The following is a 288,358-nucleotide window of genomic DNA, read 5'->3' as shown; positions in this document are numbered from 1 at the left end:
TGGCACTCCGGTTTTGCGAGGGGATCCCGGGGGGTGGCAATCTTGCTCCGCAGGTCTTTTCCCTTCATCTTGGCCCAGGTGCACTTGGACCCCCAGGGCATGGTGGTGGCGGTTTGTTGTACTCTCGAGGGGCGACCCCTCACCTTGCTGTCCCTTTATGCAGCACCAACCCTCTTACCGTCGGCCCTCTCTTACGCCACGGGCCTCCTCCCGATGCTCCCGGCGGGCTCACTCGTCCTAGGAGGAGACTTCAATGCCGTTTACGCGCCCCACCTGGACTCTACGGGACCGATCTCCATCACCCGCGCCGCTTGCGCGAAGCAGCTGTTGAACTGGGCGGAATCTCAAGGCCTGTGTGATGTCTGGAGGATTTGGCACCCACAGACCCGTCAATACACCCATACATCGGCGGCGCACCACTCCCATGCCCGGATCGATCTAATTTTCGTTCCGTCCACCGAATGCGCGGGGGTGCAGGATGCGCGCATCCTCCCGAGAGCCCTCTCGGACCATTCGCCGGTGCAGCTTGCTCTTGACCCTCCTCCCCTTTCTGCCCGCCCGATGTGGCTTCTGAACGCTTGGTTCCTTCATGACAAAGCCTTTCGGAAAGTGGTTGGTGGTGAGATTGCTGAGTATTATTCTCAGAATGCGGGCTCCGTCTCCTCCTCTGCCATCCTTTGGGCGGCAGGCAAGGCGACTATTAGGGGGGCTGCTAAGGGGCATGTGCAATTGCAGCGACGTACACAAACCCAACGACTCGCGGCTTGCGAAGCCCAAGCTTTGGAGCTCGAGTGAAATTAGGGGGTGTTGGAGGACGCCACACGGGCGCGCCGCCTGGCTTCTCTACGGGAAGAGATCCGCCTACACTCTCTGGAGCCGGCAAAGACTCTGTGGCGATCCTCAGTGGCCCGGGTCTATGGATGGGGAGATAAGAATGGTACACTCCTCCACCGGCTGGCCACCTACCCCCGGGCGGGCAGGATCATTCCTGCCATTACAGATCCTGCGGGCGGGACCCACACGGTCTCGGTGGCAATGGCCCAAACTTTTGCTGACTACTACTCCCAGTTATACCGACCCCGGGTGTCCGAGATCTCCCTTGCGGAGTTGCTGGGGGCGGACGGGACGACGCTCGGGCGGCTGGGACAGGAGAGTTGTGAGTCCCTCAAATTGCCCATTACGCTGCAGGAAATTGAGGAGGCGATTAGCCGCCTGGCGCCCGGGAAGACCCCGGGACCGGATGGATTCCCACAGGAATACTATGCTCACTATCGTGAGGCCCTGGCCCCGAGACTTCGGGACCTGTTTGCAGAAGTGGTGGAGAAGGGCTCATTCCTGCCTGAAACTGACACAGCTACCATAGTTGTCCTTCCCAAGACGCAGCCCCCGTCCCAGTCCTGCTCCGACTACCGGCGATATCCCTCATTAATACCGAACTCAAGATCTATGCCACGATTCTTGCGCAGCAGTTACGCCCGTCTCTTACCTCCCTGGTCCACCCGGACCAATGTGGATTTATGCCCGACCGGGGGACTAGACACTGCCTGCGGCGCTTGCACCTTGCCCTGGCACACCGAGGGCACCTTTCCCCCTATCTGGACCTTCTGCTGGTCGACTTTGAAAAAGCCTTTGATTCGGTGGGGTGGGCCTACTTGGGTGATATCTTGGAGCGAATGGGCTTCGGTCCACGGTTCCGCGCGATGGTCGGTGTTCTGTATGCGAGTCCACGTGCCCGTGTGTTGGTCAATGGGGCTCTATCCCGCCCGTTTCTCATTGGTCGGGGGACGCGACAGGGCTGCCCGCTCTCACCCATCCTCTTCTCTCTGGCCATGGAGCCACTGGCTGTGCTGATCCGGTCGGATCCCATTATCCGTGGGTGGGAGTGGCCCGGTGTGATCCCTGACAAAATTGCCCTCTACGCAGATGATGTCCTTCTCTATCTTTCTGATCCGGCGATCTCGGGTCCCCGGGTCCGCCGGGTTCTCCGTCGGTTTGGTCACGCGTCGGGTCTTCATCTGAACCCCAAGAAATCCGTGCTGGTCCCGCTGCACCCGTCGAGGGAGTGTTTCGACTGGCAATCTGACATTCACCTCCGGCGGCTATCATTTAAATGCCTGGGGATCTGGGTCACCCTCCTTCCAGAACTCTGCTGGGCCCTCAATGTGGCCTCTGTGGTCAACAAGACCAGATCAGATCTGATTCGATGGCAGTCACTCCCGTTGAACCCGTTGGGTAGGGTCGCCCTCTATAAGATGATGGTCCTCCCCAAGTTCTTATACATGTTACAAAACACTCCGTGCCCCTTTCCACGCCCGTGGTTCTGGGAACTGGATAAGATGGCTACTAAATTCCTTTGGGTCGGCGGCAGGCCCCGGTTGGCCTTAGATCGCTGCCGGGTCCCCTCGTACGACGGTGGCCTGAGCATGACCAATCTTTACCTGTATTATTTGGCCACCCAGCTGCTGGTGATTCACAACTGGTTTTCGGCCGGGTGGGAGGATCCGGCCTACAGGCTCGAGGTGCAGCTTACCGGGTTCTCCTCTATCCAAAACATGCTCTATGGGGTGACGGTTTCCCGGTCGCTTCCGGATGTTGTGCGGGCCCCCTTTCTGGCGTGGCGCGCCACCTTGCGGCATACCTGCTGGTCGGGAAGGACTACGTTGCTCACACCACTTTGGCACGGGACTTGGTTGCGGGAGGTGGCGGGGCTCGAAGGATTTAGACGGTGGGACCTACTCGGGATCTCCAACTTGGGGGATGTCTGGCGGGGGAGCCATATGTGTTCCTTCCAGGAGCTTCAGACCCGCTTCTCTTTGCACTCTTCACAATTTTATAAGTACCTTCAGCTGCGTCATGCGATCCAGGCCCATGTCCCTCTGGACTCCAGGTTGCCAGCCCATAGCCCGCCTGAGGCTCAGGTGATGTTGGGGTGTCTGGGGAAGGGGGTATATCCCGCATCTAAAAATCTCTGATCAACAATACCCCGGTGGATTGGAGCGGTCTGAAACAACGATGGGAGACCTGGGTGGGTCCCCTGGATGATGCTGACTGGAGGGACGCCCTTATGGCACCCAGATCACTTACCACTTCCGATAGGCTGCGGCTCATCCAGCTTTACTACCTCCACGCTGCTTACCTGACCCCGGACCGCTTATATCGTGCCGGCCTCTGCCTGGACGCCTCATGTGCTCGCTGTGGGGTAGATCCGGCAGACTTCTTCCACATGGTATGGTCTTGTTCCCGCTTGGAGAGCTATTGGGCCGCGATTGAAGCTGAGTTAACTGAGGTCCTGGGATGGGAGGTCCCCCATGACCCAAGAATGGCTCTGCTGGGCATAACGGATGGGCTAGACGGGTCCCATAACGACAAGTACTTTCTAACCACTGCCCTAATGGTGGCCAAAAGGGATATCGCGGCTGTGTGGAAACAGCCGGGCCCGCCCAGGGGTGCTACCTGGAGAAGAGGTGTGGACTGGTGTGCCGCTCAGGAGCGGTCTTTGTATGCTGCTCGGGGCTGCCCCAAAAAATTCCGTAAAGTATGGGGGAAATGGCTTGGGGGTCTGTTTCTTTAAGGGGTGGGGAATGTGGGGGGCGGGGGACGGGGGTGGAGGGGTGGGTCTTGCAATGGCTTGTCAATGCTTTTATGACTGGTTTTCTTGATGCCAAGTTCAACAAATTGTTGTATGTCATCCTTGACTTTGCTTTCTAGAAATAAATAAAAATTTGCTTATCTCAAAAAAGTAATTGCCAGAACCAGTTGTTGCATCAGTACCTGGTGGACTCTGGTCTGACCTCTCCCCAAGAATTGGGAAAGAAGGCAGACAAATGGGTCAGAACCAGGGTGAGGCAGAAAAAACAGAACCAAGGTGGTGACACTAAGAAGCAAGATCCTAAAGGCTCAGAGAAAGGTGGGGATAAATCTAAAGATCAGAAGTCTTCACAAGGGCCCCAAAAATCTGCAACTGGTGGGGAGTCACAATCTACAAAGGGAAAAGGCCAAAAGAAGCCCTGGTGCAAATTCTGTAAACAGAAAGGGCACTGGACTTCTGACTGTACAAAGTCCAAAGACCAAACCACCACCACTCCAGCCCCTAAGGCAACTGTTCCCCCTAGTGCAGTCATTGGTGGAGGTAATACTCAGAATAAGGGTGTAGCAGGGTTGACCCTGGGTTCTGATGTGGACTCTGGCCTAGTCAGAGTACTAACACAGGCATTGCTAGTATGTGAGGGAGACCTTGATATGTCCTTCCTAGTGAGCCCCAGTAATCTGGGCAAATACAAACAGCAGCCTATCATAAATGGCAAACAGTCTTTGGCATTTAGGGACACAGGTGCTAGTGTCACCATGGTGGCAGAGGACCTAGTGGACCCTACACAGATCATCGTGGGTGAAATGTACCAGGTAACCAATGCAAGCAACACCAGGACCAACCATAGCCTGGCAGTTGTGAATTTCTCCTGGGGAGGGGTAACTGGCCTCAAAAAGGTAGTAGTCAGTGCAGACCTCCCTGTCGAATGTTTGTTGGGCAATGATCTGGAGACTTCAGCCTGGTCTGAAGTAGAATTATGGACTCATGCTGAGTGTTGGGCATACCTGTAGAGGTATTTGCTGTGACCAGGTCACAAGCCAAAATGCATAAAGCTGAACCAGCTCTGGATCCTGAAACTATGGACCAGATGCTACCCAAGAGGAGGAGCAGTAGGGTTAAGGCAGGGCCTTCCCCTCTGTCTCAGATTTCCCTCCGGAGGGAGGAGAAGCAGAGCCTGAAGAAGGAACTGCCCCAGAGGAACTTGAGCCTGGTCAGGTTGAGCTCTTGGGGGCAGGGGGACCTTCCAGGGAAGATCTGAGCAAAGAGCAACAGTGCTGCCCCACTCTTGAACCCCTCAGACAGCAGGCTGCTGCTGAGGCTGCTGGGAGTGCTAGTGGGTCCCATAAGGTATATTGGGATGAGGGGCTCCTATATTCTGAGGCTAGAGATCCTACCCCTGGAGCCACCAGGAGGTTGGTAATTCCTCAGAAGTTTAGGGGGTTCCTCTTGACCCTAGCACAAGATATCCCATTGGCAGGACACTTGGGCCAAAACAAGACCTGGGACAGGCTTGTACCACATTTTCATTGGCCACACATGTCTGAAGACACCAAGGAGTTTTGCCGCTCCTGTGTCACTTGCCAAGCCAGTTGCAAGACAGGTGGCACCACAAAGGCCCCCCTGATACCACTACCTGTGGTGGGGGTTCCCTTTGAAAGGGTAGGGATTGACATTGTTGGTCCCCTTGACCCACCAACTGCATCTGGGCACAGATTTATACTGGTGGTAGTGGATCATGCCACCAGGTAACCAGAAGCTATACCCCTAAGGACTACCACAGCTCCTGTGGTAGCAAGAGCCCTCATTGGAGGCTTCTCCTGAGTGGGTTTCCCTAAGGAGGTCATCTCTGACAGAGGTTCTAACTTTATGTAAGAATATCTAACTGCAATGTGGAAGGAGTGTGGTGTAAACTACAAATTCACTATCACCCACAATGCAATGGGTTAGTTGAGAGATTCAACAAAACCCTAAAGGGAATGATTAAAGGACTCCCAGAGAAGCTTAGGCGAAAATGGGACCTTTTACTTCCCTGCCTTCTGTTTGCATACAGGAAGGTTCCTCAGAAGGGGGTTGGCTACAGCCCTTTTGAACTTCTGTTTGGGCACCCTGTTAGAGGACCATTATGTCTGGTGAAGGAGGGATGGGAGTTACCTCTCAAACCTCCCAAACAAGATGTAGTGGACTATGTACTTGGTCTCCGCTCCAGGATGGCAGAGTATATGAAGAAGGCCACTAAAAACCTTGAGGCAAGCCAAGAACTCCAAAAAGCTTGGCATGACCAAAAGGCTGTCCTGACTGTTTACCAGCCAGGCCAGAAAGTGTGGGTGTTGGAGCCTGTGGCCCCAGCAGCTCTCCAGGACAAATGGAGTGGCCCCCATACAATTGTTGAAAAGAAGGGGGAGGTCACCACATATGCCTTAAGTCAACAGACTTAAGGCATATGTGGACAGGGCTGACATGAGCTTGCTCATGGCAACTGATGAGGACCAGGAGGAGGAGAGTGACCCTCTCCCTGACCTGCTCTCACAGAACCCTGATGATGGGCCAGTTGATGGTGCTGCTTTGGCAAGCAGCCTCACTGAACATCAACAAACTGAATGTAGACAAGTGCTACAGCAGTTTAGACATATGTTTAGCCTGACCCCAAGTCAGACTTCCTGGTGCACCCATGAGGTGGACACTGGAGACAGTCTGCCTGCAAAGAGTAAAATCTACAGGCAACCTGACCATGTCAGGGACTGTATCAGGACTGAAGTCCAGAAAATGTTGGAGCTAGGTGTTATTGAGCCCTCAGATAGCCCTTGGGCTAGCCCAGTAGTCCTTGTCGCAAAACCTCACATCCAGGGTGGTAAGAAAGAGATGAGGTTTTATGTTGACTACAGGGGCCTCAATGCAGTCACCAGGACTGATGCCTCCCCAATACCAAGGGCAGATGGACTAATAGACTCTTTGGCCTCAGCCAAGTATCTCAGTACATTTGACCTTACAGCAGGCTATTGGCAAATCAAGTTAGCTGAGGATGCCAAGGCTAAAACAGCATTTTCGACCCCTGGTGGGCACTATCACTTTGTGGTAATACCCTTTGGTTTGAAGAATGCACCTGCCACATTTCAGAGGTTGGTGAATAAAGTTCTGACTGGTATGGAAACCTATTGCTCAGCTTATCTTGATGATATTGCTGTCTTTAGTTCCACCTGGCAGGATCACCTGGTCCACCTCAGGAATGTACTGGAGGCCCTGCAGAAAGCAGGCATCACTATCAAGGCCACTAAGTGCCAGATAGGGCAGAGTCAGGTTGTGTACCTGGGCCACCTTGTAGGTGGAGGCCAGGTTCAACCATTGCAGAGCAAGATCCAGACCATAGTGGACTGGGTAGCTCCAACCACCCAGTTACAGGTGAGAGCCTTCTTGGGCCTGACTGAGTATTACAGGAGGTTTGTTAAGGGATATGGATCTATAGTGACCCCCTTAAATGATCTGACCTCCAAGAAAATGCCAAAAAAGGTTCAGTGGACAGCTAGCTGTCAAAAGGCATTTGATGACCTCAAGCAGGCAATGTGCACTGCCCCCATCTTACAGAGTCCAGATTACAAAAAGAAGTTCATTGTCCAAACATATGCTTTAGAGCTGGGTGTGGGAGCTGTACTGTCTCAACTTAATGATGAAGGTCAAGACCAGCCAGTAGCTTTCATAAGCAGAAGGCTGACCCCTAGAGAGAAACGTTGATCAGCTATTGAGAGGGAGGCCTTTGCTGTGGTGTGGGCCCTGAAGAAGCTGAGGCCATACTTGTTTGGCACTCACTTCATAGTTCAGACTGACCATAAGCCCCTCCTATGGCTCAAACAGATGAAAGGTGAAAATCCTAAACTGCTCAGGTGGTCCATTTCCCTACAGGGGATGGACTATAAAGTGTAACATAGACCTGGGACCCAACATGCCAATGCAGATGGACTCTCAAGATATTTCCACTTAGAACATGAAGACTCAACTGGTCAAGGTTAGTTTAATGTCCCTGCGTTTGGGGGGGGGGGGTTGTGTAGGAGAGTAGGATCTGCACTTATGTTGCCCCCACTTTTTTCTGATGTATACACTGGTTTCTGACTATAGTCTGGCTGGGTCCCTGCTAATCAGGGACCCAGTCTCACTGATCTCTCTAAAACAACTTGGCGTGCATATTAGATGCACTAGTGATTGGATACTGTGGTACCTTATGAGCCCCTAGTATATGGTACCTTAGGTACCTAGGCCATTGGTACTTCACAGGCCTACAAGGGGCTGCAGCATGTATTATGCCACCCCTGGGAAGCATTCACAATCTGACACCACAGGCCTGCTACTGCAGCCTGTGTGAGGTAGTGTTAGCACTCCTAACTGAGGTATAGGTTCCTATATCTCACCATACACACACATATAAACCTATCAGTCACCCCTCTAGCAGGCCCTAACAATCCTGAGGGCAGGGTGCTTGGTTTACCATGTGAGGGGGTGCTTCTGCCTGAGCAGGACTCCTCTGCAGCTAGCAGAGTCTATTCTCTACTGCTGTTTGTGGATGCGGTTAAACCATATACTCTTAAGTGCATTATAACCTTGCGGTAAATGCTAACTTTGGAATGACTGCATCAAAACATGTTGTGTTTGGTGTCAAACAACTTGGAATCATACACCCACACCAGTAACTGGTGTGGGAGTATGATCCCACCCTTCTAGAGGGGACGACATGTACCCACTGTACCAAATGGTAGAAATCTTCTAGAGCCCTGGTGTCAGGAACTCTGTGAACGCCATTACTCTAATTAATCATTCTCAGAAGAGAAATCGAGTCATAGTGAAGCCTTCTCTTTTCAATTGTTGGTCTACCGTTCCTGTTAGGTCGACCATTACAAGATGGCCGCCTAGTTTACCCCAGTACTGTGGGAGTTTTAAGTCTCGCGGGAAGTGAGACTTCGCGCGCAGTGGAAGAGCGTTCCACCGCGCACTTCAATTCGCCAAAGTCTGAGAGAGTTCGTGTATTCTGGATACTCCTAGTAATTCTGGTCAGAGCGCCAGTTTTGTACCCTCACGTGTATTCACGCGGTAGGGACTCAAGGTTCCCTGCCTTACACTCCGAGTTGCGTTAAGTTGAGAATTGACGCGTCGTAGTGTAAGAAAGTTCCCAGTCAGAGAACTCAGTCAGTCCCTCTCGCTGGCTGAGAAGACCTATTGCTGCTATCAGTTGGAAGTGGCATTCGCAGAAGTTGATAAGCTGAGTCCTGAAATACAGACTTTCGTCTGAACACGAAACTACAGCGGACAAGGTAACTGAGTGTCTCCTTTACTCCGGTAGGCTTACCGTCGAGAGAAGGAGACTGAAGTATATCTACAGACCAGGTTATGACAAGAAGCAAGTAAGCACGAGACTGTTTGTGGCAGCGAATTCCTTGCTCTTTGCTTCAATCTAGGATTGCGTGACTGAGAAGCGTTCAAGCCTGCTTTCACTGCACTCCTTGCCTCCCTTGCGCTTTTCCTATTCTTTCCTTACCGTTTTCCTTTCCCTGTCTCTTTTTGCGCATTATCCAACAGTGAAGCAGTGCAATTGCGGAACAGTTGGTCATAGACCAACAGAGAAACCTTATGAACTGAGCACTCATCTTTTGGACTACATCAAAGTACTAACAGAAAAGAGGTAAACGATAGAAAGACCAGAGAATAGGTAAGAGAGAGAGAAGAGATAGAATAGCACAGTTAGAAGAGAGTGTGAGAACTAGAATAGGATCACGTTACCTGTACATTTATCCCTCTGTGCATTAGGTCATCACTCGGTTTAATCTGAAGTGGACCTCTGGTCTAAAGAAGAGAGGCAGAAACTCCTGCAGAAACCTGGTAGGCAGAAAAAGGGAGAATAAGAACCATTAGGGATTCTGGGGTAAGTTGAGGTATAGATTGATATATTGTTCCCTTCTGTGCATTAGGTACCCTTCGGAAATCTACACCTGACTGAGGAGGGAGTCCAGGCCAGCACGAGTGTCTCTTCTCTGTCCCATTCCCCTTTCCCCCATCTGGAGCAGCTGCTCACATGCAGTGTGTTCCGGAGAAGGGGCAAGGGAGTTGAGCGTCATTCTGCCTCCGTGAAGAGAATTGGTGCCGCAGTCCTGACAGATTGAAGTGCCCAAAAGAAGTGTTCTTCACCTGGGTAGAATGGCAGAGGGGTTTAGTTTAAAAGCCTTGGGAGAAATGTTGGAGGGGATTCAGAGAGATCTAGGGGTCTTGAAGGAAGAAAATAAAACCTTAAGACAAGACGTAATAATGTCTAGGCAGGAAACCATTCAATTATCTCAGAGAGTTAGTGAAATTTCTGCTGGAGCGTCTTCTGCTCAAAAACTTTCAAGTAGTTCACTCCCCCATCAAGACCCTCACACAGTAGCTCAGGTGGTTCATTCAGTTTCTCCCATTATCCCATTAGCTCCCCCAGAAAGATACAGTGGAGATCCCCAAAAGGCCCAGCTCTTTCTCACTCAATGTTCCTTACACTTCATGTGTCGTGCAAATCTCTTCCCTGATGCTCAGTCACGGGTAGCATTTATCTTATCCTACCTGGGGGGGATGCAGCAAATTGGGCCATGCCCTTAGTTGCCTGAGACAACCCCTTCTTGTACAGTTTGGACAATTTTAAGGCAGAATTCCTTAGAATTTTTGATAGACGTAGAGTGTCCCAGGCTACGGATAATGAGTTATTAGAATTGCGCCAAGGGAACAGGGATTTAATCACATATCTAACACAGTTCAATAAATTACTGGTAGAAACTAATTGGCCAGAGGAGAAAAGAGCAGCCTTATTCTATCGGGGGTTGAGAGATGATATTAAAGACACCTTGGCACAGATTCCAAATCGACCCACCAACTATTCAGAATTAGTGGACTTAGTTTTAGAGATCGACTTTAGAAGTTCTGAGAGAAGAGGAGAAAAGAAGACAAAGGATTTCCGTTGGAATGTCCCACGATTTGAGCGAACAAGATCCGAAGTTAGCAAGTCTTCGGGCGGTGGTGCCGAAAGTGAACCAATGCAGATTGGGTCAATTCGTGGACCCCTCAGCAAAGAGGAGAAAGAACAGAGGAGATTAAAGAAACTGTGTATGTACTGTGGAGGAGCGGGGCATTTTGTGAGAGAGTGCCCAAAAAAGCCTAAGTTGTCCAACTCGGGAAACTTGTAAAACCATCTGTAGGCGGAGTCGCTCAGGTGGTGAAAGTTGAAGACCCGACTCCAAAGATTCATCATATCATGAACACTTTGCAGACTCAGACCCCGCATTTGATTTTATCAATGGTTCTAAAATTTCGTGAACAGGAGATTTCTGGTGTGGCAATTATGATTCTGGAGCCACTGGCAACTTTTGTGATATCAAGTACCCCAAAGTGATGGGAATTCAAGCAATACGCAAGGAATGTAAAGAATCAGTTCGAGCAGTCGATGGAACTAATCTCTCTTCTGGCCCAATTACCCATCACACAGAAGAATTGGAATTAATTCAATCAAATGGTCATCAAGAGACCATTCAATTCAATTTGATTGATGCTCCGCAATTTCAGATCATTTTGGGGCTTCCTTGGCTTTCCTTGCATAATCCTACAATCAATTGGGAGGATCGCACAGTTGAGATGGACTCATCATTCTGTACAGAGCACTGTTTCGCTGGTCCTACTCCAGCCTTGGAGCCTTCTTTATCCACATTGTTATCGTTTGGTGGAGGAGCTATCGGAGTGGTCAACACCTCAAAAATTCCAATAGAGTACCAAGGATTCCAAGAAATTTTCAGTGAGCAAGAGGCAGAGAGGCTCCCACCACACCGTCCCTATGACTGTACTATTGATCTTGAACCAGGGGCCACGCTACCTTGTAGTCGGATTTATGCCTTGACAGAAGCAGAGAACGGCTATCTCAAAGAATATCTTGATCGTTATCTGGCTAATGGATTTATCAGACCATCCCAGTCCCCAGTGTCGTCTCCACTCTTTTTCATCCCTAAGAAGGAGGGATCTCTTAGGACCTGTATTGACTATCGAGCAATCAATCGAGTCACTGTTAAGAACCGTTATCCTCTACCCTTAATTTCGGACCTTCTAGATCAGTTGAAGGATGCCAAGATCTTCACCAAATTGGACCTTCGTGGGGCCTACCATCTTATTCGTATGAAGGAAGGTCACGAATGGAAGACTGCTTTTAGGACCAAGTTTGGGCTTTTTGAGTACCAAGTGATGCCATTTGGCTTATGTAATGCTCCGGCGGCCTTTCAGCATTTTATTAATGACATCATGAACGATTTGGTGGATCGAATCGCTGCAGTATATTTGGATGACATCTTAATTTATTCCAAGGATCCTCGGGAACATCCTCACCATGTCAAAACAGTCCTTGAAAGACTACATAAGCACAAATTATATGTAAAACTGGAAAAGTGTGCTTTCAGTGTACAGACTGTGGAGTTCTTGGGATTCGTGCTGTCTCCCGGAGGCATTACGATGGAGAAGAAAAAGGTGCAAGCAGTTGCTGATTGGCCCTCGCCCAAGGATATAAAGGAAATTCAACGATTTTTGGGATTCGCGATTTCTATCGACGATTCATCCAGGGGTTTTCTCAGAAAATCATTCCAATTACCAGAGTACTGAAGAAAGGAGTTAAGTTCCAGTGGTCAGAGGTGGCTGAAGAAGCCTTTAGTTTCCTCAAAAACAGTTTTACTACGGCACCCATTTTACTCCATGCAGATCCCGCTGAACCCTTCTTTGTGGAAGCCGACGCTTCAGACCAAGCTGTAGGGGGAGTCTTGTCCCAACGTCACAAATTAACTGGGCAACTACATCCAGTGGCCTATCACTCTCGAAAATTAAATCCTGCTGAGATAAACTACACAATTGCTGAAAAAGAACTGTTGGCAGTAAAGGATGCATTTGGGGAGTGGAGGCATCATTTACTTGGAGCTAGACACACAATCACCGTGTATACAGATCATAAAAATCTCCAATTCCTCAAGTCTGCGAGAACTTTAACTCCGCGTCAGCTGCGTTGGTCCCTGTACTTCACAGACTTTGACTTTGTGATTACTTATCGGCCGGGAAACAAGAATGGCAAGGCGGATGCCTTGTCCAGGATTCAAACAGAAAGCACTGAACATTCTGTTACCCCGCAGCCTATTATTCCAGCATCTAAGTTTGTGTGCACCTTATCTCTGGCAGCGTACCAAGAAGAAGTCGGTAAACAGATGTCTGCAGCAGAAATGGCTAAGTGGGTTAGTCAAGAAGAAGGCAGAATCATCAAAGATTCTTTACCGTATCGGAATGGAGCACTGTATTTACCAACTACTAAAATTCAAGAACTAGTGTTGAAAGACTGCCATGATCATCCTCTAGCTGGCCATAAGGGAACTTTGAAAGCCATTGACCTTATTCAGAGATATTTTTGGTGGCCCAATATGAATTCTCAGATTAAAGAGTATGTGGCAGCCTGCGAACTCTGTGCCAGGGGGAAATCAAGTAGGCAGGCTCCTCAAGGTTATTTGCAACCTTTGTCTACACCCAATCAACCTTGGCATACTGTCACGATGGATTTGATTACAGACCTTCCATTGAGTAAGGGGTATAACACAATATTGGTAGTAGTCGACACCTTTACCAAGATGAGTCATTTTATACCGGTTAAAGGGGTTCCTTCAGCTGCCGAGTTAGCCAGACTCATTTGGGAAAACATAGTGAGGATTCATGGTGTCCCAAAGATAGTGATTTCCGACAGAGGCCCCCAATTTGTGTATCACTTTTGGAAGGCATTTTTAAGAGGATTGGGAGTGGAGGACAGACATTCTACCAGTTATCACCCTGAGACAGATGGCCAGACGGAGAGGGTGAATCAAGAGTTGGAACAGTATTTACGTCTGTTCCTTCTGGATCGGGGTGGTCAGTGGTCAGAAATGTTATGGAAGGCAGAGTTTGCGCATAACAACGCAAAAAATGTTTCCACAGGATATTCTCCTTTTTTCCTTAACTATGGGCGGCATCCAAATCCTTTCTGTAGTCAAGGAGATTTTGGGGTCCCAGCAGTCAGCAATCTATTGACAGAGTTAAATTCAGCTCGTAAGTCGGCAGTGTCCAATTTTTTGAAGGCAAAGGAGGGCTACAAGAGACAGGCAGATAAGCACAGACGAAAGGCACCCCAGTATCAAGTGGGAGATTCAGTATGGTTGTCTTCACGGCATCTTAGACTGAAAGGAAATAGAACATTTCAGCCTCGTTTCATAGGCCCATTTCCAATTGAACAAATACTTGGTCCAGTCACTGTCAAACTAAAATTACCTACTAAGTTGGGGATTCACCCCGTGTTCCATGTGTCCCTTTTGAAGAAAACAGCTTCTAATCTCCGATTAGAGAAACCTCCACCCCCTCTGATGTTGGGCGAGCACCTAGAGTATGAAGTAAAAGGGGTTCTAGATTCAAAGAGGAGTAGGGGGAATTTATGGTACTTGATAGACTGGAAAGGTTACAGACCAGAAGAAAGGTCTTGGGAACTGGCTGAGAATGTTCATGCTCCCAAATTGATAAGACGATTTCATACACAGCATCCTCTGAAACCGAGACCGATGGATCGGTCCTTGAGAGGGGGTACTGTCAGGAACTATGTGAACGCCATTACTCTAATTAATCATTCTCCGAAGACACATCGAGTCATAGTGAAGCCTTCTCTTTTCAATTGTTGGTCTACCGTTCCTGTTAGGTCGACCATTACAAGATGGCCGCCTAGTTTACCCCAGTACTGTGGGAGTTTTAAGTCTCGCGGGAAGTGAGACTTCACGCGCAGTGGAAGAGCGTTCCACCGCGCACTTCAATTCGCCAAAGTCTGAGAGAGGTTGTGTATTCTGGATACTCCTAGTAATTCTGGTCAGAGCGCCAGTTTTGTACCCTGCGTGTATTCACACGGTAGGGACTCAAGGTTCCCTGCCTTACACTCCGAGTTGCGTTAAGTTGAGAATTGACGCGTCGTAGTGTAAGAAAGTTCCCAGTCAGAGAACTCAGTCAGTCCCTCTCGCTGGCTGAGAAGACCTATTGCTGCTATCAGTTGGAAGTGGCATTCACAGAAGTTGATAAGCTGAGTCCTGAAATACAGACTTTCGTCTGAACACGAAACTACAGCGGACAAGGTAACTGAGTGTCTCCTTTACTCCGGTAGGCTTACCGTCGAGAGAAGGAGACTGAAGTATATCTACAGACCAGGTTATGACAAGAAGCAAGTAAGCACAAGACTGTTTGTGGCAGCAAATTCCTTGCTCTTTACTTCAATCTAGGATTGCGTGACTGAGAAGCGTTCAAGCCTGCTTTCACTGCACTCCTTGCCTCCCTTGCGCTTTTCCTATTCTTTCCTTACCGTTTCCCTTTCCATGTCCCTTTTTGCGCGTTATCAAACAGTGAAGCAGTGCAATTGCGGAACAGTTGGTCATAGACCAACAGAGAAACCTTATGAACTGAGCACTCATCTTTTGGACTACATCAAAGTACTAACAGAACAGAGGTGAACGATAGAAAGACCAGAGAATAGGTAAGAGAGAGAGAAGAGATAGAATAGCACAGTTAGAAGAGAGTGTGAGAACTAGAATAGGATCACGTTACCTGTACATTTATCCCTCTGTGCATTAGGTCATCACTCGGTTTAATCTGAAGTGGACCTCTGGTCTAAAGAAGAGAGGCAGAAACTCCTGCAGAAACCTGGTAGGCAGAAAAAGGGAGAATAAGAACCATTAGGGATTCTGGGGTAAGTTGAGGTATAGATTGATATATTGTTCCCTTCTGTGCATTAGGTAGCCTTCGGAAATCTACACCTGACTGAGGAGGGAGTCCAGGCCAGCACGAGTGTCTCTTCTCTGTCCCATTCCCCTTTCCCCCATCTGGAGCAGCTGCTCACATGCAGTGTGTTCCGGAGAAGGGGCAAGGGAGTTGAGCGTCATTCTGCCTCCGTGAAGAGAATTGGTGCCGCAGTCCTGACACCTGGCATCACAAAATGGATGCCACCAGCACAGACACCGGGCTGCCCTCCTGCTGCTGACCGAAACTCGCAGTGGAGGAAGCCCAACAAAGGGTATCCTGTCACAGGGAGGTGTTACCACCTCCCAGACAGGATTTAGTGTATTGGAGCTGGGTGGGTGCACTCTTAGAGTGCCTTTGAAGTCCTGCACTGGGGGAGCAGTAGGCTCCTCTGTGCATATGCCAGCTCAAACCGGTTCAGGGGCTACCTGCCCCTGCTCTGGCACGAAACTGGACAAAGGGAAGTGGGTGTAACCACCCACTACCCTGACCCTCCTAGAGGAGTGGTCATAGAGCAAGTCCCTCCCCTATCTTCACTATAAGATACCAAGCATTGCCAATGCAATTCAGATTACACCTGGACGACGCTCTACAAAGAAGAATCCTGGCCCTTCGACGTTCCACTATCTCTGGAAGACTGAAGAATCTCCCTTGGAGTCAAGGAGTGACTCCCCTGCTTGGCAGGCACCAGTAACTTGATCAACGTTTGCAAACTGCACCGCTCCCGCCGGAGTCCGAAGTCCCTGCATCCCCTGAAGCAAATTTCCTGACCTCTCGACAGCCATTTTGAGTCCCCAGCGAAGCTGTGGCATCTGGACCCCACGAGTGACGAGGAACAGCAATACCAGGGAACCATGCACTGATTTATTTCGAGTGCAAACCCTAAACAACATTCTACAAACTTGTGCTTTGGACCATCTGTAGTCCAAGTACCTAGCAGGTCTGGTACCAAACATCAGCGGCCTACCCCGTCCCGAGTGACCGTGGGCTCCTGTGGAACTTTTCCTGCAAAGGCGTCTTTGCGGTTGCTTGCCTGTTGGCTAGTGACTCACCCGAAGACTTTCTTATCAACTTCAAGGGCTCTCCTGGTTGCTCAGGGCCTGCCCTCACTGACCCTTGCTGGGTAAGTCCATCAGACCTTGCTGGTCTGCACCATCTTCAATCTTCACTCCACACAAGACTTGCAGTTGCCAAGGTTTGTTGGCTCCAATCCGGTTGCCGACACCGTCATCAGCTGCAGACGTTGTGGGACCCACCAAATCCAGCTGCTGGTCATCGTCGATCTCTCCTGGACCTCGTGAGCGAAGAGACAAATCACCATCGACGACCTGAAGTGACGCAATATCATTGGCCATCCATCCTGCTGGCCACCGGTCACTGGCAAGTGACTTTGAACCCCCTCAATTTTCAGGTCCTCTTCAACTTCAATCCATCTTCGGATTCCAGCGGACACCTCTCCAGTCGTCACAAGCAGCAAGTCTTCAGTGATCTCCATTGAAAACAGCATCGCGACCCGACACCAAAAGACACCTAGGCACCCGGCTTCCGTGGGTGAGGTAACTCGTGCACTCCGGTGCCCAAGTGTGTGTTGGCCCTCGAAATACTTACCCTGTAAGTGGCTTGCTTGTTGACTTCTCCGAAGTGCCCTAAAACTTTAAATTACAAACCGCGACTTGTGCCATTGAAACCAATAGCAAATCCGCGGCTGTGTTTAGACACTGCACGCGTCTCCCGTGGGCTGATTACTTACCTGCTAACACTGCAGAAGTGAAGCCCCAGCGATTCCCAAGGCCCTAGGTCTTTTCATTTTGCAAGTTGAGTTTGTTAAACCATTTTCTTAGTATATGGTCTGGTACGCCCCTAGGGCTACAGCCATATTTGTGCTTAATTTATTGAGAAGTGTTGACATTTGAATGTGTATCTGGGTTCTAATCTCATAAAGAGATTAGTAGAGTGTATCTAAGAACAAATACATATATATTTGATATATATACCTGTGTGGTGTCCTTTTCATTTGGTAATTCAAGAGATTATAAGGTAAAACAAGCTGCTTTACATTCCTCAGAGACTTAGCCTGAAGGCTGCTCTCCACAGCTACCACTAGGATAGCTTTCTTTAAAAGGTTGTCTTAAACGTATCTACCAAGAGTCGAATTGGACTGGTGCAAGGTGGCCACTATAACTAGTGACCAGCATATGCCAGGCCAACTTCTCACAGGATATCGCCGTTTTCCATGGTGGAAAACGGCGATATCCTAGATGATAGGGCCTGTGGTCTTAGCCACACAATCCACCCCCATGTTAGGTATGCCTTAGTCAGGAATTTAACAGGCGTTAAATTCCTGCTTTAAGGCATACTTAACGTGATTTTAAACATCGCTAACCCTCCTTGTCAATATGACGAAGCTGGGTTAGCGATATTTTCCCAAGAGAGTCTTGTCAGGCAAGCCTCCTTTGCATCTCATTAGCGATGCGATGGGAGGCATGCTGACAAGGGGCGATATTGCCAGTAAACTGTCGCTAACAGCTGTTAGCAACAGCTTGCTAATAGGGCGATAAAAATATAGCCGCTTTAGCGGCAAAAAGTGCAGCTAAAGTGGCGATATTGCCCTTGATGATATGCCCCTCTGTTTATATAAAGCAGCCTCGTGATCCTTTAGTTTAATGTACATAACCATTGCTAGGGCTCACGCATGGGGGATGGCGTGGGGTAGTAAGGAAACGACTTACGGTCGGTACACCACGAAAGGGTATCGAACTTAAGAGACAAAGGCCAAAATGCTTTTCCATTCGTTGACAACGAGCGGCCCAAATGCAAATTGCTATTTGTTGGGCATGCGGCGTGCGCGTTTAAAATGTCTGCATCGTCCCTGAATACTGTGGCATTCAACAAGCAGTAGCTAAAGAATTTAGGGGGCATATCATCAAGAGCCGGCGATAATTATCGTTCAGCGCGCTTAGTGCGAGGATAATTATCGCCGGCTAGCGCTGAATTTTATTGCTGAGATAGCGTGCTATCAGCAACGCTTATCTCAAAAGCGATAAAATTCCAGGCGCAAGCTGCCAAATGTGCAATTATGGCTGGAAATCCAGCGATAATCGCACAACATTTGGCGATACCTTACTGATAGGGCAGGGCAGACTTAACCATGATATCCACCTTCCATTGGATATCATGGCTAAGTCAACCTAAAAGCAGGCGTAAGGAAAGTAGCAATAACCGTGGTTAGCACTACTTTTCTTATCACTATGCTTGTTAGCGTGCCCATTGATAATTGGAGAAATGTCGGTTAGCGACATTTCTCCAGTTATTTTGGGACGGAACGCTCACTTTGCATCTCATTAGTGATGCAAAGGTGGGCGTTATGGTAAAGAGCGCTAAGGCAAGGATTCACGCGATAACAGAGCTTGCTGATAAAGCGCTAAAATTATCTCCGCTTTTCGTCCGAAAACAGACGCTAAAGCGGCGATAATTCAATTGCCTCGCCTTGATGATATTCCCCTTATTTTGGACATTTCAATAGTAGACGTGGGGCAAATATATCATTAGTTAAAGAAAACCTGCAAGAGACAATATGTTATTGAATCTATTTAGAAAATACACAATTTATGTTTCTTCCAAAAATACCTTTTGGGCATAAGAATTTTGTAGACGGAGCATGCTGCCAAAAAATTAAGCTTATGAGGCCAGGATGAATGTACGCCTTAATTTAAATTTCTAGAGAGTCCGTTAAAATTAATGTTGCGAAAATACTAATTGGCACGTTATACATTTCAGAGTTGGGTCTCGTATTGGGCAGTGAAGGTTTAAAGCACATCGCGCCAAAAATATGCAGCAGGACTGGGGTCTCACGTTCGTCTCAAGCTAATACAATGAGAGAACTGATTAACTCTGATCACAATTCTATCTTCTGTGCCATTGCATACACCGATTAGTCCAGATATCAGAATACAAGGAGTCAGAGTGAATTGAAGGACAGTTTGTCCACTGAACCACCAGGTGGCAGTAGAGATTCATAAAAGAAATGTAATTCAGTTTACCCGACTTCGTAAATTCCCACCATACGTTTTAAAAAAATGCATTAAGAATTAAAAGTTTACTAAAGTATAATGTTACATTAATTTTACATGAAACATTACATTTTAAATTAAAAAAAAGGTTTTTAACCTCTATTAGGTGTATTATTTGCAGTATTTAAATGATCGAATTTAATGTAGCATTTTATAGGAGGGAGTAGTGATGCCCGTGGTTGGCCATGTGTAGTGCTGGACTTACTTCAGCTCTGAGCTGGAGTAATAGACAACTGATTTTTCAAGGGGGGCGCTAGGTGGCGCTGCACCAAGATGGCCGCACTACCGTGAGGCTCCTGCCCGACCGGGCACTTCAATATCCTTTCAACCCATCCTGCCCTCACTACACTGCTAACAGACCTCACCGGAATATCCAGAGGAACCTGCTGATCACGGCGGTGTGCATCTCGCTGTGCTCCCGTGCTGGAGGAGGGCACTGTCGGCTGCGTCTCGCCCGGCGGGGGCTGCTTCCTGCGTGCTGCCCGGAGCCTAGCGGCGACGTGGACTGCTGGATCCCGCGGCTTTGGGGCCTGCCCTGGTCTGGTGACGCGGCGACTGCCTGACGACTCCGGAGCTCTGGGGGTGAGCTGCGCTGCCGTGCGGACTGCCGGAGGACTGCGGAGGGGGCCTGCCCTGGAGCCCCCGACCTGGCCGTGCCCTGCTGCTTGGTGCGGTCTTGATCTGCGACCGTTGGGCGAGGTGAGGAGCGCCGCCATTGCTGCCTCTCGGCCCCTGCCTGCCACGTGGCATCCTTCTACACTGGGCCGCCGCTGGGCCGTGGGAGGCCCGTCTGTCTGCCTGGTCGGCCGGGGCTTGGCTGCTCTACCCGGCCACGATACGGAGCCCTGAGCTGGGGGGTGCCTGGGGCCCCGGCGGGCCACTGCGTGTGAGTCGCCCTATTGGGCCCTGCTGACCGCTTATTCTTCCCTGCGCCACCATCCATACCACGGGGAGGAGGACGCCTGCCTCGGCTCTGGGGTACGCACGATTGAGCTCCCGGTGGCGGGACGCGGAGTGGCCTGTGCTCATCCCTACTGGGGGGGACCCAGGAGTTGCTCTGGGACGGAGGGCCCCCTTGCACCTGACGACAGCTAATCCCGCTGGCCTGGACCCTCCCGCCGACTGCGGGCTTCGGCCATCTCCCCCCACTGCTCTTGCTGATTGCCTTACTGGTGGCGGGCCCGCTTGCTCTCACGCCCCCATCGGAGTCCTGGGTGCCCGTACTCCTGCCGTTGGGATCTCTCCAGTGCTGGTCGCTGCTGCCGGGGGCTGAGGCCCGCCTGCTCCCGGGGGGTCCATGCTAGTGGGGCCCCCCTTTGGGCTTTGGGCTGCGGATTGTTGCCCGGCCCCGGTTGGACTCTGCGTGGTGTTTTGAGACGGCACTCCCCCCAAACCTTAGCCGGTCTCCCCTCGGGTACGGTTGCGAGGAGTGGGGTGAGCCCCCACCCTCATCGGGGCGCGCCATGGGGCGCAATGATACCCGCCAGTCCCGACTGCCGTTTGAGACCAAGAAAACCCCCCCTCCGCCGATGCCCGGGGCGGACGGTGGGCCCTCATCCGTCGTGGCCCCTGAGGAGGACTGGAAGTCTCTACTGCTTGGCATGAAGCAGAGCCTCTCAACTATTGACTCCAAGATTGACACCATTACTACCCGTCTAGACGGGGTCGTGGCTAAACTTGATCAACATGATGCCCGACTTCAGGAGACCAAGGAGCGGATCTCTTCTTTGGAAGACGGCGCCACCTCTGCAGGCAAACAGATATCGCAAATGGACCGTATTCTTAAACTAATTGCGGACAAGAACGAGGACTTAGAGGCCAGGTCCCGTCGAAACAACGTCCGCCTTTTGGGCCTTGCGGAGACCACCAACACGGGGAAAATGGAGGCCTTCATCGAGAACCTGGTGATTGAGTTATTTGGTAGAGACTCCTTCTCCCCACACTTGATCGTTGAAAGGGCACACAGGTCTCTGGCGGCTCGACCTCCCCCTGGGGCCCCTCCGCGACCTATTATCGCACGATTCCTGAACTACAGGGATAGAGATGCGGTGCTCCGCCGAGCAAGGGAGATAGGTACAGTGCGATACGGCAATGCGACATTATCATTCTTCCCTGACTTCACTGCGTCAGTACAAGAGTCTCGACGCAAGTTTACGGCCGTCAAAAAGAAACTACAAGCCCGTGAGATCCCCTATGCTATGCTCTACCCTGCGGAACTGAAAATTACCCATTTAGGCAAACCACTCTTTTTTCAGCAACCACAACAGGTTGAGGACTTCCTTAAGCGGCATGGTGGAGCAGAGACACAAGGGGGTGAGGCGCCGCGCGCTCCAGGTCGCCCTCACCAATGGGACAGCAGGACTGACCGCACTCGCGGTGGTATCAGGGTAACGTACATGTGCAGCTCCAGGAATCTCCTGCTCCTACTACCAAATGTACCGGGTGAGGTAACCCTTTATTAATATACATGTCTGTATGGGTGATTGCTTACTTCAGTGCTCGGTCACCCACCTCCGTCCCACGCTAAGGGCCCGGACTAGCCATCCGGACTCTTGTGGGTGAAAGAGAGGAGATGGGTGGCAGGTGGGTCGCCCCTAGATATTACCCCCCCTACGGGCGAGCCCCCATATGCCCTCCCCCCTAGCGGGGTACGGGTGGATGCTTTACTGTTTTCTTTCCCTAGGTTGGGGTTTTTAGGGATGGGGAGGGATGGGTGGGACCAAGATTCCCGGCCAGTTGGGGCTGCCGGTGTGGGAGGGATTCAAGTTCTATGTTATGGTTCTCAAGCCACTGAAACACGAGGGATGTCTGTGCGGGACGGGGAAAAAGGGAAGGTGCTCAGAAGGGTCATTTATGAATGTCATGCTTATTTCATTGTGTTGTACCATGCTGTGAACAACTATGGCACGTTACGGGTCAGAGAGCGATGGAAGATGTGGGGGACACGGGGCCTAAGCAACAGCTTAAACTGATCTCCTGGAATGTCCGAGGGCTCAATGACCCCAGAAAGAGGCGCCAGGTCCTGGGATACCTAGATAGGCAGGGAGTGTCCATTGCCATGCTTTAGGAGACACACTTACGGCCAGGAGGGGATCCCTCATTTGCGTCACGCTGGGCTGCATGCAGGGTGTTCTCGTCCTACTCAACCTATGCTAGAGGCGTGACTGTGCTGGTGCGACGCGGGCTGGGTTTCATTCCGGCGGGTACTGAGGTGGGACCCTGTGGCAGATATTGCATGATTTGGGGAAGGTTCCACTCTCACACAATACTGTTCGCTTGCTATTACGGCCCCAATGTTGACGACCCGACGACACTACTGACCATGTGGGGAAGGATACAGACACTAGGCATCTCCCATGTAGTCCTGGGTGGAGATTTCAATGCCGCACTTCGACCTGCCATGGACCGCTCACACCCCCAACCGTCCCACTACTCGCATACCCAGCGCGCCCTGGCTACTTTAACCGATGAACATCGGCTGACTGATGCCTGGCGTCACCTCCAACCCTCCCTTCGGCAGGGCACGCACTACTCTGCCGTACATTCCACTTGGGCCCGCATCGACTATATATTTCTATCTCCCGGCCTTACCCCGTGGTTGCTCGATGTGAATCACCTAGCGCGCACATTCTCCGATCACTCCCCTGTGTTGGTCTCCCTGCGCGTTCCCCTTGATGTGTCCCCATACCTCAGCTGGCGCCTTAACCCCGCGCACCTCACGGACTCAGTGTTCCATGCTGAAATGGAAAATGACATCACAGACTTCTTCACCCGCAACACTGGATCAGTCACCGAGTTCACTACGGTATGGGAGGCTTTTAAGGTTACTGTGAGGGGGTGGTGCATTGCGAGGGGTGGGGGGATCCTCAGGTGCCTGCGCGGAGATGTGCGTAGATTAGAGGCCGAGCTGCTGCTACTAGAGCGTGAACAGGTGCTGAACACACAAGACCAGGGGATCGCAGCACGCCTCAGAGAAAAACTGAATGAGTATACAGACGCTGCCGCTAAGGAATGCAAATTCCTGTGGAAGCCTTATGTTTCGAGGGTGTACGGGGAGGGCGACCGACCTGGAAGAGCTCTGTCTTCGGCGGTGCGGCAACCCCGCTATCATAATTACGTGTCCTCTCTGCTGGATAGCCATGGGGTCCCGCAGAGAGACACACCTGCTCAGCTCCGAGTCCTCACGGACCATTACACTAGACTGTACGCCTCCGGTAGGCGGACCCCGATTGCACTCACGGAGTACCTCGACGATACCGCGATAGCCTGGTTGGGCCCATCCCAGCAGAAATTTTTGCACCACGAATTGGAGCTAGACGAGATTAAGGACGCGATAATATCCATGAAGTCAGGCAAGGCGCCGGGCTCGGACGGCTTGCCGATAGATTTTTACAAAGCCTTTATCCATGTCCTTGCCCCTATTCTGAAGCAACTGTTTTATTCTGCCCTTGAGGCAGGTATCCTACCGGGGACGATGCGTGAGGCCCTCATCACCTCCCTGCTGAAACCGGGCAAGCCCCCGGAGTACTGCGACTCTTATAGACCCCTCTCTTTATTGAACACGGACAGTAAGATACTCGCTAAGGTCCTCGCAACACGGCTCAACTTACTGATGGAGCGCCTTGTCCTTCCCGACCAAGCCGGGTTTGTCCCGAATAGATCAACCTCCCACAATCTTCGTACCCTGCAGGCAGTGATGCAAGACATAGACCCCCACTGCGAGGCGGCTGCGGTGTTCCTGGACGCCACCAAGGCGTTCGACTCCCTCGAATGGGACTACTTACTGGCCTTGTTAGAGCGGATGGGGATTCCCTTCAGCTTCCTGGACTGGATCCGGCTGCTGTATTGCCGCCCCAAAGCGGCTGTTCTGCTCAATGGCTCCCGGTCTGCCCCATTCCTTATTCACAGAGGAACTCGTCAGGGTTGCCCCCTCTCGCCGGTCCTCTTCGCCCTCGCTATCGAGCCGCTGGCGGCTAAACTTCGCCAGCACCATAAACACCGCTCTCTTATATACCCGGAGCGACAATTGCTCATTGCATTATATGCGGACGACATGACGCTATACGTACATAAGCCGCGTGACAATCTTAACCTGTTGCTGCGGGAGGTGACTAAATTCGGGGCTATATCGGGCATACAGATCAATTGGGCGAAGTCTGCATTATTCCCCCTGACTGACAGTACCACGAGATTCCCGCTAGATTACCCCTTGCTGTGGGAGTCGGACGAAATAACTTACTTGGGGGTTAAGGTGACCAGGAACCGGGACGCCCTTCTTAGAGCAAACTATGGCACGGCCATGGACAAACTCTCCGACAAAATCTCGCAATGGATCCATCTTCCGCTGTCCATGGCGGGGCGCATCTCCCTGATCAAGATGGTAATACTTCCCAAATTGTTGTACCTTTTCACCAATATTCCATATAGCCCTGGGGCACACTTCTTTCGGACCCTCAATTCCCAGCTGTCCCGCCTGGTTTGGGGCGGGAAACAAGCCCGGATCGGGCTGCGCACACTAATGTTGCCCTACCATCAGGGTGGGCTCGACGTTCCGAACTTCCAACGTTACTATGACTGTGCCCAGGGCCACTTTGCGGTGTACTGGTTTCACCCCCCCCCCTTCATGGCACACCTGGCGGTGGAAGACGGGTATATGAGACCCGAGAAACCTGCCGGATATTTATACACGGAGTCCAGAATGGGGACTCGTGACCCCACCACGGTAGATTGCACCGTACAGGCCTGGAAGCGCATGGCAGACTGTATGGAGGTTACGTTTCTGTACTCTCCACGAATGACTCTGGCCCATGACCCCAGACTCAGTATTACCCGCGAGGAGCTTGGACGTCGGTTGCTCACACGGCTGGCGATACATACATGGGGCGACCTATACCACCTGGGGACCTTTCGGGCTGCGCCCCACTTCTTCGGAGACAACACCCCGTCGGTGATGGACACATTCCTATACACTCGCCTCCGGCAAAATATTCGGGCGATCACTCCTAATTTCCCGGATGAGCCGGACGTCGTTGCACCTTTGCACGCCCTGCTCCAGGCGACCGCCCCGACACACGTGGTCTCTATGCTATACAAACACGTTCAGGTGGCACCTTCTCCCCCCCCACTTAGGGCTCGGGCAGACTGGGACAGTGATCTAGGTGCACCGATGACAGACGACCAGTGGGAGGAAAGCTGCAGTCACACCAATGCTGTGACGGGCAATGCCCGCCTCCGTTTACTACATTTCAAGTACTTACACCGTCTTTACTTTACTCCGGCCAAACTGCATCGCTTCGGCCTCCGGGATGACGATCGCTGCCTTCGGTGCCGTCAGCCGGGAGCGGACTTCATGCACCTGGCATGGACATGTCGGCCCGTGGCCGAGTACTGGATCGCAATATTCGCTGCCCTGTCTATAATGGTTGGGGTGGACGTGTCCTCGTGCCCAATGACTGCCCTTCTGGGCCGCTCCTGCCCCTCATTGAAAGCACACCGGAAATTTTTTGCGCTGGGATTATTACTGGCTAAACGTCATGTGGCGTGCAGATGGGGACGGTGGCGAGCGCCCAAATTCAAGACCTGGCTGGCCACGATGACGACCTGGCAGGAACATCTACACAATTATGCTGACCTGCTGCCACACCGATCCCGTCCCAAAGACCTATGGGGACCACTCACGACATACCTTCTCCGCTCTCAGGCGTCGGCTGACGGTGGGGGTAGCTTGGGGAGGACCTGGAGGGAGAGGCGCTGCCTACCCCGCGCGGGCCTGGGTCTCCCCCTGCGGACGGTCCGGGCTGATGCATCGCCTTGCCCCCGCTCACACTCTCCCCTTGCACCAAACCTCGCGCTCAATCCCCCCCACCCTAACCTGCCTTGTTGCGCGCTTTCGGCTGTGTCTGCGTGCACCGAATCGGAAGCTCGGTATGGATGACCGGAGGCCTTCTTGCTTCCCCTGCCCCCCCCAACCAATGAGATCCTGTTTCTTCAAGGACCCGTGCGCTATGGCGTTCTAGATGGCGACACTTTGCTCTAGCTCCCTGACTCGCTCACATTACTCCCCCCTCCCCAGCGCGACTGACCTGGCTATACGGAGCTGCGGTGTGCCACTTTGTGCGCCTATTCCATTCTCCAGTGCGCCTTGCTGGACAGCGGCCCTGCACCGCTCAGTCCCTTCCGCCACATGTTGGGGGCGTTGGACACACCCTGGGAGGGAATTGAAGTTTGATGTTTCTGTGGCTTCTAAGTTGCTTATTATAGATAAATGAAACCTCAACTACTCACTACATGTCCTTGCATTTCTGTGCAGTAACTGCTTTTACTCGCTGCCGGCCCTTCAGGGTTGTAGGCGTACAAGCTGTGTTAAATTATTGTTCATCGTCATGCACTGTCTTCTACTCATTCTACTGCACTACCGCTCCCGGCCTGTTCCATCAGGTTGTAGGTGACGAGCTGTGTCAGATTTAATCGCGCCCAATAAAGGTTTTAAAAAAAAAAAAAAAACTGATTTTTCAAGTGGCGGCTCGCATAGGGCGTGCTGCGGGGCGGTGAGGCGGGGCAGGGAGGGGCAGGGTGGGGATTAGTAAACTCGGACATACGACGGAACGGAGGAACGCAATAATTACTTTCCTAAGTTCCGTTGTATGTCTGAGTTTACTACCCCGCACCCTGCCCCTCCCCCTGCCTCACCACCTCGTAGCACGCCCTATGCGAGCCTCCACTGGATTTTTCCATGTATGGACTTACTCTTTTGTGGGTGGTTGTGTGTCCTTCCCACAGCACCTCTCTAACCTTCCCCACCCCAGCCTTACTCCTCCCTAAGCCCTTTCCGTTTAGTAGTAAGCATGTTCCTTTTTCCAGCCACTCCCTCAGTCCCACCCACATTTACTATCAAGTAGTAAACTTACATGTTTGAGGATCTCCCCATAGAAAAGATTGGAGAGGTGGAGATTTACACATGCAGGTTTGTGAATAGTATTTTGTGGTACTTTAGTAGTATTATTGTATTGCTACTAAACGTACTACAAATTGCAATTTGTGAAAAGAACCCCATATATTCAGGGATGTTGAATTTGGTCTGTAAGGCTTTACCATAAGTTTTGGTTAATATTCGATAAGCATCTGATGCAATACAATGCTTTGGGAAGATACACAGGATGTTCATCTTGGTTTGTGCTGTCTCACCTGAGAGAGATCCTGGGTAGCTCAAAAATGGTAGGTTCTCTTCTGACACCTGAGCTCCCTCTCATCTGACACACTCTTCCTCAAGAACAACTGTCACCTCAAATACCTACTCGCACCAGCCTCCTTCTCTACACGTCTGCATCAGCACTCTATTGGTGACATCACAGGAGTCACTTCAGAATCATACTTACAACACTACTCACCCAGCTCTCAGTCATACAGACAAAACAACTTTGGTAAATCCCTGATTTATGTAACTCCTGTCTGCCATTCAATCCAGCACTACATAAAGGCTGTACTTACTTAACAACACCAATACACTCTGTGAATCAGCCGTATCCCTGCTGTGCCAGCTACTCTCTTGTGAGTACTAAAACCAATACCCTTACATGAGTTATGCTGGAGTACCATGAACTCTCCTGGGGTGCACTTCATATTTCACTCTTTGTTTACCTGGCCTCCTTGCAGCCTGTTATCGGCACCCAGAGGTCCATCATGACAATAGCACTTATGAAGCCTGTTAGAAATGGGATTTCTGGTTGGCCAGGGCATGCGCCTAAGCCAGGCAGAAACAACCACTCTAGACAGGGCAAGGGAGTTACACGCTGAAGATAACCCCCGCTAACCTCCTTGGTAGCTTGGCAGAGTAGTCAGGCTTATCCCAGACGCAATGTGTAAAGCGTTTGCGTAACATACTCACACAGCAGCAACACACTAAGCACAACACAAAAGAAACTCCACACTAGATTATATAAAAATTGCCTTTGTATTATCATAAAATCACATTAGAACATCTCACATATATATACTGTGCCACCAGGCACTTGTCATGTATTTACAGGCATTTGCATAAATCCTTAGGCCAACCGGGCGACTGTCATACCATTACACTTGGGAATAACCAATAACTATTGGCAGCATTGTACTTTAGCATTACACATTATGCATAAACCAAATAACGGCACTGAGCATAGTACATTGCACATACACAGAATTAGCAACAGTGCACCGCAGTAAACACTTGCCACAATGCACATGTCGTGTTCCCCAACATTACAGTTGTCTCCACCCGGTAACTACTGGTAGGAGTACACTTCATATACATTTGCATCAGAGCTAATGCTGTAAGGTAAGACACATGAGGCACCAGCAAGTAATTTGGGCCCACCTTGTCCTGTGAGGCAGTAAATCTCCACTTCCAGGAGTCTGTTCCCTCTCTTTAAAAAGTGCAGAAACGTCGTGGCCCATCCAGGGCCCCTACTGGGCTCGTCCAGTGATGTCACTAAACGCAATCATCCCCAAACATAAAGCAAATGTGTGACTGCCCACTCCCCCGACCACGACCGTATCCTTGGCCGGGGTCAGCTCCAGGCTCCTTCTGAGTCTTGTCCCCAGGGACTCCTCTTCACGTTGGGGCACTCAGGGTCCGGAGCTTTCAATGGCTCCAGTCGTCACCCCAGAGGCTGTAGGCAGACTTTCGACCCGGCTGCAACCGCCTCAGTAAACACGCGGGGCTCTCCTCCTCCTTACTGGAACCCCGCCCACAGTCAGGCGTCCTCTGCCTGACTTCCTGGTGACTCTTCACGGCCTGAGAATATGGAGCGAAGTCTCCAACGGGCTTGGAATCTTCCTCCTTCGTGGGAGCCCTGCCTGGAACCAGGCTTTCGACTCTGCCTGACTTCCGACCACACACGGGGTTCCCCCTTCACGGCGCTACAGGCGCCTGACATGACTAAGGTGGGAGCCCACTCCTCAGGCTCTGCTTAAGGCAATTAAAGGTGCCCATACATCCTCCTGGTGGGCAGACACAGCGCGGAAGGGTGCAGTGCAGCGAACAGGGTCCGAAGCACACAGGGCACAGGAATCCTGCAGCACCGCAAGCCCAGGGCTACAGGACAATGAGAAAAAAATGCAGTGCTCAGCCTGTCTCCCTCTTCAAGGCACAACCAGTAAGCAGTGCTGCGCTCTTCCCCAGGAATCCACTAGGGCAGAGCTGGGCACAGGCAGGCCAGCACATAGGGCCTCCCAGCAGAAGGCAGCCCCTCCAACCCCCCTCAGGCAGCAGCTCGGTCCCATGGCGGTTCCTCCTGGCAGACCGCCGTCCACGCTTCAAGTTCCAGAGTTCCACCAGACATGGGGTCACAGCCCCAATATTTATGTTACCAAGTGTCTTTGGTCTCCCCTGGCCCAGGGCTCTGAGCCAGTCCAAACCAGTTCTGGGGGGCACTTTAAAATACCTTTTCAAGTGCACAACCACCTCCATTGTTAGTGCAGGTCCTGGCCCCAGACACACCACAGGGGAGCAGAGCCATCATTGTGGAAGGCAGACAGATCCCTATTCAGGTGCAGTTGCTACTCCTCCCACCACTCCAAATGCAGACCAGGCCTATTCAGCCTACCGCCGACTCATCCAGACTCTCTGGAGCCACTGAACCTCTCAGCCCCTGTCACTCCAAGGCCAGAGAGTCAATACACAACAGGCAGGCAAAAAGACACATAGCCCACAGAAATGCATTTCTAAATTAGTGATAATAAATAGTGATAATAAATCTGCGAACACCAATACGCAGCATTTATCACCACTATTCCAAACATACCAAACTTGATCACGCTACCCCTCTCAGATCAGGAATTACCACTATCACATATCAGGGAATTCATTCCTATGAGAGGGCAGCCTCACACAGTGAGAAACCAAATAGTCTGTTTGTCACTACCAGGACACGCCACACAGTTAAGGCACATGTCCTACCTTTTACCCACACCCCACCCTGCCCATAGGGCTAGCTAGGGCTTACCTTAGGGGTGACTGATATGTAGTAAAAGGGGAGTCACAGATATGGCAACTACTTTATGTGCCATCTCACAGCGCAGTAAACTGCGCGTGCAGGCCTGAGACAGGTTTGAAATGCTACTTTGGTGGGTGGCGCAAGCAGCGCTGCAAGCCCACCAGTAGCATTTAATTTACTGGCCCTGGTTATATGAGATACCACTGTACAAGGGACTGAAGGTAAATTAAATAGGCCAAACAGGTGTAGACCAATCTTACCACGTTTACCATAGAGAGCACATGCACTTAAGCACTGAACAGCAGTGATAAAGTGCCCAGAGTCATAAAACCACCAACAATAGGTCAGAAAAAAATACCGGAGGAAGGCAAAAAGTTCTGGGATGACCCTGCAAAATGGGCCAAGTCCAACAGAGCCTATGAAATTGAAGTTTCTGTCTTGCCAACAGTCATTTGTCACCTAGAAGGGGTGGCTTGTCTCAGTCAACATTATTCCAGGGGTTTGGATGCCCTCACAGACTAAACGTCAGAGGGGCCCTGCTAGTGCTATAAGCTAGTGTAGCACTGCCCAGGCAGTGCTATAGGTAAGGCGAGTGTTAGCTTATATTATAGCATCACCATTACCTCTGCGCAAGGCCCTCATTGAGGGGGATCCTGGTGGCACCAACTGTCCTGCTCTCCCTCTCTTTCTCCCTCTCTTTCTCTCTCTCTCTCGCTCTCTCTCAAGCACTCTAACGGCACACAACAAAGGCTGTCCTGTGAGCCTGGGTCACATGATCCGTTCCTATAGAGGCGCTCTCTGAAGCACACAGCAGGGAAAAACAAAACAAACCCCAAACCTACAGAGAACTATCTAAATAAAGTACAAAATACCCAATATAGCGGTCGACATGTTTTATGTTGAATGCATGAGAGGTGTCCTTTCTAACATTTCCTGTTGGATGCACAATCTTGGAGTGGGGCAGGCAAGTAGTCAGTGAATAACTTTCTATTATTTAACTGGGTATTATAAACAATGTAATTTGGTAGGCTGATGGAGGTGATAGGGGTTATTATCTATTTCTATATGAAGACTGCCAGTTCCAAATGTAAAGTCATACTGAAGTTAAGTGTGCACTAAAACTCCACTGAATGGCAATTAGTGCATGGCATTAATCGAGCATGGGGTAGATAATTGCTCCTACTCCTGTAGTGCCCTTTGGTGGTGGGCAGTACAGGAAAGATGTGCTTATTTTACTTAGGTTTGGAAACAGCTTCCAAGCACAGCACGAATCTGAGCATTCAATGCAAGGTCAGCATCAAAAACAAATCCAAGAGTTTTGAATTGTGTAGATTCTGGAAGTTGTGACCAAAAGGTTCTGGATAGGCAGGGGAGACAAAGCTGATTTCCCTTCTCTGCCAATGATAACACACTCCATTTCCCAATATCTAGCAATTACTTAGAAAAAGTACTTCTTTTAAGGTGGACACAATTAGCATATCTTTGGAAACTCAATATAGGGTTGTATGTCAGATTATAGATATCAACAATATCATCTAACATAGGTATTGTGGCTTAAAATTCTGTTTGCTAAATATTTCTCCATTGGGTATTGATTTTCCACTATTTACTCCAATGGGGCTATGTTTTTGAAAGACAATATTTAAGCCACAATATAATGGGACCATATCTAAAACAGACCTATACATCATTGACAAAGGACCGCACCATGACAGGTTGATCATGCAATGTATGAGGGTAGATTTTGATAAAATGTAAGAGGTAATGAGGAGCAGAGTAGAACTCTACCTTTGGGAGAGTTAGCCTTTGATGTAAAGGGTCTTGCTTTATGATCACTGTATTAGAAATTATTGTAACTACTTGCTTTAGTGTCAGTGTTTTCAGCCGATTGTGTACAATCCCACAAGAAGGAAGAAGGACACAGTGTTCCTTGTTATCGAATACGGCTGAGAGGCCCAGCATTACCAGCCTGATGCCATCTGCTTCATCCAATGAGCAAAGGGCCTCATCCCAGAAGAAAGTAGAGGCTGTTTCTGTCCTTTCTCTGTCTGGGTCTGTAACCTGATTGAATGGGATAACGATATTTGTACTTATTACAAAGGCCCTGGCCCTGTGCTGTAGCCATCTTTTCCAAATTGTGTAAAAATACCAGTAATGTCCAAATAAGTAATACATTGGAAATGTGGGACTGGGCAAATAGAGTTTTGAAGCGTGGTATCAACGCTCATCTTTGTAGAATTATCAGCTTCAGATAAAAGAAGCAAAAACACAAGGACTCATATTTATTAGCCATGCTGGCGTTGGGTTTGAAGGGGATTGACTTTTGGTTTGAGGGGGAGTGGATCACATTCTGTTAGGTATGGGGTGATCAGCCTTAATGTGAAAGTGCCCACCGGAAGGTTGTTTAATCTATCTTCAGGTCTGAAAGTGACATTTGAAAAGAGAAGGGGTGTTTAGCTTTTGCAGCCTGTTTAATCCTTTGAGTTTTACCAATTGAGAAAGTATTTAGCCCATAGGTATTTAGTAGATGCCAGGCAATCTGTGTGGCTTAAAACAACATTTTAGGCTAAGTGGGTTGTTGGTTCTTCACCCTTTCAATAATAGTGTGCCAATATAATAATTTTTTACATTGGCAGGCTTTGTTTTAAAGCAATTTTACCTGTGCTTTTTAGTGTTGCCACATTTTGGATTTGATCCTTTGGTTAGCTTCTTTCATTTTCATTAGGGGTCAATTAAATCGGCGCAGAGTGAGACTATACTCTGAACTTTTGAAAAGTAGCAACTTCCAGAAGGAAAGATGTGGAGAGTCTTTGAATGATGAAAAGCACAGAAAACTGATACGTGGGATTGAAGATAGTCAACAGAGATATGGAGTTGTGTTTTCTGAAACCTGAGACACAAACTGTTAGCCCTATGCATACATACAAGTTCAGTGGAGGAACTGAGTTGAAAGTGGGTGAGGTAATGGTCAAATCAGGAGAGATACCCTTTTGTAGTTCTTAAAGTTATATGCCATGGACTAGGCATAGAAAGGTGACAATGGGCCAGATGTATATAGCTTCAGGTTTGGGATGACCTAATAGCTAATTTTTGTGTTTCACACATTTCGCGATTTCCAGTGGGTTGCAAATAGGCTACCTCATTAATATTCATGAGGTAGGTTGCAATTTGCGACCATTGGGAATCGCTAGAATCAAGGGGATGGTGGGCTGCTGGGGTCAGCAGGCCACCATGTCTGTGATTGCATTAGAATAAAACTGTGTTTTAAAAAAAAAAATGCATCCCGTTTTCCTTTAAGGGAAACAGGATGCGTTTCACAAAGAAAATTAAAAGTTTTCTTTGAATTTTTTAAGAGTAGAGAGTGGTCTGTGGCACCACTACGTGCTCTAAAAACAAGATTTTCCAACCATTCTCAAAGGGGAAGGGGTCCCTTGTGAACCCTTCTTTTTTGTGAATGGGTTATCAACTGCTTGAAGTAGCCGGTAAAATGTAAATGTTTTGCAATTCGCTAATAGGTCACCGAATCACAAAATATGGTTTAGTACATTCAAAAAGGTTTTTTTGCGGTCATAAGCGGCCTGATTCTGTGAATTGGGCCATTTGCGACTTAAAAAACCATCTGCCCTATGTGTTTTGAATGGAAAAACAGCTACATTACATAAGCATTTTAGTTTACATTGCATAACAATTACTGGGGATGTGTTTTAAGTTTCAGGTTACATTCATGCAAGATAGTCAGATAGTGTACTTGTTTTATTGCCGAATGTAGTCAAATCTGTAGGATATGGGCATCCAGACATAAGGAGATTGATTCACAAAGCTAAATATATACATTTATTTTTACTCACATGTATATTTATTCCTACATCTAGGTGTAACTCTCCACAGTTTTGCCATTCCCCATACCCAGGGAGAGATTAACACGTAGGTACAGACTTATATGATTTACCACCCCAGCTGAGGGGGTGAACCTCCTACACTCTATTAACAAATGCTAAGTTCCTAATAGAAACTTGTCACCTTTTGCTGGATATCTGTCCAACCAAGTTGAGACATCCCTATAGGAATACATACGCGTTTTCCCCATGTTAATTTCCGTAGGAATTTTGAAACAGGTTACAGCCCGAACTGCTGAACGGAATTACACCAAATTTGGCAAAAAGGTAGGTCATGGTCTAGAAAGCGTGCTTTTTAAAAAATGGTGTAAATTGGTTCAGTAGTTTCTAAGAAACTCAAAATAAAATAATATCGATATCTGGGCAGAGCCTAACCACACATCTCTTCGTGAGATCAGATTGGCTGTCAGCATCCCAAACCAGGAGGTGATGGCAGCCATCTTGTGACTCGGTAACTGAGTCACAAGAAAACAGTGGAAAAAGATAAAATACAAGAAAAGGGGGCAGGGTAAAAACACCCTGACCCCCTAGGCCTGCTCAGGGGGTCCCTGCCCAAAAGCATTTAAAAAAAAAAGAAATCTGCTGAATTCAGGCTGGGTGCACAAATCATGCAGAGAAAATGTTAAAAAAACATGAAGTGCGGACTCCCATGCTTCGTTATCTGTAAGCTCCGGGTGGGCAAGATCTCGGGGGCTATGCCTAGTAAATTAGCAGGGGCCCGGGGGCCCCACAGCCCCGGGGACTGCCACCTCCTGGGGCTTTCTTTAATTATATGCGGGGGCCTCACTGCCCTAGGGACCACTACCTCTCCGGCAACTAATTATTTGAATGCGGGGTCCGTTGCGGACCCCCGGACCCTGGGGACCACCACCTCCCCGGGGCTTTGAATACGCTGGAAGAGGGCCGTGCGGCCCCCCTCCTAGAGCCCTTGATGGCCCTGGGGACCGCCACCTCCCAGGGCCGGCTCCTGCAATGTCCCAGGGTGCCCACCCCCGGGACATTGCTGTTTGCTATGACAGGGCGGGCTCCTGCCCTGTCATAGCAAACTCCTGCTTTGCTTTGTTGAAGCGAAAGCAGGAAACCGGCTCTCGCTTCAACGAAGCAAAGCAGGATTGCTTTTGAGCAAGGGGAGCTGTATGTTAGCAGCTCCCCTTGCTCAAAAGCAATGCCTGCTCCCGCAGGAAGCGGGGAGCCGGCTGGGAACATGGGGGCATTGGGGCTCCCCCACGGTCTCCAATGCAAAGAGCTGGCCCCAGGGGATGGGGTCCCTGGGGCCAGGGGTGGCCCGGTAGGGGGGGCTCGTGGCCCCCCTCCCTTTAGTTAAAAAAAGAATGGGAATAACACTTTACCTTCCCCTTTTTCTCAGCCCTGCTTGTGGATTGCCTGAAAACTTTCCATGTGCAACAAGAATCACCAGCACAGTGTTTTGGGAAAGTTTTGTGATACTTTGTCAAACGGCACCAAATATTTAGGCAAGTCAAAAAACCTTTTTCCAATAGAAACATGGTCCTAACTATAACTACCTACTGCTGATACCCTGCCCCCTTAGGCCATGTTGGGGTGACACAGAGGGATTCACCTTAGGCCCAAATAAAAAAACAGATCAGCAACAATGGCGACCTGCCATTTTATGATAAATATATCAGGAGTGGAGCGTCAGTAGGGCCCCCCCAACCAAGCCCATTTAGGTCCACCCATGAATTGTATGGTATAGGGTCAAAATTGCACATAACAGAAGCTTGCTTCATCTATGGGGGTTATATGCATGATAGCATTAATGATGTTTTGTATTATTCTGAGCTATTTTGCACTTACTGTCATAGCTCTAATGCCATACCCGTTTAAAGAGCAATGTGTACAAAAGAAGCTTGGATGATGTCATCAGTGGTCATCAATTATGCCATTTAAGATGTCATCAGTGATGTCATAAATGATGTTATAGAACATGCCGTGAGTGACAAAATATGTAAGGTTTAAGCAGTGCATGACGGGGGCGCAAGTTATAGTTAGCTCTGCTAACTATAACTGGGGAATTTCTGTGTTTTTTTGGTTCAAACGTTAATGTTGCCAGTGACATATTCATCTACTATAATGACACTTTAACCATTGGTATGTATGTATGAATATATACATAAATATAAACAACCTCCACGAGTCTCACCATGCTCCCCTTCCCAGCAGCAGGAGTTATTGGCATGGGAACTGATCTATGCAAATATTCACAGTTGCGTCCTGCAAGGAAAAGATGAGCACTCCTAAGTTTCTTGTCAAAGGTTTATTGCTCCATAATCACCATGAAATGTGCACTGGAAGTGCAGGCAACCCCGATGCGTTTCAGCGATCTCATCGCCTTCGTCACAGGTGGGTAATTGCCATCCGCTTTTGCAATATTGAAGACAAGTGAGATTTCACAATGCATCACAAAATTAAAAGTAAAAATCGACTTACATACGAGTATCTCAGTACAGTAAAAGTTTTGATCATATTACGACATGGTTACAATTTTGAGATCTGTAGCAGTATAAATTTACCTATCACAGCATGTAGTGCTAAATCAAATTGCACAAACTTTGTAAACATAATAAACAATCTGTTGTCAAGCACAAAAACCCCTTAAAAGCCTGTTCATTCTCAAATCACATCTTGGCAAGCTCCAATTTTAGCTTTCTATCCTCCCTCCTATCCTCCAACTCCTCTGGGGTCAGGCTCTTGGATGAGGCAATGCTACTTGCATTGGTGGGGCCACCACTCTTAGCAAATTGTTTTCCTACTGATTTAGTCCCTCACTTCCATGTAGGCCCTCGGCGCCTTTTGGAACTCGCCCTTTCTGATGAACCCCTTCATAGAAACCTGAAACTCCTGCCTGAAAATCTTAAACTGTGCTACTTTGTAACTCTCCAGTTTGGCCAGCTCAAACTCCAGCTGTGCAGGTGCAGATGCAGGGGCAGGTGCAGGTGTAGGTGCATGCGTAGCTTTTGACTCACCAGTGAGAGGCATGATTTTAGGTAAAAGCAAAATGCCAATTGTCAGGACAGAGCAAAAATTCTAATCAAGGAGAATGGGTTTGAATTGGTCTTAAGTAGAGAGTTGAAGTGAACACTGAAGTACTATATGGTATTACACAAACACAAGTCTCAAGTTTGACACCATTAACTAGATTACAACATCCTGAAAGTTGCAGAACACACTAGCCAAAATACATGTTTAAAACTGTAGCGTATTACAGTGGCACACAGTGTTTCTATTGCCTATTATGTTTAGGTTTCATTTTATTCACCAGTTTCTACCACATGATGTGCTGGGTGCACCCACACTGCAACAGACCTATGCCTTGTAAATGTGAAACAAATGTGAAACAAGTGGTAGGATTACTTTTTGTATTACTTAAGATGGCCACACCCGTAACACTCTTTCCTTTGTGATGCCTCCCCCGGTCAAGTTTGATTTGATTTTTAGTTTTGTAGAGCGCTCGATTGCCCTGAGGCATCTTGGCACTGCTTCTATCAATAGAAAGGAAATGCAGCATCTAATTGTTGAAGAGCCAGGTTTTTAGACATTTTCTGAAGGACAGAAAGTTAGGACTGTGTCACCCCCTAGATCAAAGGAACTTTTGGGTATAAATACTTGGGCTCTGACCCTACTAGAGCAGTACACTACTGGGCCTGGGAAGAACTCAGCTGAAGTAAAGACTGCTGTGCTGTAGAGATAGCAACTTTACTGTGGCTGACTATTCTGAGGAACTGCTTCCCTGCTTTGCTGAGCTGCCCTGATACCTGCAGATCTCTGCCCTGTTGAGGACAAGGACTGGACCCATCTCACGTGTCCCCAGAGTGACTCCAAGGGCTTGCTGGCTTGCCTCCTGTTTTCTGAAGTCATAGAGACACAAAACACTTCCTACAATCCTGCTGGTGCTGTTGGACTCTGCTACCTGTGAGTCTTACCCTTGCCTGAGATACCCATTCAGTCCGGGGTCTCAGAAGTATGTTTTGCAGCTGATTTCTAAAAAAAAACCTACACATTGCCCTGACTGTGTAGAAATTTCTGCTGCATCGCCCTTTGTTGCCGAAACAAAGGCGGCACAATGCCAAAGAATCTATAGCCTGTGCAGCTTGATGATGACACTCTGCGTGGCTCGACGACGATGCATTGCATTCACTTCAATGGAGCTCGACAATGACACGGGACCTACTTTTCAGGGCTCGATGACCACGCAGTAGACTTCCCGATGTCGACAACAGCTGCATCCAAGGTATTTCTTCAGCGGGACTTATCTGGGTCCTGTAGCCAACCTGCCCTCCATTGTGGTCAGCCTGAACTTTGAATTTGCACCGGTCCCTCGCGACCTGAAGTAACCCTTTGACTGCTAGTGACTTCTAAGCGCTGTTTTCACATTTAATCTTTAGAAGTGCATATCTCAACTTCTACTTATTGGAATATTGTTGTTTTGGTCTTGTTGTACTCACATACATATTCTCTATTTTTCTAAACATGTGTGGAGTATTTTGGTGGTGTGTTCATTGAGTTACTGTAACTTAAGTGCAGCACAAATACTTTACACATTGCCTCTTAAGTTAAGCCTGACTGCTCTGTGCCAAGCTACTAGGAGGTGAGCACAGGTTAATTTACGGTGTGTATCTCACCTATCCTGACTAGGGTGGTCCCTATTTGGACAGAGTGGAAGCATCTGCCAACTAGAGACCCCACTTCTAACACACATATACACACACACCTATTATTATGAGGACGGGCCATTGACCGTAATGAAGTGTGTAATTACTATTCTAACTTCACGCGCGCACACACAAACACACACACACACACACCCACAGACACACACACCCTGATGAGCCCTGTGGTTTCTGCTTATTTCAGCATTTGTATTTTGATTACCTGGCTTGATTTTACACTTCTGTGTCACCTTGTATGGTGATATTTACATATTGGGTTGAAAATATTTCTAGATCCATTATTGTTGGTGGTTTGGGGTTTTAGAGTCTTGTATCATGAAGGACATTTTTCTTCTTTTAGTGTATAGTTTTAGTTTGTTTTTTAGGTACTGATAACAGGACAGTAGTGTCTTCTGAATAGCTGGATTTTAACTTACATCGATGAAGACTCCAAAAAGCCAGGGAACCTCGAATCTCTGCCTGTGTAGAAGTAATTTCCAGTACATCGACTCTGGATTTGGCTGTATTCACACTGTGACCCATAGAGGAGTTATGTGTGAGTCATAGTGTGGTCTTAAGAGCCAACTTTGTGCTGCAAAGAGGAAAATAGGTAACTACATTTGGTGTAAAAGATCCGACGTTTCTGACAGAATATATATTCATTGAACACAAAACAACACATTCATAAAAAAAGATATGTGTTCCTTAAACTTGACGTATTTGGCAGTGCTTGCTCAAGGACTGGAAATGTTAGATTATGTTAACATTTCAAAATGAAAATCCTGCTGGAGGATGCCGCGTCGCATTCCTCATGTCCATCAGTGAGGTAGAACTGCCTGTTTCAAATGAATTAATGAATGCAAACACAGATAAACAAGCGATGAGGAAACCACTAATCACAAAGGTGAGCTGGTGATTCACTACAACGAAAACAGTCCTAGCACAGAGCTCGACATGTTATGAAGGGGAACACGATGTCTTAATTCGTGTGACGACAAGCAGGCCATCCCCTGCTTCCACTTGTTTTAAACAAAGTTGCACAAATTAATTCAGAGATGACGAACCCAGAAAACTTAGCACAGTTCACATTCAAACCTGTGAACATTTTTCAAGTGATTCCTTTTAAACACAAATTCGAGGTTGAGCAGAATTCTCTGGGGCAGATTTACAAGCCCCTTGCATCATTTTTGCGCCGCCGTTGCGTCACTTTTTGTGACGCAGCGGCGATGTAAAAATGCGGCCCATTTACAACATGACGCATCTAGGGAGATGCGTCACATTGTAAAGCCCTGGTCACATTATACCTGCGTCAGGTGTAATGTATGCAGGGTGTGCGTTCCCACGCAAAAAAGCCTCGTAGAAGTGAAGCAGTGAAATCTACAAGATTTTACTGCGCAACTTCTAGGACGCCACTACGTCAAAACCTTGCGCCTGCTTGGAACAGGCATAAGGAGTGACACAGCACAATGAGGATAGGCCTCCCCATGCATTGCTGGAGTTGCATCGTGCTTGCGATAAGACTCCAGCAATGCGTGATTTTTGTGCCAACAGATGTGTCTGAATTTCTGATGCATCTCTCAATCCTTGTGCCATGGGGCACCATATTGTAAATACGGCTCATCCATGGTGGCGCAAGGGTTTCTCAGGGTAACCCCGGGCGTAGCACTACGCTTCGCCCACGTAGTGTACGTAGCGCTGCCTGCTTCGCACTTTCCGAAGTAGGCGAAGCAGGGCAGCGCTACGCACACGCCGAGGGCGAAGCGTAGCTGCTTGCCACCCGCCACCCACCTCCCGCCTGCCCTCCTTTTAATAATATAAGCATTGAAAAATAAATTAAAGTAAGTCGACTTACCCGTAAGCGCGGCGTCTCCGGGGCTCCCTCTTTCTGTTTCTGATTTCTTCTGGCAAATGCGCATGCGCGGACACCCGCGCATGCGCATTTCTCGCGAGCACTTTTGTGCGAGCACTTTTGTGCACTTTTGTTTCCCCTCCCTGGCATTTAAATTCAAGTGTGAGGTTCCAGGACCCCTTCAGTCAGGATATTCAAATAAAAGGAGGCCCCTTAACTTTGGCCCAACTGGAGCTAAAAAAAAAACTCCCTTCCTGCCTGCATGATTCTGCTGGGAATCGAAAGCAGACAATGTGCAGGCGCTGCTGAATGAGTCCCGGTGTCTGAAAATTAAACCAGGACAAGTTCAGCATATATCTGTTTTGACTGACTGAGCCTTGTAGCGCTTTAGAGTGCTGTGAGTAACTCAGGGAGCACAGTGGTCCATTCTGTCACCTGAGCAGCTCACTTGACATGTATATCTTCTTTTTCTTTCAACCTGAGCATCTGCCAACTAAGGGGCATATGCTCAAGAACGTGTGATAACCTTCGCAAAAGTTACTAAACGCAACCTTCAACATAGCAGTCTATCGAGGGAAAACTCACGCTGTGTTAACCAAGTATTCACAACACGGCGGTACCATGCGATAGTCACCAGATAACGTGCCAAATGGCCGCGTTAAAACCAATGCCACGCCGCAAAAATGCAAAACATGAACACCAAAAAAGCTGCAATGAGGCCAATCGCGATACAAAAAGCTGCGAAAATCTGCAGCAGGCCGGCAAATCCCACGTGTCTGGCTGGGAAAAGCACTATAAAAGCTTCAAAAACAAAACACCAGAAACAAACCAAAGTGCGTAGCAACATGGATGCACCCTGACCAAGCGCTGAGGCCAGCGTGAACCCCAGAAGCCCCACAGACCACCAGCAAGGAACAACGGGGTCGGGGAAGGCCAAGGAGAAGTGGGAGAGGAAGACGGGGTGCAGTCCGCAGGAAAACAAGATCAGCGTAACGGAGCTGACAGAACACTACCAGCAACTGACCCACAATCAAACTACCTTGAATACAGCCGGAGTGTCGAGTAGGCCAATGGAGGTGGCCAAGAGGCGCTGGCATGATGTGAAAACCTAAACCAGGCCCAAAGCCGCTGCCAACAGGAAGGCAGCAACTGCGACAGGAGGTGGGAGTCCTGTGCCACAGGAGGAGCTGGAGGAAATGGAGGCCAGGCATCAGTGTGGAGACGGTGCAAGGAGGTGGGAGTACGGACACAGCTCAAAAGGACCTGACACAGCAACAACAGGGTGAGTAATGACCAGGGACTGGGGGGACGGGGGAGATGGGCACAATGGCACACATGCACAACAATGTGTAGCACACTGCACACCCACAATTACCCAGGGTCATGTCTCCCATTCCCGTGGCACACTGCAGCACACACACATAGCAATCACAGCACATCCCATGACAATGTGGCACAAAGTGCAACACCGACACTGCAGAACAGGGGACAAAACTGGGTCCACCCATGCACAAACAGGACAATCACATTTGACAGAGCAGGGAACTGTGAGATGCATATGTACGGGTACAACCTCACATCCGTCATGTAGTCCAAATGTCCACTGTCCCCCCTCAAATTGCCAGCACCACCCAAACAGTCACAATGTACATTGTCACACAGTCTGCAAGTCAACAATAATAATACGCCAACATAAATGTCAACACAATGTCAACATGCATCTCCCCTTCACATTGCAGAGGGACAAAAAACACCTCCAGCAGGTCAGACCAGACAACCCATCAGTGATGCCAGGGACGACCACCACACCTTAGACACCGACGCCCTATAACAGCTCATGGACATCTCAGGCAACCCATCCCCGGGAGCAGGGCAGCCAAGCTACATAGAGGAGACCCCAGCCCCTGCACAGACCACACAGCAGGAATCACCCACCACCACGGCTGGCTCCCAACACTTCACTGAGGCATACATCGCATTACAATGTTTTGTGTCAAAATGCCCAAAGGAGGTGGCCGAACAGGTGCGGGTGGGGTCAGAGCTCATGGAAGCCGAACTACATCACATACGGGGTGTCGAAGTCCCATCAGGGACCACCTACACCCCACAAAGGAGACCCACACTGTGACAGAGACACATGCATTTGCACATTTCCTGTACTGAACTGCGCCCAGAGGCCCGTAAATACCATCCACACACCCACGCTGGTCCTCCATATGACGGCCAAGTACACCCCTCTTACGTATCGAGTGGTTGACGACAAAGCTACATCGCTAAGCTACAACCTGCTGTCTGCGATGACATGGTTTGCATCTGCTGTACACAGGATAATGTAATGTTGTAGGGCCTGGGGCCCTCGTGCACACATCAGGACCACACAGACACACGTAGATAGTTTTTGCAACTGGCTACGGGCACGTGCACCCGGCCCCTTTATTGGCAGGGTCACATGTACAGTGACGCCTGTGCTGAATGTGTGTGGGGTGAGTGCAAGCCAGCCCTCAGGGAGTTGTTGGTACTGGCAACAAATACAACAGTGAACACTATGAATACGGAAAAAGACAACACCAGCATTACAGGGACAACTGAGGAGCATCATGGAGGTAGCCGGAGCAAGTCCAGAGGTCACACAATGAGCAAACAGAAGTGTCCGTGAGTTGCAGTGCGCTGAGGTTGGGGCACTAGAGCTGAGCACGCTCATGTAAAGAAAATGTCTAGGATTGTGTTGGAGGGGAGTCACACCTGCCTCATCTTCCTCATCGTCGTCCCAGGTCTCCGACACTGCCTGAGGTGACATTACTGCGTGAGCTCTCCACAGCACATAACCAAAACAGTAATGGATGATGATTCGTGGTGCACTGAGTTAGTGGCACCTGGAGTGCTGAGCAGGGGATCAGGCATCCACGATAGGTGCGAGCAACTCTGTCAGTCTGCCAGTACGACCATTTCGACACTGGCAGTTGGCAGTTGGAGTTGGTCTGGGTGGTGGTGGCGTGTGCCTTGTGTGGTGATGCGCCGGTCAGGACTTAATTTGATGTGTGAGCCCTGGTGGGCCGCAGTTGAGGCCGGAAGCAGCAGACAGCGCAGGGCCACAGACACATGGTGTTGATGACAACAAGGCCATCGCCTCAGAGGCCATTCAATATTTCAGAAGAAGGGGCCCCGGACCTGACCAGCAGATTTAGTGGCCGGCACAGGCACCCCGCCATGGGACGGTGACTTGCGGTACAATGAGGTAGGGACACGCGGACTGAGCGGGTCCTCATCGATGTCCGAGGTGAATGTGGCAGAGGGCTGCAGGGGACAGTGGAGGGTGTCCTCCAGGGCATGATGCAGAGGGCAGTAGCCATCCGGAAGCAACAAATGGAAGGGTGGAATGCTGCAGCCTTGTTTTCACCACCTTTTAGGTATCAGCTACATGACGATGATGACAGCCACCAGTCCATAGACTCAGCCGCCACCAAAGTTCAACCAGAAGTGTCCATGGCTGTCGGGGAACAGACTTAGTGGCACTGGGGCTGGGAGGGGATGCAGTCTGCGATGATGCCGGTACAATGATATGCACTCCGGGGCCGATTTACAGAACTAATCTGAGAAAAAATCCTATATTTACTACTTTTGGTATTCACAGAAGGCATTTAGTAGTAGTAAAGTTAGGATTTTGTCCTAAGTTTGACTTAAAAAAAACAGGACATGGAGGACGGAGCGAGTGAAAAGATGAGAACTCTTATGGAGTGCTCCAAGACAAAGACAAAAGTAGCTTCCAAAACAGGAGCAGTGGATGGTCACAAGTACTTGGTCCATGGTCTGGGGGAGGGAAGAGGCATGACGCATACATGCATGGACAAACGGGGACAAAGGATTTGAAAGTGATGATGGAGCAAGTGAATGGGAAGCCTATGGTTGGGCTGAAGCCCACAGATTGAACACAATACATCTCTTTGAGACAGCGCATGCACTGTCAAGCCGAGACCTAACAACTACAGCAGGTGCAAGATCAATGAAATATAGACAATCCTCAGTAATGTATTGAATTGTATGAATTGTAGTGTTTATATAGCACCTTATACCCCCTTATGAGGTGCCAAAGAGCAATATTGAATGGGTGGAACGCGACAGCACGGGGAAGTGCATGATTGGCAAAGTGTAGATCTGTGATGCTATGTGGGAAGTGTTACAGCATCATGCGTAAGTGACCACAGAGGTGCTTTTATCTTGTCTTGGGATGCAGCGCTTAGCAGTGTGATGGAAGAGGTTTGAGAGGTAAAACACGTAGACAACTACACAGCATCAACCTAGCCAGAGGGACTGCAGTATGGTGTGTGTGTATAAAAAAGGGCTGAATTAGAAGAGTCCTAGTAATCCTTAGTGCAACATGTGCAAGGCAGAGGTGAGCAAAATAATGACAAATGGGCAAGCATGGATGTTGGTAACATGAGTGGTAGCCATGCACCATCTTTAAGGCAGGTATACGGCCTGTACAAATGTACATCATGAGGGAGGAAAGAAATTAATCTGGTTAGGAATTACAGAGCCTTTGAACGCTCAGATTTCTCCTCCTCCTGTTAGGTAGACGAATGACAACATTTCTCGCAATGGTTCATGCCCCAGGCACCTCTCGTGCTCCCTAAGCTCTCAAAAGTGGACAATCCCCAGTGGGACAAGCTTCAGTTGGTAATGCCTCTTACTCTAGCCAGTCTGCTACCCTGCACATCTGAGGGTGAGAGGCGAAGCGCTTAGTAGGTTGCTGCCTGTCCCACGTTATCCTTATGAGTTCAACCCTCCATGCGAGCCATTTGCTTCTCCTAGACATGGAGACACTGGCTTTTACTAGTTTATGTGAGGATGTTTCACCCTGTCCTTTTAAAATTTCCTCCCAGAAAACTTCCACTTACATGCTTAGGAAGGAATAGCATTTCAGGGTGAAAAGAGACAATGCAGTCAAAGGAGACCGGCCCTGCTTCCATATTTCAGCTAGGTAAGCAGCAAGAAGCAGATTTGGTAGTTCTTTTGTGCAATCTTAACAGCTATTTTCTGATCTGTGAGCCTTGGGAAATACATTTTTTATATATGTCTCCACAAGTTAACTCTCATTCCCATCTCTTCTCTGCCTGGCCCCTTCCAAGTCTCCTGGCCATACATTATGCTCTCACCTCTAGCAAGAGTCCTAAGGGTACAAAACACAATAGGAGCAAAATAGATGTCATTTCCTCTACTAGAGAACTAGACACTTCTGAATTCAGCCTCTCTGAATGCCAGCCCGGCCAGCAAAATGTGTTGGTTATGTCTGCTGGGTCATGCTGCTTACATCAGCCCTTGGAGAGACAAGCTTTTCTGCACTTGTAGTACTGTATTGTTGGATTTATATAGGGATTCATACTCTGTTGTGGGACACTGAAATGGGTAGCATACTTCGCCATGGACAGTGCATGGTTGGCAGAGTTTTGTATTTGCTATGACCCTAATTTGGGTGTAAAGTAAGCCGGTACGAAATTTCCTTTACACCAGCGTAATGTCAGGTAATTTCTTGCATCTCACATTACCGATGTTAGGCATCGTGCCTGAGATTACTCATCGCTGCTTAAACGAGTTTCCTCAGGGGAGTAGAAGAAAAACATGAAGGAATTGAACACAATCAGTTGTTAACACTGAATACTTACAAAACAAATCAAAAATGTATTTGGAGTTGAATGTTTATCAAAGTGGACAGTTCATGTATCTTTCTTAGTACAAAATGCATTTTTTATTTTTTTATTTTACAGGGGAAGTGCCATAAAGAGTTATGCTACTTTACACACAGATGTCTCAACTTCATCTGCATATCATTAAGACTCCTCTTCTTTGTTGAGCCCTTGGTCATTCTGTATTTGGATTCTGGAGGGGACATATCACATATGCTATGCTTGGAATTTCTGCTACATTGTCTACCCTTTGAAATGTTGTATTTTATTGGAAAATCAAGGAAGTTCAGTACAGTATTTTTCACAATGAATTTGGTTTAAGTGAAGGCAGACACCATTATTGCTTTACCTGTTTTTTGGATTTGTGTTTCATGTTTGACTGTTTGGTGCTGGATGGTCTAAAGTTTGGACTAGGGGCTGCAGGGCAAGAACAGGCTCCTGTGGGGATTAAGAGAGAAGAGTGCAAAGGCAATGGACATTTTGTGATAGTGGAGTCCTGCGGTTATATATATGACTTCCTTTTCCTGTTTTTTTGTCCAGACTTGTGATTATACTGCAGTGTTTTACTGTTTGGGACCTAAACTACTGTAGGCCATTCATCTCATCTTGTTTTTTCATGTATTTTTCATATTCTCGCTGCTTCTGTTTTTGCATGTGCCTGCTGGTGTCCGGGGTGTAGGTGACTGCAGGAGTCTCAGACACTTTCCTCCCCATGTGCTTGCCCACTATATATGTGTGTGTGTGTGTGTGGATGTTCATTTGCCTGTTTTGGTTAGATAATGGGAAGTGGTGCTGACAGCCATGTTGCCCACATACCATTGAGCTTTAACAGTTTGCTTCCATGATGCCCCCTCGCTTTTCAGTTGATCAGGTGGGAATTTAACCGTGCTGAACACCATATGTACTTTTCTGCCTCCTAAGAAATTGCCTTGTTGGTATATCTACACATGTTGATTGTATATTGCCACTCATCGGCTACATGCCAATGATCATTAAGCTAATAAAGCATCAACAAATATTGGATGAATGCAGAGCAATGGACAATTCAAGGATTCTTTGGGTCATACCAAGGAGTTTTTTTATTAAATAAACATGTCCGCTAAATACCTGTATCTATTTCTAAAAATTATAATTGAATGATAAATAATATCTGAAGAAATAGAAGGATGGGGACTTCTTCAGAACAGTCCAATAGAGGGGAAGGACATAGTAAGGCATTACGTCTGTGGAAGTCCAACCTTTTGTTGGAGATTTGCAAGGTTTATTCAACCAGATGTCAGGCCCACCTTGCACCTTTCTTGATCACTTCCCACCTCCCTTTTAGATTTTACTTTTTGCTCAAAAAGAAGGAGGCCAGTTTTTTTTTTCATAGAAAAGGAGGGGAGCAGCAAATAATAGAAGAGGACATGTCAGGCGGAGAGGCTGGAAGGTCCGATCAAGAATACAAGAATAGAACCATGGTAAAAAAAAAAGGGTGAGAGGATTATGAGATTATTGATAGTGCTAGTGATAGTGCAATGCACATTTATCATATTCCTAAATTAAATTAGAAAGACAATAATCGGCATAGAGCAGAATCAGACATGTCCATGCAGGCGTGCAGAATCGGTTCAGGTTGGATGACCTTCTCCCCTTCAGTGGTAGCCCCTCAGGGACATTTTGTTTTCGATTTCATGTGATAATACAAACTTCTTGACTTCCTATTCTTGGATTTGGGGTCTTTTTTATTGTTTTGAAGTTAGATCTTTACTCTAGAACCAACTCATCCTTGTCAGTAAACCAACACAGACTCTGGTGCAAAGGTTTTTACAACTTTCAAAACTTGCAGCTCCAGAAATAATTGACATTAGTGTAATGAATGGTCATTAATTCGGTTTCTAATCTTCATTTCTTTGATAGGGGTAATTGAGCGTTTATATTTCGCAATGTTTCGATGTCATTAATTTTGAATATTAGTACAGGATGTAGGGCTGGGGGTTCCATACTAAGGCACCACATGTCTTGCTGTTGCAGAGTCACTCTTTGAATTTGTGTTTTTTGGATCACATTCAAAAGTGAATCTTGTAAATGTTGATGTCACACTACTAGTGGGATAATTGGCAACAGATTTAATGAGGACCCCAGATCAGTGTCTATTTTGGTCTGAGCAGCTGGTAATTTCTTGTCTAATGATGTCTGAGTCAAAAGAATCTGTTTAGTCCAGCTCACTAACAATAGAACATGAGTATTTGGACTTAAACAGCTCTTCATGAGGGTCTTTTAGCTTTGTATTTGCAACGTTTGAGCCTCCACCAGCAATTGTAAGTCCTCGTAAGTTGCAGCATGAGCGATGCTTTAATGACAGACAAGGCTGCATCCTAAAACATCAGCGGTAAGCTGTGTGTTGTAAGAGAAGATAGGCACGTGTAAGCAAGTATCCAGGTAGTAGGAAAAAGATTTATTAAGTAAGATAAGTCTTAGTTATAGGTTACGAGTAAGATGGTATAAAATAGTCCCACCCGGAGCAGAATTCTTGCAGCTCAGCCCACTCTCTCCAACTGACAATCATCCACACCAGGCCCTCCTCAGTATTCCAAACATCACACTCTCACTGGCTGAGCACCAGGGAACCGGTAACCAAGGAGAGGATGTATAGCAACAATTCAAGTCACAACACATCTCCTCTCCTTAGAGAAACAACAGAAAATATCAAACCAAGCACCATGGAAATAACATCATCCTTTAATTTAAGGACCCCAGATGGAAGTACAAATTCAAACTAACAAATCAGCAATTAAAAAGGACTCAAGACGGAAATAAATGATCAAACAGTCCCATAACTTCAGATTCATTAATAATCACATCATGTACTCCTCTGTGCATTGCTTTCCCCTGAGCCTGGAAGGCTGACATATATTCCTGTGTTGCTCCATTACTCGAAGCTTGTGTTAAAGTACACAAACATACCCACTCCATATTCTCCGAACATACCCCTATGTGGCCTCCCATCACCACATGGCGCCTTTAACTGCTCAGAGGTTGGCACCATGGGTGGAGGGGGGAATCGTGACTGTGGGTTCCTTATTCATTGATAGACAGCTAATGCCCCACGCTGAATTGGTACGCACTTATGGAGTCCCAAATACACTATTTCTAACTCACGCTAGCATTTTAAATTTGGTTTGCAAATATTGGCTAGTTGAGCAGTGCCAGCCCCCAAAATTCCGCTTACAGCAAGCGTTACGCATAATGGGACATGGGAGACATTTGGCCACATGGCTCTACAGGGGACTGAGAGAACACTTGGAAGTTTCACTTTCACCCCTTTGTCTAACATGGGAGGTGGATATTAAGCGTGAGTATCCAAAACGGGTGTCCCGAAATGTACTGTTCCAGTGCATACAGCTGGCCCTGTTGCATAGAGCATATCTGACGCCGGATAAGGTTCACGCAATGTACCCACAAGCCTCCTCTAACTGCACACGCTGCCGCCTGCCTGAAGCCGATTTGACTCATATGTTATGGTCCTGTTCTTCATTACAGGAGTACTGGCGAGAGATCACTGATAGTTTATCACAATTGTCTGAAAGACCCACGTGGTCAACGGTAGACACGTTTGCTAGGACTATCCCCCCCTACTACAGAAAGCAAAAGTGTTATGCCAGTTCACAGACCTCTCTCTAATACTGGCCAAAAGACTGCTCCCGCAGTGATGGAAGTCTCTCACGGCGCAGAGAAAAGGTTATTGGGGGGAGGAGGTGGTACGAAGCTCTCAAAAGGGAGGAATATAGAGGGCTCCACAAGAAACCATTATCAATAGACTGGTTTCAACTGTTGGAACAATTCAAAAGTAATGTATTTGCTAATTAAGGCAGAGGTGGTCTGTGTCGCCTTATGTGATTGGCTAATACACTTGAATGTAAAGTGCCACGAATAGGGATGATGCCACTGTAGTTGTCTTTTGTTTCCTTGTCTACATTCCTTTACCCCACCTCCCTACCCCTCTGTCACTCCCTCCCCTCCATTCATCCCCTCGACCCTCCCTTACCTCTCCCCCTCTTGCTCATATAGTGCCCATTGCGGCCCATCCACACAAGCAGCAGCACAAACCGCACAGACAGGCATCTTCAAGCAAGTTTAATGGGAATGTTTTTCTTATGGGTGGGAGGGGGGTCAAGTTGAGCGTACTGCTCCGAACTGTTCTTTGTTTTAGTAAAAACAATATCAATCACAGATTCCCACATTCCCAGATATGGGCTTTGTATCATCGAATGTTTATAGTACGATTTATGCGATAAGTAGAAATGTTATGCCTTCAATAATATACGCTGTATGACTACTAAATACGCAAGGCATTATACTCCTCTACACTATGTAATGCAATGAAAAACCAATAAAATTAGGTGTTAAAAAAATGTAATCCTCTGTGCAGGACTTAGGGAACTAGTAATGCCCCTAAAGACATTCACATCACTAGGGAGCAACAACCACACTCATGCCCTTCTGCAACACACTATAACATTGAGGTGCGACATTCGCATCACCGGGGTGCAACATTTGCATCACTGGGGTGCAACACTCAAATGCTACACTTCTCCCCAACCCCTTAGGGTAGACACATCACAACACTAAGGTACTCGACCCTACCCAAAGTACACAACTCTACCGCGTAACACCAGGGTACACGACCCCACACTAGAGTATGCGACTCTAAAACGTAACATCAGGGTACACAACATATTGTGGTGGACCCCATTGGTAAAACTTCCTTCTGGTTTGTCGTTCTCTGGATTATTGATATTGGCGGTTGTTGCGTGTCCGTCCATGGTTTTGGCCGCGGCCCTGTTCTAAAAAACTGGGTGGTAGTAGTGGTGCTGGTCTGTTGGTGTTCCTTGAGGTGCTTGGTCCTTCACCGATATCTGAATCTTCTATGGATGTGTTGGAGGAATCAGAGAAGGTGATCTGTTGATTATTGCAAAATCTTCCCCAGTTGTAGGCTGCAGCCAAAACCAGGGACGGACACGCAACAACCGCCGATATCAATACTCCGGAGAACGACAAACCAGAAGGAAGTTTTACCAATGGGGTCCACCACAATAGCTTGCCACCCAAACCCCAACACCACCTCAACCACAGACACCACACCTTCCAGCAACAATCAGGATCAACAACTAATACCTATATTCAACCTTTCCTGTCACACCCTATCCAGTGAAGAAACCAAACTCCTGAGTAGGGGCCTCAGCTTTGTACCAACGGAAAGGAGTAACTTCTTTGAACTCCAAACCCAACTGCTGCAGTTCTTTCAACACATCAGATTACAACAATTCTTTGCAGACAAGCCTGAGTCTAGCTACACTCCCAGACCCCGTATTCACGCCCCCACCTTCAATGCGCCGTCAGCTGCCATGCCCCCAGAAATACTCTCCTTCGAACGTCTTGTTCTACGTGAAGTAATGGATCTCCAAAAACAGTGTGAATATGTTCCCTACAACCTCCCTTGGGTAGAAAAACAAGCGCTCCTCAGCTTCAAAGAGAGAACAGATCTAATCATCAAACCTGCTGACAAGGGTGGGGAGATTGTGGTCATGGACATTAACAAATATGACCTAGAAATAAAGAGACAACTTTCTAATACTCACAATTATCGCCAACTCAATAAAGACCCTTTACCTGAGTTAAAAACCAAAATCCAGCAAGTTACCAGCCAAGCCAGATCCAAAGACATCATTTCACAAAAGGAGTTTGCATTTTTGAACAACCTACACCCCCCGAACAGCAGTGATTTATGTATTACCGAAGGTCCACAAAGACAGCAGCAATCCACCTGGACGGGCCGATTGTATCAGGCTGTGGCTCCATTCTTGAGCCATTGGGCAAATATATCGACACCATCATCAAGGAATTTATTCCATTGACGGAAACATTCATACGTGACAGCATGGATCTCATACACACAATCGAAGACAGACCCTTTGATACCAGCACCAAACCCATGGTGGAACTTGGCATAGGGTCACTCTACACCAACATCACACATGAGGAGGGCCTCTCTGTCATTGAAGAACTACTTGAGACCAGACCCAGACCCACCCTGATCCCCACCGATTTTATCATGGATCTCTTACACATCGCCTTGGAGAACAACTACTTTCTTTACCAGGACACTTTTTACCTACAAATCAAGGGTGTATCCATGGGCGCTTGTTTTGCCCCCAACTTTGCTATTTTCTTTGCACATAATCTCAAAATGACACATATACTCACCCCCAACAACTCGTTCCACACACAGATTTCCCTCTGGCGGCGCTACATAGATGACATTCTTCTTCTATGGAGGGGTCCCACGGACTCTTTGAACTCCTTTGTCCAATGGCTCAACCAATCACACCCCCACTTAAGGTTTACATCAGATCACAGATCCAACGACCTACCGTTCCTGGACATCACCATACATGCGGAAGATGGAAGCATTCTGTATCGCAAACAAACGGAATGTAACACACTAATACACTACTCCAGCTACCATCTGCGTGGCCTTAGATATGGCCCAACGGCCAATTTTTAAACATCCGTAGAAATTGCAAGTGGCGAGGAGACTACTTCTGGGAATCAGACATCCTTCGCAACAAACTAATCGCCAGAGGTTACCCACCATGTTTGGTCTCACGCGCCCGCAAAAGAGCATGATATTGCCATCGTGACCAGCTCCTGACACCACAGGCCAAAAGAGTGAACACCAGAAGTCCCTTTGTGACAAAGTTTAGCCCCTGCAGCAATCAAGTCAACAAAATCATCAAGCCTAATTGGCCCATACTAAGAACTCATAAAGCATTTGAAGAACCTCCACTCTTCTCATACCAACGAGGAGATAACCTGGCCAATCACCTTGTCCAACAGAGCTCCATCACTGTGGCTTGGGGCCTACCACCATTGATTGGAAACTATAGAAGCCAGACTTGCATTGTATGTGACCTCACATCCAGCACCAAAGAATTCAAGGTCAACAACAAAACCTACACACTCAAAACTTTCACTAATTGCCGGTCCCAAAATGTTATCTACACAATTCGTTGCCCGTATGACTTCATATACATCGGCCAAACAACCCAAATGGTGAAACAGAGAATAATACATTACAAAAGCAGAATTCACTGTAAGGTTTTGACTGCCACCTTGGTAACACTCTACCTTGAGAAAAATCACAGCGAACTAGACATCACCTCTACTACCTATCAGAGGTGGTAATCTCCAAACACAATTGAATAGGAGCAAATGTAAATGGATTACACAACGTAATTCAGTGGACCAGGATCTGAACACCATCGACGAGTGGAACAGTACTGTACAAATGTGATTTACCGCTCAAAACATCACACATTTTCCAACACTACACCTGAGGAGGTCCTCCCCTAACCTGCTCATGCTCTTCTTCCATGACCCCTACCCCGCATAAACCCGCTACCTCCCCATTTCCTACCTTGCTTAGAAAACGTTACTGCACATCCTTACGTTAAACTGCTCCATCTACTAATAGATCATTCTTACAGTTGCATTCCAATATTACACAAGTACTATGTTTAAATTGTATGTCTGTAATACACTAGTACAATGTCCCAAAGAATTGTTCGTAAATGTTTCTTTAATCTGCACTCTTGTCTGTGGATTGTGTTTTAATGTCACGACCACCTATCTATTTAGATCGGAATCAATACTAAGGATTTAACTTTGATTGTGAAACCCTTAAAAATGTTAGCACGGCCATACCTCATTGATTATGTCTTTTTATCTTCACGTACATTGTATTAACTGTTCTGGTCATGCCAACAGTAAATTCTCATTATTCCCGCCTTTATTGCCTTAGTCTTGCATCCACAACCCTCAAGGGCTTTACATAGAATATGGCAGTATTTTCTCCCTTTCTACTTTCCTTCCCTGCGCGTCCCAGTTCTTGCGCTGTCTCTATCAGTCTGGCATCCCTGACAACGCCCCTCCCTTTCTGGCCACGCCGCATCTGAGTCCCAGTCACATGACGCAATAATGCTCCAATTCCCGGAAGCGCTGAGTCTATTTCACCCGGCCAGCTTTCTCCTTTTTCTAGACACCGTCTTGTACTGCACACGAACGTGGTGGCCCAGTGCTAAGTATAGCGCGTATCCTGTATCTGGATTCACTCCACTGCACGAATCAACTGATTCCATTATGGTAAGCTCACATCGTCGTCCCTGTTCAATTCCTGGAATCTGCCTTGTTCTGTTTTTTCCCCATGGCCTCACCACATGGTTTTCCTTCTTCACCATTAGGAATTCCATATTGGACCACCACCTACTTACAGCGGATCGGGGCTCCGACCCTGTATTTTTGCCCAATCTAGTACCAAACTAGTTGGCCATACGGTGAGTTTGCTTTCTCACCACGCCTCCTTACGTGCCAAATGTCCCCTTCCTCTTAGTTATACACTTGCTTCTTTCATCAGGAACCTCTAGGTCTTCAAGCAGACACTCCTCTCCGATGCGCCTCATCCGGGGTTCACCTCACCCCTACTGGAACATTGTCCTGTCAACGGGCAAGCTTGACTGCCCCTTGATACATGCTCCCGTCCTCCTGCAGGTAGGCCCATTTTCGCCTCCGTTACGCGCTTCTCAGTCACGCAACGCGCCCCTCCTCCCCCCCATTCCCCCTCCCCCTCCTGACTTCTTCTCCTTTCCTCCCCTATACAGCACCCCAAACTGGCAACCCGGTCCTGAAGATGATCCAGAATAAATAGGATCGAAACGCCGCTGACCAATTTATCAGTACAACTTACGGCACACACTCAACTATGGTTCGCATAAATGTCTATACTATGACCAATCACTGTAAATAATAATTCTTGTTGAACCATATATTCTTGTACATATCTTTTATCACCTTGTCACATTGCGCCTTTCGCTGCTCTCTCACTTGTCACTTGCGCCGTCACTTTGTTTATATGTCACGAGCACAATAGTGCACCAAGTCCTTTTTGGGTTGCCCTTGCAATTTATGCCCATAGTGCCGATGTAACTGTTTTGTATAAATTGAAATTTCAAATATATGATGCCATGAGCACTTTTGAAAAACTTACTATGAGTCTCCCTCGTTCCTTCTTGTAATGTCTTGTACATACATGTATATTTGCCTTTCTCATTGATAGCGGTTGAGACATTGTTGTTAGTTTTTGCTTACTTACCCAGATCTCAACCTGGTCCATGGGTTTATACTCCTGTCGCCAGTTACTACTCATGCTATGAGAGCAGCACCAGAACCAGTCTGAGCGGCATTGTTTGCCACTCAGACAGTGCATTGGAGCCTGTGGCATTTCTCCAACCCGGCCGTGCAACACAGCGGGGTTGGAGAAACAAGTGTGCATGTCTGGTTGGCCAGCCTAAGATGGCGGCCAAACCGACATGCGCACTTATTGTGATATTATCATTTTATTTATCATCTGGGCGGTGGAGCAATGCTTCTTCGCCATTACAGAGGAGTTGCCCATGAATACAGTGTGGAATAATCTATGGTTAGTTCTCAGTTTGCATGCTTATTCCCCATATCGAGGGGTTTAATTGAATAACTGCACAGTACTGGCAGTGTGTTACCACGTGGAAACAGTATTTACGTGTAAGTAGTTTACACCCGGCAAGAACCATGGAACCTATAATTGGGGGCATAGTATAGTTTGTTTTGTTTCAGCAAGCATAAAAAATATACCTTTTTTTAATAGCAAAAAAGATACAGATAGAAAGCAATACGTGAAATACTTTTGCATAATATAGTGTATCTATTAGTCGGTTGTAAAAACAGAAGAAATACATTATTAATTGTATGGATTTTAAGGAGTGAGGTGACACTTGGCCATTTCAATTTTAAGTCAGTGATTCATTGCTAATTGCACAATATATTTGTGTCTGGTCTATTTTACTTGAGTAGGACGCTGATTAAACAAAGATAGTTGGGAGAAGGAGATGTTAAATTTCCTTGCTATTTTTTATTATTCAATTGCATTGCCAGGCTTTTCAAACACAAATGGCCTAGTAACTAGAATATTAAACTGAGGAAGCTTTTTCTAAGCTGTTTGTCAAAAATGGGTATTTGGCTACTATTTTTCCATTCTTCAGAATTATGCGAAATTATTCAGGATTATAATATTATTCCTGTGAAATATGAGTTTTGAAATCACTGCTGTTGAATTATCACATATAATATTTTCCTTGACATATCAAGAACTGCTGCATCACAACTAACCGTATTAAGCATTCCTGACATTTGTTTTTACCAGGCAGTTAAGGTAGGCAAATGCCTCATTATCTAATTAGTGATGCACATGAATGGATGAACGAGATTCCACTGTCCCTTTCTACTATCTAGCGAAACCACACCCAAGGGAACGGGTCTGGCAGAATCAGCGGGAGAAGAAGGCCCTGTTGAACTTGATTCTAGTCGGGCACTGTGAAGAGACATGAGAGGTGTAGGATAAGTTGAGGCCCTCAGGTCGCTGGTGAAATACCACTACTCATCATTTTTTCACTTACCAGGTAAGGTGGGGGGACGAGCTCTGTGGGGCTCTCGCTTCTGGCTCCAAGCACCTGGCTCCTGCCGGGTATGACCCGCTCCAGGGACAATGGAGGGTGGAGAGTTTGACTGCGGCGGTAGGCCTGTCAAACAATAACGCAGGTGTCTTAAGGCGAGCTCAGGGAGGAGAGAACCCTCCCGCGGAGCAGAAGGGCAAGAGCTCTCTTATCTCGATTTTCAGTTTGAATACAGACCATGAAGGAGAGGCCTTGCGAGCATTCTAACTTTTTGGGTTTCAAGCAGGGGGTGTCAGAAAAGTTACCACAGCAATAACTGGATTGTCGCGGCCAAGCTGTCGCGTCGCCATGCCTGACCGAGTCCTGGACTTCCGGGTCAGGCATGGCAGGAAGACGACGGGAGGGGGTGGCGCGAGTGTGTGCACACTCGGAGCAAGTAGTTAAGGAGTAAAGACGGGTTTAAACAGCTCCGTGAGTGTCGCGTATTATTTAGCACGCACAACGCTAAACTGGCGACGAGGGAATTATGCTAAGAAACCCCCCTCCAACTACACATGACAAGAAGGGCGCCCAGACATCAAGAGGAGGCATGCTCCAAAGAAACAGGCAAACACTGCCGATCAGCTCAGCCCTGCAGCCATGTCAAGGAGCTCCTGGGAGACGAGTTCCTGAGGCCCCAAATGAACAAATGGTGCGCAGCACTGGGGTAAGGACTGTAATCCTGCATGAAGACCCAGCCCCCCGGGGCACCGAGATGGAGCACGAGCCTGGGAGAGCTCCGAGAAGCCCTCAGCAAATGACCCCTGGGCCCGGTCTGAAATGGCTGTGACTGTCAATGTCCCGCGCTGCCCAGAAGGGGTGTTCAGCAGACCTGGCGCAGTGCTTACCCTTCTCCTAAGGGCAAGCAGAGCCTGGCAAAGGGGAAACGGCAGGCCTGGGAAGCCCTCTACACCTCTTCTCCGGCAGGGAGGGAGGCCGTGGTTGGGGCCCTTTAGCCAGACCTCTGGCAGGGCCCTGGCTCTGTTTCACCAATCGGGCAGGGGAAGTGGGCTCCGCGGCCACAGGCAAGGTGGCCTGTGCCCAGGGATGGTCCAGACCCGGACTCTGGTTGATCAGGCAAGGTTGGACCTATGTGGTGACTTTGGGTAGCTTGGTTGGAAGCAACCGACCATGCCCCGGTGAGAGTTTCCGAGCCTTAGAGCAGATAGGTGAGCAGGGGGTGGGCAGAGACATGGATCCAGCAGGCCCGGGCTTGCCTGCCCACCAGGGCCCCAGTCTCCCTTCTGGGGAGGGGATGCAGCCCCTGCGAGGCCGGTTTCAGAGAATTTGAAGGGTGCCCTAGGGGCCCCCGCTGGGCCTTAGGGTGAACGCCCTTGTCTGGGGCACCCTCCTCTAGCTGCTTGACACTTTGCAAGGGCCCCGGCAGACTTACCTGGCTTGGCTGGGTTCAGAAGCACAGGCCGTGCCCCAGGCCTGGACTCCAGCAGGCCCTGGGTTGCGGGAGCACTCGTCCTTTGGCCCGCTGAGGGTCCGGGGGCCCGGGACAGGGGTCCATTGGGCCCAGGGAGGCTACCCCCCAGCCTGGATGGATTCAGAAGCAGAGATTGGCCCCAGGCCTGGGTTACAGCAGGTGCTGGGGTGCGTCTATCTGGCCCATGCAGGCTCACCCTGCTCGTCTGGGATCAGAAGCAGGAACTGGACCCCGGGCATGGGCTCCGACGGGCCCGGGGTGTGGGAGGCCCTGTCCTGCAGCCCCCTACAGGTTTTGGGGCCCATCAGGGCTGGGGAGGCTCCCCTGGCCAAGCTGGGTTCAGAAGTAGGGACTGGACCCCGGGCCTGGGCTCCGGCAGGTCCTGGGGTGCCGGAGCCCCCATCCTGAGGCCTGCTGTGAGTCCGGGCACACAGGAGGGGTGCCATGGGGCCTGGGGAGGCTCCCCTTGCTTGGCTGGGTTCAGAATCCCAGGCGGTGTCCCTAGCCTGGGCTCTGGCAAGCGTTGGGGTGCGGGAGCCCCCATCCTGAGGCCCACCTGAGGTGCGGGTGCCTGGGACAGGGGTCCATCTGGCCTGAGGAGGATCCCCCCACCCCTAGCCTGGCTGGGTTCAGAAGCAGGGATCCGTCCCGGGGCCGGGGCTACGGTGGGAACTGGGGTGTGGGAGCCTCCATCCTGAAGCCAGCTGAGGGTCCTGGTGGCCGGGACGGGGGTGCATCAGGCCCTGGTAGGCTCCCCCGGCTTGAATGAGTTCAGATGCAGGGACCGGGACCCTGCCTGGGTTCTGGCGGACCCTGGGGTGTGGGAGCCCCTGCCCTGCGGCCCATCGAGGGTCCAGGCAGCCGGGACGAGGGTCCATCTGGCCCGGGGAGGCTCCCCTTCTGGCTTGGCTGGGTTTGGGAGCTCTGACTGGAGCCCCCTCCATCCTGGGCTCCGTTCTTGGGCCTGCTGCATGGCAAAGCACCCGGGACAGGGTGCCGCTGGCCCGGGGAAACCTCCCCTGCTTTTCCGGGAGCTCTGGACAGTTCTAGAGACCTTAGAGTGGGTGCCAACTCCCTGGGCTCCATCCCCCCAGCCTACTGCTCCACCATGGGCCCGGGACAGGGGTCCATCGGTCCCGGGCAAGCTTCGCCCGTGTGTCAATGTGCCTGCCGGTTCTGGGTCAGTGTTCCATCGGGGACCCCACATGCAGCCCAATGCCCGAGGCTCAGCTGGGGCTCCGAGCCCCCGGGACGCAGAGCCCCCAATCCCTCCAAGGGAAGGTGGGAGCCCTTTCGTTAAGGTGCAGGGTGGGCAGATTGCCCTACTTCGTGCCCAGCCATCTGTTCACGCCCAACCCCTCGGCCATTCGATCATGCCCAATACTTTCCACTGGCACTAACAGATGGCCAGGCTGCCCTGGAAGTCTTGATGAGCGCTTGGCTGCTTCCACAGGCCCAACCAGGGCTTCAGGAGGGCTGGGCGCATGGGCGCCTTGGGCGCCTTGGGTCCCCTCTGTCACTTGGTTCACACGGATTACCAGAAGTGGGGGTAGACTTTTTCCAGATTACTAGTGACAGGGTACACTGGATCCCCTCGTGACCTGGCGGTTCTCAGCCAGCGACTAGATATGCCAGGACCGGGCAACCACCCCTCTCTATGGCCCACCGCATAGCAAAGTGCCTGGGACTGGGTCCATCGGGTCAGGGCAGGCCTCCCCTGTGCGTCCAGGCCCAAGAGCTCTGGCCAGGCACAGGGACCCCAGGGTGGGCGCTCCTGCCCTGGGCTCTGTTCCATGGCTTGGCTAGGATCAGGAGCCCTGGCCGGGCTCCTGATGCCGCTGGGGAGGGCCCCCTCCACATCCCGGGCTCCGTCCTCGGGCTTGCCACATGTCAGAGCACCTGGGACGGGGGCCCGTGGGCCCTGGGTGGCCTCCCTTTGCCATCTGTGCCAGGAAGCTTTGGCCAGGTCCAGGGCGGATGCTCCGCGCCCTGAGCTGTGGCCGGGGCCCATTATGGGCTTCTTCCTCAAGCCTGCCACGGGCCCACGGTGGCCTCCCTTGCCCTGTCCAGTCCCAGGAGCTCCGGCCGCGTCCAGGGACCAGGTGTGGGTGCTCTGCTCTCTGGGTTCCGTGCCCCCCGGCATGTCGCTCTGACACGGGCCCAGGACGGGGGTCCATCAGGCCCGGGCAGGCCTGGAATCACGTTGCCAACAACAATGGACAGTGCAGAACAGGTCTCAGGGCCTAACACTGCTGTTTTGATGGTAGAATGTGATCCAGTTGAGAGCATTCTCCGCTATGCTGGTTTTGTAGAGTCTTTGCATTAGAGTGTCATGGTCAACTGTATCAAAGGCAGCTGAGAAGAAGTAGTACAGCAAACCCGTTCCAGTCAATTGTGTTTTAAAGTCATCCCATATGGCAATGAGGGCAGATTCTGTACCTCTTCCTGGACGGAATCCTGTTTGGAAGTCTAAAAGTATTGAATTGTCTTCAATAAATTGTGACATCTGGGCGAATGCTCCTCTTTCTATCAGTTTGCCCAGTAAAGGCCCATTTGTAATCGTTCTGTAGTTGTGGGAGTTAAGGGGGTCCAGGGTTTTTTTGGAAAAGGGTTGGCGCTATTATTTTTTCTTTGCTTTAAATAGGAGTTCAACATGTCTGCTTTGGTCGTGTAATGATTTGCCAGTTTGTCTGTGAAATTTTGAGTAATGGGATGAGCTCCTTCTAGGCAATTTGGTTTACGAAATTTGGTGAGAATTTTTTAGAATTCTTTATTTGCACATTTAGCATTTGAATTCTGTCTGAATTGTATTTTTTTTGCTATTTTGATTGCTGACTTGTATAATCTGTTAAATTTCTGGAGGTGAAGTTTGTCTTGATCGATGTTTGTTTTGAGCCAGGTGTGTTGCAGCTTTCTAATTTGCTTTTTTATCTCTTTTAGCTCTGTCTTTCTCCAAGATGCGTGTTTTCTTTTATTCTGTTGTGTTGTTCTTAGTGATATTAGGATATCAAAAGCTTCTTGTAGCCACTCATATAGTTTTTTAACTGAATTTATTGTGCCTAGATCTGTACTGAATGTTAGCTGTGTTTCAAAGGCGCACATGCATGAAAGTTTCATTTTGGGATTACCAAATAGCGATTTTTTAGAAATTGCTATTTGGGAATCGCAAAATGCAATGCAACAAAACAGAGAGCAAATAGTGATTTTCTAATTGCAATTCCTTAAGAATCTCAAACACAATTATGGAATCGCTATTTGCAATTGCGATTCCATTCTTTCCTATGGGCCACAAGGCCCATAGGTGAGAATGATCTTGCATTACCTAAATTGGGATTACCTAATTGGTAATCACAAATTAGGTAATGCAAAGGCAAGGGTGCCCAGGGGTCTTCGGCCCCCCCTCAGGCGCCCTAAAAACAAAGGTGCACATGTAAGGCACACACATGCCCTGCAGTCATGTGTGCGCCACATGGAACTTTAAAAAATGCCGTTTTGTGCCTTTTTCAAAGTATGCACATGGTTAACATCAACTTGAAGTTGATATTAATTAGCATTTCCTAAATGCACAGTTCACATTTAGGAATGGCTTCTTACATGTGCATTAGGGAATCACAAATTGCGAATCCCTATTTGCATTTGTAATTTAGGGACTCTCAAAAAATTGCAATTACCTAAATTGCAAATAAAATAAACCTTTCATGCATCAGGACAGGCCATTTTGCGATCGCAAATGGCCTATTTTTGCGAATCGCTCTGTTTGCGATCACAAAATAGCTTGATGCATGTGCCCCTTAGTGTTCAAAATTGAGTTTGTTCCAGGATCGATAGGTGGATGCATGTAAGGCGGTTTTAGGTGTGTTGTTTCGTGTTGGAAAGCAAGCAAATGGTGGTCTGACCATGTGACTGTAGTAATTCTTTAAAAGGTAACTAGTTCTGAATGATGACATCTAGGATGTATCCAGCGACGTGTGTGGATTTTTGGACAATCTGATGTAGGTTCAGTGTATCTGGGACGGATGATTGTTTTCGGATAGGGCATATTGAGTTTGTCGAACCAAATATTTAAGTCACTAAGAATATATAGGTTGGAGAGTAGTGTTATAAGGTTTGAAACTGTGTCTAGAAGTGTGTCTGGGAATGTTGCATTGCTAGGTGGAGGTCTGTAAATGAGTAGGAAGTTACAGTTGGAAGATGGTGTAGGGTTGCATCTGTTGAAGAGGGCCTCATGAATACGACATTTTCAGTGGGTAATTGTACCGAATAATCATCCCACTCCAACTAAATCAATCTGCAACCCCCAAGAGTCATTACTAAACAAGAGCTTCACAGTTCTTAGAAAGCAGTGATTGGTAAGCGGCCTCAGTTCTTAGTTATGAATAGGTGGCTGGTTGTATGAGTACTTTCTCAGGTCTTGTGCATTAATGTGAATAGAATTTGTCAATTTTGTTTGTATTTTTAACCTAATAATTTTTGTACAATTTGTTACAGTTCATCATGTTATATGTTATTTATGTTGAGCACTAATCGATTCAGCAAAGTTCCCTGTTATATGGTCAAGTATATATAGAAAATACAAAGTGGCCCCTCCATAACATGTTGTATGTTGTTCTACATGCTAAATTGATTTTGAAAAAATTATGAATAAATACACCGTCCTAGCCAATTAATTTACTAGACCCTAGTTTGAAAGTAATTTTTGTATTAAGTAACACAGCTAGATCTATTTCTTGCATGCTCTTATAGAAACTTGGCATTATTTTGTCCAAACCATGTGGTGTCTGACGCTTGCAATCTGGATCGCTTGACTAGATGTAACTCACAGTTAGTCACTGTGTATTGCTCCTAGACAGTAAAACAAGGTAGAATAATAGCTGGCAAGATGGGCCATCTCTGACTTGATAAGGGGAGGAGCTGTCACATACCACACATGAAATCGCAAAGGATTATTGACACTAGTCTTTTGTGAACCCACACAAGCTGGGGCCAGGATAGGGAGGCAGGAAATTCAAATACCTCTGGGGGTGGAATCCTTCAGAACTTTCTCCTATTTCAAAGTGGGCACCGGGTGTAAACAATGGACCGTCAGACCCAACTCTTCAGTACACCTCTGGACCTGTGGATACTACAGTAGGACTGCTGTGCTGTTTTACTGCCAGAAGGACGACTATATTGCTGTCCTGCTAGTCTGTTGCCCCGTTGCCCTACCTGTTGAGAAGGAAGACTAAACCTGCACCCTTCGTTCCAGGCTGAAGTGAATCCAAGGCTCAGCTGACTGACGTGAGCTACAGGTTCATAACAAGCTCCAGATGCTCCCTGCAACTGGCCAGACCTGCTGCCTGGACCTGCCATAGCCCTGCTGGTCTCTGCTGTATTGAGTTCCTGACCCCCAAGCAGTGGTCTAACACAAGCCCCCGCCGCCCCCGTGGTGTGGGAGGCCCCAAGCTTCAGGGGGCCCCCTCGGCACAGAACTTTGGCCGGTGAGCGCCCGATTCAGTCCGGAGGGGGCCCCTCCACATACCCTGCAGGGGGGGTCTTAAGTCTTGTTATGCCAGTGCCCCCAAGAGGGCATCAGTTGAGCTTTGCTCCAAAGAAAAAGAGAAATCCTGAAGTTTTGGGCTCTTTACAACCATGAACGGGTCTGTTCATGCCCAGGTCTTGTTGCCCATGCCACCAGTCAGTGCAAAGATCCGGCAAACCTGACTCCTCACGCCACAGCGACAGCCAGCAATGCATGGTAACGTGAGATCTGCACTTCGTACTACAGCATTGACAGCCAGCAGTGACCACCAATGAGAAGCTCCAGCAACGACACTGGGCCTGCTCTTCGTGCTACATCGACGATCATCAGTGACGCTCCCCCTCATGGCCCCTCTCCACCATGAGTGGAACTCTTTGCACTGGGCTTTGAAGGTAACTCTTTTAGCTAGACTGACTAACCTGGTGCATGCATCTGGACCTTGGTCCATCGTGGTTGGCCTGAACTTGTGACTTTCACCCAATCTCGCACGCCCAGATACCAGCGAGTGACGCTTTGTGCTTTTAGGCGGTTTATTTACCTTAAATCTTTAAAATTGTATATGTCCAGTTATACTGGTTGGGGTTTTGTCGTTTTAAGGGCAAATGTTTATTAAATGTTGCTCTATTTTTCTAAATTGATGTGGGATTTTTTTATATGTTATGTTTTAACTTTATTATTGTTTGAAGTGTTGCAAAAGTAATTCACACATTACCTCAAAATTAAGCCTGACTGCTTTTGTGCCAAGCTAAACACAGGTTAATTTGGGGTTGCTTGTGACCTCACCCTAACAGAAATTGTGGCTGCTGCTTAAGTAGGCTTTCATCCCCCTCAACCAGTAACCCAATTTCCAACAAAAGACATGCCTATCTTTTACATAATGAGCTCGTACATTGTGTAACATGTTGTTTACAGGTTCCAATCGGCATTTTTCTGCATGTCAGGTATGTCAGAAGTTACGAATTCTAATAAGAGAGCTACCACCAAACAATGTATCAGCAGTGTGAAAAAATCTAGGTTCTACAATTCATAAAAATGTTTAACTGTCAGTTAAGTGAATTGGTGGACCGAATATTTGTTATGTGTTAGAAGGTGGTTCTGACCATCTGAGTCGCCCAGATTTTTCGCTTTTTGGACACCTATTTGTTCAGCTTTTACTGTGGGAGAGCCTCATAAGTTGGGACTCACCCACAGTGAACTCATGATGAAAGGGACTGCATGTGTATTTTACTGTTGTCCCCCTGGCACGAGTAGGCCGCTGCGCTGCAGCCAGAGTAAGAGGCACTGGGCTAGTTACATGCAGACACTTGTGTACATGCGTGTGCACAAGTGTAAGGCCTGCGCAGGGGAGATTCATGGAGTGCGCAGCCCAGGAGCAACTACAAATTGAATGGTGTGGCAGGACTTCTGCAGAACTCGGTGGTGACATGGAATAGGCTTTCTACAATGGGAAGAAACATTTGAGGGAAAGTCAGTGGGCTTTACTGAGTTTCACTCCATTACTCTCCTATGAGGATGGGGAGCACATGGGCTAGTTTCGCTTTCCTAGGGCCTACACATTCCAGACACGCACTAAAGTCCACTGTAACTTATGTGAGAAGAAGTATTCTGCAGAGTCCAAAGTCATATTTGTACTGCTTTTGAGTCATCCAGAAATGTCATATTTCTCTGAGTCAGCTTATAACCAGGGCCTGGCTAATAAAAATGTATTCAAGTCTTTTAACATCACAAGACTCATTGACTAATTGACTACCACTTATCTAACGAGCGGTGCACCACTCCATAAACCTGACTTCCTGGCTGGGGCTGACCCTGCCAGGCCGAATTAATGACCTTCCTCCCCAAGCTGTAGCATCAGAGACCCAGCCCTGCTCGACAAGCATTCCAAGGACGAAGGCCTCCACTCCAAGAAGAGAAGATGGGTGGAGCTGTAGGTTCATCCATCAGCAGCTGACACCTGGTGCCAGGCACCAAGCTGCTCTGGAAAGAAGGCAGAGAGGGGGGAAGGGGCTCTCAGAGACCATGTGGCATGAGATCCCTGGACGACGCCATTTTGAACAAACCCAGAGGCCTGGGCAGGAAGGAGGGAGCAGGGGCAGAGTGGTGATGTATCGCTGTGTGATAGGGCAAACAGAGACTTTCTGCCAGCCCCTCCCCATTCTTTAAAAAGAGTCTACACAGGAAGAGGAGCTCTCTCTGGGGTGTGGTATGCTGAGGACGACTGGTGCTGAAGCCTGGCACCATGGGCAGCTGGAAGGAAGAACCTCCAGACTGGCCCAGGACACTAGCTTGTTCCACAAGGGGAGACCAGGACCAGTGAGCAGAGGCCTGGGCCTCTGCGCAAGGAGAAGAGAGGCCCAGGAGGAGAGTCAGGCAAAAGACTGGTGCAGAGAGCCAGTGAAGAACGCTCCCTGCTGAGTTCACCCTCCTGGAGACCAAGAGGGCGAAATAATGTGCTCCCAGTGGCTTGGGAGCGCCACCAGGAGCAAGAAGAGGCCAGAATGGAGCTGATCAGTCGCCGGGAGGGTGAGATGTGCCCCCCAGAAGGTAGGCGACCTTTGACCTTTGCAGGGACCGACGACGAAGCGCGTGAGGCTCCACTGCCGGACCAATATGTGCCCCTGGGGTGGGTCAGGTCTCGGGGCTATGTGCTAAGGTGCAGGGGGAGCTGCAGGAGCAACGCAGTCTCCCCCAGCATGAAGAGGAAAAAGACCCTCCCTGAGTCTCTGGGGACTCCCAAGGAATAACCCCTCCAGGGCTCAGCCAGCAGTCAAAGCATCCTCAGGCTGGAACGTTTGTTCTACAGCTGGGGGGTGCCTTAGGGTCTGCACTACAAAATAAAGGTCTAAATTGGGGAAGTCTGAAGAAGGGCATCCCATGGAGGTGAAGAGGTATAATTGCACCAGAAATGCATTTGCCCATGTTATTTCTTTTTAGAGGGACTGAAAGCCACATGTGTAATGTGAAATACCTGTGGAAGGTGAAACCATAAGCCAAGTGGGGTTATGTTGCCAGGCATTCCAGCTAGGGTGTCTGGCTATATATGCTTAATCCTGTGATTCAACTGTGATGCCTTTTAGGAGCTTTATTTGCAATGCATTACAACTGTTATCAGCTATGATGAGTACCTTATTTAAAGTGATGCCCAAACATGTATGCTTGCTACTGCGTTATGGGAAGAACAACCCGGGCTGTTAGCCACTAAGATGTAGAGGTGTATACTGTATGGTCAGTATAAGACACTCAGTCAGGGTTATGTGTCCCCAGGGCAGGTGTACCTATTTTTAATGCTTGTTGAGATGATGGGGTGGGTCGCCACTGGGATGGTGCCAGTGGGCCAGGCCCTCACTCCAGGTTGTGTCAACCCACTGCATTAGGGGGCAAGATGATGTGCATACATGGGGGTGGTGGTACTAGACCCCACTCCCCCAGGGGTGGAGATGTTATGCAATGTCACAAAGTAATTCCAACAGCTTATGTATATTTGTAAATTGGTGCATAGTATTAAGTAGTGTATGTGTTTAATAAATGTACTCTTACTTTTATAAAGCTAATTACAGACTGGACAATCATTTATTGAGTGTTATTTCTGCGCACCTGTAATGGTGATTACTAGCCCACACCACCGCCCTTGAGTAAGCCTTAGACTGCTCTGCAACGCTACCCGCTGAGAGTCAAGCGCTACAATAGGGTGTTTGGTTCCCAGTGAAGGACAAATGTGATGTTATTTGTGCAGGCCTCACAGATACAGGCTCGTTTTCCAACAACAGGTGAGAAGCCATCGAAATAGTTACAGGGTATTTTACACACTTTAGTCACCTCCTGACTCTTCCCCCGCCCGCACCACTGTACCTGCCACCTACACCGAGTCTCCATTGCACTTAAAATCACAGCTGCATATGTTTTTACACCGTGGCCAGTGCTTGATCACCTGAGAAGGCCCTGTAAACACCGGTAAACCGGCTGCAGCATTGCTCGAGCAGCGGTCAGTCAGGTCTGCTAATAATCTCTGCTCGTGCTGGCCCTAGTCCACCAGGTCCTGTTACCAAACATAGCTAACCGACATGCACCACTCGGGAGAAAGTCCAGGCCGTCTCATGACCCGGTATTTATAGCACGCTGCTGAAGGAAAAACATGTTTCAGGAACAGGGGTCTTCGTCAAATTTGGGAAACGGATGCTTTTCACGCCAAGGAGAAATTGATCTGCTTCAAGGCCTAGCCTAGGTGAAACATTGGAGGGACATAAAGGTGAGAAAAAAAACTTTTATTGCACCTGCGTTTAGGTTCAGGTATGTGAAGACGTTTAGTGTTAAAAAGTCTGGAACTAAGAGGTCTCTATGCCCCACACGCACTACAGAACTAATAATAGTTCCCGCGACTAACATGGTATGCCTTTTTCCATGTTTGATAAAGGATGACACTGGATGCCTGTAAAGTATTGCTATGTTATTCTAGAACATTCTTTCAGAACACCTGGAACCTCCAGTAAACAGGAATAGCACAGATCCGGGTGTTGTAATGTGCAGTACGAATAGTAACTTCATAAAATATCTATTGTCTGTGTTCTTCTGGTGTTCATATTTTATTTATTTACAATGCTGAGCTGTCGAGCTGTCAATCATTTTTGAGGAATGTTATAGTGACTTTGTTTTGTGTTTGATGGGGAGGATCACGGGCGCTATCTAGAATGGAATGTTCTGACCATGAAGAAAGTCTACATTTGTATCGAAAAATAGAACACAATGCTAAAGCTCCGCAAGTTAAAAATAACTTTGCAGGACTCTGTAAACAAATAAAATGAAGCATAATTGTTTTATGTGCATACATTCACTTTGGGTCATTTAAACATAGCCATTGACAAACCTTATAGTGCTGAATTTTGTTTTCCAAAAGGAAATCATGAAATGTGAGCATCTGACAGTGGGCAGGGCAGGACGACGCACGTTTGCCGATGTAACTTTTTTAAAAAAAAACATCAACGTGCATTTTAATGTATATTTGAATCAGGGAATTCAAAGGTATTATGGATGAAACGTTAGTCATACATTTTGTGAGCTTTGTTTTGTATTTTATGTTTTATACTGGAAGCTCCTGCTACAGTGCAGTGGTGTGCAAAAGGATAGTGGGGGCCTCACACGCTGTTCAGAGCAATCCTTAATAACTGTAAACTTCGATCATTTTCAGGGCTTAAGTGGTACAGGTTCTGTGGGATAGAAGACCTGGCAATATTTGAAACCTGACTTTGAAACAGGTCGCGACCAGGCCCTAAATTAATATTAATGGGAAAAATATCGATTTCTTAGCAATGACCTTTAAAAACCAATAATGCAACATATATTTGCAATGTCAGTCACCAGTTTTCATTTCCCATTACTTCATCATGCGTACCCTAAGAAAATTAGTTTTTTTCCAAAGGTTGTGCACTCGTTTTTGTTCGTGCAACAATATGACTCTTTTGTAGTTCACACGGTGGTGAACTGAGTAGCACCTAGGTCTCTGGGCAGTGGCTGAACATTAGCCGCCGCAGCACCCACGGAGCGGAGAGGGGCAGGGGCGAGCTCCAGTGGGTCCCCTGTCCGCACTGTGCAAGAGAGGGAGCCCCTGGTGGTCTGAGAGCTCCTGACTGAATCCGGGGGAAGGGGGTGCCAGTGCCCACTCCATGTACTTTGCAGGATGGGGGCGCACCGGCAGTTTTTTAAAGGGGGCCTCGAAACGGGTCTCTATCGAGCTCTGTTTTCTGCCCTGGCACAGGCGGTCCGTTTTTTCCGGACTGCAGTGACAGGCTAGCAGGCACATTGATGTGCGCATGCTCACACTGCTCACTTCTCACTAGTGGAGAAGTTATTACGGCATGACGTCATGCCAGGTGAGCGTTGTAGGGGGAAGGAAAATCCTTTAAAGAGAGTCATTTTCTCTCTGGGTTTTGCTTCTCTTTTTGAAACGCAGGAGCAGCAACATCCTCGTGGTGTAACCAGAGCTTTAAGTGGAAGCTTTTTCAGTATTATTTACAAGCCATAGTTGCTGCTTATTCATCTTATGGAACTAACAACCATTGACAAAGCCAATAGTCCTGAGTTCTTGACGGTCGATGTTACTTGTTGTATCATATATCTGGATGCAATGACACAAACAGCAAAATACCAGTGAGACAGCACACTATGCTAAGCACAGATTTGTAGCTTACATGTTTTTAAGTCACGCCCTTAATTACATTGGACACATCCCTTTGAGAGACCCCGCAGTTTTTTCATCCCACTTATAGCCCTGGGTAGGTGATTATGAGGGTGCACTATTGACAGATCTGGAGCTGAGTTTGAAGACAGTGCGAGTTTCTTACAGTGTCTGTCACTGGGTCATAAAGGTGTTCAGCATCCAATCCTTGGCCTCCCTGCATAGTGCACAGAGCGATGATCACTTTTGTGTGAAATGCGATGCTATGTGAAAATGTGTGGAAGAGTCACACAGCTGTCAAAATACTGACTGCACAGGAGGAAAAGAAAAGGTGCGCTAATGTGAAATGAAATTAAATGAAAAATAAAATGAAATGAAAAAAATATTTAATAAAGCGCACTGCGGCCAAGCGGCTTCCTGGCGCTGAGGACCTGATCAGAGCTCACAGAGAACACCCCGGGAGACTAGGAAGAGAATGCCTGAGAGAAAAGAAAGGTTTTGAGGGCCTTACGGAAGTGAGTGTAAATGGGAATAGAGCGAATGGAAAGTGGAAGACTGTTCCAGAGCTGAGGGGCCAGGACTGAAAACCGGGTACCCCCCGTTCTGGATTTACGGAAGCGGGGGATGTGCAAAAGAGACAGGGAAGAAGAGCGAAGAGTGCGGCTGGGGGCGTGAGAAGAGATAAGAGAAGTGATGAAAAGGGGAGCAGAGCGGGAATGAGCCCAAAAGGCTAAACAAGCCAGTTTAAAAAAAGATCTAACACGAACAGGAAGCCAGTGAAGGGACTTGAGTGCGGGTGTGATATGAGAGGATTTAGGGAGGGAGAGGATGAGGCGGGCCGCTTGGTTTTGAATGGCCTGAAGTCGGCGGGATTCGAAGGCGGGTATGCCCACATACAGGCCATTCCCATAGTCGAGGCGAGAGGTGACAAGGGCCATGACTATGGTTTTAAGTGCGTCGGTGGAAAAAAACCGCAAAATCTTCCGGATAAGACGGAGGGACAAGAAGCAGGAAGACACAACGGAGCTAATCTGACTGTGCATAGATAAGTCATGGCTGACTTTGATGCCAAGGGTGTGTACAGAGGGGACGGGCAGAGGGGGGGGACCAAAAGAAAGGGGCCAATGTGCAGGAGACCAAGGGTTGGAGGGGCCACCAGTGAGGACAAGTTCCGTCTTGTCCGGGTTAAGCTTCAAGTGGTTGGCACTCATCCACTCAGAAATAAAAACTAAAGTGGAACAAAACTTAGGGAGAGAATCAGGGGAAGAAGACAGGTCAAAGACGAGCTGGAGGTCATCTGCGTAGTTGTACACAGAGACCCCCAGCTCAAGAAGGGAAGTGATAAGGGGATGGATATAAAGATTGAAAAGAAGGGGGGAAAGGGAAGAACCTTGGGGGACACCACAAGTGACCGGGCGGGAAGGGGCAGAAAAGCCAGAAAGATGAACCGCCTGGGACCTCTCCCGAAGAAAGGACGCGAGCCAGGAAAAGGCCGCGCCCCGAATGCCAGCTGAGCTGACACGGTCGAGAAGGATGGAGTGGTCGACCGTGTCAAACGCAGCAGAACAAATCGAGAAGGACCAGGGCTTGGGGGAGGTTAGAGTCGGCTTTCCCCTTGAGTTCATCCAAGACCGCGAGGACCACCGCCTCCGTGGAGTGGCCCGGGCGGAAGCCCGCCTGATGGGATGCCAAAAGGCCATTCTCCTCGACATAAGTGGAGAGGCAGAAGGTGACATGGGCTTCGAGGATCTTACCAAGATAGGGAAGAAGCGAAATGGGTCGAAAGTTAGAAAGGACAGAGGGATCCAGACCGTTTTTTTTTAAGATAGGAAGGACTATAGCAGATTTAAAAGAGGAGGGGACAGAACCAAGAGCCAGAGAGGAATTGAGAAGGGCAAGAGGAGGGGCAGGACAGTTGGTGAAAAGAGTTTTGAGAATACGAGCCGGCACACAGTCCGCGGGAGAGCCAGACTTGACTTTGACCAGGAGTTTAAAAAATAATTCAAGGGCAATGGGAGGGAAAAGGGCGAACGAAGGAAGGGGAGGAGGAAGGAAGCAAGTGGAACTAGGTTGAAGCACAATAGGGATATTGGCTTTAATCTTCAAAATCTTGTCGATAAAGAAATCATTAAGTGAGGAACAGAGGGACTGTGAAGGGACAAGACTGGGGGTAGAGCGATCAGAGGTGGCAAGATTGTGAACCAAGGAAAAAATTTCACGAGATTTATTAGCGGCGAGAGCCACTCTCTCGGTGAAATATGAGGTTTTAGCCACTAGGATCGCTTTTTTATATTCGGTGAGGAGTAGTTTGTATTTGACGCGCAAGGAGGAACAGTAGTTCCGTCTCCAGTGGCGTTCCGACCGCCTAAGATCGAGTTTAAGCGCTTTTAGCTCTGGAGAGAACCATTTGTGCGCGTCGTAGGGGTGAACCGCTTTGATCTTTCTTAGCGGGGAAACTAGGTCACATGAGGAAGAAAGCCAAGTACTGACGGCGTCGGCCTGGGATTCGAGAGGAAGATCATTAAGGTCCGGGGCAGAGGAGGCCAAGGTGAGCGAGAGGGAATCGAGGTCGGTCTGATTCCAATTACGGGCTAGAAGGTTTTTCGGAAGGGGGGGCTTGTCGACCGCGCCCAAGTAAATAGAAAAAGAAATAATAAAGTGATCCGACCAGACACAAGGGGATATAGAAGGAGGTGAGATGACAGGACGTGTAGACCAGATTTGGTCTAGGATGTGACCCTGTGCGTGGGTAGGGACTGTAACATGAGATGTAAGGTTCAAGCACTGAAGGGTGGCAGAAAAGTCTTTAGTGGGAAAATCTTCCCTAGGATCGCCCGGCCAAAAGTTAAAGTCGCCGAGCAAAAGGACGGAAGAGTTATTAACCACCAAAGTGGCCAAAAGGTCCTGGAGGGAAGCTACAAAAGAAGGCATAGATTGAGGGGGACGGTACACAAGGACAACAGTGAGGGGGGCGGGCAGAAAGATTAAATGAGCGGGCCACCAAGTAGTCCACGTTAGGTATGGGGGGGTGAGTAAGAATTTGGAATTTGAGAGTCGACCGGATGATCATCGCCACACCACCCCCAGCCTTGCCGACCGGACGGTCAGCTAGGAGGGCATAGTAGGTATCGGGGAGAATGGCCAGAAGATCAGGAAGGGAATCGGTGGAAAACCAGGTTTCAGTCAGGAACAGAAAGTCAGGAGAGTCCGTGGTCAAAAGATTGAAGAGTGCCGTCTGGTGTTTGACTGCAGAACGGGTGTTAAGTAAGTGAGCAGAGGCTAGAGTAGGAACAGGAGAGGGACGGGGGACAGGAGGGGGATCAGAAGAAAAGGGATTGGGGCAGTGAGTGACAGGTACCGGGTAAGAAGAAGGAGAGGCAAGAATGCCGAATGAATCAAGGTGATGCAATAGAGAGAGAGGAGGAAGGAAAGTAGCAGAAAAGGCAGTGAGTTGGGCTGACGTGTAAACCAAAAAAGGAGCAGGGTGTGTGGCCCCTGGTCCCGGCTCGTCACGGACGGGCGCAGACGGGCTTAACTTAGGCGCAACTTCGGCGCACCTTCGTCGCGCCCGCTGCGCTCGTCCGCTGCGCTGCCGGGAATGAGTAACCATGATGTAGGGACACATGGGGGAGGAGGATCAGTGGGGCGTGGCAGGGGGTGGAGGAGCCAAAGAACTGCAGCGCGGCGCCCAGACCCGCCCAAGTTGGTGGACCCGCCCGTCCCACTCCGAGAGCCAGGCGAGGAGGGGGCGGTCAGCGGAGGCGGTCTGGGTCGCGTGCAGGAGAGGGGGCAGCCAGGGAGGATCCGAGAGCGCTATGTCCCGAGCGCTGAAAGTGCAATGCAGGTATGGCAATTTTAAAAGTCATCGAGCAAAGAAAGTCTCTAAAATGAACGTTGCTCCCGGAGACGCCTCGGGAGATCTGAAGGTGGATACAGGGATAGGCACGCGATCAGCCGACCGCCTAAAATACTTTGCCAGGGGGGGAGGAGCCAAAGAACTGCAGCGCGGCGCCCAGACCCGCCCAATGTGAATGGGTGCATTGTGCATGTGTGGGGGAGTTGAAGTAGAGGAGATGAAAAGAAGTACGTGCCAACAGACAGAGTGAAAAGTAAAAAAAAAAGGAAGGAGGCAATGTGTGAATTATGCAGCTAGATGGATTCAGAAACATTTGGGGAGAATAAGGCACAATTCGCTAACAGAGCGATAGTCTGCAGAGGTAAGTGGTGTGAAGAGAAGAACTGCAGTGATTGCATATTGACACAGGACGCTGCATCGGCCTGCATGGGCCGCCATCTGGGACTCTAGCCCACATCATCTATTGCACCAGGAGGGGCCAACAAGCTTCCTGCTGGCCCGCTGATGTGCTCTCAAGCGCCTTCTGACTCCCACAGCATGGGACATCGGATGCTGCACAGGCCTGCACAGGCCTGCACCGGCCATCATCGGGGACTCCAGCCCCCATCATCTATTGCATAGGGAGGCAGAGACAAGCTTCCTGCTGGCCTGATGATGCACTCTTGAGCGTCTTCTGTCTTCCGCAGCACAGGACACAGGACGCTGAACCCGTGTACACCTGCTGTCATTGGGGACTTCAGACCCCATCATTTATTGCAACAGGAGGAGCCAACAAGCTTCATGCTGGTCTGCTGATGTGCTCTTAGGTGCTTTCTGACTCTCTCAGCCCGGGACATGGAACGCTGCACCGGCCTTATTTATGTATTTATATAAAGTTTTATATGGCGCGAACAAGATCCCGAGGGATATCAGAGCGCTTAACAATCACAATAATACTGGAAGGCAAATACATAACAATCCGAAATAACATACACAAGAGGATCATAAAGTGCACGCAAAATCACATGGATGATATGATAAGCACAGTACAGTGTAACGCCAAGGAAGAAAGAATACTGTTCAGAGGGCCCCGGGGTTAGACCAATTACTGAGGGAGCGTATTCAACAGGAATCTTTTGACTCCAGCCCCCATCAACCATTGCGCCAGGAGTTGCCGACAAGCTTCCTCTTGGCCCTCTTCACTCCTAAGCGCCTTCTGACTCCAGCAACGCTGGCCACAGGACGCTGCACCGGCCTGCACTGGCCGCCATTGTGGATTCCAGGCCCCATCATCCATTGTGCCAAGTGGCACCAACAAGATTCCTGCTGGCCCGCTGACACACTCTTAAGTGCCTTGTGACTCCTGTAGCACATGCTGTGGGAGTCATATCTAAGGAAATAGACTTGGCAGAGCTGCACTTATCCTCGGGCATGGCTGGGCCAAATGGGTCAGATGAACATGTGGTGCCTATTGAGGACACTGAACCTAGATTGGACAAGGAACTGGAGTTAGTGGAGAGACATAGTACTAGTATCACTGAGGTTTTGGACGTTTCTATCAATCAGTTTGATTTTAGAAAGGAGTTGGGGACCATTGAACAATGCCCTTGTTGAGTGGGAAATACATTCAAGCCAAAACAGGTGCTCTATATCCTTGTTTTGCAGATTTAAGTGTATCACCTTTGATTTGGTTGACCACACCATTCTCTGCTCATCGTTGATTTTTCTTGGTGCACCCAGGCCAATCATAGGTTTCATTTCTAACCTTTATGAGAACTTATCTAGCAAAGTTCATTTTGGGTCCCAGGGTGAATGCTTGCCTACCTTTAAAGTAGGGCAAGGTATTCGACAAGTCTATGTGTTAGCCCCTTATTATTTTCACTGTTTATTAATGGTGTGTATAACTTCTTGCAGTCCTTGCAAGCTGATGCTCCCTGTATCGCCGGGCGTTACATACCAGTATTGTTATATGCTGACAATGCCATTTTGTTATCCAGGACCCCGGTTGGCTTGCAGAAACTGATGAGTGCTTTTGGGGTGTTTATGTCCTCCCAAAAAAATGGTGATTAACAAATCTAAAACTTTTGCTATGGTTTGCGGACATAAGCATAAACAATGTAGAACCTTTTTTATTGATAATATCTCTATTGCTAAAGTAAACTAATTTTGCTATTTGGGAGTTCTATTCACGCGCAATGGTTCATGGGCACAACAAATTTTAATTACTAAAGCCAAAATGAGCAGAGTTTCACAAGGGATTTTTAGATTTTCATCTAAATTAGGTAGTCGACCCTGGTTGATATTTCCAAGGCTATAGGGGTGACCACTGCCAGATATGGGGCTGGTCCTTGGGGTTATACCTCTAGCACCGCCCTGCAAATTGAGGAAAACAGTTTTTTAAAATGGTTATTAGTTTCCCTGCTTCTGCTTCATCTGCGATTGTTCTTCAGGAGGTCGGTCTGCAGTATCTAGAGGATATACTTTTGGTAAGACCCTTAATATTATGGTTTTTCTAATGGGCAAAAGAGGAAACTAGCTTTACCAGATCAATTTTAACAACAATATGTTTAACCCTGGAAAACGTTTCACATATCCCCTTGTTAGCTTATATTAATTCCTTTCTCAGTATGCTGTTCAAATTGTCCATATGGTCAGATCCTGCACAGGTGTTATCACTAACTAAAATGACTATTAAAGAAACCTTTTACAGTATAGTTCTGACTGGCTAATGGTTGTTGACAGGATGAAATCGTCAGTTGCCCTCTATGCATCATTTGACTTAGGCGAGGGCGGTAAAAGTTATTTATCCTGTGTGACAAATATACAGCATTGCTTTGTCTTGCTAATATTGAGCTGAGGTATTGTGCATCATTTAGTGGCCTTTCCAAATATGAAGTCTTGTCCCTCAGATACGACCTCTTGCCCATGTGACATTCGAAGCGTGCAAAGCATATTGCACTTTCTGCTGATTTGTAATTTTTATCAGAATTTTAGGTGTTTTCATCTTAAACCTATTTTTGCTGCACAGAATATTAGATCTTATAAAGTTATATTAGATTTCACTAAATGAACCCTTGGTGCGTTATAATGTTGCCTTTTTTAATTCTGAAAGCCATTAATGTGCGAAAAGGTGTTATGTATAAGTGGGTCTTCGATTATAAATCGTGTGATGGGTTATGGAGATAATGGATTTTTATGTGGTTACCATAATAGTTTATATTGTATTTATCATATGTACTTTTATGGCTGTTCTAAATTAGCCGAATAAAGTTTTATAATTGAGCTGACATATTTTGATGACACCTTCTCCGCCCACAGACCTTGACAATGTTTAATTCACAGACTAATTTATGCATGATTGAAATGTTTTTAATTGTAATTATGCACAATAACACCATTGTTGTTACTCATATATTTGATACTGCTAACAAGCAATGTGTCTGGCTTGTTTTATGCATGTGTCAGTTGTATGATATGTCTGGATGCAATAACAGAAAACTGAGCGAGGCTCCCAAAGGATGGTTAGTTCTCCCTCTGTGTCAAGCATGGGAGTCTAGTTGACATGTTTTAAACCACACCATACCTCAAAGAGGCCAAAACTCTTTGAAAGGATTCCCAATTAGGCTTCTTTGGATACATTCCATTTACATATACCTACTTTTTTATTCCACTAAAATCACTGATAATTTTAACAGTCCTGACAACAAGTACATAATAGCCTTTCTCCAGGTTACATTCCACAAGACATTTCAGTTTCATCTATAGAGCACTGTGTCGTAAAATGCCCCTCTCTGAAGGCTCACCCCAAACATTTTGCCTTTTTCCTCCTCTTTTTGCTGTATTCTTTTTGTTTGATTTAGGACACTGAGCACTTTATCACTGCTGACTAGTGCTAAAGTTCTTGTGTTCTCTCCTCTAAAGATGTTATGATTGCTTTATAACTATTTGGCATAGTTAATTCACTTATAAGTCCCTTGTAAAGTGGCATACCATATACCCAGGGCCTGTAAATTAAATTCTTCTAGTGGGCTTGCAGCACTTATTGTGCCACCCACACAAGTAGCCCAGTAAACATGCTTCAGGCCTGCCACTGCAGAGCCTATGTGTGCAGTTTTACTGCCTCCTCATCATTTTAAACCCTTAACAATGCCTTAAACTCCCCTTTTACTACACACAAGTCACCCCCAAGGTAGGCACTAGGTACCCCTTAGGGCAGGGTGCTGTGTATGTAAAATGTAGGATGCACATTTAAGTTTTGCATATCCTGGGAGTGAAAGAGGCCTACTCCTCTCATAGGTTAACATTGGGAATTCCTTAACACACGTTTAAGCTATAATTCCTGATTCAAAAGGAGTGGCTGTGTCATGTTTTATATCTTTGGAATGGTAATGATAAATCCTTTTTACTAGTAAAGTTGGATTGTACAATGCCATTTTAGAAATGCCACTTTTAGAAAGAGGCCATTTCTTTGCTCTTTCAGCTATGTGTGCATGGAGCCTGTCTCCAATACATATCTGGGGTGGGTGACAGCTATACTTCTGCATTTCCTCTAGACAGCCAAAACAACAGGAAGGTTAGGTGTGGCTGAGTTCTCATCTGCATTCAGATGGCTCTTCCTGGGCAGCAAGGGAGTGAGGGGCTCCTGCAAACCACAGCTTCTTCCAACAAGACTTAGAGAACTTGGTGATGTCAGTTGTAAATGTACTTCAGCTGAGACTTAAAGTAAGTTCAGAACCACAAGTGACAAACAACTGTTACTGCAACACCCTATAATAGAAAATAATGGACGCAAGGACTTAAAATAATACCCCATAAGAAATAGTAAATTAATTAATTTTGACATTTTAAATATATATATAGAAATTTAATTTAAAAAAAGGAAATAAACCATATATTTTATTATAAACAATTTTAATAACCTTTTTAAATTTAAAAATAACTGTAACATTATTTTTTAAATAACTTAAATTAATTCTATGCTTAACTTTTAGTAATTTTAACTAGATAATAAATAAACATAAACATTTAACTGTAAATGTTTTTTAAAATAAAAACTGTAAAAATAATTTTAATGTAAAATAAATATAATTGATTTAAACATTTAATTCAAAATTAAGTTAACAGTGCTGCAGCATTTTTTTTATATTGTTCTACATTTAAAATAAATATTTCCACCGTAACAATGAATGTTTCACTCAGTGGAGAGTCGAGTACAATGGAACTAAATAAAGGTCTAACATTTTCAGTATTCCATCTAACACAAACTTCCTTATTTATTTCAGGTCTCTTTTACATATCTTATTAAACAATACTATTCATGCTTGGCAATGCAATTAAACAACACACAAGCAAATATATAATACATATATAGTAAATAAGTCCATTCTAACTTAAAGAAAATCATATCAAGAAATGAATCACTTATTTACAAAATAAATTTGTAACTACAACTCCATAACTTTGTTCACAATCCTGTCAAAGTAGTTCCAACTGTGTCCATGAATACAACCAAGGTGATACATCCAAGGAAATTAAACAATTTTTAGAAAAGATTATTGTAAGTGCCAAAAAACAGTCAAATCATGCCTTTTGCTGTGTCTTTGATCACCACTTCTTCAGGGCTAAATTGTACTGTGTTGGGAGGTTTCATATAAAGAACATAGGCCACTTCCTTTACTGTACGTTAAACCCTCAAGAGTAGGTTACCGTGTCGCTCGTGCAATGAGAGCCTCTATTAACGTAGCTCTATCAGTGTTAAAAAAGATCAACCCCTTTACTATCAAATTACTCATTGTTCTAGAATCCACATGCTTCAAATCAATAGCATATGACCTGCTGTCCTGCTGTGTATTAGCAGTTTCAATAAATGGATGGCTCCAAAATTCTCAGCTCTATTTGCCGCACTCGCCTTGAAAGGTTTGGGGCAATCCATTTAATGACCCTGCTAATACACAGCAGATCGTGATATTGATTGGGAAAATGCAGGTTCCAGGACAATGAGCCATTTGAGAGTATATAGATTAATATTCATTGTTAGACTGTCCTCCCTCAAGGAGAAATTAAATGTAAACAGCAGTACAGGAAATTGCGAGTGTTTAGTTCCCTGGGTCAGAAGCAAAGCAACCAGCCAAACCAAACTAATAGTAGACCAATCCTGCAGTACCTTAAGGGCCAGAGAACCCAACAAGGTGGGCAGAATCAATTCTCATATTTGTCATCCTCTACACTCAACACCATAACCCCACTCCGAACCTTACCTTTACTTTACAGGAGTTCTGCCTTCTAGTATAGGGAGGGCTGACAGCTTACGTTCAAAAGTGGGGAAAAATACCTGCCAGTAGGAAATACCGAATATAAAATTGGCTATACTTTTTTATTTCTGAAGAAACGATCACTGCCCAAATTGAACCCTCTCCTCCCACAAACATTTCCTGGGGAAGTGCGCTATCCAAAGGATTCTGCAGGCCCAAGGTGGCCTGAGATGTTACTAAAACTTCATTTCGTTGTTTTTAACCTCCAGTTCTTTAGGCGAAGTTCCTTAGATGGGACAATTTTTGAAATTACTAGCCTCTGCCATGTCTTGCATGTCCTTCACCTGGATGACCACATTGTCTCACTGATGCTTCCAAGAACCATATGGCCATGTTCTTGTTACAAACAAGCACAGGCAATATGTGGCATTTGTGGTAGGCGACAAGTATTACAATTTGTGTTTTTTCTTTTGGCTTTCTCTACCACACCTATGGTATTCACTAGTGGCATGGCACTACTGTGGTGAGCCAAAATGCATTGTGACCCCCCCACTGTTTGATATCCTTTGACACATAAACCTAAAAGTATAGCTAACAGCCCATTTAGGCCCTGATTAGGAGTCAGTCAGAGCCATATTATTAAATGAAATTACACTCCTTTTGATTATACGCAGGTCAGGGTTCCGGCAAATGGTTTCCAAGGTATTCGAACACTGAAATCAATTTTACCAGATAATAATTCCACCTACAAAATCGCATTAGGCTTTGGCTGCAGCCAAGCCTCTTTACACTTGTTTTCTGGCAGATGACAGAATTTAGCTTCTCCTTCCCTACCCTACTCTCCAAATCCCCTCCTTTCCCCCAACCCACACAGAGGCTGCAGGTTACATGTACCACTTGCTCAGAGTAGGGGGTAAATATATGCACGAAAACCCTGGAAACTGGCAATTCAGTGTGATTTTACAATTGGTAAATCTGGTCCCACGCAGTTATTTCTTATTCCAAACCGTTTAAGCCATAATTGCATGGAACTGGCAAGAGGTTACCCCACGCTAACGCACATTTTGTGTGCAGAGTTTGTACCCTGTCGGTATTGTGCAATTCGTAATCAGGGCAAAAGCTGGGAAAACAGACTGGGATCTTACTGAACCTCCAAGGCTGAAATCAATGGTAACAGTTAAGATTCAAAACTGCTTCAAAGACAGCCAGAAGCTCGTGATGGGTAATTTATATACCTAGAGAGCACCACTTTGTTTCAGGGCCATATTTATGTAGACATCACGCAGCGAAGCAAGTCAACTTGCTGCGCTGCATGACAGGGAAAGGGCAAGAATGCGCCATATTTTACACAATACGGCACCTTCCTGCCTTTTCGTAGCACTGATGCAAAGTGTGCTGCCTAGCGCCAACACCGTCACTCTTGCACCATGGTACAAGGTTGTCTGTGTTGTAAGCAGGATTGTTTTTGTGCAGGAAGGGACGCCTTCCTGCACAAAAACAATCCTCTGTAGCGTATACCAACGCTGCAACACACATAGAAAGAGAAAAAGACTAGGAGAAATAAAGATATTCTTCCTCCCCTGGGAAGGCACAGCATTTTGGCATATTCCCAGGTCTACCACTAATAGTAAATCTGGGAATGCGTCAAAATCCATGGTTTTTGCATGGGAACACCCACAGTCCACCCATGGAGCGCCTTTCCAGGACAGAGTAATGGAACATAGCAATCTGCGCTGTGTATTGCAGTGCTCTGGATTTATCAAGACACTCCACATGGCTTGATAAATCACATTTTATGGTTGCATCGTGTATACACCCCATTGCATGGTGCAAAAGTCATGCAACCTGTACATAAATATGGCCCTAAGTTACCACACTATTACAGTTTTCAATATATTTAATGCTAGAGTATAAAGTATGACATGCAACTATGGTAATATTGAGTAAAATGTCAGCTCAGGCCATTATCAGGAATGTGAGCATGAATTGAATGCCTAACATTTTAATAAAGCTGAATGGGAGCATATATTATATATTCTTCCGATCACTAGCAATGCACCTTTGCCCCACACTCAACACCTCTCTTTTTGCTTGCTGAAATGAGGGCATCCGTCATGGAGGTAAATGCCTGGGCATGGCACTCTCCAATCCAGGATAATACTGAGTGTGGAGTTTACAATTACTACAATAGCTATAACTGATAAAATAGCTTCCAGACTTACATCGTTGCATCTGAGCATATTGCATGTTTTCTGTGTCTGCTGTTATGATATCAGACATTCCTTGATACTGTAGAGGCAGCAGTGCTCACAATTGGTGAGATGGCTTTCATTTCCAGGACAATGTATCCAGGGAATACGACTGTTACTTTGCTGTTAATTTTCCTCTGAGTGTTTAGATGCCTCTCTCCATGTTTACAGGTATGTCAAGTGCTAGTGAACGTGAGGAGTGTGTTAGTTTCTGATTTGCCTGAATGTATGTAATCACCGTACACACCACAACACATTTGTAAATCACAAATATTGGTTTAGGCACAATTAGTGTAGGGCATTATCCTTACACTTAGGATAACAGAGATCTGTTAACTGTAAGTCCTGAGGAAAGCCTCGAGACCCGTCTCGGGCTTAGGTGGTTGAAACATGTAGACCACTCTTGATTGAAATGCAAGGGACTATTCATTTATTCCCATTGGTATCTTTCTAATTTTTAACCTTGCCCAAGTACCCATAGTTTGAATTAATTGCACCCAGATATTTGAGGTAATGTTAGATATAACACAGATCCCACTAGCATTTCCCCAATTAAGAGCTGCCTCCTTTGCAAGGTTGAGCCCACCCAGACACCCTAGGTGCTCTGGGTGAGGACTCGATGATGAGGCATGACACTAGAGAATTCTAGTGGGTGAAAGTCCTTTTAAAATCCTAAGGGTTTCCCATGTAGGAAAGGAGAATAGAGCCTTCACTCCCCATTAATTATCCCATTACTTTGTGTGCCCAGACATGGGTTCTGTGAAATTGATGTGACGCAGATGTGGGTCCTTGGACACTGTGCCACAGGATTCATGCAATATCCAACTGATGAGGAATAACAAAGGCAAAACCGATCTTGGGTTGCTTGTGTTCTGGTTCAGGCAGGACCTGTGTTGGCAGTTTGGGCTGGACTGTTCCGATTAGAGCAGGGTCAAGATTGATTTGCATTTGGCTGTGTCCAAACTAAGGTGGCATTTGGTGCAAATTGCCAATGAACTGGGGTGTGACCCCAAGTAAAGACCAGTGCCTGAGATTAATTCAAGCATTCCATCCATCACTTGCTGGTATACTGGTTTAGAATACAGCATGTATGTAAAATCCATGAAAAAAATGACAGATTTACCACCCATACTCTTGGTGGGATATATGTCCTATACCTGTGCAAACCCTATTTCCTGCCAATGGAAACTACCCCATCACAACCATCTGACCACCACTGTGTGGCGGTATCTCTACTGCAAATAGTGGCAGTTCACCTACAGTAGTAATTTACCACTGTGTCTGCCTGAGCTACCACTGTCATTAAAAGTTAGTACAGTGCTTTTAATATGCTAAGAAACCTCCCAGCATGTTAGCCGGGCTAGCTTTGTGAGTCCTAGAACTGTACCCCAACTCTGAGGGTTCATTTCCAATGCCACAGAATTTCATCCAGCAGTGACAATAGTGGGTGCCGTTCGTAGTCAGAGGAGTCTGGTGCTTTACAGGATTGTGCCTACATCCATTTGTCCCACACGCTGCTGTCAAGAGAGCGGAACTTTGGCCCTGAATAAAGTTTGTGGAAGAATTACTCGGACGGGACTGCGAGGACCAGCAGCCCCGTAACCCTGCCCAGCTGTGACCTCTTCCCGCCCCTGCCGCTGCCAGAGCACTCTTAACGACTCACGGCCCCCGCTTCGCGGGAGCCGTTCGTAGTCAGAGGAGTCTGGTGCTTTACAGGATTGTGCCTACATCCATTTGTCCCACACGCTGCTGTCAAGAGAGCGGAACTTTGGCCCTGAATAAAGTTTGTGGAAGAATTACTCGGACGGGACTGCGAGGACCAGGAGCCCCGTAACCCTGCCCAGCTGTGACCTCTCCCGCCCCTGCCGCTGCCAGAGCACTCTTAACGACTCACGGCCCCCGCTTCGCAGGAGCCGTTCGTAGTCAGAGGAGTCTGGTGCTTTACAGGATTGTGCCTACATCCATTTGTCCCACACGCTGCTGTCAAGAGAGCGGAACTTTGGCCCTGAATAAAGTTTGTGGAAGAATTACTCGGACGGGACTGCGAGGACCAGCAGCCCCGTAACCCTGCCCAGCTGTGACCTCTTCCCGCCCCTGCCGCTGCCAGAGCACTCTTAACGACTCACGGCCCCCGCTTCGCGGGAGCCGTTCGTAGTCAGAGGAGTCTGGTGCTTTACAGGATTTTGCCTACATCCATTTGTCCCACACGCTGCTGTCAAGAGAGCGGAACTTTGGCCCTGAATAAAGTTTGTGGAAGAATTACTCGGACGGGACTGCGAGGACCAGCAGCCACGTAACCCTGCCCAGCTGTGACCTCTTCCCGCCCCTGCCGCTGCCAGAGCACTCTTAACGACTCACGGCCCCCGCTTCGCGGGAGCCGTTCGTAGTCAGAGGAGTCTGGTGCTTTACATGATTGTGCCTACATCCATTTGTCCCACACGCTGCTGTCAAGAGAGCGGAACTTTGGCCCTGAAAAAAGTTTGTGGAAGAATTACTCGGACAGGACTGCGAGGACCAGCAGCCCCGTAACCCTGCCCAGCTGTGACCTCTTCCCGCCCCTGCCGTTCTTTGTATAAAACTAAACAAGTGTCCCGCTAAGCGGTCACACGCGGTCGTGCGCCGGGAGAAGCCCGGGACAAGGGCAGGACCGTTTGTGGCCGTTAGTGGCCGGGAGAGGACGGGACGGACCACCCCCATTGATTGATTACCTTCCCTTTTGTGCTTTTCGTTTGTTTGAGACTTTGTGCCCCTATTACCTGAACTCACTATGGGCAAGACGGGCAAAGTAATTCCTGTAAGATCTCCTCATGCTGTAAAACATAGAGTCATGCCAAACCAATCATTACCTAGTTTGACTGCAATTGACCGTATGCTTCAGAAAACCATAGGAGTGGTGGCGACTGCCATAGAAAACACTGAACGCCGCCTCTCTCTTCCTGTTGGCATGTTGCCCCCTCTACCTCCGGTCAATACTTCATCTGTCACTATTAATTCACAAGACTCGATTCTGGTACCATCTTTTGTTGCACTCCCAGGTTCTCATCCTATTCCTTCAACGGGTACAGTCCCCATTTTGGATAACGTATCCCCCCAACCTCTATTAGTCCCTTCTAGGTTGTCGTTAACTCCTACCACCTTTATGACAGTACCTACCCCTGACTCCTTAGCTCAGTTAGGGGATTTCTCTGATCATTTCTCTCGTCAGACATCTACATCTCCAATTTTGGTCTCTCCTTTGTTGCTAAACTCGGTTACGCACACCCTGAGGGTAACAACAAGAGGGCAGAAGGCTAGGAGCAGCTTAAAACAAACTAATAAAGACGGAGAAAATGCTAAAAATGTAAAAAAATCAAAACGGCCCCAAGGTGGCCGTATTTATAAGAAATCTACCCCTAAACCTCCTCTTCCAATAAGGGAAAACGCGGATAATAATCCACACAAGCCAGTTTCTACCCTAACTTGTGAAAACGGTTCCCTTGTTTTACCTCTAGAGCAACCAACTAGCGTCTTGCCCGCTGTTTTATCCACTGACGGGCTTTTTCAGAAAATTGAACATCTAATGAAGTCCCTACTGGCCCCACTACAAGAAAGGGTTAGATCCATAGGAGAAAAAGTTGACAAAATAGAAACAGCTATTAAGGATTCTTTTGCAACTCAAGGGGATGTGTTAAATAGAGTACATTCAAAATGCCTTCTCATATCCCCAAATATTAGGCACAAAACCATCCGTCCTGATAACATCACAAAGCTACCAACTCCCCCTAGCCCTGTATTATCTATTACATCTGAGATTATTGATCCTAGCGCTAAGCCTTCTTTGAAGGCACCAGAGGTCCCTAAACCCTTGGACATAGCGGGGGGGTGATTTACACGGGCTTCCTGAACCTATACATCAAATGGTAGATACTCCAACCCCCCTTAAGGATCCCTTTTTGCCAGCTGCGTCTAAGACGCCATTTCCATCTATCGATTTACCCCCACAATCATTACCATATACAATAGTGCTTGTTGGGGTCCCAGAGTTACCAACAGGGAAAATCGAGACCTTTCCCGAGTTAAGAAATAAAGTTGCATTTTGGCTAAATAGCAACAGGCAACTCCCGTTAAACATTTCTGGTGAGATATTGTTTTCTAGAAGGATAAGTTGGCTGGGTAGTACAAGAAAGGTTATCTTGGGGGATTGTATTGTAGTAAATTTCAGGGACAGGCGAGCTGTTCGCCATATATGTAATCGCTCCCCCTACAGCACCAATACTGACATCCAAGTCAGGGACTTGACTTTTTTTTATCCCCAATTTTTCACTTGCCAGCCATCTACCATCCCTAGGGGTCTACCAATTGGAAACTGGGAAAAAAGGATGGATTTACGATATAACATCCCGACTTTTAATCACTTTGAGCACCTCTCTGAACTGGAGAGAGTGGACTGACTCCAGCCGGAGGGTCTGAAAGAAAACATTGGCAGTATTCTACCAATCCTTGGTGCGCTTTCAGACGATCTCCCCCGGGGTGGCGCAGTGATCCAAGTTACATCTCCACAACCCATACAAATTTCTAGCTGTGAGGATTCTTTGGATATAGTTCTGAAACCTTCGTTAAATAAGGATGACTTTTTAATTAAAATTCTCTTCTGGAATGTGGCCGGTCTTCGATCAAAGGTCACTAACGACATCTGGCTTGCCTTTATACGCAACTTCGATATCCTGTGTTTCCGAAACATGGGCTCCATCTGAATTTCATCTCGAAGGCTTCAAGACTTACTTTTCTCCAGCACTACCTTCCTCTTTTGGCAGGGCAAAGGGAGGTATGTCTATTTTCATCTCAAACACTGTGCGATTTTCATCAATAGTACCATTAAAACTGGCCACAAACTTTCAAATTCTTATTCTGCACCTGAATCGAAATAGGGCGATAGCACTTGTGAATTTCTATAATAACCTTTCTGTGGACGAACTTACGAAGGTAACGAATGAAATATACAATTGCCTTCAAGAATTATCCACAAAGATCCACAAGGAATTAACCTTAATAAGGGGTGGAGATTTTAATCAAAACTTATGTACTCAGAGTGGGAAATCAGTTTGCGGAATTGAGGATGAAAACGGGGATCCAATAACCCACTTTTCCCATACCCCATCGGGTCATAGTCTAAATGAGATTTTGTTTGGTCTAGATCTCGCACTTGTAAATGATATGGTCAACCCTCCCATTCCTCTAGCCCCAACTTTTCTTGGCAGAGGCAGGTCAACTACAATTGATTTTATTTTTTCTTCCACTCTATGGGTTAAAAATCTACTCACTTGTAAGACCCACGATATCGCCATCAGCGACCATTATCCAATTAGTCTTACATTAAAATTGTTTAAGAAACACGAGAGGCCTGATATTGAGCGAGCTTTAACTCAAAACAAATTAACAATAGATAGACTAAACGGATATTCTTTAAGGTGGGAAAAAGAGGACCCGAAGGGCATAACTGTATCCATTGTTACAAGAATGACCACAGCGATTAATAACTGCCTTGATCCCACTACTTCCCACAAGGGAATTATGGAAAACTTCGCTCTGTTGCTGGTAGCGATAAAGGAAACACTGTTCGTAGAGCTTAAGAATAGTAAGGCCAATCCTAAGGGCTGGTTTGACTCTTCCTGCACAAAAGCTTATCGGAGTTTGAAAGTAGCCCTCCACAACAAGCCAAGAGATAGAAAGGAGATTGCAGCCCTTAGAAATGATTACAAGCAGGCTCTAAAGTGTCGGAAGGACAATTTGAAAAATGATCTCTGGGCCCAACTACACAAATCATGTGCTTTCAGAGATAGTGCTGCTTTCTGGAAGGTCGTGAAGTCCCCCTTTCTTACGGAATCATCTGTAAATCCTACTGTTGAGGTGGCGATTGACGAACAAACATGGCTTGACTATTTTGAGCGAATATTCAGCCTTCCTTCAACCACCACACTCTCAACTTCTACTAGGCCAAACATAGCTGCTTTTCCTTTGCCAATAAGTATTTCCCATGAGCAGGTGGAGCACGCCCTAACGAATAGTAAAAATGGTAAAGCCCCGGGCCCCGACGGGGTCCCAGTTGATTTTTTCAAATTCACTATGGACCTGTGGTCTCCAATACTAACCAGGGTCCTTCAAGCATCCTGTGCACTGGGGCCTATAGATTCTTGGTCCCAATCAACTCTTGTCCCTATTTTTAAAAAGGGGGACCGTCATTTGCCATCTTGCTATCGACCGATCTCCCTATTAGACTCCTTAGGGAAAGTCGCGGGGCGCATAATCCTGGAGTGCCTCCAGCTCTGGGCTCTTGATAACAAAGCCCTCTCTGATCTCCAGTTTGGGTTTCGCGAGGGAATGGGTACCACCGAGCAAGCCCTCAACTTATCATTAATAATTGGCAAATATGTTAGCGCAAAAGGGGGTGCACTCTACCTAGCATACGTAGACCTTTCTGCAGCATTTGACTGCGTTAATCACTCTAAGCTGTGGGATATCTTAGAAAGTATGGGTATAGAAGCGCCTCTTATAAGCTTTTTGCGTGAACTATACTCAGACGCCACAGCCCGTGTGAGATACGGACTGGGGGGCGAGGTGACAAAGCCTTTTAGAGTCGAGCGCGGAGTAAGGCAGGGATGTGTCCTGGCCCCTTTCTTATTCAACTTATATACCAATGGCCTGGAAAAAGCCATGTTAAAGGGGGCTCAGGACATTCCCTGTATAAACAATCGTCCTATACCGGCATTACTCTACGCTGACGATGCCGTTATCCTAGCACGCACTCCCAACGAATTACAGCTCTCATGAAATACCATACTTTCATGGCTAACCTTGACCTAAGGATTAATACTAAAAAAACCTTTGTAATGTCCATAGGATCAAGGAAAAAGAATAATAAGACCTTCATTATCGATAACCAAAAAGTAGAGAGCACTCTTCAATATCCATATCTGGGCATAGTATTCGATCACAAATGCTCATGGAAACGTGCCATTGAGTCTAGGAAACTCACCTTCATAAGATTCACAGCTGCACTGATTAACTTTGCGAATAAACTCGGCAGAAGGCCAACGGTTGAACTCCTGGAGATTTACAGGGCAAAATGTATATCTAGTGTTATCTATGGGGCTGGCATTTGGGGTTATGCAAAAGTCGAGGAAGTTCAAAGGGTGGAGAATAGCTTCTTGAGATTTCTCCTGGCTGCCCCGAGGGCTACATCGACTTACGTCTGCCATTTAGAGCTGGGTCTGCCCTATCTCACAGATCTGATTAGGACTCAACCCCTACTCCTATGGCATCGTATTTGGACATCGAACGCCACTTCTTTTTCCCAGGGGTTCATCAAGGACTGTATAGCCCTAGACCATGCACATAAGATTGGTTGGATCTCTTATATAAAGAGATTCCTCGATGATCTGGGCATGGCACGCTTTTTCCACTCTCCCCTGTCATTGGCCGAATTACCGAGGAAACAACTTAAAAAGTTGTGTATGGCTCACCTAGAATCCCTGAGAATGACTAATGAGTTCGTCAAACCAACTGTACAACACTTGTTGTTGGTCCAAACAACCCTGTCCATTCAGCCCTATCTAACCTACAACTGCACGGATTTTGAGAGACTTCTCCTAACAAAATTTAGACTTAACATCTTCCATCACTTGGTCACTTTCCCAAAGTCTAATATCTGGGAAAATTCACTTCAACCTTGCCCTTGTGATGAGATTTCCTCTCAATCCACGATTCATTCAGCATTATTCTGTAAATTTTATCATGACTTGCGGAAACGTTGGCTTGGCCCACTTTTAAAGATCTGGGGCCTCCGCAGATGTCGTCCCGCCTTTTTGGCTCTCCAATTTTTGGACACTGAGCTATCTGCCAAATTGGTAGTCACTTTTTTGAAATTAGTCTTGAGGCATAGACAGAATTTGTAGATTCCATTTATCCTTTTTATTTTTCTCATCAACTGGAACTCCTGTTGATGATTAATAATTCTAACAAATTCTTTGGATAAAGGAAATGCCTACTAGATTTGCTTTTGAATTGTGGCTAGCTTTCCCTTTGTTCATTTTATGGCTGTATTCAATATGCTCTGTTATATTGTTTTATTTTTTTCATTTTTTTATAGATTGAACTGCTTTGTACTTTTATGGTTGTTTGTTTTCAACCGAATAAAGTTTGTTTTGATGGTTGATGACAATAGTGGGTTTTCCACTAGTGTTTCTTCAGAACAGAAGCTACTTCTATGATGAATGCTGCCACTTTTGTGAAATACACATCCACCATCTTGGTGAAAAACTCATATATTTGGTACACTTTCTACTACACCTGTGGTACATGAATGAATTACAGCACATTGATAGATGAAAATTACATCACTCTAACTCTTATTTTCCCCAAAAATGCTGTTCCATGGATTAACTGGACCATATTGACCATCTATGTACCATTTGCTCCTTCTTTGATATTTTCAGGAGTGCTTGTGAAATCGGGGCATTTCGACGAGCAAATCCCCTAAATGTTCACCAATGGTGAAGACAACTATTGCAGTTCTGCACGTAAAACGTGTGCTTGCAACGCTACATTTTTGCAGTATATTGCAATAAAATATTTTAACAAAAAAAGGTGCATTTTACATGCAAATTAACACTAAGATAATTCTGAATAAATGTTCACTTTCACAGCAAGTAATATGAAGTATTATGCGGTAAGCTTGAAATTTGTATTATTCACAGATATCATTTGTCTGATCTGTTTATGAAGAATGCCTTACTTTGATATAAATTGCAATTAAATTGCTTTTGTTTTTTGCTTTTTGTCCTTTTAAGACATAGAAATTTATAATGGAAACTTCTACTAGTGACGACCTTGATGACGATATTGCTACTCAGTATGTGATTCAACAAAGTCTGCTGGATATTCACAAGAGAGACTCTCTCACTAATACACTGGAAGCGAACAGGTAATGCATCATTGTGAGAGGTATTGAATTTAGGTTACAGGGTTGTAAAACAATATGGTTTTCATTCTATAGGGTACACAGTAGACTCATGAGGTTGGCAATGTTCTAGTACTTAGGATGTGATTGGTGAATCCCATGGGTGTGACCATATAGAACAAGTCGGTGAATAAAATTGAATTTGTAAATCCTAACATTGTGCCTTAAGTCACATTTCTAATACAATGCTATGGGTCAGTTTGGTGTGTGACGATGTGTTTCGTTCATGTGAACCAGCCAGTGAGATTTCTCAACGCTGTGTGATGAAACACTTCAAAATCTTAGCATTGCATAGATACTAGATGCATTCGAAATCAATCAGTCAAAGCTATCCACATGGCGTTTCAGTTGTTGTCTACAGACAACATATGAAAAAGCATGAGGATATTTTCAATTAGTCTTTCTCTCTGAAACAGAAGATTTAAATGGATATATAACTTATGGCCGTGTGGGCTTCCTAAATCACATTATAAAACAATGTGGGTCTGCTTCAGCAAAAAGTAAAGATTGAAAAACTATTCATAGACGGACTTTGAGGATATTTCAGTTCCCCTAGTTGACACTTATGGTAAACAAGGTGTCATTTGTTCCCACAAATCCCCAATTGTGATTCACACTATGTGGATCTCAAGGCCATTCAGTGTGAGACGAGGTGGGAAAAAAAGAGTTTTCATATTTTCATGAGACATGGCATTGGTACTAGGGTGAGCACTCTCACAGGTTTGACTCTGTGGCATTTACAAACAGTGTCAGAGTCCCCCACACTTGTTGACTCCTTTAAGATCCCCTACAGTAAGTGGCTATAAATTGTGGCACAAATGTTGGGGTATGCCCGACGCCCCTCACATTCTTTTCAGGGATGCACAGGAAGAACTCTCTTCACACTGAAAAATGTTTCTCTGTGAAGAAAAAAGGGACAATTGTACCAAAGCGCATTCACCCCAATCCTGTGCATGGAGATTAGCCATGAGAAGCATTGCATGGTGAATGTTGCTTGAGGATGTTTGAGGGCTCTGTTAATCAGGGAAATTCAGACATCATAGTAAAGCATAGACCATGTTTACAACTGTCTAGATGGCTGCATGTTTTTAGACAAAGCTTCTTATAGAAGGAAAATTCAAATACAAATCTTGATGAAATAATTTTAATGAAATAAGGATGCTAGGTAAGTGAAAGCTAGGGTTTGTGAGTGAAGGTAAATGAGACATTACAAGACAACAGAAGTTAAATCAACAATGATCATTATCGGCCACGATGAGTTGATTGTAAAGACTGTGCAAGATACATCAAACTTTGGTAATGTTTAGGCACTGAAATGCTTCCAGTGGTAGCAGTTTGTATTTAAGGATTTTTTTCGCGATTCCCAGGGCGGTGGGAGAAACCAAATTATTCAGAATAGGGCAACGTTTTTACCATGCGATCAAAGACTCAGGCAAATTCTAAATATTGGTTTACGCTTAGTTCTCAGATTGAACTTTTTTTCCTACGTCTATGTCTTAACATAGGTTTACCAATCGGGCTTGCAATATTTTATAATAAGTGCTATATGGTAATGAAAATGGATGTGCTGTTATCTCGAGAGTGACCTTTAAAAATGTTTTATTATCAATTTAAAAATCGATGGGCAGAGAATCGGCATGCAAGTTCACGAACAGTGGTGAGTAATCTTAACATTCATGAGCAAAACAAGAAGTTGCCCTGGGGGGGGGGGGCTTATTGCTGGATACGAAAACTAGGGGACATATCATCAAGGGCAATATTGCCTCTTTAGCGGCACTTTTTGCTGCTAAAGCGGCGATATTTTTATCGCCCTATCAGCAAGCTGTCGCTAACACTTGTTAGCGACAGTTTACTGGCAATAGCGCCCCTTGTCAGCACGCCTCCCATTGCATCGCTAATGAGATGCAAAGGAGGCGTGCCTGACAAGACTCCCTTGGAAAAATATCGCTAACCCAGCTTCGTCATATTGACAAGGAGAGTTAGTGATTTTTAAAATCACGTTAAGTATGCCTTAACGCAGGTATTTAACCTCTGTTAAATTCCTGACTGCGGGGAGTGGATTGTGTGGCTAAGACCACAAGCCCTATCATCTAGGATATCGCCGTTGTCCACCATGGAAAATGGCGATACCCCCACTATCTCTGGAATTTTAATCGCCTCGGCGATACACGTTGTTGATAACGCGCTAACCAGGCGATAAATTCCAGAGATAGCCGGCGATAAATATGTAAGCGCTAAGCGCTCTGCGATATTTATCGCCGGACCTTTATAATATGCCCCCAGGTTTGTAATCAATATAGGCTACCAGAAATGCAGAACAAGATCTAGTACTATAAGGCCAAGGATCAGTTTGAATAGTTAAATACGATGTGAGGCAGGTGAATGTTGGAAGATTGAACCACGTTTGGGTAACAAATCACGGTCTTGTTCAATAACTTCAAAGCATAATGGCAGATGATGTTGCAGTAGCCTTTCTTGCTCAGTAGTAAAACATTGATGAGGGTTTGGCAAAGTGAAAGGTGAGGTGTACTTTATAGATTTTGAGCATGTCGTAGCCAGCAAAATTGCTGGCTAAGGTAATGAGGTTAGAAAGTCTTTTGTCTCTGTTGAAATGGATCATCAAGGCTTTGGGCTGAGGGGGAGTGGTGGTTTAAAATGAGGAAAATAAAACAAAAGATGCCACATGTTTAGGTGACAGCTCATGGTTCACATCACCCTCACCACCAAATCCATCACCAGTGGGCATGCTGCAGGGTTCACTCCTTGGCCCTCTACGTTTCTCTTTCTATATTACACAGCTTGGTGGCATTTGTTCCTCCTCTAGTTACTCATGCCTACACAGAAAATACCAAAATCTTCTTTCCTTTTCCAGTGTTTATTCATGTCCTTGATTATTGTATCTCAGACTGTGTCACAATCATCTGGCTCTTGATGTCTCTCCGTGACCTCACTCCATAAGCTAGAAACGTTGATATAAGTTTCACCCTACTATGCATCTGGAAAACGTTTGAACAATTGCAGCGTCTGCTGCTAGACACCAACTACTGAATATCTGCAAATTCGTCACTGACATCCATGCCTAATGGACACATTTATTGATCTCTGCACTATTCCTCAGCAGGCTCCATTACAGTTCATTAGTAGGCCTCTTCTAGTATGCATTTTCCTCACTAGATAAGGTAAATCATTTCAATACCGGGTCTCTCTACGGGCTCATTATGACCTCCCCAGGCACACAATTGTGTCCAGGGCAAGAAAATGACCATTTGATCTCCCTAAAAAGTTGGAACATTAACCTCTGAAACACAGCCACCACAGAGGCTAACACAAAAGGCAGCCTTACAAAACTGTAACATCCAAATGGAATGATAAAGGCAGCGAGATCCCTACTCTCAGGGTGATGAAGTATCTGGTGGTAGACTGATGTTAGATCAATAGTTGAAAGCTATTTGATACCCCACGTTTCTGCCAGTAGCTTGTTAATCTTGGATAATCAAAACTTGGCCACCACAATGTTCTTGTTGAGGTCCCTCAAATCAATGCATAATCTCATTTTACCACTAGACGTGTGAGCCACTGCGGAGGGAGTCAACCATTCAGTACTTTCCACTGGTTCAATTATGTCCTTACACAATACTTTTTCCAACTCTGAATGTACTTCCTCCCTTACTCTGAAAGTCACATTCCTAACATTATAACACTCTAGCACCACACCATCTTTTAATATTATCCTGTGATTGAAACCTTTAAGTCTACCAATGTTCCCATAAAACAGCCTGGGAAAATCTCTTTGCATCTGATTCACCATCATTGTCTCGTCTTCATCTACAAGTAAGACCAGGTCCTTACTATTGGGATTCAACATTATACTCCAAGCTTCTGATCCACCCAGCCCAGGACTGAGGGCCCTTTCTCAGCCATATACAGCTTACATGTAGCTTCTCTGTTCTTAAATACAAACTTCAAAAGTCTTTAACCTAGCATCGGAATTTCCTCTCCCGTATAACGTGTAGGATGTATATCTGAAATAATTAAAAAAAATTCCCAACACACGACTAAACTGGCTTTCCCAAACTGACTATCAACAGTGATGTAAAGTGAACCTGAATCTGCAACAATCTGCATCTTCACCCCATCAATGGTCATCTTACAAACTATTTTGTTATTACAAGATGCATTAGTGTTCAAAACACAATAACTCATGCTCAGAACACTCTCAGAATTAGGTAACTCATCCACCTCCTAAGTTGCAGACTCATACTTGTCAAGAATACATTATATAGAGTTTATTTCCTTTCTGTAAACGTTTGTGAAATGTCCATCAATCCCAACGTATGAACACTCTTGCTTAACTGCAGGGTAACATCTGTCTCTAGCAAAATGATCCTTACTACCACATCTGTTCCACCTAAGATCCTTCTTTTTGCCAGAATTATTATTATTAGTCATCATGTTCTGATCATTATTCAAAACTGACTTAGGAGTCACTTTACAAACAATTTGAGCTCCTTCTGATTGTGTTGAGGTAATCAAGGCATTCTTAAATACTATTTGCTGTATGATCAGTGGTAGGTTATAGGTTAATGGCACTACAAGGAAGACCGCATAAAATCTAAATCTGACTGAAATCTGGTGCGGTGCAATAGGGTAGGGAAAACCACCTTACTCTCTAATGTGTGGCCAGAAGACCATGTACAAAATAGAGCACAGACCCCATGCACATGCTGAAAGTATATGTACAGTATACAATGTCAAATACAACAGTCGTCTTTTTTTTTTCGTTGGTACTTTAGTTTCTTAACTTCCTTGGATGGTGTCGTTACACACCGCAATCAGTGTACTTCATTCTTAGCCCACACGTGTTTCGTCGCTTACAGGGATGAACCCGCGAATTCTTCAGGGCTATTTTGTTAACTTGCGAGTCCCTTGATTCTAGTGATAATTCCAACCCAGAACCCGAAGCCTAATTTTCATCTCTATTAGGCTTGATCATAGTATTGCATCAGCTGTATGTGTGCTTTCTAGTGACAAGACACTCCAAAGCCACAAGCACCTGCCTAATTGTACCCGATCCAGCACGATTCTTGTTCAAGATATTGCTCTTCCACCTCACGAGTACGGAGGAATTGGAATTATCTCCGGAATCAAGGGACTTGCAAGTCAACGAAATAGCCCTGAAGAATTCGCTGGTTCATCCCTGTAAGCGATCAAACACGTGTTGGCTAAGAACGAAATACACTGATTAGGGTGTTTAATGACACCATCCGAGGAGAAAGTACCAACGAAAACAAAAGAAGACGACTGTTGTATTTGACATTGTATACTGTACATATACTTTCAGAGTGTGCATGGGATCAGTATTGCATTCTTAAATACAGCTTTTGCACATCTTTTAGATAGTTCTGTCTTTTTTTTTTAATAGCAATCACTTTTTTTAAGGTAGTATCTCCATTTACCCATAATCTTTCTTGTACATTGGAATCATCAGTATGAATTATGATTTGATCGCTGATAAGTTTCTCATTTAAGTTCTCATATTTACATAAGTTGGCTAACTTGTTCTTTTAGCCTAGATATGTCTAAACAGTGATCAAGATTCAAGGATAAAAAGTATTAATCCAGTTCTGTAAAATGGGTACTGTACCGATGCTAGAGTGCCGGTAAGTTAAAGTGCACAAAAGTTACTTCAATTTTTCCTAATTACTGGAGTCAGTAAGGAAGAAGCGAGCCAAGAGTACACCACTGAGACTAAAGGGCTAGAGCTACAAGGTGTGTTGGTGCAATTTCAGGACAACTTGAATAGTAGACTTTATGAGAATATTCCTACTTCCAGAAAACTGCTAAAACCAGGCATTCATAAATTAAACCATTTTCACTTAAAACAATAGTCAGTATCAATGCCAGGCCAAAAACAATTGTCAATGATTTAATTCTATAAAACTATCTTGAAGATTCATGATTTGTGATTTAAATGCAGTGAAGAACTCATGAATCCAAATCCACAAGATCAATATTATGCCAGTGTTAAAGTCCTGGTAGTTTAAAGTGCATGAGAGCTGCTTCAATTTTTCCCAGGTACTGCAGTCGATGGGATGGAAAACAAGCAAGGAGTCCAATGTTAGGGCTGGAGTGCTAAACATACAGACTGCATTAGTACGGTTTCAGCATAATTTAGATGACAGGCTTTATGAGAATAATCCTACTTCCAAAGAGGCCATAAAGACTGTGCATACTTGGATTAGAACATTTTAGCCCATGGACACAGGGTTTAGATACAACAAGATCCCTAAAGTGCATATGCAGAATGTTGTGAGGAAGATATTTTGTTGAGTACAACAGAACTTCTTCATCAGAGCCTTCAAGCTTCATTCGAAACCTTTCTTAATCTAATTCTCCATGCCCAGAGAAGAAACCTAGAAATGGCAAATACAATTTTTTCCTTTGTGTCACATCTGAGGAGCCTGTATGCCTCCCAGTAACATGCTATGCCCATAACTTTACACACTGTCTTTAAACCCCTCTCAGAAGAACACCTCCTTTACACAGCACTAGGAAGCCCTTGGGCAGCTGTGCGCTTTATAAATCCCATAAACATAAACTGGCACAATCCACCTTCTTCCAGACAGAGCATATTCTGGACAGAAACAAGCGAAGTGCTCTACTGACTCTGGTGACATTGGGCAAAAAAGGCAGTTGATGGTTGAAGTAAGAGCCTTGTCCTACTTGCCTGTAAATGACCTCAGGGGTTGGCTACCAATTCTAATTTGAATGTACTAGCTTTAAGCTTGCCAAGGCCTAATCAAGTCCAGGTAGATTTCGAACGAGGGGATACATTTGATTTGTAGGAAGTTTTCAGAGATGCACCCCGCTGTTTGGTCATTCCATATTCTAGATAGTAGGAATCCCCCAAAAGCGTACTTCAGCTTGATAGCTGTGTTTTTACACATTTCTGTTGAGGAGTACCATACTTCCTCCATCTTGATAACTTAAAATAAGTATTTTATCTTTTTAAGTCACAGAATTTGTACACTTTTGTTTAGGATGATTAGTTCCGCTAGAGCATCTCTATAAACCACCAATTCTGATGTAGTCCAGAGGTGTACACAGTAAGTCAAAGGTTTCAAAAGCACCACAGAGTCTTTCTTATCAATTGCCAAGTCGATGCATAAAGGTATCAAGGGTGTGCTCAAGTGCAAGCAATTTATTTTCAGCTTCAAGTAGAGGATACAGATTAGCACAACCCCAGAGCTCTGCTCTATATGTAGCCCCTGCAACGGCAGTGGCCCTACAGACGTCGAGGGCCAGGGAGACCGCTCTACTAGATGTGGTCTTGTGTTTCCTTGCCAAGACAGCTGCTCTTTGATGTAACATAGCTTTACTTTTTTCTATCTGAGAGACCCAAGACAAGGTATCAGCCAATCTAACACTCAGATAGTCAAGGTTTTTCACTTTTTCTAGATGAACCCCCTGCACCGCCACCTTGCCTCTAAAGGAACAGTGGGAATTCGGTGCCATAAATTTAGATTTTGTAAAATGAATGTCTAAGGCCCTAGTTCTACAGAAGGAGGAAAAACTATCCAAAAAGGATTGGAGATCAATCAGAGTTTTAGAAAGGAGAAGCGTGTTGTCCCGTCCTTTCTTTTTGGAAGATGGAAACAATGGTGGCACCTCGTCAGTAATGGCGGGATTTCCTCCACTTTCATAATGGCATTACCCAAGATGTTTAGATAGGGTAGCAAAACCAAAGGGGATGATGGACGGAGTGTTGAACATTGCAAGCACTCAACCCCAGTCAACTGATCTGGGTTTAATCCATCATCATTCTTTAGCTCACTCCGCCACCCCAGTTCAGACATGGCCATATGCAAATCAGGCTGACCCTGTGCCTCATGGGAACAGTCCAACCCGAACTGCCAAGCCATGTCTTCCCATGACCGGAAACAAGCATCCTGAGACCGGTTTCTGGCTAATCAGCTGTCATCAGCCAGGCTAGATTAAATCCAGTGGCAAAGTGAGCAAGGGACCCACGTCTGGGCATACCCTGCCAACTTAGGGCGAACAAAGCAAAACCAAAGGGGCTGATGGACAGAGTGTTGAACATTGCAAGCACTCACCGCCAGGCAACTGATCTGGGTTTAATCCATCATCATTCTTTAGCTCTCTCCGCCACCCCAGTTCAGACATGGCCATATGCAAATCAGTCTGACCCTGTGCCCCATGGGAACAGTCCAGCCTGAACTGCCAAGCCATGTCTACCCTGGACCGGAAACAAGCCACCTGGGACCGGTTTCTGGCTAGGATGCTTGTTTCCAGTCCAGGGAGGACCTGGCTTGGCAGTTCGGGCTGGACTGTTCCCATGAGGCACAGGGTCAAGACTGATTTGCATATGGCTGGGTTCAAACTGGAATGGCATGGTGAGCAAAAAAACAATGGATTTAGGACCAGATCTCTGTACTGGGGTGAATGTCTGACATTGTTCTGCATTCTGTCCATCAACTGTTGTTTTTGCATTTGTCACCCCGAGTGGGACGGGTATGCTCAGACGTGAGTCCCGTGCTCTCCATGCCACTGGAATCAAGCTATCCTGGCTGAAGAGGGGTGAAACCCCGAAACTGGACCTAGGATGCTTGTTTCCAGTCCAGGGAGAACCTGGCTTGGCAGTTCGGGCTGTTCTGTTCCCATGAGGCACAGGGTCAAGACTGATTTGCATATGGCTGGGTTCAAACTGTAATGGTATGGTGAGCAAAAAAACGATGGATTTAGGCCCAGATCTCTGCACTGGGGTGAATGTATGACATTGTTCTGCATTTTGTTTATCAACTGTTGTTTTTGCATTTAGATAGGGTACCCAGATGTCTGGTTGCGATATAAAAAGGTAACCTAGGATGCCGTCAGGGCCTGGTGCTTCCACACATAGGTGGTACATTTGGGACAATGTAGTAGTATTCTCAACAACTGTGGTTCGTTTGACATTTCTTCTGATGTAAGTGGTAGCAACAGTGTATGATGGAGTGTTGCCTGGCAGACATAAGTTCGTAAAAGGTTTGGCTTGCAATTGGTCACTAAGCGCATCGTGGTCGCGATTCATTCTATGTCAATAATGTAAGATAAGAGTTGAATATCCCCAAAAATATAATCGATATTACTTCTATACAGGCCTCATTTAAAGGTTGGCCGTGGAGGAGAATCAACAGGGGTACAACCATTCAGTGGCCTCCGCCCATGTGAGCCCATCAGGTCAGTGATTTATTCCGCAAACTTGGGTTGCCTGTGGGCTATGTCCAGAGCAGCAGAAGTCACATCCCAAAGTACATATGCTTCTTCAGTCGTGGCTGAAGATTAAACCACTGCCTGCACTTGTTTATTGCAGTCACCTGCAATTATTTTAGGCCAATTATGCAACTGATTGATCAGAGAGTTGGTCAACAGTTGCCGATTGTAGATGTGCAGGGAGAGTCTGTACATAAAGATTAAGAATGGCTATGTGCTTGGCCTCTGCGGGGGCGCATGTAGAGATAGCTATACCCAACATGTCTCTACTATTAGTCAAGATTCTTATAACTTTTATGGGCAGATCCATCTATATCCAGGTCAGCAAGCCACTGATGTTGACAGTCTAGCATTAGATAAGAAGAAAATGTACCCTGACCTAAATACCGCCACTTTTGCCCACATCTCCTGGAGTAGCACGGTGTGGAACCCCATTTGGGGTCATTTAACTTAGCTCCCACCCCTGCTACATTCCAGGATAACAATTTTACTATGTTATCTGGCCAAGAATTTGGCCCATTAACGTAACTAGTTGGATCACTTATCATAGTCACTTCTGCCTCAGACAGTTGTTGGCCAACCAGGAGTAGATCCACCTTGCCCCTTTTATTATAGACTTTGTCCCTTGGGGCAGTTAGAGGTTACAGTGTTTGATTGCTGTATCGGTGGTTTGGTGCCCTCGCCCTGATAGTCAATCGACTTCCCAGAGGTTTGCTGAAGGAGCAGGTGGATCCAGTACTGGCTGTGGGCAGATGTGTATCTTAGGGTTATTACTGGTAATCTTGTCAGGTGTAGGCTGTTTAAATTAATCTTCAGCATTATTTGCAAACATGTTTCTGGCCTAAATCTGTGCTCCAATGATATGAGACCTTCAACAAGCTCATGACTTACAAGCTGGAGCCCTATGTGATCAAGAGTAAAGTGTTTATCAGTGAAGCGCAAAGCCCCCTGTATATCCTCCCTCATGATTGACTTCCAACCTCTAACTTTTTTAAGCCAGTGAGTGGTTTTGCTGCTGAATGATTCCTGTGAATCCCTTCTGCCCAATGCTACAGTTTTGGCACGTTGCCCATAAAGATGTTATGATGTTGAGTGTTATCCCCTATGTGCCTGATCCTTGATTTTAAGCAGTACAAAAGGGGGTGGTGATGGACGGAGCATCAGAACCAATCAAACACTCACACCCAGTCAACAGATCTGGGTTTGATCCATCACCGTTCTTTAGCCCACTCTGCCACCCCAGTTCAGACATGGTCATATGCAAATCAGTCTGACCCTGTGCCTCATGGGAACAGTCCAGCCCGAACTGCCAAGCCATGCCTTTCCTGGACCGGAAACAAGCTTCCTAGGACCGGTTTCTGGCATTTCAGCCGTCTTCAGCCAGGCTTGCTTGAATCCAGTGGCAAAGTGAGCAAGGGACTCACGTCTGAGCATACCCTGCCAACTTATGGCGAACAAAGCGGTACAAAAGGGGGTGGTGATGGACGGAGCATCAGAACCAATCAAACACTCACACCCAGTCAACAGATCTGGGTTTGATCCATCACCGTTCTTTAGCCCACTCTGCCACCCCAGTTCAGACATGGCCATATGCAAATCAGTCTGACCCTGTGCCTCATGGGAACAGTCCAGCCCGAACTGCCAAGCCATGCCTTCCCTGGACCGGAAACAAGCTTCCTAGGACCGGTTTCTGGCATTTCAGCCGTCTTCAGCCAGGCTTGCTTGAATCCAGTGGCAAAGTGAGCATGGGACTCACGTCTGAGCATACCCTGCCAACTTATGGCGAACAAAGCGGTACAAAAGGGGGTGGTGATGGACGGAGCATCAGAACCAATCAAACACTCACACCCAGTCAACAGATCTGGGTTTGATCCATCACCGTTCTTTAGCCCACTCTGCCACCCCAGTTCAGACATGGCCATATGCAAATCAGTCTGACCCTGTGCCTCATGGGAACAGTCCAGCCCGAACTGCCAAGCCATGCCTTCCCTGGACCGGAAACAAGCTTCCTAGGACCGGTTTCTGGCATTTCAGCCGTCTTCAGCCAGGCTTGCTTGAATCCAGTGGCAAAGTGAGCATGGGACTCACGTCTGAGCATACCCTGCCAACTTATGGCGAACAAAGCGGTACAAAAGGGGGTGGTGATGGACGGAGCATCAGAACCAATCAAACACTCACACCCAGTCAACAGATCTGGGTTTGATCCATCACCGTTCTTTAGCCCACTCTGCCACCCCAGTTCAGACATGGCCATATGCAAATCAGTCTGACCCTGTGCCTCATAGGAACAGTCCAGCCCGAACTGCCAAGCCATGCCTTCCCTGGACCTGAAACAAGCTTCCTTGTTTTTGCATTTGTCACCCCGAGTGGGAAGGGTATGCCCAGACGTGGGTCCCTTGCTCTCCATGCCACTGGAATCAAGCTATCCTGGCTGAAGAGGGGTGAAACTCCGAAACCGGTCCTAGGATGCTTGTTTCCAGTCCAGGGAGGACCCGGCTTGGCAGTTCGGGCTGGACTGTTCCCATGAGGCACAGGGTCAAGACTGATTTGCATATGGCTGGGTTCAAACTGGAACGGCATGGTGAGCAAAAAAACGAAAAAAAAACGATGGATTTAGGCCCAGATCTCTGTACTGGGGTGAATGTATGACATTGTTCTGCATTCTGTCCATCAATTGTTGTTTTTGCATTTGTCACCCCGAGTGGGAAGGGTATGCCCAGACGTCGGTCTCTTGCTCTCCATGCCACTGGAATCAAGCTATCCTGGCTGAAGAGGGGTGAAACCCCGAAACCGGTCCTAGGATGCTTGTTTCCAGTCCAGGGAGGACCCGGCTTGGCAGTTCGGGCTGGACTGTTCCCATGAGGCACAGGGTCAAGACTGATTTGCATATGGCTGGGTTCAAACTTGAACGGCATGGTGAGCAAAAAAACGATGGATTTAGGCCCAGATCTCTGTACTGGGGTGAATGTATGACATTGTTCTGCAATCTGTCCATCAATTGTTGTTTTTGCATTTGATCCTTGATTTTAGGCTTGCATTTAATGTGAGTGTGTTCATGGGGATAGGTCCCAGTGGTCTTTTAGCCATGGGCGGTTGGGTGGAGTTCCCTCCAGCCCTTGCAGTTGTTCTCGAGATGCAACCTAAGCTTGGGGGGAGGGGAGGATGCACATGAATGTCTCCGCCTGTTTGACAATAGGCAGGCACGTTTAAATTGTGGTTCCGTGGTGCTAGTTGCGGATATGTCCTGTTAGAGGATGTGGCTCCCAGAATTTTTCCTAAGCTAGGGCATGCAGGGTCATCGTTCCTCTTCCTTTGATCTGAGTTATAATTCAAGCTAGATAGCAGCATTGTCAGGTTATCCATTTTATTCTTTGATGCTTTGGACAACCTACTAATGCAATCTCTTAAACTGGCTATCTCATTTTTTGGGTGAGGTTAACTGTGAATGTGTGTTCTCACTATTTGGTTCAGAGACATTATTGGGTGAAGCACATGGCTGCAAATGCTCTGATGTAGGTGCATCCATAGTCCCCAGGACATCAAAGCGGTTATTGCATTCAACAGGCACAACAGAAGCTAGAGTGCCCTCCTCCCTTGACTGCTCAAGTGGACAGCTATGCCCAGTAGGCACAGGGGATGAATTTATGTCAGTGTGTACCTCAGTTCTAGTAGGTACAGTGCCACTGGACGTGGCTGGTTTACTGAAAAATGATTTAATATCCTTGCTATCTTTCAGTGGCTTTTTTCCTTTTGTCTTTGTTGCCTGGCGGTCCTCGACCACTTCGATCAATTCATTTATGTTGTCCAAGGTACAGTCCTAGGCGAGTGTTTTGGCTGCTCCTTTGCTTTTCCCAGCTACGGTAGCTTATTGTTAGCCTTGCGTTTCACCATTTTGAAAGAGTATATTTAATATAATTGCCCTGCAAGTTCTTTCATATAGTGAGAAGCTCATACTCCTAGAGAGCGTCAGTTACAGTATTAACAACACAATCAACCAGACATGTAACAATAAGCAACAATAATCCTCACCCTAATGCAATTAGCTGTATAACAATAGTTGAAAACTGTGTAGCAGGGTTCAAGCCTTGCACTTCTATCTAAACTAATACAAAGAAGGGCAAACAGACAGGAGTCGTGAGTAAACGAACCCCCCAAATTGGTATAGTATTAATAATACACACTGAAGAGCGACAATAGCCAAGGACGCGCTTAACTGTCTGGGAGGACGCGCTCAACTGTCTGGTGGGGGCTGTGTGACCGTACTAACCTACCTGCTGTGAAGGGAACGCTGTTCTTGGCGGGGAATCCTGCTTTTGCCATTGTCTTCGTTGCCGTGAGGGGAACGGCTGCTATCTACTACGTTTCCCAGCACCACCCGGGACCGGCGTAGCGCCAAACATCATCAGTGCGAGCCGGAGCCCTTTAAAAGACCACAGGTGCCTCCGCAGCGCAGGACGCGCTTAACTGTCTGGTGGGGGCTGTGTGACCCTACTAACCTACCTGCTGTGAAGGGAACGCTGTTCTTGGCGGGGAATCCTGCTTTTGCCATTGTCTTCGTTGCCGTGAGGGGAACGGCTGCTATCTACTACGTTTCCCAGCACCACCCGGGACCGGCGTAGCGCCAAACATCATCAGTGCGAGCCGGAGCCCTTTAAAAGACCACAGGTGCCTCCGCAGCGCGGGACGCGCTTAACTGTCTGGTGGGGGCTGTGTGACCCTACTAACCTACCTGCTGTGAAGGGAACGCTGTTCTTGGCGGGGAATCCTGCTTTTGCCATTGTCTTCGTTGCCGTGAGGGGAACGGCTGCTATCTACTACGTTTCCCAGCACCACCCGGGACCGGCGTAGCGCCAAACATCATCAGTGCGAGCCGGAGCCCTTTAAAAGACCACAGGTGCCTCCGCAGCGCGGGACGCGCTTAACTGTCTGGTGGGGGCTGTGTGACCCTACTAACCTACCTGCTGTGAAGGGAACGCTGTTCTTGGCGGGGAATCCTGCTTTTGCCATTGTCTTCGTTGCCGTGAGGGGAACGGCTGCTATCTACTACGTTTCCCAGCACCACCCGGGACCGGCGTAGCGCCAAACATCATCAGTGCGAGCCGGAGCCCTTTAAAAGACCACAGGTGCCTCCGCAGCGCGGGACGCGCGCGGGACGGGCGCGGGCGGCGCCCGGGCGAAGCCCTGGCCAAGGGCGGGCCCGTCCTTGCCCGTCATCGCCAGGAAGAGACTGGACTGGGCAACCCCCCTAAAGACGTATATGTGGTAGATGCCTCCAGGTACTACTTATTGCCTTTATAAATTTTTGTATGTCATAGAGTGCAGAGATTGTGATACACGGTGAAAATTAAACAAAATATCGAGGTCATATCTACCGTGCAAGTCCGTTGACTAGTGAAGTTACATTTTATTTGGTGCTTGTATCTGTGCTATTACTATGCCAGCTAAAGATACGAAAGGGAAAACTTCTAAAGTCCCATATTCTGGAGCAATGGACCAATTTATTACCAAAGTTAATTGCGTTATTGACCAGGAAATCACGCTCCTGGAACGCCGTGTATCACAGGACCTCGCGGCGGCCAGGAGGTCTTCGCTGGGTCATATAGCCAATGTTGGTACCCCGGCTCCACTTATTATTACTAGTCCTGTAATGCCATGTTCCGATACTGATGTTTCGACTATTGACTTATTGCCTAGTGGAACAGTTGCAGTGTCAGTGGGTGAACAGTCTTTGGTCTCTGAATCACTGCTGAGTTCACCCCGTCCGTTACCATCTACACATAGTGCAACTACAGAACCATGCATTAGACAATTGCGAGATAGGAATCCTGGGGCTGTCCCTAAAACTAAACATGGTTATACTCCCATAAATGGTGGTAAGGCTAAGAAAGGAAGTAAAAAGCCAAAGCCTGTGAACCACTCGAGAAGTCCCAGATCGTCTAATGCCCATCTAGAGCAGCATATATTGGCTGCACCGATCAACAAAAATGCACCTTTAGTTCCTCCTTCATCTGTTGTGCAAACTGCTAGTGGGGGGGCAAATGTTATAACTAGAGAGGAGGGAATGTGCCATGATTTGTCCAATATCTATGACGCAATTAGATCTCTTCTTCACCCTATAGAGGATAGAATAAATAAGATCGAAGATCATCTATCCAAGATTGAATTAGGGCTTAGTGGTTTCTTCAATCCCAGAAGCAATACTGGCCATCCTGGCGCTTGTAAACCATTGGATAACACACTTTGTGGTTATGCCCGACCATGAGCAATCTTCTCAATGTAAAGTGCCCCAACATAAGCACGATGTTAAGTCTTCTACTCCTGTGACACCAAGGGGAAAAAATATTCCAAATTTACCACCTGAAGCTGCCCCATTTGTTGTTATCTTAGCAGGGGTTCCCTTACTGGGCAAACAAGAGGTTGAGTCCCCTACAACTTTGAGAAACAGGGTTGTGCACTGGCTCAACAAAAATAGACCACTTCCACTGCACAAAGCCTGTAAGATAACTATGGTTAGGAGGGCGCCATGGGTTGGCCATTTGACAAAAAACATAGAGGGGGACTGTATTTTAGTAAATTTCGATGACCCCACTATAGTCGATTATATTTTCTACTGGAATGATTCTAAAATAGGTGTGTCAATTAAGGCCTTTCCTTTGACTTATTTTTACCCCCCCGGTCATTTTACCACTAAATTTGATGGTTGGGAAATTGTGCGCAGAAATGGGAGGGGCCCGTCACAAGGGCATTGGCCTAGACATCCCTTCTCCATAGACCCTATTCCCTTGCAAAATCGGTTCAGCAGCCTGGAGTCCGTTGATTGACTGAGGGGCGATGAAACTTTATTGGGTTGCTGTTTATCTGACGATACAAACACCCATTTGAAGGTAACAGATGTCCAAAATAATCATATTACCAGTAGTGAAGAGATAACGGGGGTTAGATCAAGTGCTGTACTTGGTATACCACACGAGGAGGAGTTTACTGTAATATCCCCGATTACCCCATCAGAAGTAAGAAGTATCTCTGAGGAGGGTGTTGTTAAACCTACAACTAGCCAAATAACATCTAAAAATGCTATATTACCAGAGGTAGGTCTTAACATCATGACCTGGAATATAGCTGGCTTAAGTTCAAAGTTAAATACCCCATTCTGGAATGATTTTATTACACAAGGGTTCGACATTATATGCCTTCAAGAGACTTGGTATAAAGAGGCAATTCATGTGGAAGGCTATACCTCATATTGGGCATCGGCTGTGAATTCGACAGCAGGAAGGGCTAAAGCTGGACTCTTAATTTTGGTATCAACTAAATTAACCCAGTTCAAACCTAATACTTATCATGAGGTGTCCTCTTATGCCCAGTTATTACGTCTGGAGCATGTTGTAGGCAAGGATCTAATCATTATTAACTATTATAATAACACCTTTGACGCACGTAGGGGTCCCATTGTTTATGAAATAGGTTGTGAAATAGATAAGTTGCTGGCCGGTTCTAGGAACCAATTGATTTTACTGTGGGCAGGAGATTTTAATATACAGGCCTGTCCATATGTAGACCAAAGGATTTGCGGCTTCCTGGGGGAAATAGGTGATAATGTTGGCTCCCCACATATCCATTTCCCTCATGACTATTATGGAAACTCCCTTAATAATTTGATAGCTAAACTGGATTTAGAGTTACTTGACTGTTCCCTGAAAAAGGGCAATATTATATGCCCAACCTTTACAGGCAGGGGTGCCCACTCTAACATTGACCACATACTTCTCTCCTGCAATACTGCTTATACTGATTTATGGATAACAGAGCAAGCAGTAAGCGACCATAACAGTATCTCTGTAACTTTACTGACGTGGGGAAATGTACATTCAGATACCACCACTTCTACTGGAGATATTGTTGCAGTGAGACCAAATGGGCCAAGAATTAAGTGGGCCAATATTAATTCTGTTAAACTTTTGGGAGAAGTCATCATTAAATGTACAACAGAAATTGACTACTGCCTAAGTAATGAGACAGTACCCGCCATACTGCTCTCCAAATTTTATCAAATTAATACTGTATTGCTGGCTTACTGACAGGGAGGAGTAGGCCACCAAAAAACAGGTCTGTTGGCTGGTTCGACAAAAACTGTATACAGGCTTTGTCGAGATTAAAAACTGCCCTGGATATTAAACCTAGGGATAATACCCTTATTAAAGCTGAACGCCTTAATTATAAGACCTCTCTGAAAGTCCGTAAAAAAGAAATACAGGAAGAGCTATGGCATAAACTAAATTTAGCTGCTAACACAAATAATAATGTTCTATTCTGGGAGACAATCAATTGCCCTTTCCTTAAGAATGATACCATTCCCGAAATAACATCTCATGTAAATTTCAATGATTGGATTGATCATTTTACTAATATTTTTAATCCCGATAGGTTGGTTTTAGATTTGTTAGATAATCACAACTCTGTATGGCCATCGTCACCTTTATCCATTAGTCTGGACGAGGTTTATCTGGGGCTGACAAAAAGTAAAGGGGGCAAAGCCCCGGGTCCGGATGGTGTCCCCGTGGATCTATATAAACAGGAGATGGATCTTTGGGCACCCATTTTAACTCGCATTTTTAATGCCGCTATTGAAGGTAAACTTCCTTTGACCTGGGGACAATCTATCATTGTCCCCCTATTTAAGAAGGGTTCTAGGTCCGAGGCACGTAATTATCGCCCTATCTCCCTCCTGGACTCATCAATTAAAATTTTGAGCAGAATACTCCTTAATAGACTGGAGATATGGGCAGAAGAAAATACCATTTTATCACCAGTCCAATATGGTTTCAGGAGGGGAATGGGTACAATGGAGCAGTGCCTGAACCTCGACCTCATAATAAATAAATATGTCACGGTCAAAAAAGGGAATTTGTTTTTATGTTTTGCCGATCTCAGCAGTGCCTTCGATCTGGTCGAACACTCTATTTTATGGCCAATACTATTGGAAATGGGCGCCCCAACAGATATTGTGCACTTTCTGGCCAGATTATACGAAAGGCTCTCTTGCAAAGTTCGTTTTGGGCCTGACGGAGAATCTACCCCCTTTTTTAGAGTGACTCGAGGCATCAGGCAGGGCTGTGTTTTGGCCCCTTTGCTTTTTTCTTTATTTGTTAATCAAATTGATTCAATTCTTAGGCAAGTCCCTGCCGATGCCCCCCGAGTAGATGGCGACCCCATTCCAATACTGTTATATGCGGACGACGCCGTCCTCCTGTCACGTACTCAAATAGGCCTTCAACGTTTAATTAGCTGTTTCTGTAGGTTTATTGATGATAGGAAACTGCTAATTAACAAAGAAAAAACTTATGTAATGACTTGCGGGAGCAAGAAAGGTGCTAAAAAGACCTTCTTCCTGGACGAGAATAAAATCCAATCCGTGACCAGTTTTTGTTACCTCGGTGTCACATTCTCTGGTGATGGGAAATGGGATAACGAATGTGATAATGTGCGCCTTAAAATGGTAAAGAACATCAATGGAGTGTTTAGATTTGCCTCCAAGCTTGGGAATAGTAGAATTAATGATATGATTTCGATTTATAAAGCCAGATGTATTTCTTCCGCTTTATATGGTGCTGGTGTATGGGGGCACCATACCCTTTGTGGTAATCATATCCAACTCGATGAGAACTCATTTTTGAGACGTCTACTGTGTACCCCCGCATCAGCTTCCACGGAGTTAATTCACAGAGAGGTGGGGCTAGATTATATTGAAGATCTTGCAGCCCTTCGCCCCCTGACTTTATGGCGTTCCATCTGGTCTAAAACCGAAACCATATTTACCCAAAGAGTAATCAGAGATTGTCTAAGGCTGGACTACTGTCTGTATATACCTTGGCTCAGACATATCTATTACTGGTTCAAGCTCCTTTTCAATCAAGATCCTTTTTTAATTCCCGAGGAAGCTGCCAGTATATCTAAATTAGATCTCAAGGTGTCTTTTTTACGTTATACAAGACAATCTAGAGATCCTGTCCGTCTTAAACAGTGTACTTATGTCTTCTATGGTGAAAATAATCTAAATGAAGGTTTTCAGCCATATCTGACCGAAGTCACAAGAAGATCTCATCGCTTTGTTCTTACCCGCCTAAGGCTCGGAATAGTACACCATCTTGTGTCCTTTCCTATCACCAGGCAGCATAGTAATATTTTATGCCCATGTGATGATTCATCCAAACAGAGTTGTTGCCATTTTATGCTTTTTTGTAAATTTTATGTATTTTTAAGACGTCACTTTTTAAAACCTATCTTTTTTAAGTACAATGTCCGGACTACAAAGAGCGCAATGCAGTTACTGTTTAATCTGGAGAGTGCAGATATATGTTTTCATACAGCTACTTATATTTTGAAATGTATGTGTGCCAGGAAATCTATTATTATGTAATTCTCTTGGCCTTCCATAAGTTGCACTGTCACTTCAGCGAGTGAGCAATACAAGCGACTCTTTGTACATGTCCAGAATCGTGAATTGCACTTTACTTTGCATTTCTTTTGCACTCTAACCGGCATGTTTGCTCTTTGGTCATATAAATTTTAAGCCTACTGGAATTATTTTATCTGTTTTATATTGTTCATCCTATCATGCACTGGCACTTTATACGGGGATGGTAACCTAAACAATTTCCTGGGGTCAGCATATCAATTGTTTCTATTTTGTACCTTTCTATGTAACTGGTCTATATCCTGTTATTCTAAAGTTTTTATTGTATGATGTCGTATGTTATTTCATGTTTGCTATGTGGCTGTTTAAACATGCCGAATAAAGCATTTTTTAACTGAACTGAACTGAAGGATGTATTGGAAGCATTAAATCAGATGAAATGGTCTTAAATCGTGCTGGGCCAAATCTACTATTAACCAATCGATCAATGTGCCACTGAAGGGGACACCTCCACCAATCAGAGTTAACAGCCGTGGTCCTGAATCCTCACGCCAGACAGCGAATGCAGTTAGTAAATACAGTACCTGGGCTTTGACCCGATATGACCCGCGCAGCAGGTCAGATGGATGTCCTATATAGCGCAGACGAGCCACAGGTGTTAGCGATTCCACGGGTCTCCTCAGTTGCTTTAAGAGTTGCCTTTGAGCACATTAAAACAGCCACAGGAGCTTCCACTTACCTACCACTCTTGAAAATAATCCGGGCAAGATTAATTCCTACCATCACTTACCGAAGTGAAATTCTGAGGGGGAGAGAAGGTGCCCACCTGGACACTGCCACTACCACGCTTTTTACTTGAGAAAACTCTGAATAGGAGGTGTTTACCAAACCCAGCAAACACTTCAAGCTTGGTGTCGGTATTTAAATAGTTCAGTGAGTAAGTACATCAAGCCCCTTTGAGGCACTCATAATTGTGGATTTAGAAGTGCAAAACTCATTGATGAAGGTAATTATCGGTCCTAATGAATTCTGAATCACGTGATAACGAATTTCACTGAGTGAGCTCATGAGCGTGAATTATGCTGCCAAAAAGCAACTTCCATGTGCTGCTGTGTCCCAAAAAACACCCCGCCCTCCTCCCACCTGGCAAACATTGACAAGCTCTAGTGCCAAAGCAAAGCAGTTGTATTGGCCTAGGAAGGGCCCCAGCTTCACCAAACATTTTTCACAACTAAGTGGGAAAACAGTAGTATTTATAATATAGGTAACCGCACATGATTCTGAATTTTCTTTTTAAATAGTTCACAGGTGTGTTTGCTGACGTTTCATGTCAGGGACGCCTGTAAAATGTGGTGAACACCTGTTTGTAGGTACTCATAATTCGTTTGCAGGTAGTTTCCTGCGCCGAAAACAGTAAGACATTTATTCCTATCCGTGGCAATTGTTCATTTGTTATGAGGGTGAATGGGAGCTAAGGAAAGGGATTTCTCCAAGGGGAATAGTGTGATTTTTACTTGTAGAGAAGCAATACAATTATAAGAAATGCAAATACGCTCTTACTTTTCATTTATGCATTCAGAAATTTAGATTTATTACTATTTTGTATGCTGATTTATTCATGCTGGTGGTCGCGGAATCTAAGACAGTAACAGGTTCCCAGAAATACTACTGTGCCATGAGTGTGCACAATCTTACATTGTTAAGCCTAGAATGTATTATAGGCCTGGATGCTTGCTAATCTAGCCAATGTGTGTGTATTGGATGGGAATGAGTGGCATTTTCACCTATCAGAAGGGCTATGGCTGGACGCTAATTCGAGTTTTTCTGCTTCGTTCTGTGGAAGCTAACGAAGTATTTGTGAGTGTATGAAACATCATTTTCTGCTCCCTTTGATGCAACTAGAAAGGGGTTTTTCGAGTTTTTCTGAATGTTCAGGCGGCTCGAAGAGGCTTCTGCAGATCTGTACTTGTGGAATTCAATAGTAACAAGAGCTTTTGCTTCTGTGCTCCCTAATATTGCTAATAGAGGCACTGATTTCAGTGCTGTGCTGCAAATGCAGGTCCCAATAGAATGAGCCCCCCCTGCTCTATAGAACTCTTAAGGGACCAAACAAATAAAAGTCCTTGGCAACTAGGGACAAAGTCTTGTTGCTGGAAGAGATGCTGTCAAATGGGAAAGAACCGATTTGAGGCCTTCTGGCTTTCAAGCACTCTGGAGGTTTTGTTTCTGAAAACAGTATAGATACAAAAAATATGCCAATAGGCAATTAGAGGTTTAACACTAATAGGTTAGGGATACGTGATGATGGATTGGCATTTGATAGACCTGTCAGCCTTAGTGTGGTCTTCCCCCAAACTGTTTTCCCTCGCACAACTTGTGTTTTGCTGAATTTGCTTTTGTTCGCCCTAGGACTCTGCACAATCTATCACTGCCACCCAGTGCTAAAGTGATTGTGCTCTCTCTTTTAAGCATGGTAAAATGTGGCTTACCCCTAATCGGCTCATTTAATTTTTCTAGTAAATCACTAGCAAAGTTGTACTACTGGTACCCGGAGCCTGTAAATTAAATGCTACTGGTGAGCCTGCAGCACTTCTTGCGCTTCCCTCTTAAGAAGTCTTTTAAAACAAGACTCAGGACTTCCATTGCAGCATGTGAGTGCAGTTTTTTTAATTTCAAAATATTTTATTTATTTTGAGGGAGAAAACTGGCATACACTCGGATATCATTGCGATACAAACAAAGGTTGAGCAAATGTATTGGTAAAACCAAGCATGTGATATACAGATTACATGTGAAGTGCTATTAAAATGCATACACTAGTTGATACAGTATGAATGACAATTGGATATACAATAACTTTTACTTGATGATATGAGACATTAGTCACAGATAAGAGATAAAATACTGTGGGTCTAGAGGGCTCAGGCTACAAAAATACCTTTGCAGTAAATCCAGAAGGCTATGTGAGCAGATGGTCATAGAGATCTTGTTTTTTTGTGTGTCTAGTATCTAACAAGTGTATCTTTTCCTAGGTGTATACCATAATGGTGTATCGCCTTCATTGTCAAGATAAGCCAGATGTGAAAAAGATCTGGGGGAGAAACATGGGGGGATATCTGCTATGTAGACTTTGGTGAATAGTTTTAGGTTGAAGAAACTGTTATAGGTTACGCTACAAGGCCTTATGATCTTAGGTTAATGTATTTGTCAAGGGATTGCAAAACTGCACTGGAGATTGGGGTGGGGGCTGACTGATTTTTGGACTGTAGGTTATTTTCCCCTCGGAGGTATGAGACCCATGCCCACCAAGTGTGATGTGATAGATGGTTGAAAGATTTCAAATCAGAAAGAATGACTTTCACTGCAATGGTCAGAAGAAGGTCTAGGAGTGCCATATCAATGGCTCCTAAGGTCAACACAGTCACTGAGGCCCAGGGGCCCAAAGCTACAATGGGAAATGTTAAAGTTATTGGTATGTTAAGTATAGCTGACAACTGGCTTTGTATCGGTAGCCAATATGAGTCACATAATTGGCATTCAAAAGCATGTGTTGATGAGAGCCTGATTCTAGGTTGCAATTCCAGCATTTGTCATCTTATTGTAGATTGTTTTATGCAATCTAGTTGAGGTCCAATGCAGGAGATTCATTGTAAAGAATCTGGACTGAATAAGAGAGTAGGCAATGTTATTGCACATAGAAAGTTTGCCAATCTTTTGTCAGTTATCGACCGTGATGTCTTCAAAAACACTGATGTCAAACTGTTTGGCCCATTTGGTGTATATAATTGAATTCTATGATAGCTTTGGGTAGGATGGTAACTTATACATTTTGGAGGTGATGTTTCCAGAGCGCTGCCATGGAGCGAGGTGAGTCACTAGAGTCGAGTGTTCAGAAAGATTGATTCTGGAGAGTTTAATTTTAATCTTTAGGAAACTAGAAGTCCATGATGGAGAGGTTATACGTTTTGGCCAGAGCTGAAAAGGAGAGCGTATCGTTGTTATTATCATAAAGGTCCCTGATTAGCCTGATGCCTTTGAAGGACCACAAGTGTGCAATAGTACAAGCGACCTCAGCATTAACTTTAGTCATAATGACGCCGATCAGGAATTATGAATAGATTGCGGCAAACGTTTGTCTACCATCTTTATGCGCTTGCAGTATATGGTGTGATTGAGGTGGGATATTCAACACTGTGATGAAAGAAGATGTACCAAACGGGTACTAAACTTCAATTTTGAACTGGAAAAAAACACCTGTTTCCAGGCCTTAACCTTCCTTTTTAATACAAATATGCCAACCCTAGTGTGGTCCCTAAATCACCCATAGAGCAGGGTGCATTGTATTTTAAAAGTTGGACATATACTTTTACCTTTCACATGTCCTTGTAATGAAAAACTCCTAAATTCATTTATCACTGCTGCAAGACCTACCTTTATCATTGCATTACATTGGACTACCTAATTATATTAAATAAGTGACTACATTTGTGTAGGAGCAGGTAGCAATACCATGTTTGGTGTCTGAGGAATTGTAATTGAAAACCCTCTTTAATGGTAAAGTCAGATTAAGTTACAATTCTGAAAATGCCACTTTCGAAAGATGGCATTTTCTTGTCCTTACCGTTTGCTGCCTGCAGTCTGTTCCTGGGTCACATGACAAGGTGTAATTACATGTTGGCCTTTGTGTATTCACCTAAAACAGTATCACAATGGAGACTCTGGATGTTGGTAGGATGGGCCATCTTGGCTTGAAGTAAGGCTGAGCTGTCACCTACCACACTTACACTTCAAAGGCACTGGCCCAGCTAACACACCAACAGCTACACACTAGCCTATTGTACCCCCACACAGACTGGGACCAGGGATAGGAGGCAGGAAATTCCAGACACTTCTGCAAGAGGAAATCTCCAGAAGCTTCCCCCACTTTGAAAATGGCACCAGGTATAAACATTTGACCCTCAGACCCACTCCTCAGTGCACTCCTGCACCTGTGGATACTGCTCTGCTACCAGACGACTATCCTGCTTCTGAGGCCTGCCATGATATCTGAGAAAGAAGAGCGGACCTGCACCGTTAATCTCAGTCTGAAGTGGCTCCAATTGTTAGCTGACTGTCCTCCTGATTTGAGCTACAGGGACATAACATGCTCCAGAGGACTCTCTGCAACTGCCCAGCTGACCGTCGGCAACTGGACCTGCCTAGACCTACAACTGGACCTGCCTGAGCCCTGCTGCCTTTGATTGAGTGCGTTCCTGATCCCCAAAAGGTTCCTCCTAGGTCTTGAACTATTGCTGTGGCATCAGCTGAGCTCCTCCATGAAGAAAAGGAGAAATTCAGAAGTTTTGGGCTCTTCGCGACTGCAAATGGGCCAGTTGGTGCCAAGATGTTTCTGCCTGCCTAAACAAACCTCCAGTGAGACCTGATTCTTCACACTACACCAACAGCCAGTGACAAGCGGCAATGCAAGATCTGCACTTCACTACAACCCGCGATGACCTCCATTGCAGAATTTGCAACAACAACTGTCCGGGACACCTGACAGGATCTTTGAGCTACAGTGATGACCATTCGCAGCACCTGGCCTGCGCTTTCTGATACAATGCCGACCATCCTCAATGCTCTCCCAGCTTCTCACGGCCTCCTCCACAGTGAATGGAACTCTTTGGGCTGGACTTTGGAAGGTAACGTTTTCAACGGGACTAACCTTTTCCCTGTATCTGGCCTGCGTTCCATCGTGGTCGGACTGAACTTGTAACCTTCATCCATTCTCGCACAACCAGATAACCATGAGTGGGGTTTGGTGCTTTTATGCGCTATTTATGCGCGATTTATCTCATTTTGGTTTCAAATAAAACTAAAATATAAAATTTGACTCTATTTTCCAGATTGTCGTGGGACTTTTCTTATGTTGTATTTTCACTTTATCACTGGCTGAGTGCTGCTTAAACACTTTACACGCTGCCTTCAATTTAAATCTAACTGCTTTTGTGCCAAGCTACCAAAAGGTTAAACGTAGGTTGATTTAGTGACTTTTGTGGTTCACCCTGACCAGGATTGTGGCTTTTGCAGAGGACCTCACACCTCCTTCAACAAACAATCAAATTTCTCACAGTGCTTATCTTACCAACATTGGTGTGTGCACTGATTTTAATATATATATATATATATATACATATATACATTACCTACTGGCGGTCGCCAGTAGGTAGTTATAGTTAGGACCTAGTTACCATAGGAAAATCGCAACATTCTTTTCCCAATAACTTTGGCGCCGGATGACGAATCTTCGCGCAATTTTCAAAACTGGTGTGGCGCTCCGGTCAGCTCCTATCCTGAAAATTTGGGGGTGATTCGTCAAGCCAATGGCCGAGAAAAAAGGGGGTCCCAAAACGCGTTTGCTCCATGTTATTTCCCGTAGGACATTTTGGAACAGGCTACAGCCCGAACTGCTGAACGGAATTACACCAGATTTTGCAAAAAGGTAGCCCTTGGTTCAGAAAGAGACCTTTTTTTTAAATGGTGTAAATCCGTTCAGTAGTTCCTGAGAAATTAAAAAAATAGAGGTAAAAAAATCTATTTCCCATAGGAAATTTTAGACACAGTTATAGCAAAAACTGCTAAACGGAATTACACTAAATTTGGCAAAAAGGTACTGTTTGGCTCAGAAAGCAAACTTTAAAAAAATTGGGTAAATCCGCTGAGTAGTTTTTGAGAAATTAAGAAATAAAGGTAGTGATATCTATGGCAGCGGTGGATCCGCGCAGCCTCCCGATCACAAGCTTCATGCTAATTGGCTTTCAACACTCCAAACCAGGAAGTGTTGGCTGCCATCTTGTGCCTCGGTACAACCGAGGCACAAGAAAACAGAAACAGAAACGTGAAAAACAGGAAAATGGGGCAGGGTAGAAACACCCTGACCCCCTAGGCCTGCTCATTGTGTCCCACAAGGACCCCCAGGGCCAAAGAAAGCATTTAAAAAAAGAAATCGGCGAGATTCGCACATCCAGCGCAAATTACGGCCGAAAATAAAAAAAAATAAAGCGCGGGCTCCCGTGCTTCGTTTAATTAAGCCCCCGGGTGGGCCAGGTCCCGGGGCAGACAACAAATGAGTGGGGGGGCCCCAATTACCCCACACTGCCCCGGGGACCGCCACCCCACAACGCAGCTCTGTGGCACTTACTGGAGGTACCTGGTGGGCTAGTTGGACCTCAGGCACCCTCAGGATTCGAGGGGACTTAATCCCCCAACTTAAAACATGCCATGGAATGTGTTTACAAAGTAGTGAATGGAGGGGGTTTTGCACACGGCCCCCCGCAGCCCCGGGGACCACCACCCCCCAGGGCTTTGATTTTTTACGTGGGGGGCGTCCAAGCCCCCCCAAGCCCCAGCGACCGCCACCCCCCCGGAGCTTTGATTAATAAATTTGTGGGGGGCACACGGGCCCCCTGCTGCCCCGGGGACCGCCACCCCCGGGGCTCTTGTGTTTTTAAATTATTCCTGTGTGGGGGGGCTCGAACCCCCCACACGCCCCAGGGACAGCCACCTCCACGGGGCTCTAATTATTAAAATTGGGGGGTCCGTGACAGACCCCCAAGCCCCAGGGACCACCACCCCCTGGGGCATTGCAAATGGTGGGAGGCGGCCCCCTCCTGGAGCCCTTGATGGCCCTGGGGACCGCCACCCCCCAGGGCCGGCTCCTGCAGTGCCCCGGGGTGCCCACCCCTGGAGCACTACTGTTTGCAATGACAGGGCGGGAGCCTCGCGGCTCCCGCCCTGTCATTGCAAACTCTGCTTTGCTTCATTGAAGCAAGAGCAGGGAAACCTGCTCTCGCTCCAATGAAGCAAAGCAGAATTGCTTTTCCATAAGGGGAGCTGCATGTCAGCAGCTCCCCTTGTGGAAAAGCAATGCCGGCTCCCACAGGACGCGGGGAGCCGGCCGGATCATAGGGGGGAATGGGGACTCCCCCACGGTCCCCAACGGATAGGGCCATCCCCGGGGGATGGGGCAGATTTAATCCCCCAACTTAAAACGTGCCATGGGGCGTATTTACACAGTGGTGAAGGGAGCGGGCGGGGCCTGAGGTGACGTGTGCAAACACGCCCTGTGGCGCATTTTCAGTTGGGGAATTAATTCCCCTTCAATCCTGAGTGCCCCTGTGGGCCAACTACCCCACCAGGTACCTCCAGTAAGCGTCACAGACCTGCGTTGCAGAGAGGTGGTCCAGGCAAAGCCCCTTTTTACACCTCTCTGCAACGCAGCTCTGTGGCACTTAGTGGAGGTACCTGGTGGGCTAGTTGGACCCCAGGGACCCTTAAGATTCGAGGGGACTTAATCCCCCAACTTAAAACGTGCCATGGGGTGTGTTTACACAGTGGTGAAGGGAGGGGGCGGGGCCTGAGGTGACATGTGCAAACATGCTCTGTGGCACGTTTAAAGTTGGGGAATTAATTCCCCTTCAATTCTGAGGGCCTCTGGGGGCCAACTAGCTCACCAGGTGCTTCCAGTAAGCGCCACTGTGCTGCGCTGCAGAGAGGTGCTCCGCGCTTCGTTTAATTAAGCCCCCGGATGGGCCAGGTCCCGGGGGCAGAAAAAAAAATGTGTGGGGGGCCCCAATCCCCCCACACTGCCCCGGAGACCGTCACCCCACAACGCAGCTCTGTGGCGCTTACTGGAGGTACCTGGTGGGCTAGTTGGACCACAGGGACCCTCAGGATTCGAGGGGACTTAATCCCCCAACTTAAAACGTGCCATGGGGTGTGTTTACACAGTGGTGAAGGGAAGGGGCTTTGCACACGGCCCCCCGCAGCCTCGGGGACCGCCACCCCCGGGGCTTTGATTTTTTACGTGGGGGGGAATCCAAGTCCCTCCAAGCCCCGGGGACCGCCACCCCCGGGGCTCTTATTTTTTAAATTATTCCTGTGTGGGGGGGCTCAAGAACCCCACACGCCCTGGGGACCGCCACCTCCGTGGGGCTCTAATTATTAAAATTGGGGGGTCCGTGACAGATCCCCAAGCCCCAGGGACCACCACCCCCGGGCATTGCGAATGGTGGGAGGCGGCCCCCTCCTGGAGCCCTTGATGGCCCTGGGGACCGCCACCCCCCAGGGCCGGCTCCTGCAGTGTCCCGGGGTGCCCACCCCCGGAACACTGCTGTTTGCAGTGACAGGGCGGGAGCCTCGTGGCTCCCGCCCTGTCATTGAAAACTCTGCTTTGCTTCATTGAAGCGAGAGGAGGGAAACCTGCTCTCGCTCCAATGAAGCAAAGCAGAATTGCTTTTCCATAAGGGGAGCTGCGTGTCAGCAGCTCCCCTTGTGGAAAAGCGATGCGCTCCCACAGGACGCGGGGAGCTGGCAGGATCATGGGGGGGATTGGGGACCCCTCCACGGTCCCCAACGGATAGGGCCGGCCCCGGGGGATGGGGCAGATTTAATCCCCCATCTTAAAACATGCCATGGGGCGCATTTACACAGTGGTGAAGGGAGGGGGCGGGGCCTGAGGTGGTGTGTGCAAACACGCCCTGTGGCGCGTTTTCAGTTGGGGAATTAATTCCCCTTCAATCCTGAGTGCCTCTGTGGGCCAACTACCCCACCAGGTACCTCCAGTAAGCGCCACAGACCTGTGTTGCAGAGAGGTGGTCCAGGCAAAGCCCCTTTTTACACCTCTCTGCAACGCAGCTCTGTGGCGCTTACTGGAGGTACCTGGTGGGCTAGTTGGACCCCAGGGACCCTCAGGATTCGAGGGGACTTAATCCCCTAACTTAAAACGTGCCATGGGGTGTGTTTACACAGTGGTGAAGGGAGGGGGCGGGGCCTGAGGTGACATGTGCAAACATGCCCTGTGGCACGTTTAAAGTTGGGGAATTTATTCCCCTTCAATTCTGAGGGCCTCTGGGGACCAACTAGCTCACCAGGTGCTTCCAGTAGGCGCCACTGTGCTGCGCTGCAGAGAGGTGCTCCGGGCCATACCCCCTTTTACACCTCTCTGCAACGCAGCATTGTGGTGCGTACTGGAGGTACCTGGTTGGCTAGTTGGACCCCAGGGACCGTCAAGATTCAAGGAGACTTAATCTCCCAACTTAAAACGGCCACAGGGCGTGTTTGCACACATGTCACCTCAGGCCCCTCCCCCTTCAACCACTGTGCAAACGTGCCCCTTAGCGCATTTTAAGAGGTAGTTTTTATCCCCCTGCCCTATTATGTACTAGGGCATTACAGAGAGTCAGTTACCAACAGTACCCGTCTGAAAAAGTTGTGGGCACAGGATAATTTTGGAACAAGGCCTCTTTCTGCTCCTCTGTTGGTTCTTTCTACACATGTCTTGCTTCTTCCTGCACTTTTCTTCGTCTTTCTGGACTTCTTTTGCTTCTTTCTGCATTTCTTTTGCTTCTTTCTGTGCGTTTTTTCTTCTTTCTTCACATGTCCTACCTCTGTAGGCATAGTTAGAAACAAGCATTTGAAAAACCTTTGAAATTCACTGAAAAAATCATAGGTTTCAGGTTTGTTATAGTTAGAAATTAGCATTTAAAAAACCTTTGATATTCACTGAAAAAAACATTGGTTTCAGGCACGTTATATTTAGAAATTAGCATTTAAAAAACCTTAGAAATTCACTGAAAAAACCATAGGTTTCATGGGTGTTATAGTTAGTTGGACATTTCACTTGTAAAAAAACATTGAAATTCCTCTGTTATTGTTAGTTCTGCTAACTATAACTCGCGCCCCCGCAATGTACTGCTGATGATGTCACATATTACATTACTCATGACATGGTCAGTGACATCACTCATGACATCACTGATGACATCTCAAATGACATCACTGATGACATCACTGATGACATCATCCATGAGATAAATTGATGCATCTTCTCACACCCTAATATAACCTTTGATACACCCACTCTAAATTACAGACTGCCATTCTCAAAACCATAGACACTCCAACAGCAATAACTACATACACACTCACTGATTCTTAGGTTTACACACACATCCACTCACTCACCCGTACAGTCACTCATACTTATGGTCACTCAGTACAGGACTATCATATGCACTCATACACCTATATAAACACTCACACACCACCACTCATCCATAGAGGTACTCACACACATAGTCAGTCATGCAAATAATTAATCACACTGCCATTTACTCACCTATACAGTTATACACACACCATCTCAATCACTCATACAAATACTAACACATTATTACGCTCTTATACAATCACTGATACAAGCACACAGTCATCCATACATCCACTCTCAGAATCACACACTCTCACTTATAGCCATTTATATACTCCAACACACATATATACTGCCTTTCATATATGTAGTTACTCACACATGTACCACTGAGATATACATTCACTCACTAACACACCCATGCACACACTCACCCAACCATACAGTCCATCACAGATGCACTCTTGAAACCATGCACCCAGTGAATCACCCACTCACACCTCTATGTACAGAATCACACACACCCCACCCACATAAACACTCAGGCACCCATACAGATACTCAGACAACCAATCAATAACACAGATAGACACTCATGTACCTATTCACAAACTCATGTAGCTGGTTACACACCAACAGACAGACGGATACAGACATTCACACAGTTTAGTCACTTACCCATGCATTCAGTAAGATACGTTTAATCACTCACTTATAGAGTCAGTCACGCACCTACTAAATCATCCATTCAGACACTTATACACCCACTCATTCTTTAATAAGCCTTTCCCTATATATATTAAACATATTTAAACTTTACAGAAACACACTGTCACTGGATGATGATGTCATCAGTGATGTCATCAGTGATGTCATTTGAGATGTCATCAGTGATGTCACTGACCATGTCATGAGTGATGTAATATGTGACACATCAGCAGTGCATTGCGGGGGTACAAGTTATAGTTAGCAGAACTAACTATAACGGAGGAATTTCTATGGTTTTGTACGAGTCAAATGTCCAACTAACTATAACAACCATGAAACCTAAGGTTTTTTCAGTGAATTTCCAAGGTTTTTTAAATGCTAATTTCTAACTATAAGGTGCTTGAAACCTATGTTTTTTTCAGTGAATATATATATATATATATATTTCACACGAACACATGCAGTACTTCCACAGCGTGAAACCAGGCCACTCCAATCGTGCTTTGAAGTTTCTTTATTTCAAGCAGAAAGGCAGGTAGGCATTACGCGTTTCAACTCATTGAAGTCTTAATCATATGCCTCTGTATGTTTGGTGGGTTCGTTGGCATTTAAATAACGTGACTCCTAAACATTGAAAAAGGACTCGTGTCCACTTAATCACATATATATATATATTTTCACTGAAAAAACCATAGGTTTCAGGGACGTTATAGTTAGTTGGACATTTCACTCTTACTAAACCAGAGAAATTTGGCCGTAATAGTTAGATGAGCTAACTATAACTCGCGGCCCGCAATTCACTGCTGATGATGTCACATATTACATCACTCATGACATCATCAGTGACCTCACTGATGGCATCACTGATGACATCTCAAATGACATCACTGATTACATCATCCAGTGACTGAGTGTTTCTAAAGAGTTTAAATATGTTTTATACGCATATATGGCAAGGTATATTGACGAATGAGTGGGTATATGAATGAATGATTTAATAGGTGCATGACTGACTGTATAAGTGAGTGATTAAACGTGTCTTACTAAAACATGGGTGACTGACTAATCTGTATGAATGTCTGTATCAGCCTGTCAGTTCGTGTGTAAGTGGCTGCTTGGGTTGGTGATTAGCTATATGAGTATCTATATATAGCTTTTTGATTTGTTGTATGAGTATGTAAATGGGTGTCTCAGAGTCTGTGTGGGTGGGTGGTGTGTGTGTGTGACTCCCTGTATGGATGTGTGAGTGGGTGATTTACTGGGTGTATGGGTTCAAGAGTGTATCTGTGAGGGGCTATATGGGTGGGTGGGTGAGTGTATGTATAGCTGTGTTGGTGAGTGAATGGATGTCTCAGTGCTACATGTGTGAGTAACTACATATGTGAAAGGTAGTATATGTGAGTGTTAGAGTATATAAATGATTATATATGCGAGTGAGTGATTGTGAGAGTAGCTGTATGGATGAGTGTGTGCTTGTATCAGTGATTGCAGAAGAGAGTATCAATCAATCAATCAAAAGACCTTTATTCGAATTACTTGAATTCATAAAAGTACAGACATAAAAACAATTCATTATTACAATATGCAAAATGCAATAACTTAGGAATTAAAAAGGGAACTAAAACAGCAATCTTTCAGGGGTTTTCCATCGTTTTACGTACACGTATTATTAATCTTAAGAAGGTGCTAGTACGAAAGGTCAATTCCTCCGTATCCAGTATCCAGGGAGAGTAACATTAGACGGGACTCCTCCAGGGAGAGGGGTCTTCGTTTTCTAAAATAAGGTGTTAAAAACCAGTTAATGTATTTTAAATAAAATTTGCAGAAGAATAAAAAATGCAGATCATTCTGTTTGCTGGTACCATCACAGGGGCAGGGGTTACATTCTGTAGGATGATTATAACCCAGGGGAAAACCCAGCAGAAAGTTTATGGAACCTGCCCTTAATCGAAATAACAGAGACCTCTCCCAACTGGACATAGGAAAGGTAAGATAAAGTGGGAGGGGTTGCCTGCACAGGTCATTCTCCATGTATGTAACAACGGTGGATTTGGATATTTCCCTTTCCATCCTTTCTGTTTCAAAAAGTGCATATAGTGCTTGTTTAACCTCTACCTTATCTTGACATCCGATTCTGGAAGGATCTGAGAAGAGATCACCTTTGTTCACGGCGCTTAGTAATTTTGAAACTCCAGCAAGCCATGGGATTGATAGACTGTGATCACATTTAAGGCAATCTTTAATTATATCTTGTGTTAAGGAGGCTGCATTGTTCCTCCAGATTCTCAACCAGAATAAGGCTGGTCTACTTCTAATAAAATCACAGATGTAGGGGAGATTTAGCTCTTTGTGACAGATAAATTCAGAGGACGAGATTGGGGCACCCAATACTTTCCTACAGAAAGGTGTCTCTTCACGTTGGATACCGGGGTTTTTAGCAAGGGCCCAAACTTCAGCCCCATAAGTGGCAACAGGAATGCACTGCAATCTAAAAAAATTTAAAATAGCACTGGTGGCACCTAATTTCTTAGGGCGTGGAAGACTCAATATTGAGTTGATGGCCTTCGAGAACTTGCTCATGGCGTGGGCAGAATGCCCACTCCATGAGCTGTTCGCAGCGAAAGCCACCCCAAGATATATAAAAGAATTTACGGAATCTAATTTATCGGACCCGATATGGATGGTATTGAGTTTCCGTTTACCAGGACCGCATGACATAACAAAAGATTTTTTAAAATCACACGCAGATCTAGGCCCTCCATATGATGTACAAAATTTTCCACAAGCAAACGGAGGGCGTTAGGGGTGCGGCCCATAAGGACCGCATCATCTGCGTATAGTAGAACAGGCAAAGGATGCCCCTGGACAATTGGCACATCTCTGGTTACTTGTTTTAAAGCCTTTGCTATTCCATTGATGTAAATGATAAACAACAGGGGTGCTAAAACACACCCCTGTCTAACCCCCCTGCCAATTTTTATTGCTCCGGAAACTTCACCTCCCAACCCAATCCTAACTTGCGCCCTGAGATCAGTGTGAAGATACGCCAGGAAATGCACTAGAGGCTCATCCAGTCCATAATTAAGAAGCATGGTCCACAGTTTTGATCTGTTTACCAGGTCAAACGCAGATGAAAGATCCATAAAAGCAAGATATATGGGGGACGATCGAGCGACGGTGTACTTATCAATTATTAGTTTTAGGTTCAAACATTGCTCGACTGTGCCCACCCCGCTCCTGAATCCCATCTGACATGGATCCAGTAGGTCAGAATCTTCCGCCCACTCTACCACCCTGTTGTAAATAACTCGCCCGAGTATTTTTAAAGTGTTGTCCAGGAGCGAGATTGGGCGGTAGTTAGCTGGATCTGACCTATCGCCCTTTTTCTAAATTGGGACTATGATGCTAAAAGACCACGTCTTAGGGATGGGTACTCTTGACAAACTGTTAAAAACATTGTGTAAAATTGGCGCCCATAGATCTGAACTATACTTTATAATATCTATGGGAAGACCATCTGGGCCGGGGGCCTTGTTACCAAGGCTCTCTCTGACGGCTGTTACCCCCTCAGAAAGATCAATCCGCAAGTCTTGCAGCTGTCCCAGATCTGGGGTAATTATTTCCTCGAGGGGAGCAGCATATATATTGGAAAAGTGGGCTTCCCAAGTGCTACTGGTTATATTGCAGCTGGTTGGGGATAAATGTTTACCAATGTCGCGCATTTTTCTGACAGCGGACCAAAATGGCCCACTACTCTTCAGATTAGCGCTAACAACCAAGGACTCCCACTGTTCCATCAAAAGTGCTGCCTTTCTTTCAGCTATTTTTTGTTTGTAAAATTTCCTAGCTGTTTGTACCTCCGCTATATTCCTTGGCTTAGTGGTTAATGCCCTGCGTAGTTCCCTGTTTGCCATAGAACAGGCAGAGTCAAACCATCTTGGGTCTTTCGCCTTAGTGGGTAATGGGACTGACAAATAATTTTTGATTGCCACGCATAGTTTACCAAAATCGGTAACTATTCTGTGGCAATCCCCGTCGGGTGATAAACAAGAATTTATTAATACTAGATGATCTTTTTTTACACGGTCAAGTAGGGCTCCGCAATCAATTCCCCTCCATTTTAGACGGAGACCATCACCTGATGGTGTAATGTCTCTTGCGCCATTAAAATTGGCATATACTGGGCTAGGGCCCAAATACAAAGTAACTGTAAGGGGGTTATGGTCTCCATATAATGTCTCTACCACATTTGAGTCTGTGACACGGTCTATTAGGTAGGGGGATGTGAAAATAAAATCAATCGTTGAACATGAATCTCTCCCTCTATACGTGGGGGCACAGGTCATCCTTGAAGATTGGCTTGCTTCCATTACATTACTAAGGATGTGTTCGTTTAATATCTTAACGAGTTCAGTACCTCTTCGGTCTGCTGAATCTGAATAGCTTTTGTCCTCTAATCGATGCTTTCCTGGAATTTTCGCGTTAAAATCCCCCCCGATAAGAATCCCTGACTTCTCGTCTAGACCTATATTCATTTCAAGGTGTACCAATATATTAGAAAGTGCTATGTAGTTCCGGTTTGGTATAGAATTAAAATCATTATTATAAAAGTTAATTAAATAAATCTTGGTCTTTCGCTTGTATTCAAGAACCTGGATGTTTGGGTTCCCGAATGATAAATCCTTAAAAGTACCACCCGCCAGTATCCTGATTCCAATAAAAAGTCCTCCCATTGCACGACCAAAGGCAGGCTTAGAGGCTAACACACTAAAACAATGGTAACCCTCTAGGTGCACGTTCCCTACGGCCCAGGTCTCTTGGAACATGATAATGTCTTTGCCATCCAATAGCTGGACCCATTGAGGGTCAGACAATCTTGATTCTATACCTGTAACGTTCCAGCTAAGGATTGACAAATCAAAGCCACTTGGGCTACCTAGATGCTTATCCCTGGTAATCTGCCTGAGGTTAATTGGCAAGGTTGTTGTTACATCCTCACGTGCAACTGGGGATTCGACCGTGGCAGACTGTGCGGCCATGGGTTGAGATATAATAATTTTTGTGGGATCTAAAAGTTCCTCAGTTACATCGGCTGCCTCTACGCGTTCAATATTCCTTGCACTGTCCCCCAGTCAGTCCAGTTCCTCTAAGTTTGAAAAGGCATGTTCGAATCGATTATAGGTTGGGACATTATACAGGTACCTCCTCTCATGCTCATCCGTGTAAAAATTTTGATTGGTCACTGCATAAGGCCTCTCCCTAGGAATGCGCTGGGGAACGGCTAAGAAAGGGGGATATAACATTTGGTGTGCTGGTAGTGCAGTCACATTACCCAATGAAAGGCCATTCCTAGTGTCAGGATGTTGGTCCTGGTGGTAACGTCGATTGTTGATTCTAAAATTAGTGTTAATGTCCTGTTGGTGTCCCAAGAAATGAGTCCCAAAACTAGGATTGGGATCTATTAAGTGCCTGTAAAATACCCAAGAGGGAGAAGGGTGGTGTTATATTCCCAATGAGAGGGCTGTGGGGCTTTTGCTAGCGTACATTGAGCCCATTGAGGGGACTTAAAATTTATGATTATACAGTCCCCTTCAAACTTTTTTCTTAAGGGGCCCACCCACCCCACTCTTTGGGTATAAATAATCTCTCCAGCGCCATCCATCAGGAATTGACAATGTCTGGATAGCCAGTGGAGAGTTCTATTTTTTAGGTTAACAAAATTTTCCTCTTGGTCTTTCCTTAGCTTGGGGACATTAGCTAAAACCAGGACGTAGGGTCCGCACTCTGGGGGTAGGCTGATGCGGGCCGGAATTTGCTTAGCAATGGTTAATATAGACTGGTCCGGCTTAGGTGAGGGAGGGGATAAGACAAGTCGGGCATCAGTATTGGTTTGTCCAAGATATGCCATATTACTTTTGGAGACAGTTTGATCCGTCTCTATAGAGGTGGCAACCTTGGGGGATTTTGGTTTGGGTGCCCGTTTGGCAAGATGTTCCACAGGTGGTAGGCTTTTACTTGTGCTTGGTATTGGGGGCAACAAGGGGACGCTAATATTAGTTTTATTAAACATTTTGGGCTGACTCGTTTGGGCGACATCAGTGGTGGTAGTTGCCCCTAAAGAGGGCGAAATTTCTTGATGGCGCTCTGGACTCAGTTTAGATACATGATCAGTCAATACTCTCATCCTCTTTTCTATATTTGATACATGTAAATTCAATGGACCCAAAAGAGTAGATATCAGTGTCTCCAGTCTCCCCCAGAATCCCTGGGCCCCTGACACTGTGTTAATTTCTATTATAGAGGAATCCATCCCGCTGGGTAGGCCGTCCCCCTTAGCCTTATCTCGTACTACGGGGGCAGCAGACCTCCGTGGTTGACTGTTCCCACCCTTCTGTTTATTTTGTACAGGCTCAATGTTTTTCCGTTTGCTCTTAGCTTTTTGCCTCTTTGCTTTCTGGCCCCTTGTTTGCATTAGTGCACTAGTGCTTTTATCCCCACCTGAGTCCAAAGCATCAGAGTCGGGACATAAGTCAATCCCTTCTGTGTGAATCAAATTGTCAGCTGGGGATGGCAAGAAATCCAAGTCCCTGTTTGAGCTTGGCTCTAACATAGTGGGGGTTGACGATAGCCTAGTGTCCGTGGGCAGGTGGCCATAAGATGCTATATTTCCATTTATGTGGTTCTCATTAGTATCTGTGCCCGGGAGCCCCGCATAAGATGTAGCAAGCAAAGAATCAAGAGATTTTTCAAAAGAGTTTTCATGATGCATGAATAAGGGCAAACTTGGTGGGAGCGATAAGCGTCTTTCAGTGTTCTGAATAGCCGTGGCGACGACCCCTATTGTTTTTTGCTACATTTTATCTATGGCCGTCAAGCTTGGCAATGGAGTAGTAGGTAATACTACAGGTTGTTTGGCCTTACCCGGTCTTCTGGGTGCTGCTGAAGTCTTTTTCCCCATAATGTGTATCAGTTCGGGTGGCCAGCAGCAATTTAACAGCCAGATGCCCCCGGACCAGCGATGTTAGGGGGGGAGCCCAGCCCTGCCTCCTCCTGGCGATGACGGGCAAGGACGGGCCCGCCCTTGGCCCGGGCTTCGCCCGGGCGCTGCCCGCGCGCGTCCCGCGCTGCGGGAGGCGAGCAGCGTAGATGTAGGCAGGTGACGCCTGCCACTGACGTCACCTGCAAGCGCCACACGGGAGCCTGGGAGATGGAGTTTTTCGATGGAGCCGTTGCCCTCACGGCGGACCTGGAGGTCTATTGGCTGAAGAATGCTCCCCGCCTGGAGCCCTTTCACTGACCAGGTACGTCTGCCGTTGCCCTCACGGCGCTGAAAACCTGTCCGGTGTCCACTCTCGTGTGCCCCTTCAAGCGCGTCCTGCACTGCGGGAGGCGAGCAGCGTAGATGTAGGCAGGTGACGCCTGCCACTGACGTCACCTGCAAGCGCCACACGGGAGCCTGGGAGATGGAGTTTATCGATGGAGCCGTTGCCCTCACGGCGGACCTGGAGGTCTATTGGCTGAAGAATGCTCCCTGCCTGGAGCCCTTTCACTGACCAGGTACGTCTGCCGTTACCCTCACGGCGCTGAAAACCTGTCCGGGGTCCACTCTCGTGTGCCCCTTCAAGCGCGTCCCGCGCTGCGGGAGGCGAGCAGCGTAGATGTAGGCAGGTGACGCCTGCCACTGACGTCACCTGCAAGCGCCACACGGGAGCCTGGGAGATGGAGTTTTTCGATGGAGCCGTTGCCCTCACGGCGGACCTGGAGGTCTATTGGCTGAAGAATGCTCCCTGCTTGGAGCCCTTTCACTGACCAGGTACGTCTGCCATTGCCCTCACGGCGCTGAAAACCTGTCCGGTGTCCACTCTCGTGTGCCCCTTCAAGCGCGTCCCGCGCTGCGGGAGGCGAGCAGCGTAGATGTAGGCAGGTGACGCCTGCCACTGACGTCACCTGCAAGCGCCACACGGGAGCCTGGGAGATGGAGTTTTTCGATGGAGCCGTTGCCCTCACGGCGGACCTGGAGGTCTATTGGCTGAAGAATGCTCCCTGCCTGGAGCCCTTTCACTGACCAGGTACGTCTGCCGTTGCCCTCACGGCGCTGAAAACCTGTCCGGTGTCCACTCTCGTGTGCCCCTTCAAGCGCGTCCCGCGCTGCGGGAGGCGAGCAGCGTAGATGTAGGCAGGTGACGCCTGCCACTGACGTCACCTTCAAGCGCCACACGGGAGCCTGGGAGATGGAGTTTTGCGATGGAGCCGTTGCCCTCACGGCGGACCTGGAGGTCTATTGGCTGAAGAATGCTCCCTGCCTGGAGCCCTTTCACTGACCAGGTACGTCTGCCGTTGCCCTCACAGCGCTGAAAACCTGTCCGGTGTCCACTCTCGTGTGCCCCTTCAAGCGCGTCCGAAGAGAGTAAGTATGTGTCAGTATCTGTATGAATAAGTGAGGTGGTGTGTGTATAACTGTGTAAGGGAGTAAATGGGAGTGTGATTCTTTGCATTACCGACTAGTTGTGTGAATAACTCTATGGGTGAGTGGTGGTGAGTGAGTGTATGGGTGTATGTGTACAAATGATAGTAGCTGTATTGATGTGTGACTGCATTTATGAGTGACTGTATGGATGAGGGTGTAGATGTGTGTGAAGAGCTATGAATCAGTGAGTGGGTATGTAGTAACTAGTATTGGTGTGTCTATGCTTTCGAGAATGGCAGTCTGTATTTTAGAGTAGATGTACTAAACGTTATATTTCGGCTGTGAGGAGGTGCATCAGATTTTCACGTGGATGATGTCAAAACCTATGGTTTTTTCAGTGAATTTCTAAGGTTTTTTAAATGCTAATTTCTAACTATAACGTCCCTGAAACCTTTGGTTTTTTCAGTGAATTTCAAAGGTTTTTTTAAATGCTAATTTCTAACAATAACGTCCTTAAAACCTATGTTTTTCAGTGAATTTCAAAGGTTTTTTAAATGATAATTTCTAACTATGCCTACATAGGTAGGGCATGTGCAGAAAGAGGAAGAAAGGTGTAGAAAGAAGCAAGAGATATGCAGAAAGAACCATCAGAGGTGCAGAAAGAGGCCTTGTTACAATGTCATCCTGTGCCCTGGGCACCCTCCAGCTTTTTGCTGACTGGTACTGGACAAGTGTGTGGGTAATGCCTGGTTCATTGCATGAGTGCATGGGTAGTGCCTGAGTGATTGCATGAGTGCATGGGTAATACCTGGGTAATTTTATAACTGCATGAGTAGTGCCTGGGTGATTGCATGAGTACAAAGGTAGTCCGTGGTGATTTTTTAAGTGCTTGGATATTGGCGGAATGTTTGCATGAGTGCATGGGTGATTAGAGGAATGCATGGGTAATGCCTGGGTGGTTGCATGAGTGCATGGGTAGTGCCTGGATGATTGAAGGAGTACAAGCATAGTGCATGGTGATTTTTTAAGTGCATGCTAGTGACTGAGTGATTGCAGAAGTGCATGGGTAGTACATGGTTGATTGGAGCAGTGAATGGATGCCTGGGTTATTCCATGAGTTGATGAGTACTGCCTGGATGATTGGAAGATTGCATGGGTAGTGCCTGGGTGATTTCGAACATGCTTAGTTACTGCTTGGGTGATTGCATGAGTGCAGAGGTAATGTTTGTGTGATTGGAAGACTGCATGGGTAAAGCTTGATTGATTGTATCAGTTTATGAGTAATGCCTAGATGATTGCATGAGTGGATGGGTAGCGCCTGGATGATTGTAAGAGTGCAAGGGTAGTGTATGGTGATTTTATAAGTGCTTCAGTATTGGTGGAGTAACTGTAGGGCTAGTAGCTGGGTGATAAAGTGTGCATGGGTAGTGCACAGGTGAATAGAGCACAGTATGGGTTGTCCCTGAGGTATTATATCAGTGCATGAATAGTGCCTGGCTGATTGGAAGAGTGCTTTTGTAATGCCTGGGTGTTTTTGTAAGTTCATGGGTATTGCTTGAGTGATTTTGTAAGTGCATGGGTAATGCCTGGGTGATTGCATGAGTTTATGGGTAATACCTGGATGATTGCATGAGTGTGTGGGTAGTGCCTGGGGGATTGCATGAGTGCATGGGTAGTGCCTGAGTGATTGCATGAGTGCATAGGTAATGCCTGGGTGATTGCAAAAGTGCATGACTGGTGCCGGGGTGATTGGAGGAGTGAATGAGTAGTGTCTATGTGATTAGAAGAATACATGGTGCCGGGGTGATTGGAGCAGTGCATGAGTAGTGCCTGAGTTATTGCATGTGTGGATGAGTAGTGCCTAAGTGATGGGAGGAGTGCATGGGTAGTGCTTGGGTGATTTTGTAACTGCTTGGTTAATGGCTCGGTGACTGCATGAGTATGGAGGTAATATATAGAAGATTGGAAGAGCACATGAGTTATGCTTGACTGATTGCCTTAGTTTATGGGTAATGTCTGGATGATTGCATGAGTGCATGAGTAGTGTCAAGGTGATTGCAAGAGTGGAAGAGTAGTGTGTGGTGATGTTATAAGTGCTTGGGTATTGGTAGAATGCTTCGATAAGTCTATGGTTACTAGTTGGTTGATTACAGGAATGCATAGGTAGTGCATGGGTTATTGCAGCAGTGCATAGGTAGTGCCTGCGTGATTGTATCAGTGGATGAGTAGTGCCTGGGTGATTGGAAGAGTGCTTTCATAATGCCTCGTTAATTTTGCAAGTGCATGTGTAATGCTTGGGTAATTACATGTGTTTATAGGTAATACCTGGATGATTGCATGAGTGTATAAGTAGTGCCTGGGTGATTGCATGAATGCATGGGTAGTGCCTGGGTGATTGGAGGAGTGCATGGGTACTGCCTGGGTGATTTTATAAGTGCTTGGGTAGTGGCAGAGTGATTGTATGAGTGCTTGGATAGTAACTGGGTGATTGGAGGATTCAATGGGTACTGCATGGGTAATTGCATGAGTGCATGGGTAATGTCTGGGTGATTCAAAGACTACATTGCTAATGCTTGACTGATTGCATTGGTTCATGGGTAATGCCTGGATTATTGTGTGAGTGCATGGTTTGTATCTGGGTGATTGCAGGAGTGCATGGGTACAGCCTGGGTCATTGGAGGAGTGCAAGGATAGTGCATGGTGATTTTAAAACTGCATGAGTATTCACAGAGTGATTGGATAAGTGCATAGCTATTGATTGTTAGCTGACACTGAGCTGTCCGTCCATGTGGGCTTCTGCCTTAGCATCATTACACTCGCCGGTTTGTGTGTTGTGTGTTATAAAACAGAAACAGCATATTCCCTAACGAGTCTGTTACACAGCACGCCCAAAGAGCAAGTGCTAATGATTAAGTGCTCATATGCGCACTGGAAGACCCCGTCGCAAATTAAGCAGTAGTTTAAAGTCTACAATTTGCAAACTGATGTAGCAGCATGATTGCCTGTTCCCAAAAGATGAAAGGTTGAGCGTTAGAACACGTGGTCTCTGCAGCAGGCTCTCTTCACACTGAGCTGTCCGTCCATATGGGCTTGTGCCTTAGCATCATTACACTCGCCGGTTTGTGTGTTATAAAACAGAAACAGCATATTCCCTAACGAGTCGGTTACACAACACACCCAAAGAACAAGTGCTAATGATTAAGTGCCCATGTTTGCACTGATAGAGCCTGGCACAAATTAAGCAGTAGTTTAAAGTCCAAATTTGCCAAACTGATTTAGCAGCATGGTTGCCTGCTCCTAAAAGATGAAAGGCTGAGCGCTAGAACACGTGGTCTCTGCAGCAGGCTCTCTTCACACTGAGCTATTCGTCCATGTGGGCTTGTGCCTAAGCATAATTACACTCACCGGTTTGTGTGTTGTGGGTTATCAAACAGAAACAGCATATTCCGTAACGAGTCTGTTACACAGCACGCCCAAGAGTGAGTGCTAATGATTAAGTTCCCATGTGCGCACTGGTAGACTCTGGCGCAAATTAAGCAGTAGTTTAAAGTCTAAAAGTGCCAAACTGATGTAGCAGCATGGTTGCCTACTCCTAAAAGATAAGAGGCTGAGCGCTAGAACACGTGGTCTCTGCAGCAGTCTCTCTTCACGCTGAGCTGTCCGTCCATGTGGGCTTGTGCCTTAGCATCATTACATTTGCCGGTTTGTGTGTTGTGTTTCATAAAAGAGAAACAGCATATTCCCTAATGAGTCTGTTACACAGCATGCCCAAAGAGCAAGTGCTAATGATTAAGTGCCCATGTGCGCACTGGTAGACCCCGGCGCAAATTAAGCAGTAGTTTAAAATCTAAAATTGCCAAACTGATGTAGCAGCATGGTTGCCTGCTCCTAAAAGATGAAAGGCTGAGCGCTAGAACATGTGGTCTCTGCAGCAGGCTCTGTTCACACTGAGCTGTCCGTCCATGTGGGCTTGTGCCTTAGCATCATTACACTCGCCGGTTTGTGTGTTGTGTGTTATAAAAGAGAAACAGCATATTCCCTTACGAGTCTGTTACACAGCACTCCCAAAGAGCAAGTGCTAATGATTAAGTGCCCATGTGCACACTGGTAGACCCCTGCGCAAATTAAGCAGTAGTTTAAAGTCTAAAATTGCTAAACTGATGTAGCAGCATGGTTGCCTGCTCCTAAAAGATGAAAGGCCGAGCTGGTCTTTTTTATTTAATTACGGTAGGGGGGCTGCATGGCCCCTTTTCCCTAAGCCACTTCTGGCCCCGGGGACCCCATCCCTTGGGGCCTGGCCACCCTTTATTTTGGCCTCACTGTTAAGAACCGTGGGGGGAGCCCAATGCCCCCACAGTCCCAGCCGGCTCCTCGCCTCCTGCGGGAGCCGGCATTGCTTTTGCACAAGGGGAGCTGCTAACATGCAGCTTCCCTTGTGCAAAAGCAATTCTGCTTCGGTTTTTGGAAGCGACAGCAGGTTTCCTGCTCTCGCTTCCAAAAACCGAAGCAGAGTTTGCTATGACAGGGTGGGAGCCGTGCTCCCACCCTGTCATAGCAAACGGCAATGTCCCGGGGGTGGGCACCCTGGGACATTGCAGGTGCCAGCCCTTGAGGGTGGCGGTCACCAGGGCCATCAAGGGCTCCTGGAGGGGGCCCCCCCTCCCAATGTTTCTAAAACCACGGGTAGGTGGTGGTCCCTTGGGCCGGGGGTCCATAACAGAATATAGAGTGCCCCGGGGAGGTGGTGGTCCCCGGGGCTACCGGGGGGCCGTGTTCCCCCAAGCATAAATTAGAAAGCCCCGGGGAGGTGGGGGTCCCCAGGGCTGCGCGGGCCCCCGCTACATAAATCAAATTGCCCCCAGGACCTGGCCCACCCGAGGGCTTTTAAAAACAAAGCACGGAAGCCTCGCACTTTGTTTAAATTTCGTACGGATTTGCGCACCGGCGCGACCCCGCCTGAAAAGTTTTTTAAAAATGCTCCCTGTGGGACCCTCTGAGCAGGCTTGGGGGGGTCAGGGTGTTTTTACCCTGCCCCCTTTTCTTGCTTATTGCAAGCCTGGTGAGTATGTCTCACCTTTTTGATTTTCACTCGATGCAAGGCACAAGATGGCTGCCAACATTTCCTGGTTTGGAGTGTTGAGACGTGGGAGCTTGCTGAGAAGATGGGGTCCAGTGTGTGGCCGGCAGAGTGTGTGGGTGTTGTGACGAGTTGTCTGAGTCCAAGGTTAGCGAGGTTGTCGATCAGGGTGGAAGAGTTGGGGTTGTTGTTGTTCTCGAGGTGAAAGTACAAGCCCCCGAGGAGGATGTAGTCCGTGGAGGCGAGGGCGTGTGTGCTGTCGAAGTCGGCAATGAAGTCGCTGAACTGTGTTCGGGGTCCGGGCGGGTCTGTAGATGAGGGTTCCTCTGAGGGTGGTTTTGGGGTCGGTGTGGATCTGGAAGTGCATGTGTTCGGCGGTGCTGAGGTTGTCGTCGGTGTTGGTCGAGATTCTGAGAGTGTTCCTGTGGACGATGGCAATTCCTCCTCCTACTCCGTTGGTGCGGTCCTTACGGGTGATCTTTTAGCCTTCCGGGATGGCTATGGCGATGTCGGGTGTCGAGGAGGGGTTCAGCCAGGTCTCCGTCAGGAAGGCGACGTCTGGGGAGGTTGAGTCGAGTAGGTCCCAGAGTTCAACAGCGTGTTTGCGGGCGGAGCGGGTGTTGAGAAGGATGCATCTGAGGTGGTTGGGTTCTTTGGTAGGAGGGTTGGCGGGCCAGGTGCTGGTGAAGCTGCACTTCCGGCAGGAGAAGGGACCTTGGGTACGCTTCGGGGTGGCCAGGCAGCAGGTGCGTGATAGTCTGGCATTGAGTGCATGGAGGGTGCTGGAGTCGTAGCGGAGACGGGCGTCGTGGTGTTCGTGTGGGCCAGGGGTTCTGGTGCTGGGTGCGGTCCAGGTGTGGACAGGCACAGACAGGCTTGCCTTAGGCGTGCCTTTGGCGCACCAGCCGCGTGCCCTCTGCATGCGGCCGCTGCGTGGCCTCCATATGAGGGGAAGTGGAAGGGAGGCGGGAGCGGGGTGGCGAATAGGAGAGCAGGGGGGCAGGGCCACAGGGACGCAGCGAAGGAAAAGAGCGGGCGAACGTCAGAGGGAACAAAAAACAGGGCACAGCAAGAGAGGCAGGTGGGATAACAACGAAATAAGGCAGGAGGGAGAAAAAGGATTAATGGGCAGTGAGAGAACACAACAGATTACTGTAAAGGAAATACAGCGAAATACAGCGAGGGGAAAACGAGCAGAGGCAGAAGCAATCCCGTAACAGCAAAGGAAATACAGTGGAATACAGCGAGGGAAAAACAATCCAGTAACAGGTGCAAGAGACAGTGCTAACCTAGCAGTGCAGCAGCGTGGAGAGCGACCTGCCTGCGAGCAGGGTCAAAGGTCGCTCCCCACTACGCTATGTTGTATCCTGCGCGGCTGAAAGTTCTATTTGATGGAAAGCCCCAAATTTTCTCAGATCCGCAATCATTACAAAAAGCTCTCAAATCCTGGGAGAAGGCTGGTAAGCGATGGAAAGCACCATGAGGATAATGCTAGTGGCGAGGCCTCACCGAACACTCTTGAGAATGACTGAGTGGGGGTTAATGGACGATGGGCATATTGATTCTGTTTTTATGCTTTGCTCGCCGCTGAGCAATATAGTCTACCCTGTTACCCTAGTTCTATAGCTGAGACTTTAGGATTAATTAAAGCTATTTTATGATTGTAGTGCCCTTGTTTAAGTGTGAAAGCCCCGGAAAAGTGTGAGTAGCAGGAGGGTAACTTTATTTGGATCTCCTCAGAGTTGTTTACTTTCTAAGTGAAGGTTTTCAATATGTCTTATGGTGGAGTGGCGGAGGCGAGAGCAGTTTGAGATCATTGGGTAACATCCTCCCCAAAGCGTTACCCGCTGTTGTTACTGCGGTATTGGGCTTTGATGTATGTGGATTTTTGTGGTATGAGGTTCATATGTATTCTTTTCAATGGGGTGGGTCATTATTCGCTCATGCACAGTTGGGGTATGCATGGCGTGGGAGTGGGGTGGTACTGTGGGGACTAATTTTTATGTTATATGACAATTTTATTTCGCAGGTCACATGTCGTTGTTTTCACCACTAGAGGGAGGTAGGTGTTGGGCCATTGGGGGGTGGGTGCGATGCAGGCACTGGCTCCATCTATACGCTGCTTCCAAAACAGTATGAATCATAGGAAGCGATTGAGTCTACTGACATGGAATGTCAGAGGTCCTAACGACCACAGAAAGGTGCGCAAAATACTGGCCTATTTGAAAAGGAAAGAGGTTGACATAGCCGTCTGCTGGGTGCTTTCCATGCTGCTGGCTTTACCTATCATGCTAGGGGCGTCTTGACTTGGGTTAACCCTAAGGCAAAACTCCATATAGACTGCTGCGAGACGGACTCTTCTGGTCGATACGTCATAACACGCTGCTATAATAACACTACGGATCTACTTGTAGTAAACTCCTATGGCCCGAAATATGATGATCCGCAGTTTTTCCAATCCCTCTTTCAGACTATCAAGATCCATGCTCCTCTGCCGATGGTATGGGGTGGGGACTTCAATTGTGTTTTAGACCCGATGATGGACCGTTCTAAGGGACCGACGAGAGCCCCATCCTCGGCTGCTGGTTGAACTGTTGTTGATATTTCTGTACAACTGCAGGTGGCTGATGTGTGGAGGGCTTGCTCCAGGGCGAAGGGGGGGTTTCGGCACAGCACGACATACACACACGCATAGACTACTGGTTCATTTCGCAAGCGTTGATGCCCAGGGTACAGGAATGCACTGTGCTAGCTCGGACATTTTCTGATCAGTCCCCTATACTATTGTCTCTTTCGATCCCCCTGCAAGGACCCCCTCCCTTCTTATGGTGATTCCCACCTTATTCGCTGCTAGACTCGGTATTTAGATCGGAACTGAATGATGCGATATCGGAGTACTTTGCAATTAATGTTGGCACAGTAGAATCTTTCGCCACGATTTGGGAATCATTCAAGGCCTACATTAGGGGCATAGCTATCAGTAAACACGCGGGAGTCCTTCGCTCCATCAGAGGTAGGCTAGCATTATTAGAAGACCGGATAGCTACCTTGGAGGAGGAACTGGCACCGGGGTCCACCCCCCAAATGCTAGAGTTCCTACAGTCAATGATTGATGAATTTAACGCAGAAGCAGACTGCGAGGTTAAGCATATGGGCAAATATGCCATGGCTAGATTTTATGGTGAGGCAGACCGGCCAGGCTCTGTACTTGCGGCGATGGCTATGCGTAGGTTCGAGTCTATTGGCGTGACCAGTTTATCGGATGAACAGGGCACGATCTGGACAGATCCGACAGATGTCGCACATCAGTTCCGAAATTACTATCAAGAGTTATATAGCTCTAAAGTCTCTCCTAGCGATGCAGATATATTGCAATATCTGGAATATATTGAACTACCCTGGTTGCAAAATTGGCACAGGGAGTTTCTGATGGGCCCTATAGAACTCGCAGAAATACGTTTAGCGCTGAACTCGATGAGGGAGGGCAGTGCTCCTGGACAAGACGGGCTCACAGTGGCATTTTACGAAGCCTTTAGTGATGTATTGATTCCTCACTTGGCCACCTTGTTTCAGGAGATGGGGGCGGACGGAGTCATGCCGCCAACCATGCGGGAGGCCTTGATTGTCACTTTATTGAAACCAGACAAGGATCCCCAAAAATGCTCCTCTTATGGCCCGCTATCCCTGCTAAACGTAGACACAAAAATCTTTGCCAAAATTCTAGCTAACCGGCTATCCCCACTTCTGCCTAAAAGGCCCTGAACAGGCTGGATTTATTCCAGGTCGCACGCTATCGCATAATCTCCGAACAGTATTTGGGGCACTCCAACATATACGACCGGAGGTCCAGGCTGCAGCGGTCTTCTTAGACGCTGAGAAGGCCTTTGATTTCATTGAATGGTCTTTTCTCTACACTGTGCTGCGGCACATAGGAGTCGGTGATGTTTTCCTGCAGTTGGTGATGGTACTCTACAATTCTCTGGTTGCTCGGGTCCATGCTGGCGATGGGGTGTCCGATCCCATCTTTATTTTGCGGGGCACTCGACAGGGGTGCCCTCTGTCCCCGTTATTATATGCTTTAGTGGCTGAACCCTTGTTGAGAGCACTGTGGGAATACCATGGCCATAGGGGTCTTTCCTGACTATAATTTAATAGTATCGGCCTATGCGGACGATATGCTATTGTATATTAGAAACCCGGAACTTCATCTATACCGTTGTGCGTGAAGTGCTGAGCTTTGGTGGTTTATCTGGATTGAAAATTAATTGGGAAAAATCCTAGCACGAATCCCATAGAGCTGGATTTCCCTCTACAGTAGACTTCCGACCCGGTTCGGTATCTGGGCATTCAAGTCCATTCGGACGCGGATCAGGTGGTCCGTGATAATTACGGTAGAGCAATAGCCAAGCTGAGTGATGATGTTGATCGCTGGATTCGTCTACCACTCTCACTTGTGGGGAGGGTCTCATTGATGAAGATGATAGTGCTGTCCCGCTTTCTCTTTCTATTTGTAAATATTCCTATCATAGTACCTCGCCGTATGTTCAAGGAGCTACGCACGCTTATGTCAAAGCTTGCCTGGGCGGGTAAAATGCCTAGGGTAGCGCTGGATACTCTGATGTTACCATGCATCACGGGAGGCTTAGACGCACCAGATCTAGAACTTTATTACCGGGTTGCGCAGGCTTCGCGTGCTCATAGTTGGGTTCATGGCCCACAGACACTTCCTCACCTCCACATTGAAAACGTAGCTGCCGCACCCAAACCATTACCTAGGTTCTTGACTAAAGCGCCGATTAGACGATGCGGGGTTATTGATTCGGTGAACTCTGTGGTGCATGCATGGAACGTTTTTCTTGGGATGTTTGCTGGAGCGCAATTGTTCTCATCTCGCATGCGGATTGAGTGGTGTCATTGGTAAGCTCTTAGCTCAGAGCGGGGCATGCTTCGAGTGTTGCAGAGTTTGGGTTTGTTTGAGCTGGGTGATCTCTTTAAAGACAGCAGATTGGTATCCTGGAATGAAGTAGTGGCCGATAGGGCAATACCCTCTGCATTAACACAATTTCAATTCTTTAGAACGAAACATGCTCTCCGACCGGTACTGGGAGACAAACCAGCCAAGCCTATGAAGATCCCTCCACTGTCCATCTTACTCCGTTCACCATCTCCTCTTAAATTAGTCTCTAAACTAAATGCCTTGGCCATACAGACAAAGTGCTCCCCATACTCGAAGGCACGTTTAACCTGGCAGGCTGATTTGGGGAGGCAACTTTCAGACAATATCTGCTTTTTTGGTTGTGAGGTTACTCGTAAGATTTCTCTGAATGGTAGACACAGGCTGGCACATTTTAAGTTCTTGAACAGGGTGTATTATACACCGGTACACCTCCAAAGGTATGGTTTGCACGACTCTGACAGCTGCGAGCGTTGCGACATGCCGAGTGCCGACTTTTACCCTCTGGAATGACAATGCCCTCCAGTCGCTGATTTCTGGAATCACATTTTCACAGTGGGCCTAACTCTTGAACCTGACCCGTTGCTAGCACTGTTGGGATATACGAAACCTTTGCCCAAAAAAATACACAAATTGATAGCCATGGGCCTGCTTCTGGCTAAGCGTATTCTGGCTATGAGGTGGATGCGGGGGCCTGTACCTACAGTCGCTGAGTGGGAAAGAGACATGGTGTATTGCAACACACAATCCAACATTTACAATGAATTGCTTCCACCGTCTACTTGACCATTGAGTTTTTGGGGTCTGTTTGAACAATACCAGGTCTCACGACAGGCAGAAACTGCAGATCAGGACTAATAAGAGTTGCATGTTTGCTATTGTTCACCATGTATGTACATTCCACTTATGGCAGAAGGGCAGGCACATTTTTTACATGAATAGATACATGATTGTTCGGACTGCTGCTATGACCCAGTCTGAAGGGAGATGTTTTAATGTCTGTATTGGATTATACCCCACTGTGTGCATTACTTCCTCCTGAACTTATAATCTGATGCTACGATGTTCATAAAAAAGGTGATCTGTACTTCTATTTTGTTTTTTCTTGTTTGTGACATTTGTTTTCCTTTGCATTATTTTGTAGTGTCTGCAAACTTCATAAATAAATAAATAAAAGAAAAGAAGAAAAAAGAAAACGCGCTGTGGGACCTCTCTTTTTTCTCGACCCCCACTTCATGAATCACCCCGAAACTTTAAACAGAGAAACTGAGAGGGCCGACCCATTAGTTTTGAAAATTTCATAAAGATTCGTCAAACGGCGCCAAAGATATTGGCAAATCAAAAAGTGCTTTTCCTATGGAAGCTAGGTACCAACTATAACTACCTACTGGCGACCGCCAGTAGGTAAAATATATATATATGCATACACACACACACATATATACATGCACATATATATGTATGTATGTATATGTATGAATATATTCCATCAGAAAACACACTACATATTCCGCAGTGTGAAAGCGAGCCCACCAGTCAGTCATTAAAAAAACATCTTTTAATTGCAGAGATCAGTGCTTAGTTTGTAAAAAAAACATAAGTGCCAGGGCTCTCCTCAGGAGGCCACTGCAACTTGCACCGCACATTTCTCTTGCCTTGCAATGACAGTAACAATACAACTACTAGCCATCACACTCCAACAAGTGTGACAATTTGGACTATTTCAGGCCCCCAAAGCTATAAGAATGTCTTGAGCGGCAGGTAATAGTCAAGTTTAAATAGTAATTGCATTAACAGTTAGCTGTTTTTTGTGGTTGTCCCTAAATTAGCCAGACAGTGTCACCTTGTGGCAGACCGTCACAAGCATTGCTGCTGACAATTAAGTGCCGGTGCTGAGCACTGAAAACCACTGACTCAAATTAAGCACTGGCAGAGATGCATTAAGCATTTCGACCTACCATTGGTCTTAATCATATGCAAATGTGAAGTAGTCAAATGTTCGCCCTTTTAAATTTGAGACGCATAAACACTATAGATAGACTTCAGTCACAATGGCATCATATCAGTTCATGTTATTTTGTTATATAAATCAATGGAATAGTGATCCGTGCAGGTTTCTTTTAAATTCAACAATGATCTTATCACAATACATGCACGGATGTTTTCATGCTTTCATTTTTAACCATTTTTAACCAGTTGTTGTCGCTACATATTGTATATCACACAGATAAGTCACTCACCCACACATTCACTAAGACACGTTTAATCACCAACTTATACAGTCAGTTTTACACCCACTAAATCATCCATACAGACACTCATACACCCAAACATTCTTCGAATACACCTTTGTGTGTATATATGTATAACATTCTTAAACGTTTTAGAAACACTCAGTTACTGGATGATGTCATCAGTGATATCATCAGTGATGCCATTTGAGATGCCATCAGTGGTTTCATTAGCGATGTCACTGACCATGTCATGAGTGATGTAATATGTGAGGTCATAAGCAGTGCATTACGGGGGTGCGAGTTATAGTTAGCTCAGCTAACTATAACGGCTGAATTCCTCTGGTTTTGTACGAGTAAGATGTCAGCCTAACTATAAGGTTCCTGTAACCTGTGTTCTTTTCAGTATACAATTACCACTCAAAGGTGCATCCAGGCACCGGAAAGAGAGACGGACAACTGCTTCTTTGCTGATACTGCCAGCCGCAGTAGCGTTTTTATTATTCCATTGAAATAGTGCAAAACTCGAACATGACGCGTTTCGGCCAACAAGGTGGCCTTGATCACATAAGTGCGTCGCAAGGTAGTGACGTTTAAATAATGCATTTGATTGACCATGTGACTTGGCGCCTACTGCCTGCATAGACATAGAGGAAATACTGTATATCGTAAACATTGCCTAAACAAGTTCATTGCTCCTAGAGAAATGAATCGTACTGATTTACAGTTTGAAAATATAAACAACATGATTGCAATTAAATATTTACCTAACAGAATGTACTTGTAATTGAAATGAAATTCCGTTCTGTTACAAGAACATATAATGGAGATACTATTGATATCCTTAAACCATTAATGTATATCTGGTCCTTATTGACACTGTTGAAATATTCAATGTAATTATAACATATTTCTCATGGATCACATTGTAATCGCCTAAACTATACATTTATAAATGCACAAATGCACCAAGATCCTATGAGACAATTGACCCAATGGACCAAATAAGGTTTATGCTTAGGAATCATGATATAAAGGTATTTCAATCATTGGATATGGAATTTGCTTCATTATACACATATTGTGACAAAAATCCGTGCAAATACTGGATCAGTAAATCTAGATAAATCGATGGTTCTGAACAAATCTGTAGAGCATAAAAAAGTTATACGTATCCTCTTTAGGTGCTGCCTGCAGAATTAAATAGACCGGACACATGTGCAAAAAAAATCGCTATGAAAGTGCAAAAAGTGCAGTGAATAAAGTTACAAAAAACCTGTGAGAGAAGGCTGTATGCTAATTCATTATAGAGTCTAAATATATACAACTGACTATATACATATAGGAGAATAGAAGAAAGAAAGAAAGAAACTGCTCTACTAAACACATCACTGTATAAGAGCTAACATTTCCAATCCGTAGATAGTACTGACATGCACTCATCTCAACTAAATCCAAACTGAATCCAAACCAACAAACAGGAAGAAGAGAGACTATATAGAAGTGGCTGTGTACATTTTATAGATAATGATGTAAATCTTCACAAATGTTGAAACCCCTAGGGGCCTTATTATCCAGCTCAACCATATATTTGGTCTCTAACTGCCTCAGTTGTTTCTCACGCTTGCCCCCTCGTTTGTACACAGGTACACTGTCTATTACATAATATTGGAGCACATTTAGGTTATTGCCGTGTTCCAACTTAATATGTCTAGCGACAGGATATGAGGGCTCAGAATTAACTGTGGCACATAGATGCTGCAGGATTCGCACATAAACCTGCAGTTTCGTGCTACCTACGTAGCGAAGTCCACATATGCACTGAAGAATGTATACAGCGTAATCTGTGTGGCAAGTGTAATGTCCCTTAAGGTTTACAGGAACATCTGAAAAAGTGGTGGAATAGGTTTTCATATTCACCCCAAATTTGCATGCACGACATGTGCTGCACTTGTAGAAACCCTTCTTGAGGGAAAGCCACCCACTTTTAGTGTCCAATTCAGGGCTAGTTTTTACCAAATCGCTACGCATTGAATGCGCTTTGCGGTGCGTAAGTTAGGCTTGTTTGGTGGTATCTGTAGGAGTGTCGCGTCAGTGAGAACTATAGGCCACTGTGAATTGATGATACTTTTTATGGCATTGGCTTGCCTACTGTATGTGGATATAAATCTACAGGTGACATTCCCCGTATTACCCTGCCTCTCTCTGTCTTCGGTTTTGTCTAGAGGCAAGATGGTATTGACAGAAGTTCCTGATCTCGTTTGTAACAGTGACTGTCTGTCCTTATTGTTTGCCTTCTTGAAGGCTATATCAAGTTTCTTGGCATTATATACTCTCTCCAGAAACCTAGTTCTGGCTGCATCCTGAGCTGCTGCCAATGCCTCACTAGTGCTACATGCTGTGTGGATTCGCAAAAACTCCCCATAGGGGAGACAGGAGATGGGATGTTGGGGATGAAAGCTGGTGGCATGTAATAAGGTATTGCCAGCCATCGGTTTTCTGTATAAACATGTCTCAATGGCTTCATTCTGTATATATACTGTGATGTCCAGAAAATTAACTGTTACAGGATTTATGCGTGCAGTAAATTTTAGGTTTAAATTGTTGCAATTAATTGGATCTATAAACCCTTCAGCCTGAGAAGATGTTCCTTTCCAAATAATGAATACGTCGTCAATGTATCTCCACATTTGTACCACATGCTCTTCGTACAATGCTTTGTGGTCCATCCTGAGGACATGCTCCTCCCACTAGCCTACGTGCAGGCATGCATAGCTAGGGGAGAAGCATGCCCCCATGGCCACTCCCTGTTTCTGCCTATAGATTTTGCCATCGAACATAAACATATTATTGTACAGACACCAGTGTATCATTTTCCATAGCATAATATTATGTTTATACATAGAAATACATAGTTTTTTCAGGAAATGATTAACTGCATTTAAACCATCACTGTGTCTTATGCTCGTGTATAGGGCAGTAATGTCAAGAGTCAAAAGCATGTACTCACTAGACCACTGCAAAGCATTCAATTTCAACAAAAAATCTTTGGTATCCCTTAAATACGTGGGCAAATTACCAACGTGTTCTTGTAAAAAATGGTCCACATATCTTGAGATGTTCTCGAAGATACTGTCTTTGGCTGATATGATAGGACATCCTGGGACTGGATCCATTTGTTTGTGGACTTTGGGAATTAGATAAAAAGTGGGCAAAGTTGGAAATTCTTTATGCAAAAAACTGAGTTAATCTTTAATAATAAGCCCTTCCCGTTTCCAGATGTTAAGATCATCTTTATATTCACTGCTTATCTTTCTGACGTCTTATATATATATATCCAACACACGAAAGGCGAAGGACCTGTGCCGCTTGCAAGGCGGGCCGTGGCAGGGTCCCCAACCCTAATAAATCCACACACAAAGAGTCGTCTCTCTTGGCGTGCAAAGACAACAAGCCTCGGCCCATAAATTGCTTCAAGCGTGAAAGTTTATTTCATGGAAAATCACCCAACGTGTATCGAAGCGTCCGCTTCTTGTTCACGAGTAGTGGGCAATGAAAAACAATAAAGTTTTATACAAAACATGTGACATTCAAAGTAATAGAAAGTGAAAACAGATAATTCACGTCATTATCTCATAGTTCATATGAGGCGCGTAGCATTAATCCGCTGTTGTTTTAAATAAACACATATTAGCGTGCTAACATTGAATGTATTGCCATTAAATATAATACACTTTGCAAGTGTGTTTAGAGTATGTCAATAAGACGTAGTCACTACCAAATGCGGAGGACTACAAGGACCGTCATGCAATGCGCTAAATCCTTTGCGCATCGTACGGGACTAAACAAATTGAAACCTGAAATTATGTCCCAGCCACAAGAACGATCGCAGATCGCATTTAACAGAACTACAGCCCCAGTGGGCAGTCAGTTAACATATGGCCACCGCACAATAAATTAGAGGTTTGAAAAAACAACCAGTTGCACTAAATCAAATCAAGTCCCTGTGGGCAATAATGGCAGTGCATACGGGGTAATTTATATCCCCCGCCAGGCAATAGTAGTCGTTACGCCCAAGTGGACAATCACCACAACAACACGAAACCATAATAGTCACTGGTTGTCCAACGCCAATCATAACCATAATGGTCCAAATTAACTCAAACACACTACAAATATTCTGAGGCAAACAATGACTGCAACAGATATTTTTGCTCGTTTCGCCTTCCACTTGAATCAGAGACAATTTGTGCAATCCGAAAATAAAAAATAAAAATGAATGTTATAATACACAGACAATGTTACATATTTTACATATACACACATCATTGACATTGATTCAGAGATAGTGGGAATAAAAAACCTCAGTTAAAAATAATTCCAGTTAGGCATTTTAAAAGAGAAACAAAGGTTACAGTATCACTCAGCCCAAATGAACTGCTAATGTTTCATCACTATTGTGTCCACTAAGTTGCAAGGTGTGATACTTAATGATAATCCTGGACTCTAGACGTCTAAGTTCTTTAGTTCTATCTCCTCCCCTCTGTCTTCTGGGGACACAGTCCAGGACAACAAATGATAACAAACTCGTATTTTGATTATGAGTAGAATAGGATTGTGGGATCAGCTATGGAAATATTAAAAAAATTTGCAGAATAAGTGGTGGGAGGCCACGACTCTACAAAAGTATGTAGATGCTGGCCGGGTCCCACGCGGTCTTCGTATCTTCATAACACCAACTTTTAACGACCCCGATTTAGTGGAAGAGTTGGCAGCAATTAATCATAGCTGCTCAATGGTAATGCTGAAATTATTGGTAAAATATGCCATGAGGGATTGTGAAAAATAACTCAACTGATTGAAGATATTACGGTACAGTTGAAATCAATTTGCGATGAGGATGAATTTAATCGTGATATGGCTAAAATGGAGTTAAGACTAGAGAAAATTGAAAAGGAGATATGAGAGAAAAAACAGCGCAAATATTTACGCGGCCTTGTAGACTACGAGAAAGGACAGATCCTGACCTTTGCCAAACGGTATGATCACTTACGAAGCATCCTGTTTGCAAAGGACAACATAGCCACAGTCACTCCACCAATTCAAATTGATGAAGAATGTGCGTCTATTAATGAGACAACCAGGACCCCTGAACAAACAACCTTCAGTAGTGGTGCTGAAAATATAACTGACATGACAGTAAAATATCGAATTTTAAAAGAGTTCTCACTTATGGCACAAGGCAGATTGGCCATCCAGAACAAACAAGGGACAGGCGGTCAAAGAGGTCGAGGTCGCGGAGGGAAAGGCGACGGAAGGCAAACGGCAATACAAAGAGAGACAATGGACAGCCCAGTGGGATCAAGAACAAGAGGGCAAAGGAAACTACCAAAATGATGGATAAACATGAACTTGACAAACAGACTGTGATCAACCTATCCAATCGATCTTTGAATCAAGCTGAAATTGATAAATTGGCTTTGGGACTAACCTTCTGTCTATCAACGGACTTTAATTACACTCAAGCCTGTATCAATTTATTTCAATTTACTCGCAAACTGCAGTTGAAAAAGTGGTTCGCGACGAGAGTTACACCTCGAAATAACAGTGTAAGTGAGATTCCAAGTAATATTTGCATTGGGGATATTGAATTGTTACATGCACTTAATGAACTGGATGAACAATTTTTTTTTATCCCTGATCCCTATATCAATCTGATTAATGAGAATATCAGATTAGATTTAAGCCACAACAGTGAGTTTAGACCCAGATCTATTTTCTTGCCACAAATAACAAATGAGGCTCTTGATATTTTTGAGAAAGGGGTGGTTAAGTGTCTGAACCAACTATCGTACTGCAAATCTAATGTAAGATTGAATCTCACTAAACCTCAGAGAATGGCTATTACAAGCTTAAAAGAAGACTGCAGCATTGTCATTAAGAAGTCCGATAAGGGTGGTAATGTTGTTGTTTTATCCAGGGACAAATATTTTGAAGAAGGTATGAGACAGTTGAATGATCTAACCAGATATGAGAAAAGTTCTAGGAATTTGTATGACACAGCCAACAAAGAATATTTGGAACAGCTATGGGAGTGGAAAGAGAAAGCCCTGTTAGAACATGAGGAATTCCATTTTTTGTATTGTAAATTTCCTAAAATTCCGGTCCTCTATCTACTGCCCAAATTACAGAAGGTTAATCTGAACCCTCCCGGTAGGCCCATTGTGTCCTCTACGGTGAGTAGTTTAGACAACACGTCAAGATATGTCAATCATTATTTAAAACCTTTAGTTAAAAATGTGCCCTCATTTGTAAAAGACACCGGGGACTTTTTGAGACTTATAGAAAAAACGAAATGGAATGACAATACGCTAGACGTCAACAGTTTATATACGAGTATACCGCATGATCTGGGTATTAGAGCTTGAAGGCACTTCCTCAGAGAGAGATCAATATCATTTCTTTTTCATACTGAAATGCTTATCGACATGATGCAAACATGCCTAATTAAAAACTTTTTAGAATTCAATGACCAAGTTCACCGACAGACTCTCGGGACCGCGATGGGCACCTGCTTCACCCCCAGCTTTGCGTGTCTCTACCTTGGCTGGTGGGAGGAGCAGGTGGTCAGGGTCCAGGATGCATATCTAAAACATGTAAAAGTCTGGGCCAGATATATTGATGACATTTTCTGTATCTGGGAAGGGAGTCAGAGAGAAGCTGAGACCTTTGTGGCCGCATTGAACGTTAACACACTTAATCTGACTTTTACCAGTCATTTTGGTGAAGAACCATTGAGTTCTTGGACGTGCAAGAACAAGTCAAAAATGAGAGACTAGAAACAACGCTGTACAGAAAGAAAACAGCGGGTAACAGTTTATTACACGCCCAAAGCTGTCACCCAGCTAATCTCATTAAAAGTATTCCATTTGGAGAATTATTGAGATGTAAAAGAAACTGTAGCACGATCGACAACTATAACAAAGAGAGGGACATCATGATTAAATGTTTTATTGTGAGAGGATATAGCCATGAATGTATTGCTACAGCATGCAAAAAAGTAGAGGCTAAAAGTCGGGATGAATTGTTGAAAATCAAATAAACTAGTGTTGACCCAGATGATTCAGTAAAATAATATTCATTACAACGTATAACAATAAGTCGAAAGAGGTACAAAAATGTCTCGGCAAATTCTGGAATGTCCTGAAAATGGATCCGGATTTGGAGAATTGCATAGGAGATTATCCCCAAGTAACATATAGAAAAGCACAGTCTTTCAACAATATGATGTGCCCTGCTCTACTGCCTAAACTGACCACTGGAGAAAAGTGCTGAACATGGGTTCTATGTATGTGGCAGGTGCAAGGCCTGTCGATACAGTACCAATTGCAAGGAGGTCAGTCTTTCTGCAGACTCTAAAACATTTAAGATCGTGAAACACATGTCTTGTAATACTGAATAAGCTGTTTATGCTCTCAAATGCCCGTGCAATAAATTTTATATTGGAAGTACCATCCATAAAGCCAAAAAACGGGTCTTGGAGCATTTGAGGGCAATAACCCATCATGATAAACAGTATCCTATTGCACGCCATTTTTATTCTACTCATCATCAAAATACGAGTTTGTTATCATTTGTCGTCCTGGACTGTGTCCCCAGAAGAGAGAGGGGAGGAGATAGAACTAAAGAACTTAGACGTCTAGAGTCCAGGATTATCATTAAGTATCACACCTTGCAACCTAGCGGACACAATAGTGATGAAGCATTAGCAGTTCATTTGGGCTGAGTGATACTGTAACCTTTGTTTCTCTTTTAAAATGCCTAACTGAAATTTTTAACTGATGTTTTTTATTCCCACTATCTCTGAATCAATGTCAATGATGTGTGTATATGTAAAATATGTAACACTGTATGTATATTATAACATTAATTTTTTATTCTTATTTTCAGATTGCACAAATTATGTCTGATGCCAGTGGAAGGCGAAACGAGCAAAAATATCTGCATGAAAGAAAGTTGCAGTCATTGTTTGCCTCAGAATATTTATAGTGTGTTTGAGTTAATTTGGACCGTTATGGCTATGATTGGCGTTGGGCAACCAGTGACTATTATGGTTTCGTGTTGTCTGTGGTGATTGCCCACTTGGGCGTAACGACTACTGATGCCTGGAGGGGGATATAAATTGCCCCGTATGCGCTGCCATTATTGCCCACAGGGGCTTGATTTGATTTAGTGCAACTGGTTGTTTTTTCAAACCTCTAATTTATTGTGCGGTAGCCATATGTTAACTGACTGCCCACTGGGGCTGTAGTTCTGTTAAATGCGATCTGCGATCGTTCTTGTGGCTGGGACACAATTTCAAGTTTCAATTTGTTTAGTCCCGTACGATGCGCAAAGGATTCAGCGCATTGCATGACGGTCCTTGTAGTCCTCCGCACTTGGTAGTGACTACGTCTTATTGGCATACTCTAAACACACTTGCAAAGTGTATTATATTTAATGGCAATACATTTAGGTGTCGATTCCGATCCTGTAAAACCCGGGTACGAATGGTCGGACGGAGCGTTTTTGCCGTCCGAATGGTACCCGGGAAAAACACCTTACAAACTCGCAAGTACGATTTGCACAGAAATACCATTACCGCCCGAGTCGGAAAATACAGCGACCGGCAAAATTTGTACATACGAATCACTGTCGGGATGGCGCACATGCGACGTACGGACGAAGTCAGGCAGCGTTTCACGGACCAGCAAGTACGATTCGTGCCGACGTCACTCCGCACGCTGCAGTTTTTACGGGAGCCAAAAACTGCCGGGAAAGTGAGGACGCCGCGAACAAGGAGCCCCGGCACGCCAGGGACAGCGATGGGCCCCAACCTACGCGTCGTCCCGGCCCTCATAGCCTACCACCTCGTATACAGAAACCGACGCAGACGCCGCAGAAGGTCAGAACAACCCCCAGGGGCAAAGGGGTGTGTGTGTGTGTGCAAGGGCCAGGAATCATAACCCACACCCCACAAATAACTACAACAGCATGCACAGCAATTGCCACCATGGACTGGTCACTTCGGGGGGCGTGTCCACCAATCCCACGTCCCGCCACAACGGAAGTGGACGTGGACGCGTACCCGTCACCACCACAATGGTGGCACGGCACATACTACGCCCACCCCTACGTCACACGAACTACGCCGGTACGGCCGCACCCACGTCCCAAAGGCATGTGAACGGGCCGCACCCCCAAAGTTGGGGTGCCCTAGGGGCACGGGCCCCACCCAGGCCATCAGCGCGTGGTTACGGCACATACCACGCCCACCCCTACATCACACGAATTACGCCGGTACGGCTGCACCCACGTCCCAAAGGCATGTGAACAGGCCGCACCCCCAAAGTTGGGGCGCCCTAGGGGCATGGGCCCCACCCAGGCCATCAGCGCGTGGTTACGGCACATACCACGCCCACCCCTACGTCACACGAACTACGCCGGTACGGCCGCACCCACGTCCCAAAGGCATGTGTACGGGCTGCACCCCCAAAGTTGGGGCACCCCAGGGGCACGGGCCCCACCCAGGCCATCAGCGCGTGGTTACAGCACATACCACGCCCACCCCTACGTCACACGAACTACGCCGGTACGGCCGCACCCACGTCCCAAAGGCATGTGTACGGGCTGCACCCCCAAAGTTGGGGCACCCCAGGGGCACGGGCCCCACCCAGGCCATCAGCGCGTGGTTACAGCACATACCACGCCCACCCCTACGTCACACGAACTACGCCGGTATGGCCGCACCCACGTCCCAAAGGCATGTGTACGGGCCGCACCCCCAAAGTTGGGGCGCCCTAGGGGCACGGGCCCCACCCAGGCCATCAGCGCGTGGTTACGGCACATACCACGCCCACCCCTACGTCACACGAACTACGCCGGTACGGCCGTACCCACGTCCCAAAGGCATGTGTACGGGCCGCACCCCCAAAGTTGGGGCGCCCTAGGGGCACGGGCCCCACCCAGGCCACCAGCGCGTGGTTACGGCACATACCACGACAGTGGACAGATACATAGGGGTGTGTGCCTATCACTCCCAGCAGTGCCCAGACATATGAGGGGTGGGTGCCGAGGACCCCCAGCAGTGGACAGAGACATGGGGGGGCCAACATCATTATCAGATGACCACAGCTCCATGGGTGAATGTACGTATCCCTAACTCAGGACAATGACGATAGTGCCATAACAACACATCACTGACAGCAGTGTCCCACTCCCAGGAGGATGGTCGGCCTACCCCCACTGCATGACACACCACGTGTGGGTGTGAGGACAAATTACACATGCATACCCACCCCTGGCGGAGGCAGCACAATACACACACTGAGATTTTGCCACAAGACTGCACCCTCATGTCAAACACCACTAAACAATGCGAGCCAAAGGGAACACACACTGTCACGCACAGTCCACGAATGAGAGGAATGCACAGGTGCCGGGGCAGCCAACAAGCAGTTGCCCCCCATGGAAGTGAAAGGGTGGAGTACACACAGATACAATGCCCACAATTGTCAGGCAGGTGCCCAAATACTCTGCAGAACACGCAACACATGTGTGTGAGGCAGGGAGTACACACATGCAAAGTGCGGAAAACGGAAAATGTCCACATGAAGTCATGTCAATATACGCCATACACAAGTACAGTGACCAGCAACGATGCCACAAACGATGCAGGTGGAGACATTGCAGAGCATGCATGGCCAAAATCGAAGGGATGTGTCACACACCGTGGCAATGTTGACACAGCTCAGCACAACAATTGGGAAACACCATGCAGGGAAGATGACAGGTGCCACAGAGGAAGGAACACACCTTGAGACAATGTCACCATGCAGTAAGAGCCAACATGACCCACAAATATATGCAGACACCATGTGACGGCATGCAGATACCAGGGTCCACCCCATGAGCAGGACACAACAACATTTACCAGACACCCAACACATCATCACCACCCCAACCCAGGGAGCAGCAGCACCAGCAGCACCAGCAGAATAGAAATAGTGTGCAAACGAGAAAATAACAACCACATTCAGCATTTCGAAGGAAAGTAGCCACAGTACACCATTCCACAAGCCCATAGGCCACACCAGATGCGAAGCACCGGGGGGGACACGTAGGGACGCGTCTCCCCAGGCTCGCCTGCACAGTACACTGTACCATATTATCCACAGAAGTGGGGGCATCATGTGGGGGGAAGAACCAGGCACCGCAGGGACAGGAGGGGCACGGGTAGGTGTCGTGGCTGCAGGGACGGACAACCCCACCACAGGGGGTGCGGTGCCTGGCACGAAGGAGACATGTTTGGCGTACCACAAACTCCCCTCAGAACCCAGAACCACACATCCGACTAGCTAAGTGTCCCATTCGATATCCGAGGTTGGGCCCGGCAGTCCCAATGTATAGATAAGCCAGAACAAGCGACTTACAACATCCTCATGAATGGTGTGAATCAGACATAGCTGTGCGTCATGATTCACAGATCAGTCCACAACAGAATAGACACAGACAAGGTAAAGTTTAATGAGTACATTCAATGAACCTCGCGTCCTAAGATGCAGGACTGTGGCCAACATAAGCAGACAAATGATCAAGGCCAGAAACATCAGCATTGTTGCAATATCATAGACATTGAAAGGAGCAATCTTAAGAAACTGACAGTGGAAACAGCAATCTTCCTGTTGGCAGTAAACTAATAGTAGTATCATTCGACTAATAGCAGGTCCCTAAGCTAGAAGGGGGGACACCCCACCGCACAGATCAGCTCAGTGGTATCACATCACAGGATCATCTAGTCCCATCTCCTGCAAAAGTCCTCCATCCATTAGGGGCGCTAATTCGAGAACGCAGAGTTCAAGTTTGATAGAACGGAACCAAGGGCATGAACTGGAAGTCTATAGAAGGGAAGCGAAAAAGTCAGAAAAGAAATGTCAAACTTGAACGATGTTGCAGGGAAATCAACCATGTAAAAGGGGAGGAAAATATCACATCGACGGATGCACCATGAAATGAGCAGGGCTAAAGTTCATCCATCAAGGCATAGGCACTATAAGTTGCAACAGCTTCCAAGTTTGATAGAACGGAACCAAGGGCATGAACTGGAAGTCTATAGAAGGGAAGCGAAAAAGTCAGAAAAGAAATGTCAAACTTGAACGATGTTGCAGGGAAATCAACCATGTGAAAGGGGAGGAAAATATCACATCGACGGATGCACCATGAAATGAGCAGGGCTAAAGTTCATCCATCAAGGCATAGGCACTATAAGTTGCAACAGCTTCCAAGAGGAAATCATCTGCACGTTCCGAAAAATTGTCTGCCATCCAGTTAAGCAGGGGGAAAGAACACACGTGTTCCTCAACAATCGGGCCATCCAGCACAACTTGTGGACAACAGGTGGGGACATCAAGATAACTCCTGGTTAAGAACTCATTTGCTGCTGTTCGGATGTCCCAATTCCCCAGGACTCCATGTGCAGCAGCACAGGCCATGACACTGACGCCAGAACAGTCCAACTCATGAGCCACTAAGGGGCACATCAGTCCATCCAAATCCGGGTCAGGAGGCACTGAGTTACACAGGCACACATCCAGAGCCCATTCGAATGGACAGTCTAGGCAATGAAAGACAGGTTGCACGCAGGGAAAGAAGGGAAACCGGAAGGACAATCCATAGGCACTGCTTAAGGTCGCTAGCGGCCGAGTGCCGTATAATTCAAGCATCATGTTCCGAAGATGGAGCAGCCGGTGCATGCTGTCTTGTAACGCAAGAGGTGAAACCACAGCGTAGTACGCTGATCTATTATGGCAGCCCAGCTACGAGGGCGAGAAGCAAAGGGACACCTCCGAAGACGGTAGACAAAAGCGAATGATGAAATGCGGGGAGCACACCAAACAGAGTTTGAAAGGAGGTCACGAGGCCGGAGACCACAATGTAAAAAAAAACAGCCAGGCCACCTGTTGACGAGGCATGAAAGATAGTCTGAATCCGAGTTCCAAATATGTAGTGGGAGATCAGTGTTAAAAAGCCTCTTGCACCTCTGTGGGTGTGTGATCTTCGTGAAGGCCAAATGTTTCTCGGGAAGAAGTCAACAGGACTTGTGTTTGAGACAATGGAGCCCTTATACTGCTCATCTTGTTGAACTCCGCTTTCAAGGTTGCAATGGGAGGCCAGATGGATACATCCAGCCGGACATGCGGGGGTGGGAAAAGCCGAAATGACAGAAAACCACTCGTAGTGATACAGTCACGATCTCAGGAATTGCCGGAAGCATCCCACAGCAAGCTTCTGCATTGAATAGCACATAATTGCCGTTAGCAAGCAGCGCACAAGATGGGGTCATGACTGGCACACTAATCCACTTCAGTATACAAGCCACGTCATGAGCGTGCATGTAACAAGCACCATGCACTTGAATGTGCCTACACACCACAGAATGATCCGGAGTGGAAGTGCACCCTTCACCCCTTGAATACACCTCCTTGCCGTCTCTCACGCACCTGTTGTCGCCTAGCACAGACACAAGGGACCCGAGCAACTGGGGGGGCAGTGATGAGAATGGAGGGTGCGCCGAGGGATGGAGTGCTGCCTTCAGCACTGGGGGCAGCCTCTGCCCCCTCTGGGGGCTCAGCCTCGGACCGGTCAGCGTCATAGTCGGTGTTGGGACTGGACGGGTCTTCCGCCTGACTCCCCTCGGCCTCCGTGCCACATGCTGCGCCAGACTCCCCAGCACTGGTGGCCCCGGTGCTGGCTACCTCCCCCACGTCCATGCCAGTGTCTCCCTCTGTTTCCCCCGACGATGCTGTGGCCAAGGTGAAGAGACAGGAAATGACCAGACACCTGTATACACATGACACATGAGTCCAATCTACATAGGACACAGCGCATAGCATTAACGCCAACATGGGTGACATCTACAAAACTACAAACATAAGTAGGCCCTGCACCACACAGTTGGTTTACCCACCATGCCACTGGGAAACAATGGGGAGCATGACACAACAGAAATTTACTTGTCCTAAATCGATACAGAGGAGCTACTCACTGGGGACAGTCGAGCACTGCATCACTGGCATGGCACGGTCACCTACACCCGCAACTGTCCACCGATGCCAGGGACACGGTTAATGACACCTCAAATGTTACTTCCCGCGTTGCACGTTGTGACTATGTCATGTGAGTGTCATGTGATCCCATGAGCTAGCTGTATGAGTTCCGTGACATGCATCTGCATTTGCTGCATCCAACATGTGTGTGCGTGTCGATGGGCATGGCACACTATTACGCACACCAGGCCACATGTGGAATCAGACGTAACGGGTGTATGTGTGCATCGCACATGCACTTGCGAGACAAGGACTATTCTGCGTAGTCTCAATGTATGTGTCATCATACCTGACATGTCCCGCTTCCTGCCAAGGTGTGTGGACTGTCCTGTTTCAAGGACATGCGACCTGTGCCTCTAGTGTCCCGCAACCAGTCTGTGTGATAATACATCCTTCTAATGCACATATGTGGATGTCTGTCACTCCTGTTATGTGTCAGCCTCTTCACTTACACTGGCCCACAGCTAATTCCATGTCATGTCATGTTGACCTTGCGCACCCACGTGTGTAGCTGACTGTTGTTAGGGGTGTTACCTGGCTGGCATTCGTGTCCTGGAAGCATTGCACAGTACAGACTCTGTATGTAGCATATGTGTATTAGCTGTTGAACATGTGCTCAGTTCATTGACAGTGGTGTATTGCTGTACTCAATCTTCGTTATTCCTTCCAAATTTCTGCAGGGCACCGCCTCTCCCCCGACCAATGTCAGACTTGGCTGCCATGAGGGAACGTGACTGTATACGCCGCTACCGCTTCACCCAAACGTTGATTGACGACTTGACCACAAGGCTCGAGCCACACCTCCAACCGCTACACAGGTATCCTTCTGCACTGACACCCAAGATGAAGGTGATGGCAGGCCTACATTTCTTTGCCACCGGTACGTTTCAATTGACTATAGCTGATGTAGGTGGCATGTCCCAGACCATGTTCAGCCGTGTCCTGCATGATGTGTTAGAGGCCATGTTGGTACACCTTGATGAATTCATTGCCTTTCCAACTCGTGAGCAGTTGACAGGTGTCAAGGGTGAGTTCTATGCCCTGAGAGGGATGCCCCATGTCATTGGGGCCATTGATGGGACACATGTGGCTTTGGTGCCACCACACGCACAGGAGGTAGCCTTCCGTAACCGCAAGCATTACCACTCCATCAATGCCCTTGTGGTATGTCTTGCCAACATGATGATATCCCATGTCTGTTCACGTTTTCCAGGATCAGCACACGATGCCTACATCATGAGGCGTAGCAGGGTGCCCGAAATGATGCTGCAGCTGCGCAACGAACGTGCATGTCTTGTTGGTGGGTATGATCTGTTAGTCCTGTATTTAGCCGTTTCTTCATGTCTTACTGCTTCTCCTGACCCACTTCTGTCCATGATGTTTCCATGTAGGGGACGCTGGCTATCCCAACATGCCATGGCTGATGACGCCTCTACGCCTTGATGATGATCTCCCAAATAGGTCTGTCACAGTTTAGCAAGCCCCCCCTCAGCAGCCAGAGGCCATCACAGGTGAGTGTTGTGCTCCATGCCTACATTGACTGATACTTGTGACCCATGTGTGTCCTGTACCAGACTCTGTTCCCAGGGGATGGATGGCTGGAGTTGGTTCAACACTCACGCATAGTTAGACATTTCCACACACATATGTCGTAGAATAATGCAAAATGACAGCAACATCTCATGTGCAGAACAATGTGACTTTATTTTTGGTGGGGTGCGTCTTTTGGTAGATGTGCTAAGGTGCACTACCGGGGGAATAGAATCCAAAGTTCACTGGGGGAGATGGCATCCTTGGCATTGGAAGTCATCAGAGTCCAGACCACAGTGTTGGTCATCATTGGTCAGACTGGGACCAGCAAGTCCATGTGGCAGAGAATGTCATTGGGTGAGGTGCTGCTGTTGCGCCCGATGGCCAGGTGCCAGGTGCCAGGCCAGGTGACCTGGGAGATGGGGATGGTCCGCTGACTCTCACGGTCTCTTACGTGGACGACCCACTTTCCTCCGGGGACCCTCAGATGCAGGCCTTGACGATGCTAGGGACGCTCCGTCAGATGAATCCTCCTCCTCCTCCCTCCCTGTGTCTGGTGCTGGTCTACGCCTGGTGGCACAGGGAGGGTTTGCCAGACTTTGGGTGATCTGACGGAGTGATTGGCTCATGTCCCTGTGCACCGCCAGGAGCTCAGCCAGTCTTGCCTCCATCCGTCCTTGTTGTTGTTGGTGACTGGCATGATGCTCGACCTGCAGGTTCTTGATCTCATCGAGGGTCCCCTGCATCCCGGAAAGTATGACCACGACCTGGTCGATGCCTCTGGTGTCACGCCGGTATGAGTCCAGGATGTTGCGTAGGTGGGCCATACCGGGGTCCTGAGCTGGCTGGTCAGGTTCACGCCTCCGCCTGCCTCCACTCCCACCACCCCTGCCCACACGTGCCTGGCCTGCCGTTGTGGGCACATCGGGTCTACGGGACCCCTGAGGGATGGTATCGGCAGGGTTGTCTGCCTCCTCCTGGGTGCCCGCAGAACGTTGTCCCTCCCGGTCAGACTGGCTGTGTTGTTCAGTGCGAGCAGGGATCCTGGGTGTGTCCTGGGATGTGGCGGGAATGGGGGTGGTGGTTGGCACAGATGTACCTGACGCAGGTGCTGCAGGAGCTTGTACACCAGAGGGTCCAGGTTGGTCGGGGTCATCCACGGAGTGGTGAGAGTCGTCGCTGCCGGTGGGATCGTCATCACGCGGTGCCTGGGACTGTGAATCTTCCTCCCCAGTGTTGGGGGGAGATCGTCGACGTCGCCCTGTGTGTGAGAGAGGGACAATGTTAATGCTGTTTCATGCCACATCCATGTTTCATACATATTCAAGTTGACACAGTTCCCCCAGGTATTTGGATGTCCCTGGCATTCCTCTCAGTGTCCACTTGGGGATGGGGATGGGTATGTTGCGGGGGACAGATTGGGATGTTCTCCTGAGTGTGTGGCCTGTAGATAGTTGGCTCTGATCAGGCGCGCAACACCCATTGGGCTAACCGGGCTTGTGCCCCCCCCCCCGTCATGTGTGTCAGCCCGGCTGAGACAGCCTCGCGGGCTGGCGTCCGTCTAATTGCATCCGGACCCGAGAACTTCACAGGTGTATGGTAGACCATTTACTCGCACATTCGGCTTTTGTTGTGTTTTCACCCATTCTTACAGCCACTCTGCCTAGGGCTGGTTGATTTGCCCCCCCCAATCTTTTACTGCCCCCTCCGGAAGTTGGCTGTAGTTGCCCGCCTGGCTCTGATGCTTACTTGGCTCCGGATTGGTCTGGTTGTGTCACATGTCCATTGTGGGAGTGGGTTTATCTGTTGCCTGCCCCGGGGGGGTGTGCTTGTGGGGGGGGGGTGATCTGGCGTGCTGTGGTGTGTTGTGTGAGTCGTCATTGGGTCTCCCAGGTGATGTGTGTGTCCCCTCATGGTGTGTGCTGGCATGACAGTGTGTGTGGGTTCCTGTGCTGGATGCCTGTGCTTGTGGATTTGGTGTTTGAGTGTACAGTGGTCCCAGGAGGGCCTTGTGCTGCATACAGCAGGGCCCAGTGTCAGCGACCTTGTTAGTAGTTTGCCAGTCCCTGTGCATTGTGCATGGGTATGTCCCTATGCCATATGGGCTGGGACATTGGTGTCTGCGTCTCATTTTCACGATGTGTTGTGTGGGGCCCACCCTCCCAGCCTCCCGGACATCCTGTCTTGTGTTTGTGGTTGTTGTGGCCTTGGACATGGCCTTGCCTTGATTTGTGAAGGGTGAATGGTGACGCTCATGGCATGGCCATGGTTATTGAGTGTGGTTGTGTGCGGTGAGTGCTTGGGGGTGGGTGCGTGCATTTGTTGTGGTTGGCAGGCGCGCAACACCCATTGGACTCACAGGGCTTCAGCCCCACCACCGTCGTGTGTGGCAGCTCAGGATGAGACAGCTTCCCGGTACACTCACAGCCGCACCCGAACACTTCACAGGTCTTTCAGAGGTAATTTGCGTGTTAATGAGGCCTCGCAGTTGTTTCACCCCTTTGACAGCCCCTGCAGCTCCACTCTGCCTATGGCTTACAAGATTCATCCCCCCACAGCAATTTTTCTTAGCCTCCCTCGAAATTTTGCTGTAGTTGCGCCTCTGGTGGTTGGGGTGTGTATGCCATTCCCCCAAGTTACATGAGTTGTTTGTGTACTCACCAGGCTCTGCGACTCTGTCCACTCCGTGTACTCCCACCGGCGGTAGCATGCCATCACCTTCTCCTCCCAGGGATGGTACTGTACGCGTCTGCGGGGCGGCCCACCTCCAGTGATGTTGGCCTGGGCATGTTCTTCATTCATCTTCCTCTTGACCGCCCTGCGCAGATCGTACCACCTGGCTTGGCATTCATGCCTGGTCCTTCGAACGGGCGCAACAGCATTCACCTTGTCGACGATCCTCTGCCACATTTTTCAGATATGCTGGTCTGTCTGACCATTGTTCTAAACAGCTGTGGCTCGACTCTGATGACTTCTTCGACGAGGAGCTCCAGCTCTGCCGTAGTGAACTTTGGATTCTTGTCTGTGGGCATGGTGTGGGGTGTGGGCGGTTGTGGGTGTGTGGGTGTGAATGTGTGTGTGTGTGACTGTGAAGAGGGGGATGTTTGTGGGGGAGGTTGTGTGAAGGTGTGTGAGTGGCGGGGTAGCAAAGGTATGAGTTCTGTGAGGTGGTTTGTGTGTGAGCTCTGTCCGCAGTAGGTCTGTTGCAAGGGCTCATGGTTTGTGTGTGTGGGCCTTTTTATTGGTCCATTGTTGGGTGTGGCTGTGTTTGAATTTTGGTGGGTGTGTTATAAGAGGTGGTTGTGTTTGGGGCCTCTGTTGGCCAGTTTGGATGTGGCAGGTCAGTCATTGAGTTGTGTTTCTTAGTGTGAACGTGTTTTGTGTGTTTGTGCGAGTCGCTTTGGACCTCCTTGTGCTGTTTTCCACTGTCCTGGTTCTGTATGTGTGATTTTCGCGTAGGTAGGCGCCGTACATTCGCGATGGTGTGTGAGGGTGCTGGGGTTCGGTGTTGGTGTACGGCAAGTTAATGCGGTGGGGGGCTGGGGGTACAGTGCGGACAGGGTGGTGTACGGTGCAGACGTATGGGGGGGCTGTGCGGCTCGTACATGGGCATGAATTTACCCGTGTACTTGTGTGCTTCAGCGTTGGCTCCGTACGGGCCTTTTTCCGTGCGATTGGGTTTTCGGACGGGCGGTCGGGATCGTACTTGCGCGCTCGGACTTGTGATTTGTAAGTGGAACTGTCCATATCACTTTCGTACACTTTTCCAGACGATATTCGGACGTGGTCACTTTCCGACGCACGCTCGTAGACTTTTCCCAACACTATTCGTAGTTATTTTTCACGTCCCATTCGTACTTGCCTGTTTGTACGGTACTTGTGCAACTCGTATGTAAAAAAATACGGATGCGAGTAGTACGGTATTTTTTTTTACCGGATCGGAATCGACACCTTAGTGTTAGCACGCTAATATGTGTTTATTTACAGGGGATTAATGCTACGCGCCTTATATGAACTATGAGATAATGACGTGAATTATCTGGTTTCACTTTCTATTACTTTGAATGTCACATGTTTTGTATAAAACTTTATTGTTTTTCATTGCCCACTACTCGTGAACAAGAAGCGGACGCTTCGAAACGCGTTGGGTGACTTTCCATGAAATAAACTTTCACGCTTGAAGCAATTTATGGGCCAAGGCTTGTTGTCTTTGTACGTCAAGAGAGATGACTCTTTGTGTGTGGATATATATATATATATATATATCTATATTCACTGAAAAAACCATGGGTTTCACACACGTTATAGTTAGGAATTAGCATTTAAAAAACCTTGCAAATTCAGTGAAAAAACCATAGGTTTCACAGACGTTATAGTTAGCTGGACATTTCACTCGTAAAAAACCAATGAAATTCCCCCGTTATAGTTAGTTAAGCTAACTATAACTCGCGCACCCGCAATCCACTGCTGATGACGTCACATATAACATCACTCATGACATGGTCACTGACATCACTCATGACATCACTGATGACATCTCAAATGACATCACTGATGACATCACTGATGACATCATCCAGTGAATGTGTGTTTTTCTGAAAATTAAATAGGTTTTATATATGTATATCTCAAGGTCGATGGAAGAATAAATGGGTATATAAGTGTCTAAATGGATGATTTTTTTTGGAAAAATTTATTGTGTAACTGATTGATAAAGTGTATCATAGTGAATACATGGCTTAGTGAGTAATGTTTAAATATGTAAATATCTGTATCAGTCTCTCACTTTGTGTATAAGTGGCTGCATGGGTTGGTGAGTAGGTACATGGGTGTCTATATAGGTTATTAGTTGTTTTTTTGAGTATCAGTCTGAGTGTCTGCATGGTTCGGTGGGGGGTATTACGTAGTGCATAGGTGCATGAATGATTGACTCACTGTATGTGTTGAAGACAGCATTTGTGCAGGACTGTATGGGTGGATGAGTGTGTGTATGGGTGTGTTAGTGAGTGAATGACTTTCTCAATAGTGTCTTTATGAGTAACTACATATGTTTTAAACTAGTATATGTGACTATTGGTGTATATAAGTGAGTATATGTGAGAGTGAGAGATTGAAATTGTTCCTGTATGAATAAGTATGTGTTTCTATAAGTGATTGTTTAAAAGACTAAGTATGTGTAAGTTTCCGTAGAAGTAAGTGTGGTGGTGTGTGTATAACTGTATATGCAAGTAAATGTATGTTTGATTCTTTATTAGCATGAGTGACTATGTGTGTGAGTAACTCTATGGATGAGTGGCATTGTGTAACAGGATGTATAGGTGTATGAGTACATATGAGTGATTACATGTATGAGTGACTGTATAGGACTGTTGGTGAATGAGTGGATGTGTATGTGGATCTTAGAATTACAGAAGAGATTGTTGTAACTGGTATTGGTATTTCCAATATTTTGTTGATTTTTAGTCTCTATTTTTGAATGTGTGTATCAATTGTTATATTAGGGTGAGAGGAGGACTGCCACTCTATCACAAGGATGATGTCATCAGTGATGTCATCAGTGATGTCATTTGATATGTCATCAGTGATGTCATGAGTGATGTCAGTGACCATGTCATGAGTGATGTTATATGTGACGTCATCAGCAGTGGATTGCGGGTGCTCGAGTTATAGTTAGCTTAACTAACTATAACGGGGGAATTTCATTGGTTTTTTACGAGTGAAATGTCCAGCTAACTATAACGTCTGTGAAACCTATGGTTTTTTCACTGAATTTGCAAGGTTTTTTAAATGCTAATTCCTAACTATAACGTGTGTGAAACCCATGGTTTTTTCAGTGAATTTGTATGGTTTTTTAAATGCTAATTCTTATATTTAACGTGTGTGAAACATTTCTTTTTTTTTTATATTTGCAAGGTTTTTTACATCTTTTTTTTTTACTTTTTTTCCCCTTTAAACACTATGGTAAAATTTAATGCATTCTGCAATATATAAATTTTCACCTTTTTTTTTTAAAAACAGGTAAGATATAGTAGTATAACATAGTGAATCTTTTTAACAAATTTTTTAAAAAATATTTTTTTTTTTTTACCGTGCGCGTACGGTAAGCTTACCGTAAGCGCACGTTTCGCTTTATGTACGTAATATTTCTACTCTGTTTGCGTATGGTTACGCAATTTGCGTAGACGTCCGTAGTTCCTGCGCGACGCGTAAGCGCATACTTTACACGCGTACGCGCGCGCGCACATTACGCGGAAGTGTTCGAGCGTGCCTGTTATGCGCATGCGCGCGTGCGCGTGTCTTTCGTACGCGAATGCGTACTTTTACCGTAAGCGCTCCGTAAGCGCTCCGTAAGCGTAACGTACGCGCACGGTTGGTCATGTGATCAAGAAACAACACTTTTGATTGGTTTAAACTACTTTCAGTTCTAGAACCTTCCTACACCACACCCATTCCCCTCATTACTGCTTGTGACCCCTTAGGAGAAGGAGCTGAGTTGTCTTTGTAATACGATGGCAGAACAGCAGTCCTCTTCTGAGAGTGAGCCTGGTAGCAGCATCATCAGAGAGAGAAGGAGGAAACAAAAGACTTCTTTTGTATGGGAATATTTTACCTATCCAGAGGGGCAGAAAAAGGTAAATGCTCCTTTAGTCACCTGCTCACTTTGTGAGCGTGTCTTATCTAGAGGGAATCCAAGGAAGAAGTATACCTTTGGAAATCACTCTATGGTTAGACACATTAAGGATAAACATCCCAGGACTTATGCTCGACATACTGGAGAAACATCTCCAGTAAGTCACCCGAGCACACCTGCAGAAGCTCAGCCGAGTACATCTTCGGCAGCTCAGCTGAGCCCTTCTTCTGCGGTGGGAGCATCACCCTTTTCTGCTCCTCTGGATATAAACCCTCGTTTTGGGAGGGTTACAATGAGGTGCACAAGATGTCATGGCCTTATTGTTCATGCGGAGACCAGTGTTTCCCTCATAAACAATAGGATAGACCAGCACATCTGTGGTCCTTGTTAGTATTCCCATTCTTTCTTTCCTCTTTCCCTTTATGAACACAACGGTTCTTTTAAGAGCCAACCTTACCTCTTAACTTTTTAAAAAATGTTTAAATGACTTTTTTTTACGGTACGCGCATTTTTTTTTTTTTTTTAAAACAAATTTTTTTTAATCACCCTACAAGGTCCTTGAGGGACTACTACAGAAATGAGAAAAGCATAGAGAAGAGTAGTGAAAAAAAGTGAGCATTAAAGTAAATGTGTGATAATTCCAGAAATTTCACACTTACCTGACAATGAAAATAAGTTAATTAAAAATAAGTGATTTATTTAACTTTATATAAAGAAGTTTATTTTTCATATTTTTCCTTTCTCAATCTGTAAAAAAAGAAAAAGGTATTAATATCTAACAATACATTTTAGAATACAGTGCACATATTTTCATATTTCAACAAACATTTTTTTGCCCTTTTTTTGCTGTTTTCAGAATATATTGCATTTCACTGTAAATCGTAAAAGCAATTGCATTCATCACTTAACAGCGGGCAAAAAAAAAAACAATCTGAAAGATTGTTTAAAAAAAGCCCAGAATCTCTTCTCACTAAAATATACCGTAATAGAAATGTAACATTTGCAATAAAAATCTCACCTAAGAACAATAACTAATTCCAGTAAATATCGTCTGAAAATTGTGTTGCATAAGCATAATCACCAAAATAATTTGTGTCAAAGAAGTCCACAATGCAAATTATTACCTTTCCTTTAGGCCAAATGGTAATTTTTAAAATATTTTTTGATGACATTTCCAATGGTAATCCAATTAAATTGTAATAATGTTTTGTACAGATGTTGCAATTTCTGTCTAAAATTTTGGTTTCAGAAAAATTAAATAGGAATTTGCTAAATCAAAAGGCAAACGTTGCTTGAAAACCAATTGAGAATCATTACACAGTGTCCAGCCTTTTTCACATTTAAGAAAAACTGTGTAATGACCAGAAGTTACAATAGGCCCATCATGGAAAATTATTGCAACTGTGACAAAAGTTTTTCCAGAAATTGATAATTGCTGTCCTGTAAATTTCTTTATTAAAGTGTCCAATTTTGTTCCATCAGCTCTACAACGTTGCATCATTAAAATTAAATACTGTCCATATTTCTTTAAAAATAACGTTGAAAACATGTCTGATTTACATTTAGAACATTCCATGTTGTGATTGGCATCTTTAACTAATTTACTAAAAGTCACTGATTTACTCTCTGGCAATGTTAAATAGATAAACCTTTCTGAATCAACATTAGAGCTGCATGTGTAGAAACAGTTTTCACAACTATGTTCCCATTTATAACAGAGACCAAACAAATTTTCAATTTCTATCCCTTCATCTTCAAGTACCAAAAGGATGTACATCAAGAATTCCTGTGCATCTTGCTGGACATTTTGAGAAAACTGTGTTTGTCCTGAACATACATCTAATAGATTTCTAATTTCAGTCGCACTTTCTATTTTAGCTTTATCAACACTCAGCTTCTCATAAAGAAGACTTAGCACAGAACAGAATCTTTTTTCATGATTTTCTATTATCTGCTCTTGCAAACTTTCAAGATAAAATACAACATTCAGCACTACATTTGCGTAGCAGTTGACACCAGAGCTATTTTCAAAATGGCAACCAACAACCTCTTCAACATTGTCCTTTTTCTTTTTGCTTGCAATCACATGACTCTCTTTTTGTTTTCTCTTCTGTACATCCTCATTACAGATATTCTCAATTCTCCTTTTCCGACAAACAACACGTTTCTCCAACACAGGATACTGACCTAAATGAGGAGCATAGGTTCTTCTTAATCTATTATACTCCTTAACACAATTTGCATCAGCACCAACTTTTGAGTCATCAAAGTCTATTATGAATAAACCAGATAATGTTTTCACTCGTGACAAAGCAACATATGCCATACCTTCTTTGAACACAGTAGATCCAATGTTTACAAATGCACTATCAACAGTTAATCCTTGACACTTGTGAATAGTTACAGCATATGCTAGAGAAAATGGAAACTGCTTCCTACGTACATATGTCTTTCACAAGTAAAAAACTGACTGAAAAACGACTAATGTCTTTTACCTCTTCAATCTGATCAAATTTTATTTTTAAAAACTCAATTCCTTTTTTTTTCTGGTAGTTAACAAAACCCAAAACTTTACCCATAGCTCCATTTACTAAACCTTTTTCAACATCCAAATTTCTCCTTAAAAATACTCGACAGTTCATGCAAAGATATACATTTTTTTCTAATCCAGCTGTTTTCGAAATGTTCTTCTCTAGAGAATCCAATTTATTTTTCAGTTCGCCTGTTAATGTAATAGTAATTCTTTCATGTTGGATTTTGTCCACTGCTTCCATTTTCTTAATCTCTTCCTTTTCCAATTTCAAAAGTTCCTCATTGAATATTGAGCATTCACGTAGTGTTGGCATTAAGCAGATTACAGTATTTTTTTCTGCAATGTTCTTGTATATTTTCTCTGCAACTATTTCATCACTTGGAAATAAATTATGTAGCAACCGACTCTGTAATGCTTTTCTACCAACTTCTGTGAGTAGTCCAATTCTGATATCTTTCAGAATAATTCCATATTCTTCATCATTTGCTTGCCTCATATTGATAGTGAGTTCTTTGTACTCAAAGAATGACCAAATATTCGCATTACCAATGCTTCCTAATGACTTCTTCGTGTCCTCATGTGTCACAGTATTAAACACTGGTTGTCCTTTAACTGGAGTGAGCTGCAGTAGATCCCCAAAAACTATAACATGTTTTCCACCAAATAACACGTCATAGTCTCTCTTTAGAATTTGCTGCATTCTTAAATGCACAAAGGCAAGCATTACGTTTGATACCATGCTTACCTCATCAATAATGAGAACTTGCATCTTCTTCAACACTCTTGAAACTTCAAAACATGCTTCACCAGTTAGCTTGTGATATTCTATTTTGTTCTCATGCTCCACTGGTAACATTAGCAAGCGATGGAAAGTAATTCCTTTAATATTATATGCTGCTAACCCAGTTGGAGCAGTAACAACACAAGATAAAGTTGAATCAGTTTTTTGCTGTAGGTAGCTTCTGATGACTTTAATTAAGAAACTTTTCCCAGTTCCAGCTTGTCCACTCACATACAACCTAATTGGTTCAAATGATGTGCATGTGCACTCTTTATTTTCATGTAGTAATCCGTGATCAATTTTTTTTCTGACTTCTTCATAAATTTGTTGTTGTTCTTCATTCAGTTGTTGTTCCAAATCTGGTAAGTCTATTAAATCTTCCTGAGCTTGATTCATAGCCGTTTCCACTTCAGTCATGGCTATTGCAGCTTCATTTTCTAAGATTGGCTGTCCTAGTGGATCTTGACTGAGCGTTCCAGAACTTTGGCTGTCTTGAGAACTGTCTCGAGCTACTTCAGCTGCAATTGTAGCTTCCTGTTCAATTTCTTCGTTTAACATTTGGACATAATTCCTGAAAATACTGCATTCAATGGTATCTTTACATGCATTAAATGAATCCTCATAGCTTTGAAATTCTCCAAGTAGTTCGTCCTCTGAACGCCATGGTTTAAACAGCTGTAAAAGTGCCAAGTAGTAAAATTCCTTTTTGTCAGTAGTGTCACAACTCAGCTTCCTGTGATTAATCAAACTTCCTTTTGTTTGCTTCACCAAACATCCTTCCTCACCAATGACTTTATATTTTCCATTGTTGATGTCTTCTGTGGCTTTCCGTGAAAAAATGTAGTTCTACAGCACTTCATAGAGACACATGTTCTCAAGATGATGACTTCTTTTGGGTAATATGTGTCCAACATGTTTGTTTTCAAAATATCTGTACTTTCTGTGTCGTTCTCGGCCAAATATTCAATTTCTCCAACAGATTTCAGTACCCGATTTCGCATTCCTGCAAGGCCTAAACTGACCCAAATTATTCTTCTTGATTTCGAGTACAGACTTGCAGATGATAACCTATCTGAACATTCGTAGGATCCAATTTCTCGATGTGATAACATCTTTAAACTGAAACTGTACAGCTTCTTACTGACAGTCTTCTCGTGAGAAATCTCTTCCCACATTTCCTTCAATTCTGTTTTCTCAGATTTAGTGATGTAAGATGTGACATACCGAGCAACAGCAATAGAATTGTCTGCCACATACTGAATATCCATGTTAGCATTCCACATGGATAAAATGACTGGGTTGTAGTCATTTATATATTTTGACTCTTCTTTTCTTCTTAGGTTGTACGTATTTTTGGGAGATTTTCTTGTAATAGTATGTCGCACAGCTGACATAAAACTGTTGACTCTTCCTTTTGAAAGAACAGGTCTAGGAAATCCAAATCGACATTTTGTATAGAATTTATCTTTGGTCTTGTACTTCCGTCGACAGTATTTTCCACACCGATGACTTTGGAAACGTAAAACTTGCTCTTTTAACTTTTTCTCTTCTGTGCTTTCAGGTACAGCACATGTTGCATATTCTTCAATGAAAGATAATACTGCTTCATCAGCATCTGTTCCAAATTTTGGGGCATCCTTGATCCACAACAGCATATGAATATGAGGAGCACCTCTTGCCTGGTACTCTTTTCTCCAAAAGAAATCCACAACTTCTCCAAGAGGTGGATTTTTTTTATTGCAGATGAAGGACATCATAGCCTCAAATCTATGATTGAAATATCTGCAAACATTAACCGGATCCAATGAGCACAGTTCTCCTGCTGTCTTGTATTCGATGTTTTTAATGTTTGAATTTGCCTCTCGTAGAAAATCCAGTAAATCATCCCAAGCGTACTCGGCACAGCTTAGGGTTAGGAACCATGTTGGAGTTCCTAAATTCCGTAACATACATTTCAATTCTCCATGGGGTCGGTACCAATATTCATTTGTCCCACGCTGACAAGCCATCAGATTTATCAATTGTGATTCCAAATGATCATCTCGCTGCTGCACTTTGTTCATAAAATCCTTAGCAGACACATTATGTAGATGTGTTCCACTTTTTAAAATGTGGTTTACTGCATAAGATAGTGCAGACAAGTCACTTTCAAATAACAGATGGAACAAATAAGGAATACTTTGACGAAATCTGGGATCTTCTGCATATAATCTTGTAGTCCGATACTCAGAAGCAGGAATCTGGACTGGACGTTCATCGTATCGTCCACCTTCTCCTGTAGGAAACAGCTGGGGAAAACAACGAGCTTCCAAGCTCTCCTCCCATACACTCACGGGAGTTCCTTGTGCTTTTTTCATTTGAAACAGATCAATGGTGTTTGCCATTACTTCTTTTGAATGGAGAGGATGTATGCTGAAATGTTCGTAAATTTCTTCTTCTTTTGGCTTGTCAACTTTTTCAATTTGCCCAGTTGGTGTTTCTGTGTCTCCTAGTACATCTTCTTCATCTTCATCTATATAAATTGATTCATACCATTTATTATTTTTTTTCAAATACAAATTTGCTCTTTGTACTTTTCGTACATCTACCAGCTCCTGCCAAATTTTCTTACTCTTTGTAGGTACACCATTAACCAGAATAATTAATGGTTCAGTTTCCAAAGTATCTGTATCAATAGTTTCCATATTTTTTTTCAAATCCAACAGCAAATAGACAACTCTTCCTTTTAAACCTCTCTGTAAATCTGAAGGAGGTAATTTGCCTGTTTTTGGCTCCATACGTACTATGGTCTGGAACGGATGAACACATTGAATGAGTATAGACTCATAATTATTTAAATCAGAAAGTTCTGCAGGAACTTCAACCAATTCTAAATTATTATGTACAGCTCTAGCTGGCATTTTATTTTCTTCTAACTTGTTGTAACAGTATTTACAAATACGATGATCTTCACCCAAATCAAAACAATTTTCAAGAAATATATATGTTGCAAAATCCTTCCACTTATAATTATCTTCTTCTTCACTTTTTTTGTAGAGATCAACATTCCTTGTTTGGATTTTATAATGGCTTCTCCGGCAACAAATACAAGTAATATTTGGTCTTTCATTAGAGATGATAGCAAATTTTGTTATTTGATCTTCAAATTTCTTATTTACGGAGGGTTCTACATTCTCTTCCACATTTTCCTCAATAACTGTGTCATTCCCTGCACTTTCTTGTTCTGGACCAAAGTAACAAAACTGAATCTCATCAGTAACCTTCTCAACATCTGATACAGATCCACGAAACAGAGCATTATTCAACTCATTTAACTTTAGTGCTGGACTTTTAGCAAAATACAATCTTCTCACAAATTTTCTAATTTCAGTATGATGAACTGCCAGCATCCTAAAATGGTGAAAAACACTTTGACAAACTTTCCTAGATAGACAAGCCAGAGAGTGTCCTTGCAAACCAGTATTCTCTCTCACTCTGCATGGATCTAGTCCTTGAAGCACCTTAATCTTCTGTTTAACACTCTTTTTCCTATATTCTCTTAAAAACGAACGTAATTTATCAATAGATTCCTGTCGCAAAGTACAAATACTACTACAATTCCAAGTATACACTGGGGCTTTAGGACGTCTCTCCATAACCTCATCCGCAATCACTTCTTCCTCATTTCTTGAAACCATTTTCTCCTTTTCCATTATACAACCATCTTTTACTTCATATGCTCGTCCACTGGTGTCAACTGCATGCAGCAAACTATTACTTTGAAGATAACTCTCTTCATTAAAAAATGGTTCGGTACTTGAACTATGCATCCATTCTCCTAAAAACACTTTACAAAAGTTATTTCTTTTCACTACTCTCTTCGTTTTGCTTTGTGACTTCATTACATTAACTATTTTTTCTAATGTACGCATCCTGTACAAAATTAAAATGAATAGTTTTCTTTTTAATTCTAAAGGCTTAGCTACAATGGCTTCAATATCTTTTTTTCTCTTGTAAAATTTAGCTATTTTCTTATATTTTTTCACATCCTTTAGCAAATTGGACATCACTCTTCTCTGAAACATTTTCCTACGGATCTCTTTAAATGCTGATTTTCTTTTCAAGTCAATTTTTATAGCTTCTGCTTGTACATTAGCATTTAGTAAATTCTCACTATTCTCCTGTTGTTTTCTACTTGAAACAGTTTTTCCAATGGGGGCATTTTTTAAATTTTTCCTTTTTTTGAATATATTTTTAAAGAATTCCTTTGTCTGCTTACCAGAAGACTTTTTCTTTTTCCCAACATGAGCATCTTCAACTAACTTGGGTCCTCCAATTGTCTTCAAATATACATGTTTTTTCTGTTTTTTTCGCTGTCTTGATTTTATAGGCATCTTATATTTCCTTCACTGCTCTGCAGCAATACCTGAAAGTAAGTAAAAAAAAATACCTTTTTTGTAATTTTAATATATTACTATATTTGTTATGATCTTTTCCTTTCTTATAACACTATCTACCCCTTTCCTACAAGTGAAAAACACAAGAAAACCAACACGAATTTAATCTCTAAGAACAATTCCTGTGTGCACACAGACTCTTGGTGTGATTCTAGGCAGAACACGATATTTCATTTGCAAATCAAAAGCACACTTATTTTTTTTTTTTGTTGCAATTGTTAATTACTCTAACAGTCTGACACATTTTATTTATAGTTTAGAGAGGCAGAAAAGAGCACATGTCCAATCAGCTTTTTTTAGAGCATGTTCATGTGAAACCTGACTGACTGACTACACTCCAGCAAAGATAATGATCCTTGATGATGTTCAATGCATTAGCGTTCCTCACTCCTACCTAAAACACCACACAGTGTTGATTAGTAAGCATGAGTGTACAGGAAAAACAGCTAGCTCTCTGCTAAGAGTGTGGTTCTGAAGGCTGTCTACTGTCAGGTGCAAGAGAGACTTGAATGGACCCTTACATAACTGCATAAACACTGTAAACATGTATGTAAGACTACATGTGTGGTAAGTGTTAATATGAGTTTTTAGCATGTAGCAACTACATAACCCATTGCAAGAGTCGAAGAAAAATCTACTATATGGATTTCAAATATGTTAGCATTTGCCTCTTATTTGAGAAACTGTTTTGGGCTGAATGTTAACCACCACATTTCCAGAAAACAAGCTTCCCTTTTCATACGAATACAATTCTAAATGAAGCAGAGTATCACAAAATAGATCTCTGACAACAATTCCTCTGTGCTCACAGACTCATGCTGGGATTTTATGTAGAAAATGATATTTGACCTTGGTGACTGACTACACTCCAGCAAAAGAAATCAGCCGTAGTGATGTTGAATGTATTAGCGTTACTCACTGCTACCTGAAACACCACTCACTTGTGAATACTCAGCATGATTCTACAGGATAAACTGCTGGGTGTGTGCTAAGAGTCTGCTTATGCAGACTGTGTATTTTCAGTTGCAAGAGACATATGCATGGTTACTTCCAAAAAGAACCAGAGAGACACGAAATACATCTCTGACAGCAATTCCTCTGTGCTCACAGACTCATGCTGTGATTTTACGCAGAAAATGAAATTTGCTTGCCAATTTCAAAGCACACTTACTACTGTTTTCTGTGATTTTAGGCAGAAAATGAAATTTGCTTGCCAATTTCAAAGCACACTTACTACTGTTTTTTCCTCCAAGTGTTAAGTACTCTAACAGTCGCATACATTTTCATTACAGTTTTCAGATACTGAAAACAGCACATGTGCAAACAGCTTTTTGAGACCATGAACATGTGTGACCTTGGTGACTGACTACACTCCAGCAAAAGAAATCAGCCTTAATGATGTTGAATGTATTAGCGTTACTCACTGCTACCTGAAACACCACTCACTTGTGAATACTCAGCATGATTCTACAGGATAAACTGCTGGGTGTGTGCTAACAGTCTGCTTATGCAGACTGTGTATTTTCAGTTGCAAGAGACATATGCATGGTTACTTCCAAAAAGAACCAGAGAGACACGAAATACATCTCTGACAGCAATTCCTCTGTGCTCACAGACTCATGCTGTGATTTTACGCAGAAAATGAAATTTGCTTGCCAATTTCAAAGCACACTTACTACTGTTTTCTGTGATTTTAGGCAGAAAATGAAATTTGCTTGCCAATTTCAAAGCACACTTACTACTGTTTTTTCCTCCAAGTGTTAAGTACTCTAACAGTCGCATACATTTTCATTACAGTTTTCAGATACAGAAAACAGCACATGTGCAAACAGCTTTTTAAGACCATGAACATGTGTGACCTTGGTGACTGACTACACTCCAGCAAAAGAAATCAGCCTTAGTGATGTTGAATGTATTAGCGTTACTCACTGCTACCTGAAACACAACTCACTTGTGAATACTCAGCATGATTCTACAGGATAAACTGCTGGGTGTGTGCTAAGAGTCTGCTTATGCAGACTGTGTATTTTCAGTTGCAAGAGACATATGCATGGTTACTTCCAAAAAGAACCAGAGAGACACGAAATACATCTCTGACAGCAATTCCTCTGTGCTCACAGACTCATGCTGTGATTTTACGCAGAAAATGAAATTTGCTTGCCAATTTCAAAGCACACTTACTACTGTTTTCTGTGATTTTAGGCAGAAAATGAAATTTGCTTGCCAATTTCAAAGCACACTTACTACTGTTTTTTCCTCCAAGTGTTAAGTACTCTAACAGTCGAATACATTTTCATTACAGTTTTCAGATACAGAAAACAGCACATGTGCAAACAGCTTTTTGAGACCATGAACATGTGTGACCTTGGTGACTGACTACACTCCAGCAAAAGAAATCAGCCTTAGTGATGTTGAATGTATTAGCGTTACTCACTGCTACCTGAAACACCACTCACTTGTGAATACTCAGCATGATTCTACAGGATAAACTGCTGGGTGTGTGCTAAGAGTCTGCTTATGCAGACTGTGTATTTTCAGTTGCAAGAGACATATGCATGGTTACTTCCAAAAAGAACCAGAGAGACACGAAATACATCTCTGACAACAATTCCTCTGTGCTCACAGACTCATGCTGTGATTTTACTCAGAAAATGATATTTGCTTGCCAATTTCAAAGCACACTTACTACTGTTTTCTGTGATTTTAGGCAGAAAATGAAATTTGCTTGCCAATTTCAAAGCACACTTACTACTGTTTTTTCCTCCAAGTGTTAAGTACTCTAACAGTCGCATACATTTTCATTACAGTTTTCAGATACAGAAAACAGCACATGTGCAAACAGCTTTTTGAGACCATGAACATGTGTGACCTTGGTGACTGACTACACTCCAGCAAAAGAAATCAGCCTTAGTGATGTTGAATGTATTAGCGTTACTCACTGCTACCTGAAACACCACTCACTTGTGAATACTCAGCATGATTCTACAGGATAAACTGCTGGGTGTAACAGTCTGCTTATGCAGACTGTGTATTTTCAGTTGCAAGAGACATATGCATGGTTACTTCCAAAAAGAACCAGAGAGACACGAAATACATCTCTGACAGCAATTCCTCTGTGCTCACAGACTCATGCTGTGATTTTACGCAGAAAATGAAATTTGCTTGCCAATTTCAAAGCACACTTACTACTGTTTTCTGTGATTTTAGGCAGAAAATGAAATTTGCTTGCCAATTTCAAAGCACACTTACTACTGTTTTTTCCTCCAAGTGTTAAGTACTCTAACAGTCGCATACATTTTCATTACAGTTTTCAGATACAGAAAACAGCACATGTGCAAACAGCTTTTTGAGACCATGAACATGTGTGACCTTGGTGACTGACTACACTCCAGCAAAAGAAATCAGCCTTAGTGATGTTGAATGTATTAGCGTTACTCACTGCTACCTGAAACACCACTCACTTGTGAATACTCAGCATGATTCTACAGGATAAACTGCTGGGTGTGTGCTAACAGTCTGCTTATGCAGACTGTGTATTTTCAGTTGCAAGAGACATATGCATGGTTACTTCCAAAAAGAACCAGAGAGACACGAAATATATCTCTGACAGCAATTCCTCTGTGCTCACAGACTCATACTGTGATTTTACGCAGACAATGAAATTTGCTTGCCAATTTCAAAGCACACTTACTACTGTTTTCTGTGATTTTAGGCAGAAAATGAAATTTGCTTGCCAATTTCAAAGCACACTTACTACTGTTTTTTCCTCCAAGTGTTAAGTACTCTAACAGTCGCATACATTTTCATTACAGTTTTCAGATACAGAAAACAGCACATGTGCAAACAGCTTTTTGAGACCATGAACATGTGTGACCTTGGTGACTGACTACACTCCAGCAAAAGAAATCAGCCTTAGTGATGTTGAATGTATTAGCGTTACTCACTGCTACCTGAAACACCACTCACTTGTGAATACTCAGCATGATTCTACAGGATAAACTGCTGGGTGTGTGCTAACAGTCTGCTTATGCAGACTGTGTATTTTCAGTTGCAAGAGACATATGCATAGTTACTTCCAAAAAGAACCAGAGAGACACGAAATACATCTCTGACAGCAATTCCTCTGTGCTCACAGACTCATGCAAAAATCACCACATACATCCCCTCTCAAACTCATAACTCACCTTTAAAATTAGTTAGTTGAGAAAGAAATGTGGCACTCAAACAGCAGACTATCAGAGTCAGAATATCAGAGCTGTACACCTCTCTCCTCTGAGCAGAACCAATTAATGGCAATGTTTCCCTCTCTTTTTTCACACATATACATGTTAATTACAAATCTCAGTGCTTCCAACTTTTTTTCAAATGAAATCATACATTTCTATTGGTTGAAAACTTCAACCCTTTTCCAAATGCACCCTTCCCCCAACTTGACTTCTGCCTGCTACCATAGCAACAGCTCATGGAACACTGCTGTGAGGAGAGAGGTCAGAAGTTCACCACACAATGTTTCAAATCGAAAGACCAAGAGTGCTTCACCTGTCCAACCTAACAGCAAATCCAAACTATTCTTCTGTGTGAACACAATTTTCTGAACCAATACAAAACATGCTTCTAAAAATGTACACATACAGCCTACTTTTTACTGTAAAAAGATTTGAATCAGCCAATGAGTTCTTTTTATTTAAAAAAAATATGTATGCCTCCATTTTCAAACTGTCTTTCATTTCATATTGCCATTCTACTGAAAGACACCTCCTGAGTGCATCCAGATCTCCTTGAAAGATGTTCACAGTGTGGATTGTAGGTCACAGCTATGTCTTCTGGAGTGAAAAGTATGCAGAAAACAGAGGTATGGTGAGAGACCTTGCTTTGCCAAATGTAGACATTAAATGGATTGGTCAGAGAGGGTTAAAATGGCACCAATTATTGCCTTTGGTGAAAACCTTTCAACATCTCCCACAGCCTAACCTTATTATTGTGCACTGTGGTGGAAATGACCTAGGCACTTTAACTGGTGTAGGTCTGGAAATGCTTATTAAGGACACCTTTGTGCAATTGATGTCGCTTTTTCCTCAATCTGCCTTTGTATATTCTAACATATGCCAAAGGCAAAAGTGGAACTGGTCCAACCAATTTTGTCCGCAGATTGACAAAGCAAGAAAGCACGTCAACAAATCTGTTTCTGCTTTCCTCAGAGACTATGGTATGGGTTCTATATACCACAACAACTTGCGTTACAACATGCAAGACATTTATAGAGGAGACAGTGTACATTTCAATGATGAAGGGAACAGAGTCTTCCTCTTGAACTTTAGACTCTGCATCGGTACTTACTTGTAGGTACCAAAAAACACTTAATGAACACAACGGCTCTTTTTAGAGCCCCCTAATATCTTAACACTTAAATTTGTTTTTTTCTTCTTTTTTTTTTATTTTCTACCGTACGCGTACGGTAAGCTTACCGTACGCGCACCCCGTGATTTTTTTTTAAAATATGTAAATGTATTTTTCATACTTTTATGGCCTTCTTGGACCCCCTGACAAACGCTAGGGGGTCTGCAACTCTCTTCGTTGCCCCCTTTCCACGTTCTCCTCCTTTTTTTATCAGTGTGAGACACACAAAATGGAGGCTGACACTTCCTGATTTCGACCGATTTGAATGTTTACAGTCATGTAACCACCAATCAGAATTAACCTCGCGCATGGCAGCGTGCGCGTACGGTAAGCTTACCGTACGCGCTCGGAGCGCGCCTATAGATATATATATTGATTTAAATGCTATTTTCTCAGCAAATACTGAACACATTTACACCAGACCTACAAAAGGCACATCCCTGACCTGAGGACTACCTCTCTGCCAAATTTCAAGTAATTCTGTTCAGCCGTTCGGGCTGTAGCTTGGACTAAAGGTCCTATGGAAAAATGCATGGGGAAAACGTGTTTTGGGACCCCCCATTTTTCTCAGCCCCCGCTTGACGAATCCCCCCGAGACTTTCAGGGTAGGAGCGGAGTGGAGCGCCTCACCTATTTTGAAAATTTCTCCAGGATTCGTCAATCTGCGCCAAAGTTATTCAAAATAGAATGTTGCAGATTTCCTATGGAAACACGGTCCTAACTATAACTACCTACTGGCGACCGCCAGTAGGTAATATATATATATATATATATGTATAAATATGCCATAAAGTTCACATGTACTGCAGATGAGATATACTATGTACATCTATGAATCACAAATTCGTAAGGAGGTCACATAGTTTATATAGGCCATGGCCTTGAGACCTCCTGATGGATTTACAGACATACATTATGGATCATAAACATGTGGGCCATATTTCAAATATGAAATCCCACAACATCCATTTCTTACAGTTGCACATATATATCTATTACTCCACATTTCTTGGATGGGAATAGAGGTGAGAGTTTCTCCAAAGTTGAAAATATGTTCTCTATGAAAAAAAAAGAAAATGTGACAACGTACATTTGTGCCTGATTTCTAGATGCATATTTTCTACGTTAGGAAATAATGAATATCAGAAATCTTGGAGATCTTTGGTTTTGATAGTTTTGCGAATTCACAAACAATCTGAAATCTATTCCAAATGAAGGCGGAAGAGGTAAACTTGAAAGATGTGCGCCTTTTCCTATTCTTTTGTCCTATGCTTTGAAATGTTCAGTGCTTCCCGTACTAAAATGGCTGCATTTTGTTCCTTTGTATTAATAACCAGCTCTTTGATGCAATGCATTATGCTAACTTGAATAGCTCCATATTTTAACTTATGGCACAAATACCTAATTATGTAATTGTTTTCCTCTCTTTCAGCTTTGTTTCATTACCTACTGGCCACAGTGATCATGGGAAGATAGTTGCCGCAATACACGCAGTTAAGTATCAGAAGATGCTCAATCATCAGACACTAAGGACCTGTTTGTGAGTGGGGTTGGAATTATGAGTGTGGTTGTATTCAAGGCATCCGATAATTTGAGTATGTGTTAAATACCTCAACCTTCGTTAGCTTTCAGGAGGTCAAACCAGCTGAAATGTAACACCGGAAAAACATTTGGTGTTTACCTCATGCAGATTTTGGTTCGTTAAACACCAAAATCCACGTGGTATCCCCCAAAAATTGATAATAGGTGCTATTTATTGCACCCAATAAATTACGATACCCTGGGGTATTGTTATTTATGAGCTGTGATAAATATCACATTCTTTCCCAACTCATTCTTTATCAGGCTCTATGTTGGTGCTTTCTAGACTTAGTTTTTGACTGTGTATAATTTAATTCATGCAGTACAAGCATTTAACTCTAATAATCCTTACTCTCAGAGTTGTTCAAATAATGAAAGTGGCAGTTACTATAGTACATACTGCAGGCTGAATTGGCTCTGGGTGCTCGAAAAATTAGTGTTGTTGGCCACCTCAATCAATTTTACTATATAAACCTCAAACAGATAAAAGGCTGCATCGGCTCTGTATAGATTCCACATGAGAACTGCAGGTTTCTGGGCTCGTTCAGCCCGTTTATAAGAGGGTGAAAGAGAGAAATTTAGAAGAATGCCAGTTAACAATAGGTTTTACCAGTGACATACTTCTTTGGGTTTTCAGCCACCCCTCTTCACCTTTTGTTCCGTAATTGAGTATTTCTCATTTCTCATCTGGTCACTATAGCACACAGCAATTGTCAATTGGTCAGCCCAATAATTATTAAAAGTGACATACTGACTTAAATGGAATTTAATGATATTTTAATAGATAATTAATTAATTAAAATCAGTTTGTTAAAATAAAATAAACTTGCTTTATTTTTAGATAGTTTTGTAAATATTACATTAAGTTTAATTATTTTAGTAATTATTTTAAATCATTTAATTTTTAAATCCCTACCTTCATTATTTTCTATGGGAGTGTGCTGCAGTATCAGTAGTGGCCATGTGTGGTATTTATAGAGGCTATTTCAGGGGGAAGTACACATGCACGTTTACACTTTTGAGTGACTTACACTCAGAGTTCGTGACTAGCCCAAAGTAGTAAAGCTACTCAAATATGTAAGAGTACATTTACTAGTAGTACAACCGATGGACACCCAACTGTACTTGGAAATCTCTTCCCCTGAGGATATCAGGCCCCTCAACACAGCTCTTCATGAAACCCAAAACTGTCTGACCTTCAACCACCACAGACTAAACAATGTCAAAACAGAATTCCTCCCAACCACCCCACCCAAGCAGTCTCCCATTATTGAAGAACATTTGAAACAACTAACTGATTTTAACTTCGTACCACACATCATAGATTCTATAGCATCATTGGGAATAACTCTAGATAAGAACCTGAATATACAGCAGCACATCTGCACTGCCCAAGAGGAGCGAACGTCCAAATGAGCATCGTAAGGAAAATTAAACCCTCCCTCCCCCTGATGACTTCAAGTCTGCTGCTTATGCCCTAGTAATCTTCAGGTTGAATTTTGAAAGTGCAACCCTCGGTGGCTTACCTAGATACTGGTTGGCCCCCCAAGGGCCTCTCTTAACTCTGCTGCAAGGCTCATCATAGGATCCAAAAGAAACAATCACATCTCACCGGCTTTGAAGTCCCTAAACTGGCTCCCATATAAGGCTAGGATTCAGATACAAATTGCCTGCATAACCCACAAAGGCCTACACTTCAACACTGTACCTTGCACAGAAATTGGAGTTATCTGGCAGCTGCATGTCCTCTAGAAAAACCAGCACCTTATTGCTGAAACCACCAACATTTCATAAAAAGAAAACATACAACCGTGCCTTTTAGGGTTTTTCCCTGAAAATTTGGAACTGCATGCCCCCTTCAACCAGACTGAATCCCTCAACTGCATCTTTCAAAAAAAGAAGTTAAAAGTCTTACCGATGAATACTTTTCTGAACTAGAATCCACAAACTCTACCCTCTGGGCCACATTATGGAACATTCTCTTCCCTCATGTGTACCACTTCCTATGTATGCTCCGGTTTTGTTTATATATCTGCTTTGCCCTTCAGTGGGGCTCTCTCCATTCTCCTTGACTTTATTTTTTATTGTTGGTTCACTTGTTTTTCCCCCCTGACCATATGTAAAGTGCTCTGACACACTTGTGGGACATGTTCGCGCTCTATAAAACTTTATAAATAAATAATTAAATACACATGCATGTCTACCTTTGGTAATAGGCCCCACTATGTTTAAATGTTTGTTTGCAGCTGAAGTAATGCATTGTATGTACAATTATACGAAGGACAGTAAGCCTGACTTTGACGTAATTTAACTTCTTACAGGTGATGAAAAGACATTACAAACTTTGAGCTCCCACTTTTATGCCTTCAAAGAGGCAGATGGAAGAGGATGGATTCCTTTGCATGAAGCTGCAATAAAGTCAAATAAGGATATTCTTGCACTAACTCTTAAAGGTTAATTTCTTGTTTCCATTCACTTCAATATAAGCTAAGACTAATATTAACCAGTAAACTAATTTCAGTTTTTCTCAATCACTTTCAGCTTCATGTTCTAGTGTATGGGAGAAAACCACTCTAAAGGGGGAGACACCCCTTTTTCTGGCTATAGACTATTGCCAACAAGAAAATGTTAACTTTCTTCTCAAAAATGGCTGTAACCCCAATGCTAAGAATGAAGATGGAGACTCTCCATTAATTGCAGGTAAATCAGTACATTTATCATTTATTGTGTATGTCAATATTTCTAGAGTTCCTTATAATATGGGATAGCGATGATTCTGAGATAAACCTTGGATTATACATCTTTGCCAAATTAGTAGGGAAAGTTATACAATTTACTAAGCTACAACTTTCATTATTTTTATTTTTGCCATCAGGATATTGCCTAGGATTGTAAATTGACTTTAAAAAAGAACAAGTAGTCTTTTATCATGTTTCTGTGCCTCCAAGCTGAGTTATATTGTGGCAGGCATGAAGGGATATAACTAAACATCCCTAACATTTTCTATAAATTATCATTTTAAAGGTAAATGATATGCAAAAATGACAGAGGATCACTCACCACAGGGGTAGACACTAGAGTACAATTACATTTGTAATTTATTTTGATATTTGTTGAGAAACATTTTTGTCTGTGCTTAGTGGTTCCCTAGACATGAGTTCAATGCTGAGATGCTGCCGCTACTAAATCAATCAATCAATCAATCAATACATTTGTAAAGCGCGCTACTCACCCGTGGGGTCTCAAGGCGCTGAAGGGAGGGGGGGTGCTGCTACTGCTCGAAAAGCCAGGGCTTGAGGTGTTTCCTGAAGGTGAGATGGTCCTGGGTCATTCGTAGGTGGGTGGGTAGGGAGTTCCACGTTTTGGCAGCCAGGTAAGAGAATGATCTTCCTTCGGTGGTGGTTCTGCGGATCCGTGGTACGCGGGCGAGGCTAGCGGAGCGGAGCTGGCGGGCTGGAGTGTGGAACGTGAGGCGGCTGTTGAGGTATTCGGGGCCGTGTTGTGGAGCGCTTTGTGTGCGTGGGTGAGGAGCCTGAACGTGATTCTTTTGCTGACGGGAAGCCAGTGCAGGTCTCTCAGGTGGGCAGATATGTGGCTGTGGCGAGGGATGTCAAAGATGAGTCGTGCGGATGCGTTCTGTATGCGCTGGAGCCTTTTCTGAAGTTTGGCTGTGGTTCCTGCGTAAAGGGCGTTCCCGTAGTCCAGTCGGCTGGTGACGAGGGCCTGGGTGACCATCTTTCTGGTTTCGGTAGGGATCCACCGGAAGATCTTTCGGAGCATGCGCAAGGTGTTGAAGCATGAGGACGAGATGGCGTTGACTTGCTTGGTCATCGTGAGGGAGGAGTCCAGGATGAATCCCAGGTTGCGTGCATGGTCTGTGAGTGTAGGTGCGGTGCCCAATGCTGTGGACCACCAGGAGTCGTCCCAGGCGGATGGGGATGGTCCGAGGATGAGGACCTCCGTACTGTCTGAGTTCAGTTTGAGACGGCTGAGTTTCATCCATTCCGCAACGTTTTTCATTCCTTCCTGGAGGTTGGCTTTGGCGGTGGCTGGGTCTTTGGTGAGGGAGAGTATCTGCTGAGTGTCGTCGGCGTATGAAATGATGTTGAGGTTGTGTTTGCGTGCGATGGCTGCGAGGGGGCTCATGTAGATATTGAAGAGGGTTGGGCTGAGCGAAGAACCTTGGGGTACGCCGCAGATGATATCGGTGGCCGCTGAGCAGAAGGGAGGAAGGTGGACTCTCTGGGTTCTGTCGGAGAGGAACGAGGTGATCCAGTCCAGGGCATTACCTTGAATCCCCGCGTTGTGGAGGCGGGTTGTTAGGGTGCGATGGCAGACTGTATCAAAGGCGGCTGAGAGGTCTAGGAAGATGAGAGCGGTTGTTTCTCTGTTGTCAAGCAGGGTCCTGATGTCGTCTGTGGCTGCGATGAGGGCGGTCTCGGTGCTGTGGTTGGCTCGAAATCCAGACTGGGATGGGTCAAGGGAGCCATTTGCCTCGAGGAATGCGGTCAGCTGTTTATTGACGGTCTTCTCGATGACTTTAGCGGGGAAGGGAAGAAGGGAGATGGGGCGGAAGTTTTTGAGGTCTTTGGGGTCCGCTGTGGGCCTCTTCAGTATGGCGTTGATCTCAGCGTGCTTCCAGCTCTCTGGGAAGGTGGCGGATGTGAGGGAGTTGTTCATGACGTTCCGGAGGTGGGGTGCGATAATGGTGTCGGCTTTGTTGAAGATGTGGTGAGGGCATGGGTCGGAAGGAGAGCCGGAGTGGATGGTGTTCATAACGTGGGTGGTGTCTTTAGTGCTGATGGGAGTCCAGCCGCTTAGGGTGGTTTTAGGGGGCATTGGTTCTGTGGCTGGGGGTGGGGTCTGAGCACCAAAGCTGTCGTGTATGTCGGCGATCTTGCGGTGAAAGAACGTGGCGAGGGAGTTGCAAAGGTCTTGTGACGGTGTGATGTCGTTGCTGTTGGCGCTGGGGTTGGAGAGCTCTTTTACGATGCTGAAGAGTTCCTTGCTGTTGTGTACGTTGTTGTCCAGCCACTCTTCGAACAATGTCTTTTTGGTGGTGCGGATCAGCTGGTGATATTTGCGAGTGGCGTTCTTGAGGGCTGTCAGGTTTTCTGTCGTCTGTTCGTGGCGCCAGGTTTCTCGAGGGTTCGGCATGATTTCTTCGATTCTTTGAGGTCTTCGGTGAACCATGTGGCTTTCCTGTTGCCGGGCTTGCCTGGAGGGTGCTTCAGTGGTGCAAGGGTGTCGGCGCAGTTGATGATCCACTGTGTGAGGTTGTGGGCTGCGTCGTTGGTGTCCGTGGTGTTGATAGGCTCAGTGATGTGGTAAGCTGGTCAGTGGTGACTTTGCTCCGGCATCTGCGGGGGATCTGTTGCGGGTGGTGGTGGGATGTGGTCTTCTTGAAGGTAAAATTTGATGCAGCTGTAGTCGGTCGAGTGAAGTCCGGTGGAGTGGCTGAAGGTAACGTGGCCGCTGGCAGAGAAGATGGGGTCGAGCGTGTGGCCGGCGTAGTGGGTGGGGGTGTTCACCAGTTGCTTGAGTCCGAGGTTGGCGAGGTTGTCTAGCAGGGTGGTGGTGTTGCTGTCGTTGTTGTTCTCCAGGTGGATGTTCAGGTCCCCTAGGAGGATGTAGTCTGATGAGGCGAGGGCATGCGGGCTGATAAGGTCGGCGATGGCTTCACTGAATTGTGTGCGTGGACCTGGTGGTCTGTAGATGAGGGTTCCTCTGAGGGTGGTCTTGGGGTCGGTGCGGATCTGGAAGTGTAGGTGTTCGGCTGTGGTGAGGGTATCTTTGGAGTTGGTCAAGACGCTGATGGTGCTCCTGTGGATGATGGTGATTCCTCCTCCGGTTTGGTTTACGCGGTCCTTTCGAATTATCTTGTAGCCGACCGGGATGGCAATGGCGATGTCGGGGGCTGAGGAGGCGTTCATCCAGGTTTCTGTGAGGAAGGCAACGTCTGGCGCTTTTGTGTCGAGGAGGTCCCAGAGTTCGACCGCGTGCTTGTGGACGGAGTGGGTGTTGAGCAGGATGCACTTGAGGTGGTTGTTGTTGCCTGGTCCGGATGGTGGGGTGCAGTTTCGGACGCAGGTGAATTTGCAGCCTAGGCAGGAGAAGGGTCCGTGGGTGCGTTTCGGGGTGGCTCGGTAGCAGGCAGATGATCGTCCGGTATTGAGTACTTTGAGGGCGGCGGTGTTGTATCTCAGTCGGGTTTCCTGGCTTCGGCGGGGGCCAGGGGTTCTGGCGTTGGGCGCGGTCCAGGCGCAGACGGGCACAGATGGGCTTGACTTTGGCATGCATTCACCGCACCAGCGGTGCGGCCGCTGTGCGCGGCCTCCATATGAGGGGCTTTGGGAGGGAGGAGCAGCTGAGAGGCGGGAGTGGGGCGGCCAATGGGACACCAGGGGGCGGGGCCGCAAGAGATGCAGCGGCGGGAAAGTGCGAGGGAGGGGAGCGGGTGGGTGACACAGAAGAAAAAAGGGGGCAGGGGGGGAGAGGGCACAAAGGGCACGAGTAAGCGACAGTAAATGGAAAACAATCCGTGAAACAAGAGAAGGAATCACAATTAGGAGACACAAAATAAAGAGCATAGGCAATGCAAGTCCGACCTCGGAGCTGGAGAGGCGGTCAGATCAAAGCAGGTAGTGGCAGTGGGACAGTGGCACAGGAGGACTGTGTGGCGGCTGGAGGGCCACCTACCTGGTGACAGGGTCAAGGGTCACTCCCTTTACCACCGCGCGGCCTCCATATGAGGGGCTGAGGGAGGGACGAGCAGCTGGGAGGCGGGAGTGGGGCGACCAATGGGACACCAGGGGGCGGGGCCGCAAGGGACGCAGCGGTGGGAAAGCGCGAGAGAGGGGAGCGGGTGGGTGATACAGAAGAAAAAAGGGGGCAGGGGGGGAGAGGGCACAAAGGGCACCAGTAAGTGACAGTAAATGGAAAACAATCAGTGGCAACAAGAGAAGGAATCACAATTAGGAGACACAAAATAAAGAGCACAGGCAATGCAAGTCCGACCTCGGAGCTGGAGAGGCAGTCAGATCAAAGCGGCAGCGGGACAGCGGCACAGGAGGACCGTGTGGCGGCTGGGGGGGCAACCTACCAGGTGACCCTTCTGGGTTCACATCCTCTGAAGGAAAGCAAATCACTTGTTTGACCCCAGTGTTTTCTCTGATAGGTGTTCTGTGAATATCTAGCTTAGGATAGTAATAAATGCATTCTGCCTCCTCACATGATTCCGCCTGGCAGCAGCAGAAAAATACACCAAGAGAACAAATGAAATATAAACAACTTCAATAGAACAGCTCTTTACAATTTTCGTGATGGATAAATCCAAATTATCAACCTACACTCAAAATATGCATCCAAAGCGACCTTGAATAGACCAAAACAGCAGTAAATTAAATGATCAGAGCATGAGTAGCAGAAGAAACCTATTAGATACAAGCTCAATGGAGAAATACAAATCACCAGTGCATGCTTAGTGACGACCTTAAGCAGTCAACATGTGTAAGCCCTGGGAATTTCCAGATAATTCCATGCTGTCATCATATAGGCAGGATTTTTCTTGAATCATTTTTTATGATCAATGCCAACCTACTCTTCATGCTCATAGCCTCTAATCATAAATGGGTACTAATGAAAAAACACTCCACAGCTGGACTTAACCCACTGACCCACCAAAGAAATGCCTGAAGGTTGATGAAGATCAAACACATACTGAGAGTCTAAATACCAACCAATAGTGATATTAAGCACTGCACACAAGCAATCCCAGAGCATTTCCAGATAACTGGTTAAAGGGTGCCGGAGCAAAAAATAAGAGGAAAAGAAAATTGCCTTATATATAGAATGATTGATTTCCGTTGAAATTGAATGTGTGATGAATGTGTGATGTTAAAGTTTAATTTTTAAATGTAAAATTGGATCACAAGTATTGTCAAGCAAGTACCCCATTGAATGCAGAATGATAAACCAAACAGCCAATAGCATGAGGTGAGAGAAATACTCCTCTGGGGTGGAGCCAAAAGCCCATGGTTTGTATAATTTAAAAAATGTTAACAAACAGTTTGGCGGACGGTTAAAGTTTAAATCAAAAAGGGGGGCACTGTTCCAATTGAGGGATGCAAATCGCCGCCCACTTAATACAAAAAGGGAAGTAAAATAGCAGAGAGGAAAGAGAGGGATATGTAAGTAGTCCTAGATTCTTTAAGACCCACTAGTGAGAGGGAAGAGCAAGTCTCATCTCGTGGTGCCCTGACACACCCCGAAGGATGTCATGCTTCATCATCGGGTGTTTTGCTCCTCGTCGGGCTGGCGCTGCAATGCCCCACGGGTCCGCCGAAGGGTCAATTTAGCGGAGATCTTTTGAGACAAAAACGCCATAAGGTGCATGCGGGTGTTCTTAAAATTCTTAAAATTAGGATTTTTCTCAGTTTAGGAGTAGTAAAGTTAGGAGTCCTAACTTTACTACTCCTAAACTGAGAAAAATCCTAACTTTAAGACTTTCAGTATTCACAGAAGGCATTTAAGAGTCCTAAAGTTAGGAGTCCTAACTTTACTACTCCTAAACTGACAAAAATCCTAACTTTAAGTCTTTCGGTATTCACAGAAGGCATTTAGGAGTCCTAAAGTTAGGACTGCTAACTTCTGTGAATACCGAAATAAATAAGTGCCTTCTGTGAATACCAAAATGACTAAGTGCCTTCTGTGAATACCAAAATGGTAGTAAGTTTAGGATTTTGTCTGAAGTTAGTTCTGTGAATCGGGCCCAATGATATGCCCCACGTGTAACTCATTTTGTCTCTTTTCTGTCATCTCTCTCCTAGGTGACGCACAGGAGCGGCCATAACTAAATAGTTTTTTGAAGTTAGACTGCAGGGTACACTGTCCGCTGGCCCACCCTGACACCTCCTCAGGGTATTAACCCTGACACTATTCACGTGCACAACACTTCACCCTGCCTTTTCGGTCCTGAAGAAGCGCCACGGATCTTTGAGACCAGACAGGCGCGAAACATGTCGACCTCTTCTACATTGTAGTTACCTGGGGCTCATTAAGCCGACTGAGGTAACCCCTAACCTTCTGGTTTTTTACTCTGTCAAGGGTACCCCTTCATTAAAAATCATAATTCTGGCAACCCTTAGACAGTTTTAACTCACGTTGCACGCACCACACCACCCTCCAAGAGGACCCACTCCACACACCCGCATGCACCTTACGGTGTTTTGGTCTCAAAAGATCTCCGCTAAAGCGACCCTTTGGGGGACCCGTGGGGCATTGCAACGCCGGCCCGACGAGTAGCAAAATGCCCAATGATGAAGCATGACATCCTTTGGGGTGTGTGAGGGCATCATGAGACAAGACTTGCTCTTCCCTCTCACTAGTGGGTCTTAAAGAACCTAGGACTACTTATATATCCCTTTCTTTCGTCTCTGCTATTTTCCTCCCCTTTTGTATTGAGTGGGTGATGATTTGCACCCCTCAATTGGAACAGTGCCCCCCTTTTTGATTTAAACAATTCACGTTAGGAGCACGGGCACTGGACCTATAACTGCTCCTGGTCCCCCCTCTTCTTGCATTTATACATTTGTTGGACGGTTAAAGTTATCAGTAGCCAGGCCTAAAATTGATATTATGAGGAATTCACTAAAAGTACTGCACCCCAAAGCCCACAGCATATATGACTAAAACATTTCCAAACTTCAGTAGTCACGTTTTACAGTGACCACACCTTGCAGCACCCCTTACATCACTAACATTGTAGTCAACCAAAACATAGCACCCTGATGCCTAGCTACCATGCTTCACATGCATCTCGCGCACATAGATTCCACAAATACTATCTCAAACATCTGGCAAGTAAGTTATTGACAATCACCCTTTTCATTGGTTTTGATTTTGACGTTTCAATACATACATTCCACAAATGTCTTGAATTTCTGTGCAAAAAAGAGGGTAAAATACTCCAATTGATTTTTGCAAAGGACTTTCCCACATAAAAGTGAGAATTTTGCCAGAAGCTCAGTGTAAATAAATATATTTTTTAAAATTGGAAAAATATTAATCTTACACTCCTACGCCAATATCATTTACATTTGCGAAACCCTACTTCAGAGGCTGAATGTTTCAGAAGTTTCTCTGTTTGAGTGCCTTTGTAAACATTTTTCATTGAATTGTATAAACAACACATCATATAGTGCAGGCTAGCTGTACTCTTGAGCAGTGCCTTGAATATACATTATACAATGGTATACCAGTGTAATCAGCTTCTACAATTAATGGCATTGTTGATGTGGAATTATTACCCATCTTATTACTGTACTCCAAATGTTCCATCCATGGTCCCCATGGTTTATTGTACTTCACAGGGCAACCGTCACCTGGTATGCCCTATTCTCATGCTGGGAACAGCAGTACATTCTGCTGTACCCATTCAGCCACAGGTATTGTCCTTTCTATCTTCGAGTTATTTTAATGTCTTTGTGACTACAAGTTTTTGGGTCCTCTATATATAGTGAGGTCTGCTTATACACCAATGGAGGAGGATACATCTTCCAGTCATTGATTTCCACAATTATTAGCAACATATTTCTAGTAGTCTGATGCAAATGTTTTAAGGCTAATGTGTGCTGCATCCCTGAAGTGGCGAGTTTAATTGCACCAAAGAATCAGTGCAGACACCAGTACTCCCATAGCTTTCCAGATATGAAACTTTAGAGGTGCCTTGGGTTGCTGCCAAAAAGGACAGCAGGGCCTCCCCCTGCATGCCTGCCAGGTAATGACTGTGGACACTGTTCTATGTTGGCCTCCGGTCTTGAGGATAAATAGAGGGAGAGAACGAAGGAGTTGGCCTGGAAGAAAGGCAAACAATATGACCCATTTCTATGACAAAAACAATGAGTTGAACAGTGGAGTCAAAGTGCTAGTGTTAGCCCATGAAACATGTGGCATGGACGTTGCTACTTATTGAGTACTATGGAATGGTGAGTGTGTACAGACTGGTGGTTTGGCAGGCGATAGCATGTGGTGAGGTCATGGACGCATGACTAACAAGAATGCAGAAGCCGTTAGGAGGTGAGGCTACATGGGTGTTAAAAGTAAAGTAGGAGTGTGGTGCAAGGGCCATAGATGCATGGCCAGTTAGCTGAAGTACAAGACCCCTGTGCAAGTGAGACTACGTGAACCCTTAAAGAAAATAAACCATAGAAGGAATTTTATTTAGTTTCCATTGAGCATGAGCAATTTAGTTGTAGTTGTTTAGTGAGGCTGTGCATAACCCTGGACAGCTCATTGAGTATGTGTACTATACAGATACAAATACAGTTGATGAGTTGCCTGTCTAGTCCATAAAAGAGGAAGGGAGTCCCATTACAATACAACATTTACTGCGAATGCTGAGCTGCTTCAGCCTTTCAGAGTCCTTTTACATTTGCTTGCTGGAGTCCTTCTATAGAGTCCCTTGGGAAGACTGGAATAATTTTTATTAAAGCTGTTTAAAGGTACTATTACCAAGTTATAGACAACCTAGGGGCAAAATCGACTAGCAACTGCTAGTCCACCCTTTACAGACAAGGCAACATGATTCATGACAAGCACTGAAAGGGAAGGGATTGTGAGTAGCTGTGGTGTTTTGTCTGGAAGTGGTAGACCTGGGGAAGGTCTTAGAACAGATGTGGGCAAGGCTTGAAAAAAGTGCTTGTCATTCCTAATCATAAACTACTTAGATGAGTGACTCTTTTAAGTGGTTCCTCCTTTTTTAACTGGAGTTACTGTCACTTTTGGATTCTGGACTCTGGAAAGCTGATGCACACCTCACAGGTCTCTGACCCCAAACTGAGCAGCATCTCATGCTCCTGTCATTAACTGACTCAACTCTGGCAGTGCCTTGGTAGCTGCTGAAAGCTGTCTTTTATTCAACAAAACTGATCCCATCCAGAAATAAATGGAACCATAAGTCACCTATCCTGAAATACCCACTTTGTCTAGACTTGGCAGCAATTTTACAATTTTAAATATAAATACTAAATATCCTCCTTATTTGTCAAATCAGGTGGCAACAGAGGCAGAGGAGCAAAGACTTTAATCATGCAATTCCAATGCACCTCAAACCATGAAGCAACCTTTTTCCGGGATTGCCTCCACATTATTGAACTGTCTTTCCACACAACTGAGAACTTAATCTATTCTCTTCTTCTTCGGAAAACTGCTCAATATACATATTGTGGTCTCCACCATCTAATGGCAATGTCTCACTGCAGGTCTCACTCACATCTCTTGGGAGAATTATGTTAATCTGCCAGCTATATTCTACTAACAATGTTTGCGTTCACCAGTGTGGCTAACCTTTCTATCTATGTGACTACTTGACTGTTCTACCTGTTAGCAGTAGTTTTACAGTTATGTAGCTCTCATTAGTGCCATTGGTGAGTGCTTTAAAAAAAGTAAATAAAAATAAATACTTTGAATATGTTCAAAGAATACTTTTAACATCAACTAAGCCACTTATAAGTAGATCCTCGGAGACCACAAGCCGTTAGTATTTAATGTGTAAATAAATGTGAGTCATGCTAAATATATAGAGTTTGCAAATCTCTACAGTTACAAGATAAAAAAAAAACGTTGTGATTGTGTAGGTTAGAATGACATTTCCCCGCAGTAAAGCTTGTTTCTTGTTTAATAGTCACACTTTAATAAATTGACATGGAATGGTCTGCAGGAATCATCTTCAGAGAATTGTCATATTTATTACCAAACTCTTATTGATGAGCATAGATTTTTGATACATATGCCCATAAGATGACACAATCGAGTAAACTCGACACATTATCATGTTGATTCGAATGTAAGTTTCTGGGAGTGGAATTTATGGACACCATGCATTTTTTCAATTGAGTGACACAGTGTTTTCAAGTTGTTTTCTTAGCAATGGTAGTGGTCAATAATTGTGAGTCCGCCATGAATACCTGTTTGTAATATGAAAATGTATCCCCCGAATAGTAGTGTGCCAGGAGGCGTGTGTGCAGAGTGGTGGACAAAGGGGACGTGGCCTGTGACCACCTCTCAACAATCTCACTGTGTGGGGCTTACTGGAGGTAACAGGTAGGCTAGTTGGCCCCTAAACACCCCAACAGTGAAGGGGACCTCATATCCCAACCAAGAGCGTGCCAGAAGGCACGTTTGCAGAGTGGTGGACAAAGGGGGTGTGGCCTGGTATCAGAACTCAGCAATCCTGCTGTGTGGGACTTACTGGAGGTAATAGGAGGGGTAGTTGGCCCCCAAGGACGTCCTTGGGGGCCAACTAACCCTCCTGTTACCTCCAGTAAGTCCCACACAGTGGGATTGCTAAGAGGTCTTTGGAGGCCACGCCCCACTTTCTCCATCACTCTGCAAACACGCCTCCTGGCGCACTACTGGTTGGGGGATGAAGTCCACTTTACTCCTGAGGAACCTTGGGGGCCAAGAAGCTCTCCTGGTACCTCCTGTAAGTCCTACGCAGCAGAATTCCTGAGCGCTGGTTGGAGGTACAGCCCCCTTTCTCCACCACTCTGCAAACGTGACTGCTAATTTAAAAAAATATACAAATTCACTGAAAAAAACATAGGTTTCAGGTACGTTATAGTTAGAAATTAGCATTTAAAAACCCATAGAAATTCACTGAAAAAAACAAAGGTTACAGGGACGTTATAGGCTTACATTTCACTAGTACGAAACCCGGGAAATTCAGCTGTTATAATTAGCTGAGCTGACTATAACTCAAGCCCCACAATGCACTGCTGATGATGTCACATATTACATCAGGCTGCTACAAGGCACGAGTTGTGATTTTGGCAGGCTGGGAGGTGTGCTACTAATCGATCGGTCTAACGAAAAGGCATTCTTCCCCGCGCAATTATCTAACGTTGAAAATAATTCAGCAACAGCAATGTCTGCTGACGCGCTGCAAGAGAGAGAGGCAGCTGCCGATGCATTGTTTGAAAACTTACCAAATACGGAGAATACGAGCCGACCGTCTTCGACTACCAATGCCAAGGGAAAGGGAGATGTTAGGTATAAATTATGTATTCAATTATCAAGAGAGAGAGAGGACTAGGTAGCTAGTCTGTATCCCCAGGTTTATTATATGTAATCAAAAAGGACTAGCCTATTTGTGTCTGATACAGGACTCAGGACTGCATGGGGAAGGGGGAAACTATTTAGTTCCTTTATGAAGCCCTCACCCACCAACCTAGTTGGTGGCATGCTTCATCATCGGGCCCACCCAGTGACACCGAATGTGTCCCGGGTGTGCTTCAACGCCTGTATTACAGCGGAGCTGGTATTTTGCTGAGTGTGCAGTGTTGGTGACGTGAAAGTGAAAATTTAAAAGCTATACAGTGGTCCCAGTGCCCCGAGGGGGTTAACTTTTAATATCTGGGCCTCTGTTAGCGTTAAAAACAAGGCAATGGCTGTTGGTGGAGTGCATATTAAGAACTCCTACATCCAGTGTGTGGTCTACATGTTTCATCCAGGCCTTTCTTTAAAACTGGCTTTCCTCAGGACCGAAGTTATGAGAAGGTGCGTTCTACACTTATAGTGAGTGTGTGGTCTAAAATGTGTTGCACGCGCTAAGGTGCCCTACGTGTGGGAGGGGGATTTCCTCTCCAAGCATTACTGGAAATACAACATGTATGACAAACAAACATACAGAGGAGAGTCTTAGCATAATTGCATAAATCACATAAGTACATATTTGCCGGTAGTGATGTGCATAACTAGTGGAAAAATGCGGCAAAAGTGGAACCGTATTGGTGGTGCAGTTTAGGTGACTTAGCGAATTATGCGCTGATACGTGTGGTGGGCTAGGTAGCGTAAGCACACACACATGTAAAAAGTGGACACGCTCAAGGGGTATCCTTACGCTAGCGTTTTGCAGCAAATGCCCCTGTAGAGATATCCGGCCGAGGTTCTGACCCTGTAATGAGAAGGGGAGTGGCACGAGGGCCATTAGGAACCTGTAAAGGAAAAGCTTACCCAGTCAAAGTTGAGTTTAGCGCTCTACTCACGACTTTGTGGATCAGGACCCTTTAGAAACCTGTTGCGCTGTCATGGATCTCCGAAGGAAAAGGTCCCGGTGGCGCCGGAGTTTAAGAATCCTTTTCGGCATGCTCAGGTGTAGCTTGTTTCTCCCGCTCTCCAGAGTAGCGTCCCTGGAGAGAGGACATGGAAGAGAGACTACGCGCACGCGGTGGGCGTTGTCATGGATACAGGGCGCTGTTAGTGCTCTAAGAGACACGGGTGAATAGACGAGTGGAAAAAGGAACATTTTTTATTAAATTAATATAAAATTAAATTAAGTTACAAAAGTGGGGTCCAAAGCGCGATGTTCTGAGAGTGCTAAGGGACTCGTTGCTAATGGGATCCTATCGAAGGGGGGCAGAGACCCCAATCTGTGATGTTTAACAGAGGGCGCATTTAGAGAAATTACGGTGAGATCATCATTATGTATGCGAGGGCACTGGGAAGACCTCGCTCGTTGGTGAGTTCTTAATATTCCCTCCACCAACATCCATTGCCTTGTTTTTAATGCAAACAGAGGCCCAGATATTAAAAGTTAATCCCCTTGGGCACTGGGACCACTGTGTAGCTTTTAAATGCTCACTTTCATGTCACCATCACTGCACACTCAGCAAAATACCAGCTCCGCTGTAATACAGGCTTTGAAGCACACCCGGGACACATTCGGTGTCACTGGGTGGGCCCGATGATAAAGCATGCCACCAACTAGGTTGGGCTTCATAAAGGAACTAAATAGTTTCCCCCTTCCCCATACAGTCCTGAGTCCTGTATCAGTCACAAATAGGCTAGTCCTTATAGATATAAATTATGAACATTGGGAAAAAAATGAAAAGCGAACAGGCAAAGTGGTGGGAAAGAAAATCCTTCCAAAAATACCTGTAGGCAGGACGCATACCAAGAGGTTTAAGGATCATGCTGGCCCCAAGATTTGAAAACCCCAATCCTTCCATGCTCAAACAATGGGCTGAGAATAATTTAGATGCATCCAGGTGATTAGTGCAAATTTTTGTGAAATATGTTAAGATTGAACGGGAGGAACTACAAAAAGAAATTGACCAAATTTATAATGAATTGGAAGGCTCAGACCAAAGCAATATTATAGTTAAATATCGGGAGGAAATTAATGAAAGATTGAAGAAACAGGAAAGACATAATTAAATCATGGAAAGCACACAAATTCCCAAAGAGATCAAATGGACCATGAAACAGGCCAAATATTTACATGTGCTAAAAAATGTGATTCCCTAAAAAGACGACAAATGGATTAGAACATTGCGAGACAAGATGACAAAATCTGTGCTCAAGCTTCAAACACAGCCTCTGCCTCTGATTTAAGTTCGGTTGTTGAAAGTGAAATGGACTCAGAGGATAGGAGGGCCACGGGAAATCAATCTGGAGGCCTGATCAATTTTAGGAAGAGCTGGATTTTTTATGCTGCGATCGGCGGAAAACATTAATAATGTTTTCCGCCGATCGCAGCATAAAAAATCCAGCTCTTCCTAAAATATGGCCACAAGATCCGAATTTACAAGCAGAGACGCAACCAGAGACAGTGAGAGAGGAGAAAAATCCATAGGAAACAAACTGAAAAAACAACAAAAATCAAATGGAAATGCAAATAGAAGAGTATAAGAACACTGCAGTCGATTTATCAGATGTGGTTTTAAGTTATGGCGAAATGAAATTTCAATCATTAGGGGTATGATACTGTCCGGAAAGTGCCTTCAATTACAGTCAGATGCAAATTGATGTGTATAAATATATACGGAAACTAAAATGAATGAAATATCATATACAAAAGCCACAAATTATATCAACAACATCAAGACCAACTGTAGTGTCCAATGATAATATCAACAGTCTACAGAAAATAGATATCCAGTTGATACCTGATTTACAAGAGCTACAGAACAAAGTCTCCGGTGCTGACAATACACTATCTACTCATCAAATAATTCAAGAACAGTCAATTGAGATCTTTGGCTTGGCGAAGACTCCCTTCAAACCTAAATCAACATTCATGCCTATGATGCCACGGGATGCAATTGATATCTTGAGTGACAAACTAATAGAGGAAACCAAAAAATCTCAATTATAAATCAAATAAAGCACAAAGAAAATATACAGAACATGACAGAAAGTACCAGACTCTCATTCAACAATTACAAAACAACAAACAAATTATAATTAGGGCTCCCAGTTTTATGGTATTTATTTTTTTTAACATTTACGTCTGTATTTATCCATATTTATTTTTGGGCTATTTTATCTGTATTTATCCATATTTGTTTTGTGTATAAATGAAGTGGTGAAACTACATTTCCATATTAATTTAGCTGATACACACACACTCATACTTGATGTCTATTGTGATTTAGCTATTTAATCTGCCAAATATTATGTAACAATATATCCACTAAATATTAGCATTATACCAAAAATGTACGTTGATGTATGCCTGTTTTTAATTTCTCATGCAGGCCATTTGCTCAGCTGTTGGGCTACAGTTTATGAAAGAAAGTCACTTAAAAGAAGCACAATTTTCTGTATTTATCCACTTTCAAAATAAATGCAGACAGAAAACACATTGTTTTCTGACTGTATTTATCTGTAAAAATCCATAAAAACGGAAAACAGGGAGCCATTATTATAATCCGCAATGCTGACAAAGGTGACAATATTGTTCTTTGGCCAAGATCTGAATATCTAATAGAGGCCTACATACATCTTAATTATGAATTATGCTATAAAAGAAGCAACATACTACATATAAGAGAGGTAGCCAATACATTTCATAAAGATCTTACAACATCGAAAAATGAAAGATTATTAACAACAAAGGAATACCAGTTTTTGCGGAATGACCACCTTACAATGCCGATCCTGTATTTTATTCCCAAAATACAGAAAAAGACTACCCCAACACCAGGCAGACCGATAATATCAGCAAGGAACAGTACTTTTGAAAGAACCTCACAATTTGTTGATTTTTTTCTACAAGAATATGTGCGTAACCTACCATCATTTATTAAAGATACTGGTGACTTTCTAAGAAGAATTTACGATATGCCTTAGAACAACAAATATCTGTTCATGTCACTGGACAGATCATCATTATACACCAGCATCAGACACCATGATGGACTGGGAGCAGTCAAACATTATTTTAGGAGCAGACCACTAAAACTGTACAAACATAATGAAATGCTATTATGTATGATCAGGTGGTGCTTGGAAAAAAATTATTTCCATTTCAATAATGAGATTTTCCAACAACTAAGAGGAGTTGTCATGGGTGTCTGTTTTTCACCCAGTTATGCATGTCTTTAAATGGGATGGTGGAGGAGCAGGTACTCATGGGGGAGCAGGGTGGTGACTTGGAAGGCCATATTGTCTGTAGGCTATGCTATATAGATGACGTATTTGTCATATGGAATGGGTCACTAGATAGTGTGACTGAGTTTGCGTAAAAAATCAATGTCAATTTATTAAATTTAGAATTTGCAGCCAGTGTGAATAAACAGGAAATTGACTTATTGGCTGTACACCTCTATGTAGACAAGAATAAAATTGAGACCAAGCTATATAGAAAACCTACAGCTGGCAACTCAATATTGCATGGAAAAGGTTTTCATCCCAGACATCTTAAGGACAGTATCCCTTATGGGGAAATGTTAAGACTGCAAAGAAATTGTAGCCAACAACACAATCTAATCAAGTGCCAACAGGAGGCTAAACAGAGAATTCTGTCCCATGGGTATGTAACAAAAAGCCTTGATCAAGCCAGCTGAAGGGTGAATCGTGATAGCAGGGAATCTATTCTATTTAGGGACAGTATGACTACCAAGAATGTAGCATGCATTACCAGTAATAATCAATCAGATGTGAAATGAATACTGTCTTTTAACATGGAAGAATAACAAATCAGATCTATACGTAGAAGGCAGTGGCCCATTATTTTGACTGATCCAATCATAGGATCCAAACTTCCCAAAAAACCCACTATGACCTTTAGGAGAGCACTCAGCATGAGCAATGCATTGGTGAGCAGTAGCCCTGAGGCTATTCAGACTGAAAATGGGCTTTCAGCTAGGACTGTCTTTTATAAGTGCAGTTCATGCAAAGCATGTTGCTCTGGGTCCAATACAACACATTACCTAACTGCCTTTGATGACAGTCCTGTCAAAATCACTCATCTTTATACTTGCAAAACTGATTTTGTGGTATATATCCTGGTATGCACCTACAAAGTACGGTATGTGGGAAGTACCAAACTGCAGGTGCATGTAAGGATTCTCCAACATCTCAGAGTTATTGTTAACTCTGACCCCAACTATCCTGTGGCTCGACATTTCAAGCAATACCAGAATAACAATCTTAACTGTCTGGCATACTTTGTGATTGATGCAGTCCCTAAACTTAGACGGGGTGAAAATAGAGAAGTGAGGCTGAGACAGTTAGAAACACGATACATTCATAGTCTCGACACTAAGTCACCTAATGATCTAAATATTAGTGAGAAGTTACACAATTTTCTGTAATCGTACGTACAGATTTGTATATGAACTGCTTGAAGAGATTGACAGTATTCATACAATATCGGCAGTTAGCCTACACCTTTCTTTATGAGAAAAAACACATTTCATTTTACACTGTTATTTTTAATCAAGGGCTTGGCCAACATAAGCAGACAATGCATAGATTTAATCAAAAGTTGAGATGATAATATGATGCACAAAAAAGCTAATATGTGACTTTAATTGAAACCTGTAACATAAATTGGTGCTGATTATGTATGTACACTATGAGATTTAGACACAAACATGGGCAGATATGATCTATATGAAAGTACTGTCTGGCAACACTATGCCCACTTTGGGCTTTAGACCTGCACATATTTTAAATAATATATGTGGTTATAATCAGAAGATCCTGTACACATTATGATACGTTCACCTGCATTGATGCTTTTAAATTTTAACATATGAGGTATTTTAATCAAGTATACATCTTGTGATTTTACGATTGCTTTGCACCTGATTCTTGCTTTGCAGTACCTGTATACCATAATTATCATGTTTTAAAATGCCCTTTAATAATATGTATGTTCTAATGTTATGCATTTACACATTTACTAAGCAACATACAATGTATAACTTGTCTCCTAATAAGTGATGTAATTTTGGCAATTCTGTCAAACATTGGCATTTTGCCAATGCATAGTGAACAAGGCCAGGCTTGGCTGAAATGTTATGGTGGACAAGTTGCACAAATAAATTATTTTTGCACAAGATACTGGAGTTTGTGCCCGTCCTTGATGAAGTAGAGTGAGCTGTCAGGAATATATATATATATTACACAGAACCTATTGGAAGGTATAATTAATTGCCAAATATGACCACAAGTACCAGCATGCATCAGTAAAAAAATCCATTAAGGAAGGCACACCGGAGGCCTATAAATGAAGGAGCACGTAGAATACTGTGTTCAAGGAGCATTGCTGTGAAATCACGGATGCCTTTCAAAAAGAAGCACAAAAGCTTTGAAACGCGTCAGGCAGGAGGATTGAAAAAGGTCAGAATGAAATTACACTTTCATCTGCAAATAAAGGGTGTGAAACCTACCTGCTGTGGAGTGTGTTCTTAATGCAGGGAAAACTTTTGGAAACAAAGATACACGGCCTTTTCCAGCCCTGGAGGATTGCACTGCCCATGGAACTAACGAGAGGCTGCAGGAGGGGAATTTTCCTTTCCGATGCAGACACAGCTGCGCAATGAATTGGGAAGGTGAAATTCCATTCCGAGGCCCACTGGAGGGCTTAATTTGTCCTTAAAAGTTATGTGAATTACACAGAACATACTGGAAGGTATCATTAATTGCCAAATATGACCACAAGTACCAGTGTGCATCAGTAAACAAAATCCATTAAGGAAGGCAAACCGGAGGCCTATAAATGAAGGAGCACGTAGAATACTATGTTCAAGGAACATTGCTTTGAAATCAGGGATGCCTTTGAAAAAGAAGCACAAAAGCTTTGAAAAGGGTCAGGCAGGAGGTTTGAAAAAGGTCGGAATGCAATTACACTTTCATCTGCAAATAAAGGGTGTGAAACCTACCTGCTGTGGAGTGCGTTCTTAATGCATGGAAAACTTTTGGAAACAGATATATATATATATATATATATATATATATATATATATGTGTATGTATGTATGATTTAAAGGCAGGGTGTTCCGTGCCTGCCACACTGAAGCCGCCCTGCTTGAGTCTGAGGCACCTTTAATGGAGCAACTTTGGATGGGATTGTTTGACCAAAGGGGGGCCCGACTCGCTCTTCTTATCTCTGGAAAAGACAGGATTTCCAAAAAGCAATACCAGGGAGGACAAGTTAGGGATGTGAGCTTAAATGCCTTTCAGGCTCACGGACTCCATGTGAAAGTAAGGCACCATGTTTAATATTTTGCCATGATATGCCTGCAAGCTGTGGAATAACATTGGAAATTTGTGCACTGAATTGGCCTTTATTAATGACACCAGGCAAAGTTTGCAAGGAGGATTTCATTTATTTATTTATGCAACTTATAAAGTCCACAAATATCCTTGGGTGTCTCGGCGCTGCGGACTGGGCAGAGGAAGGCTGGCACGGATGGCTATTGGTTAAAGAGCCAGGTCTTTATTTGGTTTCAAAAAGTGAGCAGAGTGGGACTGGTCTTGATGTGGAGGGGAAGCTTGTTCCATAGTTTGGTGGTGGCGACCATAAATGTCCTGTCACCCCAAGAGGCTTTTTTGGTTCGGGGAACAATCAGTAGGTTTGCTGCTGATGAACGTAAAGGTCTGGTGGGATTGTAGGGGCAAAGAGTTTTCCTGATAAACTCCGGTCCTATGTCATGGACTGCCTTGTAGGCAATGCACAGCGCCTTGAACTTGGATCTGCTCCTGATGGACAACCAGTGGAGCTGTCGTGCCACGTTGGATATTGGTTCAAATTTGGGGGTGGCTGTCAGAAGTCTAGTGGCTTCATTCTGCACTAGTTGTAACTTGTTTAGGACTCTTTCTTGGGCATTGATGAGTAGGCCGTTACAGTAATCGACCTTGGACATGACTAGTGTGCTAATGAGAGTCCTACCAGAGTTGGTTGGGAAGAAAGGTAGAAGTTTCTTTATCATCTTGATAACTTAGAAGGATCCCGAGACGACTGCGTTGGCATGGTGTATGAATGACAGCTTGTCGTCGAACATAACACCTAGATTTCTTACCTTTGAGACGGGGGACGGAGGTGATCCTAACTTAGCTGGCCACCAAGAAGTGGACCAGGCAGGGGAGAGGTTACCGAAGATCATCACCTCCTCCGTCATGTCAGAGGTTAAGTTGAGGCAATTGTTTGCCATCCAGGCACTGATGGCTAGCATTCCCTCTTGGAAGTTTGACGCCACTGCCTCTCCGTCATTGTGGACCACTAGCACCAGTTGCATGTCGTCGGCATACGATGTTAGGCCCATGTTGTAAGTTTTGATGACCCTCGCCAGGTCCGACACATAGATGTTAAACAAGGTCGGACTCAGTGTAGATCCTTGAGGCATACCACATGGGAGGGCAAATGACAGGGAGTTGAAGTCACCGAGCGTCACTGATTGAGTGCGTTTGGAAAGGAAGGAGGCCAGGAGGGCCTTGTCTTTATGTGTGATGCCGATGGCTGCGACACGGTTGATCAAGGTTGCGTGGTCAACCGTGTCGAATGCCGCTGAGAGGTCCAGCAGCACGAGGACCGCGGCATCTCCCCCATCAAGTGTCTTCCTGATTTCATCAGACGCTTTGATGAGAGCTGTTTCAGTGCCATGGCCCTTTCTAAAGCCAAACTGGGTTTTGTCAAGTAGGTTGTTTTCGTCAATAAAGTGTGCTATCTGTGTGTTCATGATTTTTTCAGCGATTTTTGCTGGGAATGGGAGACAGGCAATTGGTCTGCAGCTTTTAGTATCTGTGGGATCGAGGTTGTTCTTCTTTAATAGGGGCTTGATGAAGGCTTTTTTCCAGATGGAAGGGTACGTGCCTGTCCTGAACATCGAGTTGCAGATGTTTGCTAGGTTAGGGCCTATGATGTCAGGAATCAGTTTGAGAGTGGAAGGGGGGCAAGGATCGTTGGGGCATCCGGATTTGTCCGTGGTAATTAGGTGAGAGATCTGTTCTGGAGAGACTTGACTAAATTCCTCTAGTGTGGGAGAGGTTTGTTCGTCGATTGGAGTGATTTTGCGGGGGTGAGGAGGGTTATTGACTTTGCTGGGAGCTCCTGTGGGGTTGTCGGTCATAGTGTGGGCTGCAAAGTTGGCGTAGATGGGACTGACTTTTTCTTGGAAGTAGCTGGCCAGTGAGTTACAGAGTGTTTGGGAGGCGATTATGGGGGGTTTGTCCCTTGTCCTGATAACTTGGTAACTACCTGGAACATCTGTTTGGCAAAATCTTGCGCCGGTTCAATTTGTTTAAGGTAGTAATTACTTTTTTCAGTGATTAGGAGGCATTTGTATTTGGTTAGTGCCTTTCTATAGAGGATTTTATGGGCCGGATCAAACGCTGCAAAATAAATACGAAGTTCCGATTTGAATTCACTGCGCAGGCGCATGTAAATGACTTTCTGGCTCCGTGAATCACTTAATCAAGGAGGCCTTTAAAGATATGGTCGTTTCTGGAAGCAGGTTTCATTTAATTTTTCCGGTGAGCAAGGCTCGTTGGCAGAGATGAAACGCGTTGGGGCAATTTATATTTTGCTGGCTGCCAAAGGACTATATGAAATAAAGTGTTTTACTCCATGGACTCAGGATTCAGTGGCTTTTCTTCATGTGGGAAAGGCTATATTGTGAAACAGAGGTGCTTTTACATTAACAACTGAAGTTGAGGTCAAATAAATGAGGCTGTATGCACGGGCTGTATTACAGACGGTGCCCTGGGGGCACAACAGCGGTTTGTGTCTGCTTTTCGTGCCCCCGGGGCACTTTGGTATTACATAAGGGGCCGCAGAAACTTGTGCTGCCCCCTCTGTAATACCGATAGCACTGGCGCACTACAGAGGACTTTCTCTCATTTGCCTGGGGGCGTGACCCATTCACGTGAAGGAATACCTTTGCCTCTGCACCATCACTATATTACAGACATGGGCACAACGGCAAAGCAGCTGTCAGGAGGTGCACTGACGGTGCGCTACTTAAAAGCTGGCACACTGTTAGTGCGCCCCCTATGAGCAGCCCTCTGGCAGGGGTAAAGAGGATCCCATGGACCCCCCAGACTCCCCTTGCAGGCGGGTGCAGTCACTGACTACACCTGCCTGCAAGGGGATCTCTAATCTCCTTTAAAAGTGCAGGCAGGTTGCCGCCTGCACTGTGAAACACGGAGCGGCTTCTTTAAAGCTGCACAGTATTTCACTTGAATGAGCTGCCCCCAGGGCAGCATGAGTTTGAGGCTGCCTTGGGTGCAGTGTATTCTATGTATTAGGGCGCACTTTCCCTGTTTGCGTCGGTGCACCTGTTTAAAGGTGCACCAGGCGCAAACAGGGACTGTGCGCCCTATACATAATAGGGCCCCACATTTCTTAACTGCATTGAGACTGATCCTCGGCACTCAAATCCCCTGTTTCACTAGAATGCCACCAAGCTCAGCTTCAGCATGAATAGGTGCATGCGATGTGTGTTATGGGGACCTAGGGGCACGTAACAAGGCCCATAGTATGGGCTGTCTGTTTTCTTTGTCTTTTTTAATTGTGGCTTTTTTCTAGGTTTACATAAGCAAGGAAAATGTAAGAAGCCCATTAAATACAAATAGCAAAGAATTTATTGCGCAACGTTCAATCTGAATTACTTATTGTAACCTGTTGTGAAAAACCTTAAAATAACGTCAGTTTCCATTTTCACCTTACAGCCATCCGCCATGGATCATATGACATTGCCTCTTCACTAATAAGCTGCAGGGCAGATGTAAACTTGCGATGTGTCAATGAGAGGACAGCCCTCCATGAAGCCGCGCGGCTGGGGCACAAGGATATCGCTCAGCTTCTGGTTCTCTCTGGGGCTGATCCCGACCCACGCAGTTCCTACGGGCTCACGCCGCTGGCCCTGGCATCTCAAAACGGATACAGAGATATCATGGAACTCTTAATACGAAAGGGTATGAAGCTGAATAGCAGCTATGTTTTTTTAATTTTAGGTCCTATGTAGTGATTGGTGGAGACCAGACATCTTCCAAAAAGCGGAAACCCTTGTCTGAATGTTTTAGAACAACGATCTCACTTCTGGCGAATCTCTCTTGTCCAACAAATGTTCAAAGTTAGTCAAGTGTACATTTAAAGTCAAGAAATGTTCCTGTCCTGCTTCCTGAGCTAGACTCCGTGAGCCACCTTTCACCCACATGCGGCCAATACCTTACTTTCAGGTGTTCCAGTTGCCTTGGTGATAGATTCAGGATTGTCCCAAGCCTTTCTGATGTCCAGCCTGTAAAACCAGGACTTGACATAATGAAACCAAGATCCAATCTTTACAGTTCAGAGAATGCATTCTTACAGGGATATTGCACCTTGCTAGATGAAAGTCTTCCCCAGTAAATTAGGGGTTTAAGATTAACAACATGTGCTATAGTCTTTAGGGCCAAACCCAAGCGCGTGCCATTGAATGGAGCCTCCGAGGCCTTCTTCATCATCAGACACCTGCCCTATCAGAAGCCATGAAAGGCAGGGGCATATAAAAAAAGAGAAGGGGAGCAGCTCTACCCCGGCTCCTCATTAGGTTGAAACTTGTGGACCTGGTCACGACAAGTGGAAGCCGTCAATCATAACAGCTTGCTATTGTTTCTTATAGTATAGCTGGATGAAGGCTGATATCATAGCAGGTGCCACGAGCCATGAGGGGCACAGCATGCAGCATTGAATCCTGAAGCTGGGAGCCAGGAAGCCGAGAGCCATGCAGACGAGGATTCACAACCATGCCAGAATGAAAGTTTATGTGAATGTCTGTGAGTGTATGCGTGTGTGTCAGTGGCCCTGTGCGGTGATTAGCAATGGTAGCCCTTGATACACTAAGGCACCCTGGGCAGAATTTTGGCTATCCCTGTTGTCAATCAGTGGCATATTTGTGGGCATTCTTGGTGACATGCTATTAATCCCTTCCCAGTAGTTCATAGGTAGCCGTTTTTGTAGGTTCTTAATGGTGTGAGGTCAATCACTGCATGGTAACGGCTCATTAGTGACACATATGTGGCATTCTTGAAGGATGGATGGAATATGAGTTACAGAAAAAGGGGGAAGCCATCGCAACATATGGAGTGAGAGCTGACACACACAAGTGAAACTTGTGCACAGAAATATCTTTTTTTCTGTCTGCTGCACCAACGCTAGCTTCACAGATGCATGTCATCTAACATTTCTTGTGCGGTCCCCTCTCAAAGGGACCACTACCACTTATTGTATTGAGGCATGTCAGCCACTTTATCATGTGTCACGCCTGTATGGACCAGAGAAGACACAGGAAAATATTCAAGCTGTGCTTACAATCAGCTCACTCAGAAAGAGGGCTCAAACTGGCAGTAAAGTCCGACTTTTTACTTAATTATGTGATGTTGTTGCTGCTGTTGTGGAGTTCATTTTACGGTACACGTTGCTTGCTAGTACATCTGGCTACTGCACAGACTTTAGTTTAGTTTTCTTTTATTCTGCAGCTTAATGTGTTTGTCGATTAAATCCTACTTCTCTCAACGATGAGATTGTAATAATAATAATTAATGTTTAAGAGGGCATTACCTTTGTGATAACTGCCCTTCACCCCCATAATGCACTCTCACTTTGACTTGGGGTGCATAAATTGGGTGGCAGGGAATTCCCACAAGGTATCAGTTTCAGAACAACTACTACTATCATATTAAAACCAATGCTTAATTTGAGCCAGTGGTTTCCAGTGCTCAGCACTGGCACTTAATTAGCAACATGACCGCTTTTCATGAATACCAGTTAAGGACTATTAATTTACTGGAGATTAAGTTATTTGCCCAGAATCAAAGGATGTTTAGGCGACTCCAAGACTCGAACTTGGTTCCCCAGCTCTGAAGTCTGGAGCTCTGGTCATTACGCCACATCCTCTCCCCAATTTCATGGTTAGCAGTTGGCTCTGTTTTAGGTGGCGCAAACAGGAGAAATGGGCTGGTGTAAGCAGCTTCCTGACGAGAGCCCTGTCACTTATGTTTATACAAAACAGGAGAAATTTGGTGGTGCAAGCTGCTTCCTGACGAGAGCCCCACCACTTAATTTTTTACAAATTAACCAATGATTAAAACATGAACTCTATAATGATATTGCGAAGGTGACGGTGTTGTCCAAATTCATCTCCATCATTGATATATTTCTAGCCCTGATTTAGTTAATGAAGTGAAGAAATGTGATTTATTTTATTGTCAACTTGATTTTGCTCAAATGCTGGCCAATCACTTTTTCGTTAAAGTGTACAATTCAATTCTCATGGTTTAAGTAATACTATTAAGTGGTTTATATTCATTAAATGTCCAGCTTAATTACATTTGCTATATTTCCCAACAGGTGCTAATGTTCTTTCTCAGGCTTCTGACTGTGCTTCCATAATATTCGAAGCTGCTGCTGGAGGAAACCCAGATGCAATATCTCTTCTCCTGGAGTATGGGGCTGATGCCAATGTTCCGAAACAGTCTGGTCACTTGCCTATCCACAGGGCTGCTTACAGAGGACACTTTTTGTGAGTCAAAAAATTATATTTTCCAATAGCCGTTCAATGTTCTCACTCTTACCATGAGCTAAATGTTATTTAGTAAGAACACATAATATATTTTTCTGGCACTATCACGCATATAATGGTAATTAGATGCTCCTTTTTTGCAATCCATCAAAACTGGATGTGGAGGGGGGCGTGGCTTGCAGCCGAGACTAATGACCGCAACCTAACCGAGCATCAGCCAGCGCGAGAACATCCCATACTAATCCGGCCACTTATCCTGACAAAAACCATCTCCTAAGACCCGTTATCGTCATCGGAACACTGGAGACACGTCCCGATCAAGTTTGGAGCGGAACCGACGAGGTATTGCAGATCCGTGGGTGCGAGGCAAAGAGCGGCCTACAGACGTGCACGGAGCCGCGCTCTCACGTAATCGGAAGACCCGCGGCCCGCTCGGTCCAACTAGACAACTGAGCAGCGGTGAGGAGCGGGGGGCGCCGCGTCGCTGTGGGGACTGCGCCTGGGCGGCTGCTTGGTGCGACGCCCTTGAGAGCTTGGGGATGCCCCGTGAGGCAAGTCAACATTGCGGCGATTTCAGGCACCGGGAGAGTCACAGTTGCTATCCGCAACTCCCGCCCGGCGAGCCGCTATAGCCCCACGCGGGAAAGAGCCTGCAGAGCCCTGACACCGGCGGTGCCCTTTCTCAACCAGAGCCAAGGAGCTAAAGCCAGAGCCAAGACGCTAAACGTCCGTGGGCCCCATGAAGCGCTATGCAAAGCGTGCACATGGAAAGAAACACAGGATTGAAAGAGGTTTAAAACCAGAGGCTAGAGAATCGATTCTAACTGCAAATGAATGCCTCCTGTAGCGCTGCAGACTGGTCCTTAAAAAAGTAAAACCTGAACAGAAGAGTCTTAATCTGTGCAAAGAGATCAAATCTCATCCATAGGTACATTAAAACAGCGCCCAACGTATTAATAGGTTTTCACAGGAGAAGGGAGCAGTGAGGCAGGGTGCACCGGAGGGCCCCGGGGGACCACCTTTATCTCGTAACTAGTAGACCACGCTACTGTAAGAGAGAGGCATAGACTATAGCGCTGGGACTCCCAGGTGGGGGGCCCACGCCCTGGTGGTGAGATCCTACGCAGTTCCTGGAACACTGGAGGGCCCGCACTGCCTGGCTGCACTGAATGACTCCACTTTGAGTCTACAGAATACCCGGCACTCCAGCGCCACTATCACCTACAGAGTTCCTGCACAACCCCCCCCACCCAAACCCCCCAAAAAAGGGCACGCAGGCATAGGCGAGAGAGACCGGAATCCCCCTGTGCGACTCCGGGCTGCCTGAGACATCATACTGGGACCACGCTGACACACGCGGAGAGGCCTCGCGAACCACATATTTCAAGGGACCCCTCTGCTTGGGGCCTTAAATTCAGCGCCCGACGAACCGCTACAAGCCATAGATACGGACTACACAGGGCCAGGACTAATTTGACCCGCACCGGAACCAGAGGCGCCTCACAATCGAGCAGGAAACCCGACAGGCCGCAAGGTGACACGCAGTCACGTGGCAGGCGGCGGTGAGTACTGCGACACATCAGCAATCTTGCGGGGAGGGCCTGATGGGGGGCCGGGTTCCACGAGCGACCAGCTAGCCAAATTGGACAAATATGCTTTTTCCCAAGATGCGACGGGCACGTCCACCCAGCGGACACCCACGGCGGGTTGGTGCCACGCCAGAATGCCAACCAGAAGTCACATTGCTAGACATAATGTCCGCCCTGACGAACGTCCAAACGACAGTGGGGTCCATTTCCTGGGATGTATCGTTCCTCTGAGCAGACTTCCAGAAAATGGCCTCAAGAATGACTGAAGTCGAAACCAAGATGGCGTCTCTCACGAAGGACACAGCCAGTCTCCAGCGATAGGTCCAACAATTGGAAGCTCAGGACCACCAGATGGCAGCCAAACTGGACGACCAAGAAGGCAGACCGAGACGCAACAACGTCCGTATCACAGGAGTCCCGGAATCAAAGGGATTGCCAGCCATAGACCTCCATGTAGAAGACCTCATCAAGAATCACCTCCAGCCAAGGGGTCTCTCTGGCTTCTTTTCAGTGGAATGCGCGCACAAAATACCCGGGGGTAAGCCAAAGCCTGGAACACCCCCTCGACCGATCCTGGCCAGGATCTTCAATTTCAGGGACCGTGACACCATCCTCCAAACAGCAAAAGTGGCTCCACCTCTGCGGATAGAAAACTCCGTCATCTCCTTCTTCCCGGATTACAAGCCGGCAGTCACCAAGCAAAGAAGGAGTTTCCTTGAGGTCAAGAAGGAACTCCAACACAGAGAACTTGTATACTCCATGCTTTTTCCCACAAAGCTTCGAGTAGTAGCAGACGGTAAGACCTGGTTCTTCGAGAGGCCAGAGGATGCCCACGACTGGCTGGAGGGTTGGCGACCGGTCAACAGATCTAAGAACGGCAACGGGCGACTCCAATGCCACTCAGCAGAAGCAGCATCCCAAGGCCGGAGACAAATGGAAAAACACCAAATGGACACAGAGGACTGACCCCCAATGGATGGTGATCGCCGACTTGGCGGTGCTGAGACTTCACTGACTGGAACCTCCAATCACCTTATACCAAGAGACCGGGCTACGGCCCAGTTCATCCGTGGAGGTCCAGAACGGAACAACTAGAGACCTACTACCGAGACTGAACCTTTAATTTTGATGCCATATTTAACGTAATATTCTGACCTCTTCAATGTCTTGGAGTGAAGGGATGTTCGGAGTGCTCCGGATGTCCTCTCCCCTCACACGCAGGTACTGTTCATGGGATTAAAGTGCTCTGCACAGTTGGGGTGGCGGGTAGTCGGAAATCCGTCTAGCAGGGAGGCAAGGAGGGGGGCGAAGGTTTTTTTTGGGATCTAAGTATTGTTGGACTTTGTGTTCTTTTTCTTCTTAGAAATGTTTATTTGTTTTCTGCTGGTACCATGCAACTCAAGGTTAAACCCATCAACCCTCACACTTGACTCCAATGTCACAGAGTTGCCTCAACGCCCTGAGTGACATAGTTCCTGACCCCTCGCCATTAGGTCTGGACGACACTCGCAGGCCCTGCCCCCCCCCCATTCTCATATCGTGGAATGTTAATGGCCTAGGCAACAAAATTAAAAGAGGGCTTGTACTACAATATCTTAAGAGACAAACTCCATCCGTAGTCCTTTTACAAGAAACTCACTTGGTGGGAACTGCCACTAAAGCACTGGACAGATTGGTGTTCAAAATGATAGTGCACTCCGAATTCACTACGGGATCGAGAGGTGTGCGGATAATGATACGAAAGAGCTGCCCACTAATAATACATAGCACCCAGACGGATGATCAGGGGCGTTTTGAGGCACTATCCTGTCAATGGGAGGGACGATCCTACAACCTAGTCGCTGTATATGTCCCCCCTGCGCTCCATAGCCTGGCCCTCCCAGCTCTCGGTAAGTTCCTGCTCACCTTACCCCCTGGGGAACTGGTTATAGGAGGTGATTTTAACGCCGTTCTCGATGCCTCCTGGGATAGGTTACCACCACGAGACCAGGGGAACCCCCTCACACACCTACACGACTTCACTGAAGCTATGGGACTTGTAGACATATGGCGGGCAAGACACTCCACAACGCGCCAATACACATACCACTCTGGGGCCCATAATAGTTTGTCAAGGATTGATTATATTCTCTCATCCCCAGCAAGCCTTGCAGCAATCACAGAGATCACACACCTCCCTAGAGGAATATCTGACCACTCTCCCTTGTCAGTAACTTACACATCGTACCACACGGGACATAAACGCATCTATCCAATTTCCCCGGGGTACTTAAAAGTCCCGACTATCAGGAAACACCTGCGCAAAACTACGAAACAGTATTTCCAAGAAAATACACACTCAGTTGCCTCCCCTGGTACTCTATGGGAGGCATATAAGACAGTCATACGAGGGTAGGCAATATCAGTAATAACCTCACACAAACGGGACAAGGCACAACAGTGCAGGAACTCGAGAGGGCAGTTAGCGTAGCCGACGAAGAACACCCAAGAACACAGACCGATGATACAACGCACGCTCTAGACTTGGCCAAACAAGCATACAGGGACTACACATGGGAGGACGCTAAGGCGAAGGCCGGAAAAACGCAACACATGATATATGAGACAGGGGACAAAGCCGGTAAGTTGCTTGCATGGCTCGACAAGAAAGAACGCGCTAGTCGGTGGGTGGCCCACCTACACTCACCTTCTGGGGAGGACATAACGGACCCACAAGACATAGTAACAGCCTTTGCACGGCACTATGAGGCAGTTTACACACCCACCACAAATGCCACAGTGGAAGAGAATCTGGACTTTCTCAAAGATATCCGTTTGCCAACTTTGACATCCCAAGACGCCGACACCTTAGACGAGCCACTCACAGTGGACGAAATTACCTCTGCACTTACGGGGCTACAATCAGGTAAAGCACTAGGTCCCAACGGCATTCCGGTAGAACTCTACAAAACGGAAGCGGAAAGGCTGGGGTCCCACTTAATTAAAATGTATGAAGACAGTCTAGAAAAGGGAATACTCCCCAAGGATCAGAGAATAGCGACTTTAGTGACGATCCCAAAACCTGGCAAGCCCCCTCAGGACTGCAACTCCTATCGCCCAATTTCACTCCTCAATGCAGAGGCGAAAATCCTAGCCAAAGTACTAGCCTCCAGGCTCCAACCACACCTCACATCCCTTATACACCCGGATCAGTCCGATTTTATGCCATGCCGCAACACAGCCATAAACCTAAGATGGCTACACGGAGTGATGGCCCGAATGTCCACTATCCAAGAAGAGGCAGTTTTCTATCGCAGGACGCCAGTATGGCCTTTGATCGGGTGGAATGGCCATTTATGTTTGCAGTGCTGCAGCACTTTGGCTTTGGGCCCAAATTTTGTGCGTGGACCGGTTGTTATATACACAGCCCATGGCACACGTAGTGGTGAATGGACGCATATCTGAGGACCTTCCTTTGGGGCGCGGGACCAGACAGGGATGTCCTTTGTCCCCGAACCTATTTACCTAATTAACAATCAAAAAGATCCTACACAAGCCTTACGAGATAAATGGCGGGCTGACCTTGGAGACATGGACGACCAGGATTGGCAGGAAGCATTGGCGTCCCACGAGAGGTGGCAATCCCGTCTCGATTACAATTGGTGCAACTGAAGATCCTACATAGGACGTACTACACTAGAACCATGCTCCACCAAATAGGCCAGGCTGAGACACCTCTCTGTGTGCGAGGATGTGGGACACAGGGTACATTTTACCACACGCTTTGGGACTGTCCTCACATATCATTCTACTGGGAGGCGGTTATGGAGACAATTACTCGGGTGTGTGGTTTTGAAGTTCCCCTTGAGCCGAAAAGGTGCCTCCTCAATATATGGGAACCAACCGACCTTAATCACGCGGCACAGGACTGGGCGACTCTTGGGATTACGTTGGCTAAATGCAATATCGCACAACATTGGGGCGCGCCAATGGCCCCCTTACACCGACACTGGTGCCAAGATATGGATAGATCAATGGTGGTAGAAAATGCAGTCTTCGCACACAGAGGATGTCCCAAAAAGTGGGAGCAGGTGTGGGGCAAGTGGAATTCGTTCCCGGGGCAATAGTTGTGACCCCCCGGCTGAATAATTAGACCCAGACTTAAGCGACTAGCCCACAAGAACTATTAAAGGGACAGATACATGCCCAAGATTAGGAGTCTGGACACTTTGATAATCTGAGATGTAATTTAAGGCGACTCTTTGCAACGTCATACCTGTGTAAATAACCTACAATGTATGTGTCATGATATTGGACTTTGCTAAGTGTAACCAGCACTGTTTAGTGTTACTTTTCTGAATAAATAAAAAAAGTTTAAAAAAAAAACTGGATGTGGAAGTGAAAACTAAATATGAAATGACTTATACCAACAGTATTGGAGATAACAACTATTGATGTTCACAGACATGATTATAGAAAAGGACAATTGTGGTATGGTTATGCCCCCAAAACCTTTTTTTACACCTGAAGTGTCTGATAGTTTACAAATAAATTTCAGCAGGGCAATTTGCATTGCAAAGTCAGTTTTCAGTGGAAAAATTTGGTGGCGAGGTGCAAAATGGCATACAGCACACTGAAAGTACATTTCATATTGGAGGCTAACGAGAATGATAAGGGTAATGGGGTTACGGTTACTCTTTTAAATGACCAGAACAGTTACAAAACGTATAACAAAGAAATAGGAAGGGATGTAATGTATGAGGTCACATCTGAAATGCATGTCCTGTTCATCTTTGAGACTATATATATATATATATATATATTACCTACTGGCGGTCGCCAGTAGGTTGTTATAGTTAGGACCTATTTTCCATAGGAAATCCTCAACATTCTATTCCCAATAAGTCTGGCGCCGGTTGACGAATCTTCGCGAAGTTTTCCAAACTTTTGGCCAGCTCCGGTCTGCTCCTATCCTGAAAGTTTCGTGGTGATTCGTCAAGCGGGGGCTGAGAAAAAAGGGGGTCCCAAAATGCATTTTCCCCAAGCAATTTCCCATAGGACCGGTTGACGCAGCTACAGCCCGATATACCACACCAGACCCACTAGATAACGTACAGTACTTGCTTGTTTATATTGTGTACTGCCAGGATTGGGGAGGGAAGACTCATCTCATCACAACCACCCCCAATAATCTGTATTTGTGAGGTGGATTCCTGAGAGCCCAATATCTGTACTGTTTATTTTAAAAAAAGCAGTGACTATTGCAAGAACCCTAAGCTTGTGGACCACAGTTATCAATTGTAAGGCTGTGGCAACCCCCACCGTGAAAATTAGTGGGAGAAAAGAAGAAAAGAAGAAAAAATGTGCAGAGCAAGGAGGCACCTCACGTGCGCAACACCTTAGCGGGCTGACACTGGTTAGATGATTACCAGTACTGCCACGTTTCTCATCATCGGTTGCCACCGGCTCGACAGCGTCTTATTACGGGCTGTGATTCTAAATTTCATCAGCCTTGTTGTAGCCTCTGGGCATTCGTTAATACTGGCAACACGAGCTTCGTCTCAGCCGCGGCTGAGACGAAGCTCGTGTCGAGCCGGTATGAGACTCTTTGGCTGACAACGGTCACAAATAAATCTAGCATGAATTTTGCTGATATGGTGAATGAAGTCCTGTTGCCCTGAAGAATTTGCCGCACAAGTATGGCAAGGAAACATGTTGGCGTTTGACTTCGTGTCTGTTTAATCACAGCACTTTTTATTGTTGAAGTGGTCCATGAGCAGAGAATAAAGTTGTGGTAGTCATGGCCCGCTCTCAATTTTAAAGTCAGGACTTTGGTGTGTAATTGATCACTCCTTTTTTTCACCGTTGTGTTTTCTTTAATTTTTGTTGGTACAGTTTCCATTTTTTGTTGAACAAGGTGGCAACCGATGATGAGAAACGTGGCAGTACTGGTAATCATCTAACCAGTGTCAGCCCGCTAAGGTGTTGCGCACGTGAGGTGCCTCCTTGCTCTGCACATTTTTTCTTCTTTTCTTCTTTTCTCCCACTAATTTTCACGGTGGGGGTTGCCACAGCCTTACAATTGATAACTGTGGTCCACAAGCTTAGGGTTCTTGCAATAGTCACTGCTTTTTTTAAATAAACAGTACAGATATTGGGCTATCAGGAATCCACCTCACAAATACAGATTATTGAGGGTGGTCGTGATGAGATGAGTCTTCCCTCCCCAATCCTGGCAGTACACAATATAAACAAGCAAGTACTGTACGTTATCTAGTGGGTCTGGTGTGGTATATAGTGATTTGAGTGGGGGATGACCCACTAGTTCCTTCCCCTGGAGCTCCTTATTGTTGAGAAACATGCAGCTACAGCCCGAACTGCTGAACGGAATTACACCAAATTTGGCAAAGAGGTAGTCCTCAGTTCAGACTTGTGCCTTTTGCATAAATGGTGTAGATCCGTTCAGTAGTTCCTGAGAAAATTAGAGTAAAAAAGATAGGTATATCTATGGCCTCGGAGGATCCGCGCACCCTATGCGCACCCAAAGCGCACCCTCTGCGAACCGAGCGCGCACCCTCCCGATCACGTGCTGAATGCTAATTAGCTGTCAAGTGTCTGTCTACATTCGAAACCAGGAACTGTTGGCAGCCATTTTGTGCCTCGGTAGAAGCGAGGCTGATTAAGTAAGGGAAATAAGTGTGTGAAAGATGTAAAGGGGGCAGGGTAGAAATACTTTGACCCTCTAGTGTTGCTTAGGGGGTCCCAGAAGGACCCCCTGGGGCCCCCCTATTTTATTTTATTTTTTAAACGGCGAAATGCGCGCAGGGTGCGCGGATCCGGCCGGAAAAAAAAACCCGAAGCACGGGCTCCTGCTCTTCATTAATAATTATCCCCCGGGTGGGCCAAATCCCGGGGGCAAAATGTTTATAAATTAATAGGGAGAGGTGGGCTGCATGGCCCCCCTCCTGGAGCCCTCGATGGCCCTGGGGACCCCAGGGCCTACAGTGTCCTGGGGTGCCCATCCCCAGGACACTGTTGTTTGCTATGAGAGGGCGGGACTCTCCCGCCCTCCCATAGCAAACTTCGTTAGGATTTTGAAAGAGAGAGCAGGGAAACTTGCTCTCTCTTTCAAAATCCAAACGATATTGCTTTTCCACACGGGGAGCTGCATGTCAGCAGCTCCCCATGTGGAACAGCAATGCCGGCTCCCGAAGGGTGCGGGGAGCAGGCTGGGACCATGGGGGTGTTGGAGCTCCCCCCACGGTCTCCAATGTTTTTTTATAAGCCCCGGGGGATGGGGTCCCAGGGGATAATAAAAATTAGTGATAGGGGCTATTTTGTTTTTTACGGTAAAATTAGGAGTTGCGCATCCTACCGCGTTGGGTGCACGATTTCTCTCGCGTTGGGTGCGTGGTTCCTATCGTGTTGGGTGCGTGGATGCTTTTGCGTAGGGATCGAGAATGGTGCACATAGGGTGCGCGGATCCCAAAAAAAATGGGGAAAAAAACCGTTTTGAAAATATAAATATTTTAAAAAACATAAAAAAATATTTTTAAATATTAACACATTTTTTTCAAAAGAAACAATAAAAAAAATAGTTTTTAATTTTTAAAGAAATGATTGAAAAAATAAAATGGTGAAAACAAAATATTTTACAAAAACATAATTAAAGGAATTGACACACTGAAATAGAAAAATTTAGAAATCCAATGAAAATCATTAAACATCATAGCTTTAGAGATAAATTATAGATAGAAATAAGCATTTAAAAAACCTTTGAAATTCACTGAAAAAACCATAGATTTCATGCACGTTATAGTTGGGAATTGGCATTTAAAAAACCTTAGGAATTCACTGAAAAAAACCATAGGTTACAGGGGCGTTATAGTTAGCTGGACATTTTCCTCATACAAAACCCTAGAAATTCCCCCGTTATAGTTAGTTCAGCTAACTATAACTCGCGCCCCCGCAATGCACTGCTGATGATGTCACATATTACATCACTCATGACATGGTCAGTGACATCACTGATGACATCACTGATGACATCTAAAATGACATCACTGATGACATCACTGATGACATCATCCATGTAATAAATTAGCGCATCTTCTCACACCCTAATATAACCTTTGATACACCGACTCAAAATTTCAGACGGCCATCCTCAAAACCATAGATACTCCAATACCAATAACTACATACCCACTCATTGACTCTTAGGTCTACACACACCTCCACTCACTCACCTGTACAGTCACTCATACTTACAGTCACTCAGTACAGGACTATCATATGCATTTATATACCTATATAGACACTCAGACACCGCCAATCATCCATAGACATACTCAAACACCTAGTCAGTCATGCAAATAATTAATCACACTCCAATTTACTCACCTATACAGTTATACACAAACAAGTTCACTTACTCATAAAAATACTACCACATTCTTACGCTCCTATACAATTACTGATACAAGCACACACTCATCCATACAGCCACTCTCACAATCACACAGTCTCACATATAGCCAGTTATATACTCTTACACACATATACACTGCCTTTCACATATGTAGTTACTCACACATGGACCACTGAGATATACATTCAATCACTAACACACCCATACATACACTCACCCAACCATACAGTCCATCACAGATGCACTCTTAAAATCATGCACCCATAGATTCACCCACTCACACATCTATGCACAGAGTCACACACACCCTACCCACACAAACACTCAGGCACCCATACAGATACTCAGACAACCAATCAATTACCCATATAGACACTCATATAGCTATTCATAAAACCGTGCAGCCACTTATACACCAACAGACAGACAGATACAGACATTCACACAGTTTAGTCACAAGTCTGCAGTAAGATACATTTAATGACTCACTTATAGTCAGTCACGCACCAAGAAAATCATTCATTCACACACTTATACACCCACTCATTCTTCCATAGGCCTTTCCCTATATATATTAAACATATTAAAACTTTACAGAAACACAGACTCACTGGATGACGTCATCAGTGATGCCATCAGTGATGTCATTTGAGATGTCATCAGTGATTTCATCAGTGATGTCACTGACCATGTCATGAGTGATGTAATATGTGACGTCATCAGCAATGCATTGCGGGGGCACGAGTTATAGTTAGCTGAACTAACTATAACGGGGGAATTTCTAGGGTTTTGTACGAGGGAAATGTCCAGCTAACTATAATGCCCCTGAAACCTATGTTTTTTTTTTAGTGAATATATATATATATATATCTATATATATGTTCCCAGATCCTGCTGCGATGTAAACACAGACACTCCTGGGGATCAGTTCTTCTTTATGTATTTTTATTTAATCCGTCAAGAATGGCATAACGCTTTCGGCAGACACAGCTGCCTTGTATATATATGTATCTATTACTTCTGCCGGTTGCCAGTAGGTAGCTATAGGCAGGACCAAAGTTTCCATAGGGAAAGCATGTTTTGTTTTGCCAATAACTTTGACACTGCTTGATAAATTGTTGCTCCACAAAAGTTTCACAAAACTTGTATTGAAAGTTTCGCAAATCCTGCTAAAATTTGATTGGCTGCCAACACTTCAACCAGGAAGTGTTTGCAGCCATCTTCGGAATACCCTGACCACCCGGGTATGGTAGAGGCGTCCCTCAAGGACCCCGCCAAAGGTACAAAGCTTTTTTTAGACGATTTGCAGTGACTTGTTTGTGGATCTGCAAATCTGCTGCAAATGTTGTTTTTTTTAAAGCAAGCGTGGGCTACCACGCTTACTTTTAAACAACCCCTGGTTGGGCCAGGTTCTGGGGGCTTATAATAAATATAGGAAGGGGAATACAGGCCCCCCTCCTGGGGCTTATCGAAGCCCTGGGGACCACCACCTCCCCCACCCACTCACTCATCCATGCAGTCAGTTGCACACCCCCCTCACTCATGCACACAGACACTCATACACCCATACAGGTACACATACATCCAATAACTCACCCACACAGCCACTCATGTACCCACTTAACAACCCTTACAGCCACTTAGACACCAACTAATAGACTGATACAGACATTCACACAACCCAGTCATTCACCTATACATTCATTGAGACACCTAATCACTCACTTATACAGACAGGCACACACCAACTGAATCATCTGTACAAGCACTCATACATCCACTGATTCACCAATACACCTTGGTATATATATTTAGCACTCATCAACTTTTTTAAAACACTCGCAGTCACTAAATGATGTCATCAGTGATGTCATCAGTGATGTCACTGACCATGTCATGAGTGATGTAATATGTGAGGTCATAAGCAGTGTATTGCGGGGGGGTGTTATAGTTAGCTCAGCCAACTATATCTGCTGAATTTCTTTTGTTTTGTATGAGTCAAACCCGAGCCTAACTATAGCATCTCTGTAACCTATGTTATGTATATACATTACCTATTGGAGATTGCCAGTAGGTAGTTATAGTTAGGAAGTAGTTTCCATAGGAAGAGCATTCTTTCATTTGCCAATAACTGTGGTGTATTTTGATGAACCCTCGTGAAATTTTCAAAACTAGTTTGTCGCCACTCGCTTCAGCTGCTGTCTTGAAAGTTTTGGGGTGATCCGTCAAGCGGGGGCCCAAAATGTATTTCCTCATGTTAATTTGTATAGCAACTTTAGACACAGCTGCAGTCTCAACTGCTGAATAGAATTGCACTAAATTTGCAGAAAGGTGGCTGTTGGTCCAGAAAGTGACCTTTTTGTAAATTGGTGCAAATCCATTTAGTAGTTGCAGAGTTATTTTAAGATTTTTTCAATTGCATATTTTGAGACATCTTGTGCTGAGATCTGATTGGCTCCCAACACTTCAAACCAGGAAGTGTTGGCTGCCATTTTGGGACTCTGCTTGAGCCGAGTCCCAGAAAAAAATGGAGACACCCAGCATACACGGCTGGGCCCCGCGGTATGGGGTCTGTGGTGCTGAAAGCCACGCGGCCCCTCCCCTCAAAAAATCAATATAAAAAAGGCTGGGCCCCATGGGATGGAGTCCCTGGGGCTTAAATCTGCCTAGGTGGGCGTGTGGCCTCCTCCCCTATTACATGTAGGCCAGGCCACAGGGATGAGGTCCCTATGGCTATAATTGGCCCAGGGAATGAGGGCCACATGGCCCACCTCCACTAATAAAAGTTTGTTTTTAAAGTTGCCCAGTAAGTCACCACCACTCTGCAAATATGCATCCTGATGCACTACTAGTTAGGGGATGAAGTCCCCTTGACCTCTGAAGGTCCTAGGGGGCCAACTACCCCTTCTGTTACATCCAGTAAGTCCCACACAGCGGGTTTGCTGAGAGGTCATCGGAGGTATCACCCCCTTTCTCCTCCATTCTGCAAACACGCTCCCTGGTGCACTACTGGTTGGGGATGAAGTCTCCTTGGATGCTGAGGGTCCTTGAGGGCCAGGAATCTCTCCTGTTACCTCCAATAAGCCCACACTGCAGGATTGCTGAGAGCTGGGCGGAAGCCCCATCCCCTTTCTCCACCACTCTGCAAATGCACCTACTGGTGTATTACTGTTTGGGGATGAAGTCCTCTTCGATGCTGAGGGACCTTGGTGGCCAAGAAGCCCTCCTGGCACCTCCAGTAAGTCCCATACAGCAGGAGTCCTGAGAGCTGGTCAGAGGCACCCCCCCTTTCTCCACCACTCTGCAAACACCACTACTAGTTAAAAAAAACATAGAAATTGACTTAAAAAACCAAAGGTTACAGGGATGTTATAGTTAGGAAAAAGATTTTAAAAAACTTAGAAAACCACTTAAAGAACCAAAGGTTACAGTGACGTTATAGTTAGGCTCAGATTTCACTCATACAAAACCATAGAAATTCAGCACTTATTGTTACCTGAGCTACTATAATTAATGCCCCCGCAATGCACTGCTTATGACCTCACATACTGTATTACTCATGAGATGGTCAGTGACATCACTGATGACACCACTGATGACATCTCAAATGACATCACTGATGACATCATCAGCAGAACCACTAACACCCACTCACACCCCCATACAACCTCTCAATACGTGCACTTAGACACTCAGCCAACCAGTTACATACCCATACAAGTACTCATACATCCACTTACTCATCCATAGAGCAACTGACACACCCACTCATTCACTTATACAGACACTCAAACATTCACTCTCACCCATAGAGTGACTCATATAACTAGTCACTCAACCATACAGCCACTTACACAGCCACACACTCACCCATATAGCTACGACACACCCACTTATTCACTTACACAGCCTCTCACATACTCACTCACCCAAACAGCCTTTCAACACAGCCACTCACATATTCAACCAATCACACACTAACTCACACAGTCACCTAATACCTATTCACACATCATACAAGTACTCACACACCTGCTCACTCACCCATACAGCCATTCACACAGACACATACTCTCCAATTCCAGCCACTCGCACACCAACTCACTTAATTAAACTCCCCCTCAAATAGCCACTCACTCACCTGTGCAGCATACTTACACATCCGGTCACTCATTCATACAGCCATTCAGATGTCCACTCACTCACCCATATAGCCACTGACACACCCACTCACTCAACCATGCAGCCACTCACACAGACGCTCACTCACCCACACAGCTACTCACACACCCATTTATACAATAATACAGCCACTCACACACCTATATGGCCACTCAGACACCCACTCACACACACATGCACACAGCCTCTCACATATTATATGTTAAAAGTATTATCACTCATTAGTAGTTCTCCTATATACTAATTAAACTTTTGTAGTAGCTTAGTCTATATGTTTAACACTCATAAATTCTTAGAATACACACTCACTAGATGATGTCATCAGTGTTGTCATTTGAGATGTCATCAGTGATTTCACTGACCATGTCATGAGTGATGTAATATGTGAGATCATAAGCAATGCACTGCGGGCATAAGTTATAATTAGCTCATGTAACTATAACTGCTGAATTTCTGTGGTTTTGTATGGGTAAAATCTGAGCCTAACTATAACGTGCCTGTAACCTTTGGTTTTTCTAGTAGGTAGTTATAGTTAGGACCATGTTTCCATAGGATAAGCGTTTTTGACTTCCCTATATATTTGGCTCTATTTGACGAATCTTCACTAAATGTTCCAAAAAAACGTGATGTGGTAAATGTTGTTGCACACAGAACGTTTTCGGGCAATTCATGAACCAGGGGCTAAGAAAAATGAGGTTCAAAAGGGTGCGTTTGCAATGTTAATTCCCATAGGACCTCGCAACATGCCTACATCCTAAACCACTGAATGGAATTACACCAAATTTGGCAAAATGCTAGATTTTGTTACACAGCTCACACTTTCAGTTACTTGGAGTGAATCTGTTAGGAAGTTGCTGGGAAATTTAAGCAAATAAAGTTCATGATATCTGTGGCCGTGACGATTTCACGAAAGATATCAAGCTCGTGTAGGTAAATGCTGAGATCTGATTGGCTACCAACAATCCAATCAGGAAGTGTTGGTAGCCATCTTGGGACTCAGGTTCGACAGAGTCCAAAAAAAACTTTAAAAAAATAAATAAAAGGGGGCAGAGTAGGAATACCCTGACCCCATAAAGGCAAAAAAGCATTTTTAAAATAAAAGAAATACCACGAAATTGTAATATTTTCGAATTCACAGGAATATAATATATATATATGTGTCATTTACATTATGCATAACAAGATACAAAACAACTCAATTCGATATGAGAGTGAGTCTTGCATTCATGGTGCCAAAGAGACGCAGGCAGTGTTGGGCACATGCAGGGATCGGGAAGGAAGAAAGTGTATCTGTAAGATAAAGACAAAGGTACAGGGGAGGGAACAACAATCGTAATAAAGGGATATCTGGCCAGAACAAGCATAAGCTGTCAAGCAAGAGAGCTACAGCTTGTTCCTTTAATTGTTGGCCGTACGATGAGGTTCAGAGCTTAGATTGTGGCTGCTAATGGTGGCCGCCCTTGACATATTAGAGTATTCTGAATAGAAATGTGTCTGCCCCTGCACAATAATGTTAATCAGTGGCATTTTATATACACGTATTAAGTGATATAGTGATGCATATATAACTTGGGATGCCACTGGGCCAAGCAATCCTATCAAGAGAAGAAAAAGCTTGGGTCACATTGGGAAACTAAACTTGGATGTAACGCTTCTGCAATAAAATAATTTGCAGGACAGTGAAGCTGAATTGTTAAAACTCCAAATTGTGTATGCGGAGTCAGGGAATTGGGATGAGATGAGCCGTTAGACCAGACCCATCTGCATAGTTTTCCTCTCCCACATTGCAACCTATATCCCTTCTAGGGACTGATAATTTCCAGTATAGAGACTGACATGGAGGTCTACCAGCTTGTGCCATTCTTGGTCACCTAAGGACTGGTGTAGATGCAATTGGGTGCGTTATTATTGAGTCAGGACACTCTGTGACCTGCTGAACAATATTGCATCTGCTTGTCCAGCCCCATATCTATATATGCAAGCCTTGTGAAATACTTCGGAATTTGCTAATGACTACAGTAGTTTGCTACTGTCCTTTGATTACAACCCTTTGAAAATGCTTTATTTGTAGACCACTACAGTAGTTTACCACTGCGCTTAGGGAATCCTAACAAATAGAGCCAGCCCAATAAGTGCTGGATAGCTTTTGAATTAAAAGATGATTTTTAGCAAATTGTTGCGGAGGTGAATTTTGTATACAGCACAAACCCTGTGACATACATTGTTTTCCTTTGTCCTCTCTCAGAGCTCTGAAGACACTGATCCCAGTGACTGATTTTGATGCCATTAACAGAAGTGGGATTAGCCCAGTTCACTCGGCTGCAGCAGGAGGACATCCCCAGTGCCTCGAACTCCTCCTTAAATCCAACTTTGATGTCAATTTCATGCTGCACCCTCGAGTTCGCAAAGGATACGATGATCAGAGAAGGTCGGCTTTGTATTTTGCTGTTGCAAATGGAGACACTAATTCAGCGAAACTGCTTCTGGATGCTGGAGCTCTGCCCAACCAGGATCCTGTCAACTGCCTTCAAGTGGCCTTGAGAATGGACAATTATGAGTTAGTAAATATGCTGCTTCGCCATGGGGCCAATGTGAACTACTTCTGCCGTGTTAACACCTTGCACTTTCCCTCAGCCCTGCAGTACACCCTCAAGGATGAAGTTATGTTAAGGATGCTGCTCAACTATGGGTATGACGTGAAGCTATGCTTTGATTGTTGTTATGGGAACAAGGAGCACACCCCGGAAGGATACGAAGGATGGAGTTCTCCTGTTATTAAAGATACCATGGTACTTTGCAAGCTATTCATGTGTGGTGATAGCATGTGTTCTAGTCCATTGCATTGCTTCTAAATGACAAGTAAGCTAGTGTTTATCTCTCTTTTTTTGTGAATCACACATATGTGAGTTTGGGCAGTCTTCGTTAGGGATTGATGGGAAAGTATAATAATACTAAAATGGGAATTAGAAAATCTACCGCCCAAATTATCCATGGAAAAAAGTAGGAAATCTACGCTTGATAGGTTTTCTTCCTATGATTTCGATGGATATCTGACTTTTAGGGATAGACACATAATCCCATGCGTGTGCATGAAAATACATTCCATGTATGCTCCTACTGTCTTACATCCCTTCATATTGTTCACAGTTTGGAAATCTAAAGGCAGAAATGTGCATTTGTACTTTTACTTTTTTTTTGCCGTAGGGAAAAAACATGTAGCAAGTTGGGTGAACAAAAACATTGGGCTGTGAATGCCCAACATTTTATGACTTTGGCAAACCCATCAACTTCTCCATGGCCACTTCATGCCCCTCCCATCATGCTGTAACAATTGGGAAGAAATCACCATACTTCTCGATCTTCCCAATTAGTAAGTGGAATTTACATTCAGAAATTTCTGCTCATCCTGATTTTGGATCTTAAATTCCAATTTCACATTCAACTCTTTGGTCACTTGAGTGATACATATATGCAGGAAACATTTGGTGAATGAAGTCCAGGGTTTTAAATGTAGTAGAATGCAGTTGGCTTTTGATTATTCTAATATTTTATATTAAGAAAGACAGAAACTGAGTAAGATCTGGGCTGCTAATGGTAAATTCTACCCCTTGCTCATTTTTTGTGACACTTTACTTTGGTGTATGTCAATGTTGTGGCACAAACAATGACTATAGGCAGCTTGCATTTCAAAAGAAACTCAAGACGATGTGAATAATAAATATAGAAATCAATATGAGTCACAGATTTCAACAGTGATATTAAATCTGTATTTTTCTGGAAAGAATTACTGTCAATTAGCAAATTAATAAAGTCTGAGTAACAGTAGATTTCCATAAAGACCCGCCCCTCAAGGTAAACAAAGCCGTAAAGTACAGTATTCTAGATTTTCAATCTATACCAAACACAAAATCCAATTAAGGCCCCGATTTTAAGTATTGAAGTATGGGGCACAATTCCTCCTCTTTCACAAACCCAAAACTTTGGGGGTGATCTCCCCTGCCATATTACGATCGCGGGGGAATTGTCTGGTACCGTAGCGGTCACAAAGACCGCCTGCCACAGTTCTGCCACTGGCAATCGTTCCGATTGCCTGGCGGACCGGCCTGCATGTTGTAAATTGTGGCAGTGCCTAGCAGGCACCGTCCGCCAAATTACAATGCTGGCTCAAGTCCGCCTTTCCATGGCGGTGGAACTGCCATGAAAAGGCTGGCGGGGAGTGGCTTTGGGGGCCCGTTGAGGGACCCCTTTGTGTTGGGGGGTGGTAGTGGTGCACTTGGGGGTACCCATGGTACCCGCATACATTTCCCTGCACTAAGTGGCAGGCACCGCGTGGTGCTTGCCACGTAGTGAAGGGAAATGCACTACATGGCTGTTTAGCATTTTAGTATATATTTTAAATGTTTGTGATGTATTTTTTTTGTAAAAGTACTGTTTATGTTTCTTAATGTATGTGCTACATTTTTTGTAGTTATCAAATTTTATTTTAATTAAAGTTTTCGTTCTGTAGTGGGTTGTGGGTTTACAGAGGAATAGGGTGGAAAGTAATTTAATTGTAAGAAATGAATGATTAGTTTGTATTTACTAATCTTTATTTAATTGAGATTTTATAGTGTTAATAGTGGGAAGTACTTTATTATAAATTAATTGGTTAATTAATATTAATTAATTGGTGATTAATTATGGTAATTGTGTAAATGTTATATGCGTGGGCTGTGGGGTTTATAGGGTTTAAGGGTTGGAAGTAATGTAATAATTAGTTGTTAATTGATATTAATCAATTAACTGAAAATTATGGACATTGTGTAATTAATTTTTAAGTGCGGGTTGTGGGGTTTATAGGGGTAAAGGGTGGGAAGTAATTTAAGTTTAATTATTTAATATTTAGTTGTTAATTAATATTAATCAATGAATTGAAAATTGAATATGTAAATTGTGTAATTAATTTAAGGTGTGGGTTGTGGAGTTTATAGGGGTAAATGGTGGAAAGTAGTTTGTGTGTAATTAATTAATAATTAATAACAATTGATGAATTGATCATTAATTAGTGTAATTGTTTTTTTTTGTGCATGAGTTTTGGTTTTATAGGGGTAAAAGGTGGGGAGTAAACTAATTTTACCTACTTTATAATTAGTTGTAAATGCTATTAGTTTTTAAATTGAAAATAAAGTTTAATTGTGTCATTAATTTGTTGATAGTTTCATTTTAGCTGTGGGTTTTGGGGATTATAGGGGTAAAGTGTGGGAAGTTAATTAATTTTTATGTGTTAATTTGTTTTTCTAATTAATAATATTTCTTTAATTGATAAACAATTATTTTAATCATGGAAGTACATTTTTTTTAAAGTAGACGTGGGTTGTGAATTGTGTGGTATTATAGGGTAGAAAATAAAAAAAATACATTGATGTAATAATTAATGTTTTAGTTTCTAAATATTTTCTAACTAAAAATATATATTTGTTTGAAAATAATTGTTTCTCTTATTTAATATAATATTTGTATTTAACATTATAATATGTTTTTTATTTTTAAACATTGTATTATTAAATTGTTTGGTAAATATTTTTTTGTTTTTAATTTTGAACGGACTGGAGTGGGAGTATTAATTTTTACCCATCTGCAATCCAACACTTTCCCTACTGTTGCACTGACTGGAGTGGGAATAGTAAATTTTATCCCTCCACTATCCAATACTTTACCTACTGTTGCTGTCCCTGGAGTGAGACATGGTGTCATAGTGTACCACAAGCATGCACATGCACAAGCCTGACAAGTGACAGGCCAAAAATAGGAGGACAAACTACTATTCTGCACTCAATACAAGTTCATGAACATGAATCCACATTGCTGCATGTGACATACACACAAGAAATGCACACTACACATGCAACACACATAATAATGTAGCACAATGCACAAACTACTCACACACAATGTCATGCAAATAGAACATCATACACATTGCACCTGTCAGCAGAAAGATACAACACAGGCCAAACACTGCATACATCCACAAGAACAACACAACAGAGGCACATACCAATCCATCACATAGCAAACTCAGCTGGACATCAGGGGGATGCACACCAAGCAAGTACAAGGCTACACTGACAGCACTGCATGCACACCAAGCAGTGTGTGCACAACTACAAAACCAGTAGCACACATATCTGAGTGCCACACCATGAACAACCACAACACAAATCATCACAGCACCAAGATAACATCACACTCAGGAAGGGTAGCACTACCTCAGCAAACAAACATACAGCTTAGCCTTTACCCACAAATGCACATCTCAGGGAAACCCAGATGCAAACAACATGACTAGAGGACTGTGATGCTCAAACACATGCACTGCACATGAGCAACCATCAGAAGAAATTAACATGAAACTAATTGTGAAACTGTCCTGAGTGGCACATTGGTCCTGTACACAGATCATCCTCACACAGCATAGTGTCACACTATGAAGTGGTGGGGAGGCTCCCACACTGGCAAGGCATGGGGTGGAAGACATGAGATTTAAGTTGTGTGTATATCAGTAGTGGACAGGTGAGGAGTGTACAGTCCACAACACATAGAGGAGTAACTCACAATGTGTAGGCATCAGAAGCACCTATAGGGGCTGGTATGACTCCACATACCACATACCATACCGGAGCCAAACATGGTTTAAGTGACAGCAATGAATTAGACAACTCACAAATAATGTCAGTGTGGCTGAGCAGGTCTGCACAGTGAGCACAAACAGAAACAAAACACATAGCTGATCAACAAAACACAACACAGACTTGGCAGTCACACACTCTGCATGGCAGCAACAACAAGTAGGTGTCCCCCAGGAGTGTAAGGACACACCAACACACTGCACAGTGCTCAACCTACAACTCCTAGATGTGCCCACAATCTGAAGCACATGGCTGACAATGTCAACAAACAGGCACCCTTTCTTTTAGCCAGCACATTAAGAGAACAATATTGGAAGATTGCCCTGTTTTATGAGGCCACATGCAATATTGCTTAGTGCTTAGATTTGTGCACCTTGCCCAGAGACTATGCACGATATGCTTCTATATATACCTTAAACTTGAGAATGATTTGAAAAGGCTTTATTTGTTGACATACACTTGTCTGTTTTGTTTCTGCCAGCTTGATAGTGTGTATTCCAAGCTGACCGAATAATGAAGATAGCCCCGTTTTTACGAGGTCATAAATAACAAGGGTTTCGTTTTGTCTTTCTGACCTCGATTATTATTTTTTGACTCTGGCTAAATTAGGATACTCATTAAAAATGCTGTCTTTCTTCGTTATTAACATTAACAATAAAGTTTTGCCCTTTTTCTTTAATAGGGCTATTAGCGTATATCCGGGTGGCGCTCTAGTCTTCTAGAGCGCTTGTTTAAAGTAACAAGCTGATTGGCCAGATGCAGGTCACATGACAAGTGACGCATCTTCTCTTTCCGGACTTTCAACCGGGTATTTTCTTTATAAAAATCCGCTGATTAGTATGTGCGGTATAGTTGGGGTCCCAAGAGAGGGACCGTGTAGGAACCCCACGGGCGGAAGGCTTTGATGAAGTAAGCCACCGATTTTTAACCATCGATCCAAAGTAACATCATGGCATTGCATTGAGCGAATTATTTATGGTGGTTTTCCTTCTTGCATTGTGTTCTTAACTACAAGCCACTGCACCCCCACCCCGGGACCCATGGAGTAATTCTCCTATAGGTTTTACCTAAGCGAAGTTCCCCTTTTCCTATTCACTACCTTACCTACGGGAATCGCGATTGTTGTATCATAGTCGTGTCCCGTTTTTAACCAGGTTCACTGTTTTTATTTTTATTTTCTAAGAATGCATTGGTAGTAACCATGTGGGCGTTTACCACAGGGTGGGTGTCAATGTTTATATATAGAATCCGGCACCTTTTCTGAATCACTATTTAAAGATACAACCACATGAGGGATAGGAGGTTGTTGTCACGAATATGGCACCAAAATTTCCTGTGCTCAGAGCACCCTACGTGATAGTCATTAGAGCATGTAATTTTAAAACAATGGAAATCACTCATGGGCATTTGCATGCATAATATAACTTTATGTATGGTATGTGACTAGTATTGTCCTTCTGTTTTCTCTGTTTCTATATCTTTATAGATAAACACGATTTTCAGAAATCCTGAAGACGTTACCAAAAACCGGAAGTCATTCCAGTTCATCTTCCTCCACAGGTTAGGGTGCGCCTTAGGGTGCGCATACGGCCATGGAGATTTTGATCCTGACGAATGCCCTGCTAAAAGCATACAGAGGCAGAAACATGTTGATCGTTTTTACATCTCACTTTCTAACCACCTTAGGATATATCTGGTAGATTGATCCAGTTATTTATCCTCCACACTTTTTTATTTAATGCCAGGTTTTCCGCCAATAAAGTTTTTGGGATAAAACCATGGTATTCTTTTAAATCACTATCTTGCACACACTTTTTGCACATACACTTCACCAAAAACCAGCTCCGCTGTAAACAGGCATAGTAGCTCACCAGGGAGGCCTTCGGCCTCTCTGGTGGGAACCCAATGATGAAGCATGTCACCAACTAGGTTGGTGAGTGAGGGTTCTTTTAACAACTCAGAGTGATTTCCCTTTCTTCTCTCCTTTTTTGGTTTTTTTTTTGTATTGTATTTTATTACTCATTGCACCCTCAAGCCTCAGAGTCAAGAAGAACAAAAGTGCCTGTCACCTCTCGCAAACTCTGAAAAACTCAAACAAGCAATTGGCAATGTTAACGTGGCATACATAGCATGTGTCACATGAAACCATACCCATTCATAAAAAATGTATTTAGCAAGGAGATTGACAAAGCAGACAACAGGAGTAACTGTGTTTATTACATAATACCCAGGTAGGCATCAAAAGTACACAACAGCAAGGCCATTGGCCAGTACAAATTCAAAGTATGTACATGTGTGCATGAGAAACTGCACAGGGAATGGGCATCCAAAGTGACAAACAGCAAGGCCATTGGCCAGTACAAATGCAAAGTATGTACTTGTGTGCATGAGAAACTGCACCGGGAATGGGCATCCAAAGAGACAAACAGCAAGGCCATTGGCCAGTACAAATTCAAAGTATGTACATGTGTGCATGAGAAACTGCACAGGGAATGGGCATCCAAAGTGACAAACAGCAAGGCCATTGGCCAGTACACATTCAAAGTATGCACATGTGTGCATGAGAAACTGCACAGGGAATGGGTAACCAAAGTAACAAATAGCAAGGCCATTGGCCAGTCCATAGTTCCAGTGTGCACATGTGTGCATAAGAAACTGCACAGGGAATGGGCATCCAAAGTGACAAACAGCAAGGCCATTGGCCAGTACAAATGCAAAGTATGTACTTGTGTGCATGAGAAACTGCACCGGGAATGGGCATCCAAAGAGACAAACAGCAAGGCCATTGGCCAGTACAAATTCAAAGTATGTACATGTGTGCATGAGAAACTGCACCGGGAATGGGCATCCAAAGAGACAAACAGCAAGGCCATTGGCCAGTACAAATTCAAAGTATGTACATGTGTGCATGAGAAACTGCACAGGGAATGGGCATCCAAAGTGACAAACAGCAAGGCCATTGGCCAGTACACATTCAAAGTATGCACATGTGTGCATGAGAAACTGCACAGGGAATGGGCAACCAAAGTAACAAATAACAAGGCCATTGGCCAGTCCATACTTCCAGTGTGCACATGTGTGCATGAGAAACTGCACAGGGAATGGGCATCCAAAGTGACAAACAGCAAGGCCATTGGCCAGTACAAATTCAAAGTATGCACATGTGTGCATGAGAAACTGCACAGGGAATGGGCATCCAAAGTGACAAACAGCAAGGCCATTGGCCAGTACAAATTCAAAGTATGCACATGTGTGCATGAGAAACTGCACAGGGAATGGGTAACAACGTCCACAGCCATCAGAATCACCACAGCTCTGGGGATACAAATGGGCAGTCCCGGCACCGCTGTGGGAGAGATGGTGTTGGGAGGGGGACTTTGCCTCAGATTTGGCTGTCAGTTGAACTGGGAGGTGGCTGATTGTCGGGGCCAGTTGGAGGACTGGACCTGGTAGAGAGAGGACCAACTGAGGTAGAGGCATCAGTGGCTGTAGGAGCCTGAGGGCTGCTTGGACCGAGTGGTGTGGTGGCACGGGGAGGCGGTGACATGCTGCCGTGAGATACAGTGTGTCAGGGTGAATGTTGAGGGCTGGGTCTCAACTTCTTGGAAATTCGATAGGCCACAATTGTCTTGGCAGGAGAGGGAAGTGGGGTGGGCACAACAGCCTCACTCTCCACCAAAGGTGTATCAGGTGCAGGTGGCTCTCCCAGTGGGGATTTGCTGGATCTGGTAGTTTGCTTGGGGTGGCCTTGCCTTTTCCCCTCCATACCCTGTTGTCCAGGTGATCCAGCCACTTTGCTCTCCTGTCCCAGCTTCACAAGGGTGTGGGTGGGAGTTGAGGTTGTGGGTGAATGTGCCTTAGAGAAGTGTTTGTGCTGAGTCTTTGCAGGCACCAGGTTCATAGCAGACAGGGCAACTGTTCGTTTGTCTATGAGAGCAGGTGTGGGGATGGGAGTGCCCTTGGATGGGGGTGATTTGGATGATTGTGAGGTTGAGGTCTTCCTCTTGGCCTGATGCCCCTGAGTGTCACGTGAAGGGCTTTTGCCTTTGCGCTCCTGTGCGCCTGTTTTGTGTTTTGGGGATGGTGTCTGTGCTCTGGGCCACTTGGAGTGCTTCTGTTGTGTGCTGCGTGTGGAGGACTTTACGCCTGAGGGCTGTGGCATGTGGGCACTCTTGTCAGGTGGTGCCACTGGCAGGGTGGTTGCGGAAGGGAGTGTAGCTGGACTGGAAGCCTGTGACAGCTGAATGGCTGCCGTCACTGTGGAGGACAAAGACTGGACGGTTCAGTGTAGCCCACCCACGTCAGAATGAATCCCCTCCATGTAGGCAACTACCTGTGCCAACTTCTTGTCATGATCCTGGAAGGCATTCAGGAGAGCAGCCTGACCCACACACAGCCGGCACAAAAGGTCTACCACCTCCACACTGAGGGCAGACGGGGAGACAGGGGCAAGGGCAGTGGTGCCTTGGGTGAAGGACACTCTACCCTTCCTATTGCTGCGTGCACAGACAGCACTAGTGATAGCAGCCATGAGGGTGGGCACTAGACGTAGTGTGGTGGAAGTTGAGGCTGATTTTGAACTCCCTGTCCCTGCCAACATCGAGGAGTCACCGCTGGAGTTAGATGATGTTGAGGTTGGTGTTTCCAGGTGTGATTCATCCAGGGCACTCCTGTCCCCCTCTGAGGTGCTGGTCACATCAGTGCCAGTGAGCTCACGTGTAGCAGTCATGCCAGAAGCTTCACCACTGGTACCCATCCCGTGTCCTTTCATGCCCTCTGTAGATGCTGCAATCAACAGAGACGTAGGTTCAGTATAGTGCTATACTCACAAACATTCAATGCAAGCAAAGCACAAAACTAGAAAATGATACCCCCATGTTGCCCACCACCATGTGCAGTCTGCATGTGCAACCTTTATGCAATCCTCAGAAGATGCATGGAAACATGCATAGTTTACATGAATGACCCATGTGACGTTGACACAGCCATATAGGTGACCTGTGCCTCCTTGTAACCTAACATACTAATCTCTGTAAGCATACCTACGTGCCTATAGGTGAGATAGATAACATGTTGTCTCTGTCACATATGGAGTCACTTTAAGGGAACAACACAGATACTGACACCCAAATGTCCTTTTGCAATGGCCATAAGCTACTGATATCCACCACGTTGTGCTTCGAAACACAACAACAGTTGCTCATTAGTGTCAGGTGTGTAGTTCTCACAATTTCCAAGTTGTGCACAGCACACATCTACAAAAGCATACTAAGATGATGCTCACTGCTGTTCACTGCCAGGTGATGTCTATGACACCCATAATGCAGCATATGTCACAAGGTCACATCTCATCTCGCAATGTCAAGGGTCATTGTATTAAACACATGAGAAAGTACATGTAGCGAAAATGCATGACAGCTGCACTCAACACAGAGGCCACTTACAAGCCATTGCATCACACTAGAAACATCACAGAGCTCCGCACTGGCTCAGGGTTGTGATACATGCAGTCACTCACACCCAAAGTCACCCTTCGCAGAATACTCACCCCCAACTTGCTGCTGATGGGCCCTCAAATGTCCATCCAGCTCCGGCTGTGTCACTACCAAGATGCAGGCCATTAGTGGTGTCATGCTCCTGTGTGCCAACCTTCCAGTCTGAGGGAGCACCCCAGCATCATCTCTGATACGTTTTTGCTCAGCCGGAAGATGTCATCCCACCTCTTGTGACAGTGTGTGTGCAGTCGGTGGGAGACACCCAGAGCCAGCACCTTGCGTGCAATGACCCTCCATATGGCCTTACGGTGGTGGACTTTAAGCTGCAGGCATGGGAGACAAGAAGAGGAAGTTTCAGTGACACTGTTTCATGTACCACTGTGTGTCAGTACAGGAGCATGTAAAAACAGAGCACACCAAGACATAAATGTTGAGCAGAGGCCATACAGCATGACACGTAGTATACTTGCATCAAATACTTTCATAGAAACGTATACATGTATGAGGATTGCCACAGTACATGCGCATCTCATACACATGCAGAGTGCCAGCACATACACAAATGTGAAGAAGACCCTCATCTGTGATGCAGTATGTGAGTGAGCAAGACATACAATACATTTGTAATGATGTGTTGGGCAGACTCACTGTGTCCAACACTACACACCCCTCATTGTCTTTGGCCAGTGAATGGCTACCTGTGTAATGGAGGTCACATTTCTGGCCATGATCTTACATTCTCACACTCTTCTCACAAGGTGTATGCCTATCTTGTGCAATCCTCAGGCCTAAGATAGCTCATTGAGAAATAGGGTGGCAGTCAACACATATGTTTCACCCTGTCCATTTACTGTTGGTCCTTGTCAAATTGGGTAATTACTGTGCAGGCCAGGGGGACTCACACTGAGGCTAAGCGTGGGCCATCAGAACAATCACATGCATGTACAACATGAGACGGCAAACAGTGCCTATACATGCGAGTCAGTACACATAATGAAAACAATGGAATGCTGATATCTCCAAATTAAATTTTTCTGATGCATCCTAGGTGAATTACCACGAAAAGTGTCACACTCAGGCATTGTACTCTTGTGCATAATGCACACATATACATTGGACACTATGAAACCTGTACACCCATTCTTCATTTCCATCTGGAAGATATACCTTTGCAATGTCACAAATGAGCATGTGACAACCTCATGGACTATGTCATCACATGGCCCAGGCAATTGTTTTTCAGACTTCGACTGTGCAAACCAGCAGTGTGACAGTATGGCTGCAAAAACACTGCATGTCCCTCCCATCCTTCAATGCAGCCATGGTTCTGTGGAAATAAGGCTACACACCAAATCGACATGAAGTCAGCAGGCCAGGCAGTATATGTTTCATTTACCTCACTCAGTCTCACACCAACATTTCTATTTTACTTGCTGGAGAAGGGCTGTAGAAATGTCCATGTTGCCATCCTCCACAAATAGTCAAGTGCAATATTTACTGGGCCATGTATGGAATATGGTACATCAAGAATGAGGATGCATGCACATTAACTTGCACACAGGTACATACTACTGCAGAGCAATATCATGTGAGCACTGTGAGCACTCTCAAACTGTCAGTCTGAAACTCTTACCAGTACATCTGGAGCACCATATAGCCTCCCATACTATGACAGCACCTCATCCACCAGGACCTCCAGCTTCTCTGTGGTGAAGGGACGGGCCCTGATGTTCTCAGTTCTCACCATCACTGGGTCCAGGAGACAGGAACAGCGGCAGTTGGAGATGAAGAATGGCACGCAGCAGTGTCTGGATGCAGTGGAAATGTGTGGCTCTCTCACAGACATATATAGCCTCCTGGGGCTGTTTCATTGGTACTCAGCTGCTGCAATTGGTGTTCCTGGTCAGCTTTTTTCAAATGTGACCAATGACCGGGCCCGTGGTGGCGGAGCACGCCTACCGCGATTTTCAAGTGCGTATTACACTACCGCGATCGCGGTTCCCATTGGCTGGTAGGGCATGGGCATTGGCTGCTACCGCAATGGTGCATCTTTCAATTGTATCCAATGACCGGGCCCGCGGTTACGGAGAACACCTACCGCGGGTTTAAAATGTGTAATTCACTACCGCAATCGCGGTTCCCATTAGCTGGTAGGGCATGGGCATTGGTGGTGACACACCACGGGGTCCAGGCGGTTGCTACCGCAATCGTGCATCTTTCAATTGTATCCAATGATCGGGCCCGCGGTAGCGGAGAACACCTACTGCGGGTTTCAAATGTGTAATTTATGATGTGGTGTAAATCCCTTAAGTAGTTTTTGAGAAATTAAGGTTGAAAAATAGTTGTATATCTGGACGGTTGGGTCTTGATAGACTTTCTCTGGAGCTGCAATTTAAAACTTGAGCAATCCAGGGTGCTTTTTTTCCCATGAACCATCTCACGCCCTTTGAAGTGAATGCTCTGATTGACTACCACCAACATAAGGGACTTACTCCCTTGTCCTGAAATTAAAAAAAATAGTATAATGGGGCAGGGTAGTGATACCCTAAGCCCCTAGGCCACATGAGTGGACACAGAGGGCCCCCCGGGCCAAAAAAGAAAACATATCAGCAAAAAATACTGCGATCCAGCATGATCATAAAAATAAATGGCAGCAGGGCCACATTTCCTGTGTTCACGCTGAAGGGAATGGGCTGTGTGCCCCCCCAAGCCTTCAGAGAACCCGGGGAGCCCACCCCTGGGCCGAAATTTGTGTATATGGGGAGGGGTGTCGCTTAACCCAAGGCTCTAGAGGCCCTGGGGAGCCCTTCTTTTTATTTTTAGAAATGGCCCTGAGTGATGGGGTCCCCAGGGTCTAATAAGGCTCGGGGAGAGGAGCCGCACGTCCCTCTTCCCCTTTTAAAATATATTGTATGGCCCTGGGGGATGTGGTCCCCAGGACCTAACAAGGCTTGGTGGGTGGGGCAACTCGGCCCCCCTTCTCCTTTAATTAAAAAACAAAAGCGTCTGGGGGATGGGGTCGCCAGGCCCGGAGAGGGTGGCCATGCGCCTCCCTCCCCTTTTAACATATATGTACGTCCCTGGGGGATGGGGTCCTCAGGGCCTAAAGGGACTCAGTGGGCCATGTGGCCTCCCTCTCCTTCATTTTTAGAAATGGCCCTGGGGGATGGTGTCCCCAAGGTCTAACACGGCACAGGGAGGGGGGCAGCACAGCTCCCTTCCCCTTTCATTAATAAAAACAAATGGCCCTCTGGGATGGGGTCGGGCTTTGCAATGCTTGGGGAGGTGGGCCACGAGGCCCCCTCCTCTTTTATAATATATGGACTGTCCTTGGGGATGGGGTCCCCAGGGCCTAAAGAGGCTGGGGGTGGGGAGCTGTGCATCCCCCCTCCTCTTTGTATATAAATGTATCGCCCTGGGGGAGGGTGTACTCAAAACCTAAAGAGCATTGGGGAGGTGGGCCACGCGTCCCCCTCCCCTTTCATAAAACAAGGCTCTGGAGGATGGGGTCTCCAGGGTCAAGCCCTATGGCCAACCCCCAGCATGGCTGAAGGTCGTGTGCTGTGTGGCATTGGCTGCCCGGGGAGGTTTGCCGGAGGGCCAGGCCACAGGCCCGGGCTTGTGCCCGATCCCCCACTGCGCACAACCAAAGGCCACGTGCTGTGTGGGGCTGGCTGCATGTGGGGGATTGACTCCAGGTAAAATTTGCTAACTATTTTTTTGCTGAACACCATTGTGAATACCTATTTATTTATTTGTTTTTTATAAGTACTTCTACCACCACTGGGCCGTACCCAAGGATACATCCTAACAGCCTACAAAACACCATGCTGCGACCATTTCATCTGGAGGGTAGGCTTCAACGGACAAGAGCACTGAACCCTCTCAGTCCACAAAAACACGAGGCAACCAACCGATGTTTATAAGGATGCCTCTGACAATTGGCTTCTCTTACAGAACCCAAGCAGATAACCTCTAAAACAATACAGAGGCAATCTTATTTGTGTGGACCCACAACTGAATCTGTAGTGTGCTTTTAATGTAACTAGTGCCCCCTCAGTTTTTCAATATACATTTCTAAAGAAATTGGCCATAGCGGTGGGTATAACTTGTGTAATTCTGTGCAATCACACTGAAGTACCTAAGATATCCTGGAAATTATGCGTTAAGAGTAAGTCTGAGCTTAGTGCTGTTTGCTAGAGCAAAAATTCCCCCTTGCGTCTAAAATGGGCGTGAGGATAAAGTTCGAAGAGCACTAAAAGCAACAGGACCCAAATAGTGAGTGCGAGCAGCCACTCATGCTTGTTAAATGTGCTCTTGCAGTGGTATTTTCCCCCCAAATTACTCTTTATAGTGCAAGGAGCTTGTGCTATGGCCGGTTTACGGGTGCAGCACAAGCTCCCATTGAGAAATGGGAGCATGCGAGCAGACTATGTGCGGTCGCATTGAAATTGTGGTGTGGGGACCGGAGGTCGGTCAGGCTGCGATGTTGTCGGTCACAGGCAACTTCAACCGACATCGTAATCAAGCCCAAAATGTTAGTAAATCTGCCACTAAATAAATAAATATATAAATATATCCATCATTTCCCAAGTATCCATTCTTTTACATATAATGGATATGTTTTTTCAGTTATTTGTCTTTGAATGTATACTCCTTGTTGTAATGTGACTGTCATACTTAATCTGCAACTGGTCTCTATTGCTGGTTTCTTAAAGGGGATGACACCAGCACAGGCAGAAAAAGCAAGCATTGGCAAAGTCCAGTGATCTGGCTTTCATTTGGCTTGGCTAAAACATGAACACATTAAAGGGAAGCTTTATACAGTGGAAAACCAAAACAAAAATTATTACATCCTGTCAAAAATACCCCTATGGGATAAGGAATACATTGTGTGATGATTCAGTGTAGTTTTGAGACACAAAATATATTCCTCATTGATTGCAGTGCCAGAAGTCCATAGGAGATGGGAGAATACACTAAACAGCCAATAACATGAGATGAGAGAGTAATAGTGCTCTAAGTGGAGTCAAAGCCCACTCTGCATATTGCAAAGAATTGGTAACAATAGGTCAAGCAGACAACTGCTCTATCAAGCTAGACCTAAACAGCTGGTGATAAACTATACATAAGGTGTGCTTCATTTATGATTTGTGTTCTGAGCATCATGTGCAAAAAGAACTGAATTATGAACTGTACCCTGTTAACACACTCCTTGGTTTCTTCCTCAGTTCTGCGAAGTGATAACACTTAACTGGCTGCGACATCTTTCTGGAAATGTGGTGCGGGCGTTAATTGATTATGTTGACCATGTAGAACTCTGCTCAAAATTAAAAGGTGTTCTTGTAGAACAGATGCTTTGGCATGAAATCAACACAATTTTGAGTAAGTATCAGAAACACAAAACATTGTTTGTTTCCTTAATGGATTGCTGTAATACTATGAGGCTCCACTGAAGCCAATGGAGTGACAAAAGGAGGATGTTTGCCATTATAGCCATTGGCAGTGGGCTTTAATGTGTCATAAATTCTAAGTGCATTCAGTGCATTGCTTAATGGTAGCACTGATCCCAGGCTCCCTCATTGGAATACTGAGTGCAGGGCAATCAATCAGATTCTACTGAGTGCAGTCAAAAACTACTAATACAGGCCCTCAGTGGCAGCCCTCACATCAGACAACTCATTTTTAGAGGGACATGATATAGGGGTTGTTGAAAGACCAAGCACACCCATCCGCTAATACCATTACTGACTTTGGATCCATTCAATAACAATTGAAATGGTCAGTTACCTTCCTTCTAGCCCTCACCTATTGCACTAACTCAGGTAGAGCTTAGATGATGAAAGGTATGGCCATCAGCTTTGGGTTCTCATGCTATATTAAATCTTAGCCTTTACCTGCACTCCAATACCATCTCTAAAAGGCAGCACTGCTTATCTGTTTCTTTTAGGAACCTCATTGAATTGGATACTGTACAATAATGCCCACAACTACAACTCGACCATTGCACTATTGCTTATGGATGTCTTTTATCTTAAACAACCAAGGCAATTAGTTCTGTGTACTTTTCATTGCTGAGTACTTCTGATGTAATTTGATGAAATTGGAGGTTATTATAGACTCCTGTCTGTTTTTTACATTTCACCCAGTGTCTTGTTGCTTTATGTTATCTGGCTCCTTTGATTGTGAAGTAAGGCAAAACAACTTTCATAAGCTATTTGTGTAATTTTTTATTTAATCAATAATGTACAGAACTGATGCCTTACTACACACTAAACTTTTTGGATGGTGTTTGGTCTTTCTGAGAAAGGTTCTTCATCAAATCCAACCACAACAGCAAAACTAAAAATAAACATTAATATCACTTTGAGTGGTGTGTCCTGATCTTTAATGGTCCTGCGAGAGCATGGTATTGATTGTGGTAGATCGAAATCATTTGACTCATACTTCAGAGTTTGAACTAATACAGTTTATTGATTATGTATCTATGTGACTGCAGGTATGAAGGCATTATAAAGGGCAAGCCTATCTCCAAAGCACCAGAGTGTTATACGATCATTGAGGTTCATATGAGGGGATCCATCAGGCTGTATGTAGAAAGTGATAGACAAAGGAACAAAGGGAGTACATGTAAAGGAATAATTAGAGGTGCAGAGCAGCATGAAGAGTTACAGGTTGGGAGGGAATGGGAGAGTACTTAGAGAATGTCTGTGAGCTAAGGCTGTGATACAAGGACAATGTAATGTTTGAAAGAATGGGACTTGAGCTCCATCCAGAAGTGAAAAAGGAACCAGGGCGTGGAGCAGCTGAATGGGGCTGGACATTTAGATTATGACTCAATTTTTGTATGGTGATAGGGCTTGGGAGCTATACATCTCATGACAGCTTAGCCTTCATATAAATAGAGGCATAAACATGCTATGCATGCATATCTGGGGAGAAAGCTGTATGCAGCTATGCAGACCATTAATCCCAAAATCTTAGAAGGACATACACTGGCAGTGTGTCTTTTAAAGATGAGTGACCAGGTCTCAAGTTGGATGGATAATAAAGGGAAGTTCCATTGTTTGGCCTCCTGTGAAAAACAATAAACCTCAGTACAACTTGTTTCCAGTTGAACCCTAGATGCAATCAGCATTCTTGTTCCAAAGGAAAAGAGCTATTTGGTGAATGGTGACTTTGAAATGCAGAGAAGGTCCAATCTGTTCAATACCTTAAATATTATCCCTAACATCTTGAATCTGATTCTCATCAACACCAGAGATCTACAAAGGCTACCAAGAAAGTCAGAGTCTCTTATGGAGCTCAAAAACTAATTATCAGCTTTTTTATAGCTTAGAGTGCCACATCAATTATGCAAAAAAGGAATTACGGAACTCTGGGTAGTTCCTAGGTTTTATGTGGAGAACTCTCCTTCATATGGAGCACCCTACAGCACCAACAACACTCTACATCTGCTCACTTCAAGTGGTGGTGAACAGTTTTAGAATGTTGGTTGTGTTGTAGAGTACTCCATAGGAAAGAGCTGATTTTATCAATCCAGAGCTCTAATACTGTGCCTAGAGTGGTAAAAGGCTTTTGTCATTTTTCAGCTTGGGTTGGATGGCACTGGCTAACTCTATGATTAAAGTGGCAAAAGACTTTGTGATTTTTCTAGCTCAGCATAGATAGCACTATGCTAATCCTATGGTTAAAACTTATTTTTGAAGGAAAAGGCATTTGAGGTGGGCAGTTTGGGTCGTTTGGGAATCGCAAAATGCTGTTCCTACACAGTAGAAAGGGCATTTTTAAATATCCAAATAGGAAATAGCAAATTGGGATTTCCTATTTGTGATTTCCTAAGCACCTGTACAAAGCATTTCCTAAATGCGAAATGGGCATTTAGGAAATACAATTACCATTGAATCCAAGTTGATGGTAATCATGTGCAATTAAAAAAAAAAGCACTCCAAAATGCTTTTTTTTAAAGTGCTATAAGCGCACACTTGCCCATAGGGCATGTGTGTGCTTTACATGCGCACTACTTTTTTCGGGGAGCATCAAGGGGGCCTTAGGCTGATAGTCACCCTTGCTTTAGCATTTCTTAATTTGCGATTTCCTATTAGGAAATCGCAAAGTAGGAAATGCAAAACCATTCGAACCTATGGCCCTTTAGGCCCTTAGGAACAAATGGTTTGATATTTTCTAAATAGCGATTTCTTAATAGCGATTCCTAGTAGGAATCGCTATTAGGAAATCACAATTTTTGGACATTCCATTTTGCATTTGCTAAATAGCTGTTTCTTAGGATTCGCTATTTAGGAAATGCTAAATTGGAATTTCATACATCTGGCCCACGTGATATACTAATCACAGCTTTGTAGGATGTGTATGACATTTAATTTTTTCTCTCGTCCCTGACAAGTGGATACTCAACTTAACCTATGATAGCAATCTCCTTAGAAGGGATAGGTTGGAAAAATAAAATGAAGAAAGATGCTATATGTCAGTCAGTCAGTCAAATCATTTTATTTGATACTTACATTTTTAAGATCATAAAAGTATAAAATGCACAATATACAGTATTCAATTAATAAATACAACTTTCATAATAAGAATGGTGGCAGCAATTTGATAAAAGACATTAAGTTTAAGAACAAGATTAAGATGCGTGATTCATAATTCATAAGACGAAGTGATCCAGCCGCCTAGTCTTCCATGAAAGAAGTAAATATGAGGCCACAGTAAAACATACTAGTTCATTAGGTAATGATTGTAGGAAATACAAAGCTGGGCGACATTGAGTAAAATGATATTTATGCATAAGCAGCCAGATATGTCTTTGGCGGTGTGCCTTATAAAATGTACAAACAAAGAAAATATGTAACTTTGATTGGGAGGAGGAGCCATCGCACGAACAAGGTGGAAGGTCGACTATAGAGTAGATGCCAGCCGGATAGGAAAACATAGAAGGAATGAGGTTCAAACGAAACCGTACCAGAAGAAATCGATGGCGTGAGTTGGTCACAAAAAATAAATATCCCGGGGCACCTTCCTTTGCAATGGGGCTCTCTAAATTTTACAGACGCTTTCAAGCATTTTAATTTAAAAAGCTCCAGTGCCTTTTGGTTAAAAAATAATGTTTTGATTTCTTTTTTTGATGCTGTAATACAGGTTGAAGGGGATGTAAATAGTTGACCTAAACGGAGGGAGGTAAGGCTGTTTTTAATGTATGATAACCATGGGTTCCTTAGCGCGTGTTCCAGGGTGAGACAGTCTTCTATTAGTCTCTGTGTAAGATTTACTGAAGCTCTTCTCCAAATGGAGTGCCACAGCAATTTGGGTGCCAACCGAATTATGTCATCATTATAAGGGACATCCAGTTCGGCATGGCATAAAAAATTGGAACTGCTAACTGGAAGGCCAATGAGTCTTTTCTAAAAGGAAATTTTCAATAGTCTGGAGAGAGTGGGCGTATATTCCTGCCCCGTAGGTTGCCACTGATATGGATTTGGCAGAGTAGACCTTTTGATCATCTCGAGGGGCTTTGCACCCAGTTTCTTTGTAAGGAGTTAAGTGCTATTATACTTTTTCCAGTGCTAGGCCCCTAGTTGTGATCATATTAGACCAAGATAGTTGTCTCTCAAAGGTTATTGCGAGATAAGAGAAGGTATTTGTGTGGGCTAATTCACAACCTTCTATGTAAAAGTGTGGGGCCCTCCTCTATCTACGTCCAGTTATTAAGACAAGAGACTTCACCTCATTTGTTTTTAAGACTAAACTACTCATGTAATTTACGTAAGTATCCAATAGTTGTTGTAGGGCTCGGCCAGTGCGGGCAATCAGAACAGAGTTGTCTGCTTATAGCAGCATTGGGGTGCGCACGTTCTTAATCGATGGGACGTCCGGTGTGGAACTCAGAAGGGGTGTTTCAACCCCAGTCGTATAGATGGAAAAGAGGAATGGGGCAAGAACACATCCCTGGTGCACTCCCCTCAAGATTGGGAACGACCTAGAGCACGCACCCTGGTTTCCATAGCGCACACTTGCCGATGCTGAGGAGTAGAGCTGTCTAATAAAGGTGGTTATAGCATCGTCAATACCCATTTCTGCTATTATTTCCCAAGGTGGTGATGGGCTACACAGTTGAATGCTGCTGAGAGATAGTTTTTCCTGCTTTACTTTAGTGTACTTGGCCATTAATAGGGTCAGGTTGAGGCTTTGATCTTTGATACCACTCCCCTTTTTGAACCCGTATTGTACCAGGATCAGAATGTTATTATCAGTGGCCCATTCCTCAAGTTTGTTGTGTAAAACGGGACCCATCAGTTTGGCAGTACTATCTAGCAAGGAAATTGGCCGATGGTTTTTAGGCCGGGCTTTGTTTCCTTTTTTTATGAATTGGCACTATAATAGACATCTATGGTCATAGTGGGGTGGGCCCACTACGATTACATTAAAGACGTTAGTGAGCACCGGCCCCCACAGGTTGGGGTGCTCCAAAAAAAGATCCATTGGGGTGCCATCCGGGCCGGGGGCTCTTTTGGTAGAGGACTGTGAGAGGGCCAGTCTAATTTCCTGATGGTTAAAACACAAAGGCAGATTTTTAGGGTGACTATTTGATGGCAACTGACTAGCCAATCCCTCTGTATGAGAGTTAAAAATAGAGGAAAAATGTGCGATCCAGGAATCCTCGTCCACATGGCATGCAATACTCGGATCTTCAGAAGATTTAAGAAATTACTTTAAAAGGGCCGCTTGATGGAGTTTCTCCCAAGCATCTTCCTTAAGAGTGTTGGTTCTACGCTTCCTGGCCTCTGAGTAGCGAAGCTGTAGGGTCTTGACCAGTGCTGCATCCCTTAGGGTAGATCTAAGAGCTTGGTGTAGATTTGAGAGGGCCTTTGTGCAGGAATGGTCGAACCATTTAGGCCATTTAGGGTATTAAAGGTTCTTCTTTCCCTAGTTAATAACTTTTTAGCCTCTGATAGTATCCAGTCAAAGGCTGTTATTGTGGGTATTGGGTCAGGGATTGCTGTTAGACAGATCATAATTAAGGCTCCCTGTTTTCCGTTTTTACTGATTTTTACAGATAAATATAGACAGAAAACATTTATTTTCTTGTCTGTATTTATTTTTAAATGTGGATAAAAGGGAAATTGGGTTGCTTTTTGAGTAATTCTAAATACTGTCTGACATGATGGACAGGCCAATAGATGTGTGGATTGATAGATAAGGGGGTTAAAAAAGAACAAGATTTTAGTAAAGAGGCTGTAACAGCAGTAGATATGCACAAGGTTGATACTGAAATGTGCATATTTTCATATAAGTACACTGATTTATCTTCTGTTGGTGTTCACAGCACTGAAACCTGGCAAACATTCAAGTATGAGTGCATATTTATCTATTAAATAAATGTGGAAATATACTAATTTCAGCGTACTTTTTCCACAATACCCAAAGTAAATATGATCTCTTTCATGATCGCATTGAAGTTGTTATTATAATAATTGATTAAAAGGATGGTGTCATCACTTGGTTCTTTTAAATAGAGAAAATGGTAGTAGGGAGAAACATTAGAATACTAATTTTAAGGTGTTTCTTAACAAAGTTAAAATACCTCCCGTGGCTCGTCCAGAGGTAGAGGGCAGCTGGAGTATAAAAGGAGTGATAGCCATTTAGATAGATTGGTCCCATTTCCCATGTTTCCTGGAGGCAAACCAGGTCGTGTTTATTGATGATTGCTTACCAATCTAAGTTAGACACTTTGGACCTTAGTCCGGCAATATCCTAAGAGGCTAGTTTAACATGGTTGCTGGGAATGGGTATGTGGTTCGAAGTTGCCACAGGAGATTTAGGGGAGTCAGGCCCCAGATCCCTAGGACTTTGAGGTAGACGGTCCCATTCCCCCCTGTCAGTCACACCCGTCCAAGTCTGTTAGGGTGCTAAAGCGGTTGTTAGTGGGGAGGTGGGTAAAGGGGCAGCCTGGGGCAAGGTTAGGGGTATGCTGATAGTTTTTACTATGTGAGGTTAAGTAAGATTGGGCCCTATTAAAGGGCCTATCAGATCTGTAGAAGAGGTCAAGTGGCAATGCAAGCATCTGGGTTTGCTGAGTAGCTGTATCAAGTAAGCGCCCAAACAGATGCTGAACCAGATTATGCAAGTTAAAATTAACAACCACACAGTCCCCCTGAAATGTTTTCTTAGCGTTCCCTACCCATGCCACCTGTCTTGCCATTAGAATACACAATATTAACTCACCTCGACCCCACCCATGTTTACTGATCCAGTGACATGCATTGGTAATAAGCTTATCCGGGGTTTCTGTCTGAGTGACCGCTAGCTTAGGGACATTCACCAGGACTAAAACGTAGGGGCAGGCAGCGAGAGGAAGATCCAATCTTAAATCATAAGGTATGTTTGTTCCGTTTGTTGCTTCGATGTCAGAGTCTCTGGGGCATACCGCTGTCAATGGAAAAGATGATGAAGATGGGCTAGGTGCCCCCTGTGGTCGCAAAGGATGTGAGGAGGAGTGATGAGGGGGGTGAGTGGCTAGCAGATTTACAGGTTGAAGATGATTTCAAACTGCACCGGCCCTCATGCCTGCTGATTGTAGACCTCTTGAGCTAAGGGCCTCACTATCAAATCTCACACTATCCCGTGTGGTTGAGGAATGCTGAGGTATTACAGTAGACTCAGAGGGTAGGGGTATCACCAGAGCCCCAGCCCGATTGTGAACGTTGGTGATTGTTATAGTTAGATTTAAGGACTCCAAGATTGCCTCAATTTTACTTAGCCTGCCTGAAAGGTGCTGAAATAGGCGGGTGAAAGACTGCTCCATTTTTTATAGCAGTACATTCATTGAAGTATGGAGGCTGTTGCAACCTCTTCTAATATAGTGGAAGTTGGCTTTATAGCTGATATTCCACCCCCTTTTTCCTTTTTGTCGGCGGCTCGACATAGGCAGGCGGAGAGTGAACTCTAACATTAGCCCAAGAGTTTTGACATTTGGAGCGAGTTACAGTTTGCTTAGGTGATAGAGAGGTGCGCGGCTCGCTTTTGGCGTCAGGGAGAAAGAAACAGGAATCAGTAGCTGACTGCTGAGGGAGATGGGAGTAGTAGTCCACTCCCTAGCAGTGCTACGAGTAGCAGGCTCTCCCCTGGACCTCTCTAGGCTCAGCAGGTGATACGTGGCACTCTCCACAAGCCCCCTCAGCACAACAGCAAGCAGCAAACAGCAGGTATATAGACCGATTAGTACGGGTCCGCTGGTGCGCGACACACTTTTGGCATCAGGAAGGCAGAAACTGGAATCGGTAGCTGACTGCAGGGGGAGATGGGAATAGTAGTCCACTCCCCAGCAGTGCTCCGAGTTACAGGCTCTCCCCTGAACTTCTCTGGGCACAGCAGGTGATACGCGGCTCTCCCCGCAAGCCCCCTCAGCACAACAGCACGCAGCAAACAGCAGGTATCTGGGCCGATGAGTACTATATGTGTTTTGAAAAATGATAGGTTATGTGATATCAAACAATCAACTATATAAAGCTCTTTAGTCAATTTATATGGAAATTGAGCTGCAATATCTTTTTTGCCATCAGTTACCTAATGTTTGAGGAGAGTGAGCCCCTGCATGCATGGAACCGTTAAGGTTTGCCTGTCACACCACAGAAAGTATTGGGACTTGTAATTACTTTCTGTTGGAGGTAAGTACCCTATCCAAGCAGGAACCACATTCCTAGTCAGTGTAAGTCAGATAACGCACCATAAATTAACCTGCGCTCACCCTCTAGTAGCTTGGCACAGAGCAGGTAGGCTTAATTTAAGAGCCAATGTATAAAGTAGTTTTGCAACACTTCAAACAGTAACACAGTGAAAACACCACAACAAGACTCCACACAGGTTTAGAAACATAAAGTATGATTTTACAAATAAAACAAGACCAAAATGACCAAAATCCAACAAGTAGGAGTCGAGATATACATTTCTGAAGAATAAATGCAAAAATAGCACTTAGAAGCATTAAGCGCTTAAAGAGTTAAATGGTTGCACTGGACTGGGACAAAGCCAAGACCGCGATGAAGTGCAGGGATAGACACAAGACCCACGCAGGGCTCGCTGAGCAAAAGTACCTTAATCTTGTTCGCAAATGATGAGATGTGGGGTGCAGCTGAGAGATGCGTCAGTGTCGTTCCCACAGTCAAGGAGATGCGCTGAGTTTACTCCACGAAAAATGGGACTGTACTGGCTTAACCTAGAATTCTTGACAGGGGGTGAATGTATGATTTATTCAGCATTCCGTCCATCATTTGTTTGCGTAGCACTTTTCACCCTAAGTGGGATGGGTATGCCCAGACGTGGGTCCCTTGCTCACTGTGCCACTGGATTCAAGCTAGCCTGGCTGATGAAGGGTAATACCCAGAAACCGGTCCCAGGATGCTTGTTTCCAGTCCAGAGAGGACCTGGCTTGGCAGTTCAGTCTGGACTGTTCCCATGAGGCACAGGGTCAAGACTGATTTGCATATGGCTGGCTCTAAACTGGGGTGGCATGGTGAGCAAAAATTTCTCTTTTTCAAAAACAAAACGAGTTCAATAAGAAGAGCATCCTACAAATTTCAGATTACACCGTGTCATTGCCCTGATGAAAATCCTATGACTAACACCGGGATTTGAAACGTGTCGGCACCTTTCCACATGCAATCCATGAGGGAATCTGATTAAATGTTGCCCACAAGTCACAAAAGGGATATTTAACAATGTTTTCATCCCCGCAGACTTTAAGCTTCATCCCCATGGCCAGTAACTCTCAAAAAAGAGAATGAAATTGTTGTGTAATGAGAGTACTGTTAGGTTACTTTTCTGCAAAACCTAAGACTGGTGTAACATGCTTAATGATTAATGTGACTTCATTTGCACTGTCTTGAATGTCCAATTTATTATTGTTTGTTTCACTATTTGTTGTTTATGATTCGTTTAAATTATACAGTGTATCGCCTCATGCTCAGGCTTGTATGAAAATAAGGAAATTGTGTTTATAAATGTTTAAATATTGGCAAAGCAATTAAGCCAGAACCAAGAAAATAGATATATTGGCTCTAATGCCTGCTTGAATAAACAGCAGGACACTATAAAACATGGTGGCCGGATTCTCTTTTTCCTTTAAACTTTTCCACGTCCTATCTGGCCTCCATTATTGGACGCAACCCCTATTTGACTAACTTTTTTAACGTTGGCATTTTCCTACCAGATGTACGAAATTTCTATTTTGCATTTCCTAAATAGAAATTCCGTAGGAATCACTATTTAGAAAATGCAAAATGGTATGTACAAAATTTACGATTTTCTAATAGCAATTCCTACAGAGTAGGAATTGCTATTAGGAAATCGCAAATTGGAAATGCTATTGCATTCCAACCTACGGGCCAAATAGGAAACGGTTTGCATTTCCTAATAGGTAATCACAATTTAGAAAATCCATATCCACAGGTGACTCTGGGCTTAAGGCCCCCTGGAGGCATCCCAAAATTCGTAGTGCATATGTAAGTGTACATTTGCCCTAGGGGCATATGTGCCCTTCATGTCGCATTACAAATTGTTTTTTTTAATGCATTTTTTTATTTTACACATGGATACCAGTGACTTTGAGTCGATGGTAATAGTATTTCCTAATTGCCCAATTCACAATTAGGAAATTGCAAATAGGTAATTTTCCAGCCCCACTCACCTGAATCACAGGTACTATGGGAGTGAAGATAATCCAATCCACCCCTTTTGCCAATGCCTTGACCCTTCCTGCCAATTAACAAAAACACACGAGCGGACAACGCACCAAGGGGGAAAACTGGAAAGAATAAGAGACAAGGAGGGATATGGAAGATCAAACAGCTACCCTCAGGACTGCATGCATACCGCAACTCGGCCACAGGAACATACTGCAGAAAAGAACACAACACATAAGTACAGGATATCCCAAGAAAACACAGTGTAAAGTTAGACTGGAAAACGTAAGAACACCTGTTGTGCCAGGAATAACAGGGAGGACGCTGGTAGGTGGTAATAACAGCGTGTAGTTTTATTCCATAGAATTACAACATGTAAGTCCGATATTATGGCCCACGAGGAGCGGCGATGTCCGCTCGCCGCCAACGCTCTCCGTCGAGTGTCTCCACCCCCCTCCGCGTCACGGAGCCGCCCGTCCCGATTGGACGGGGCGTCACGTGACACAGAGGGAACGAGACACTAGACCGTACAACATCTCCCCTTCAACAATATAAACAGCAAAACATTAATCATGTCATAACAAAGTCTTCAAAGCGCTTGGGCGCCCTAACAGATCTGGTAGGCCTCCTAGGAGTCACAAACCGAGGTTGCCCCTCGGCGCATGGCGTGCTACTATATCTGGTACCCTCCTGGACACCCTGGTTGCCTCCGCACTCTCGCACGGACTTCGTTCCACCACGCCCACCGGCACCACTTGTCTCAACTCGCACCTCCTCATGACATGCTGATTCTCCTCTGCTAGCTCTGTCAACAGGCGGGGTGTGCAACCAACCATTATCCGCCCGTTCACTCCTGCTCACAACCTCGTACTCTTGCCACTCAGGTACACTATCGTCATTCCTGGGCCCACTCGCACGGCCTCCATTCATAATGATGTTTTCCTGGCCTGCCTTGAGCTTGACGATGTCATCTTTGCTTCTCCATCCTCCACTTTCCAAACACACTGCCCCTTTCCTGACCTCCCGCACACGTACAGGAGTTTGAAAGACTGACTCCCCCTTCATCACCTTATGCGGCTTCTTTACTAGGACCCAATCTCCCTGTTCCACCTCCTTTGCTTTGGCTCTATTCACGGTATCAGCGTACTTTTTTGCACACTCTTGCTTAGCCATGATTCGCTCCCTGACTCTCAGCGTCTTCTCATGTACACCCTCCGTGTCTTCTTGTACATCATACCACTCGTTGTATTTGGGGGTAAGCTCACTGGTGCACCGTCTCCCCCTCATCAAATAGAAAGGCGTGTGGCCTGTAACGGCATTTGGAGTGTTGTGGTAAGTGTGCACCTTGTCCGCGAGAAACATCTTTACATCCAAATTGGACGCAAGGGCTAGCTGGATTCCCTCTTTGAGGAACCTGTTCATTCTCTCCACCTGCCCATTGCTCTTCGGGCTGTACAATGGGGTCTTCTCCTGCTTGATCCCCGAGTGGGCGTGAAAATCCATCATCTTCTTGGATACCATCTGGGTGCCGGTATCAGATACCATGACCTTCGGTTGCCCTTCTTGAGCGAAGATTTTTCGTAGCACTTGAATCACCCGGTCCGTGGTAACCTCTCGGACGAACTTGTACTGTATCCACTTGGAGTAATAGTCGGTGATCACGATGAGAAATCTGCAGTCCTCCGGCAGAAGTGAAAACGGGCCCGCGAAGTCGATGGCGACCTTGCTCCATGGGCCAGCCGGAATCTCCACCCTCTGCAGCTCCCCTCTGCTGGTCTTCCAATGCTTGTCCGCCTTCAGACACTTCTCGCACCTGTCTATGAAGTCGCAGACGTCGCTGGACATCCCCGGCCACCAGTAGTACATTTTCAATAGATTCTTGGTCGCGGTGCCGCCAGGGTGACCTTTGTGGGCAATCCTTATCAGTTTGCCCCTGAGACCTTCCGGAGGGACGAACAGCTCATGCCGTTTCAAGAAGCCATTCTCGAGGGTGAGTTCCGCACTCACCTGCTGGAAGCTCCGGAGGGAACTGTGTAGATTCCGCACGGGAGGCCAATAGGATGTCATGTGGCCCATCACTGTGCGGAGAACCACGTCCTTCTCCTGAGAAGCGAGCCACTCTTCTTCAGATATGGAACCTTCGCACATCGTCGTGGCATCCACCAGTGCCACCACACACTCCGTATCGTCCAGGGACCCACCATCGTCCCCTGTCACGGGTAGGCGGGACAGGCAATCCGCCCTGCAGTTGAGGCCACCCTTGATGTGCCTGATCGTGAAGTGGTATTCCTGCAGCTTGGACAGTAGGCGCAGCAGCCGCGAACTGGCCTTCCCATTACCACGGCCCTCGCCGGCCATCATGTAGATCAGGGGTTTGTGATCCGTGACGATTTCGAACACCTTGCCCCACAAGTAGTTCTTCAGTTTCTCCACCGCCCAAACGCAGGCGAGCGTCTCGCGCTCAATGGTGCTGTAGTGCTTCTCGGCATCGCTCAACGAGCGGGATATGAAGGCGATGGTATTCTCCTTCTGCCCGTGGAACTGGCAGAAAACCGCCCTTTGCACTTGCATCGACCGTGACCACATTCCGCAAGTCCTTGTTGTAAGGCTGCAGCACCGGAGCCTCTGCGATACCCCTCTTGACGGCCTCGAACGCCGCGTCCTGCTCCGTTGCCCACGCGTACTTGACATTCTTCCTCAGCAAGGCCCTCAGTGGCTCCACCGTGGTCGCGTACCCCTGCAGGAACTTCGAATAGTACTCACTGAGCCCCAGGAAAGACCGCAGTGCGTCCTTGTCGCCAGGGCACGGAGCTTCTCTGATCGCCTTCACCAGGTCCTCTTTAGGAGCAATCCCATTCGGGGTCAACACATGCCCCAAGTATTCGATCTTGGATTCCATAAATTTGCACTTGTCCTTGGAGACTGTCATCCCCTTCTCACGCAGAACCTCCAACACCTTGCCCAACACCACCAGGTGCTCCGCTTCGTCCTTAGTATGAATCAAGATATCGTCCTGGAACGCTTCAACCCCCTCCATGTCACAGAACAACAGATCCATCAACTTTTGAAACACCCCCGAAGCAGAGGCAAGTCCGAAAGGCAGCCGGACATACCTGTACGCCCCAAACGGAGTGACAAACGTGGTCAGCTTCTTAGAGCCTTCGGTGAGGCAGACCTGGTGGTACGCGGACTTCAGATCAATCAGGGTAAAGAATCGGGACCCGGACGTCGACGCCAAAATGTCCTGAATGTTGGGCAGCGGGTGACAATTGACCAGGATGTTGTTATTGAGGGAACGTAGGTCCACGCATAGCCGGATGTCTCCAGATCTTTTCTTCTTCGATACGACAATCGCGGACACCCATTCCGAAGCACCGGCACCTTCAATCACCCCTTCATTCTCCAACTTGTCCAGCACAGACTTGAGTTCCGCCCTGACAGACAGGGGCACAGTCCTGACCTTGTGCTTGATTGGCATCGCCCCCTCCTTCAGCTGAATGTCATGCACGAAGCCCTTCACACATCCTACTTCATTTGCGAAGACCGAGCTGAATTTTGCAAGAACTCCGGACAACCCACCCGGTTCATCGTCCGCCTGAATAGAATTGACCCAGTCAGCTCTGAGGACAATGGGGTCCGCTGCCCCCGGGATTAGCATCACTCCCAACTTTGCCAGATCCTTCCATCCCACAAGGCTTCTCCCTTTCTCGGCCACGCAAATCTTGGTATTGATGGCCCTCCCCTTGAAAGTGAGGGTATCGGGAAAGTACCCTTTCATTACTATATCCTGCTCCCCAAACGCTTTCGGGTTTACATCCGTCACCCGCAATTGCACATCGTGCCACATCGCATCAAACGTAGTGTCGGAAATCAGGGTAATAGGGGAACCTGAATCAGCAGTGAACGGAAGCTCAACAGAGCCGATCATTACGGAGCCTATGGGCCCCTTCACTCGCCCATCCTCAGCATCAATCGAGAGCACTATATCCCCAAGCGCCTCGAGATCACCTTCGCTCACAGAACTCACTTTCACACTGCTAGCAGGCTTCCTGGTCTTGCATACAGCAGCAAAGTGGCCCACCCTCTTGCACTTAGTACATTTCCTGCCAAGCGCAGGGCAAGCCTTACTGTCCGCCAGGTGATCCAGCGCTCCGCACCTGAAGCAAGCGAGCGGCTTCCTACCCGCCCCTTTATCATTCGCCCCTCTGTCAGGAGGCTTCTGGGTGGATTTGCTCCTGTCCAGCACATAAAACACATTGGCAGCGTGGCTAGTCTTGGCAAGTTCCTCAGCGGACACCAGGGATCTCTCGATGGCCTTCGCAATGGCCACCACCTCCTGAAGTGTAGGATCGCGGCATGTCAGTAATCGTTCCTGCACTTTCTTGGAGTGGCAGTAGAACACCACCTGGTCTCTGATGTAAGTGTCCGTCATGCCTGCAAATTCACAGTCTTGGGCCAGAACGCGCAAGCAGGCAATGTATTCCTCAATAGACTCCCCCTCTTCCTGCTTCCTAAGCGCGAACTTGTGGCGCCCCACAATGATGTTGGTCTCTTCAGCATACTGCAGCTCCAACCTCCTCACCGCCTCCTGGAACGCGTTGAGCTGAGTGGTAACACCAGGCGGATTCACGAACACAGGCAAACTGTTGAAGACCTCTTGCCCAGCCTTCCCTAGCAGTCCGAACAGCAGCGCCTTCTTCCGCTCTGCCGAGTACCCCGTGCCATCAATGGAAACAATATAGTTCTCGAAAGCCCTCAACCAGCTTTTCCACTTCATGCATGGCTTGCCGGGAACCTCCAAGAAGAGAGGCGGGACACAAATGTTGCCTCCGTGCGCCATTTTGAGCGCGCCCGGCACACGTGGCGCGGACGGCAGGCTCACCCACGCAGCAGCAGGACCCAAAGCCTTGACAGTACGTAAGCACGAGGAGTGAGGATCAAGCAAGGCGCAGACACCGCCAGGCGAGACCCCACAGCAACAGAAAGTACCTGGCACTCAGGGCCGGAGACAGCAGCAACAGGCAGAAGCACGAGGCAAGGAGGCAGGCGAGACAGGCAGCAAGGCAGGCACTAGATGCAGCAGGGACGGACTTCAGCAGCAGACGCCCACGTGGGAGGACTCCGCTTCAATCAGCAAGAACAGGAGGGCATGGAGAGACACTCATGGGCCCCGCTTCCGGAACCCTCGTCGCCATTTGTTGTGCCAGGAATAACAGGGAGGACGCTGGTAGGTGGTAATAACAGCGTGTAGTTTTATTCCATAGAATTACAACATGTAAGTCCGATATTATGGCCCACGAGGAGCGGCGATGTCCGCTCGCCGCCAACGCTCTCCGTCGAGTGTCTCCACCCCCCTCCGCGTCACGGAGCCGCCCGTCCCGATTGGACGGGGCGTCACGTGACACAGAGGGAACGAGACACTAGACCGTACAACAACACCCCTGCTCTTTCTGCTCACCCTTGATCAATAAATGCCTCTTATGGGTAGGCAGGAGCCTGTACGCAGTCCAGAAAGAAATGAGGGAATTCCATGCTGCTGTTCCACATAATGTCCAAAAGAAACAAGGTGCTCCGGTATATGCAGGAAAAAGCGCCTAGCGTAAAAAAAAACGCTCTGCATAAACAAATAAGGGGGAAGAAAAAAGGTATTGACCAAAGCAACACAAAAGGTCCATAGACTGCAAAGTCTCCAGTGCACTGGGAAAGCTGGCCACAAACCAATTTGAGGAGTAACGGACTCCTCACTGACTTGCTGCTTGACTGGCATCCTCAGGGAAAAACAGCAGGAGGGAAAATGATCAGCGTCTGCTCCAGCCGGAACAGACGGGAGTCTTGCAACACAGAAGCAAACGCAAAACTCCACGGGTAGGAAATACAGTCCCAGCAGCTGAACGCTGAAACGTCGACAGCTAGAGTGCTTCCGGGGGCCAAAACCGGAAATGAACCCAAGCGAGGAGCTAACAGGAGGCAGCCCTTACATACGCCCCAGCAAACTACCCGCGGCTGCGCAGAGAGGAAGAAATGCAGCACACGGGAAAGTAACCAAGGAATGCAGCTACCGCCCGCAAACCCCACCCACGGAACCGGGAGCAAGAAGATAGGAAAGAAAAAGCCGACACCAATCGAGAAACACACAGAAAGGCAAGTAAGGACAGAAAATGGAAATCAGACTGCAGCAGGTAATCCCTATTTACGTATCCTAGCACACTGTCACAATTTGCGATTTCTACCGGGTATTGCAAGAAGTGTTTCACTTCTCCAGATCGGAGAACATCTACACCTACATACTAGTTTTCCAGTTTTCTAATTTCCAGTCTCATCAGAAGTTCCTAAACTTTTCAGTGCCCAATTGCAGTTCAAAGCTCTATAGTATGGATTAAAATCCTCACCATGACCATTCATGGAAGTTCTTGCTCTACTCGTGGAAATACTGCATGCCAGAGCAATCTGTTTTTAACCCCAGACTGGCTAGTACATGATGCTTAACCTCGTCAGACAAGGGTGGATACTCAGAAACCATGTAAACTCCTCCTAATATACACCTCGAAGATGAATCTGAAGGACTCTGTCTTCATCTATTGTTAATGCAGAAATTTCAATAGGACTCTTTTTGACATGTGTATTATTTAAATTTAAACAGCACACCTATGCCAGAAAAAAAGACACAACAATCACATACAAATTAAACAAAACGCAAAAAAGGCACATACCAAGTTACAACATAAAACAGAATGGAGAGAAAGATATTAAACCAGACCTTCTCGTGCCTTGCTCCCAGACTATGGAACCAGCTATCTGAGAACATCAGATTCAAACAAGACCTTCTCTTTCAAGAAAATCTGCAAACCTTACTATTCAAGATTGTCCATCAGACAAACTTCTAATCATCTATTTGTTCTTTAGTTCTCCTGTTAAAACTTGATAGACACATGGTTTGCTCTTTGTTATATCCATCTATCCCCTCCATCCGCTCCCATTGCCGTGAGCTGCCCAATTTGTTCCTTGATATAGTGAACAATATGTATGCTACTTTGGCAGATAAAGCAGATCATTGCAAGGCCCCCTCTTTGCTATCTCGTCCAGTGACACTATATCTGATTTCCCGTCTGTTAGGAAAGAAGATGTGGAAGGTCATGAGAAGACAGTTAAAGCAGGTTCCCCGTTGGACCCTGCCTCACTTTTTGCAGTTACGCAAGGAAAACTGTAGTTTACCCTGTCATGCCAGACATATTCAACTTATTGCTTCAGAGCGGTATGATGCAGCCTTCCTGGAAACATGCTGTAGTGAGACTATTATTAAAGAAGTCACCATTGAAACCTGCATTAACTGATAGATATAGGCTAATATTCATGCTGCTGGGTATAAGTAAAGTGTTGAAAAATTTGTCAACCAACAGCTATCATCCTTTTTGGAAAAGCACGATATGTTTCACTTTCCCCAAACAGGCTTCCACCCAGGATGAGGCACAGAGACAGCACTTCTAGTTGTTATGGAAGAACTGAGAAAAATACTAGATCTGGGTGGGTCGGCGGCAGTGATGTTATTAGATCTCAGTGTGGCTTTTGATACTGTATCACATTCTAGTTGAGAACATAGGTTAGAACAGGCAGGAGTGGTTAGCCTAAACTTGAAATGGTTTGCCTCTTTTTTAGATGGCAGGATTTTCCAGGCCTACGAGGAACCTTTTTGCTCAAAATCCAGACGCTAAAGTCTGGAATACCTCAGGAATCATTTCCCTTAAGCCCTACTTTATTTAATCTGAATGGCTGTCCCTTGGCTGAGATTGTACAATCACTTGATCTCTCGATAGAGTCATATGCAGATGACACGCAGATTGCCATCTCTCTTACCACCGAAACAGATGCAGACTCTGGTCGGCATAACTCTTGCTTGAATGATGTAGCAGAATCGATGTCAGCCAGTTGTCTGAAGCTTAATGAGGATAAAATGGAGGTGCTAATGGTTGGCATTGATTTAAATCTTTGGGCCGCATTGCACTGGCCAGAACCATTAGGCAGTCATTCCATCCCCAAAAAAGCAGTATAAAGTCTTGGGGTATTGAATTGACAATAAGCTTACCTTGAAGGAAGCTAGCTGCCATCTGCTTTGGTATCCTGAGAACACTTAGAAAAATGTTAGAGTTTTTGCCCTTGGCCACAAACCAATTTGAGGAGTAACGGACTCCTCACTGACTTGCTGCTTGACTGGCATCCTCAGGGAAAAACAGCAGGAGGGAAAATGATCAGCGTCTGCTCCAGCCGGAACAGACGGGAGTCTTGCAACACAGAAGCAAACACAAAACTCCACGGGTAGGAAATACAGTCCCAGCAGCTGAACGCTGAAACGTCGACAGCTAGAGTGCTTCCGGGGGCCAAAACCGGAAATGAACCCAAGCGAGGAGCTAACAGGAGACAGCCCTTACATACGCCCCAGCAAACTACCCGCGGCTGCGCAGAGAGGAAGAAATGCAGCACACGGGAAAGTAACCAAGGAATGCAGCTAACGCCCGCAAACCCCACCCACGGAACCGGGAGCAAGAAGATAGGAAAGAAAAAGCCGACACCAATCGAGAAACACACAGAAAGGCAAGTAAGGACAGAAAATGGAAATCAGACTGCAGCAGGTAATCCCTATTTACGTATCCTAGCACACTGTCACAATTTGCGATTTCTACCGGGTATTGCAAGAAGTGTTTCACTTCTCCAGATCGGGAGAACATCTACACCTACACTAGTGGTATAAGCATTAGTTGAGTCATATAAACTACAGCAACTCTCTTTACCATGGAAGTTCCGAGTGTGTTGTGAGAAGACTTCAAGTGCTACAAAATGCTGTGGTCCATGTTTTGCTAAAATTACCTTAGCATAAATCTGCTTCAGCAGCACTCGCCTTTTTGCACTGGCTTACTGTTCTGAAGAGGATATAGTTCAGGGCCCTATACATAGCTCATTGAGTTCTGCACAGCCGTCAACGCTCCGGTCTGTTTTGCCTGCCAGAGGGGGAAAGAACCGTGCCTGCAATTACTGGGCTCTGCTGGGTACTACTACTCCCACCAACCCCTATGCCTGAGTAATAAGCTTAAAAGAGCGACTCAGGCCCACGGCGCTTGTAACCACCAACGCCCCTGTTTGTTTTGCCTGGCAGAGGGGGTAAAAGCTGTGCCTGCAATTACTGGGTTCTGCCAGGGACTATAACTCCCACCAGTCTCTGAGCCTGAATAACGCGTTTAAAAGCGTGACACGGTCCCGTGGTACGCGCACAAGTAAGCGCTTGGGCATAGCCCGGGCTAAGGGCGGGCCCATCCGCGCCCATCATCACCCAGAAGAAGCTGGCTGGGCAACCCCTCTAACATTTTAGATACTGTTCCCAGCATATTTCCAGTTGTGGAATGGTTAAGCGAAAAGTAAAGGCTCCAGAACCGGGAGGGGAAATCATCAACACCCTGGACTATTTTCTTTTAAGAGTAGCGGACGTGCTCTCTAAGGAGACTGAGCTTACGGAGTGTCACCTCTCATTGGAAGAGGTAAGATCTATTACTGAAATCTCTGACCCCACTGGAGTGGGCACCATAGAAGAACTGTATAGTCATAATACAACTCTTAGCATGCTGCCCTTGACTAAGAATTCTAAGACCACTGGGGTAGATAGTAGTCCCATAGAGGATCAACCCAGCAAGAGAAAAAGGGAGAGAGCCATGAAAGCTGTTACATCTAAGTAATTCAATACATTACTCTCTCAGATACATCTCAGGGTGCTTACTCTCTTGTTGCACCTAGCTCACACCCGATACTCTCAGGAGACAACCTATGCCAGGAACTGGAACAGACTATTAATTCCCTTCTGAGCCGCATTTGAGTAGACTATCCAAAATAGAGGCAAAATGAACTCTCTTACTTAATACAGAACTGGCTTGTGACCGAATGGAGAGGGGAAGGGCGCATGAGGGCAATCTAATACAGCCTCATTTGCCCTCTGGGCGTCCATCTCATTTTCCTGTTCCTGCATCATACCCACAGGCTGAACCTCAATCATCACAAATACTACCCAAAGAGGATTGGGTGTTCCTTAAGACAATCAAAGGCAACTTGTGGATGTGACTACCAAAGGAAATTTAATAATGAGCCATCACACCTCACAGACTACTTCTACATTATCAGCATAAGGGCCGTCAAATGGTCGCCAAATGGGTAGAGCAAGTTTTGTTAGTAAAATTGTGGGTAGTAATGGACATGAAGCCAGTGGGCCTGCTACTGACTATGGTATGGTCCCACAAATTCAGCAAGGGAAACTAGTTGGTAAATTAGAATTACCACCAGCAGCATGCCCTTTTGTAATTATTCTAGTTAATATCCCCGAATTGAGATCAGATCAACAAGAATCTATGGAACAATTGATGGACTAGACCTTAAATAGGTTGTCAAAGTTTCATATGGGTAGATCGAAGTTATTCAGTCATATTATTATGGCCAGATGAGTGAACTGGGTGGGCTATGGCCCAAAATCCATAAGGGGGGCCTGTATAGTTGTAAATTTCAATAGCAAATGGTTGGTTGAGCATTTATTGAGCACACTGCCAAACACCTCACAGCTTGACACTCTGATTTTTGCACTGCCATTTGGCTTCTTTTACAAACCCCAAAGGTAGGCTGTAAGTACTCAGTTCAGGGTCAACCCACCTCATCATTCCAATCCCCGCTGTGATGTATGGAATTCATCTCTGCCTACTAGAAATAGATTTGCAGCTCTGAGTGATCTTGAAGTATGCGACTGACTACCTGTATCATCTGAACTTCCTAATGGGCTCCAGGGTTCCCATAATATATCCCCTAGTCAGGAGAAAACTGTCATGTTGAGAGTACCTTCAGAAACCCTAAAAATTATTTCATGGAACATAGCGGGTTACAACCGGAAAACAAACAACTCCGATTGGCTATCTTTTGTAGCACATTTCAACATCCTATGTCGCCAAGAAACATGGGAAATATATCAGCTCAGCTTAGATGGATATTGCCCCTTCCAGACAGAAGTGGTGACCTCTAGAGCTGGTCGTCCAAGTGGAGGCATGGTCACCTTAATAGCAAACACAGCTAGGATTAAGATAATTACTTTTTAAAATGTTCCACCTAGTTACCATATTCTCCTGTGCGAATGTCGCAATGGGAAGATTGGATCCTGATTAACTTTTATGACAACAACTTTGAAGGTAACACAGCATCGGTTTTAGAACCAATCGAGAGGGATATTGGCCATCTTATAAAATCTCATCATAAACTTCTTGACATAATAGGGATGGGTGATTTTAACGCCCATAGTTGTACTAGGGCTGATTCCTCAGCTTGTGGCCTGACTGATGGCCTCGGGGATCCTGTCCCCATTTCAGGCACAAAGAATATGGAAATGCACTTAATAAACAACTAATAACTAACAATCTCAAGATAATAAATTAATTTAACAGTAAAATTAGATCATCAGCTTTCTCCTCAAACCATCTATTACATTTTTGTCTCTAAAGCTATAAGAGGAAGGTTTTCCCACATAAATACCAAATTCCATGCTTTTAGTGACCATGCAACTATCACATATCAATTTGAGTGGGGGCATAGCAGAAATTTCACTAGAAATCGATTGCTAAAGCCATTAATTGCAAGGAAAAATGGGGTTGTTTTGAAATGGGGAAAGGTCGACACTCTGATGCTTATGTTTACTACTGTCACTAAGATGTACCATGAAATTTCCATATGCTTAGATCCAAATCCATCTACTAAGGAAATCCCATTAACCTTTGAACCGATCTCGGTCGAAATTCATAGTAATCTCCTCCAACCGAGCGTTCGGCAGCTGCCTAGAGAGGTGTGCTGGTTTGATGATGCCTGTACTAAGGAACTAAAGAACCTTCACTCTGCTTTGAGATCGAAACCGAGGGACGTGGCTTTGGTAAAAATGTCACGCCTCTCTTGTAGAGAAGCTAGAGTTAATAGGATGAGGGCCCTGAAGGAAGAAGCCTGGGACAGGCTACAACAAGCAGCAATATCGAAGAATAGTAGGGACTTTTGGAGAGCAATCAATGCCCTGTTCCTTAAGGATGAATTAGAGCTTACTCTGGATCTTCACGTTAGTGAGGAGGCATGGGTGGCATATTTCAAAGAGGTTTTTGGGAAACCAGGGGAAGAAACCTATGTGTCACCTGGTTCCTCAGTGTCCACTCCTGAGGACATATTCTCCTTTAGTTTGGCTGAAATGAGACTGGCCCTGAACCAGTGCAGCACTTTGAGGGCATCTGGCCCCGATGGGGTCCGTATCGATTTCTTCCTAATCAACCAGGCGTTATGGGCTCTATTACTTAATGTCTTTGCCCAGACAGATGTCCCCCCCCTTCTTGGAAAAAGACAGTTATCATTCTAATTTATAAAAGGGGGGACAAGGCTATCCTAAAAAACTATAGACCTATATCGCTCTTGCATAGTACAGCAAAATTAATGGGTCATTTACTCCTGAACACGGTAGAGACATGGGCTCAAGAAAGGGATATACTATTTGTGATCAGTATGGTCTTAGAAAGGGAAAGGGAACAATTGACCATTGCCTCAGCCTAAATTTGTTAAGTGCTAAGTACACCTTTTATGGCATTTATGGATCTATCAGCCACCTTCAATTGCATGGCCCACGATGAATTATGGTCAATAATGGAAGGTATGGGTATAGAGAAGTCTATAATCAATTATATTCCTGAGTTGCACTCTTCTACTACAGCGTGTGTAGTTACAGGAGACAGGGCGAATGTACAAAACACGTTGGAATCACCCGTGGCGTAAGACAGGGGTGTGTACTTGCCACCTTTCTATTCTCTTTATATACTAACGGCATTGCAGCTGCGCTGGTTGGGTCTACCTCAGATGCCCCTCTTATTAACTCATCTCCAGTGCTGTAACTCCCATATGCAGAGTCTCATAGATACGTATACCAAATCTATGAAGAATCTAGACCTCAGGGTAAATTAATCTAAGTCTTATGTGCTTATGGCAGGAGCGAGACTTAAAAAACAGCCAATATCAACTATAGAAGGGATAAAACTGGAGGTGGTGGATGCCTTTTCCTATTTGGGATAACTATTTGACTTAAAAAATACATGGCAAAATATGGTGGCGAATAGAGGACTTTTAAAGCAGAGAAGTATAGGGGCTTTGTTCAGATTCATAAAAAAGCTTGGATCTAAACCCATAGATACAATAAAAAATATTTATGAGGCATAATCGATATCTGTTGCCACATATGGGGCAGCCGTGTGGGAAATAACTAAAATATCTGACTTGCAAATTAATTGAGGACAGCTTTCTCAAAAGATTAGTAGGTGCCACCCAATTGTGCTCCACCTTTAATTGTCATTCTGAACTGGATGTACTTACATTTCAGATAAAATTAGTTCTGCTCTAACTCTTCTATGGAATTCAATTTGGAGAAAAGAATGACTAAAGTTAACTCAAGAAATCCTGCAGGACTGCCTAAACCTAGATGGTATAAGTAGCCTTAAGTGGTTTCAATATATAAATAGTAGCCTATACTTCATTGGCTTGGGCAAATTATTTGATAATCCATCCACATGTACAGTTGTTTCCAAGGCTGAACTGAAGGAGTTACTAACAGAAAAACTAAAGAGAGATGGATGGGACTCTAACTGTACCAAGTCTAGGGTCATACAATACAATTTAGCACTTAGAACAAATACAATTGGTACTACATATTTATCCTTCGTTACAAACACACAACACAGACACTTATTGCTGAGGTTTCGCTTGAAGTATATTCCTTTTATGTTAGGCTTTCCTTGCAATTCTTATTCTGTGGATGCCCTATCAGTTTGCCCGTGTGATGCACGGTCCCCTCAAGGGGAACTTCATCTCCTATTCTTCTGCAGTCTGTATAACGAGGAAAGGAAAAGATATATCCTCCCGCTTATGCGTAGTCTTAATTTCAGACAATGTCGCCCAGCTCTCTATTCTTACAGTCGTTATCTGACCCTTTTACATGCTATTGCTTGGCTTCGTTTTTGTGGTGTGCCATAAAAAGGAGAAAAACACTTCCGTAATATGAATACATTGAAGTTAACATATGAATTCTCTATATACTAATTTTCTCTCTTGTTAGTTGTGTTGTACCAAGTCATCTCATTTTAATTGGAAACTTTTAATGAACGGTACATATATCTGTTCTTTTAAAGTCTTTATGATTAATAAAATGTTACGTGTATTGTATGTAGAATACTTTTTATGCCGGTTTTTGTACTGGCAAAATAAAGTGATGATGATGAGTTCTGCACAGCAAGGGCCTGCGGCTATTACAACATCTGGTTCATCCTTAAATCCCCAACAGGACATTGCGTTCTACTGCTCCATGCCTACTTACAATTTCCAAGGTCATAAATCTAATCCCGGGCGTAGTACTCCGCTCCGCCCACGGAGTGTACGTAGCGCTGCCTGCTTTGCAGTTTACGAAGTAGGTGTAGCAGACAGCGCTACGCACACGCCGCGGCGAAGCAGAGCTGCCCGCCACCCGCCTCCCGCCCACCCTAATTTTAAAATAAATTAAAGAATTTAAAAGTATATTAAATACCTTACCTGCGGTGTGGCGTCCGGGGGCTCCCTCTTCCTGCTTGACCGAGAAATGCACATGCGCGGACGTCCGCGCATGCGCATTTGTGAGAAGAAGTTGCCGGTCAAGCAGGAAGAGGGAGCCCCGGGACGCCGCACCGCAGGTAAGGTATTTAATTTACTTTTATAATTCTTTAATTTATTCAAAAATGAGGGCGGGAGGGAGGCGGGCGGCGCGTAGTGGGGCTACACGGAGCACCCGAGTTTGCGTAGATTTGGCCACACTACGCGATGCTCCATGTAGCCCCACTACGCCCACTACGCCCAGGGTTAAATAAATCAAGAAGTGGGGGTAGGTCTTTTGCTTACCTGGTTCCAAAACTATGAAACTCACTGGCTATTAAGTCACAGTAGACCTTTCAGGAAGCTTTGTTGGTCATCTAATTCACTGTCATGATATGGCGACTAGTATAGTTTGCTAGCGTTGTGAGGCATGTTGGGTAGCCATGCGTTTTAGAGATAAAAAATAAATAAATAATAATAACGTTTCTGTTAATGTTCCATATAGAGCAATCTGCTACCCTCGCAACAAGGTTGACACTATGAAAAATACAATTCATAAACCAAAGAAAAATATGCTCCTGTAGAGATTTTCAAATGAAAATACTAAATTTCTAATGAATCAGTTCCTTAAAAATCAATCAATCAAGTTTTCTCGGATGGTCAGACAGATGCTTAAACTCCCTGAACGGTTGTACAGTATGTATGCATTATGTTTCACTGCTTGCTGAAATTACATTTCGTAACATTAAATAAATCTCTGAGCAGTAGAAAAAAACACAGTAAGGATTAATGAATTGGGATGTGCAGACCATTCCTACAGTACCACTTTTGGCAGGTTATGCAAGTGATTGTCTACAGCATTAGTAACCAGTGATCTAATTGTCAAAATGAAGAGGTGCATGAACTAGAATATCCAAAGTTCTGAGTGATTGCAATGGCATGGGAGTTTCACCAGACTCAGCAGACCAAAACTGGAGAACAAAATCTCTGACTTATTGGCAATAGAGCATTCATTGACATCTAGGGGCATATTTCCACAGAAGTGGCACAGCACAGCGCAGCGAAGCGAGCATAGTTGCTGTGCTGCGTTGCACCACCCGGAGAAAGCATGACTGTGCCATGCGTTTAAAGAAATGGCGCAGATCTGCTCACACTTTGGGCTGCCTACTGCTGATTCAGGCGCCGTTTCACCATAGTGCAAGGGTGCCTACGTTGTGGTCAAGATAGTGTTTGTGCAGGAAGGAGTATCTTCCTGCACAAAGCTATCCTTTGAGGCTATTTCCTCTCTGTACATGAAAAGATGAAATAAGGTGGAGAAACACCGAAATTTCTCCTCATTACACCTTCTTCAGGCAGGTGCACCATTGTGATGAAAATCATGTCTACATCTCTATGTAAATGAGTTTATGTCAAAATCCATGCATGGATACATTGGAACGCCCATGCACCACCCATGGAACACCTACCTATTAAAAACACAAAGTAGCAACATTTGCCTGGCTTTGTAAATGCCCAAAATGTTTTGAGTCTGACTGCGTCAAAAAACGGCACTACCCTGACGCAAAATCTATGTAAATAGGGCCCCAAAGCCTCATTTCATTTAGGCAAGCAATAACTGCAGAGGCATTGAAGGATTCAGGAAACAGTGTCACTAAAATGTGGGTATCATTTGTGTATATTTGATACCGAAGACCAGGAGCCATAATCAAATATGTCAGGGGAATCTTATCCACATTAAATATTAAGGGTGAGAGAGCAGAGCGCTGGGGAGACTCTACATGAAACATTAGGAGTAGCTGATTTAATGGACCCATTTGGTCACATTGTACACAATTTGAAAAAAAGAGAATAGATTCAATCTATAGCTTTGCCATTCACAACTGACTCCAGCCCCTTACACAGCAGCTAGGGGCTACGGTATCAAAAGGAGAAGACAATTCATATAGGTTAAACCTAGGTGAGTGGCCCAACCACATAGCAATTGCAATTGCATTTCCTCTCCGATGTCAAGTAATGCTGATTTAGACCGTCTCAGTGGTCTAAATCAGGGCCTTTTCCACTCTGGCCCCCAAATGGTGGAATGACCTTCCTCTGGACCTCAGATCCCTACCCTCCCTACAGAAATTCCGTAGTGCCCTCAAAACTTGCCTCTTTCGGCAAGCCTATATGTAAGGATGTTTGCTTCAATTTTGATCGTATTGTTAGGCGCCTTGATACCTGCGGGTTATTGTTTTTGCGCGTTATAAATTTTTATCAATCAATCAGTGAAAAAGAGCCTGGATAAAAACCACAGAATATTTTGTTCTAAATAATTCTGCGATTGTTCAGCTACTATTGTTCCTGTGATCTTGGCAAAAAAGCAGCAGTGGCTGGCATGGATTGCAGATGGAGGGGGGTGGGGGAGATAAGGGGGTGTACAAATAAAAAAATAAAAAGCGTACCATATCGCCACATCTCTTCTCCGTCTCTCCTCCGTGTTGGGCTGGAACAAGAAGCACCCAGGGTCCCCTAAGCCAATCACAATGCTGCAATCCAGCATTGTGATTGGTCTGAGCGCCATGGTTCGGTGCTTAGGCAAGGGCTGGGAGCCTGGGGATGTTCTCCACTCAGGCTGTAATGCAGCCTGGGTGGAGAACATGCCGAGACGCCCGGCCAAACATTCATGCGCTCTTTCAGAGTGCTCACCACTCCTCCCCTTCTCTGAGAGCAGAGCAACCCCGCCTCGCCCCGCAAAGCTGCCACAGCAGGAAAAATTAAAATGATAGTAACATCAAGTTAATATCATTTTCTTTTTTCCTTCATGTACACTGCTGCAAAGCAGTGGGGCAATGCTCCTCCGCCTTAGCAGAGGAGCCGCCACTGCAAAAAAGGAAGGGATGGGTATCAGCTTATAATTTACTAGTATTTTAGGATGAAGTGTTGTGTTTTCGCTATAGGGCACAGTATGATGCTTTTCTATTTAAAAAAACAGAAGAGGCAAAAACACTCACTGGGGGAAAGGATTAATGCCTTTCATTAAAATACCAATATTTTTCTCAACTAATGTAGCTGGGAAAACATAATCTGCAGAGACCAAAAGTTCAACATCTTGTGGAGGCTAAATCAAAATTCCTTAACACATGCTGAAAGAATAGAACGTTTTAGTTTCAATGAAACTTCTTGGAATTTATAAGGCTATATTACGTTGCCTTTCTGCCTCCTGTGAGGGTCAAGCAGTTGCAGTCTGGATAAGTTTGTCCAGTGAACAGGCCAGCTGCTTGCAAGACACTGGCACGAGACACAGAAACAAGGAAATATGGACCTTTGTTTGCTGTGTCAAGAAGAATGCACCTAATTCCCTTGTGTGGCTCATTCTAGTCGCTTGGTCACCAGAATGGATTTGAGCTAACTGAGTTGTGTGCCCAAGATGATTGTCAAGGAGATGCAGTGAACCTAGGTTCGGTCTGATTCCGTTGGAGCCCCTGGAAGAGATAGTGCCTACTAATGTCATGGTTTGGTTGGAGGCTACAGGATGTTTGAAAACACATATCCTGTGGTATTAAATAAAATGTCAATGCCTTCAAACTGGAGACGATTGTCTGAAAAAAGAAAGGCAATCAGGTATTAGTGGACCCTCAGAGGGAGGTTCTGCTAAAGACAGACAATCTTGCAGCTGGATTAGTTTTAATCCAACAGGTGGGTATGATTTCCCAGTTGCTAGTAGAGAGGACCAGGATGTTGGCTCTTTGCCTAGAGACGAATATCCATTTTTGACAGACAAAATATTCTAGGGGAGAAGAACATTCATGTAGACTCTCTCAGAAGGGTGCTTTGTATGTCCTACATTCCTGGAGTTATCGATCAGGTTTTACTTTCTTGATCTGAAATGGAGGTGTTTCATGACTCCAAAAATTGATGTTTGCCACCAAGAATAAGACACCAACGTCTGTGTATTGCTTCAGGAAGAGGAAAGAGCTGATGACTGTGATAGTGAAGCACTCTGATACCTTGGTGGTGTTTCTCCCATCTTCACCAAATGATTGCTCTGTAATAGATTTCTGCTGCCTATATCTGCTTCAGTGGATCAGAGTACCAGTTAACAGAATGCAACAGGTGAAAACCACTGCTCTGTGATTGAATGGCTTGACTTGAAAATACAATATCTTCTTTGGATAATTTAAAAAGCTCTTTTTCATAAAGTTTCTTGTTGCTTCCACAAATGTTGTTTTTGCAAGTAGGTGAATATGATATTGGATTTGATAGTAAATGAACATATTATTATAAGCAGAGATATTCTCTTTTGTACCCATGATGAGTTGCAAGAGGGCATCTATATTTCCTTTCTAAATGGAAAATAATTAATGGAATATTGATGCCAAAATCGCAGGTCTTCTCATTACTGTATATCAATGCAATCTTGGATGCCAGGAACACTTCCTCTCCAACTTGTGCATGTGGATATCCAAACATGTTTCCAATAGCATACAATCAAAGCAGTCTAATTCTATGAACACAATGTGATATATCTTTCGTTAACGCTGCTATATTGAGCTGTGGGAAATAGCTAACATTTTCTTTTTATTGCAGTGAATCCTCGTGCCTTGAAACATCTTTGCCGTTTGAAGATCCGGAACTGCATGGGGCGGTTGCGGCTACGATGCCCTGTCTTTATGACATTCCTCCCCCTGCCGGAGCGTCTGAAGCAGTATGTACTGTACAAAGAGTATGACCTCTATGGACAGGGAATCCTAGAAGGATCCAGATAATCAAGGTTCATTGTTAAAGAGCATAGTGACCCTAGTGGAGATTAAAGACCCTGCAGTGAAGTGGTCAAGATGATTCTTTCAGACGTTCAAGCATAATCATGCTGTACTACAGTTAACAAATTGCCAGTGACTATACACTTAAAAAGCTTCTATGACCAAATTGCAGAAACAGAAAAAGAGTATGAAGGGTGCAATAGGAGAGAGTTACTGCCTAGCACATGGAAGCCTGGTTTCAAAAGATCTCTTCCAGAAGGCAATCACACATTTTAACAAAAAACAATATGTCCAAGAAGCAAAACGTAAAGATACTTTCTATTATTCTCAACACCAATTCAATTTTAATAATGTTCATAGAGATGTTGGAGCAGAATGTCTGAATGAAGGAATCTGACAAACTGAATAAGTTCAGAAAGTCTAGTGCTGGCTATATTTGTTCAAGTTCAAAACAATACTGAAGTGTTGGACAAAAATGTCTAACTATGGAATGGTAACTAATTTATATATTTTTTTCAAGGTACACCGAAACCAGGCTAATGCAATCATTTCAGTAGTCTCAGGAATCATCAAAAGGCTGCAGAGGATGTCAGAAAAAGAGTTTGGGAGTAGATACACCAAGAGTTCATAATTACATATGCCTGACTCTATCGATTTTTTTCACTTCAATTTTGCATTTTCTGCTGTGTTCCTATTGCTTATGTATAACACTTACACAGGTGGAATGAGGATTAATAACTATCGTTATAAATATATATTTAGATCTTTTATATGTTACTGCGGTTATGTAGAAAGCAAAAGGTTGCAAGGTGCCTTACTACTAAAAAGGATGAAATTAAAACCTACTAAAAGAAAGTCCGAATTTGTTGAACAAATAGGAACAGACCATAGCCTCAGGAACTCTGCATCAATAATGTAAAATTGTGTGATTATTATTGAACATGAGGAAATAAATAAGCAACTGACCAATACACAGTAACAAAATAAATATGGCCTGTATTTTTTTTGTGAACATAACATCTGTATAAGGGAAAAGGTTTAAAAAAAAAAATAGGTGTTAGCAGAAGAATTGGGTGAAAGGTAGAAGGGTACGGGAAATCTCTCCTGTAATTTATTTCTTAAACCATTTGATATAATCCACCACACTTAAGTGCTTCACATATAACTCATGCATTACCTCCTGGTCCCTCCAGTCCTCGTCCCATTCCTTACAAAGTAGAGATGACCATCCCCACAAAAGAAAAAAGAACAGGAGAACGCTGAGACACCTAACCCCACCTCCTCCCACTGGGAGTACATAAGCTGTACCAACCCAGCATTTCGCCTGTTCTATTTTTCTGTCTTCCGACAGAATGTGACGTGGATTTTGCTGGTTGCACTTACCTCCTGCACTTTGGATGTCTTCGCCTGGCAGCAGGGCTGTCCTCGATGTCCTGCTGCTCAATCTCCTGGCCTGCCGGGCTGGCCGGAAGACGTGTTGTTTGGAGGACGGTCTTTGGGGCGGGGGCTCCGGTCCTCCCGTTCTGTTCCGGGTTCGAGGGCGCGTCCTTCTGTGACTGGGCCTGTCTGGAAGATGCACTGCTGATGCTGCTGTGGAATGACTCATGCCTGTCTTGGTGGTGCCCTTGGAGTTCCTGGCTGGCTGGTGGGGTCCTGCATTTTGCCCTTTTTCCTCCCTAAAGCTGGGGTGCCACATGGGAGTGCCGGATGCTGCAGACATTTACTCTTTGCCCGTCACTGGTCTGGTGGAGGGCTCCTGGGCTGGCTGGTAGAGGCAGTCGGTGTGGGGTGGCGTCTGCCTGCCCTGGTGGTGAGTACCGCATATCAAATATTCTCCGGACCTGGTTCTGCCTGCGGCTGTGTCTCCTTTTTTTTCATGTGTTCTGGTCTGCTCTCTGGTTGGGCCTGGTTGTTGCCTTCCCTGGGTGGCTGGTTCTTCCTTCACCCTTGCCTCCCTGTTTGCTCCTAGTCTTGTCTGCTCTCCAGTGTTGAGTAGGGTCGGGCCTGGTTATTACCTGGTTGGAAGTCTTCCTGGGTTTACCTGGTGTTGTAGGCTATTGGCCTTTTGTGACCCCGGCACCTCTGTTACTTGGTCTGTGTTGGGGTCTCTGTTGTCTCTCTCTCTTTCTTTCAGGGGGTGTTTCGGGATGGCCTTCTGCCCAGTACTGCGATGGGGGCCGGTTCCTGGGCTGGCTAGTGTGGGCAGGAGTTGTGCTGTTGACCTGCCCCGGGGGAAAGTACCTCATAGCGGTTTCTCTGCTGTTCTGGCTCTCTGGCCCTGGCCATAGAGGTGCCCGACCTCCCAGATGCTGGGGTATGTGTTTTCTACCTGTTGCCCGGCGCCGTGTTGGTGGTCTGTGCCTTGGCTGATTGGTGGGGGTTGGCTGTGTTGTGTTGCATCTTCCTCCCCCGGTGGTTTTTCATTTAGTTTTCCTTGCTCCTCTGTGGATCGGTCTCTTTCTTGCGTTCTGAGTCAGGCCCTTGGGGTTCCCGGCCTCCATGCTTCTTGGGTCCCGTTTTTGCCGCGTGGTGTTGTGCCCTCTTTCTGGCCTGGCATGGCCTTTGTTGCTGGGGTTTGCTGGTGCGCTGTGCTTCTGCTGTCTTTCGTTGGTCTCCTGTGGATTTCCGTGGTCGGCTGTTGGCTCTGGGGCTGCGCTGGTGGTGCCCCTGGTGTGCCTTGTTGCTGGTTTTGATGTTTGCCTGTTGGCTGGCGCTGGGTTGTGGTAAGGCTGGCTTGTGGAGGCTTGGAACCGTATTGCTGTTTCCTTCTCCTCTCTTGGGTTCTTTTTGGAGTGCCTGGGCCGCTTTGGGGGTCCTCTGTCTCTCTGATGCCAGTTCCTTTGCCGGCTGTAGAGGCTGGGTGTTGTGGGTCTTCCGTCGCTTCTGCTTCTACAGCTTGGTTTTTCCCCTGTCGCTTCTGCCTGGTCTACGGCCATTCCACTCTGTTCTCTTCTGATCTCTGAGGTTGGGCCGGGTCTTGCATGGTTAGTGCATGAGTGGGTGATGTCCTCGTAGTGCCGGGTGCTGTATGTGGCTGGTGGGTGTGTTGGTGGAGCAGCCAGTGTGTTCTGGTTTCTGCCTGCCGTGGGGTGTGCACCCCATTGCGGCTTTCTGTTGAGTTTTTTCTCTCACCTGACCTTGCCTCAGCTCTGGGGCTGTGGTTTCACATCGGTTTTTGTTTGGGTTGTCCCTGGTGAGCCTGATTGCCGCTGGCCCAGTTTGTGGGGTGCCTGCAAGGTTGGCTTGGTCCTGGTTGGCTTGGTCCTGACGCTTTCACCTTGGGGCCTGGTTTTGTGCCTGTGGTGTCTCTGGTCCCTGTTCTTCTGGTGTCTCTTCGGTTGTGGGGTCTGCTGGGGTTCAGTTTCTCCCTTTCCCTCTTCCGGTCCCTCTTCCCTCAGTGGGTTGTGTGACTCTGGGTTCTCCAGGCTCATGCCTCCTTGGGTTATGGTATGGCATTGGGCCTTCTTGTCTTCTTGTCTGTTGGTGGAGCCTTGGATTTGCCTCTGTCGGTCTTAGCCTTGCTGTCCCTGTTTTTGGCCCCTCTTTTGCCTCTGCGCAATGGTTGGTGATGCCTTCTCTGCTTGGTTATGTCTGGCTCCTGCTGTAGGGACCTTGGTCACTTGGGGGGGTCACCTTTGGGTGTCTACCTGTGTCCTTGCCCGACTTTCCTTTGTCTGGTCCCTTTGAACCTTGTTTGGGTGTGGGTCGTTCAGCCCCTTGGTGGGCAGCGGTCCTGTGCCTGGTCTTGCTGGGGCCCAGGTCGGCTTTCTGCACTTTTCCTGTAGCATCTCCTCTACACCTGCCTGTTGTGGGCTCGGCCTTGGCATTGGTGTGCAGGTGAGGGCTGCTTGGCTTCCTCCCTGTCTTCCTGCTACTATGGGTTCCCTGTGCTTTTCCGTGTGCCCTTGATGGTTTGTGGTTTCGGGGGTTGGGGCGGTTGGCCCTGTGCCACTCGATCTGGACTGTGGAGGCGGCATGTTAGTGGCCTCCTGTCTTGCTGGCATGTCTGTTGTTCAGTCTGCTGGCTTCTTGGATGTTTGTGGGGACATCTGTGGGGTTGGGCTGTGGGCCTCCCTGTTTTTCTCTCCTGTTTTTGCCCTTCAGTGGCTTCTCGTAGGTCTCGCCTGGGGTGGTTCCTTGGTCTCCTCCTCTGTCGTCCTAGCCGGTTGGTCAGCTGTTGGTTCGGTTGGAGATTTTCCCCTTCCTGTTCTGGGATTTTGTTTGGAGCCAAGTGACTCGGTCTTCCCCAGTCTCGTGCTTCTCCCTTGTGGTTAACACCCGGGTTTCTGGTTGGGGGTGTCACCCTTGGTGGAAGTTGTTTGTGGTTGCTTGTATCCAGTTGGCCCTGTTTGGTCTTTAGGTACCCCAGGTCTCGGTGGCCTTGGGGGTTTTGCCTCTCCCCACTCTTGTTGTTATGCCCTGGTCTGGTTTAGGGTCTGCTGGGGTCCATATCTTGCTTTCCTTGGGTGGGGTACTGTTGTTGGCCTCGTTTTGATGGGGGGAGTGGCACTTATGGCCTCTCCATTGCTTTCGCTGGGCGGGGTGCTGGGTTTGTCTACCGGTGTCCCCTGCTTTCTGGGTGGTTGCCTCTGTCCTAGCCTGTTGGCCTGTCCCTGTGCCCCCAGTCCTTCTTTGAGTTTGTGGGGTTTTGGGCTGTTGTCCGGTGTCTCCGCTGGTGGTTGAGGCTAGGTGTTCCTGCCTCGTGGCCTAGTCCGCCTCTGGGGGTTTCTGTGGCAGGGTCCTCTGGGCTCTCTGTTATCAGTGCTGTCAGGTTGGGCGTGGTTTGCTCTTGGTCGCTGCTCCCTCTCTTCCTGGTTTGCTCTATTTGGGCCTGCCCTTGGTTGTTCCTCTGGGTTGGTGCCTTGGCTCTTTAGGTTGGCCCCATCCGCTTTTTTTCTGTGCTGATCAGCTGGGGGCCTCCCCTGGTGTGTTAGGGTTGGTCCTCTGGTTGGTCGTGTCGTTCCTTTGCTTCCCCTCAGCTTTCTGGTGGGGTCATTGTGGGTTTCTTTCAGTGGTGTGTGGCATTCTTCCCTTGACTGAGGGGGAATCACTGTCGTTTCTGCTGCCAGGGACTGGGCGCCGGGTGTTGTTCCTGTCCTTGGCAGCCTTATCGCTGATTGAGAGCCCTTCTGGGCTTTTTGTGCCCTGTGGGCACTTCTGCTTCTTTTTGGCCCCTTCCTGCTTGTTGTTCCATGGTGGGGGGTGGGGAGCTGGTTGCTTCGGCTCCTCTGGGGATTCCCTTTGGGCTTGGCTCTCGGTGCTTGGCCTCCTTTCTTGCCTTGCCTGGGGGTCTTGTGTCCCCCTTGGGGTGTTGGGGTATGTTAGACCTGGCACCTTGGAGTGGGTCTCCCTTCCATTTTTTGCTGTTGCCTCATGTGTTTTTGATGGTTATAGATGCTTTGGGCACTGTGCCACTGCTGTCCAGTGCCACAGTGCAAGTGCGCCCTATGGTAAATTGATGTATGGATTAGTGATTCCATGATTGGCTGGCTTGGTTTACTTATCAGACTCTAGTACAGTGCACCGAGTGTGCCCAGGGCTTGTAAACCAAATGCTGCTGGTGGGCTTGCAGCATTGGTTCTGCCACCTTCAGAAGTAGCCTGTAAAAGTGTGTCTCAGTCCTGCCATTGCAGAGCCTGTGTGCAGTCTGTGACTGCCATGTTGACTGGGAAAGTGCACCCACTTGTCAGTCCCTAAACCTTCACTTTACTTCATATCAGACACCCCTATGGTAGGCCCAAGGGCAGGGTGCATTGTATGTATAAGGTAGGACATGCCCTGGTGTGTGTGGCATGTCCTATTAGTGAATTACAGCCATTTTCGTTTTTCACTATTGCAAGGCTACCTGTTCCCCATAGGCAAGAATGGGCAGTTTGATTATTTCATCTTATAATCCTAACTGACTCAGGGAACTAGGTAGAAATTCGAGTTTAGTATGCCTGAACTCTGAATAATAAAATGCATCTTTTAGTAGAGTTGGTTTTAACATTCTGTGTTTGAAAATACCACTTTAAAAAAAAAGGTCTTTTCTTGTCTAACCATGGAAACCTGCCTCTGCTAGGTTGTGTATTCCTTGTCTGGAGTTTGCGTGACAGGGGCTGGGGGATTCCAGGAGAAGGGAGGGGTCAGCACAGGGCTGAATAGAGAGATCTGCATGTAAATGGGTGGGAAGAGTTGCACCTGGGACCTGAATAGGGCTGTGCCTTCCCTCCACAATGCTGGCTCCACCTCCTGTGGTGCGTCTGATGTCCCTTGCCTGCACTGTGAAAGGAAAGGAGTCATGTAAACAGAGTGCTCCAGAACTGGTTTGGACTATGCAAAGGCCTCTCTGCCTTCAGTTACCAAAGAGAAACTGTGTATAAAAAGGGGGATCCAGACCCCAGAACTTTAGATCACTTTTGGGAAACAAGAAGAAACTTTTGCTGAGGAGAGGAACCAGAGAGACTGAGGAGAGACTATCCCTAAGTGTGAGGGATTAGCCTGCAGTGGCTGCCTGACTGCCAAAGAGAGAAGAAAGGAACTTTGTGTGTACTTTCATCAACTTGTGAAGGATTTCCAAGGGCTTGAGATAGAGCTTGCCTCCTGCTGAAGTCTCAGGGACAACAGACTTCACCAACTAGCTCCCCAAGAGTCTTTTGGAAGTGCCTGCTGCTGTGCTGGGCTTTCTGAGGGAGTGGGTGTCGCAAGGAGCTGGAAGCATGACGCACGAAGAAGAAGCGTGTCGCCGAACTGCTGCTATCACTTCACAACACGAAAGCGCCTCGCATCGCCAGAGAAGAAGATTGACGTCCCACCACATGCCGCCACATCATCGGAGAAGTGTGTTGCAGCCGCTGTCGTCGCATCGCTGGGAAAGTGTGTCACCGCTGCAGTTGTTGCATCGTTGCTGAAGCGCCTCGCAACACCGGAGAAGAGGATCGATGTCGCATCAGATGCCGCCGCATCACAAGGAAGCGGGTTGCAGGGCCTGTCACGGCTCAGAAGAATCGTTGCGTCGCCGCATGGCCGTCGGACGTGCACGCATCGTGTCGCATCAAGAAGAAGACGCCATCTTTGTTTCATTGCACCAGATCTTCATCGCATCACGGCGTTGCGGGCCGCATCGCCACGGAAGCGCAGTAAGAAACAGACGCATCACCTCCCCACACCAAGAAGAACCAACGCATCCCCTATGCATCAGTAGGGACCTGACGCATCACCGTTCTTGCGTGTAAGGAACCGACGCATCACCTTCCCTGCAACACTTTTATTGTATAGCGTTACACATCCTAAGGTACATTGAACTCAAAGTGTCACATTTTACATCTTAAGAGAACTGAGCTATTTTCTACCAATTTTAAAGTACAGTATTGTGGATTTTTGTCATTTGTGGTCTTGTGTTAGTCTATATAAAAATACTTATTTTTATACTACAACTTGTGTGGTGTCCATCTGTAGTGTTGTCAATGGGTTACTGTATGTGTTCACAAATGCTTTACACACTGCCTCTAAGATAAGCCTGTCTGCTCATGCCAAGCTACCAAGGGGGTGAGCAGGGGTTATTTTAGGAATGTACCCCCTTACCCTGACTAGAAGCAAGGGTCCCTATTTGGTCAAAGGTACCTACCTCTGCCAACTAGAGACCCCCAGTTCTAACAGGGTGGCCTTGGCTTCTTGCGATGTCGGGTTGCCCTGGGCAGCCGCTGTCCGTGCAGGTAACAGCGGTGGCGCAGTGGGCCTGGTAATGGGAGATTTCGAGGGACGATGCAGAGGGAAAATTAATTGATTATTTAATTTTGACTCAGTATCATCCCTCCAAATCCCCCCTTACCTGGGCCCATCGCCCAGCCGCTGTTGCCTGCACGGACCGTGGCTGGCCCTGGGTCTTCTATGGGTGGCCTTGTTGCTATCATTCTGGTGGGGTCAGTCTCTGGTCCTTTCTTGTTGAGTTCTCCTCCTCTATGATTGGTTCGGAGGTTCCTGGTGTGTGTTGTCTGCCCTTTGGGTGGCGGCTCCTTGATTTGGCTCTGTGTTTTGCTCTTCTTGGTTCTCCCTTTTTTTGTTTTGGGGGTTTCGGCTCTGTTGTTTGGTTGGGGGCATTGAAGTTTGTGTGCTCCTGCCTGTGTTTTTTCTTTTGGTTCTCCCGTTTGCTTCTTTTGGGGTGCTGCTTTTGGTGTGGTGTCTGTGGTGTTTGTGGGAATTTGGAAGGCCGGGTTTTTCTGCTTTGGTGTTCTCCACTTTGTAAGGAATGGGACGAGGACTGGAGGGACCGTGATGTAATGCCCTATTACTTACCGGTAATCTTCATTACTCCTGGTCCCCTTGTCCTCATCCCATTCCTTAAGCCCCTCCCTGCCAAATGGCCGGCCTTCCGGTTGGTGGCTTGATAGTTCAGGTGGAATGCTGGGTTGGTACCGCTTATGTACTCCCAGTGGGAGGGGTTAGATGTCCCCGCATTCTCCGGTTCTTTTGTTCTGTCGTGGAGATGGAAATCTCCACTTTGTAAGGAATGGGACAAAGACAACAGGACCAGGAGTAATGAAGATTACCGGTAAGTAATAGGGCATTATACAACAATAAAGAAGGAGCAAGGAGAAAACACAACTATAAAGCCCAGGATGAGTCTTACTGCAGCTGGAGATAATTTGGTGCTTTACAGAGACTCAGGCCTTAACACTATAATGTAGTTGTAATGGCATGAAAGCAACAGAACTTTAAGCGTAGAAACCAGATAATTACCCAGCAACAAAGGAGCAGTAGCAGCCAAAATAATAAGTTTGCATCATAAATGGCTGGATGAAAGGATTTTGTGGAGGTGGTGCCCATAGATCAGGAAGAAGTGCTAAATATGAGTTTTTTAGGTTTTACCTGAAGGCAGGTAGAGAGCAGCTGAGTTTTAATACTGAGAAGAAGTGAGTTTCTGGTACCAAGAATGAAAAGATTAAAGGAAAATTGAAGGGTTCATTCAGGTTTCCTGAAAAAAGGCCCGATATTTTAAAAAAACTATAACATAATAGGAATTTGAGATTGATCAGCTGGTGAATAACCACTCAAGATTAATTTAAAAATTATATTTTTCAGTTGAAAAATCATTTTGAAGCCCAACAACCTTCCCATTTTGCTGGAAAACCTTCAGACAAAAGGAAATATGTAGGGTTATCTTTAGTAGAATAAGTGAAACTATTTCTATGACTGTTTCACAATTGTTGCTAAAAATGAATTCGGTAAAAAGGCAATTATTACTGACATGTTATCCTGTAATTGAAAAAAAAAGAACTTTATAAAACTCCCTAAATGTCTTGCAACTTAGAGAGATTTTCCCGTAGAAGTGATGTCCTAAAATGTATCACACTTCTAATAGCTTGCTAAAAGAATAATACTCAAGAAGCGTGAAAAGGGATATAGATGGGAAAATGTAAAGTGAAAGTGCCAATACTGGTTAGGAGCTGTGACATGACAAGGAAGAAAAACACATACTACTAAATCATTATTGGAATGCCGGCACCCCTACTGAGTTATTACTGGAAGCCGGGGACCCTGGCTTAAACATTGTTGATAACTTGTACTGCAAAACAATACATAACAAATGCAGGAAAAAAGCATTCATCAAACAAATATACAAATGATGACACATTTTATTTAATTTCGCAAACACATAAAAATAAAACAAAATCAAATTTTTTATTTTAATAGAAAGGTTGGAGTGTTTCTAAATTCAATTGAGGCCACTCATCATCCATACTGTATTCTGTTTGATGTACTTGCACTGCTCCCACGAATCAATCTGAAGATACTAATTTAATTGTTGGCCTCAAGTTTCAAATTCCTTCACATTTACAGTATGTTTTAACATTTTCAATTGTGCATTTAGCTTCTTTATTTATATACACGTTATTAATCTGTTGATATCATTTCATTTTTCTAAGTAGTCGTGGATCCCCTGAGGAGTCTTTGCGCACCCCTAGGATTCCCCGGACCACAAATAGGGAACCACTGGGATAGATACTCGAAAGTATGGACAAATGATATATAGCAAGAATAGTTAGACATGAACAGCAAAGCAATTTAAACATCTGTTGTGTGAAGATACTGCTACTCAGTGAGATAGTTAATTGTATGATTTTTTTTAATATACCACAGTGCAGTGGTTCCCAAACTGTGGTCCTCAAACACCCAGGGGTCCCTGACACATTCCCAAGAGGTCAGCAGGGAGCAGTTTTAAAAGCACTGCAAAGTTCCTTGTACAATCAGCAGTTTCTGGGCAGCAATAAAAGTGGCAACATAATTCCAGTGATTAACGTACGTGCTGGAGAGAGATGGGAGTTTTGTCCAGTAGTAGCTTTCACTCATCTAAGGGAGCGCACATGGTTAATATGCCTGCTGCAAATAATGTGTACCAAGCATTAAAAAAAACAGTATTTTATGAGCATAGCTCAGTGGGTTACTGCTTTTGTAACTGAGATTCTTGTGTTACTGTGCACGTCATAAGTTACAATTGTAATCTAGTATAGGGAGTTATGAACTGCCATCAGAAAGCTGCATGCAAACTGCATGGTGCAAGTTAGTAAGTTTTATTCTTTGCCCAGTCTTTCATTATCCTGATGCTGGTAAAAAGGTTTGTCTGGGTATAAATAAATTCTTATTATTAAAGTCAATGCTAACCACTGTGTTATGTTCTGAATCCTAAGTTTGAGCTTCTCTAGACCAAGCATGCCTACCAGTATGGATGACATGTGACTCTTATACCTTGTAGTCACGTTTGACTAATGCAGCATTTTCTGTACACTGATTTACAAAAGTATGATTCATTGTCTCTGTATGTGTGTGATGTAAAGTGCTCTGACACCCTACACTAGTATTAGAGGTGCTATAAAACAAATGAAATACATGTGACAGAGGGGCTATAGAGAGATGTGAGGCACTGTTGGAGGGTGATTCATCAGGGATCATTGAAGAGCCCCAAAAAAGATTGTCGTATCCTGGCTCATGGTACAAATGTATTGTAGAATATACCATTTTTTCCCAAATTTACTTGGGGGGAGGAGAGTCTCCCAAAGCCCCCTTTGTAGTGGTCAGCTCACTCGCTGCACTTGGTGTGCACCGTACGGGGACTGGTCTGACAACTTTGCCAGGGCTGCCTTGGGTTTCCAGTCTAGCCCTGGCAGGAGCAGAGGCCTCGTACTGCAAAATAAAACCAAACATTGAAAAGTAAGCCGCTGCGATGCGCACCAAGCTTCCCATTAAACTGTTTGGATTTTTGCAATTTTTTCACTATAAAATACTAAAATCTTTAGTAATTCGAGTATTCATCTCACTGGTACTGTTTTGGAGATCATGTGGTCCTATAATATTTCAGCAATAGCTTGTACTCAATGCATCACATAGGCAACATGAAACTCCCTCTTTAGTGCAGGTGAGTTTTAATAATTAGAAATAATACCTAATTTGAATGTGCAGAGTTATACTTTGATTATTTTGTTTAATTCCGATTCCAAAATGAAGAACTAATTACTTTTTGCTTTCTGTAATGAATACATTTTAGAACAAACCCATGCTGCCTTGACCTGGAATCCTTATCTCAGACAAATTTGTTTCTTACGAAGACTCGCCAAGTCTTATGAAGACTGACAGTCCCAATCTTATGCATCAACTCTCTTAATTAGTTAATTAGAGAGTTAACATAAGTGTTTCACAACTATTTGATACAGGGTTTGGTGTCTGTAGGATGGGCTAGTCTGTGGTGGTGTTAATAACTAAGATAAAAAAAAAGTCTGAGTGTGTTTTTTTGAACAAATGCCCTGCATTGGTTTTGTGTATTCGTACAAGTGAAATATGTACAAATCAGCATATATCAAGATAAATCTCTTTGTGCAGTTGTTACTGTTATAAGAGCATGTTGAATAACAAATACATGTGAACTAAATCAAAATAAGTTTGGACAGGCAGGTCTGTCTTGGGTGATTATTTATAATAGCAGGATTAGATGAGTTTACTTTCAGTCAGTATTTTTGTTATTGTAGTGCTTACATCCCTGATATGCTTCCCAGATATTTTCATTTTGAGAGGTGACTGCCTGTTCTGACGGATGTGTGCGACTTTGTTGCCCTTTCATCGGGTGTGTGCTCACCTAATTTATTCAGCAGTGAGTTTATACCTATTGATTGGCCATAGTGTTCATGGTGGTCAATTGTTTGTTTCGCTCGTTAAACTTAATAGGATCATGTGTCATGTGTTAAAAGTCACATGTTTGCATAATCATTGTATCTATGTGAAGGTTTCGTTTTCTTCTCTGGCTCATCTCAGTAAGTCTTTCAATCATACCTCGATGGGAGGTGTCTCAGGTGTAGGCCTATGTTGTCAATCTAGGTAGGTGACCCAGTAGGCATGGTTTAGGTCTACATATGAAGAGTCATTTCTGGAGGTTTGACAATGTAGATACTTATTTAGCCCAAAAGTCTTCAATCTTGGGGTACCCTCACAATAATATTGACAAATAAATGCTCTGAGAGCTTTGCATCTAGTGCAAGTGTCATGTGTGTCTATGAATTTCATCCCTATGCCTTCGTGGGACAGGTACCTTTGGTGTAGATAATTGAATATGAGTTGTTAAAACATTGAGTTTCTGTACACTCTCTTGGTGTGTTCGAATGTTGTCACCCATTCTATGTCAGTCACTTCCCTGTTGAACCAGAGGTCTCTCAGCTTTGTGATGCCAGTTAGAATTATTTGTTATAGTTTTTTATATACTAGAGATTCTGTACTTCTCCCCTTTCCATGTGTCAACAATAGTTTTCAATGTATTTGTGGTTTGCTTGCTTCATTCCCCCACTAATAGACTGACAGCTCATGTCAGTGCTTTGTGTGCCACCAAGTTGTCTGTGTCCATGTCAAAGGTGTCTCTGAAGCAATCAAATGAACTATGTGAGCTACTAACTGAGACCTATAATATGCAGTGGATGCCTAATGCAGCCTTCCAATTAACATGTTTACCTTAAAATGTCCAGTGCAGTCTCTTCAAGCGCATCTATTGCCTCAAAGGCTCAGTGTTGATAACCAGTGGTGAGACACTGATTTGAATTGTCAGGTGAAGCCTTTTGTTGAGACTCAAATATCAAATTCAGCTTCCACACTTGCATATGAGGTCTTAAAAGGACAGTGATAGAAATTGGGTTTATGGTTGGCAGAGGTATGCAACCTGGCCAAGCAGGAACCACAATCCGAGTCAGGGTAAGTCAGATACACAACCTAAATTAACTTTTGCTCGCACCCTGGTAGATTGGCACCGAGCAGTCAGGCTTAACCTAAGAGGCAATGTGCAAAGTATTTGTTCAAAACTTCAAACAGCAAAATTGTGCAAACACCACACAAAAAGATACCACACCTGGTTAAGAAAATAGAGCTTAATTTAATTAACAAAACAAGACCAAAATGACAAACATTCAAAAAGTAGATCCTCAGATGTGCAGTTTTAAAGTTTTGGTAAAATTACTGCATAAATCCACAAAGCACCAAATGTGGTTATCTGGTCGTGCCAGACAAGGTAACCAGTTAAGGCTGACCATGATGGAGCATGGGCCGGCTACAGGGACCCACCTGCACCCACTGAACAAAGTACCTTAAATCCTGGTGCCCTGTCTGCACTGTGTTGCTTTGCAAGACTTTTGGGCCATCCGGCGTCAGTTCCGAGAAGGACCACAGAAAACAGAGGACCTTAGGCCCACTTCGCAGGGTAGACTCACAGATGGCAGAGTCCAGGTGCTGCAACAGGTGAGTTGGAAGTCTTTTGTGTCCCTGAGGCTTCAGAAAATTATAGGCAAGCCCTTGGAGTTACTTTGGTTCTAGGTTGGAGAGATGCAGGTCCAGTCCATCTCACTACCAGGCAAGAAGGGCAGCAGGCAGCAGGTCAGCAAAGCAGAGCAAGAGTCGAGCAGAGTGACAGTGCTTTCAGCAGCACAGCAGTCCTTCTTCCTGGCAGAGTATCCACAGGGCAAGAAGTGTACTGAAGTGGTGGTGTCTGAAGTCCAGTATTTATACCCTGGTTCTGGAAGGTGGGAGTAGCTTTTAGACCATGAGCCCCCAACTTTTTCTGTAATAAGAGCTACTTATGATCAATAAAAATCATCCTGAGTTACTATCATCAGTGTTGCAATCGTGATCACACCAGACAAGATTACGTCAGTGACTACTTTATGTAAAATCACCTGCAGTGATCACATCAGTGCATCAGGCAAAACTGTCAGCAGTAATGTAAAAAAGGTTTTGCCAATTTGGAATGCCTTTATGTGGGCAATACATAACATTCATAGTTAAATGCCCCAGACACTAAGGTAATAGTATTAGTAATAAGCTGTGTCGATGCCACATGATTTATCACTCTAATATCAATTGTACATATATTTTTGAAATTCAAATATCAGTTTATCAGTCGTGAAAATACTCACATTCTTCTCTAATACACATTTTTCAATTTTGGTATACATATATTAATTCAGTCAATGAAAAGCTTCTATTTTAGTAGGCTGGGCTGGACACAGGAGAGCTACTTACAGATAGCTAGAGAGCTACCAGTAGTGCACAAGCCTGTTCTAGACAGTGGCGTTAAAGTGCAGGGAATCCCCTTCCTCCCCTGCCCTGGCTCCAAGACGGCTGGAGTGACAATACAGGGTTGTTAGGCCTATTGTGTGGAGACAAGGCACAGCCTATTTGGGTGTAAATGGGGTTGTGCTTAGCTCCGGCCCCCATCAAGCCAGTTTATGGCCCAGTAAGGCCTATCGAGTCACACCTAAGCTCCCACTCTGTGTGGCTGTCCAGAGGGAATGCACAAGGCCCAGCTGTCCCCCACCCCAGACGTGTATTCAGAGACAGGCAGATGGCAGAGAATTGTTAAAGTAAGAAAATGCAAACTTTCTTAAAGTGACATTTTCGGACTTGCAACTTAAAATCAAACTTTACCATAAGTTGTGATTTTAAATTGTGAGTCCAGAAACACCAAACTCGAAAGGTTAATCTTTTCCCAATTGGGAATTACACTTATAAAGTGTAATAAGATAAACCCAATGTTAACCTATGGGAGATATAGACCTTGCAGTAGTGAAAAACAGATTTGAGTTTTTCACTACTTGGACATGTAAAACTTGAATGTACATGTCCAACATTTTAAAGACACTTCATCCTGCCCTTGGAGCTGTCCAAGGCCTATCTTAGGTGTGGCATATATGTTTTAAAATAAAAGGTTTGCGCCTAGCAAGAGGGTTAACTTACCAGGCTGACATGTATGTTTAAATTGGCACACACAAAATCTGCAATGGCATGCCTGAGATATGTTTAAAGGGCTAATTAAGTGGGTGGCACATCAGTGCTGAAGGCCCTCGAGTAGCATATAATTTACAGGCCGTTGGCACATGTTGTGCACTTTACTATGAGTTTATAAGTATATTAAAAGTGCCATTTGTGGATAAGTCAATGTTACCATGTTTTAAGTAGAGAACAAATGCACTGGTCAGCAGTGGTAAAGTGCCCATAATCCTAAAGCTGACAAAAATGTAGTCAGCAAAACTGGAGGTCAAAAGGCAAAAAAACTCAGGGGTAAGCATGACAAGGATGTCAGTCTAACAGGCAGTGTAGCCTTCCCATGTGCAGGTGTACCTTCAAAGTGAAGGGCAGTCTCCACATACACATCAAATAACCATCTTAAACTCGCAGTGCACAGATTCAGCCTTAAATTCTCAGTGACGTTTCCCTGTGTGCAGGTTTAGTTTCAAATGGTCAGTACAGCTTCCCATTAGAAGGTTTAGTTTGAAATTCCCAGTGCAGCCTATTCATGCATAGATGTTCTCTTGAATACCTCTTTCACGGTACATAAGCTGAAGAAAGTGCAGGGGCCAAAAGTCTCAAGCTTTTTTCTTCCAACTCCTACATCTTGTGTCTCACATATACAGGTTCTTTTTCACCCTGCATTCTCCCTTTGCCACTTTCTTCCCTTCTTTCTCATCGTCCTTCTTTCTGCCTTAGTATCTCTTACTCTAGTCAAATTCTGATGATGTTTATGTTTATGAATTAGAAAAGTGCATGGCTGCCCAAAGGCTTCCCAGCACTGAGGGGAAGGTGCTGTCAGGAAAGAGGGGAGTTATCAGGAGAAAAACCATGCTTTAAACTTTTCCTAAAAATTAGTTCATCTCTTAACTGTCGCATTTCTTTGGGTTAGGAGTTCCACATACTGGGAGCCAAGTGTACGAATGATCTCATTCCCCATCTGGATCTCTTCATTCTTGTCATCTTCATGAGTAGGTCTGAGGAAGATCTCAGAGACTGACCAGGAACATATGGAGTAATAAGAGTTCTCAGTAGAGCAGGACCCTTGTTGTTCATAGATTTGTGGGCAATACATAAAGATTTAAATCTGATCCTGGCTTGGATTGGGAGCCAGTGCAGTATTTTCAGTGAAGCTTTCGCTGACTCTTGTCTGGGAACACCACGGAGTATCCTGGCTGCGGCGTTTTGAACCACCTGCATCCTGTTCACTACATATTTGGGGGAGCCCAGATAGAGGGAGTTGATGTAGTACAGCCGTGACACAACCAAGGCCTGACCTACGGTTCTCTGTGTCTGTTCAGGGATAAGAGTTAAAATCGTTCGAATCATGCGGAGAATCCCAAAACAGATGGCTGACAGTTTTTTGGCTTGTATTTCCATGGAAAGACTGTGGTCTAGCCACATTCCCAGGTTTTTAATGCACATTTTGGGAATAGGGGGACAGCCTAGTTCTGGCGGCCAGCTAATGATGGCCCTGGGCACAGAATTGTTTCCCAGGAACATCAGTTCTGTTTGTCTCCATTGAGTTTTAAGCTAGACCTGGTCATCCATTCATCTACTTTTTTCATGCAGGGGGCCAATTGGTTGTGATTGGATCGAGGGCCCTCCATAACCGATAGTACCAGCTGGGTATCATCTGCTTATGATACAATGGATAGAGCAAATTTCTGCACTATGTTTGCTAGTGGTTGCATGTATAGAATAAATAAGGTGGGACTCTGGGCGGATCACTGTGGGAGTCCACATGATACTTGTAGGACTTCTGAAAAGTGCTCACCTTCCATTATCTAGAAAAATCTATCTTCTAAAAATGAAGACAGCCAATTTAGGGCACTGTTTCAAATGCCTGCCTCCTTCACCCTGAGGATCAAGGTGTCATGATCAACAGTGTCAAGCGCTGCGCTAAGATCAAGTAGCAGGATTGCGGCTACACCCCCTGATCAAGGATTCCCTTGAGTTCTTCCATGACCACCAGCAGGGCCAATTCTGTACTATGTTGTGGTCTAAATCCCATTTGAGTGTGGTGTAACACCTTGCTTTCTTCCAGAAACTGGGACATGGTGTGATTGACATGCTTTTCCACTATTTTTCCTAACAGGTGTAATAGTGAGATTGGCTTGTAATTTCCCAGATCTGAAGGATCAAAATGAGGTTTCTTCAGTAGTGGTTAAACTATGGTGTGCTTCCAATTTTGGGGTATTATCCCTTATGTAAGAGATAGCGAGAGACATTTAGATGTAGTGTCCAGTACTGTATTACCACCCTGCAGTAAGATGTGTGGGGAAACCTGGTCTTCAGGGGAGCCTGTCATTAATATTCCTCAAGATCAAGGTTCTGTATTCCTTATTTAACACCGGGAAATGATCTAGGATTGGCCCTGTATCCATTCCCAGAAGGTCTCAGATTCCAAGTTGAGTATCTGTGCTGTCCGTATCAGTGCTCCCTTGCATGGATGTATAGATCTTTTACACCTTGTTTTTGAAAAAAGTTGCAAGCTCGTTGCATCTCTCTTTTGAGGATGGATGAGAGGAAGCTTCCAGTTCGGTGGAAGTTCGGGATCGAACGACCCTAAAAAGTTCCCTCGAAGAGTTGACGTCTGAATTGATTTTTTCCTTGAACAGCTTGACTTGGGCCTGTTTGATTTCATTGTGGTAGTGTCTAATGGCCCTCTTATATTGACTTTTAGTGTCAGGGTCATAAGTTTTGGTCCAATTTCGTTCGATTTGTTTACATGATTTTTTCAATGATGCTAGGTGTGGGTTGAACCATGCAGATTTTTTCCTGGGTCGGTTAGTTCTTGGCCTGTCTTTCTGAATACGCTGTTCTGCCAATCTGAACCAATCAGACCATATCTTGTCTGCATCCTCAAAATTTCCTGTCAGGCTCGGAGTCTGGGCTTCCAAGGGCCTAATCATACCATCGGGTATGATTCTTGGCCATTTTCTACCTGCCTTAATGGAATTATGGACTGTGTGCTGAGTTTGAGTTTTGGCTAGGGAAAGAGGAATTAGAAAGTAGTCGGAATATGGAACTGGCAAAGGAGTCCCTACCTTTATTTTAGGTTCACTGGAGAAAAGTGCATCTAGGATGTGCCCTTTAATATCTCAAGAGCTGTCTAAATTGCATGGCTTCCATATCTTGAGTAATCTATTGGTGGAAGTGTTACCAAGTTCATCTAGATGTAGGTTAAAGTCCCCTAATATGGTCATGGATCCTTTACTGGCAATAGTAGTTGC

The 288,358-nt window shown here is 45.5% G+C and overlaps 1 protein-coding gene across 4 annotated transcripts; it reads left to right on the top strand.

Annotated features, from left to right (window-relative positions):
• The first annotated feature begins 68,127 nt into the window (after positions 1-68,127).
• On the top strand, positions 68,128-280,465 carry LOC146862759 (dynein axonemal heavy chain 12-like). Of its 4 annotated transcripts, XM_085642039.1 has the most exons (11): positions 68,146-68,300; positions 91,384-91,517; positions 100,710-100,790; positions 180,468-180,529; positions 182,938-183,069; positions 183,158-183,316; positions 205,577-205,822; positions 208,236-208,407; positions 224,834-225,377; positions 239,983-240,136; positions 269,659-280,465. In XM_085642039.1, the coding sequence occupies exons 2-11, from the start codon at positions 91,399-91,401 to the stop codon at positions 269,835-269,837; spliced, it is 1,848 nt and encodes a 615-aa protein (XP_085498165.1). In that variant the 5' UTR covers positions 68,146-68,300; positions 91,384-91,398; the 3' UTR covers positions 269,838-280,465. The 4 variants fall into 4 exon arrangements, with proteins under 4 accessions (XP_085498166.1, XP_085498165.1, XP_085498167.1 ...); XM_085642040.1 differs by lacking the exon at positions 100,710-100,790 and having other exon boundaries at positions 68,128-68,300; XM_085642041.1 differs by lacking the exon at positions 205,577-205,822.
• The last annotated feature ends 7,893 nt before the right edge of the window (positions 280,466-288,358 follow it).

Source organism: Triturus cristatus, chromosome 2_2, assembly GCF_964204655.1.
Source record: "Triturus cristatus chromosome 2_2, aTriCri1.1, whole genome shotgun sequence".
Lineage (NCBI taxonomy): Eukaryota > Metazoa > Chordata > Amphibia > Caudata > Salamandridae > Triturus > Triturus cristatus.
Note: the sequence above shows the minus strand (reverse complement) of the source record. Positions and strands in the feature narration are given on the sequence as shown.

Coding starts and splice junctions, on each gene's coding strand:
- LOC146862759 (XM_085642039.1), top strand. CDS start 91,399: ATGGAAACTTCTACTAGTGACGACCTTGATGACGATATTGCTACTCAG. Junction 91,518..100,709: donor AATACACTGGAAGCGAACAG/GTAATGCATCAT, acceptor ACTTCTATACAG/GCCTCATTTAAAGGTTGGCC. Junction 240,137..269,658: donor TGAAATCAACACAATTTTGA/GTAAGTATCAGA, acceptor TTTTTATTGCAG/TGAATCCTCGTGCCTTGAAA.